Below are 230,580 nucleotides of genomic sequence, written 5' to 3'. Positions count from 1 at the left end.
GTTGTGGAGGCACCCAGGTTGTCCACACTTGGGATTCTGGGGGAGGGAGAGAAGGGCGGCTTACTCCCTCTTCTGGACCTGTCCTGGTCTGAACTCTGACCTCCATCAGGGCTAGGATCTGGAGCCAAGGACTGAGATGGCCCTTCCCCAAAGGGGCACTTCAGACTCTGTCCTGCTTGGGCGATTCTGCCTTTTGGTCCCTGTCCACTCTGGCTGCGCCAAATGGTTCCGCAGTTGGTTTTGGCACCTCCAGCGCCACCTTTCCCCCAGCCCGTCACCACAACTTGCAGCTCCTGCCTCCAGGGCTTGCTTGGGGACAGGAAGAAGGCTAAGGGAGACATTCTGGGCCTTCGTTTAAGCCGAATCCCACATGTGAGTTTGGGAAGAATTGGAGAGAAATGGACTCCAGAGTTTTAGGTCAAGGGAGAGGGTGGGATACCCTCAGCCCCTATCCAGTGAGGGGGTAGGCAGGCAAGTCAGAGGAAAGCCGATGGCCTCTGGTCGCCTTAAGTCCAAAGGGCAGTGGGAATGCCCCAGCCCTAACCAGAGGGTGGAGCGCCATCTTGGCTGAGGGAGGGGAGACTAAGTGGATGTGGCCCTGGGACAGGACTGATCCTAGTATGGACTGCTGTGTCCCCGGCATCTCTCCCCTTGCTGTCCTCTGTCTTAGTTCTTCAGTAATCCCAGCCCCATAAAAAGGGACCTAATGTGAAGGCTGAATATATATTGATCCTAAAGTCAGGTTTGGGAAGAAGGCAGTTTGAAGCTTCCTTCCTCTCACCTGCCAGGAAGAAAATAAAACTTTCCCTTTAGTGAATCATGTTCCAGATCCAGGAAATCTAATGGTGATAAAGGAAGTCACTTTTGTTTGTCCCAAATAATCTAGCCCTCCCCTGAGGTTCTTTTGGTGTGCAGGGACTGTCTCCTCCAGAAATTCCCAAGTCTCGCCAAGCTTCTGTTTTAATTTCTTACCCTAGCAGCATAGTAGGAATTGGGGCAGAGGGATAAGGTCCTGGTTTGGGAGGAATAGAATTTCCAAAAAATCCTTCTTCCTCACCCATTCCTTCTCCCTACCTAGGTGCCTGAACGTTTTTGGGACCTAAGCATGGGGAGGGTCAGTGGAACCTAAGGCTAACTGGGAGTGAGAGGAGAGGGAGCGCGCCCAGGGCCTGTGTGCTGGAAGGTGGCCAGTGTGGGGCCACCCCACAGGTGGCTGGCGCGGCTGGTTTGAAATCTGTTCCACCTGGGTTCTGAGTAGGGGTTAGGCTCGCAAGTAAGATAAGGGTCCAGAAGAACTGACCTTGTCCTGAAGAACTGAGGGAGCCTGAAGCCATGCAGGGTGTAGAGCCATATGCTGCTTCTCAGTAGAGGAGGGCTTGACTGCTAGTGTGGCTGGGTGGGCTGACCCTGGGCTGGGGCAGGCAGCCACTTGCCCTTGCTCTCCTGTCTTACCCTCCAAGGAGATGGAGGAGTTATTAAGCACCGAATAAATTGGGTGGAGAGAAAGAGCTCCCCTTCCTGGGTAATGGGTGCTGAAGTTCTGGAGAAGCCCCAGATTTCTAAGATCAGAGGAGCCGAGCAGTGGATGGCCATCTGACTCCTTCAGAGGACTCTCCAGGGCTAGCTGGATGGGAGAGTCAGCCCTAGCCAGGTCATCAGGCAGCAGTAGGGAGCGCCGGGTTGGGAAGTGTTGCAGGGAGGAGATGGAGAGGAGCTGTCCCTGCACACAGTGATGGAAGGCTGCTGTCTCGGTGTATCCCTTGCCTCATGGTCAATATATATATATTTTTTTCTTTGGAGAGTCACCAGTGACCCAAGCCACCCTCACCAGCCTCCTGTGTCTCACCAAGTCCCTTCTCAGTACTGTATTGACTCACTGTATCAGGAGTGGGTGTGTGGATGTGTGTGGGTGTGAGTGTGGGTGTGTACGTATCAATAAACAACCTGGTTTTAAGACAATGTACAAATGACCTCTGGTTTTTTTTTTTTTTTTTTTTAAACTTGGAGTACATTCAACGTGTCCAGCTCCCTCTGGGAAGGAGATCAGATTTTTGAAAACTTATAATCAATAACCTTCCACTTACTCCTACACCCACAGGATTGATGGGGAGGTTAATCTTGGGTTGCTTATGCCAGGAGAGTAGAGGACGAGATGAAGAGTGAGGAGCCTCATTGGTGGGCTTGATTATTTACTCTTTCATCTCCACGGACCTACCTGCTCAGACTTAACTCTGCTCATACCTTTTCACCCTGCTCCCCGAGTGGCTGCTGCTGCTGAACCTTCTCTGTACATCATTCCACCGTCCACTTTCAGCAGCTCTCCACCACCTGCAGACCAGGGGCCCAGCTCCTCCTCGTGACTTGGTTTCTTGCCCCTCTCCTCCTGCCAGTCTCAAGTCCAACTAACTTAGAAACGTTGTGTCTGGCTAGCTGCTTGCTAGAAGGCAGTCTGACTACATCTTTCCTTGCCTTTGCAGCTTCACCGCTCCAAGACCCATTTCAAGCTCCCCCCACAGGAAATGCCCACCCCTCCCCAGCACTCTGCGCATGCACGTGCATGTGTGTGGGGTCATCACCTCCTTGTCTGTCTCCTACACGGGACTGCAGGGATGCTCCCTTGAGCCTGTCTCCTTCGTCTCTCCATCCCTATTTAAGGTTTTTAATTGGTTAATATTAATAAAACCTGAAAGATACTGAATACTATTGTGTGCCAGACACTGTTCTAAGCATTCTGTCTTAGGCTGTTGCTGTAACAAAACATATTGGGATGCCTCAGAGTCCAAGATTAAGGCACCAGCAGAATTGCTGTTGGGTGAGACCTGGTCCTCAGAGGTGATGCTCTCTCTTGGAGTTTTTATATGGTAGAAGGGACAGAAGGGCAAAAAGGTATAAATTTTTCTTTATTTTTAATTTTAATATGCTTTTATTGGTGCATTATTGTTTGATATCATAATATCAATCATGTTGATCATGACATACATGATCACTTAATGGGCTGTCTGGGCCTATTTACTTATTTATTTATTTGCGGTACTGGAGATGGAACCCAGAAACATTCTACTTCCGGGCTGCATCCCCAGCCTAATTTTTTATTCTTTATTTTGAAACAGGGTCTCACAAATTGCAGAGGGCCCTACTAATTAGCTGAGGCCGGCTACGAAACTGCGAACTCTACTGTCTCAGCCTCATAAGTACAGGGATTACAAGCATGTGCCATCATGCCGAGCTTCTGGGCACTTTTATAAGGGCACTAATATCATTTATGAAGATAAAGCCCTCGTGACCTAATCACCTTCTAAAGACCCAGCTGCTAATACTCTTAAATTGAGGCTTTTCAACATGGATTTTGGAGAAGCATAAACTTGACTTAGAGCACAAACTAAATGGTTTAACTTATTTGAGCCTTGCAAGCTCATATCATCATCACCATTTTATAGGACAGAAATTATAAGGCCAAAATCACACATCTGGGAAGAGATGTAGGTCTCAAACTTGGGTCTTCCTGACCCAGGTAGTGAAGTGCCCTGTCCTTAACTACAGTCTATATATTAAAAGTTCTGACCATGTTATTTGTTTCTCTTTTGAGTGAACCCATACCTACCCCAGCTCTTTTTCTCCACCTCCTTTATCTGAACCACTCAGGTAGCCCGTGGCTCTGTGAACTGTCATGGCACCATGGTTGTTCTGTTCACCTAAGTGTCAAAACCCTCATTCATACAGCATAATGCACCATGCATCCTTGTATCTTCTCAATGGCCAGCGATGCCCCAAATACTGATGGACCAAGGATGGCAGAGTCCACAGGCAGAGTGACAGGAGGGGCAAGCTAGGCATAGCTCAGGAAGAGCCAACAGATGAAAGGGAAGGTACAGACCTAGTGCCACAAGCCTCTGGGGTCCCCTTCACCCTCCCTCCCAAGATCAAAATTGATGAACTCTAGTGACCAGTTGCCTAGAGGAATGAGATCTGAAGGGATCCAGAAAAACGGTGACTTCCCAAGATTGTCAGCCCCTGGAATGAGGATGTAGGAGGAACAACCTTATGGGGAAATGTGTTTGATTTTTTTTTTTTTTTTTTTTTTTTGGTGGTTCTGGGGGTGGAACCCAGAGGCTTTCTACCTCCGGTCTATACTCCCAGACCTATTTTCTATTTTATTTGGAAACAGGGTCTCACTAAGTTGCTGAGAGCCTCACTGAGTAGCTGAGGCTGGCTTGGAACTTGTGCGATCCTCCTGTCTCAGCCTCCCAAGCGTGGGGATTACAAGCATGCGCCACCACGCCCGGCTTGAAATGTGTTTGATTTTGAACGTGCTAAGCTTGAGTTAAGAGCCCCATGTCACATTTCTTTCAGCATTGGTAAAAATGAATAATCTAGGTTTCTTTCACAGAACCCCTTCCTTTGCCCCTTCTAGGAATGTTCCAAGTGAGAGTCAGGGAATGCAGGTTTGGTGGAGGACAGAGGTATCTGAGGTGCAGCCAGAGTCGCCTAGGGGTGGTGATGTGGGTTCCCATCCAAGCCTGGGCTGTCTTCTTTGGCCAAGACTCCCAGCATAGCCTGGAGTTTTTCATTCCCCATTCTGAGCTCTAGTTCACCTTCAGGCTTCTGTGCCCGAGCCTGGAACACAGAATCCAGAAATTTAAAGAAGTCCAAGGGCGCTGACATGTTGAGAATGGTATTTTATCCATGAAACATACCTGATTTAAGAGGGCTTCTCTCCTCTCATCCTCCATTGCCAACCCCCAACCAGTTGATGCAACTACGAATACACCTGCAGCCCTTAAAAAGGCTTTCCAGCCTGCCAAATTACCTGGAGCAGTTAGATACCTAAGAATGTTTATTGGAGTGCACAAGCAGTACTTAAAGCATCCTGCAATTCAAGCTAATTATCTAAACACTCTAAGAAGTTCCTATTTCCACACTAACAATTGGTATGCCAATTTCAAGTAATTCTTTCATCCTAGCAGATTCCCCAAAGTCCGTCATTAGGTAACATTTGATTAACCCAGTTCGATTTGTTGTAGGTGCTTTCACTGAAGATGGGGATTAAGCTAATTTCCCTAAGGAACTCCACCTCATTATTCATTCATTGGGGTCTTATCTGTAATTCTTCTGTGAAGGTTAAGGATTTGTTAAGAAAGTCCCTGTGCTTTGATGACGATTGTTTATTCTGTGAAAATAGTGAAACTGGGCTCCTGTGTGGCCAGGTTTGCCAGTCACACCCATGGTATTCCAGCAACTTATTTCTCTCTTATTTCTACTGCAACAAAGTAGGTAGGCGATGATGACACCAGGCAATGGCGGGATCTATTGACTCTGCCGGTGTGAATATGAATCTCAGCTTCTAACTGATGTGATAACTGATGAGGAATGGACTTTAAAAACACATCCCGCAAACCCAGAGCCCGGGTCCTTAGTGCTGCTGAGCACCCTTCTTGGCCCAGCTCTAGAGCCCAGTAAGGGGGAGGAGAAGGCACAGACAGGTCACGTTGTAGGCAGTGGGGGAGCTTGGGAAGGTGCCTGGGCAGGGGAAGGAAGCTGAGGGGAGAAGATCCCCTTTGAAGGCATGGTTCAGTGTTTGGGGTGCATGGTTAGGGAGTGAATGTAGATTATAAAGGCCAGGCATGGCAGCCAGCCCTGCTGCCCTCCTCCTCGGGGATAGTGAGTCAGGGCTAAGAGTCGTAGAAACAGCCTAGGTACTGCTCTCTGGCCTGTCCAAGAGGGGAAGACTGAACTCAGTAACAAAATCAAAAGGAAAAAAAAAAAAGTCCTGCAACCTGGGGCAGACTAGGCCAACGTGGGATTCCCAGTGGCCCAGGCCTGACTGATTACTTGGGACAAGCGGGCCATGGGGAGGCGCTGCCTTCTGCACCTGTATCTAAGCTCTCAGAGGCTCCCCTGAGGCTTCCTTGTTTTCTCTTTTTAGGCAGCTTATGGAAAGACTGGGGGCAAGGTGTTAACCCTCTTCCCCCAGAGGCAAGGTCAGGAGGGCAGGTGTGGGGAGATGGCCCCATGGAACCCAGAGCAAGGACAGAATGGTCTCCAGTGCCTGGCGGGTTGAACTGGGTTGAGTCAGTTGTCAGGGACTCCAAAGAATCGAATATACCACACTCTGAAGCCCTGCTATTCTCTAATAATTCTGAAACTTATAATTTGCAATAAATCAGACAAACTTAGCCCCAGGCAGTTGAAATTAATAAAGTTTTTAGTAGGTGTTCTCAGTCCATTCCAATTCTAGTTCCTGTTAACTCCCCAGTTAATCCTTATGTAATCCCCATCCAAAATCTTTGTTCTCAATTTCCCACCCACGTTCTCCCATTAGCAAGCCACTCTCTGAAAAATAGCATCCCAAATCAGGAGAACCCCACTTTCTCTTCCCTTGATGCTTCTTTGTGAACCCCCATCCCCCAGCAGAATCTCCTTCATCTCTGAGCTGTAGGCAGGGATAGGAATCTCCCTCTGCCTGAAAGGAAGGTTAGGAGATACGCTATTTGACCCGCAGGGAAGTGACTGTGTCCATGATCTAATCACCCTTCTTTTCTCTCTAGAGTTCCTCATAATAAGCACCAGGGGAGAGATAGACACCAGAGGAAGGTGCCTCAAGTTCCAGTTCTGTGCCCCTGGCTGTAGACTGAGCCCTGGGCATGGTGAGCGTGCTCAATTAACTGGAGGCCAATGAGCCTATAGGACCAGGAGTTGGAATGCAACAGACTGCAAGCTATGCCTATGAATGAAAAAGCAATGGGGAGCTCAGCTGGGTTTCCTCTGCCTTTCACAAACATTTCTGTGGAATCTGGTCTTCACTCTGGCTGTGGGTCACACCCACCCCGACTTCTGGCTCCCATTGCAATGGTAACAAGAGCAGGGCACCACAGAGCCTAGTGACCATCCTGAGAGAGCAGTCAATCCACGGAATCTTGGAAACTCTGCCCCAGAGTGTCTGGACAGCTGTGTAGGAGGGGGTAGGGCTGCCGGTTACTCCCCTCCCTCTACATCATCACAGACATTCTTTTAGCAACCAGTCTTTATTCGTTTTTTAAAAAAGAAAATCCAAATAAGTTAGCAAAAAAATATATAAAACAATGGCAAAACCACACACAATGCTTAGTTAACCAAAGAAATCACCTCAAGAGTCCCCACCCCCCTTTCCTGCCTGTCCCCCGCAACTTCAGCACAGGAGACCTTGGTCAGATGGCAGCTTTACAAACAACACACACAACAAAACAGAACATAAAACCACTGGAAGGTTCCCAGTATTCACTGCAAAAGCTTGGCCCCCCAGGGACTTGGGAACAGAGTACTGTTCCTCACTCTCTCTTCTCTCTCAACTCAGGGCAGGCCCAGCCCAGCCCCTGACATCTGGAAGAGACCAGAACAGATGTGCACCCTTGTCCAGGTCAGGACATGATCTCTCAAACCGTTTCACTTGGGGGGTGGAATTAGAGGATGTGTTATGATACAAAGGAAGCTCCTGAGTTTGCCCCCTGAGCTGGGGGCATCCACAAGGGGGCGCCCTGGTCCCCTGCTTTATCTCCTTGGAAAGGGGGTGCCCTCTGCTCTAAGGAGTCAGCTAAATGAGGGCATCCATTCCCTTGCTGGGCGGTGTATTAACCTTGCATGGCTAGGAGGGGGGTAGTCTGGCCAATGGCAGCCCAGGGCTGTCTTCCTGGCAGTGAGACAGCCTGGCTTAGGAGGCCCCTGCCGCAGAAGTGGTGACATCTGTGGCCAGCTGGGGGGCTCACATGGACACCCAGCCTGGCAGACAATCTCAGTTGGGCATGGTTTCGTCTGGAAAGGCCACAGACACATCGTCCACGGTGATGCTGTCCACGATGGAGGTGAGGGAGTGCAGGTTATGGGCATCTGTAGGGTCAGCCGCAAGCAGATGATCTGTAAGGAGAAGGCAGGGATAAGGGTTACCTGGGCAAGGAAGAGATGAGACCTTGGGTTGAAACAAGTTTTCTAGGACAGATGGGGAAGCACAACTCAGGAGTCCTACTCCCTACCCCCTGCCTTCCCGTCCTGTGTGTGCACACCTCATTTCTGGGTGGAACCAGGATAGTGTGTCCTCAGAGACTGAAGCTGCCCTTTTCTGGGCCCAGTTTTTCAGCACTGACTCAGCAGTTCCCAGGGACCCGTGGGGCAGGGACCATTTTCTCTCCCACTGAGGTCAGTCGCCAGACACCAGTGGGGAGCTGCTGGTAGGGACCACTCCTTAACTGGTCAATGCTGCTGGGAAGCACAGGGTGTTCCAGCCCACCTCCTGGCCCTGGGGTCAGGAGGTTCCTGGAGAAGCCACAGGAAGGTGACCGGAGCAAGGAATAAGGTACCCGAGGGCTAGGGACAGAGGGGCTTGAGCCAGTCAGGCTTCACTTACTGCCCGGGTTGGTGCTGAACTCCAATGCACTTCCCCACTCTGGACTGCAGGAGGCGCTGTGGGAGCTGCATTCACTGGGCACCTGCAAGTGAGGGCCAAGGCCCAAGGTCAGGACACAGCCATCCTGGGATTTCTCTTTCACTGGTCCCACTGGGCACAACCGCAGGGGAGCTGGAGGGTCCCAGCGGGCACCCTCATCCAGAATGCTGACACTAAGAGGCCTTGCTTCCAGGCCTTTTCTGGTTTCCGTCCTGGATGATAATTCTGCTTTCACAGGACACCAGCGTAAAGGGGTCTCTGGCTTCCCCATCCCTGGGGGTAAGAGTGACCAGGCAGAGTATTTTCCCAACTCGGTGACTTCTGAGGCTTGTCAGGGTCCCAGTGAGACTGGCTGGGTGGGAAGCACAGCAGATTGCTTTTGGCCTGTTTGGCTCTGATTCAGGGGTGGGAATTAGTTCTCACCCTCACCCAGGCTGATTATGGACTTGCTCTGGATACCTTCTGCAGTTGGGTCGGTCCCACCCCACCCCACCCCACCCCACCCCACCTGCATCTCCCGTCCACTCACTGCCTTTAGTCTGTCTAGAAAGAGTGCGGGGGCAGCAGAGGTCAGCTGAACAACCAAGCTCTGACAAAGGAAGGGGTCCCGCAGCCCCTCCGGGCCCTGCCTGGCACCTGTTGTAACCTGCTGACAGCCCCTCCACAGAGCCCAGGTGCCTCCCTCTGGGCCCGGCCCTGGGCCAGGCGGACAGGCCACTTACCGCTGGCTGGGGCCCGCCCCCGCCCCGGTAGCGGAGGTCGCGCTCCTCCTGGTTGAGGGAGCTGAGCAGGGCCTGCAGGCGCTCGATGTACTGGATGGCGCTGCGCAGGATCTCTACCTTGGGCAGTCGCTGGTTGGGGTTGAGCAGGGTGCTTCTCTTCAGGGCCTCGAAGGCCTCGTTCACCTTCTTGAGCCTGCGCTTTTCTCTCAGCGTGGCCGCCCGCCGCCGGTCCACCGACACCGACTTCCTCTTACATACCTTACAGGCCCATGGCAGGCACTGGCCTGGGCAGTGCTCGGGGGTCCCCAGCCCCTTGTCTTCCAGGGGCCCCCGGGCCTCAGGGCTCAGGCTGAGCTCAGTCCGCTCGTAGCCTGGTGGCTCGAAGCCCTGGAGGTGGACTGGCAGGTAGTTTTCCCCGTCATAGAAACGGGGCTCCTGGTAGAAGTAGGGGGATGTCTCATACAGCTCCATGGGGTCGGAAGAGACTTGTTCCTGCCACTGGTCCCCAAGCTCCTGCAGCCCCTCACGCCAACTGCTGGGTGCCATTTAAACCCTCCCCGCTGGCATGGAACCAGAGATAAATATAGCCAACGCCACAGAAACCTGAGCCCCCCTCTAAGCTGTTGCTGCACATCAAGACGTTTACAGTGGATTAGATGTGATTCCCCTTCCCTCTCCCCACGGCCCCCACCCCACCCAGGCAGCCTACCCCTGGCCAGGGCGGCTCCTGTGCACGGGTCGGGAGGCCGTCGGGTGTAATTTGATTAGTTTTCATTTCTCCGCAGCCCCAGTGGGGCTGGGGAGGTGGGAGGACACATTCCCCCGTCATCTGCTCCTTTCAATTACTCCTCGCCGGGCGGCTTGCCCGCTCTCTCCTTGCTTGCCCCAAAGCAGCCTTGTGGGTGGAGGTGGAGGAGAAAACAAGGGGCAGGTTGGTTTAGGCTGGAAGGGGCCGTGAGAGTCCGTTTCTCCATCTCTCTGCTTCCTGCTAACCATACTGTGTCAGTCAGAGGAGACCCTTAAAGACCTCCCTCCCCAAAGAATGGGGCTGTTCCAAATTTGAGGCATGTGTGATTCCCTAGTGTCCAGACATAAGAAAGACTGAAGCTCAGAGGGGCAGACGGATTCAACTTGTGGGTTTCCAGATCAGCGTTGACCCTGTGCTTTCTCTTTGGTGTCATGTGGCTGTGGGTAAACTGAGGCAAGAGGGTTTTTTTTTTTTGCTGATCTTCAGTAGAGGTCAGGGGAAGTTTTATTTTTATTATAGCTGGTCAGAGTAAGGAATTTATAGTCTACACAATGCCACCTCCCTCCAGTGGCAAGGTCACAGCCACTATCCCCATACATAGTACATCCCATTTCTCTGTCCTCCTGTGTCATCTCCTCAACTCTGTTTCCTACCCACTTTGAACACCAGACTCTTCCTAACTCCTTAAAGTGGGTGGGAGTGGAAAAGGAGAGGAAACAGCCCCTCTCTCTCAGTTTACATCTCCCCTCTCCTGGACCAACCAGCTGGCTTCTTCTGCCTCTTTCTATCTGAGACATCAGTTTTGCATACATCATTCAGGTCTTCCATGCCAGGCAGAGGAGGGACTATTTAACCGTCAGGCACCTTGGTCACCTCTTAGTAGAGGCCGTGGGGTCTGAGAGGATTCATTTCGCACAACACAGCAGGCAGGCCTCAGACAGCAGCCCTGAATGTGGCCCAGTCTTAGGTCTGACAGGGATGTTCGAGGCAAGGTACCCCTCCCTCCACCTTGCCACCCAGTGGGCCACATCAAGTCAGCTCAGCCTCTGGTACCCGAATACCTGTCTCCTGTTGCTGCTGCCTGCTTTCTGCCGTGTCGCTGATGTGCCCGCCCAGTCTACTGATGTGCAGCTGTGGGGATCCTTGGGCTTTGAGCTGCAATCTAGGCTCCCCTAGACTTAAATCTGATCTATCCTGCTCTCCCTATTCCCATGGTGAATGAGACTAATCAGTTAAAAAGCAGCAAGGAAGTAAGAGGGGAGGGAATCGTGCAGGGGACTCGGGGAGGCTCACTGGGGAGGGACACCTGCATGGAGTCTGAAGAACTGGCTTTGCCTTCTCCCGCAGCCACAGCGAGATGCTGGGAGAGTGCTGCTGTCCTTTGGGTAGGAAATGTGGGTGAAGAGAGGCAGAGCTGAATGGTGAGAGAGCCCCAGGGAAGTCGAGGGGGAACAGCAAGACCCTAATTCAGTTCTTGGCTTTACCAGTGTGATAGAAACTGTGTTGTGGCTTCTAAGCCTTGCTTTGACCCTGACCAGCTGGGCTGAAAAAGAATCACTATTTCCAACCTACCTCCACTGAGGGAAGGAAGGCAGGAAGGGAAGGAAGGGATGGAGGGAGACAGGGAGGGAGGGAAGAAGGGAGGGAGGGAGAGAAAATAACCTTGCCTCAGTTCACATCCCAATCCCACATAACCTGAGAAAAGGAGTGACGCCAAAGTTCCTGTGGAAACCCAGGCATGGGTGTCTTCTGCCCTTTTGGGATCAGATCTGACTTTGCCCTCAACAATGTGTCTTTTCCCTCTACACTGGAAGCAGAACAGGCTAGTTCTGTGTGGCTTCCAGAGCCTGGCAATCTGGTTGGCGAATATAGATGCTGGACAGTGAGCGCTCAATTACAAGACGAGAGGGAGCTTTGCTAAACGACCGTCAACAAGGTGGCCGTGAACACTTACAGGTGAGAGAATCATCAAAGGGTGTTTTAGGAGTTTATCAGAATAGCAAAACTACCAGCGGCCAGGGCCTCTGTGGAGGGCTTGGGAAGGAGGACCATGCTGGGCAGGGTCTCAGAGAACAGGTAGGAGAGAGGGGAGTGGAGGAGAAGGAGACATCAGGTAGGCTGGTTTGTACGGAGCTCAGGGTTCAGGTAAGGGGGTGATTGGGGGTAACACTGCTAAAAAATGGAAGGAAGCCCAGCTGGTCATGGAAGGAGCTGGAAGGCAGGCAAAAAGGCCATGTAACCACAATGACAGACAGTCCAGGGGGGAGAGGGTGACGATCAGGGGCAGGAGGGTGGACTCCACCTGGAAAGGAGGCATGCTGCAGGCTCGCAAAAGGTGTGTGTGTGTGTGTGTGTGTGTGTGTGTGTGTGTGTGTGTGTTAGATACAGATAAGGGAATGGTTGTATTACATGAAAGGGCACCTGGCACATGGAAATACCTATTTCTTGCTTCGTCCTCTCCTGAGCCCCATGGTCCTCTCCCAGACCGTTGTCACTGCCTCCTGGGACAAAACTACAGGAGCAGGACTGGAGGCGAGAAACCTTTCTCCACGTGTGCACATTCACTGGGCCGTTCTTTCTCTCAAGAAGCCTGAGTGGAGCACCACGTCCCAGGTTCTAGGGTCACTGCAAGGAGCAGGATACGATCTCTCTGCCGTCAGTGCTCTCAGTTGAGCAAGGGAGACAGGACACAAAGCCTAAGGTAGCAAGTGCTAGGTAATTAAAAAAAAAAAAAAAAAAAGGCCAGAGAAAGTGCCAATTCAACCCAGAGAAGGAGTTAACTCATTCACTCCTTCCTCTGTTCAGCCCGCTGAGGACCAGCCCTGGGGAGGGGGCAGTGAAGAGAGGAAGCCCTCCCGGTCTGCAGCAAGCCCTGCCTGTGGCCTCACGGCTGCGCCTCTGACCTAACATGAGGGCAGGCCTGGGAGGTCAGGGTGACCTCCTGTGTCTGGGTCTCTACAAATCCGTGTGTAGGTGTGCTTGTGCCTCTCTGAGCAAGGTGGCCTGGGGACTATGTCAGGGCTCACTGTGAGACACAAATCTCAGGACTGAGACAATTAGGGTGACCCAGGAGTCTCTGACCTCTCAGACCCCCAGCATGGAGGCTGGTCCTCTACCCACCTCATTTTTCTCTCAGAGTTGCACGGTGGAAAAGCTGTCTAGGGGCCTGGTCTTCCTCCCCTGCACCCCCCTCTGCCTGCCCCCGGCTGCCCTCTGATGGATGGGCGCACATTGGTGCCAAGCACAGAACAGCCTTTGTGTTGCCACCAGCGGGGATCCATCAGCGCTAACCTGACAGCAGGGCGTCCAGCCTAATCCCCACCCCTGCCGTGCAGGCACATGGACCCCCTGCCCTGGCAGCAGCCTCCTCCTCCAGCAGCCCAGCTCTCTCCAGAGGCAGCCCTTGTTCCTAGCCAGGGCTCCAGGGCCGGCTCTTGGCTCCCCTCCCCTATCTTAACTTGACTGTCCATTTGCATGCTGGGCTGATCTTATTTGAATGGGAGCATTGGGTTTCAGAAATCCCCTTCACCTGCTCCCTGCTCCTTTCTTCTCCTTCTGTTGCACACTCAGTCATGGCTGTCTGACTTCTAGCCTCTTCCAGTCCCTGCAGACCTTGCAGGTGGACTGACTTGGGCTTCCAGGTTGCTTGGTTAAAATCAAAGCAAATTTCCCATTCTGGAGCTTCTTGCTTTGGGGAACAGAGAAGCAAGAGGGTCTGCAGAGGTGGGAGTCTCTGGCTTCTCCAAACAGCCCCCACCCCTTGTTTTCCTAGGCCGAGTGTCTGAGTATTATTGATAAGGACTAGATGGGTGTTGGTAATGTGTGTGCATTCCCAAGGACATAGATGCATAAATATGACAGGAAGTCAGCATTGCCTATCTCTGAACCCAAAGCTCTGCAGCAGAGTGAGGACAGATCTTAGCATCATAGAATGTGGGAGCTGCAAGGCCATCCGGAATCAGCTAGTCCACTTTCCTTTGCACATGAAGAAGCAGATGCCCAGAGAAGGGCTGTGACTTGCTCAAGGGTGCAGAGGACCAGCCTCAGGAGTTGTGAAGGGTGTGTGCTCTTGGGCAGCCTGAGCTGAGGCCCTGGGGCTGAATCCAGGTGCCCTCTCCCTGAGGCTGGTGAGGAAGGGTGCTGCGGGAGTGGGGGGGCAGACCCCCACTGGCAGACAGTGAGCAGACTGAGAGTTCAAATGGTGAGTTCAGGGGGGCAGCCGGAGACGTTGTGATGGAGACGGGAAAAGAGGAGATGCCAGGGAGAGGCCTGAGGGATCAAGATGGAAGGGAAGGTGAGGTGGAGACAGAGTGAGTGGCCCAGGGCAGAGAGGTGGGGTGAGGGGAGGACCTAGTCCAGGGGCCACATTGTTTCCATTGAGAACTGAGCATCTAGTGACCACTGGAAAATCCTGTCCCTGTCTGGAATCTGGAGCTCAGAGCCAGGATCACCCTTTAAGAATCTCTGGCTTTGGGGTGGTGGAAGGTGCAGGGCCTGGAGGCAGAAGAGATTGGGTCTGAAGTGAGTGGGGGTCAAGGAGAGGTGATTGGTGGAGACTCAGCAGAGAGCTGGTTTTAAAATAACCAGAGTAGGGGTCAGCGGAGCATGCGCAGTGAGAGCCTGGAGGCCTGGCTCCGGCGGGGCCTGTGGAAATATGGGTGAGAATTTCTTATGAGAATTCCATGAGAACAGGGCCTTTAGCTTCTAGTTAGGACAGATACTGCCAGAAAACTATGGGGAAGTTGTAGAAGGAACCCTAGATAAAGAGGCAGGGCCTGTTGCTGTCATGTCTCCTCTCTGGTTCTCAATTTGCCCATCTGTAGACCAAGACATTGGACTGCAGGATCCAGATAGCCCCCTTTCCCTGACTTAGCATGCGGGATTGGAGGGAGTGCTGATCGGGTCAGAGGAGGAGGTTGTTTTGTTTGGTTGGTTGATTTTGCAGTGCTGGGGATGGAACCCAAGCCCTTGCACGTATGCCAGGCATGAGCTCTACCTTGGAGCTGTGCTCCCCTCATCCCCGAAGGACTGTTTTGAGGGCTCTTTGAGCCTGGCCTCATCCTGAAGAGTGGACCAATAGGATCAGAAGGGGCCGTTCTTCTTGGGATATTTGTCCCATCTTTACTTCTGCTCCCCTGAAAGGCAACCAGGTGGTTCTCTGGACTCATTGCAGCCTATCTAGATGTGCTGGTGTATATTCGGCACACTCACCTCTGAACGCAGTCCACTTGCGGGTCCCCTTTCCCTGCAAACCATCCCCGGCTCCATCCTCCCTGTGGCTTCAGAAGCTCAGCACGCCGCCCCGCCCCTTCCACTCCCTGGGCTGCTTCTATTTCTGCCTCTTTGACAAGTTGTGACATATTTGGGAGCAGCTGCTGCCTGGGTGGAGATGCCTTTGCCTTCCTCCTGGCTCTGTCCTCTCTCTTCCCCAACTCCTCTCCCAGCAGCCACCCTTTCCCAGAATGTGCCCTAAGACCCTCCCTGCATTCATTCCCCTCTCTGGAACTCAGACATCCAGCTTTTCCTAGGTTTCTGAAGGGGTGGCCAAGGTTGTAGAATGATACAAAAAGTGTCATTTGGGACAGAAAGTCAGGTGGCCTGGGGTGGAAGAAGTTCTCTTTTGCCAAGCCTCGAGCTGTGTGATCTGAGGCATTTCCCCTAGGCTTCATTTTCTTACCCTTAAAATGTGGTTGGTGCCAGGTTTGGTGGTATACACTTGCAATCCCAGTACTTGGAGGGTTGAGACAGGAGGATCGCAGGCTTGAGGTCAACCTCAACAAGCAGTGAGATTCTTAGCAACCTAGGGAGAACTTGTTTAAAAACCAACTAACTAACTAACTAACTAACTAAATAAATAAATAAATAAAAGGGGTTGGGGGTGTAGCTCAGAGATACAATGCCCCTGGGTTCAATTCCCAGTACTGAAAAAAAAAATCATGCCTTTGTTCTAAGTTCCTTTGGCACTTACTACTTACCTGTGCTACTGATCCCATGACTGTTGTCTCCTCTGAGGACTTTATTTAATTGTTCCTCTCTACTGGCCTTTCTGAGCCCATACACGTGTGAAGTGTCTCCCATTTAAAAAAAAAAAAAAAAAAAAAAAAGCCTCTGTGTTTTCCATGCTGCGCTCTTAGCCATGGCTCTGTCACCAACTTTCCCTTCCTCAGAGAGGTTCCAGAAAGAGGAGTTTCAGGTTACTCCTTCCGCTTTCTCACCTCTCCCTGATTCATCTGCTCCTTGGCTTCCATCCTCTCTGGGTCACTAACGCTGCTCTTCCCAGTGTCACCAGAGACCTTCAGCAGGTGCAAACTCCAGAAGGTATTTCCCAGTTTGGGTCTTACTTGATTGGCCTGTGTCATCTGGCTCTGTTGATCAGGCCCTCCTAGAAACTCTCTGCTCTCAGCTCCATAATCCCTCCATCTCCCGTTCTTCTCTGATTCCCCCCCCACTTCTTCTCCTCCTCTCTTCTTTCTTTTCCTCTTGTCTTCTTTCTCTCCATAAGCTCCACCTCTGCCCACCTCTTAAGAGGATTTTCCTGTGTGTGTGTGTGTGTGTGTGTGTGTGTGTGTGTGTGTGTGTGTTTGTGTGTGTGTGTTACTGGGGATGTAACCCAGGGGTATTCTACCTCCAATCTACACCCCCAGCCCTATTGTTTAATTCTTTATTTTGAAACAGGGTCTCACTGAGTTGCAAAGGGCCTCACTAAGTATTAGCTGAGGCTGTCCTCAAACCGCAGCCCTCCTGTCTCAGCCTCCCAAAGGATGTTTCTATTCTTAGTCATCTTTTCCACAATCTTCCTTGCCAATCTCATTTTCTCATAAGGATTTCAACTACTATGTATATGAGTGTGTGGTGAGTGTTGGGAGTATTAATTGGTTAGAAGTGGGAGTACTGATTGTTCATGGAACTCAGACACCATGAGTAGAATTGGGAGGAACCAACACTATACTTCCAATTCTACAGTCTGCTCTTGATCTCTTCCTTGAGTTGCAGACCTCATATCCAAGGTTTTGGTAGCTAGCTCCACTTACATGCCTTTCAGGCTCCTAAAATTAAATATATCTGGTATAGAATGTATTCACTGTCTCCTCCATTCATGTATTCCTCTTGTGGTTGATTGGTGCCACAATTCATTCAATACTTGCTTACCATCTTTTATCCATACACATCCAATCATTCACCAATTTCCACAATCCATCTTAAAAAATTCCTAGACTCTCAAAGGGCCAGGAGTCCCGGGCATGGTGGCGCAGGCTTGCAATCCCAGCACTTGGGAGGCTGAGACAGGAGGATCACACAGGTTTGAAGCCAGCCCCAGCTACTCAGTGAGGCTCTCAGCAACTTAGTGAGACCCTGTTTCCAAATAAAATATAAAATAGGTCTGGGAGTATAGCCCGGAGGTAGAAGAGCCTCTGGGTTCCACCCCCAGTACCACAAAAAAAGAAAGAAAAAAACCCAAAAACATAGGACCAGGAATTGTTCTAGTTCCCACCAACCAGAGTGAACAGCCTCATTTAAGACATGGGTCATTTAACAGAGATTACAAAAAAGAGATCATACCTTAGTAATAAAGGCTACTCCAGATCTGCTTTCACAAAGCTTAAGTTCAGGGGGTTGGGGGTATAGATCAGTGTTAGAGCATTTGTCAAGCATGTGCAAGGCCTGGGTTTGATCCTAGTATAACACACACACACACACACACACACACACACACACACACACACACACACACAGCTTAAAAGCAAATGTCAAAAGCATCAAATTGGGTACAGAAGCACACACCTGCAATCTCAGTACCTAGGAAACTGAGACAGGAGGATCACAGGTTAGAGGTCAGTGTGCAATAACTCAGGGACACCCTGTTTCAAAAACAAAAATAAAATAGGGTTGGGATGTAGCTCATGGTAGAATGTCCTTGGACTCGATCCCTAGTACCTTCACTCTTTAAAGGATTATAGTAAAAATCTCTCAGTTGTGTAAAATTTATAATGACAGTCATCCCATCAAATATTAGTAGACTTGGCCTAGAGTGGCAGTGCTCAGCTGTCATCCCAGTACTTGGGATGAGACAGGAGGATCACAGGTTCAGGGACAGCCTCAACAACTTAGTGAGACTCAGCAACTTAGTGAGACTTTCAGCAATCTAGTGAGATCCTGCTTCAAAACAAAAAAATAAAAAAGGCTAGGGAATAGCTTGGGTGTGAAATAAATGCCTCTGGGTTCAATCCCTAGTCAAAAAAAAAAAAAAAGAAAAAGAAAAAAGAAAAAGAAAGAAAAAAAGAAATAGTGAAGGAGGAAAATAATGTGACCCATAATCAGAAGAAAAACCAGTTAATTGAAATATATCTAGAAATGATAGGGATGATAGAATTAGCAGTCAGGACTATTAAAATAGTTATTATGAATATACTTAATGTGCTCAAACTTAAAAACATGAACATAATGAAGAAATAAGTGAAAGCTCTAAAACAAAAATAAAAATTTCACTGAAAAAAAAAGACTGCTGAGCTGCCATAACAAAATACCATGGACTGAGTGACTTAAACAACAGACATTTATTTTCTCAGTTCTGGAGGCTGGGAGTTTGAGCGTAGTGTACCAGCATGGTCAGACCCTGAGGAGGCCCTCTTCCTAGCTTCCTTCATGCTCAGATAGCCTCCCCTTGACATGTGTATGGAGAGAGAGAGAGAGAGAGAGAGAGAGAGAGAGAGAGAGAGAGAGAGAGAGAGAGAAGGAGATGTCAAGTCAAGGTCTCTGGTGTCTTTTCTTGTAGAGGTACTAGTCCCAGGAGTCCAGAGCTCCATCCTCATGACCTTATTACTTCTCACAATCCCCACTCTCAAATACCATCAGATTATGGGTAGGCACTCAATATATGAATTTTGAGGGGATGTAAACAGTCTATAACAGGTTAATAGAAGATTTCATACTGCATAAAAATTAAGTATGAATACAAAGTCATAGAGACAATGCAAAATGAAACACAGAGAAAAATATTAAAAACAAAACAAAAAGAGCTTCGATGCCCTGTGCGGCAATACCATGCCAACTGGAGCAACACACATGTAATTAAAGTGCCAGAAAGGATAAAAACTATTGAAAGAAATAATGGAGACACATTTTCCAAATTTTATAAAAAACTGTAAATTCAGAGAGTTTAATCATTCAATAAAACCCAAAAGCATAAACAGAAAAAAAAAATGCCACCGCACATCATAATCAAATTGCTGAGAACCAGTCATAAAGAGAAAAATGTAAAAGCAGCCAAAGAAAAAGAAGTACATTATATAGACAGGAAGAAAGATTTAAAAATTGCTGACATTTTACCAGCTACTATGAAGGCCAGAAAACAATAGAACAATATCTTTAAAGTGCGGACAGAGCCGGGCGTGGTGGCGCACGCTTGTAATCCTGCGCTTGGGAGGTGGAGACAGGAGGATCGCGCATGTTTGAAGCCAGCCACGCTGGCCTAAGAGACCCTGTTTCCAAATAAAAATATAAAAAAATAGGTCTGGGAGTGTAGCCCAGAAGTATAAGGGTTTTCAGGAACCCCAGTACCACCAAATAAAATAAAATAATTAATAAAGTGCGGGCAGGAAAGACAACCTGTTAGCCAAGAATCCTGTATCTAATGAAAATAGCCTTGAAGAATGAAGGTGAGCTGGGCATGGTGGCACACACTTGTAATCCCAGCACTTGGGAGGCTGTGACAGAAGGCTCACAGGTTCAAGGCCAGCCTCAGCAACTTAGGGAGACCTTGCTTCTAAATAAAAAATAAAACAGAGCTGAGGATGGAGCTTGGAGACAGACTCCCCCTGGGTTCACTTCCTAGCACTACCACACACACACACACACACACACACACACGCACACACACACACACACACACACAGTAAAATAAAGACTTCTTCAGAGAAAGAGACAGGATTTATCACAAGCAGATCTTTACTACAAGAAATGTTAAAAGGTTTTTTTAGAAAGAAAAAAATTATACCAGATGGAAGCCTAGATGTACCTAAAGGAATGAAAAATACCAGAAGTGGTAAACATATGGCTAAATATAAAAAGACTGTTTCCCTCACTTAAAAATTTCCTTAAAAGATAGTTGTCTATTTAAGCCAAAAATATCTGGATGTGGTGGTACATACATGTAATTCTAGCTACTCAGGAGGCTGAGATAGAAGAATGGTGAATTTAAGGCTAGCCTGGGCAACTTAGCAAGACCCATTCTTAAAATAAAAATAAAAAGAACTAGGTATATAGTTCAGTGATAGAGTACCCTTGGGTTCAATCCCCAGTACTCAAAATAATAACAATAATAATAATAATAATAAATAATAATAACAACAATGACCATGTGTTATTAGATTTATAAGGTAGATAGAAACCAAATATATGACAATAATAGGGCAAAGAGTGGGAGGTAGAAGTAGAAATAGAAGAATACCATTGTAAGTTTCTCACACATGTGAAGTGGTACAATATTTAAGGGTAGACTATGATAAATTAACAATGCATATTGTTGACACTAGAGCAACTACTAAAAATAAAATATACAAGTGTAACTAATCCCAGCATTTGAGAGGCTGAGACAGGAGGATGGCAGTTTGCGGACAGCCTTAGCTACTTAGTGAGGCTCTTTGGAACTCAGACCTTGTTTCAAAATAAAGAATAAAAAACAGGGCTGAGGGTGTAGCTTGGAGGTAGAAGGCTTCTGGGTTCCATCCCCAGTACTAAAAAAAAAGAAAAAGAAAAAGTTAATTTTCAAGAAGAAAAGGAGAGAGAGGGAACAATTAAAAAACAATTTATAATATAGTAGATTTAAACCTAAACATATATATAACTATATATATAACTATATATATATATATATATATATATATATATATATATATATCTGTATTAAATATAGACTGTATTTTAAAAAGCAACAGCCAACTATAGGCTGTTTATAAGAAACTAGACACAAATACACAGATAAATTGAGAGCAAAGGAATAAAAAATATATAAATCATAAGAAACCTGGAATGGCTATATTAATATCAGAAAAAGTGAATTTCAGCTGGGTGTGGTGGTGCATGCCTGTAATTCCAGTACTTGGGAGCTGAGCCAGGAGGATTGCAAGTTCAAAGACAGCCTCAGTGGCTGGGATCGGAGCCTGCCGGAGGGGTTGGGCTGGTGCCGGGGCCAGCGAGGCTGGGACTGGAGCCTGCTGTGAAGCAAGGCTGGTACTGGGGCCTCCGAGGCCGGGATCCGAGCCTGCTGTGAGGCAAGGCTGGTGCTGGGGCCTCTGAAGCCAAGATAGGAGCCTGCCGAGGGGTTAGGCCAGTGTGGGGGCCAGCGAGGCCAGGATCGGGGCCTCCCATGAGGCAAGGCCGGTGCTGGAGCCATTGAGGTCGGGATCAGAGTCTTCCGGGTGTTCAGGCCACTACTGGGGCCGTCAAAAGTGAGATTGGAACTTGCAATGCGGCATGCACAGAGAAATATCACAGAAAATAAAAACCAGATGTGTCCCCTAATTAGCAAAAACTAGGAGGAAAAGGGTAACAGGAGGAGGTTGAGTTGCAGAAAGGGCCCTATAGAGAAGCAATTAAGGTGACCAATCAGAGGGGATGGGATGGGGGAGGATGGAACCGCTTTAAAACTCAGGAGGTACGTAAACAAATGTATCAAAGATAATCACCAATCAAGCATGGGATCGAGGGAGGGGGAATGGGATGGGGATTGGATGAGGGCTAATTGGATGATGTGTGCTTGTATATCCTCTCAAGTCGTGTATTCCAATGTGATGTATGATTACAATGCACCAATAAAAATATAAAAAAATAAAGTAGGAAATGAGAAAAAATAAAATATCACTACAAATATTTTTCTAATAAAAAAAGACAGCCTCAGCAAGCTAGTGAGATCCTCAACAATAGTAATAAACTGAATCCTTTATCATTATGTAACATGCCTCTTTATCAATGGCAATATTCCTCATCCTGAAATTAATCTTTCTTTCTTTCTCTCTCTCTCTCTCTCTTTCTCTTTCTTTCTCTTTCTCTTTTTATATTGGAGGTTGCACTTAAAGGCCTTCTACTTCCAAGCTATTCCCCAGCACTATTTTATTTTTTAGTTTTAAACTAAAGGATTCAGTTTATTAAAAAGGCTTGTTAATGCTAAATCTAACGGACCTTCTAAATTCATGAAAACAAAACAAAACTGACAATGCTGAAAAGGGAAATAGAAAAATGCAAAACTTTAACTAGAGACTTCAGTGCTCCTCTCTCAGTAAATCATGGAGCATGTAAATGAAGTTAATATGAAGAAAAGATCTAAAATGTTCTATCAAAGCCAGGTGTGGTGGCGCACGCTTGTAATCCCAGCACTTGGGAGGCTGAGACAGGAGATTCGCGGTTCACAGAATCTCAGCTACTTACCGAGACCCTTTGCAACTCAGTGAGACCCTGTTTCAAAATAAAAGAATAAAATAGTGTAGTAGAATACTCCTGGGCTGCAAAAAAATAAAAAAGCTCAATTTTGCCTATGGAAATATGTGTAATATCCCACCCGACAATGAAAGAATACTCATTTTTTTCAAGCACACATAGAATACTCACCAAGATCATATTCTGGGCCATAAACAAGTCTCAATAAGTAAGTCTAAAACTTATTAAGAACAAAGAGCACATTGGAATAAAATTTGAAATCACTAATCACTACGTTTCTGGAAAATCACCAAATATTTGGAAATTGAACTTCTGTATAATGCAAGGGTCATTACTGAGCTAAGTAAACGTAAAACTCTGTGCTGGGTACTACAGAAGGTGAGTTTTATTTAAACCTCTCAATCACTCCTTGAGGCGATGGCCATTGCCACCGTTTTGTGGATGAGGACCCCGAGCGGGGAGATCTTGGGCAGCTGGGAAGTGGTAAAGGTAAGGGATAGAGACTCGGGTGTTTCCCATGCCGAAGCCCAGCTCGTGGCCAGTATGTCCTCTCACAGCCAATGAGTTAGGGCGTGGAGAGGCACCGTCCGAGGGAGGTTGGGGGGCGCTTGTGCCCCTGACATGCTGCTGGCCTCCCCCAGCCCCCCACCTGCAGTCTCACCCCAGCCGTGGTGCTCAGAGCCTCGAGTGGAAAGGCTCCCCCTGAATGGGCCCGAGGTCTTTCTGCCCGGTGCTCCTCGGGCTTGAGCCTCTGTCCCCAGGAGCTTTCTCCTTGGCAGCTCGCTGCATTTCTTAGGCGCTCAATCCAAACTCCTCCCAAATCCCCTCTTCTCCTTCCTCCTCTAGGGGTCCCATCTACCATCCTCACTCCAGACTCACCCATCCTGGTCTCAGCAGGCTAGCATTTGCTGCCTGTATCCCTGGTCCCTGAGCTCCAAGTGATACCCACCTGGAGTCCACCAGCAGTCACAGTGCCCTCAGACTGTCCAACACTGCCCAGTGGCTCCCTTTAGCTTTCTCTTTTACCTGAAAGATCCTTGAGCCAGACTTCTGGGTTTTAATCCTGGTACGATCACCTTATGTTTTATACTTTTATCGGTGCATTGTAACTACACATCACAGTGAGGTTCAAAGTGAGACAAACGTACAGGCACATCCAGCCTGCTCCCCTCTCCCTCCCATATGTGAGATTGGGAGTGATACCTTCATATGTGGATCTGTTCATTTAACTTAGATATTGGGGAAAGTGGTATCTGATCCAATATGCAATGCTTCATTAAAAATGCTTTTATTAAGCCGGGCGTGGTGGCGCACGCTTGTAATCCCCACGCTTGGGAGGCTGAGACAGGAGGATTGCACAGGTTCGAAGCCAGCCTCAGCTACTTAGTGAGGCTCTCAGCAACTTAGTGAGACCCTGTTTCCAAATAAAATATAAAAAAAAGTCTGGGAGTATAGCCCGGAGGTAGAAAGCCTCTGGATTCCACCCCCAGTACCACCAAAAAAAAAAAAAAATGCTTTTATTGGCTCATTGTGATTCTATATTATAGTGAGCTTCAGGGGATACTTTCATATACACACACATCACTGGTGTATCACCCTCCACATCCCACCCCGTTATTCCCCTTCCCTCCTTCCCCATTCATGTTAGATTGGTAGTGACACCGTCATCTATGGACACAGCATCATTTGAACACTTCCCTTCATCCACTCTCCTGCTGCTCCCCTCCCCACTTCCTTCCCGATCCCGCTAAAGTCCCTTTTGTCTCCTATTTTCTCTTTGGCTTCCACCTATGAGCGTAAACATGAGTCTCTTGGCTGAGCTCACTCAGCAGAATGTGCTCTCGCTCCATCCACTAGCATTATCCACTGTGATATTATGAAAGTAATTTTACTTCCTTGTGACTCCACTTCTTCATTGTTTTCTACAGATAAAAATAGGACCTGTCTCCAGGGCTATTGTATAGATTAGGTGGGATCATGTTTATAAGGTGCCTGGCACCCAGCTGGCATTAGCTCCGTTATTATTATCAAATCCACATTCTTCTGCCCGGGTCGGGTCTCCCCGTCTCCCTCCCCCAGACTGGGAGCTTCCTAAAAGCAAAAGCAGTATTTCTTCTATCACTCCGTCATTCTGGGGAGACTCTAGGGAGAGGGACTTTATCTCTTCTGAAGGATGAGAGCTCCTTAGCTATACCACACCCTGCCATTTATCCAAAAGAACTAAAGTCAACATGTCATAGAGAGACGAGCATGCCCACGTTTGTAGCAGCACAATTCACAATAGCCAAATGATGAAATCAGCCTAGGTCTCAGTCAATAGATGAATGGACACACACACACACACACACACACACACACACACACACACACACACACAGTTGGTTTTTTTTTTTTGTGGTACTGGGAATGGAACCCACAGGCATTCTACCTCCGAGCTACACCCTCAGCCCTATTTTTCATGTTTTTATTTGAAACAGGGTCTCACTGAATTGCAAAGGGCCTCACTAAGTAGACGAGGCTGTCCATGAACCGTGATCCTCCTGTCTCAGCTCCCCAAATGCTGGGATTACAAGCGTGCGCCACCACGCCCAGCTCACATTGGAGTTTATTCAGCCATAAATAAAGATGAAGCCGGGCACAACAGTATAGACCTATAATCCCAGTATTCGGGAGGCTGAGACAGGGGAATTGCTGGTTTGAGATCAACCTCAGCAACTTAGTGAAACTCTCAACAACTTAGCATGATTCTGTTTCAAAATAAAAATTTATCCAGATATGGTGGCTGATGCCTGTAATCTCAGTACTTGGGAGGCTGAGACAGAAGGATTGCAGATTCATGGCCAGCCTCTGCAACTTAGTGAGACCCTATTTCAAAGTAAAAAATAAAAAAATAGGGCTGAGGATGTAGCTCAGAGGTAAAATATTCCTGAGTTCAATCCCCAGTATCACAAAAAATTATTTATTTTTATACTGTGCTTTTATTGATGCATTATAGGCTCACATCACAATGCAAATCATGCTGACAGCTCCTGGGCTCAATCCCAGTACCAAGAAAAAAGCAAAGAAATTATGACCTTTGTAAAAAAATGAATGGAGTTTGCATAATATTAAGCAAAGTCAGCCAGTCTCAGAAAGTCAAGTGTCATATTTTTTTTCTTATATGTGGAAGCTAGAGAGGAAATAAAAAGGAAAAAAAGTGAGGGGAGAGTGGAGTCAGAGTTCATGAAAATAGAAGGGAGATCAGTAGGGTAGAGGAAGAGGTCCAGAGAGAGGGAGGGGACGGGGAGGTGTTGGGGACAAAACTGACCAAGTTATATTACATGCAGGCACAAATATGTTGCCATTATTATTATTTTTATTTTATTTATTTTTTTTGCAGTACTGAGGATTGAACCCAGGGACATTCTACCTCTGAGCTACACCCCCAGCCCTATTTTTTAATTCTTTATTTTTATTTATTTATTTATTTATTTATTTATTTATTTTGGTGGTACTGGGGGTGGAACCCAGGGGCTTTTCTACCTCTGGGCTATACTCCCAGACTTATTTTATATTTTATTTGGAAACAGGGTCTCACTAAGTTGCTGAGAGCCTCACTAAGTAGCTGAGGCTGGCTTGGAACCTGTGCTATCCTCCTGTCTCAGCCTCCCAAAGCGTGGGGATCACAAGTGTGCGACACTATGCCCGGACTTTTATTCTTTATTTTGGAACAGGGTCTCACGAAGTTGCAGAGGGCCTCACTAAGCAGCTGAAGTTGGCTGAGACTCGGATCCTCCTGCCTCAGCTTCCCAAATACTGGGATTGCAAGTGTGCTCCACTACGATCGGCTGTCACCATTATTTTTAACTATAATACACTAGTAAAATTTTTTAAAGCTTGGAGGCTCCTGACAAGACGGACTGCCCTCGGATGCTGGATCTCCTTGCCTACCTGCCTGTCTCTTGGTGCTCAGGGCAGGCTGAGAGTAGGGGAGCCAGTGTGAGTGGTGGGTGGTGAGGATGGTTGGGGGAGGCCCTGTGGAGAGGTCTGGCCTTGGTGAGAGATCCTGGGGATTCTTAACAGAGATTCCTACCCAGGACAGGTGACCTCGGAGAGAGCTGAGTCCTAAGATCCTCTGTCCACACATAGCACTATTCCACGGGATGCTGTCTCACTCTGTCTCCATCAGAAGACAGTACGGAGTGAGGCACAGAGCAAACCAAACCAGCACGGGATCCTGGCTCTGCCGCTCGCCAGCTACCCAGCTTCTCCTCATTTAACATCTCGGGACCTTCGTTTCCTCCTAGGAAAATGTTAACAAGAAGCCCTGTTTCTCTGGGCACATCATGTGCTCTGTGACTGTTGGTTGAATGAAGGAATGCCATATTCATTTCCTCTCTTTGGGGCAGTGGTATCACCAATTCTGCCCCTGGTAAATTGAATCCTAGCATCCGTGGGCAGAACAGGTCATCGAGATGACATTTCGTTCATCTCAGCCTTTAATCCACCTCAGGCACACACTTAAATAAGCTCCCAAAATGGAAGCCTCGGTAATGCATTCCTGAGCTTTGGTCATGAGAAAATCCCTTCTAGCGCCTTGCCCCCTCCCTTCCCGCCCCCAATGGCACATCCCAGGCGCCTTTTCTTTGACTCTTTTCGTAGCTTGGATGAGGAGTGTGGCATAACTCACTGGCTTGAGACATCTGGATTTCAGTTCTAGCTCTGCTGTTAACCCCTACGTGTCCTTGAGAACTGGAAGCTACTGTTTGTGGAGCCTCTGCATGGTGCTGGCTACCATGCTAATGGTTTTACATGCACTGCCTCAACTAACTCCCCACGACTGTCTGTTGAATCCAGGGCAGGCTCACTATTTTACAAAGGAGCAACCTGAGGCCCAGAGAGGGGAAGTACTCGCACCCATCGGACATGGTGGTGCCTATAATCCCAGTACTTGGGAAGCTGGGACAGGAGGATTACAGGTTCTAAGACAGCCTCAGCAACTTAGGGATATACTCAACAACCTAGTGAGACCCTGTTTCAAACACACACACACACACACACACACACACACACACACACACACACTCCAAAAAGGGCTAGAGTGTGGTTCGGAGGTGGAATGCCCCAAGTTCCATCCAGAGTTACTAACACACAACACATACACACCCACACACCCACACTTGTACCCAATCACACAGCTTCTTAGTACTGAGTGCTTGGCTTCAGAGCACAGTACTGACTTCTCTGGGAGTCACAGTTTCCAGTAAGATAGGAAAAGGGGTTCAGTGTTCTAGAAGAGCCCTTTTGGTGTTGAAATTGGGGAGCCCCTGCTCAAGGCCTCTGGAAGGATCTTGGGACATTTCTGCTCAGCTTCCTGGCTCAGCTCGCCTGCCCTCCCCTGACCTTCTCTTTTGTCTCCCCCAGGCCCTCCTCACCATCCTGTGAGAGACAAGGAACCAAATGTTTCCCTGGAGTCGGGCAGCCCCATCTGCCACGTTCCCTGCATAGCTGGCTGTGTGGACGCCGTGTTCCGCCCCCAGGACCCCGGCGCCTAGAGTGTTTTTCCCAAGCTTCATTGGTTGTTGGCAAACCCCTTCCTGTGAGGGCTCAGGCCAGCCCCAGGCTTTTGAAAGCAGGTGCCTCCTGGGCGTGGGGTGGGCTGGCCTGCAGTTGCTTCCCAGACACACCCAAGGGCTTTTTTCCCTTGTATCCTCAGACCCTGAAGGCGTTCTCACAGCCAGACAGTCATTGGTGACCATGATCTGCACCCTCACCCCATCTCAGCTCCCTGCAGTAGAGACAGAGCTGTGAATTCAGATTTCTAGCCAGGGCTTTCTCAGCCTGTGAATTGCTTTTCTGTGTTTATGGATGGGGTGTTATGGCCCACGGAGGAAACTCAGTGGACCAGCCTGGGACAGGAGCTCAGCAGCCTGCCCTTCCCCACTTTGTGCCTCCCCACCCACAGCATGGGTCTGGCTTCTGAGTCCAGTTACCCAGTCCTCAGCTTTCTTGGCTATAAGCAGGCTTTGAAAGCAGCTGCTCTTTGATGGATAATAAGTTGCTCACACTTCTTGATTCAAGGGCCAGGAGCACTGTTTTCTTGGATTCTTGAACTCAAAGCTAGTTATATTTTCTATCTAGTGTCACCTAATAGAAGCTGGATGGTCAGGAACGCACCCTGGGCCCAGTATACCAAGGCATGGTGGGGCAGTGTGACCAGTCTCACCTTCATCAACAGTTACGTCATCATTTAGGATCTTCCTGTTTACCGGCACTGGGATAAATGCTTTCGACACACAAACTGTTTAGTGCCCACAGTGATTCTATGAGATAGGTCTTATTACCATTTTCAGACTGGGACTCATGGCTAAGAAATTTGCTAATGGTGCTGATGGAAGGTGGAGATAGGATTACAACCCGGATTGGCTCCCTCCAAAATCCGCAGACAGACTTCTCCTCTAAGGCTGGCCTCACACTTACTCTGTGGACAACCTTGGTCACCAGTTCTTTTTCAGAGTGTGTATACAGTAAGCATTCTGCAAGGACACGTTGAGAATATTCACTGCATACTTACTGGTTAGCTAAAACTAAGTGGTGAAGCCCATGTCATCAAAGTAAATCCCTTCTATATCATAGAGTAAGACTTCAGGGCCATTCCTCCATCTCTGGGTAGACCTGAATGTCCTAACTTTATGCTCTGGGCCTGGGGTGAATTCTTGGCTCTTTGGATTTTGGTGGCATCCATTAGGAAAAAATGAGGTTGTCATTCAGAGTGGCACAGAACTGTGCACTAACAGAGTCAGGAGCCAGATGCTTTGACCTTCCAAAGGGTTGTTGTAGCCTAAAAAGTAGGTGAGCTGCTTCAAGTTGCCTGGGGCTTTGTTTGTTCCCAGGATTCCTGATCCTGGAGTCGTGAATTTCTGCACATTCCATCCACCATGGGAGTGGTGCCTGGCACCGGTGCCTGCAGCCCCGGGAGTGGGCGTTGGCACGATCTGCCGTGCTGGTGGAGCTGCACTTTCCACCACCTGCCGATCCTGCGCTGGCGAGCAGACGGCGCTCCCAACTTGCTTTCGCTTCTCTTTGCTCTCGCTGGCTGTCCCTGCCAGGGCTTGGCGCTGGGTCTTGGAGGTTGGTAGCCAACCTCTGGCCTTTGACACCTCCAGCCCCACCACCTCCCCTACGCTTGCTAACCGCAGTGAATTCATAGATGCATAAATTATCAGAGCTGAGAAACATCTTTAGACCAACTGTCTTGTTTTAACGAGGAGAAACTGAGAACCAGGGAGGAGGGAGGGAGAGACTTGCCTAAGGTGACAGATGGCAGAGTGGAGTGAGCCATATTGGACTTCAGCAGCCTGCCTTGTCCGCAGGAGCCAGGAAATAGTCACTGATACACATTTAGAGTTGTCTGCGTATAATCACACTGCTTTTACCTGGGTGAACACCTGAGTGTATGTATGCTCTGCACGCAAACGAACACACACACACACACACACACACACACACAGCCTCCCTTCTGCTCCTGTCTCTGTTAGGTGGCAAGGGTCTGATAGGACATGGTAAGAGATGCTTAGACCACCGGCCTCTCCTCCTTCCTACACACAGCAGTGAGAGCCTCACTGCTTAGAGCTACCAGACATTACATTGGTTATTTACCTCACCAAGCTTTAGTTTTCTCATTTTGGAAATAGAGATAATAATGCCCTTAGTTCAGTGCCTGGTACCAAGTTATCTAGGTACCAACCTTCGAGGAGAACACTGTCCACAGATTTTGGGAGGGAGCCAGTTTGGGTTGTAATTCTGTCTCTACCTTCCATCAGCGTCATTAGCAAATGTATTAACCATGAGTCCCAGTCTGAAAATAGTATTAAGACCTTATTCCATAGAATCATTGTGGGTACTAAACAACAGAATGTAAGCTGTTGTTGTTATTGTTGACATGACTATGACTCTTCCTGAAAGCAGAGGTGCTCTGGAGGACTTCCCATATGGCCTGGAGGATGGGGCTTGGGCTCCAAAACCATTCCATGATGGTACCCATTCTTCCCCATCCCTGTGACTCACAGGGAATAAAACCTTGCATTCTAGGAGTCTTTGTGGAGGTCCCAGGCCCTACCGTGGCCCAAACCATTGTCAGCCAAGCCTCTTACATTTCACGGATCTCAACTCTGCCTGTTGCAAGTTAAAAATAACCCCCAGCCATCTGTTCTATAAAACCCCAATAGTGAGAGCAAAAGCAGAAGCTTCCTAGATCCCTTTCTCTATCCTTCCCCACCTTCCTTTGTTTCTGGCAGAGTTTTTATTTTCTCTGCTTTAGAATTTAAAGTTCTCGCTTGTGCTGCCTCCCCCAACCTCCAGCCTGTGTGTGGACTCACCATCATTGCAAATGTCGAGGGAATCTCTGGGGAACAGTTCTCCTGGAAGGAAGTACCCATTTAAAGAAATTGCACAGAAGCTGCATGCTCCCTCCTTAGCCTGTGGCCGGGCAGGGCCAGCAGCTGCAACGCGGATGGAATGTGCCCAGGAAACGTCAAGGGACCGTGAGGCAGGTACCACGCACCACAAAATGGCTCAGAAATGGGCTTTCTCAGTCTCCAAAGCCGAGCTGATCCTCAGCCATGGTGCAGGGGTGGGGAGGGGGAGGGGGAGGGGGGTAAGAAACCCTGGCTCTTCACTCTCCTTCCCACCCCTTAAGAAAACATATTCTTCACAAGTCCTGTGTTGTTTTGGGTCTCTCAACCTGGCAAAATGATAATTAGCTAATCTGGAGGGCTATATGCTTCGGACTGAGTGTTACCCACCCACACACAGGCACACACACACACACACACACACACACACACACACACAATTTATATGTGGTAGCTCTAACCCCCAATGTGATGTTATTTTGAGATGTGGCCCTTAGGGTTAGGGTTACTCAAGGCATTGGGAGTGGGACCCTCATAATGGGATTAGTGTCCCTATAAGTAGAGATCATAGGGTTGGCTGTCTCTGTGCTCACATGGCAAGGAGAGGCCCTGGGAGCGAAGTCAGGAAGAGAGCCCTTACCTGACCCGCTGCATGGCGCACTGGTCTCAGATTCCAGCCTCCAAAACTATGAGAAAATAGGTTCCTGTCGTTTAATCGCCCAGTCTGTGGTGTTTTGTTACAGCAGCCTGAGCAGACGAATGCGTTCTATACGCAGAATGGCCAGGACAGTTCCTCCTCCCAAGAAGAGCCTTTCACCAGGAGCTTCTTGGAGACAGTGCTGGTGACTGGGTTGACTTTTTTTTTGTTTGTTTGTTTTTGTTTTTGTGGTACTGGGGGGTGGAACCCAGGGGCTAAAATCCCAGACCTATTTTTTTGTGTGTGTGTGGTACTGGGGGTGGAACACAGGCGCTTTCTACCTCTGGGCTATACTCCCAGACCTATTTTATATTTTATTTGGAAACAGGGTCTCACTAAGTTGCTGAGAGCCTCACTAAGTAGCGGAGGCTGGCTTGGAACCTGTGTGATCCTCCTGTCTCAGCCTCTGAAGCGCTGGGATTACAAGTGTGCGCCACCACGCCCGGCTCCAGACCTATTTTTTACTTTTTTTTGGAAACCGGGTCTCACTAAGTTGCTGAGAGCCTCACTAAGTAGCTGAGGCTGGCTTCAAACCTGTGTGATCCTCCTGTCTCAGCCTCCCAAGCGCGGGGATTAAAAGCCTGCGCCACCACGCCCAGCTTGACATTTTGAATAGATGTCTGTTGGTCGTTCAGGCTTTGCGTTTGCGTGTGTGTTGTGTGTGTTGCTGGGGATTGTACCTGGGATCTTGTGCACACTAGACCAGTGCTCTACCACTGAAATACAATTCAGACTTCTTTGTGGAATTCCTGTTCAGGCATATTCCTATTACATTGTACATTCTGTAGGTGCAACAAATAACTGAAATAATCAATTTAATATTTTGGCCCACGGTTTCAGAGGCTTCAATCCATGGATGGTTGGCACCTTTGTTTTTGGGCCTGTGGTGAGGCGGAACATCCTGGCAGAGAGCCCGTGGTGGAGCGGAGGCAAAGAGAAAGATAAGAAGGGGCCAAGGTTCCCAGTGTCCCCTTGGAGGCCACGCCCCCAGTGACCTCACATTCTTCCACTAGGCCCCACCTTTTAAAGGTTCCACCACGTCCCAGTAGTACCACAGGCTGGTGACCAAGGTTTTAGCACATGAACCTTTGGAAGACATTTAAGATCCAACCCATAGCATACTGTTTGTCATTTTCTTATTGGTTGTGGAAGTTCCCTGGATATTATCAAGAGTAGTACTTTGTCGTGTGTGTGTGTATGTGTGTGTGTGTGTGTGTGTGTGTGTGTGTGTGTGGTGTGCCTTCTTCATCTCAGTTTGCTTTTTTCCTCTCTGGAGAAGTCTTTTGGTTAGCAGAATTATTTATTATTTTAATAAAATCTAGTTTGTCAATATTTTGCTTTAAGGTTAATGCTTTTTGTTAGGGTTTAAAAAATCTTTGCTAATTTCAAGGTCATGAAGATAATTTTTTTGTTTTCTTTCAGAAGTTTTATTGTCTTACTTTTTACATATAGGGTTCTTTTTCTCTTTCCTTCTTTCTTTCTTTCCTTTCTTTCTTTCTTTCTTTCTTTCTTTTTTTTTTTTTGTGTGTGGTACTGTGGATCGAACCCAGGGGCATTCTACCACTGAGTTATATCCCCAGTCTCATTGTTTTATTCTTTATTTTAAAACAGGGTCTCACTAAGTTGAGGAGGGCCTCACTAAGTAGCTGAGGCCAGCTGCGAACCTGCCATCCTCCTATCTCAGCCTCCCAAGGACTGGGATTACAAGTGTGCGCCACCATGTCTGGCTACATACAGGGTCTGGCATTGAGTTTCATATGTGTGGTGTGAGGTTTGAAGTGATGGTTTACTTTTTCCTGTCGTATGGACACAATATAATTTATTAAAAGACTGTTTCCCTATTGCACTGGAGTGGTATTTTTGCTTTATGTTGGTGACTATATATGTATTTCTGGACTTTTTTGTTTATTTATTGATACTGGGAATTGAACTTGGGGGCATTCTACCTCTGAGCTACATCCCCAGACCTATTTTACTTTTTTTTTTTTTTTTGGTGGTACTGGGGTTCCTGGAAGCCCTTCTACCTCCGGGCTACACTCCCAGACCTATTTTATATTTTATTTGGAAACAGGGTCTCTTAAATTTGAACCTGCGCGATCCTCCTGTCTCCGCCTCCCAAGCACGGGGATTACAAGCATGCGCCACCACGCCCGGCCCTATTTTACTTCTTTATTTTGAAACAGTCTTACTAAATTGTGGAGGGTCTCACTAAGTTGCCGAGCCTGGCCTTGAACCTACAATCCTCCTATCTAGCCCCCAAGTATTGGAATTACAGGTATGCACCATCATGCCCAACTTCATTTTTAATTTTTATGTGTGTCTTGAAACAAGATCTTGCTAGGTTGCTGAGAGTCTCACTATATTGCTGAGGTTGTCCTTGAACTTGGGATCCTCATTTCTCAGTCTCCCAGGTTCTGGGATTACAAGCATGCAGCATCATGCCTGGCTGTATTCTTCAACCAAATTTTTGTTATTGTTGTTCTTCAAGATTTTTTCCTCCAAGCCGGGCGTGGTGGCGCACACTTGTAATCCCAGCATTTTGGAGGCTGATATAGGAGGATTGTGGTTCACAGACAGCCTCAGCTACTTACTGAAGCCCTCTGCAACTCAGTGAGACCCTGTTTCAAAATAAAGAATAAAAAATTGGGCAGGGGGTATAGCTCAGAGGTCAAATGCCTCTGGGTTCCATCCCTAGATCTGAAAAAAAAAAAAAAAAAGATTTTCTCCTTCATTTAGAACTAGCTTGGCAATTTTTACCAAAAAACAAACTCAAGAAAAAAAAAACTACTATATATTTTTATGAAGGACTAACACTTCACAATTTTCTGTCTTTTACTTCATGAATTTGTTATATCTTTTCATTTACTTATATTTTCTATAATATCTCTCGGTAATGTCTATTAATCAAATTAATAGAATTCTTTCCCAGTACTATTTCTCAAAGTGATTTTACTGTAAGTGAGTATTATGATTTGTGTATGGAATTTGCCCCAGAAAAGCACATATGTTGGCAACGCAGAAATGTTCAGAGGTAAATAATTGATTCAGGGCTCTAACCTCATCAGTGGAAAAATCCATTGATGGATTTTTGTTCATGGAAGTGAAATTGACTTAGTGAAATTGGCTTTTGTATATTGATTTTGTGTCTGGTAACTTTGCCAAGGGTTTCTATTTATTCTAATTATTTATCTGTGGATTATTAAGGATTTGCCACATAGATAATCTGATCACCCATGAAAAATAACAATTTTAATTTCTCTTTATCAATTCTTATGACTTGCCCCTCTTTCTTCTTTGCTTTTATTTTTTCTTTTCTTTCTTTTTATCTGTATTTTGTTTAGAACTTCCAGGCAAAGGGACTAGGAATATAGCTCAGTGGTACAGTGCTTGCCTACCATGAATGAGGCCTTGAGTTCCATAACCAGTGCTGCAAACCAAAACAAAAATTTCTAGGCAGATGTGATAACATACATTTTTGTCGTTGTTGCTCTTGATCTTATAGGGAGGATTTTTTTTTAAAGGATTCACTTTTAAATATAATGTTGTGAGTTACATTACTTTTAATTGCTTTAAAAAAGATAAAGGAACTTTTTTTTGCAGCTCTGGAAATGGAACCCAGAAGTATTTGACCTCCAAGCTACACCCCCTGCCCTATTTTTTATTCTTTATTTTGAAACCGGGTCTCACTGAGTTGCAGAGGGCCTCACTAAGTAGCTGAGGCTGTCTGTGAACCGTGATCCTCCGGTCTCAGCCTCCTGAATGCTGGGATTACAAGCGTGTGCCACCACGTCTGGCTATAAAGGAACTTTTATTCCCAGAATAAATCGATTTGGGTGAAGATGTACATTTGTTATAGTTGCTATATCTGGTTTGCTAATATTGTGTTTAGATTTTTTCATGCTTTTCTTGATCTGGTTTTGGTGTCAAGGTGTGTTAGATTTGTGAAATGAGAAATTATTTTTTATACACCTGGAAGAGTAGTTATAAGACTGGAATTAATTGTTTCTTGAACTCTTAGTAGAAATATTGACTTGATTTATCTTATTGGTTACAAGACTAGGTTTTTTCTTCTTGAGTTAGTTTTGATAACTTACATTTTTCTACTATTTTCTCATTGCATATAAATTTTTAGTATTTTGAAATAAAAGTTTTTCTCAATAGCATCTTATTATCTCTTAAGATTCTTGCAGATTACATAGTTTTGCCTCTTCTTTTATTCCCTATGCTTGAGGCTTGTCTTCTGTTTTCTACTTGGTCATTTTTTGCCAGTTTTATTGATTTTATTAGACTCTTCAAAAAATTATTTTTTAGAACTGTTGATTCTATTGTTTTCTATTTTATTATTTCTTTTTTATTGTTTTATTCTGTCTTTGAGTTTAATCTATTTTTTCTTTTCTGTTTTAGTTTTATTGTTTCTTAAATGTTTAGCACATTAATTTTCAGTCTGTTTTTTAATATAAGCACGATTTTACTTCTATTTAATTAATTAATTAATTAATTTATTTATTTATTTATTTTGCAGGTCTGGGGATGGAACCCAGGGACATTCAACCTCTGAGCTACACCCCCCACCCTATTTTTTGTTCTTTTATTTTGAAACAGGGTCTCACTAAATTGCAGAGGGCCTCACTAAGTACCTGAGGCTGTCTGCGAAACATGATCCTCTGGTCTCAGCCTCCTGAATGCTGGGATTACAAGCATGCCCCACCACGCCCGGCACTTTACTTCTATTTAATGAATTTGACATATAACTTTTTTTTTTTTTTTTGGTACTGAAGATTGAGTCCAGAGGTATTTTACCTCCAAGCTACACTCTCAGCTTGATTTTATTTCTTATTTGGAAACAGGGTCTCAGTAGGTTTCTGAGAACCCCACTAAGTTCCCTAGGCCAGCTTTGAGCCTGCAGTCCTCCTGTCTCAGCCTCTGAAGTACTGAGGTTACAAGAGTGCACCACTATGCCCGTGTTATAGCTTTTTAAAGCTCTTCTAAATATTTTATTATAATCTACTTTTAATTTATAAGCTATTTAGTATTTGCTATGTTTTTCATGAAAGATGTTTTCATCAGGTAATAGAAGTTTATAGAGCACTTGCCCAGAACACACAGGGCCTGGATCCAATCCCCAGCAACACACACATACACATACACACACACTCACACAGATCTAGGATTAAAGTAATTTTTAAAACCACATTAAAAGCTGGGCATGGTGGCAAATGTCTGTAATTCCAGTACTTGGGAGACTGAGACAGAAGGATCACAGGTCTGAGGCCAGTTTGCAGGAACTTAGGAAGACCTTGTTTAAAAAAAAGGCTGAGGGTGTAGCTCCAAGATAGAATACCCCTGAGCTCAATCCTTAGTCACACACACACACACACATACACACACACACACACACACACACACACACACACCATTAAAGATATTATTCCTGCCGGGTGGCGCACGTTTGTAATCCCAGCATTCGGGAGGCTGAGACCTGGAGGATCGCAGTTCGCGGACAGCCTCAGCTACTTAGTGAGGCCCTCTGCAACTCAGTGAGACCCGGTTTCAAAATAAAGAATAAAAAAAATAGGGCAGAGGGTGTAGCTCAGAGGTCAAATGCCCCTGGGTTCGATCCCCACACCCGCAAAAAAAAAAAAAAAAAAAAAAAAAGATATTATTTCATTGTCCCCTGGCTTGCACAATTGATGGAAAAACCCAATTGCCATTAATTCGAAGTTTGTACAGTCATGTACTGTGTGACAATGTTTTGGTTAACAGCCAACCACATGTGTGATGGTAATCTGAGAAGTTATAATGGAGGTAAGAAGTTCCTATCATCTGATGAAGTCATAGCTGTTCAAACACAAGAGCATAACCCCGTTACCTACATGCTTGTGGTGATACTTAACCTTGTAAACTTGTAAATCTGCAGGGCTGCTGGACTTTTAAAAGCATAACACATATAATCATTAAAGTACCATATCTCATACTTGATAATGATAGTCAACAACTGTTGCTTTAATTTAGATCTTGAGTGTCTCCCCAAGGTCCATGTGCTGAAGGATTAGTTTGGTCCTTAGCGCGACACAGCTGGGAGGTGGCAGAACCTTCAAGGGTGGGGCCTAGTGGGAGGTTTTTAAGTCGTGTAGGGCATGTCCTGAAGGGGACTGTGGGACTCTGGTCTTGTCTTTGTTTTCTTTTTGCATTCTGGATGAGGTGAGCCTTCTGGCTTTGCCATATGCTCTTGCCGTGATGTGCTGCCTTGCCATAGGCCTAAAAGCAATAAGACCAACTGATCATAGACTTAAACCTCCAAAATCTGAGCCAAAATAACCTTTCTCTCGTTATAAGTCAATTATCTCAGGTGTGTTGTTATAATGATGGAAAGATGACTAACACAAACATGTTACTGTTGTTACTATATTCTATTTTTATCAGTATTTACAGTTTACTTCTTCTACTTTATAAAAAAAAGGGTTGCTATACAACAGTCTAGCATGTTAATGCCAGAAACAGCCTCATGCACTTCCTGTTTATTACATTTCTTGATGCAGTCATGAGGCCACCTCAAGTGACTGACTTACCCTATCTAGTTTGTGTAAGGACATGCTATGATGTCCACACCATGGCGAAATTTAATGACACGTTTCTCAGGACAAAGACACGTCTAAGTATGCACAACGGCATACTGCATATTTTTTCTATTTTAATATGTTTTCTTTTTAATTTTTAAAAATCTTAGGCATTCTGAAAGTTTCACTGTGACATGTTCTAGGTGTGAATTACTTTTTGTTTAATCACTGCTTGTGATTAGACTGGCTTCCCAATTTAGTAGACTTGCTCTTGGCGATCTACTCTTCAGTTGTGAGAAAATTTTCAGCCATTTACCCTTCAAATATTGCCTCTAACTCTTTCTCTTTCCCCTGTCTTCTAGAATTCCAGTTTAATCTTTTATACTTGCCATCTCCTTGTCTCTCTGAACTGTGTTCTGGGTAATTTCTTCAAACCTGTCACCCAGTGTAATAATTCCCACTTCAGTTTTGTCCAATCTGTTATTAAACCTGTCTACTTCATTTTAAAAACATTTTTAAATTGTGAAAATGTAACATAATTCAGAAGAGTACAAAATATAAATGTACAGCTTGATAATTAATTGTAAAACAAGTACCCTAAAAATAGAACATTATCAACAGTCCTGAAGCCAATAATCCCTAATCCCTGCCCTCACCAGAGGAAACTACCTCTCTGACTGCTATATAATCATTTTTCTTATTTTAAAAAATAGTTTTATCAGCCGGGCGTGGTGGCGCATGCTTGTAATCCCCGCGCTTGGGAGGCTGAGACAGGAGGATCACGCAGGTTCAAAGCCAGCCTCAGCTACTTAGTGAGGCTCTCAGCAACTTAGTGAGACCCTGTTTCCAAATAAAATATAAAACAGGTCTGGGAGTGTAGCTCGGAGGTAAAGGGCCCCGGGTTTCATCCCCAGTACCACCAAAAAAAAAAAAAAAAAGTTTTATCAGCTGTGTCTAATTTTGTTTGCTTGTTTTTTTTTTTTTTGTTTGTTTGTTTGTGGAATTGGAGATTGAATCCAGGGGCATTCTACTTCTGAGTTACACCTCCAGCCCTATTTTGTATTCTTTATTTTGAAACAGGGTTTCACTAAGTTGCCAAGGGTCTCACTAGTTAACTGAGGCTGGCCTTGAACCTGTGATCCCTCTGTCTCATCCTCTCAAGTACTGGGACTACAAGCATCTGTCACCATGCCCAGCTTTTTTTTTTTTTTTAACTCAATACTGTATGCATATTTGGCTCTGCTTCTTTTATTCAGTATTAGGTGTAAAAGTTAATTTATAATTGTACCTTTGGTTCATCTTTTTTCCCTGCTATGAAGTACTCTACCATAAGAATGTTATAATTTTAATTCTGTTTTTGGTGAATATATTGGTTCTTATCCTGTCTTGAAGGGCAGTATGTTCAGCAATGCTGCTATGAGCATCATTGTATATTTGAATACATGTGCCTGAAACTCTCTAGGTTATGTATTTTAAATTGAATTATGAGACTATATATTATGTGTATTTTAAATTTTATTAATTTCAAGCTATTTTACACAGAAATTTTATTTGGTTCTTCTGCAAATATGTATAACGTATTACCCACTCTTTACTCATATTTTAAATTTATTTATTTATTTATTTAATTTATTTTTTTGCAGGTCTGGGGATGGACCCAAAGGCATTTGACCTCTGAGCTACAACCCCTGCCCTATTTTATATTCTTTTTATTCTGAAACAGGGTCTCACTAAGTTGCAGAGGGCCTCACTAAGTAGCTGAGGCTGTCCGCGAACCACGATCCTCCAGTCTCAGCCTCCCAAATACTGGGATTACAAGCGTGTGCCCCCATGCCCGGCAAATTTATTCTTTTATTTCTTGAAGTTTATACGTAATACACCTTCCCCCAATATTTCCAGTACAGAAGCTTTGCAGATAAATTTGTATCTCAGGGTTTCTCAACTTCAGCACTATCGATCCTGGGCCAGACACATCTTTGGTGCGAGGGGCTGTCCTGCACATTGTAGATGTTTCACAGCATCCCAGCCTCCATCCAGCAGCGCCCCTCCCTCTCACTCTCCTGGTGTGACAACCAAAAATGTCCCTTGGAGGGCAAATTGCCCTGGGTTGTGAACCACCATGTTCCCAGTTTTCCTCCATGGACTCTTACTAATGGTGTTTTCTTTCCTTGTGTTTTGTGATTTTTTTTTATATTTTTTTTAATTGGTGCACTGTATTCATACATCATAGTGGGATACATACTTTTGTAGACATACATGCACACATTGCCCAGTCAGCCCCCACCCGATCCCCACCCCGTTCTCTCCCTATCCCCCCCTCCTATGCTTGGCTTAGTAGTTGACATCTAGTATTATAGCAATTTATCCAAAATTAAAAATGATAATCTCACATAACAGTTTTATTTGTCTGATACCAAGCTTTTGATGACTTAAAGATAACATTTCAATATTTCTTTTTGCTTTCTTTCTTACCAGAGAATCTATTTTTTCTATTTTTTAGGTGAAACTATCATATATATATATTTATTTTTCAGAAAAAAAAATCTATCCTAATATGGAATATGGACTCTAGGTACCCACTACGATCTTGAAAAAGAACAAAGCTAGAAGATGTATATTTTCTGATTTCAAACCATATAAAGCTACAATAATTGAAACAGTGTAGTACTATTCTAAAGGCAGATATATAAACCATTGGAGTTAAAAGCCTAGACCTAAATTCTTCCCTATATTGTCAAGTTATTTTTGACAAGGTTTCCACGAACATTTGGTGGTAGAAATAATAATCTTTTAACTAAATATTGTTGAAACATAATAATTACATGGAAAAGAATAAAATTGGACCCTTACCTAATCCCATATACAAATATTAACTCAAAATAGATAAAAGACCTAAATATAAATCTTAAGACTATAAACTTTTAGGAGAAAATCTGGGTCATAAACCTCACAACATTGAAATTGGCAGTGATTTCTTGGTTATGATTTCAATGGCACAGGCAACAGAAGAGTATACAAACTCCCTAAAAAATAAAAAAAATATTGTATATCCAAAGACAATGTAAACAGAGTTAACAGTTATTAATAGAATGGGATAAAATATTTCCAAATGCTATATCTGAAGGTATATTATTATTCCAACTAGAAATCCTAAAAATTAACAACAATAAAGGCAAACAATACCCTTTAGAGATAGGTAACAGACTAACATAAATAATGAATCTCCACAGATAACCAATCTTAGTTGTCTGTTGGATGGAAAGTCTTGTTTCTCTAGTTCTGATGTGTGTTACCTATTTCTTCTTTGTAGTTAATCTCTTTGAGTATTTTCTCTAGCGCTGGTTTTGAAGACATAAATTCCTTCAGTTTCTGTTTGTCATGGAAGCTTCTTATTTCTCCATCTAATTTGATAGAAAGTTTTGCTGGATAGGAAATTTTTGGCTGGAAGTTGTTTTCTTTCAGAGTTTGGAATATGTTACTCCAAGCCCTTCTGGCTCTCATAACTTGGTTTGGGAAGTCTGGAGTGATTCTAATTGGTTTGCCTCTGAATGTCACTTGGCCCTTTGCTTTTCTTGCCTTTAAGATTCTCTGCTTGGCTTCCACATTGGTCATTTTGACAATTATGTGGCTTGGGGATCCTCTTCTCCGATCCTGTCTAAAGGGAGTTCTATAAGTTTCCTGGACCTGCGTATCGACCTCTTGCTCTATGTCTGGAAAATTTTCTGCTATTACTTCCTTGAAGAGATTGTTGATCCCTTTGGATTCACTTTCTTTTCCCTCCTCTATTCCAATTATTCTTAGGTTAGCTCTCTTAAAATGGGCCCATATTTCTTCAATATCAGATTCCTGCTGTCGGATATTTTTTCCTAGATTAGAAACTATGCATTCATTTTTGGAATGATCATCTTCTAAGAGCGAGATTCTGTTCTCCATGTGGTCTAATCGGTTGTTTGTGCTTTGAATTGAGGCCTTTACTTCATTTATTGCATCCTTTATCTCTTTTTGGCTCTCTCTGAGTTCTTTTCGAAGCACCTCTATTATTTCTACAGTTATTTTCCTGATTTGATCTTCTAGAAATCTCTGATTTTCTGTTTTATCGGGTTCTGATGTTGTGGGGTTGTGAGCATTCATTGCTCCAGTATTATTCCTCTTTCCCATGATTTCGGAAGTTTGTGCCTTCTCTGGGTTCTTCCCTTGGGTCACTATGACTTCACTTAAGGTGTTCTGGATCTCGAGTCAGTAGTATCTCAGACCCCACTACTCCTTTACTGGGTTGTATCACAGAGTCTCCGACCCAGAGAGTCGATAGAGGCTGCTTTAGACTGTGTGGGGTGCCAGGTTGCACGTTCTCCTATGCTGTGATATCACTGCCACCGCCCCTCTCCCACTGGGTCAAGTCCCAGTGAGTACAGTACTGGGATTTCTCCGCTGTGGCCCGCAATTTGACTCACTGTTCTTGAGTACGCAGATGTAGCTGTAGTGAATTCGGTGCTGCTGCCACCGGTGGCAATATGGCGCCGCTGCTACACCCTCGGGTGTTGGGCTGGCGTTTTTTTTTTCTTGGTTTTGATTTCCACTCTGAATCCCTGCAGCGTGTGCTGAGCTCAGACACTGGGAGCTTTAGATGTCCTCTGCGCCGAGAAATCCCGCCTGGCTGTTCCGCAGCGGCTCCCCTCGGCTTGCTGTGGCCGTCCCGTGAATTCGCCGTTGCCGCCGGCAGTATGGCGCTGTTGCCGCGTCTGCCGCGTCCTCGGGCGTGAGGATCTCCTCTGTGGCTCTGTTCTCAGTCCGCTTTCTCTCTGGAGCCTGGTGATTTTTTTGTTTCTCTGGTGATGTTGTTTTCTGGCTTTGAAAGGTGCTGATTTTGTGGTAATGGATATTTGTTGTTAGCGGGGCTCTTAAGCCCCGCTTTTCTCGGTCGCCATCTTCCCGGAAGAGGAGGAACTCTTGAAAAAGCGATTTTTTTTTCTTTTACTATAAGCTCACTATTATAGTTTGGATCTTAAATGTCCCCAAAGGCTCATGTGTGCTTGGTCTCTAGCTGATGGCCTAGTTGGGAGGTTGTGGAAGTTAGGCCATGGAGGACTTGTCCTTCAAGAGGACAATGGGATCCCAGCCCCATCTCACTCTTTGCTTCCTGGCCACTATGGGGTGAGCGTGTCGGCCCTACCAGGTGCTCTCCACCATGATGTTCTGCCTCGCATCAGGCCCAGACCAATGAGGCCAAGGGGTTATGAACTGCAACCTCTGAAACCATGATCCAAAAGTAATTTCTGCTCTTCTCTAGCTCTCTTTTTCTTTCTCTTTCTCTCTCCTTTTTCCTTTTGGTACTGAGGAGTTAACCCAGGGATATTCTACCTCTGAGCTATAACCTAGCCCTGTTTTTTTATTTTTCATTTTGAGACAGAATCTCATTAAGTTTCCGAGGCTGACCTTGAACATGTGATCCTCCTGTCTCAGCCTCCTAAGTACTGGATTACAGGCATGTGCCACCATGCCCAGCTTCTTTCCTTCTTTCAAGTTGATTTATGTCAGGTATTTTGTCACAGTGACAAAAATCTAAAGGGCTCATGCTTCTCAGAACTATACCTGTGGTCATTCTCTGATGTATGGGCTGAAGGTGTTTTTCTTTCCTTTGGGAGTATCTTTCACTTGCCATTGCCAGATACCTGAGAGTACCACTGGCTTAGGATCACAAGAAAGGAGATTCTTGGCTTTAGATTTATTTTTAAATCCCCAAGACCAAGCCGGGCGTGGTGGCGCATGCTTGTAATCCCTGTAGTTGGAAGGCTGAGACAGGAGGATCGTGCAGGTTCAAAGCCAGCCTCAGCTGGTTTAAGAGACCCTGTTTCCAAATAAAATATAAAATAGGACTGGGAGTGTATCCTGGAGGTAGAAGGCCCCTGGGTTCCATTCCCAGTACCACACAAAAAAACAAACAAACAAACAAAAAAAAAAAAACCCAACAAAATAAATCCCCATGTGAGTTGGGTTTGCAGACCTATACAAGTGTAGCTGGCAGTTAATAATTCTTAAGAGAGATGCTTTACTTCTTTCTACTCAGTTCCAGGTTCAAGGATGGCAGGTGGGGCACTGGGTTTTTATTCCTTTTTTCTTTTGCACAGGGGATTGAGCCCAGGGGCATTCTGCCTCTGAGCTATACCCCCAGCTCTATTTTATTTTTACTTTGAAACAGGGTCTCACTAGGTTGATGAGCATCTCATTATTTGCTGAGAATGTCCTTGAACCGGCAATTCTCCTGTCTCAGCCTCCCAAGTACTGGGATTACAAGCATGCACCACCATGCCTGGCTCCACCAATTTATTTTGAATTCACCCTTTAACTGAATTGTAGCCTCTGGGTCCCCTATGTATGGGTGTATGCTGGCGGCGTGGTCTCCTATCAGACCCCCACCACTGACCAGTTCTCAGTGCCTTGCAAGTCTGTGCAAACTGAAGCTCGATATCAATGACATCTGTGCGAGGCTTACCTGTCCTGGTGCCTGCTTTCATATGACTCTAGGCTTGTGAGTTTACCCTTCACTTTTCTAGTTCATTGGTGCGTTTAAAGAGATGATTAAACATTTGGTTCAGTATTTGTTGTTGTCTTTATTGAAAGGATTAATGAGCATGCCCTGCTGTGCCGCAGAACTGAAAGTCCACAACTTTTAAAAATTAATAACAATAGTGAAGCCGGGCGAACATATGTAAGGATTGTTAACAGCAGTACAAATGTAGGGCGTACGCGTTCGGATGACCGCGTGTAGAAGTGCGCTCTTCCAGATCTGCGCTTGATGTGGGTCAAAGTTGAGACCCTCTGTGAGGTCCACGAGGACGTAGCAAGCCGACCACGGACGTGCTGAGCCAGGGCCCACTGAGGTACATCACTGAGATGGTTCTCAGTGGGGGCTTCAGTCATTTCCTGATAGAGAAAAATGGGCCCAGATACTGCCCAGGGTTAGACCACCCAATAGGAAATGCTGGGTTCTGGGGCTTCTTCGGCACTTTCCAAATTTCTCAGGAAGCTGAATCTTCTTGGTGAGCACAGTTCACTTCCTTTTCAGTAAGTTCCTTAGGAATGAAACCTATCTGAGGGCTGGTGCTTGGACATCCAGATACATCCTCAAGTGTGCACACGAGGTGGTTGGGAGAACCAAAGGCAGACTTCTGGCTTTGGAGTCCAGGCCGTCCCAGTTTTATTAATTAACTCTTAATTAATTAATTATTTTTTTGTGGTACTGGGATCAAACTTAGAAGCATCCTACCTTGAAGTTACACCCCCAGCCCTTTTTACTTTGTGTGTGTGTGTGTGTGTGTGTGTGTGTGTGTGTGTGTGTATGTGTGGTACTGGGGTGGAACCCAGTGGCTTTTTTTTTTTTCAGTATTGGGGATGGAACCCAAGGGCATTCTACCTCTAAGCGACACCCCCAGCTCTTTTTTTTTATTCTTTATTTTGAAACAGGGTCTCAGTGAGTTGCAGAGGGCCTCACTAAGTAGCTGAGGCTATCCGCAAACCGCCATCCTCCTGTCTTAGCCTCCCAAATGCTGGGATTACAAGCATGTGCCACCACGCCAGGCTAACCCAGGGGCTTTTCTACCTCCAAGATATACTACCAGACATTTCTCATACTTTATTTGGAAACAGGGTCTCACTAAGTTGCTGAGAGCCTCACTAAGTAGCTGAGGCTAGGTTCGAAACTGTGCGATCCTCCTGTCTCAGCCTCCCAAGTGTGGGGATTACAAGCGTGCGCCACCACACCTGGCCTTACTTTGTTTTGAAGCAGGGTCTCACTAGATTGCTGTGAGCCTAAGTCCTAAGTTGTTGAGGTCCCTCAAAGCCTTTTAATTTCCCGAGGCCCTTCGTCCGAGGAAGCAGCTGAGTCAATCTTTCCAACAGGTTTCCATGACTTCACCACCTAACAGCATCAACATAAACAAGTCTCCATACTTTGATTCAGTTTCTCCCCAAATTCAGTTGACTCACAAGAGCTAAAGCACCAGTACAAAAATACTTAGTTTCAGTGACTCCTTCCATGGCACCATGAAATGGACATGACTTGAGGCCTGCAAAGTACATACTCTTCACACAAATAATGCAATGCAAACTCCTTTCCATGGGAAGAGACTGCAGAGACCGCTCTGCACCCAGCTCTCCCTTTCTCTAAAGAGCCCCACCCACCAGTGGGGAGCTCAGTTTTTGCATAACTAGGGCTTGAACCCAGGGGTATTCTGCCTCTGAGCTACACCCCCAGCCCAGTTTTTATTCTTTATTTTGAAATAGGGTCTCACTGAGTTGCAGAGGGTCTCATTGAGTTGCAGAGGGCCTCACTGAGTTGCAGAGGGCCTCACTGAGTTGCAGAGGGCCTCACTGAGTTGAAGAGGGTCTCACTGAGTTGCAGAGGGCCTCACTGAGTTGAAGAGGGCCTCACTGAGTTGCAGAGGGCCTCACTGAGTTGCAGAGGGCCTCACCAAGTAGCTGAGGCTGGCTTACTCGTCTAAGGGAACATTCACTGAGCACTGTGTGCTAGGCGCTGTTCTTGGTACTCTCCATGTAATTCTTTCACTGGGAAGACAACAGATTCCTTAAGATGCCTCTGGCTTTTTGGAATAGGTTTGGGGTAAAAGAAGAGTGAGAGGTCCAAGTGAGAATGATTCGTCCTCCCACGTGCTCTCAGCCAGTACTCCCTGCCCTAGCTGGCGGGCCCAGGCCAGCCCTCTCCTCCCGCCCTTCCCGCGGCCCATCAGCTTCTGGTCCCTGGTGGCCACACTGACTTATCTCTGATGTAGATAAGTTTCTTGGCTATGTTTCTCGGTTCATCTTCGCACCCAAGATGTCGATTGCTTTGGAACAGTCAGTGTCATAGAAGACCCTCTGAAGACGTTCGCCGAATGAATAGATAAGTTCCAGGGGCAGTCTACCTTTGAGATACATTCCCAGTTCCATTTTACTCTTTATTTCAAAATAGGGTCTAAGTTGCAGAGGGCCTCACTAAGTAGCTGAGGCTGTCCTCAGCCTGTGATCCTCCTGTGGCAGCCTCCTGAGTTTTGAGATTACAGGCATGTGCCACCATGCCTGGCAAGTTTCATCATTTTTACAGAAGGATTCTGTGAATGAATCCCTCCAGTCCTGCTCTGTTGACTAGCCTAGTTTCAGGTATTGCTTTTTTTTTTTTTTTTTTTTTTTTAACTAGAGCTCGCATAGATTCCCAATGGATGCCCTTTTCTCTGCTTTTCCCTGTTCCCACTCCCTTTCCTCATTGCGTTAAGGGGTCTGTCTCTCTCTAGAGGACAAAGAAGTATGTCCTTGCTTTGATTAAAGTATTTTGATGCCTCTTATTGCCCCATGGATCAATTCAAGGCCTTGTCTCTTGTGCCTGTCTCTTCTGAACCTTGTGTCTGGCCAGGTTCAACAGCAATGTATCTAGTTTTGGTGTATGTTCAGGCCCCAGTGCCTTTGCACGCGTGCCTTCTACCCAGTGTGCCTCTCCCTTCCTCTGCCTGACAATCTTCTACCATCTTTTGAGACCCAACTCAACATCCCAGCTCTGGGAAACCTTTTGGGTCTCTACAGCTTTCACTTCCGGAGGATTCGATCTTTATTTGAATGTTTGTTGACTGCTGTGATCATTTGCTGACATATCTACACCTCCACCTCTCCTCATCCCGCTAGACTCTGTACATCTTAAGAGCACGGTTCTGGGGAGGGTATGCCTGACTCCTTGTTGGGCTTCAAAACGTACTAAAGGGAAGAAAAGGGGGAGACGCAGAGCTAGAGGCCAGCGTCTGTGTGCACTGGAAACTGTTTTCCATCCAAATGGTCTGGAAGAAGAGCCTGAGTCGGCACCAGCTGGCTCGGCTGCTAGAGGTGGCCCAGCCCCCAGAATATGGGTTTTTGCTTTATCCTCCTTTTTCTCATTTCTCTCCTCAATTCCTTCTCCCTCTCCCTCTAAGCTCTTCTTCCCTTCCTCTCTTTATATTTTCTCTTTTATTCGCTTTGCTCTCCTTCTTTCTTCCCATTGCTCGTCCACATGAACTTTAATCACATATTACACAAGCAGCTATGGCAGTATTAATGGGAGTGGACGGTAATACGAGGGCACCCACAACTCTGCTACAACCACAAATCGGATTGGTTTCATTATCTCTGCTCCCTTCCCATCTTTGTCTGCCCGGATCATTTTGCATGGTTGTACTCATAATGTAGTTTAATTCTGCAGTCTACTTTTTAACGCAATATTAGAAGCATTTTCTATGCTCCTGCGTAGCCTTCCTAATTATCATTTTAATAGGCGCATAATACTCCATTGAATGGATACATCAGATTTTACTTAACTGTTTCCTTTCCATTGGACAGTTGCAGTCTTTCCCTGTGGCAGAGAGTGCTGAGATACATAAGCATGTTGTTTTACTTTTTTCTCTTTCTTGCTGTCTGTTCATTTTCTTTTACTTCTTCTACCCTCTCTTTTCTCCCCAAATCTCCTTCTACCTTTTTGGCTGCTGTTCCCCTTCCCCTCAAAGCAGTAATTTTCTCCTATGTGGATATAGAAATATTTAAGAAAAAAACAAAATTTTAAAACATATTAAAGCCGGGCCTGGTGGCACATGCTTGTAATCCCAGCATTCGGGAGGCTGAGACCGGAGGATTGCGGTTCGCGGACAGCCTCAGCTACTTAGTGAGGCCCTCTGCAACTCAATGAGACCCTGACTCAAATAAAGAATAAAAAATAGGGCAGGGGGTGTAGCTCAGAGGTCGAATGCCCCTGGGTTCCATCCCCAGACCCGCAAACAAACAAACAAACAAACACACACACATTAAAAAAACCCCAATCCTACATAATAATAACAGTACTATATGTGATACAGTACTCAGAGGTACTAGAGAGTACCTATCACTATAGGCTTAGAGGTAGAATGCCCCTGGGCGCAATCCCCAACAACACAAATAAATTAATGAAAAATAGGGTTCTGGGGTGCAGATTGGAGATAGAACACTGTTGGGTTCAATCCCCAGTACTGTAAAAAGGAATAAATAAAATGCTTGGAAATATATATACCAAACTAATCACAATGGTCACCTCTGTGTTTAAGAGAAAGAGTCTGCATTTGGGGGGTGGATCCAAGGGAATTTGAGCCCCAACTTATTTTTTATCAAGGAAAATGTATTTACATATTATTTATATAATAAAGAATAAATTTTCTGGGTGTGGTGGCGCACGCTTGTAATCCCCGCGCTTGGGAGGCTGAGACAGGAGGATCGCACAGGTTCGAAGCCAGCCTCAGCTACTTAGTGAGACCCTGTTTCCAAATAAAATAGAAAAATAGGTCTGGGAGTGTAGCCCAGAGGTAGAAGACCCTTGGATTCCATCCCCAGTAACACCCCCCCACCCCCCCACACACACACAGAATAAATTTAAAATTTCTGCTGGGTGTGGTGGCACATGTTTATAATCCCAGTACTTGGGAGGCCGAGACAAGAGGAGCACAGGTTCCCAGCCAGCTTAGGTCCTCCACAACTTAGTGAGACCCTGTTTCAAAATAAAGAATAAAACAAGGCTGGGAATATAGTTCAGAGGTAGATTCCTGGGGTCAGTCCTCACTACAACACACACACACACACACACACACACACACACACACACACAATTTAAGATTTCCCCCTGCTATATGTTTCTGTTTAGCCCTGTGTACTGATCAGCTCCTCATTTTGCCACTGGCCACGAATAAATAAAACACAGTAAGAGAACTCCGTTGAATAAGGTCCTTTCGGAGAGCGTGGGCTTTTTGCCTTTTCCACGCTGGAATGCAGGTTGTGGGACAGCGCTGGTGGCCTGGGGTGGGGAGAGAGGGGATGAAGGTCCCTCATCAGACCCTGCCTCCTGGCAGGTGGAAGTTGGGGGTTATGAAGTGGAGTCTCCTGCCTGAGCCCTGGATGGAGAACGACAGATGGGGCCACACAGCCCTGCTGCGCAGACCGAGGGGAACAGGTGAAGGCTCCGGGGTCAGAGTGTGAATGCTGGCGATTCATGAGTGCTGCGGGCGGGCGGGCGGAGTGCCCAGCTCAGGGCCGTGACAGCTGGGCGGCATGTGGGCGGGGGAGGGCAGGGGAGCCGTGGGGTTCTGGGTCCAGCCTGGGGGGCAGCGGCAGGCGCTCCAAAGGACACCGGAGAGGAAGAGTGGTCACTCCTCCCTCCCTACACTGTGAGCAGAGTAAGGTCAGGTCCTGGCTGCCCTGAAAGGCCCAGGGTCAGTGCACACAAACGGAGAGAAGGTGGCCCTTTTCTGCCCTCTCACCCTCCTCCCCCACCCCCAGCTGTCCTTCACCTAGCCCTAAACCCAAGGCATTTGGGCCACTTGGGCAGCTGTGCCAGGCCCTTGGCTGGGTCCGGACGTGGGCAGGGGAGGGAAGCAGCTGCCACCCCTCCCTTGCCGACAGCGGCTGGGCACGCAGGAGCTGGCCAGGTTGGGGAAATCCCAAGCACGTGGCGGGGAAGGCTGTTCTGCCCAGAGCTCCCACCTGCGGACACACAAGTCCCTCCTCTCATCCTCCTTAGGTAAGCATTAGGGTAGGAAAGATGAAAGAACAATAAAAATCACAATAATTATGGTCAACATCCATTATACACCCAGTGCTATTGATTTATAATGTGGCACTGAATCCCCCTCCCATAACCCATTAGGAAAATATTTGCATTCAACAGATGAGAAAACAGTGGTTTCTTGGATGAAAGAAGTCCCACGTTAAGAAGGGACAGGAAGCCAGGCTTGGTGACATACGCTAGTAATCTCAGCATTTGGGAGGCTGAGATAGGAGGATTGTGGTTCACGGACAGTCTCAGCTACTTAGTGAGGCCCTTTGCAACTCACTGAGAACCTGTTTCAAAAGTAAAAAGAAAGCTGGGCGTGGTGGTGCACACTTGTAATCCCAACATTTTGGAGGCTGAGACAGGAGGATCATGGTTCACGGCCAGCCTCAGCTTCTTAGTGAGGCCCTTTGCAACTCAGTGAGACCCTGTTTCAAAATAAAGAATAATAATTTAAAAAATAGGCTGGTGGTGTAGTTCAGAGGTAGAATGCTCCTGGGTTCTATCCATTTATTTTTACTGCAAAAATAAATAAATAAATAAATAAATAATAAGCTGGGTGTGGTGGCACATACTTGTAAGTCCAGCATTCGAGAGGCTGAGACAGGAGGATTGCAGCTTGTGGAGAACCTCACCTACTTAGGGAGGCCCTTTGCAACTCAGTGAGACCCTGTTCCAAACATAAAAAGACTAAAAATAGGGTTGGGGGATGTAGCTTGGAGGTAGAATGACTCTGGGTTCCATTCCCAGTACTGCAAAATAATAAATAAATAAATAATTATATATATATAATTAAAAATAGGGGTGGGGGTATAGCTTGGAGGTAGAATGTCCGTGGGTTCAATCTCTAGTACTGCATTTATTAAATTAAAATAAATAAATAAATAAATAAATAAAATAAAAGCCGGGCGTGGTGGCGCACGCTTGTAATCCCAGCATTCAGGAGGCTGAAACCAGAGGATCGCGGTCGCCGACAGCTTCAGCTACTTAGTGAGGCCCTCTGCAACTTAGTGAGATCCTGTTTCAAAATAAAGAATAAAAATAGGGCAGGAGGTGTGGTTCGGAGGTCAAAAGCCCCTGGGTTCCATCCCCAGACCCACAAAATAAATAAACAAACAACCAAGCGAGCAAGTAAATAAATAAAATAAAAGAAGGGACAGAAGAGAGACTTGGTGCCACATGTGTTTGACACTAGAGGCCAAGAACATAACTTTTGAGAAGAAATGAACCAAAAGTTCTTAGTCCAGCTGAGGGCCATTTCCAGAAGTAATGCAGATGGATGGGTCTAGACAGCCTGTCTCACTGTCAGGCCAGAGGTGCAGGGTAGAAAGCAGAGAAAGGTGGGGAATCCTTTCCTCTCTAGATGGGAGGGCGCCCATCCCTTTGGGCAGGGTTAGGAGATTTCACTTGGAAACCAGAGAAGTGGCTGTGCTGTGGGAACCAAAGACTGGGGACCTGTCCTTGGTGAGCACCTGGAGACCAGAGACATTATTCAGGCGGGCAAGTTTGCTGGGATTGTTCCCTAGACACAGGCCCCCTTGGCTTTCCAGCTGCCGAGTCCGGGGCAGTCTGGGAAGGACAGGCTCTGGCCGCCCGCTCTGCTCAGCGCCATCCCTCCAGGTGCAGGGTCACCTGAAGCCTCCTGCACATGGCTCTGCTCCCGCTGCCTCAGGAACCGCCTCAGAGCTGCGCCCAGCCCAGGCTGCTGGCTGGCCAGCAGGGGGACCCCGCGCCCCAGCCAGCCTGGCTGAGGGAGCAGCAGCTGCTTCTGGCTCCACAGATGCACGAGGTTCTCCCTCCCTCCCTCCCTCCCTCCCTCCCTCCCTCCCTCCCTCCCTCCCTCCCTCCCTCCCTCCCTGTGCCTCAATGTGCTTCTCTGCGAAATGGAAAAACAATTGCACGTCACAAGCGGGACCGGGACAGGTAAATGTGCGCTAAATAATAAAGTGTTGCTAGACTTTGGTCGTGTGCCCTTAGAGTCTGTATTCTAGATAGTCTAACTCCCAGTTTTCAGAGTTCATCTGTTCCAGGAGCTCCTTTAAGTCCTGGATGAAGTCGTCCAGCCTCTGGGCCAGGGATAGTGGTCCAAGTGGAAAAGCCCAGTCGTTAGCGGGCCCCTCTGTGCATCCCACTGAGGACCAGCCACATCTAGCGAGTGGCTTTTTGGCATCTGTTTCTCTTCCCCAGCAACTTAGGATGTTTGGGTGGGCCCGGAGATGGTGCAGAGAGCCGAGGCCACTGGCCACCTCCCCACCCTGATCTTGGGAAAACGCACTTGGTGCAGATTCCTTCCACAGTCCTAGGGCTCTTCTGGAGACAGGACCTGAGTTGGGGCAGAAAGGTCCAGGCAGATCTGAGGGATTATTTAGCATTTAGAGTTCTGCTTAAGATCAGAGAGTTAGGGCCAGAGAAGACCAGCTGAGGGAATGAACCAAGCCGGGCTCTGTGATGGAGCCTGTGTGGCGAGTTTGGATTCTTCCATGCGACAGTGAATGCCTAGCATTTCCATGCCTTGCTGGGAGGAAGCGCTGTGGCAATATGAAAATGTGTGGCAGGCTGGGGGGACCCCAGGGTCACCTGCTGAGGAGCAGCTGCCCCGCCCCAGTGGCTTTCTGTCCAGCAGTTGAAGACCCCATTCCTTCCAAGAAGCCTCTGGCTTCCGTCTTAGCCGTCACACCTGGACATGGTCCAGGAAGCATCTCTCTGGGGCTTCAGAAGAGCGAGCTGATGGTGCATTGATTATCTTCCCTCTGTCTCGTTCCCTTGGGTGGACTGCAAACTCTCAGAGAAGGGCTTTGGATGCAGGGGAAGAGCCCTGAATTGGGACTGAGAGAAGACCTGAGCTCACGTTACAGTTCTAGCACTCAGTGGTCTTAGGCCTCACGCTGAGCCTCTGTTTTAATTGGTTAAAGGAGATCACAGAGTTTCCAACCAGGCAGGGTGATAGTATAGGAGATAAGTGTGAAAGACCAGGCCTGTATTCTATCTTCCCTTCTATCTATCTAAATGAAAATATATGTTTACATAAAAAAAACTGTTTGAGCTGGGTATGGTGGCGCACGCTTGTAATCCCAGTATTCGGGAGGCTGAGACCAGAGGTGCGCGGTTCATGGACAGCCTCAGCTACTTAGTGAGGCCCTCTGCAACTGAGACCCTGTTTCAAAAGAAAGAATTAAAAAAAAAAAAAACTGTTCCAAACAGCATTATTCACAGTAGCCCCAAAGTGGGAACAACCCAAATGGCCATCAACTGAAAATAGATATAAACAAAATGTGGTATGTCCATGGGTGGAATATTATTCAGCCATAAAAAGGAATGAAGTACTGACACACGCTAACACTCAGATGAACCTTGAGAACGTTACGCTGAGTGGAAGAAGTCAGTTTATGACGCGTCCTGAACTGGAATATCCATGGAGACAGAAAGTAGATTTGTGGTTGCCAAGGACTGGGTGTGGGGATGGTTGGGAAGGGACTACTAATGGGTACAAGGGCTTTTGGGGGGGGCAGGGAGGGAGGTGACGAAAATGTTCTAAAGTGAAATTATGACGAGGGTTGCATAATTCTGTAACTATAGTACTCAAAACCATTGGACTCAAAACCTTTAAATGGGTGAACTTTATGATATGTAAATTATATCTCAATAAAGCTGTTAAAATTTTTTAACTGGGTGTCCTGAATTTAATCTGGCAACTGTAGTTGGTGAACATTCGGGTTGTTTCTACTTTTAGGCTATTATGAATAATTCTGCTCTGAACTTCTGTCCTGCCTCCCTGCCTTCCCCCCAGTCAGGAGGGCTCTCTCTCTCTCTCTCTCTCTCTCTCTCTCTCTCTCTCTCTCTCTCGGACCATGCAGAAGGGGGGGTGCATTTCTTTTTCTCCAGGGGCAAGGGCATGGCTGGATGGGTGGGAAGGAAGGAACGAGGGAGGCATGCCAGCCTGCCTAACTTCCAGCAGAAGTCATGATCTCTCCTGCCTCAATTTCCCCTTCCGCCCAGCGCGGGAAGGGAGGGGAGTAAAGGGACCCTTGCACTCTTCCCGGTGGTCCAGGAAGGCGGGGCTGTGCTGTGCAGAGCAGTGTGAGCCCTGGTGAGTCCGTCCCCTGTCGGGGCCGCTGTAGGTCTTTCAGGTGGTGGCAGGGTTGCAGGCAGATGGCTCAGAGGCGCCTCTTTGGCTACAGAGCCAGGAATGCCAAGAAATCCGTGGCTGGTGCCTCCTGGGCTGGGTTAGGGCAGTGGCCTGACCATGGCCTTCAGATGAGGGGGAGCAGGTGCAGGGGAAGGCTGAGTCTAATTGATGCACAGCCAGGCTGGCCAACTACTGGTTGGTTGTTGAGTAGAGGCAGGATTCTGCAGAGGGCCTGGGAGCCTCCTTGGGGACTCAGTGTGGGGGAGGTCTTGGGATGGGGGAGAGCCAGAGACTTCCAGGTCTGTGAGCATGCAGAGCTCCGTGTGCAGCCAGCTGTCAGCAGCTACTTCAGTCCTCGATGGAGAGGAGGATCTGTTTGCAGCCTCTTCCCTCTGATTCATCCCTTGCTAGCAGTGCTTCCCTCCCTCTGCTGCGAGCACGCGCAGATTCCCCCCTAAAACCAGCCTCTTTTTGACCCCCGTCAGCTAACCTACAGCTAACCATGCATCTTTTGTTCTCTTCCCTGCCAAATTCCTTCAAAGACTAGTCTGCGCCCACGACTTCCACCTTTACCCACCTGCTACATCGTTAACCCTTGCAAGGGCTCACAGGCGATCCTTCCTCTGAGGGTTCTTCGAGGTCTCCCTTCTGTCACCAAATGCAACCACTTCCCCCTCAGCCCACTGAGCGCTGCTTCTCCCCCAGACACCTGCTCCCCAACGCTGGCAGCATGCCCCTGGGCCTCATGGGCACTCCAGTTTCTTTGCATCTGCCCTGCTGCCTCCTCCCAAGTGAGCTTGTCTCTCTCTGGCCACCTGGATGGACATGATCCAGCCCCAGCTCCGATGGCCCCTTGGCCATTTCCAGAAGTTCTCTGAACCCCATTCCAGGGCATCTCCCACCTGACCTGTCCAGAAGTGCCCTGCAGAGCTACAGACCCCACCCTCTGCCCCTCCATCAGCTTCCCCTTCCTCACATTTCCCTCTGGGCACCAGCATTCCCCAAGACTACCTCTACCCGAGTTCTGCCCTGGCTGCCGCGTTCAGCCGCCCACTGAGCCCAGGAGCCCTCCCCCACAGCACCGCTTTTCCTGCTTCTTCCTCTGATAGCCAGCTCTCACCATCTTTGACCAAGACTGCTGTTGCAGCTCACAGGGCCCCCCTCTAGTCTACTCTGCAGTGTCCCAGGATGAGCTTGCTAAATGAGCCTCTTTCGGATCCTGAGGCCCCTGCTCAAAAGCCCACAGCCATCTGATACCAGTGGGGCAGACCAGGAGGTGTGTCTAGTGACTTACACCTAACGAGCTCTCTTCCATACGGCCGTGTCGTTATTCCCTCTTCATGGCTGAGAGAACCGAGGCTCAGGAGATGTGAGTTGTCCACTGCGAAAGGGTGGAGCCAGGACTGCGTCTGAGGCCTTCTGCCTTTCATTGGGTTCCAATTAAATTGCCTCCAGCAGTGCGGTTCCCTGGCTCTCTGACGCCAGACTCAGCACCAGCCCCACCCCTGGGCTTGTCCAAAATGTAACAGGCAGTTCCCCATGTCCCTTGTCCAGGCTGTTTGTTCTGTTTACCTACAAACTCCTGCCTCCCATGCCACCTGGGCTTCTCCATGACAACAGCATCCTGCCCTCCTCAAGGCCCAGGCTAAGTGTCGCTTCCTTCTAGCCTGGGCCGGCTCCAAGTGTGCTCTCCATTGCCTGTGGCACCTGGTGCACACACCTGCCCTTTCAGACCGATTGGCTCAGCAGTCCCGCTGGCCTGCCGAGCCCGACACCTTCAGGAGTATAACCTGTCACATGTGGGGCAGGCCTCTGGTGACCCAGGTTCCAGTCTCAGCCCTGCATACAGCTCCCCTCTCTCAGCCTCAGTCCTCATCTAGGATTGGGATTAATAACACCTGCATTGCTACCTCCCAGGTGTTGGGTGAGCATTCAACAGGATGCTGTCCAAGGGAATTTCTTCATAAACACCAAGCTGCCGTGTGCCAGAAGGGGCCTTTATTGTTATAGAAACACATGTCCACCCGGTGCTGATCCCTGCTGGCTGTGTTTGCAGCCTGCCTCTCTCCCCTGGGGGATGGAGAGGAGTGGAGCCCAGAATCCTTACTTGTCCAGTTCCGAGTTATAAGGGCTGGTGCTGGGGAAAGTCCTGGAGGCAGGACTAGGGCCCAGAGCTCAGGTCGCTTCACTTCCTGGCCCCTCCCAGGGCCCCAGCTCTGCCCCTGACTGAGTAGGTTTAGACAAGTTTATTCCCTGTCTGGGTCTCAGCTCTCTCAGTCATACATGGTGAGTTTGGTTGAAGCTCAGATTTCAAACAAAATCTTATGCCGGGAACTCATTTATAGAATAAAGCAGGGGCAGCTCCTGATCCCCCAAGACCTGTCCCTCCTTCCCAGCCTCGGGGGTCTGGCTCCTCGGCCGAGCTTTAGGGTGTCCTCAATATATCTGAACCCCCATGCTGGGGGGCTTTAACTATCCTGCCTGCGAAGGCATTAGCTCTGTTCCATCCCTGCTGAAGTTCAATTAGAGGAAGCACATCTCGCTGGAGGTGGGAGAAACTGAGGCCAGAAGCCAGTGGCATGCTGGGGTCACGTATGTCTGTGTCCCTACAGGACTGTGAACTCTTTCCAGAGGCTGTGGGAAAATAGCACACTCCACCTCACCACATAAACAAGGAAACAGTGTTGACCTTCTGCTTGTACCATAGGCTCAGTATGTCCCCTGAGGGAGCCTTGACCTGGGAGAAGGAGCAGGAAGGACAGAGGGAGGAGGACACACAGAGACCTAGGAGGGAATTTCAGGGAGGCCACCGTGGGGCACAGGTGACAGCCTCTTGGGGGAGGGCCTGGGCTTCCCTCTCTTTGTCCCAAGTGCCTGCTTTTTACAACAGTCTGTTCCTTACATACACACTGCCCAGAGCAAAGCTGAAGAAGAGCGAGCGAGGAGCCAAGATAGCCTCCTGTCTGATTCTGGAAAGAAATGAAAGAAAACATTTCTGTGTATGTATGGTGGTGCTAGGGACAGAACCCAGGGCTTTGTGGGCATGCCAGACAAGTGCTTTCCCACTGAGCTACACCTTTATGACCCAGAGGAAATTTGTGGGGTTTTTTGTTGTTGTTATTGTTTTTTGTTATTGGATATTGAACCCCTGGACATTCTACCTCTGAGCTCAGCCCTTTTTTTTTGTATGTGTGTGAGTTTGGGGATGGAACCCCAGAGGCATTTGACTTCCGAGCTATACCCCCTGCACAATTTTTTATTCTTTATTTTGAAACAGGGTCTCACTGAGTTGCGGAGGGTCTCACTAAGTAGCTGAGGCTGTCTGCGAACTGTGAGCCTCTGGTCTCAGCTTCCCAAATGCTGGGATTACAAGTGTGCGTACCACGCCTGGCTTCAGCCCTCTTTTATTTATTTATTTATTTATTTATTTATTTATTTATTATTTAATTATTTCTTTGGTGGTACTGGGGTTCCTGGAAGCCCTTCTACCTCCGGGCTACACTCCCAGACCTATTTTTTATATTTTATTTGGAAACAGGGTCTCTGAAGCCAGCGCGGCTGGCTTCGAACCTATGCGATCCTCCTGTCTCTGCCTCCCAAGCGTGGGGATTACAAGCGTGTGCCACCATGCCCAGCTTATTTTTTGTTTTGAAACAGGGTCTCGCCAGGTTACTGAGAGTCTCCCTATGTTGCTGAGGCTGGCCTCAAACCTGTGATCCTCCTGTCTCAGCTTGCTGAGTACTAGGATTATAAGTGTGCACCACCAGGCCTGACTCAGATGAAATTCTTAAAACTTTTTCCATTCCCGGGGCCTTTGTGGAGCTGAGCCGAACCTTGACACTGGCACCGTCCTAGCTGTATGAGGGATGCGCAGGGATGACTGACTTCAGCCTGGCCCAGGTAACCTCCTGCAAAGTAGAGAGCTCCAGGAAGTAGGGAGAGTGGGCTGCTCAGCAGGGCCTCCCCAGGGCTGCCTCCCCTCCAGCCCCCTCATCCCTACACTCTCCTGGCCTATAGTAGAGAGAGTGAGTTGAGCAGACAGCAGAGAGAGCAGAGATGGATTCCTAGGAGCTTTGGAAAAATGAAATAGGCAAGGAATAAAAGAGGAGGGGCATGAGCAACAGACCCAGGGGCTTTTATACTTACTGTGGCATTGTCTTGCTCCCAGAGCCACATGAAAAATAAAATATTTAATCGAGTACCTTTAAGGGCATCTAAACCTGGTACCTGTGAGATTTGGTCCCAACTTTAGAGCCACTGACTATGGAGATTTTATGATTCTGAGTTTTGCACCTGCCTTTCCTTTCCACCTGCCCCCACTCCATCCTGGCAAGGTCCACTTGCTGTGGTGTGTGCATGTGTGCGTGTGTGTGTGTGTGTGTGTGTGTGTGTGTGTGTGTGTTATTGTTTACCTAGGGGCAATCTACCTCTGAGCAATTTATATATACCTCTGAGCTATTTATACCCCAACCCTCTTTCATTTTTTAAATTTATTTTTTGCAGTACTGGGGATGAAACCCAAGGGTATTCTCCAAGCTATACCCCCAGCCCTATTTTTATTATTTATTTATTTATTTTTTTTTTTGTGGTACTGGGGGTGGAACCCAGAGGCTTTCTAACTCCGGGCTATACTCCCAGACCTATTTTTTATTTTATTTGGAAACAGGGTCTCACTAAGTTGCTGAAAGCCTCACTAAGTAGCTGAGGCTGGCTTCGAACCTGTACGATCCTCCTGTCTCAGCCTCCCAAGTGCAGGGATTACAAGTGTGCGCCACCACGCCCAGCTTATTATTTATTTTAAAACAGGGTCTCACTGAATTGCAAAGGGCTTCACTAAGTAGCTGAGGCTGTCCCCGAACTGTGATCCTCCTGTCTCAGCCTCTCAAATGGTGGGATTGCAAGCATATGCCACCATGCTCAGCCCTATTTCATTTCATTTTATTAATTTGGAAACAGGGTCTTGCTAAATTGAAGAGGTTCTCACTAAGTTGCAGAGGCTGGTCAGATCCTGTGATTTACTTTTGTCGGCCTCCAAAGTACTGGGATTACAGGTGTGAGCCACCCTGCCCAGACTCCACGTGCTTTTTTTTGATAAAATATCTGTGCTGGCCACTGTCCCTCAGCCCACTCAGTCGATTCTCATCACCGCCCTGTGCTGTGGAGGGTCACATGGCTGCAGGCACTAGTGGTCCCTGATGTGGGGAGGGCCTTTCAGTCAGGGCTGTGTTCTGGGCAGATTGCAAAAGCCAGAGGGTTCTTGGCTCCCTGGCAGTGCTGGCTACCTTATCTCTACCTGTCCAATCGCTGGGCTCTCCTCTCCCTCTGCCTCCCTCCCCAACAAACCTCCTCTGCAGCCTGGTGTCTGTTCCCTGAGGAATGGGGAGTTGGAAGGTTTCAGGGAGAGGGGAAGACCCAGCTTCTGGTCTCATCTTAGCCCGGCTCGCCCACTTTAGAATGGACTTACCCACAGCAGGGGCCGGGCGGAAAGGAAGATGTGCTTAGGTGATAGGTAAACTGAGGCCAGGAGAGGAAAAGTGACCCACCTGAGTCCCTGAGCTTGTGGCAGAGCGGGGCCTAGAAGGCAGCTCCCAGCTCTTCTGACTTGAGGCTTCAAGTGCTCTTTCCAGCATGACCCAGACAGGAGGCTGAAGAGATAGCTTCCCCAGATCTGCCCTCAGGGAGGGGCCCCATCAACTTCTCCAAGCTAGTCTAAACCCCTGGAGGCCTGGCCTGGGGACAGGCAGGCGAGAGGGCAGGGAGCCCAGAAGTGAAGAGGGTTCCAGAAGATTTTGCCCAGAGCTGAGGAACAAACAAATCACCTACAGGTATTATGCAAACACATCAACTCCATATCAAGGATAAGAATTGGGGGTGGGAGTGTAGGGGGAGGAGCTGAAGATACTGTAAGAATGGAGAGGCTGACCCCCCAGGACCCACCCTTGCCCCAAGCTAGGCCTGCCTGTTTTTTTGTTTTGTTTTGGTTTTTTTTTTTTTTTTTTTTTTTTGGAGAGGGGGATTTCTGAAAGCTGGACCATTAGGGTGATATATGAAAATAAAGGGAGAAAGACCTGAGCCAAGGAAAGGGCTGAGAGGCAGGGTGCATGCAGAGGCCCGTGTTTTGCCTGGTGTGGGCAGGACGGCACTATGCCCAACGGAGCCGAGGGGCTCCAGGGGAGGTACACCCAGCCTCCAGCGACCACTGCGGTCCTGTTGTCTGAGGCGCATATTCCTTGCTCCCCCTCAAGGCAGAAATGGAGGTTGTCTCTTCCCACGCTGGTCTTCCTCCTCCTCTTCCCAGGAAGATTGCATTGTCTGGACCCTTCCTCCAAGCTACTCAGGTTCCAGCCCATCCTGGTCACCTCTGTTACTCAGTGCAAACCCTCAGCAGAAGCAGCGAGCTCATCCTCCTCTTGCAGAACCCCCCGAGGCCTGACAAGGGGAGAGTGTGGCTCTGGGGTCCCCAGTCCCCTCTCACAACAAACAAGGACCTCTGGGGTTGGGGTCTCTGCAAGGCAGGTCTGAGTGAAGGCTTGCCCCGGGTAGGCATTAGTCAGCATCAACGGCTACCCAGATGGAGACTGGCAGGAGGTGGCTGATAGGTTGGGTCCCTCCCTTCCCCCATGGGACCTGCAGCGGGGATGGAGGCAGGCTGGTGTTTGCCCCCTTCTTGACCCCAACTCAATGTGTGTGGGGGGAGGTAGGGCTGGGCACTGTGCCAGGAGCAAGAGCCTGGCTTCCTAGGTTGGTCCCCGTAAGTTTTGTCTTGAGACCTTTTGGAAGTCCCTTCCTTTTCTGAGTCTGGTTCTTTAGCTGTAACAGAAGGGAATTGGACTAGATATTGTGTAGCTTAAGTGTTGTGCCATGAAGAGGGAGGGGGAGGAGGAAAGCAACAAACCCAGAGAAGGCGACCAATGGGGATGGTCTTGAGCCTCAGCATCCTCATCTGCAAAATGGAAATCGCTAATAGAACGAATGGAGAGAGGAGGTTCTGAAGGATGGATGGGAAAGGAATATAATGACTCCGGGTAGAGGCTGCCCAAGTAATGCGCGTTGGAAGGCTGAGTGCCTGAGAATAAGCAGGGGCTGGTTTCAGGGGGAGCACAGGCTTTAGGATTAGGGCGGGTGCGGGGCTGCCAACCGTGGCTGTGGGAGGTGGGGGCTCGGCACTCCGGAGCACGGCAGGTGACCTGCTGCGCCGCGGGTGGCCGAGGGCCCCTGGAGACCAGACCAGGGCTCCCGGCTGTGCCGCATCGGGAACATCGGGAAGGGAGAGTGGAGGCAGGGAGGTAGCTCCCGGGTCCAGTCCTGAGGCTGGATTCACACATCAGGTCCTTCGAAAAATTCACGTTTTCCCAGCTTTTCTCACATAGATTCACTTCCTTTGTTTAGAGGAGGGGGTGGGGGAAGAGTCGCAGGGCAAGGAGGGAGGGGCCCCCGGTGCCGCCGCCGCCCCCGCCCCCTCCCGGTGCGGAGCGGTTGTCACTCAGCTCCCGCGCCGGGGGCGACGGAGGCGCTGGCGCCCTAGTCGAGTCCCAGTCGGCTCTCTTCCCTGGACCTCGCGGGCGGCCCAGATTCCCCAGGCATCCCCGGATCGGCGGCTGCTGAAGGTGGCGAGGTGTGGGGGCACTTGGACAGACAACACAGGTGGCTAGGAGCTCTGCCAGCTTTGGTGTGACCTTGGGTAAGTCTGTGCCTGTCTTTGCCCCTGGGGCATCCTGGTGAAGACATCAGAGAGGGTTGAATGAAGCGACTGGAATGCCCCCCTTGGGGCAGGTAGGCAATGGTTCCCGGCACAGCTGGAGCGGGACCAGGAGACTACGCGCCTGGCAGCAGCAGAGTCTCAGCCGGGTGGGCGCAGGGCAGGTGTGCGCGCCTTGGGGAATGGTGAGTCCGCGCTCGGGCATGGTTCCAGCTTTAGTCCCTCAGATCCACGCCTGCCACCCGGCTCCCAGGTGTAAGAAGGGCGCTACCTCTTTAAAAGTGTCCGGGGCCGAGCCTCTGCCACACCATGTGATTGCTTGAAAGGCCGGGCTGGGAGCGCTGCGGCGGGAGCCCGAGGACGATGAGCTGCCGCGCGGTGCCCAGAGCCCAGCCCTGCCTGGCGCGGCCCCGGAACTCTGGGCGGCACCGTCTGCCGGGAACTTTGGGCACCGCCTCTGGGACCCCCTGCCGGCCCGCAGGCAGGGTGGTGAGCTCCCCGAATCCTGTTCTGTGGACCGGGGTGGGCGGAGCAGGCATGGGGGACCCCTGTGGAGTGTGTGTGCTGGGAGCAGCCTCACACCTGATACAAAAGCCAGTGGTGGAGTGAGCCGCTGCTATTTTAAGTTGCTGGATGGAACCTCTGAGGACGATAAGGGGAGGGGACAAAGGTTAGGCAGAAAAGGGGCCAGGGTACCCCAGCCAGCTTGGGCAGGCACTGGATTTCGTCTTCACAGGCTGCTGGGGGTCCTCCTCCCCCCGGCCGGCCTCCCCACCCCAGGCTTCCTGACCACAGGTGCCTGCCTCGAGCCCCACGGTGCCCATCTGCTGATGTGCCCAGCCCGTGCCCACCATGCCGCAGTCCATCTCGGCCTTCCAGGCTGCCTACATTGGCATCGAGGTGCTCATCGCGCTGATCTCAGTGCCCGGGAACGTGCTGGTGATCTGGGCGGTGAAGGTGAACCAGGCACTGCGGGATGCCACCTTCTGCTTCATTGTGTCGCTGGCGGTGGCTGACGTGGCAGTAGGCGCCTTGGTCATCCCGCTGGCCATCCTCATCAACATCGGGCCACAGACCTACTTCTACACCTGCCTCATGGTGGCCTGTCCAGTCCTCATCCTCACCCAGAGCTCCATCCTGGCCCTGCTGGCCATCGCCGTGGACCGCTACCTCCGCGTCAAGATCCCTCTCCGGTGAGTTCACAGCTGCCCCAGGTATTGGCTAGCAGCACCCCATGCTGGCCAACTTGGAGGTCATCTAGAGAAGGTAGAGGCAAAACCCCAAAGGAGCAGGTGTCCTCTGGGTCACCATGCCCCAGCCCTCACTGGGCCTCCCGTGCTCTGGGCAGGCATGCCAGGCTGAGCCACGGCTGGAGAAGCAAGAGGGGTTTGGGTGGCTGGAGGACTGTGACCTGGCAGTGGATCCAGTGCACGACCCCAGCACTGGAGCCAGGGAGCCAAGGCTGCTTGAACCTGGGCTGGAGATGGAGGATTTGGAGGGGCTATCAAGGCAGGGTGGGAACTTGTTTAGGGAAGAGGAGGAGAGCAGAGAGCTGGGGTGGGGAGGAGGGGACGTGCCGAGGGTGGCACGCACTAGGATCAGACCCAGGCTGGCTTCCTGAAGACACTGTAGCTCCCGTGTTCTCCAGGTGTCTCTGTGCCAGCAGGCTCCACCCTCCAGGGCTGTCCTGCTAAACCCAGCGGTCTGATTACCTCTGCCCAACTCCCACTAATGGGATCTCTGCTGCGGGCAGAAGGAGGGAAAAATGCCAGCGCCTGCTCCTAATGCTCCCGTTCTATTGCAAAACCCTGTCTCTCTGCTGGTCAGAGCAGAGGTGCTTGTGCTGCTTCTAGGCTGCAAAGGGGTGGGTGGCTTGACAGCGTGGGTGTCCAGTCTATCCTGAGGCTCCCTGCCCAGGCCTGCCAGGCCATAATCTCGTCACCAGGCAGTGCCTGGGCCACCAAGTGCCAGTGATTGCCTGGGCACACCGCCAGGTACCAGCCTTGCTAGGACGCTCTTGTGGGTGTGCTTCCCCCTCTGTAAATTCTTGTCGCAGTAGATTCCTTTTGCAATGGGGAGCTCTGGCTATCTTTGGTGTTGCCATCCCCAGCATAGCTTCCTAGCTCTGTATCTGGGATGTGGGGCCTCTGATGCCGCTTGGCAGCTTGCCTGGCCAGGCCCAGGCACTCACCGTTCTCCCTCTGGTCACATCGTGCACGTTTAACTTTCCAAGCCTCTCTTCATGCTGCATTTTCTCTGTTCACGATCCTGTAAGGGAGATGGAGCAGGGGCTGGTGAGGGGAACCAAGCTCTGGGCTCTTCTGCAGCTGGTCTAGGACAGAGCCTTGATTCAACCATCTGCCTTCCTTGACTGTCTTCCTCACAATCACCAGGCTTCCCAAGGAAAGTAGGGTAAACACTGCTGCTGCTCAGGGGAGAGGGGGACGTAGCCCAGAAGCCCTGTGAGCTCAGCCTCTGAGGGATCACCATGCTGCCAGGAGCCCCGGGTCAATTGGCTACATAGCTGAAACTGCTCTCCACCCATTACTTGGGCTGGGCCTAGGAACTTGAGTGCTGTAATGAAGTCTGGCCACATTAGGAACTGCACGCGGATGTATGCATGTAGGAAGGTTGATAGAGAGATCCTGTCTGCTGAGTGGGTACCAAGGTGAGATGAAGGCTCTGTTCTGCTGTGGCAGAGGTCTCAGACTGCAGAAAGTTCCCTGCTTGTCCTGTGGGTATGGGTATGGGGATGGGTATGGGGATGTGGATGGGGGTAGTTATGCTGGTAGGTACTGCAGGCTCCTTCTCCAGGAGGCAGCTGCTGTTGCTTCGAAGCTGGAGGTCTCGGGAGCTGTCATTGGAGGGCTGAGGCAGGTACAGACATAGAGTCTAATGCTGGCCTGGGCTTAAATCCTTGCTATGCATTTCTGGCTGTGTGATCTTGGGAAAGTCACTTATTTAACCTCTTTAAACTTTTATTTCCTTATCTATGAAAGATGACATTAATAATAGTACCTACTGCCTGGGGTTATTGGAAGAATAATGAACTCACCCACATAAAGCACTTAGCAGGGCTGGGGATATAGCTCAGTGGTATAGCACTTGCCTGGCATTCTCAAAGCCTGAGTTCCATCCCTAGTGCTGCAAAACAAAAACAAACAGTACTACACCTGACATTTTATATGCAAGCCACAAATGGTAGGTTTATATTAGTAGTTTATTATCATTATTAATAAATGGCGCAGAGTGGGGCTGAATAGGCAAGCCCTGCCTCTTCCCACAAATACTCACACTCTTAGATGACAGCACTCACATGCCCACGCTCACACACACACACACACACACACACACACACACAACACATTCCAAGAAGGTGTCAAAGGACTGTACTTGTGTCTTCTCCCCTGGTGAATTGTTGGTGGCTCAAGGGCAGTGACCGGGCAGTGTCTACACCTTGTCTGCTTCTATCAATCCTCCAGAATGCCCAGCTTAGCATGGTGCCCCTGGTAGACAATCAGTAACTGCTGATTGAATTGTCTTAGTTTCCAGAGCACACTCAGGTGAGCCTCAAGGCAGCCTCTTCAGTGTCTAGCCTGTCACCGGCTTGCTGTGAACTAGACCTGCCCCCCTATTCCACCTCAGGGCCCTGAGTACAGCTGCCCCCACCAGCTCCTTCTGAGCTGCTCACCAGCCGTGCCTGTGCCTGGGAGTGGCCTGCCCCTGCTGAGTTAGAGGGCTACCTTCTTAAGCAAGGACTCTGGCAGAGGTGTAAGCTGCGCTAGGTCCTTGTCTGTCACCATCCAGGGTCCTACAGGAAGGACCTGGTCCTCTCCCTCTGGGTAGCTGGAGTAGCTGGAGTCAGCAGGCTTCTGGGTTTGTGCGATTCTCTTACTCAGAGGTCCCAGGTGCCTGACTCCCTGCCCTGACACACAGGACATGGCCCTGGGCACCAGGGAGTGATCCCCCCAGCACAAGTGAGGCAGATCTGGGGTCTGGATACAGGAACTCACAGGCCCTCACCAAGTGAGGCACAGGTAGTCAGTCAGACATAAGTTTAATTTCCTTTCACTTGGCAGAAAGCCAAAAGAGAAATGAGGTTCATACCATGTAGTGTGATCAAGTTACAATAAGAAAAAAGTTCAAATAGATTCATCAATAACTTGTGGTCATTTGCATGTAGTTTGCATTCTATTTGCATAGCACCCCCACATGCTTGGTAATTGACACCCTTTGCGCCTTGCTACTACTTCTAGGGAATCTCCATCAATTCTTCCCCATCTCCTCACCCAGAGCTTTCTTGGTGGTGCTCTGTGGCAATTTGGTGCCTACTCCAGGAGCCTCTTGAACCCTAGGAAGACTGCCATGACCAAATGCTTGGAATGAAAGGAAGGGTGTGTGTGTGTGTGTGTGTGTGTGTGTGTGTGTGTGTGTGTATGTGTGTGTGTGCACGCGTGGACCTGCGTGTGTTTGGGATTCGGGCAGACCTGAGTTTGAACTTTGCAGTGTTACAAGTCAGCTCTGCAATGGTGGACAAGCACTGTGTTGTGTTTTTCATCTCTTAGTGATTACCTGCTGGGCACAATGCTATGGTTATATAGTTCATCTCATTTAGTTATATTATGGTTATATATAATCTTACTTAATGTTCACAACCTCTCAGTAGTAGAAGTGGTTGTTGTTCCTGTTCTGTAGATGATTTTTTAGATACACCAAGGTCAGAGGCTTGGGAGGCTCAGTAATTTGCCCAATCTGCGCGTCAGGAGCAAAGGCAGGTTTGAACCCGGGCCTGGGCACAGATGCCTTTAGCCTGTGTGTCCATGCATGTCTTGCTTCAGTCCAAGAAGCTGCAGATTTATGCAGGCGTTCTCACGAAGCTGGCAGTGGGGTGATTTTGCTCCTTTGACTTTTGCCAGTGCCCTCTGTGCTCTGCTCAGTCCATGCTCAGCACCTCCCTTTCTTCTTCACCTTTGCTCCAGTGGGCAGCGGAGACCCTGGCAACCCTGCCTCACTCCACAGCTAGAAGTCAGCCCGACTGGGCTGCGGACCCAGGGAAGCCCAGTACGGAGTGGGGAAGGCTGGGCATGCCTGCCAAGTCTTGGGCAGGGAGAGAAATCTGGTAGGTTAGAGTGTGTTTGCTTTTAGGTACCAATTTAGTCCTTCCCACCTGGCTGGCCTGGGTTTTCCTTGACAACTAAAGAACCTTGAGTCCAGCAGGTGTTTGTGGACTCTGGGTTCCAGAACATTTACTCTGGGGTCTCCATCTCTTTATGGAAAAGGTAGGCTGTCTCCAAATCTTCTAAGGATGTGTTAGTCATAAGCCTAGTGTGTTTGAAAGGCAAGAACAGCTGGAGGAAGTCCTAAAGGCCAATCCTTCATGCTTGTGGACTGATGGGAAATTGAGGCCCAAGGAGGGTGGGAGCTCTTTCTTCTTGCCAATTTAAACTCTTGCTCCCTGCCTCTGATGTGAATGAAAGGCTAGAGTAATCACCAGCTCCTCTAGGTGCAGAGAGAAACATGATGGAGAGATATCACTTTGTGATTTTTTTTTTTTTTTTTTGGTACTTGGAATGGAACCTAGAGGCATTCTACCGTGGAGCTACACCCCCAGCCCTACTTTTTATTCTTTGTTTTGAAACAGGGTTTCACTGAGTTGCAAAGGCCCTCACTAAGTAGCTGAGTCTGTCTATGAACCTCTATCCTCCTGTCTCAGCCTCCCGAATGCTGGGATTACAAGTGTGTGCCAACACGCCAGCTCCACTTTGTGATTTAAAGGCTGTTTCTTAGAATTGGGGAGTGAGCCAAGGGCACAGGGCTGCGGATGCGGCTGGATTCCTCGGGAGTGAAGCCCTCTCCCTCATTGGGATGGCTTCCAGGAAGTCTTTGAGTGACTGAGGGGCAACCTGCCCACGTGTCAGCTGCCTAGAAGCAGGGAAATGGCCAAGATGTCTATTTGGAAAACCCCCTTCTACCCAGGGGTCCTGGGGTGGAGCTGCAGGGGCCCTGGCATTTCTAGGTGTAAAAGCAGTTTGTGTTGATTGTGAGGAATGTAGGAAAGAATAAAGATGATAAAATCACCACCTACAGAGAACCACTATTAATATTGTGGTGTTCCAAAAATTTTACACACACACACACACACACACACACACACACACACACACACACACATTATTTTTACATATCAAGAGCATCTGTCTATGTATGCATGGTTTATATCTCATTTTATTCATTTAACATTAGATTGTAAACGTTTCCCCATGTCAGCTAAGGTTATTTCGCAAGGTCCTCCATGATGATGTAGTGTTGGATGATGTTATTACTCAGCCTTTGGGTCTCATCTGAAGCAGCCCCTCCTTGGGGAACCCCTCCTCCCCCAGGCCAGGCTCATTTTGTCTGTTAGGTACTCAGGTTGGATTTCCTCCTCCTCCCATGTTACTCATGGCCCAGGGGGTTTCCTGTTGAATGTCTCTTTCTGGGCTTGACAAGTCCAAAAAAGCCAGGACCTGTGCTTATACACCCCTCCTCCCCCAGGCCTGGAACAGAGTAGGTATGCTATAAATATTTTTTGAACAAATGACTATTTGGATATCATATTTATTCATTCTTAAATTGGTGGCTATTTCAATTGTTACTGATTTTTATTATTGCAAGAAAGCCGCATTGTGATTCACACTGTGTGCAGGGTCGGAGCCAAGGTCTGGCCCCTTGGGTTATGCCTCCTGGTAAATAGCATAGCCTCTCTCTGTACAGATTTTCTTATGAGGCTACATATTTCTCAACTCCTTTGCTCCATCGCCTCCTCCATTGACCATTTCACCTACTCTACAAATCCCTAAGGGGTGTTTCACATTCCTCAGCCCGTTTGCCCTTCTGGGCTAGGGAGGCCTGACTGCACAGGCCCTCAGTCTGGTTTTTATTGCCCGGTCTAGAATCCCTGAGGCCTGGGCATCCTACTTTGCCCTTTGTGGGGGGAGAGCAGTCTCCAGAGTGTGGGATTTCTCAGTTGGCTCCATTTGGCAAGTGGGCACAGATGCAGGGAGCAGAGAGGAAGGAGGCTGAGGCACACACCACTTGTTGGGCAGCAAGAATCATTCCTTTAACCTTGGCCTTCTTAATTCAAGCCCAGGAGAGGATACCACTTGCTATAGAACAAAGGAAAGGTTGGTGAGTGGCGATGGGGATGGGAGAGGATGGGAGGTCGATGGCCTTGGCATTTATGTCCCCTTGGAAATACTGGTTTGAAAATGGGCAAGGAAATGAGGGCAGCTGGCAGAAGCTTCCCTGACCCCAAAGGAGCAGAAATCTTTCTCTTATCTAGCTCCACGCCCTCCCCAGGCAGGATTAAACAAAGGCATGTAGCTGGAGGCTGGTGACATCTATTAATCATTTCATAAACCTACCTTGACCCATGCCGTGTGTCAGGCACTTGGCTGGGCCTGGAGGCCAGTCTAGTCTCTGCCTCTTTCTGCAGGTTCTTAGCCACTGCAGGAATTTTCAGATGTCTACAGACCCAGGTGGTCAAGGAGACATTCCCCACCTGTCTGCGGTTGGAGCAGGGGAGGCAGGGGACTCCTCTGGCAGGTAGCAGTGAAGGACCCCACTCTATACTCGCTCTCTGCTGCCCCAGTCACAGGGAGAGGCTCTTTGGGACTGGCTTTCTGCTATCTGTTTCCAGAACTTCTCTGCCCTTTGGGAAGGGAGAGCCACTGGTCATCCTAGTGTGTCCCAACACTAGACCCATTGTAGATGGAGCTCTTCATACATTCATTCAACAGGTATTTTTTGAGAGCCACCTACGTGCCAGGCACTGGTACGGATACTTGGGATACATTCATGAACAAAACAGCTCCTTGGGGAGCCTGCATTCTAATGGGCTGGAGGACAAGGATCCTCCAAGGATCAAATGATGCAGCGTGCTAGGGGGTAAAATGGGAATGCCAGGCCAGGGCTGGGCGAGAGGGTTGCAGCTTTAAATAGCGTGGTCAGGGAGGCTTTGTGGAGAAGGCACCGTTTGAGCAAAACTGTGGAGGTGAGGGGCTGGGCCACGCAGATTGCAAGGGAACACACTGTGCGGGGGAAGCGACTGGAACAAAGGCCCTAGGGTAGAAATGTACCTGAAGTGTGTGGGGCACTAGCAAGGAGGCTGCGTGGCTGGATGGCGTGGTCAAGGGGAGAGTGGCTGAAGATAACGAGCCATGGGCCCACTTGGGGCCTCTGGGAGGACAGGGGCTTTCATTCTCAAGGAAATGGGAGCCATTGCAGGACTCACAGCACAGCAGTGGCACGGTCCATTTTAAAGGATCCCTGTGCTCCTTTGCAGAGAACATGCCCTAGGGGCAAGGGTGCAGGCAGGCAGCCAGCAGACTGGTTAGGAGCTCTTCCTGCAATTCTGGAGAGGGAAGACAGAGGGGTGGCAGCGAGGGGTTAATCCTGGAGGTGCATTTTTAAATTTTACCTTTTGATTGAAGTAAATGCTTCATACAGCGAAGTGTATGTATCTTAAATATATAGCTCGATAAGTTGATGTTTTATGTATATACTTATGTAGCCACCGCCCAGATCAATATTTAGAACATTTTTGCATCCCAAAGGATCTCCTGTGCCCCTTCCAGTCAGTGCCGCCCAAAAGGTAACCGCTATTCTGACCTTTACTCTTATAGATTGACCTTCTCTGTTATAAAGTTGCATAAATGGAGTAAAAAAGTATGCACCCTTTTGTGTCTGACATCTCAGGTCCCAAGTTAAGGCTGAGATTCATCCCTGGTATGATTTGAAGCAAAATGTTCCCCTTTATTGTATTGTCAGGGTGACGGGTTGATTTCCTCCGTTGGAACTCAAGATCGGAGGGGTCCTTGGCTAATTCCCCAAGGAACTCAAGATCGGAGGGGTCCTTGGCTAATTCCCCAAGGAACTCAAGATCGGAGGGACCCTTGGCTAATGTGATGGTAAAGAATCTCAACATGCACCAGTCAGAGACATGGACAGAAGTTTGTTTAGGAAAAGTTGAAAATACACATTCAAGGGAGAATGTGGGCCATTGCAAAAGGGGGAAGACAGAGAGGGTGGGGGGGAGACCAACCTTTGGGAGTGCAGGACTCTTCCTTCATAGGAGAATTTTCTGAGGCGTGGGCAGGAGGCAAGTGAGTCCGTAATCACAAGGTGGTTTAGGGTGGTTCCCTGGTCCTCTAGCCTTGTCCTATCATCCCGCGACTGTCTTATCATCAGGTATCCTTCTAAGTTATTCAAGGACAGCCAGTGTTGTTGAGGAGATCTCTCTCTGGAGTAGTGATCAAGGAGGTTCCTTTTTTTTGAGATCTGTTTTCTGATAAACAGACACCACTCTAAGGATGGTCCACAGTGGTCTGGGTCGCTCGTAAATTCCTCAGGGACTTTGGATCTAACAGCTGTGGCCTTCCAGGTTAAAGTTACATTTTTCTTCTTCTCCCTTATGTCTCTTTCTTACCTATTTCTTCCTTTCACCCAGTATCAGTATGAATGTACTAGGCTTTGTTTAAATTCTGGGTATATTTTGAAAAAGAGCCAAAGAATTTGCTTATGGAGTAGATGTGGAAATTTATCTATACATTGATGTGAGAAAGAAGAATCAACATGACTACATTTTTTTTTTTTTTTCTTTTTGGTGGTGGTGGTCAGAAAAGCATGTATTTTTATTGGTGAATTATAAATAATAGTAGGCATCACTGTGATATAGTTGTACCTGCACATGGCATATTTTGGTCTATTTTATTTCCTGGTACCTCCTGTACCAGTATTGGGAATGGCCTAGGAAGACTTGAGACAGCTATGATTATTTTTTTTTAATTTTTTATTTTTTTGGTGGTATTGGGGGTGGCGTTCTACCTCCAGGCTATACTCCCAGACCTATTTTCTATTTTATTTGGAAACAGCATCTCACTAGGTTGCTGAGAGCCTCACTAAGTAGCTGAGGCTGGCTTCGAACCCGTGTGATCCTCCTGTCTCAGCCTCCCAAGCGCAGGGATTACAAACTGCGCCACCACGCCTGGCTGAAAGCTATGATTATTAATATATTTTAAAAATTAGGTGAGGGGCAAATCTGTGCAAGGACTTGGGTTCTGCCTAAAAGCAGGCAACTATTCCAATGTAAATTAACCTAGCTAAAAGTAATTAACAAGTCAATAGGAGAGGAGAACTAGGCCTTTCTCTATCTAAAGACAGATCTACATGATAAGCCAACTAAGATGGTAGGAGGGGTCGACCTTCACGGAAAGAGACGCTTTGCTGCACCTTGCTGGGGGAGGTACCTTACAGGATAAGGGGAGGTACCTTACAGGGACGTTCACTACGTCAGGATTACGTGAACAAGATGGAGGTCATGGGTATAAAAATTCCGGTCCACGTGCTGTATCTGGGAAGTGGTGAGTTGGCCCGAGCCACCCTTCCCCCTCTATTTTCTGTATTTCTATCTTTTTAATAAACTTCTTTAAATCTTCAGTAACTGTCCAAACTATACATATTTATTCTTAGCTTAGGACAAGAACCCGCAGTTTTTCTGTTTTTGGTCGTTTTGGGTTTTGTTATAGGTTGGGGGAAAGTGTGTCCGGGACCCTCGCAGAGGTTCCCGGGGAACAGTTTCCCCACAATCATATTCTCCCAAACCGTAACACCTCCCCTTTTTCTTCTCTTAACACGAGCGAGCACTTTTAATCCTCAACATCTAGAGGGGTGCAGTTGGCATCATCCAAGGTGAGAAAGGCTGCAGATGGGGCAGGTCTTGGAAGCGATAAAAGGAGTTCAGCCTTAGATATGTTGAGTTTGGAGTGTCTGATGGTCCCCTGGTGGGATGTTGAGCAGGAGGCTGGACATACAAGGATGGAGTTCAGGAGAGAGGTCTGGGAAGGGAATATAAATGTCAAAATCCATGAGGCTGGCTAAAATCTCCAAGAGAAAATATACAGAAGAGGCTCTCAAACCAAACATTGAGAAGTTGAGGAGAAGAGGAGGCTGAAGAAGAACCCCAGATGTAGGAAGAAAACCCAGAGCCCAGAGTGTGATATCCCAGAAGCCAGATATAGAAAGTACATCAGAATACCTGGGCGTGGTGGCGCACGCTTGTCATCCCAGCATTTGGGACATGAGGATCCGGGTTCATGACCAGCCTCAACTACTTAGTGAGGCCCTTGGCAAGTCAGTAAGACTTTGTTTCAAAATAAAGAATAACTGCCGGGCGTGGTGGCGCACGCTTGTAATCCCCGCGCTTGGGAGGCGGAGACAGGAGGATCGCGCAGGTTCGAAGCCAGCCGTGCTGGCGTAAGAGAGACCCTGTTTCAAAAATATAAAATAGGTCTGGGAGTGTAGCCCGGAGGTAGAAGGGCTTCCAGGAACTCCAGTACCACCAAAAAAAAAAAAAAAAAAAAAAAAAAACCCAAACAAACAAACAAACAAAAAAACTCACAAAAAACAAAATAAAGAATAAAAAAATTGGGCTAGGGGTGTAGCTCAGAGGTAGAATGCCACTGGGTTCCATCCCTAGTACCAAAAAAAAAAAAAAAAAAAAAAAAAAAAAGAAAAGGAAAGAAAGAAAAACAGTACATGCCTGTAATCCCAGAACTTGGGAGGCTGAGATAGGAGAATCACAGATTTGAGGTCAGCCTCAGTAACTTAATGAGATCATGTTTCAGAATAAAATTAGGGCTTGAGGTTCAATCCCCAGTACCCCCAAAAAAGTATATCAAAGGGGCGAGAGTGGGTCTGTTTCAAATGCTGGCAATGGGTGAGAGGAGACAAGGACAGAATTACCACTGCGTAAGGCGAGGCCATGCTGATCTCAGGGCAATGTCAGTGCAGTTGGGGGAGCAAAAAGCCCAAATGGAAGAGGCTAAGGAGAAAAGGATAGACTGGAAAGCAGCTGGTTTAGATTCCTCTTTTGAGAAATTATGTTGCAGAGAGCAAAGTAATTGGGCAGCGGGAGTCCTGGGAAGTGAGGAGAAGGCATATTGCTGTGTTGCTTTAGGATAAGCGGGAGGTTAATGGGTGTGTGTATTGACTGAAACACCCTGAAGAGAGTCAAACACTCCTGATGGAGTGAAAGAGAGACTTTCTGGAGCGGCGTCCTTGGTTAGGCAAGTCGCGCGTTGGGGCGAGGGCGTGAATGGAGAGGTTGCTTGGGCAGGATCCCGGGGGCTCTTTATGCACTGGCGCAGACGCTGGTAGGTGAAGTTCTCTTCTGATTGTTTCCGTGTTTTCAGTGCAGCGGGAAGCAAGGTCATCAGCTGAGAGCGAGGGTGCGGTGGGAGGTGTTGGAGAGCAGCGAGTGCGAAGTCATTCTCTAGGAAGTGGGAGAGTGACTGGACTTGGGAAGTCTCCTGTAATTGGGGGCAGGTGCAGAGCCCACCTAAAGCTCATGGTGATGAGTCTGAAGTGAGACTCAGACACGTGGTTGTGAGCGCGTCACCAGCCAGGCTCAGCAGTGCAGGCACAGGCTCGAGGAGGTAGCGAGCTCCTTCCTTCATTAATTCAGATTCATGATACAATTAGGCGTCTTATCATGGTTAAGGAGATGGCCCTGGTCCCTGCCTTCAAGGACCCTTGAGACTAGCTGGGGGAGAGCCAACAGAGCTGAAGCAAGCAGGGGTCTACATTACGATTTGAGAATGAGGAAGGAAGCCCTCCCAGTATTCTGTGGCAGGCCCTTGCTAGTGACTCCCAGACCCTAAGCTGATGTTCAGAGGGACCCACAGGGTCCGAGGATCTAGGCAGGTTGATGGTCAAGAGTTTGGGTTTATTCTAAGCGTACTATGGAGCTTCTGAATGGTTTAAGCGGGGAAGGCTATAATTCCAATTACACTTTTAAAAGGTCAAAGTCCTTAACAAAATATTAGCAAATCAAATCCAGTGATATAAAAAGGATAATATGCCACCACCAAAATGGTTTATTCCATGTATGCATGGGTGGTTTAACATTTGAAAAAATCAATCACTGTAATTCACTGCATTAACATAAGATGAGCACTGAATTGGGGGGGGGCAGGATTGGGGGGCAGGAGGGAGCCCAGGGGTGAGGCAAAGCCGTGGAGATGCTGAGAAGTGGGTAGGGTTAGAACAGCTGGGAATGCGCTGCATGTGCGGAGTTGGGGAGAGAATCAAATGTGGCCCCTGGTTTCTGGCAGTGCCGTGTCTGGAGATGGGGAGGGAAGAAGGCGCTGAGGGAGACATGGGTCCTAGGAGGCACTCAAGCGGGGCCACGGACGGCAGGGCCGCTGCTGTTCTTCCTAGAGCGGGATCCTTGTGTAGGCAAGTCGTGTAGGCAAGTCTCCACCCCCTCTGGCCCCTCAGAGCTCAAGGACTGAGTCCTTTAAACCTCCTTCAGGCTTCCAGACACCCGCAGGGTCCCACCTGCTCTTCCCACCTCGTGTCGTGTCTCCGGAGGCCATCGGCTTCCTCTGCCTGGTAGGCAGTAAAGACAGTTGGCTTTGGACTCCCTTAGAGCTTCCGGTAGACAAGAGAGCTGGGGGCCATGCCTTTTGCAGGCTACATTCAGCAGGGGACACGTGGCTCCGGGAAAGCTACCCCCACGTCTCAGCCATCCTCCTGACCCTTGGGGGGCCCTGTCCTGGACAGTGTGCCTCCAGAACCTCATTCCTCCCCCACCCAGCGGCCCGCACTGTGGGCTGTTAAACCTCTGAACCGTGGCTGTCCCCACAGCACCCAGGGCCTCTCACAGCTGCTGTAGGGCGCTGAGTGGCCCAGTTCTGGCGGATGTGGCACAGAGGGTGGCCAGCTGACAAGCAACAGCTCAAGTGCCAACTCCAGCCCAGGCCTGATGGTAGAGCCGACAGGACGGGCCTGAGGCCAGAGGGGCCCACACTACGCCCCCCTCACCCTGGTCCGCTTGTAGCATTCCTTCCACACAGAGACAGTCAGAAACAGTCTCCTTTGCTTTGTGGAGCAGAGAGCGCTTGGCAGTGCGCTTGGCAGCACTGGCGTGGGCGCTGCCTGCTCTCGGAGGCTGCTGGTTTCCAGTTCTCAGCTCCCCACCCCTGGGGAGTGGGGCAGGGGCCGTGGCATGACGAGAGCTGCCTCTGCTTCTCCGCTCTTCTCTATCCCCAGGGAACCCAGGACTCTGATGCTCCCACCTGGCAGGCAACAGGATAGCTCACTGGAGAATCCCGGGGACAGGAGAGGGGAAGGTCTGTTTAAGAAAACTCCTCTATCTAGATGCTTTTAACGATCTGCCTTTCTGAGAGGCTCCCCTCCCCCTGCCTTGCAGAGATGCATTAGTGACATGAAGGGAAGCAGTCTCCCCAGGCAGACAGACCTGTAGGAAAATCCCACTTCAGGCACTTAGAGCTGTGTTGTCTGGGATAAATTGCTTAGCCTTTCTGTGCTCCCGTGTCCTCTTCTGTAAAGCAGGCTTCTTATTACCTCCTTCCTGGGGAGCTGTGAAGCTTAGAGATAATGCATGTTAAGGGGCTAGCACGTACTAAGCACTCAGTAAATGGGGGCTGTCACTACTCTAAAATAATGGAAAAGCTTGTTTTTTCATTGCCCTCCTGATGTTCTGTGGCTGCTGTGATCTTGCTGGGCGCAGGTCAGTGTCGGAGTTTCATGTACTAGGGGGCGGGGTGGGGCTTCTCCCACTGTCCAGCTCAGCTGGTCACTGCTTCACACAAGCCTGGCTGGCACGTAGGAGGTGGCTTTATGAATGTCCGTAGAGTGCAGGAGGGAGAGAATGAAGATCTGGAGGAAGGAAACCTTGGTGGGGAAGGGCAAGCAGCCAGGTGAAGTCAACGGGATCCTTCCTGTTCGTCTACACAGGGCAAAGGCAGGAGATGGTGAGTGACGGGTTATTTAATGAATACTTCCCAGGGGCCCCGGTGGGGTGGGGGCACAGAGAGGCGAGGGGCTCACCCAGGCCTAGCCGGCGGGTCAGAGAGTGAGGATCCTGGTGTCTGGGCTCCCAGTTCACCTCCCCTGCCCCCTCCCCCGTCCCCATCCCTGGTCCTTGTCCCTGGTCCTGTGCTGCCTGTTGGTATAAGGTAAGGGATGTTGAAGAGTCTGTGCTTCTGGAGAATTGCCCTTCCTGTGCCCCAGACCTCCCCAGAGCTATGTGCTGAGCAGCTCCTGTGGGGAAGCGGCCTCTGAGGTCGCTGAAACATGGGCTCCCCTGGGTCCGATGGCTCTGTGAAGTGTCTCGTGCAGGAAGTCATTCAGTGTGCTCGGGGACTGTCTGTGCTCAGCAGACACACCTGCCGTGGGCTCTGTCCTCTGTAAACACCACCCCACCCCCATTATGGCTGTGATGCAGCCCCCAGGTGACAGCAGTGGACACAGGTGCTGAGCAGCTGTGCGGGCCACGGGCTGCTAGCAGCCTGGGAGCCAGGGGTGTGAAGCCAGGAGCCCCACCCTCGCCTTCATCGGTAATCCTCTAATCACTGCGTGCCTGTGTGTTGGGGGGCGGTTATAGCTGTTTATTTCTTTAAAGTCTAAGAAGAATGAAATTCTAGGCTTCCTGTCCTTTCATTCAGCTCTGTTCCTTCACTTCTTCACCTGCCTGCCCCTCCCTCTCCGGGGTCCAGACTCCCAGCCATGCGAATTCATTTGCAGTCGATCCCCACCCCCAACTTCCCCAGCCTTTGCACCCTCCCCCCCATCCAGGAACACAGCTTACGCTCCCTGTCATCATCAAGTGTTTTCTGATGAGCCCAGTCCTCTGTCCTCTCGGGCACTGAGGCAGTGCAGTGGGGGAACTGCCAGGGGCCCAGCTGCAGGAGGCAGGAGGCCGGCTCGGCCCACAGTGGGCGCACAGGCCCGGGTCACTCCGATGTCACTCCCAGCCTGGGTGCTCAGTCCTGCCCCTTCCCTTTACCTCAAGCTTACTTCCCTGTCTTCCAGCCAGGCACCTAGCCCAATCACCTTGAGGTGGAGGGGAGTGATAGAAAAGGGATTTGAGGCCAAGACCCCCTCCCATACAAGCTTCTGCCCTCTCCTGTCTAGTTCCTACTCATTGTTGAGCACTTCACTTAGCACCTCCTCCAGGAAGCCCTCCTTGTTTTGTCTTTATGATCCCACAGCTCCCTATGTCCCCTTTTTGTTTTTTTTCCTTTGGTGGTAGGTACTGGGGATTAAACCCAGGGACGTTCTACCTCTGAGCTATATCCCTAGCCCTATTTTATTTTTTAAGACAAGGTCTCACTAAGTTGTGGCAGGCCTTGCCCAGTTGCTAAGGCTGGTCTTGAACCTGTAATCCTCCTATCTCAGCCTCCCAAGTACTGGGAAAACAAGCATGTTGCCTCCAGGCCCAGCTCCTGTGCCCCCTTCTACCACAGCGCTCTTGCTGGGCACGGTGGTGCATGCCTGTAATCCCAGTGGCTTGGGAAGTTGAGGATCCCAAGTTCCGGGCCAGCCTGGCTAACTTAGCAAGACCTTGCCTCAAAATAAATAGGTGCCTGGGATGTAGCTTGGTGGTAGAGCACCCCTGGGTGCAAGTCCTAGTACTACAAACAGACAGCAGAGCCTCTCTCAAAATGAACTGGCCTGTGGTCACTTTGAGGGTGGGGCCAAGCCTGTCCGTTCCACATTCACAGTGCGTGGCTTAGCACCTGCCCATCTCTCTACATACTCAGTGAGGGTCGGGGTGTCTCCCGAGCACCGAGGCGTTGTGAGGCCCAGCACTTGAGCTCATCTATCACCTCGTTTAAATCCTTACATGGTTTTGTTAAGAGACACTAGTAGTGTTTGCGTGTGGAGGGCAAGGGGGTACTAGGGATCGAACCCAGGAACGTTCTACCTCCGAGCTACACCCCCAGTCCTTTTTCATTTTTCTTTTGAAACAGGGTCTCGCTAAGTTGTCAAAGCTGGCCTTGAGCCTGTGATGCTCCTGCCTCGGCCTCCCAAGTACCGAGATTATAGAAGTGTGCCACCATGCCCAGGTAGAAATATTTATATATATAATGTAATACATCCCCATTTCCACATGTGGACTATGAGACTCAGAGAGATAAAACAACTTGTTAAGAGTCACACAGTTGCTAAGTGTAACTGGAATTGTTGAATGAATAACCAGATGGATGAAGGAAAAGTCCTGTAGTTGAGCCTTGATTCTAATACTTACTGCTGGTCGATCTTGGGTAGTCACTTACCTTACTGAGTCTCAGTTGCTGTGTTTATATAATGGGCACAATTCTAATTCCTACTACCATGGATGTGCAGGCACAGGATGGGGAAATGGCCTCACTGTTCAGCAGTGAGTTGGTTCTGGCTCAGGCACTGCCCAAGGCTGGCTTGATGGCCTGGCACTGAGAGCTGCAGGCCTGGGGACATGTGCGTGCAACAGGAGCCCAAGAGACAGAGAAGCTGCTGAGGGAAAGTGAGGCACAGGAAGGGGTGGCGCGGCATGCCTGTCCGGGGAGCCCGTGTTTAAATCGAAAGCCGCTTCCCTCTTGGGTGCCCATTCTGTGCCATTCCATCCACCACCTGCTGCAGCTGAGGACAGCTCCCAGCTGCATGGAGAGGAGTCCGTGGCTCCTTCAGGACCAGTGAGCAAGCGGGGGGCTTCAGAAGGGACTGACTCTGACTGCAGGAGGCAGGAGACGGCCTGGCATTGGGGAAAAAGGTGTGACCCTGGTCAAAAGTGCAGGCTGGCGCCACACCACACCTCAACTTCTCAGGGATCCAGGTAGACCTCTGCACAGGGGCTGGGCAGGAGTAGCTGTCTCTCCCCTGGGAGGAAGCTCACGCTGGGAGGGAGGGGACTCACCCTAGGCCCCGCTCTTCCTATCAAATAAGGCTGGGGTCTAACCTCAGCCAATAGTCAAGAAGAAAAGACCTGCAAGGAGATCAAGACAGGGAACCTCCTTCCAAGGGGAGAGGTTGGGGAGATGCTATGCCTCCAATTTGCCCAGCCCAGCCCAGCAGCAGACTCAGGGCTGGGCATGAGGAGGCCTGACTTTGGTCATGGGCTGCCACTGTGCTTAACCTGGAGCTGTCCTCCTCAGTAAACAGGGCTCACTGTCTGCTTGACTTCTCAGGGCTGACTCCTGCAAGGATCCAGTGAATACCGGGTGCTTTGAGGCACAGGATCCATCTGGGGAGGGTGTGGGACACAGGGGCTCTGGAGTCAGGCTGGCTGAGCTGTCATGCATAAATATTCCCTCAGAGCCTCAGTTTCTCTTTCTGTCCAGTGGAAATTAACATCCATTTCATGGGACCGTAGAGAGACGTAAACATGAACACAAATGTACAACCCAACATTTCCCTCTGGCATCACAGGGCTCATTTTCCTTCCTGCTGTCTGGTGGGAGGGACAAGAGGGATGAATGGTAGTGTGCAAGTGTGTGTGTGTGTGTCTGTCTGTCTTGGTTGTGGCTGGGGTGGACAGTGTGACTTGAGTCCCTCTGTAAGTATGCCAAGGCCTGAAGCTGGTCGGCTGGCCTTAGGGAAGTGCCTGTGGAGGCGTCACAAGCCTTGCACACGGATAAAGGTGTGTTGTGCTGTTCTGGGTACGGTGCCTGGGGCACTTGCCTCTGAAATGTCAGATGAACACCTCCCTTCAAACAAGTGCTCCTTCAAGCAACTCTGGGTGTCCAGGTGGCTGCCTGGTACCAGAAGATCTCAAGGAAGGAAGCCTTGCAGTCTGGAGGGGACACCTGCGTGTCAAGTATCTCCTTCATGTCAGGTGCAGCATCGGGTGACTTCTTGAGTATCATATTTAATTTCATTTAGCCCTGCAAGACTGGTATCAACAGCCCTTTAAAAATAAAGCAGTAGAGCAGGGACATAAGGCAACTTGAAAATTGTCACTCAGACAGAAGTAGCAAAACTGGGGTTTGAATGTGTGCCTGCCTGATAATCAAGTGAATGAATTTGTGAATTTGTGATGGACACTGTCCTCCGGGATTTCAAGTCTGTGGAGCACCATGGACTCTATCCCTAGGGAGTTTCTAGGCTGGGAGGGAGACAGAATTCAAGATCTTGCAGATAACAGGAGAAATCAGTGCAGCTAAGTTAAGAAGGTGATATTTCTGAGATGGAGGCTGCTGGCCTAATGCCTGGTTTCTTTTTCGAACTGTCTGCTTTCTCTGTAGCCCCAGATCCTGCACGTGCTCATTTGCACGGCTACCTCAATCACAAGTGCAGGGAAGCTAAATCAGGAGGTGTTGCTAGCATCACTCAGCAGAGGAAAAAAAAAAAAAATCCCACGAGGTCCGTGGGAGTGAGCAGGGTGGAGATGGGCTGGTGGGGCAGCCCAGCAGGCTAGCGGTGGGGGCTGTGAGAGGTTCAGGGACACCCTGTCTCCACTGTCTCCACGGGAGATGACTTCCTGCAAGGAGAATGGGCCAAGTCAGGAGGCTGGGCTCGGTCTCAACTCAAACACTGAGGCCAGCCTCGGGTCCTCGCTGCGCCTTCCTGGGCCTCAGGCTTTAGTGGCAATGGTAGCAGCTGCTCTTTGGTGTCTGGGTTTGGCAGTGCTTTGCCGTGGCATTGTGATGTGCATGGAGTGTGCTGAGGGGGCGGCCTCTTGCCCCTCTCTCGGCAGTCCTGGCTCCCAGCCTTTCCTCTCCCCAGGTGGAAGGTGTTTAAGAGTAATAGGTCACACGGGTGGATTTGCGATGGACCGTGCAGGGTTTGCTGTGTTTCTGTTTCCTGCATAACCCAGGACAATGCCTTTCTTTTTCTGGGCTTCCTATGCCACCCTCCTCCCTACACCAGGGTTGGGAGAGCTACTTCTGTGCCAGATATTGGGCTGGGTGCCACCAGGCCTTGCTGCTCTGTGAGTGTGTTCAGAGACCAGCAGCCTTGGCGTTTCCTGGGAGCTTGTTGGAAAAGCATAACCCAGCCCCACCTAGACTTGCTGACTCACCATCTGCATTTTTAAAGGACCCTAGGTGATTCATATACACAGTCCGGAAGCTCAGAGCGGAGGAATACTGGGGAATGTAAGACCACAGTCCTGCCCTTGGCTTCATCCAGCCCCTTCGAATGTCAGTGCAAGAGACACCAAACACCTGCTTTAAAATCTATCAATTTTGAAAGCTAGGATTTATTCATTGCAAAATGTATAGATATTTTGAAAATCACTGTGTATCCCATAATCAAATACAATTATTATTTGCCAGTAGGAATAAAATAAATGAAAAAAATTAAAAGCACCATGAAACAAACGCACTAAAAAACAATGCGGGCTCTGGGGGAGGCTGACCCCGGGTGAAGTTTCAATTCCAGCCACTAGGGGCAGACCTTGGGCAAATCACCCAGGCTCATCTCTGAAGATGGAGATGGAGACCTTTCAGGATGGCTGGGAGAAGAGTGGAGGGGAGACTGTGTGTAAAGCTCAGGGCCGATAGAAAACCATGGACTCACTGAGAGGTGGGCAGGGAAGATAGCAGCTCCACTTTACAGTTGAGGAAACTGATATTCTGGAGGTGATGTGGTTTGCTAAGGCAGCAGGTGTGATTCACGTCCAGGTCATGTATGCCTGTCATGCCTGTCAAGAGCCTGTGGCAGTGTTTTGTTGGTCTGAATATTGCTTCCCTGGCCAATGAGGGTGCTCTGTTGAAGACAGTGGGTACCCGCTACAAAGGCTAGGGAGGCGTGGGAGAGGCATGGGACTTGAAACCTTAAGGACCTTCCAAATAGCCCAGATTGCTGTGTTTGTACCAGCTGTGGAGGGAAGCCACTGCCCCTGCCTCCTGCTCCATAGCTCCTGTGTCTGTAGTGCGTGTCCTGCCTGACTCTTGGCTCCTTGAGTTCCCCACGGCCCATTATTGCCTGCTCTCCACATTTTCTTTTTCCAGCTCTGAGCACAGCCCTTTGAAGTTTTCGTGAATGGTGGATGGAAAAAAAGAGGCTTTGATTTAATAAGCTTTCTCCTCCCCCCCACACACCATAGCGTGAGAGTCCCCATCCAGGGTCGTGGCAAATGTGTGTGATTTATAGGGCTTTGCAGAAGTGGAAGAAGCGCCTGAAAATGAATTTATTGATCGAGCCTCGGAGAAGCTGCCTTGCCAGGTCCCTGCTCTGGGACGCTGCCAGCAGCTACGTGCTGATCCTGTTGCAAATGACGGGGCACCCCAAGCAGGGGAGGGGAGCAGGCTGCTCCCCACCTCCACCGGCCCAGCCATGAGGAGAGGATCTGGCCCTCAGTAGGAGGAAGTGTGGTTAGACCCTTGCAGGATCCACCTGATCAAATGGCTTGAGATACTGGGGCTGGGCTATAGAGGCAGGACCTTTGAATGGAAATCTCTAGAATTCTATAGCAGGCCCCTTCCCTGTGAGGGCTGGGCCCAGGCTCCTCTGCCTGCCAGGAGGGATGCTGAGATAGCAAGAAGCCTCAGGGTGGCTTCATCTTACCTTCCCTCCTACTTTATCCACATTTAAGGTGATTATTGATATAGTTGGCTTAATATGATGCATCTTTGTGTCTGTTCTTTATTCATTCTGTTTGTTCTTTGTGTCTTCTTTCTTCCTCTTCTTCTGCCTCTTTGGCTTTAAATGAGCATTTTAGATGGCTCCATCTCCTTCCCCAAATATTACTGGGGGACCGCTGTGCTCCAGGAACTGAGGCAGGACTAGGAAGATGAGCCGTACTTTGTCCCTGCCCATAGATACTTTTTCTGATTGTCCCATGTGGGAGGAGGCTGGAGGCAGCCTCCACCATGATCCAGGGGTCTCCTGCAGCAGGCTGCTCTGAGAAGGGGGAATCTACATCTTACCTGCACCACCTGGGTGGGGCTGCATCAGCATATGTCGGTTTGTCTTTCATCCAGCCTGTCCCTGCGGCTGAGGCAGAAGGGGTCCTGGAGCAAATGTAACGAGGCTGGCAGGGCTCAGGGCTGCAGCCATAGCTGTGCTTGGCAGGGAGCTCCTGTCGCCTCGGCCTGGGTGGCTGCTGACTGGGAAGGGGTGGCTCCTGATTTGGATCTGGCCTGGGACTTCATGTAAACGTTTCTGTCTGCTGTGGGGCTGGGTGAATATTCATTGGGTGGGACATGTGTCAGAGAATACATCAGGAGGATTCTACGGAGAGACAATAGGCAACTGGAGGTTGCTGGACACTGGGGTTTCTAGCGCTGTTTATGTGTTCTGCTAGGTGCTAGGGATGGAGCCCAGGGCCTCCAGCATGCTAGGCAAGTGTCGTACGACTGAGCTGTGTCTCTGGCCCTCTACCGCGTTCATCTGAGCTCCACATCCCACTGACCTGGATCAAGGAGAGAAGGGCCAGAACCTGGGAGAATATGACATGTCCCAAGAGCAGTGTCTCCGTGGGTTCTGATGCCACAGGAGGGACTGAATGTAGACTCTGGGAAGGACCTCCCAGTGTGGAAGTATAAGCTATGGAGTGGCGATCTGAGGATGGGTGTGGATCCTTTCTTTGGCATGGATTTAAAGGTGGAGAGAGAGAGCCCTTCCTGTCTTCTCTCTCCTCCCACCTCCTGCCATCTGTCAGCTCTTTTCCAGAACAGAGGGCTAGATGCTGTGAGCTTTAGGGAGCCCTGACAGCCCAGGGCAGTGAGAACAGAGAAGGACTCAAATCCTGTGAGAGCAGCCGCGTGTCCCAGGCCAGGGAAGATGTGGGAGGCCCCTCCTGGGTGACTCTGAGATCATGAGCCCTGCTACCTGGGCCTTGATCCTGGCTGCCTTTGGGTTGATCTGGAGTCTGCACAGGCTCTCCTCGGTGGGACATGGGATGGGAAGGTTATGGTAGAAACAAGCCTTTCTTTAAGCAGGTCCCCAGTAGCCTGCAGTTCTAGATCAGCCATGAGATGCTCAGATGCAAATTGGAAGAAAGCATGGCTCCTCCTGCGTCTGCCTTCGGGCTCCAGAGCCTCCACATTGGCCATCCCTCGGGTTCTCCTGGTTTACCCAGAGGACATGGCTCCTGCAGGACCGTGTGTGTGTGTGTGTGTGTGTGTGTGTGTGTGTGTGTGTGTGTGTTCTAATGCTGGGGTGAGGGAGCTCTCAAGCCCCACACGCTAGCACCCCAGGCTCAGACTCTTTGATGACAGACCAGGGAACAGGAGATGACTCTCAAGCCAGGCAGAGTTGGCTGAGAGGGCTAACTGCAGAACAGAAACTGTGGCCCTGGGACCGCCACCCAAAGTGCAACAGAAGTAACTTTTGTTTATCTATGTCCCTGCAATCTGTCTCCTATCTTTTCTAGAGCCCACCATGTTTCCAGGAGAATCAGGGTTGCCTGGTGCTGCTACTGGCTGAGCACGTAGATAAGCTAGCTATGCCCCCACCTCCTTTCCTTCTGGTTGTGTCCAGGACAAAACAGACTGGGAGAACTGTTCTTTCCTCAAGGCCATGGCTGTCAATGCAGGGAGCCAAGGTTTTGGCTTGGATCTTACTCCACAACTCCATCCATCCATCCATCCATCCATCCATCCATCCATCCATCCATCCATCCTTTCGCTGACTCAACAGATGTCTATTTATTTCCTTCTCACCTCCCTCTCTGTGGGGCACCTGTGTAGAGTCCCTGGAGGAAGGAAGGACTGTCTTCTGAGGGGCAGCTAGAAACTGCAAACTGGTGAGGGGGGTTCCTGTCCATTCCTCACTCCCTTCTGCCAGTGCTGAGCTCAGCCCCCGACGGAGCTGGATCCAACATATTCCAGAAGGAAACCTTGACCTGTCCGATTGGGAAAAGAGCCCATCCAATCCCTCATCCTCCAGAGAAGCACACGGATGTCATAAAATGGGGAAAATGCCTCTTCACAGGCAGCCCACTCCCGGCAGAAACCGGACTGAAAATGGGGACTCCTGACCCCTGCTCAGTGAGGGATTCCAAGGGAGCCCTCCTTCCGCTCTCCCAGCCTGGGGATTCTGCATCTTTGGGAGATGCTGCGTCTTTCCAGCTCTCTCCTACCCTGGCCTTCCCCGTGTGCCAGATGGGCTGCAGAATCTTCTGCTACCTCTCATGAGAAACCATACATAGCAGGGGCTGGAGAGGCTTATGGGAAGCAGGACGAACTGATCAGCTCCCTTCTCCCTTTCCCACTGTGCTGGAAAGTTTTTTTTGCTCATCTCTGCAGCCCGACCATCCCAGCCAGGGCTCACGGCGCTAGCTGCTCACAGGCTACTAGGTCTGCATGAAGAAGGGATGGGTTCTTCCACTCTGCAGAGTGAGTCAGAACAGTCACCCACAGTGCGCCAGAGTCCTGTAGCCATGCTGACCTCACACTGGCAGCTGGAGGGAACCAAATCTCAGGGCAGAACCTTGCAGCCAGTGCTGAGGCCTGGCACCGGTTCTTTGAATTTCCTGACCAGGTTAGACACCCCTCTCCTGCTTGAGGAGCACCCTCACTGGAATGTGGTGCCCGTACCTGGCCTGGGATGGGAAGGAGGTGGCTGCATCCCAACATCACGTGGGCTTTGTTTCTCAGAGCAGTACCTGGGCTTCTCAGCTGTGCAGCATGAGAACATTCTTCTATGCCCTGGAGCATGGGAAAGGAAAGGGTTACTGGCAACTGTACTTAGAAAATGTGCTCCCCGAAATCTGAGTCCCCTCCCTTCACCCTCCTCTGGACCCCAGTCCTGCCTCTGTCGGGGCGACAGACAGGACACACCCAGGGAAGGGAGGAGGGATGCTTCACCCCAAGGCACACAGGTCCATGGCGGAGCTCCGGACACCAGTTATCTGTGTGATTCCCGAGTCTGGGGTTTACGTGGCCGCTGGGGACTTTGGTCTTTCCAGCTGCAGCGTGGGTTCCTTGCTCATCAGACTGGGGGCTCCCATGGCTTGGGGGTGGGCATCCCTCATCAGACCTAGAGTTCCTTTTGGGCAGGGGCTATGCTTCGTATTACCCTCAGTGCCCAGAGAAGAACTCTGAACCTGAGGGAGAGAGGGTGGGGGAGGTCATTTAGATAGAGGCCATTTTGGAATCTCATACTCAAACTTCATTGTCTTTCCCACCCAGCTGTGGAGTTATTTGCTCACAGCAAGTGACCAGGAGCTCTTTCCAAGGCCCATTACACTAATGACTTAATCAGTTTATCCATCTCTTTTCTTTCAAGGGGATCAGGGTCGTCCCTCCTCTCTGTGACCCTGCAGGCTGGTCCAGCCTGACCCCTCTTTGGAGATCAGTGGGCGCTGATGTTTGAGATGGCAGGTGACGTCACGGGGCCCAGAGAGAGCAGGATTCTTAGGTCCCAGACATCCTGCCCCCTCCCCAGGGCCCCTGGACCAGACTCCCCTGGGCAATGTTACTTTTAAACATTTGGCCCCTGAAGTGTGCAAGCGCCTGTGATTGTATCTGGTTTCCTGTTCTCCTTTGGGAGGCAGAATTTCTCTGCAGGAAGTAGTTTAATAGCCTGAAAGCCTCACTTCCCCAGTCTTGAGATCCAGGTTTCCAGTTTCAAGTGGCTGAGATCCTTGATAAGAAGGGAGGCAGGAAGGGAGGGGCAGCGCTGTGACACCCGCTCTCTCCCGCTAGGGCGAGGGAGGGAAGATGGAGGATCCAGCCTCTGGCTATGCGGACAGGAGGGCTGCAGCAAAGACCATGACCCTCGGCCCCCAGCCTTGAACTTCCATCTTCCTGTGCCCAGGGCCTGGGTGAGAAGCAGGTAATGGGAAATAGTGAGGGTCCTGCCTGAAATGGTGTATTTCATCACCTCATTTTAAACAGAACGCACAAACCACTTCTCCCCACAGCACAATCTCTCTTCTCTGAGCCCATGCTTAGCTGCTGGGCTGGCCAGCTCCCTCGCATCCTGGCAGCCAGTTCTATTCTTACCGCAGCTTCACTCCTGAAGTTGAACCAGGAACACAGAAATCATTGTAGGTGTCCACAGCTGGGGCCCTAATGCCAGGGGTTGGTTATACGGGTACAGAATAGTCAAGACAACAAAGGGGCAGTGAGGTAACCCAGACGTTAGCAATGGCAGCCAGCGCCTCCTGGGCTGAGGGATGGAGGGATGAGTGGTGCTCCTGGGGCCTGGGGCTGCAGTCAGCTAGTGGAAGCTGGCTCTGAGTGATGGGAGATGACGCCACTGCTGAAGATGTGGCTGAGACACAGAGGAGGGTCCCTCCCCTCTCTCCCTGTTCCTCCAGTGCTTCAATATTTCCCACTGACTTGGTTGGCCCAGGGGCTTGAGAAACACAGCCTCCGGGCTCCAGCCTCCTGATGACACAGAGCAGAACAGAACTAAAAGGGAAAGCTGAGGTCAGACAGCTTCAGGACCAGACCAGGCTCCTTCATATAGGGGCAGAGTGGCTCCTCTGCTTTCCTCTGACTGGCTGTTCTCAGTCTATCAGTGAGAATTCTTTAGGGCCCCCATGCCCAAGCCTCCCCCTGGCATCCTTCTCTCTCTCTCTCTCTCTCTTTTCTGTCAAATGAATCTTTGCCTGCCTAGGCCCCATGGTGATGGCATTGGGAGCTCTTCCTGTTCTATGGAAGCTCATTGTTCATGTTCTCAGAGTCTGCTTAAAAATCAGTCCCCAGCGGTGTCCAGGAAGAGAGCCCTTCTCTGAGGCAGGGAGAGGCCAGCCCTTTGTGCACAGTTGGGCTCCAACTGCAAGTGATCTCATCCATGAAATGGGGCTATTCAGGAGGCGCAGAACAATGAGGAGCTGGGGGACTCTCTGACTCCGGCTGGGGCTAGCCGGGCACGGGGATGCTGCTGCTCTGGGCTGCAGGCTGGAAGACTGGCAGGCTCATTCCATCAGGGGAGACTCTGCTGGTCTCACAGTATTCAGGGCCTGTGCTGGGGCTCGGAGCTGCTGTGGATCGATGTGTTGGTGGCTGGCTGGTGGCCTGGGGGCACTTGCTTAACCTCTCATCAGAGGCCCTCATCACTGCAGCCTTGGGTTACAGGACATGAAGAGGGGACTCACAGGTCAGATGAACAGGGGACCAGCAGGTCAGAAGCAGGTCCTAGTACCCAGAGGAGTGGGAAGGAGGAGGGCATGGACATCTCCATCTAGGGCACTGGAATTGCCTCTGGGGCTGGTGCCATTCCTCCTCCTCCTCCTCCTCCTCCTCCTCCTCCTCTTCCTCCTCCTCCTCCTCTTCCTCCTCCTCCTCCTTCTCCTCCTTCTTTTTTGGTATTGGAAATTGAAGCCAGGGGCATTCTATCTCTGAACTACACTCTTTTACTTTTATTTTGAAACAAGGTCTCACTAAATGTTGAGGGCCTAAGTCGTTGAGGCTGGCCTCAAACCTATAATGCTCCTTCCTCAGCCTTTCAAGTACCGGGATTCCAGGTGTGTGCCAACACACCCAGATCAGGGCCTGTCTTTCTAAATGACCAACTGTAATTGAGCACCTACAGTTAGTCCTTATCTCTGGCTCACTGAGATGGAGAACATGGTAGTTCCTTGGTCAGTCATTGCTGAGTAAATGGTAGTAGGATTTTTTAATCCATTTCTACAGTATATTCATTCACAAAACAAAAACCTTTTGAGTCCTCTTCTAGGTACTGGGAATACAGCTGTGAACATGCAAAATAAAGGCTCTAACAGAGCTTTTGCATTCTACTGAAGAGAAATAGATACAAATGTATCAGCAATCATATACAGAGCCAGAAAGTGAGATCATCTCCATCAGAAAAATTAAACATGGCAAGAAGCTGCAGGGAGACAGGGTTATTTTAAAAAAATACATTTCTAGCCGGTCGTGGTGGCTCACGCTTGTAATCCCTGCGCTTGGGAGGCAGAGACAGGAGGATCGCGCAGGTTCGAAGCCAGCCATGCGCGCTGGCTTAGGAGACCCTGTTTCCAAATAAAAATGTAAAAATAGATCTTCCAGGAACCCCAGTACCACACACAAAAAAATTTCTTGTACAATGTAATTATACATCAGAATGAGATTCAAGATGATATAAATATACATGCACACATCACTTGGTATATTTTCATCCATATACCACCTCTTACCCCTTCCTCCCTTCACATACAAGTTAGTGATATTGTTAGTGAAACCTTGAATGGATGTCACCTGATTTCAACTGTTTCCTTCCTCAGTAGATGGGACCATTTTTGCAGGGTGGTCTGGAATCTCTCTGAGGAAAGACATCTGAGCTGAGACCTGAAGGAGGGAGAATGAGCCTCTCAGAGAGAGGGGGGGGAGGGGGAGGGGGAGGGGAGGGGAGGAAGAGAAAGAGAGAAATGGGAAGAGCAAAGGTCCTGCAGTGGGAGGGCCCCACATATGTGCACAAAGGATGGGTGATGTGGCTTTCCCAGGAAAGGGAGTGTGTGTCAGGGAGACTAGCTGTGTGGTCACCATCAAAACCTGAGATGACTTAAGTCTTTCCCTCGCTCAGGCATCTACACTCAGCAGCAGCCTCCTTGGCCCTGCTCCCAACACATCCCGAAGCTACAGCCTCCTCCCCAATCCCACTGCTGCCAAGGGTGACTTGCCGGATGGCTCAAGTAGCCCCGTGCTGGTTCCCTTACTTTCCCTGTTCCCGGCTACCACACAGTCTCCACATGGCACCTTTTAAAGCTATCCTTACAAAGCGGAAATTAGATTGCATTACTCCTTGGCTGAAAATAGCTCCCCTTGCACTTAGTATAAACCCTTCCGGGACCTTTACGAGGGCCCTCACCGCCCTGGGTGGCCGTCCTGCCCAGGTCTCTGCCAGCAGCAGCCCCTCTCTGGCCCTCACTCCTGCGGCTTGTCCACACAGGCCCTCTCAGTTCCTCTGAACTCCAGCCTCAGCGCCTTTCCTTGGCAGTGCCCCCTGCCCCGATGCCTGCGCCCCACATCTTTGCCTGGCTGGCTTGTTGGTGCTCATTTAGCTTCTGCTCCGGTCTCTCACCCGGCCAGGTCAGCAGCACGCCCTGCCCATCGCTGGCCCTCACGGCACCCTGCGCATCACCCACGGGTCTTGTCCCTCTGCAACGTTCCGCTTAGTTTGTCTGCATGGCTCCTTGCCACCAGAACAGTACTTCCGTGTGAGCCTGTTCTCTTCCATATTCCCCAGCCCCCGTACCTAGTCCCTGGGCCCCAAAGGCACTCAATGAATATCAGTTTAATGAATGAAAGGGAGAGAGCCCAGTCTGCCTGGTTGCCCCCATGGGAACGAGATAGTTAACTAGACACCTGGGCACAGAACGTTCTGGTGGCTTTGAGAGAGGAGGGAGACTCCTGGGCAGGGTGCAGTGGTGTCCTGGGAACTTTCCTGCAGGAGGCCAGGTTGGCTTCTGCAGCCCACTGTGACTCCCTTCCTGTGCTCTGGGCCTCCACGCTGCAAGCCCCCCTTGGCCTCCAGCTCCCAGAGTGGCAGGGCTGGGCGTAGTGTGGGCTTTGGATGTGGACACACCTCAGCTTTAGAAATGCCATCCCTGCTTCTTCCTGGCCCAGGGGCCTGGAGCATGTTTCCTACTCTCTCCGAGTGTTGGTTGCTGCAATTAGGAAATAGCACCTCGCTCACAGGGCTGGGCTGAAGTGGTGGTGAAATCACGTCTGCAGAGCCCGTGCCCAGCACACAAAGCAGCAATAAATGTTAGCTCCGACCAGCATCCTGATTGCCGTTATCTGCCTTTGGTTAACTTTTATTTTTGAACTCCCTTCTTGTGTAGCCTCTGACTTTCCCGTTTCCCATGCAGCAGCCTTGTCAGGGCGATGAGGGAAGAAACCCTGTTTCCAAACCTTTCTGATATGTAGACCTCATCACCGAGAGGCTCAGCAGCAAGCCTCCTCCGCCTCTTCCCTCAGCGATTCCTCTCCTTCTCGGGGTCTCTGCCTCCCCACTGTTCCAGCACCCAGTCTTTTCATGTTATCGTCATCAATGGAAAGCTACCCACTCATTCACACTGTACTGTGCTGATTGTTAATAAGAGCTGTATTAATTGCTAATAAGAACGAGCTTTCATACTTAGGCAAAACAATAAAATCTTTTTCTCTGCCTCTAAGCTGTCAGCCAAGAGCTGCAGCCAATACTGACCTTGGTCAGCTAAAAGTTAGCCCAGCTAAATATGGAATGTTAAAACAAACTCTAAATTCTCACAGTAGTTTAGATTAAAGTTAAGAGAACCCTATATTAATTACCAAATACACAAAAGATAGCCCAAACCATACTTTTTTTTTTTTTTTTTTTGCGGGTCTGGGGATGGAACTGAGGGCCATTTGACCTCTGAGCTACACCCTCTGCCCTATTTTTTATTCTTTATTATGAAACCAGGTCTCACTGAGTTGCAGAGGGCCTCACTAAGTAGCTGAGGCTGTCCGTGAACCACAATCCTCCGGTCTCAGCCTCCCAAATGCTGGGATTACAAGCATGCGCCACCACGCCCGGCTCCAAACCATACTTTAAAGACAAGTTTTCAACATAATAAATAACTTCTAGCAGATAGAGATAGAAAAAGGCTAAAAACTCCCCAAGGACATGGGTGGATGGTACAGGCCTTCTCCAAGGCGAACACATACCATGTAACCCCTGACCTTGTTAACCAAGTAAAACTTGGTCATAAATCTAACAAAAAAGGCTTGCATCACGGAGATAATTGGTGAGCCTGTACCTGTATTGGATTGGGGGAGGTAAAAAGACTATTGGCTAAGCAGGATGAGAGGAAGGAGATAATGAATCCTTATAAAAATTGCTTTGTAGCCAGGCATGGTGGCTCACGCTTGTAATCCCAGCATTCGGGGGTTGAGACAGGAGGATCCAGGTTCATGGACAGCCTCAGCTACTTGGTGAGTCCCTTTGCAACTCAGTGAGACTCTGTTTCAAAAAGAATAATAATATAAAACAGGGCTGGAGGTGTAACTCAGAGGTAGAATGCCCCTGGGTTCCATCCCCAGTACTGCCAAACAAAACAAAACAAAACAAAACAAACAAAAACAAAAACAAAAAAAACAACAACAAAATAAAACCCACCAAAAACCTGTTTTGTGTTTAAAAAAAAACTTAAGTGTCTTACTTTCAAGGCCCTCCACTGTGTCTTCTCTAACACAGTGCTTTGTTCTGCCCCTTCTTTTACCTTTGTAATAATAAAATTTGCTTAAGCTCACAGCAGTGTAGTTCTGGCTATTTTTTTCTAAACTAACAAAGAACAAGAACCCACATTGACATCTCAAACCGTTACATGGAGTTAGTGAAATTTGCTTAAGCTCACAGCAGTGTAGTTCTGGCTATTTTTTTCTAAACTAACAAAGAACAAGAACCCACATTGACATCTCAAACCGTTACATGGAGTTAGTGTTATCTCTGCTGTTAAAGATACTGCATAGAGCCGGGTGTGGTGGCGCACGCTTGTAATCCCCACGCTTGGGAGGCGGAGACAGGATTGCGCAGGTTCGAAGCCAGCCGCGCTGGCGTAAGAGACCCTATTTCAAAAATATAAAATAGGTCTGGGAGTGTAGCCTAGAGGTAGAAGGGCTTCCAGGAACCCCAGTACCACCCAAAAAAAAAAAAAAAAAAAAAAGATACTGCATAGAGAGGGTGATTCTGAGTCCAAAAGGGTATCTTGGTAACAGTGGGGTTCTCTGCACCTTGAGGGAAACACTGGAGGTGGTGGGCACACCCCAGTTCTTTCAGTCACAGCTTTAAGGAGTTGTCTGTCCTGCTTGCCTGCAGATGGGCCCCGCTAGGTGTGTTTGTGGCTCTGTTGTCTGAGACTATACCCCCCTCCCCACCACCAGACAGCCATCTCTTTGGCTAGTTCCCAGCATAGCACCTGGGGAGGGGGGAGGGCTTGGCCTAACTTAGGAGGGACTTATCCAGGCATTGGAGGCATTTTCCACACACCCCCACCTCATGGGTGGCTCCACTTCCCTTTCCCATGTTTAAGGAGAAAGTGGGTGTCTCTCTGGGCCCTGTGAGGTGGCCTCCCTGTGAGAGCCTGCCCCAGGACAGCCAAGGTCCCGGGCTCAGCTTTTCCCACCAGGAGAAAATAGCAAGAAAAACAGATGAGGACTGATAGCCTATGCTGTAGGGTCGGCTGGGACCCAGTCCTGGAGGAGCCCCAGGAAAGCTTTAACCCCAGGGCTCTGGGCAGTTGAGAAGGGTGAGAGGTGGTGGGGGCGGGAGGCATGTCTCCAGCTAGACGTGGCCGCCTCCCTGTCTCCCATCTCGGGCAGTGTCAATAGGCATCTCTTTCAATAGGCCATCCTTCAGTAGCCCAGACATAGGTTGTGGGCTAGACTCCCAATTCTCAGGCCTGGCCTCAGCACCAGAGATCATCTGGTCCACCCCTCTGTGTCTGGGTGGTACCCACCTGAGCAGGGTCCAGTGGTTGCCATTTTAAAGCTCTTAGGCAAGGGATATTCTGAGTCTGCCCATCATCTGCATGAAAATGACCCACAGACATTCTGGGCCCTGAAGAAGAGCTGGGCTTGGAGGCAGGAGGCCTGCCTGGGCAAGTGGAATTCCTAATCTCTTCCACGGGCTTTCTATTTTCTGCTGTGTGCTGCTGCAGGTGGTCACAGGGCTTACCTGAGATGTGACTGTGAAAGGTGTCTGTAAATGACATGCAATATAAACGATTGATGGGATGTGGTGGTAGGGACAGGATCTTTGGCCCCACCCCTCCTGCCACACCTGCTGCCCGCTTGGGTCCTGTGGAGGGTCAGCCTATGGACTCCACCTCACTTTCCACTGACAAACCAGATGATGTCCTGCAGAACGATCCACCTTCCTTTGGTCTTTCCTCCAGAGACTTGAGCCCAGAACGTCCCTCAGTGTATCTGGGAGGACAGGTGGGGAGCACTGTGGGATCAGCAGGAGCCCGGCCTGAGCACGATGTTTGAATAGCGCTTAGGCTGTGTTTGCTGAGCATCTGGAGACACTGGAGGGTTTCTAGGTGTGCGCTTGTCAAGGAGCTTGGAGGGGTAAGAGCTCAGGCTGAGGAATATTGGCAGGGTGTTTACAGAGCACTTGCATGCATATTATCTAATCATTCTCTCCTTGCCCTCTGAGGTAGGTCTCATTTCACAGAGGAGGGATTTGAGGGAGCATGCTAGTAGACCTGGGGTTTACAGTCAGGCCTTCTGTTCCAATGTATAGCACAGACCTGATCATTCTCCCGAGGACGAGGAGAGGACATGGGCTTCAACTGCGGCAAGAGAATGAGGCATAAGTGGACTGGTCAGCTCTCAGGACCCTTAGTGGTTTAGGGACAAGGTACCCAGGGTCGCAGAGTAGGGGAGGGGGCAGTGGCCCAGAGCTCTTGGAGTCATCCAGGCTCCTCAGCTTCTCCATGGGAATGATCCAGAGATTGAAGATGAGGTCCCGAAGGTCCCTTCTAGTGTTTGTCTTCTCGGCAGCACAGGGACGGGGAATCTGGCTTCTCCTTTTTCCACAGCGTCCCCCTTCCCATCCCCACAGTGTGCACGGCACAGGTGGGCTTTGGTGGAGGTGAGGGGCCAGAGAATCCTTACCCAGGGCAAGTATGTCACCGAGAAGGTAGCTGCAGATTCACAGGCGCAGAACAGAAGGAAACAGTCGGAGGTCCCCCTTCCCGGTCTTAGGAGCTGTGCGCATGCCCAGGGGGGCACTCCATCCCTCTCAGGCTGCACTGGAAAATAACAACTGGGCAAGCTACCGCCGCTCAGCTGGCTCCTCAGCTCTGAGCCGGGCAGGCCCCAGCCCTTGGCACTGGCTCCGAAGCCAGGGTGTGGGCAGAGATGCTATGGCTGGCTGTTGGATGGGATGGTTTAAGGGGAAACGGGAAGCCCTGGAGGTATTGAAATCCTCCACCCTCAGGGAGGGGCGGCCTTGCCTTCCCTGTGCCATCCAGATGTCCTCATCTTCTGTGTGTGTCATGACATGAAAAAGATGGAAAGCTCTGTCCCTTGATATCATCTCATTTGTTTCCTTTAAGGGACACATCATAATCTGTAGTTGTCTTGTTTATTTCCTTACTTTGCACCAATGGTCTCTTCACTGGATCTTTATTTATTTATTTATTTTTTTGGTGGTACTGGGGTTCCTGGAAGCCCTTCTACCTCCGGGCTACACTCCCAGACCTATTTTTACTTTTTTTTTTTTTTTTAAATTTGGAAACAGGGTCTCCTAAGCCAATGCGCGCACGGCTGGCTTCGAACCTGCGCGATCCTCCTGTCTCTGCCTCCCAAGTGCGGGGATTACAAGCGTGTGCCACCACGCCCGGCTTCACTGGATCTTTTATCTTATTCCTAGCCCAGAGAGCAATGTCTAGTACAGAAAGCCCTTGATGTGCTGGCTGATAGGCTTGCTGAATAAATGCACCACGTAGGTATGCGTGAATGAATGGAGGAGTGGACGTACAGCATGCAGTCGATGCTCAGGGAACGCCAGTTCTATTTCCTGAGAATCGTTCCTGGTTACCTTAGGGTTTCTCCGCTGGCTCTTGGGGTCAGACCCTCAGCAGATAAGTACTGTGCATATGTGATTGGAAGGAGGAGTAAAGGTAAAGCTGGAGGTAGGAGATGGAGTTCTGGCAGGTGAATACGGGATGCAACCAGAAGACAGGGTGTGTGTGGGGAGGTTATTTATGACAGTGTGGTTGGCGGGCCCAAGCAGAGGGGCGGCTTGTTGGTCACCTGGCCATTTTGTAGACAGGTGTTAGAAAGCGAGGCACGGTGCTCCCACCTTCTGTGGCCTTGGCTGATCTCCTGTCTCCTCACCTGTGAGATGGGCAGTTTTTTTTCTGCCCTCCCACCCCACGGGGGCTGGCGCGAAGCAAGGATGAGGGAAGCAGTGGACGTGTGCCAAGCACAGGAGAGCGATGTGTACTTTGGACATTCCCTTAGAACTCTTAAAAAAGGCCTTTTGTTGTTTTCTGTTATTATTTTTTATCATTAACCAGGATTCCCTCCTACCGCGGGGGAAATGAGCCAGCGCATTGCAAGCTTTACCCTAAATCTTAGCTACTGAAGATTTGGCTTGTGAACAAAACTCCCCATCCTGTTGGCTCTGGATGGGGAAGGGGCCTCTGCTAGGGCCCCCCAGGGGCCATACGAGCCTCAGAGGGGCCTTCACAGCAGCTAGCACGCAGCTCCTCACACCCTTCTCTTCTCCCACAGGTACAAGACGGTGGTGACGCCGAGGAGGGCAGCGGTGGCCATCGCTGGCTGCTGGATTCTCTCCCTGGTGGTGGGCCTGACACCCATGTTCGGCTGGAACAATCTGAGCAAGGTGGAGAGGGCGTGGGCGGCCAACGGCAGTGTGGGGGAGCCCGTGATCAAGTGCGAGTTCGAGAAGGTCATTAGCATGGAGTACATGGTCTACTTCAACTTCTTCGTCTGGGTGCTGCCCCCGCTGCTGCTCATGGTCCTCATCTACCTGGAGGTCTTCTACCTGATCCGCAAGCAGCTCAGCAAGAAGGTGTCGGCCTCCTCCAGTGACCCCCAGAAGTACTATGGGAAGGAGCTGAAGATTGCCAAGTCGCTGGCCCTCATCCTCTTCCTCTTCGCCCTCAGCTGGCTGCCCCTGCACATCCTGAACTGCATCACCCTCTTCTGCCCTGCCTGCAAAAAGCCCAGCATCCTCACCTACATCGCCATCTTCCTCACGCACGGCAACTCGGCCATGAACCCCATTGTCTATGCCTTCCGCATCCAGAAGTTCCGGGTCACCTTCCTGAAGATTTGGAATGACCATTTCCGCTGCCGGCCCGAACCTCCCATTGATGACGACCTCCCTGAAGAGAAGGCTGATGACTAGACCTGCCTTCTGCTCCCATCAGCCCGCATCCAGCTGGGTCTCAGCCCAGCCCTCGCCTCACCACTGTCCCACGGGTCTTCCTGAGCCTTTCTCCAGCTGGGCTGTGGGCAGCGGGCACCAGGGAGGCTCTGGGGAGATGCCCATGGAGCAGGGCCCCTCCACAAGGAGTTAGTGGGCCGACCTCAGTGTCCTGGAGGAGGTTTGGAAGGACAGTCCATCGGAAGGAATCAGGTGCCTGAGGCACGAGGAAGTGTCTTGAGCGCCCCCTGCCGGATCCTCCTGCAAGCCACCCTGAGCAGGTCCTGGGGGACTGACCACCGAGGAGCCCTGGGGCTGGGAGAGGATGCTTAGGCTCCTACAATGAGGCAGAAGAGTCGACTGGTCTTGGGTCCTGGTGGTGTATCCCTGGAATGAATCTTGAGATGGGAGCTAGAGGGAAGGAGAGAAATGGGGGCCTTTTTTTCTCCTGTTCTGTGGGAGGTGGCTGCAGGCAGCTAAGGAGCAGAAATCAAGAAGCCTCAGTTCCACATTCAAGAATTCTGTGGTCCCAGCCATGCTGGGCATCAGGGTGCCTGGCCTCTGTGCTATGGAATCACAGGGTTATACTTGGAAGGGGCAAAAAGAATGGATCCAGAAATCGTTTCTCATATTTGCTTTATTCTCCATCCGCCCTTGGGCTCCCTCTGGGGCTTCAGAGCCCTGTGAATAAATGCGGTGTGGTAGGTGCTGGCCACAGGCAGCCAGCAGGGGGCAGCACCAAGCCCCCCTTTCCAGCACTTCCAAGGAAACTGGAGTGCAGTGTCTTGTCCTCTGGGCCACGGGCGCTACCAGCCCTTGATTACAGACCTGGATTCCCCTAAGTGACACCATCTCTGCTGCTTCTGGGCCCAATGGAGAGGAGAGCCCCAGACATGCCGACTATTGGGAGAGTCGGCCTTCCTGGGGAGGGGGGTGAGGAAAATCTCCAGGAGGACCGAGGGCTGACTGTGGGCACTCTTGGGGTGGGGTGTCCCAGGCTGGAACAAGCCAGAGGAGACCACCTTCCTGAGAGTGCGTGGTGGTCTTACTGGCATTTAAGTACCTTAAATATCCCCGGTGTTTAGCTCAGTTTTCAGTGGCTTTGAAAGCAGGGCTGTAGCCAGAGTCTAGGCCTTTAGGGATTCGGGAAGGACTAACTCACCCCATGCCGAGCCTGCAGCCCCTGTGTGGGGCGGGGCGGGGCAGGGAGGGGAGGTGGACGTCAAATCAAGAGGTTCCAAGTGTGAATATTGACTCCAGGCCTTTTTCTCTGTCAGGGGTGGGGTGTCCCTAGCTCCCAAGGGAGGCTCATGTGACTAATAAAAGATTGTGAACCCTCATGGAGAATATGCCTCTGGCATCCACCCCCACCACTGTCAGGGGGCAACAAGACAGTCTCAGCAGAAAAGACACATCAGTGGGGGACGGGGACTGAAGAGAAGTTGGGAGAGGGGATACGGAGGCGGTGGGGGAGCAGGCTGGGTACCAGAGAAGTTGTGTCTGTTGCTATAGTTACACACTTGGGGTAGCAAACCCAGAATCAGGAGGCAAGATCCAGACCTTTCACATGTTTGGAAAATGTCCCATGACATCTTGACACCCTTCCCCCTGGCACCTGCCTCACAGTGGTAGATCCCAACACCCCCTCACGGTGACACAGCGTCTCCCCCTTCACGGTGACGCTCGCTGCACAGAGTCCCCACGCCCAGACACCACACGCCTTTATTTGAATGTTCCTCACCCCGGGTACAACTCTATGGGGCGCTCCTGTCTCTGTGCCTTCTCGGCCTCCTTGTGCCCAGACCTGGGGCCTGCCAGGCCCACTCCAGAGTTCTGGACCCCCTGCCTCAGGGGCAGGCGGCCAGCAGGTAGGTGTGGTTCCATTAGCCGACAATGAACATGCAGGTCTCAGGCATCTGTGAAGTAGATTTGAGGCCTGGGGGACTGAACCCATGGGCCTGCAGGACCTGGCAGAGAACATGTTCATGAGCCCGGCGTGCGGCAGAGCTTGGCTGCACGCCAGAAGAGGACCAGAGGGTTGGGAAAGCTCCTGTTCCCTTCCTAGGCCCCATCCCCAGGGCTGAGTTCTGCCCACCACAGTTCTAGATAGTTCCTTACTTATCCAGATCCTTAGAACCACCAGGGGAGAGAAGGAAGGGGCTGGTTTCCCCACTTATATGACGAGGAAAGAGGCCCAATGAGAACAACCGTGCCTGAGGTCACTTGGAGCAGGACCAGACCCCTGTACTGTGACCAGCAACTGGACCACTCCTTCCAGGCCTTGGCAGCGTGTCTCTGTTGCACAGCTCTGGGCATGCATACTAGTTGCCTATGACTACAGATTTGTACCCAGCACTGACATCTGCCCCCACCCTCCACGCTTCCTGCTTCCTTGCTGCACCCAAAGGTGGCAGAGGGAATTGTCTAGCCACTTACCTGTCTCCTCATCGCAGCCTCCTCCCATGGGTCTTTAGTGTGTGGCTGAGGCTGGAAGAGGTGTTGCAGGTTAGAACTTAGGGGAGGCAGAGGGAACAGAGAGGCCCACAGCCACGTGCCCCACGGGCCACCCTCCCACTCGGAGAGCCATCCAGATGACCTGAATCTGCACCTCGCTATCCCTTCTTTAATATTCAGCTCTCAGTTGCATCTAGTCCAAGCTCCAAGAGGGGGCATCTCCTGTTCTGCCCACCACAGGGTCCCTAGAGAGTGACCCTCCTCAAACCTCACCTTTGACCTCCAGCCGGCAATCCACAGATGCCTCCCCCAGCACATTGATGGCCTTGCAGGTGTAGACCCCAGAATCAAAGGGGCTGGGTTTCCGGATCTCCAGGGTGCAGATCCCTTGATCAGAGAGGGCTCGGTATCTGGGATCGTCCTGGATGGCCATCTTGTTTTTCATCCAGATGATCTTGGGCTAGGAGACAGGATCAGAGGAGGTCTGGGACGGTGCTTTAGAGGGGCTCAGACCCAGGTGAAGGGGCCTGGAGGACTCCCCAATCCGGTGCTTCCACACTTCCACCAGCCCAGGCCTCCTCACCTTGGGCGATGCTCGGACACTGCAGAACAGCTGAGTGCTGTAGCCAGGGGTGGAGGTGTGGTCAGCCAGGGGCTGGGTGAACGAGGGGGCTTCTGAGAAGTCTCGCTCAATAAACCCTTTCAGTTTGGCTGAAATATCTGGGTTTGGGAGAGGATTTGAGGGTACAGGAGTGAAGGTTGGCCTTGCCCAGGATATTTGGGGAGCAAGGCATGGCTAATTTTCAAGAACTTAGGGGCTATCACAGAGGATGACAAAAGTCAAGGAGAGCCCAGGCAGGTCAAGGTGGTGAGCAGCAGAGAGAGAAGTGGGCAGAGGGGGAGGTAACTCAGAGATACCACGTTTCACTTCTCGTCTTTGGAGAATTGACTGGCTTTGATTTTAAAAATTAAAAAAAAATTTTTTTTGGGTTCTGAGGATTGAGCCCAGTGGCATTCTGTCTCCAAACCACAGCCCCCAGGCCCCCTCTCCCCTTTTTAAAAAACAGAGTCTCGTTAAATTGCCAGGGCTGGCCTGGAACCTGCAATCCTGTCTCAGCCTCTCAAGTACTGGGCTTAGAGGTGTGTGCCACCATGCCCAGTTTGGTTGTCCTTTTTTTCTTCTTAACTCTTTGCTGCTCAGGCTGATGTTAACAGGAGTGAGTTTTCCAGCGCCCACAAAGACCTTGGCTGGGTGGGGGAGGGCCTCTGATGTAGGGTGACAGGGAGAAGGGCCTGGAATTTAGCATTAGGTGCAAGAGAGCCAGGTGCCTGTTGGAGACGGTAAATACGGTATCTCTCTTGTCCATCTATGGGTTGCTCTGGGCAGGGAACTTTGGGCTCCTATAAGGTCGCCAGAGTCGGTCTACCTGTCACGTCGCACACATTGCCCTTCAGGGGAGGCCCCTTGGGACGCTGCTTATGAGACCCAGTGACTGCTGTGATCTTGGCAGCCGCACTCATCTTTGGAATAAGCACAGAATCTCCCAAGGGGCACCGCCCATTTGCAGGGGTTTACTCTGATGTGTTTGTTAAAATCAATCAGCCACATTTGTTACTTTGCAGTCACTGTGTGTGTGTGTGTGGGGGGGGTAGCAGGTGTTTCAGGGAGCAGGCACCCAGGAGCAGCTAAGAGTGAGATCCTGGGAACTGAGGTAGAGGAGAGACAGGGCAAGGCTCATTCTGCCGGCCCTGGCTTGGCCCAAACCCACCTGCCTTCTGGATGTGGGCGAGCTCCTTGGTAGTGGCAGCAGAGTCACTGAGGCCACACAGGTTTTCCGAGAAGACCCGGAAGGAGTAGGAGTTGCCGATGATGAGGTCAGAGATGGTGCAGGTGGTCGGATGGTAGCGTTCCAGCACTGTGAACCATTGCTGCAGGAACCCAGGCCTGTCATCCTCGCTCAGCACCCCTGCCCTTGCCCTTCTGCTGACTCTGTAGCCCAGCACCCCTGCCCTTGCCCCCCTGCTGACTCTGTAGCCCAGCACCCCTGCCCTTGCCCCCCTACTGACCCTGTAGCCCGGTCCTCAGCAGGGCTCATACTATGTCCCCAACCCTAGGAGGATGAGCCATCCAGCTCTGGGCCTGAGGGGCTTGGAAATGGGAAAGGGGCTCCAGGGCCACTCAGGGGAGCTCTCTTGGGCCTATAGTGTATTCTAAAGCCTCACTACTCAAAGTATGGCCAGCAGATGTGCAAACTCAGTATCACCTGGGGACTTCTTAGAGATGTAAGATTCAGTCCCCAGCCTGGACCTGCTGAACCAGGACCTGCATCTTAGCAAGATCCCCAGGCAAGATCCCCGTACACATGTTAAGATTCCAAGAACACAGCTCCAGAGAGTCTGCCAGGCCTCAGAGAACCCAGCCCAGCCCAGCCCTCCTTGCAGTCTTCAGGAGGAAACAGGTTCCCAGAGGGAAGAGTCTTGCCAAAGGCCACACAGAGAGCCAGTTAGTAGTAGTTGCCCTGGGACAGGCTCCTGAGACTTGGTAGAATAGGCCCTGAGCCTGCTCTGCCCCAGCCAGCCTCACCCCTGTCTTTTTGTCCGCCTTCTGCACAGTGTAGCCCAGGAGCTCTGTATTTCCCGTGTCCTGGGGTGGTGTCCACTCAAGGGCAGCATTGCAACCCCAGACGTCCAGCAGTCTGATGCTGCTGGGGGGCCCAGGTTTCTCTGTAGGACCAGCGTGGGAAGGGAAATGGGCGTGAGGTCGAGCCCACCACAAGGCCCCCACACCCAAGATTTGGCTCCTGCCATACTCCTTAGCCTGCCCCTTCCGACCGTCAACCCTGGGTGGGTGTAGGGTGCTCTGGGTCCCTGGGGAGGCAGTCCTTTCTCCTGGGCCCCATACCAATCACCAGGATGTCGATGGCTGCCTTGGCCTCCAGGCCTTCTAGCCGCACGGTGAGCTCATAGCAGCCTGAGTCTGAGCGGTGGACTGAGCGGATGAAGAGGATGGAGTCCTGCTCCCCGCTGCGCACATTCACCCGCTGGCTGTCCAGGGCGTGGCCATTGTGGGTCCATGAGGCCTGAGGCTTGGGCTTCCCCTGACAGGAAAGCACCCTGGGAGTGAGTGCAGGTGGGAACCAGCACCCCCATGCCCACCCAACTCCAAGGGTGTCAACTGGTGCCCGGGGAAGCCTGCCCCATCGGCCTTCTCAGGAGGGGCCGCGGGTGCTGCCTCCAGGTGTCCAGCCCACCCTGGGGGCCCACCTGCCTATCCACAGGCTGGAGGAACATAGCTGAGTCACATGCATGATTGAGGGAGGATGAGGCTGTCCTAGTGGGTCCAAGGCAGACCCCTGTGGGGGTCTTGACATTCCCTGGGTAGGCAGTCACACGTAGTAGAGGCATACCCACCTGGAAGGGGATTTGCAGGTTGACCGACTCTCCCACCTGGCGGATGTAAGTCTGACGAAGATGGCGGGGGACACGGATCTTGGGGGCCTCTATTTGAAAACAAGGGTCTAGCCTTAGCACAGTGATGGGAGAGCTGAATGAAGGGTGTGTGTGTGTGTGTGTGTGTGTGTGTGTGTGGTATTGAGAATTGAATTCAGGGGCATTCTACCTCTGAGCTATGCTCCTAGGCCCTTATTTTTTAATTTTTATCTTGAAACAGGGACTTGTTGGGTTGCTGAGATACTTGCTGTTGCTGAGGCTGTCCTTGAACCTGTCATCCTCCTGTCTCAGCCTCCCAAGTACTGCGATTACAGATGTGTACCACCACGCCCGGCTTGGACAGGGGCTTCTGGGGGAGGGGTAGGGGACTGCTGGCCAGGGCTGCTGCCCAGGCAGGAGGGCTCTGGGTGTGTTTAGGCTGCCTTGGGCTGCTTCCTTGAGGAAAGGGCAAAGCTTTGGCAACTGAAATCTAGGGACCTGGATTCCTTAAGGGCCATAGGGAACAGCGAGCCCAGAGGTTCCAAGGAGGTCAGAGCCTCCCTGGTGTGAACCGGTAAACATCCCAGGCACTCCCTTGCCAGCTTGACCCTGCCAGGCGGGGATTTGCCCGTAGGTGCAGGCATTCTCAAGCTCCAGATGGGTCCGGCCAGCTCTCTGTCTCCCCCTGGAGGAAAGCGTGTGCTGCACCTGTCAGACTGTCCCCTAGTATTCCCACTGGCCCAGGGCTTTCAGAGAAGCTTTTTTGACACTCGGCATGCTCAGTCTTCTCCCTTCAGGTCCTGTTGGGAAAATTAGGATTGTCCCCTGCCTAACTGAGTCCAGAGCAGGTATACCCCTTTCTTCCTCTGTCACCCCTCCTGGTCTTTTAATTTCACAGTTGGGAAATTCTTCCTGTGGTCCACAACCACCTTCCTGACATTCACCTTCTCAGGTGCAACCACTGAAGCCATTGGGCATTCCAAGGGAAGCTGCAGCAGCCACTGACCCTGTCCCTGGGGGAGGGTGACAGGCTCCTCAGCAGCAAACAGGTGGTGACAGTTGGTCGGTGGCATGAAGGGTGGAGGGGGAGGAGACAGTGCGAAGGAACACCGTGTCTCCCAGGATTAGCTGAGCAGGCACTTGGCTGGGGAGCATCAGGCGTGGAATGCTCCAGGGGCAGCTGCAGCGTCAGGAATGCCTGGCAGCTCCAGGTGGCCAAGGAGGGACAGCTGAGCAGCCAAGGATCCTGGGCAGGGCCCCTACCCTGCCTGGCCCATTGGAAGTTGTTCCCCACCCATCTGTGGCCTCCTCCTTTTCGCTCCAGGAAATCCCCTTCTCTCCTGCCAGAGGAATTTTAATGGAGAAGTGGGTGCTGAGCCTGGCTGGCTCCTTCAATGCTAGGCCCAGAGGCCTCTCAGAATCTGAGCTCCCTGGAGCCCTGGGGAAGCTCTGGGACTCTCCCAACCAGGATTTCCTGATACTTCCTGGCCAGAGTCAACACGATCATGTTGTAGCAGCCTCTGGGGGTCATGTCTCACCCAGATGCAAAGGCTGGGAATGTCTCCGAGTTTTGAAAACCACTAGAGAAGATGGCCTGTAGCCTGGTGGAGCATTATGGTTGCAGACTCTGAGACTCCCACTGACAGGCTGGCAGCCGTCAAGGGAGTCCCTGGGCCCTTTGGGGTCTGCTTGGCTTGGATGCACTAATCATTACAGTCTGTGGCTCTAAGTTCCCATGTCTCTCAGATCCCTGGACTGAGTATTTTCTTGACTCCAAACTTAACCCCACCTATGGCCATGGTACCTGGGGTTCATCTCCCAGCCTCCTCCAGGAACCATTGATCCTCCTGGTGGAGGGACAAGAAAGAAGATGGAGAAGACCTCAATCCACCTGTTTGCCTGTGTCTCTCTTCACCCTGGGGGCCTGCACTGTCCCCAGAGACCTGAGATCAGACCAAATGACTCATTGCCATTAACAGACTGAAACCTGATCAGCTCTGGGAGGGGAGCAAGGATAGGATTGAGGCTAATGCACCCTGCAAATAGAAATACTAGCAATGGGGACAACAGCTAGCAGCCAGTCTCCAGGGCCCCAGTGAGACACTGTCCTTTGGGGATGGAGATTCCTTCATGGATCTTTCTCAGACTCTCTTCCTCTCCCCACTAGGGCCCTCATAGAACTAGGACAAGCAGGCTTCTCTCTGATCCAGAACTTTTGGGAGAAGCTGGAACCCAGGCGTTAGGAAATGGGCAGAAAATGAGCTTCCATGGAGGGGCCATGGAAGATTAGCTAGAAGAAAGAACAGATGATCTCTTAGTATTGGGACCCTGAGACAGGTGACCAGAGAGCCTGAGCTCTCCTTTCTGGGCATCAGGAAGCCCCTCCCCAATGCTTGGGTGCTGGACCACTTAGGGGAACAACTTCTTTAACACCCAGAGGCCCTTGCAGCTGAGGAACCTGAAGCTTTCTCAAGGCAAGAAGTCGATAGCATGCTGCCTGAGCACGTGAGTGTGGGTGGGGCAAATGAAACGGTGGACCCACTGCCCACGGCCTCAGCTGCCCCATTAGATAAGGGCCGGGGACCAAGAGCTGAGCATGGGCTTTACCGATGAGCTCTTGGATGTGGATAGGCTGGTCCAGCACAGCCGGAGGGCCGGCGCCCGCAGAGCTCACGGCAGCCACTCGCAGGAGGAACTTGTCTCCCAGAGCCAGATTCCGCACGGTCTGCTGGGTCACCATCATGGGCCGGGCATTCACAGGCTCCCACTCTGAGGCTGAGAGGGAGGGACAGCACTTGAGGTCTTGGTCTGCCTCCCTCTCTGGACCTTGCTTCCACCTTGCTCCCCTTTCCTGGTTTCTTAGTGTCATGTCCCAACAGAGACACCCGATGCTAAAACCCGAGTGGTGGCCAGGGATGGGATTGCTGAGGACTAGACACATTTACAAAGTCACACAGCAAGGTAGGGGCAGAGAGAGGGCCAGGCCAAACTCGACTCATGAGGGGGACAGTGGCAGCAGGAATTGGGCCAGACTCCTCATTCTCTATTTCTTTTCACTGTCTCTTGTTCTATCACCCCCTCTGCTCCCTGCCTCCTGCAATGCCTTTCCTGAGCAGGGTCCCCTAGACCTAGCACCTCATTAGCACAGTGCTCAGTGTCCCCCCCCCCTTCTGCTGTCCAGAGGCCCCCGAGAGCTGGAGGATGTGGGGACTCCTGAGGTCACTGGTGGAACAAGAAGTGAGTAGGGGTTCACGACTGCTAGCACTCTCCCTCACCTCGCACGTTCCCCAGACTGACCCGGCTGTGGGTCTGGACTTGCCCTGCGGCCCTCCTAGCCCGCCTCCTATCTGTGTATGTAAGGCTGGGCCTGGTGCTCACCTCCCTCTCGGCAGAGCTCCAGCATGTAGCCCTGGATCCCCAGCCTCCCCAGACTCTCGGGGGGCTCCCAGCTCACGGTCACAGAGCTGCAGCTCATGTCCTCCACGGTCAGCAGCAGCGGCGCGCTGGGGACATCTGGGGAGATGCAGGGGTCAGATGTCGAAGCTCATGGCCAAGAGCCCCCTGGCGTGCCTGCCTCCCCTTCCACCTGCCCTGCCTCTAGTCACCTTCACTTGGGGGGACAGGCTTCGTGGCAGTGGGGGCTGTGGGGACGGGGGCCTGAGGGGCAGGCTCCTGTGGCTCCTGAGCCTGCTCTCCCTCTGTGGGCTCCGACGCTGCCACTTCCCTGGAAGGCTCTGTGGCGGGCACCTGTGCAGTCTCAGACGCTGTCTCCTCTGGGCTGGAGTCCTGGGCCTCGGAGTTGGCCTTTTCCGTCATTGTTGGGCTGGCTGGGGGGTCAGGCTGGAGTGTGCAGGGGTGAGCAGGAGGACTGGGCCTCCAGGGTGCCTGGGACACCCAGGTCCAGGCTTATATAGTCAGGGGCTGCCCCACCCCCAGCAAGTGAGTCCCAGCTGTGGGGTCAGGTCAGGCAGGGGGACAAGGGGTGGGGAGGCGCCCAGGCCAGGAATAGCTCTGGGGGAGGAACCACAAGGGCCCCTTGAGGAGCACGCTACCTTGCCATCACCCTGAATGGGCCTCGCAGCCAGGGCTCTGGAGCTGGGTAGGGGAGGTCATGGATGAATAAGCTGGGGTGTCCCTGGGGCCTGTGCTTGGGGCCAGGCAGCTGGGACAGAGCTGGTCTTTGGAGAAGGACCAGGTCAGCTCTGTAACTATGGACTCCCTGGGATCTCTTGGACCGGGGTCTCCTCAGGCTGGGGGCTGAGACCTAGACAAGTTGCACCTGCCTTTCCCAGGAGCACTCCAGGCTTTGTCCCTGTGAGTACTATATACCACCGTTGTCCCCACAGGCCCTATAGACTCTCACTTGTGTTGTCTGAGGTTGAGGGCCCTAGAGAGGAAGGGAACTGAGATGCCCGGCATGGGGCTGGCTGGAGGAAGGCCCTCCAGCAATGGGACCCCAGGAAGAGGGACTGTCCTAGACCATTTTCTGCTGCTGTGACAAAAATATCACAGGCTGGGAAAATTATAAACAATAGATGTTTATTTGCTCACAATTCTAAAGTCTGAGATGATATCTGATGAGGGGCTTTGTGCTGTGTCATACGTGGTGGAAGGAAGGGCAAGCGAGATGGAGACAGGAAACTGGGCCACACTCATCTTTTTTATCAGGGACCCACTCCCAAGAGAATGGCCCCAATCCATTGGTTTAATCACCTCTTTCAAGGCCCCGCCCCTTAGCCTTGTTAAGATGGCAGTTCAACTGCAACCTGAGTTTTGGAGGAGACATTTAGACCATAGCAGGGACTCAGCCCCTTGGTTCCTCTCTCTGTTGAGGAGGCTGATACGGTTCCAGCCTCCCTTAATCTGGGCCTCAGTTTCTGATCTATTATCGAGAACTCTGAGCCCTTGGGGGAGGGCTAAAGTTATAGGCAGACTTGAAGAGACCCTGCTGGAGGGCAGCCCTCTGAAACTTCCAGCCTCTTTGAAGCCAAATGTAGGCATGGACATTCTCAGACCTGAGAATTGAGGCAGGGATAGTCAAATTCCTAGTCACTGATTCATTCCGTCAATAAAATGTTAAAATTGGTAATAATTTAAAATCTAGGAAATACCATGTGTCATGGAGGAGGGGAGGCAATAAAAACTTTCATTGCTGGTGGGAGTGTGGTTTGGAGCAGCAACTTTGGAAAAAGTGATATTAATAAGTGACCCATGACACTGATAAGAGGAACCGCGACCCTACAGTTCCAGTCCTGGAAATATGGATAAGAGAGTTCACAATAGTATTACCTGTCATGGTCAATAGCAAGGGCAAGAGCTATCTCTCAACAACAGGAGGGATAGATAACTATAAATAACTTTATAGTTATTCCTGTAACTATAAAGCAAAAGATAGAATAAAATAAACTTCAGCGATAGAATAAAACAAACTTCAGCTGCGAATGATAATACTGGTGACCTCTCAGGCCTAATGATGAGCTAAAGGAGCAGAAATGGCGTCATTTCACATGCCGCAAATTCAATCACAGGCCACATCAAGCCCCTATGTGGAGGCCCATCTGTAGGTGGTAAGCCGAGGAGAGGAGTGGGACAGGGTTAACACGAAAGTCCCTGTGGTGCTGGCCTCTGGGTGGAGGGGCAGGGTTCTGTGTGATTGTGGGGGCTTTTGGGGGCTTTGAGATACCATCAAAAGTTAATTTCCTGCCCTTGGTGGTGGTCACACAGGTTTTCAGCACACAGCAACTCCTTAAATTAAACAAATATATTCCATGCACTCTTTAGCATGTACAGTGTATCCCACAATTTAAAAATAAACAAACATAATTTACTTAAGGCCTTCCACAGCAAGCAGGCTGTACCCCTTCCTGAGGACAGCGGCGTAGGAGTGGGCAGGCTCTTGACCCAGGCTGTCCTTTTGGGGAGTGGCTGTGGAGGGCCTGGGGGGCGTCTGAGTCCAGCCCTGGGTGCCCATGTCCTCTGCCAGGTGACTCAGTGTCCTTCTGGGCAGGGAGCAGGCTCTGGAGACCTGATCTCCATCTTTGGCCTCTGACTGTGCAGCTATAAGCAAATGTGACTAACCCCGCGGGACCCTGAGTCAGCCCTGGAGAACCTACCCCAAGCTGGGGGAGGGTGGCCCTCAGGGATGAGGGTCAGCTGCCCAGAAGGCCCACAGCCCTGGGGTTTCAAAGACCCTCGTGTGGTGGAGCAGGCAGTGGGCAGGATTCAGGAATGCTTGGCTCGTGGCTGGCTGTGAAATGCCAGGTACCCCCGAGGCTCTGGCCAAGTTTTTGCCTTTAGCAGAGCTATGACCTTGGAATAGGCTGCATCTGCCCAGCTCTGGCTGGTTCAGATTTCAGGGCAGCAGATAGGTGTTTCCTTCCCTACACCTCAAACCAGAGTCACAAGCTATTGCGCTAATTCACGGTTATCCCAAGTCACAGATAATCCAAACATCAGGGAATCCACAAATAACTTCTCTTCAGTTTTGGAGTGTGTATCTGGACTCTCTTTGGATGAAGTCATGTCCGGGGACCTGGAAATTCACTGAAGCCTCATAAGAGCATCTCTACCTCATAAAGGATGGAAAACTGGCCGGTCTTCTGAGAAGATCCTGTTCTGCGCCCGCCCCTATCACCCCCCACATGCACTCCTGCCTCAGGCCAGGGTGAGCAGGGTGCTTTGATCTCTGCCTGGATTGAGGGATGAGTGTGTGTGGGGGAGCAAACACAAGAACAGAGGGCAGGCTGGGGACAAGGTCAGCATCAGGACACCTGGCAATGGAATGGGCTGCCTCTAAGCTCACTGGGAGTATCCATCAAGCTCCTTATCAAGGCTCCAGATTCAGGAGACAGGGAGGGAGTATGAGAAGAGATCTTCATTCCTCTCTGGCCCTGAAGGTCTATGGTTCAGAGCTCTCTAACTAGGTCCTGTGATCATCTACTACCTTCCCACAAGCCAAAAGAGATGAAATGATGGGGTCCCTCAGGCTTCCTTCCCAGTGACTGTTAGGCAGCCAGAAATAGAAATGGCCTCTTTTGACAAGGAACCTAAATTGGAAGTCTAAGTGGTGATGGCATCTGGAAGGCGAGCAGCCATGCTTGGGTGAAGTCCAAGACAGGTGAACCTGAAGATGCTGCCTCCCCTCAGGGTTCCCTGGGTCCTGGCGGAGGACATGCTAGCCTCACCTCTGCAAGCTCAGGGCTCCCAAGCCCCAGGGAGAGACGAATCCAGAAAAGACGGGGGAGGTGACCGGGATGGTCCAGCTGCCCACGGAGATAGACGGAAGCAAGTGCAACACCGTTAAGCTCTGGTGCTTTATTGAGCAGCTGTGGAATTAGGAAAGGGAAGCGGCAGAGGAGATACGATTATGTTCCTCAAAGAAGGGTTCAAGTCGGGCTTTGCGGAGGGTATAATTAGTATGGCTGCTGTATCTTGTGGGACATTTGGCCATTTGGCAGTAAAGCTTGCCAAAATGGTGTCCTTTGACATGGAGGGCTGTAGGTAAAGGAGTTGAAGAAATTCTCTTGGGCTTAGCTTGGGTCTGTGAGCATTTCCATTAATCAACAGGTATATACTGATCCTGTGCCTTATACTGTGCTGGTCTCCTGGCCCTCGCTGACCCCACAGCCCACCCTCCCTTCCTGTCTACTAGGACAGAGGACTGATCTCTGTGTGGTGGCCCTCTGCACAGGTCCCAAAGGAGGAAAAATGGCGCAGCTGGGGGACGCAGCAGCGCAGGTGATCCGGCTCCTGGCCAGCTGGAGCCAGAGGGTGCTGTGCGTGGTCCATGGCTCCCACTCTGTGCAGAAGGACAGGGCTAAGCCGCAGCGAGTGCATTCTTGATGGCATTGGTGAGGGGGAAGCGCAGGCTCTGCCCACAGAAGGAGCCCCGGAAGTCATCCAAATCCAGGGCCCACACCATGGCACCTGCCAGCTTCCTGTTTTTCAGGTACTGCACCTGGGGAATGAGGACCAGAGGGAGTAGGGCCAGGATATGTAGGGGGGGAAAGCGCTCTGTGGCCCTTACCCAGGGGCAAGCCCAAACCACCTCAGGACAGGGACTGGAGGTGCCTGCTTGGAGCAGGGCTTCCGGCCCCTCTTCGCCCTGGTGTGTGGCCTTGGTGAAGCCTACCTTGTTTTTGACGCTCTCCAGGTCATCATATCCCACCCACTGGTTGCCCTTGGTGGCATAGGGAACCTGCTGGCCGAGGAGTCTATGGACTGTGGCTCCGCGGAGGAATTCACAGATCTGAGCAGAGAACAGGACAGGGAGAGTGTGGGGAGGCTTTGCAGGTCACCAGGAGAAGCCGCTCCCCAGATGGCTTTCAGCCCCTTGCTTCATCTGGCAGCCCCACTTTCATGGGTCCAGGCAGTAGGCTTTATGCAAATTTATGAAAAATAGATGCAAATGTCCCAGAGTTCAGCTGGGCTTTAAGGGGTTTTGCGCGCGCGCGCATGTGTGCGCGTGTGTGTGTGTGTGCGTGTGTGTGTGTGTGTGTGTGTGTGTGTATTCTTGATGACTGAACCCAGGGATACCCTACCACTGAGATACCCCAGACCTTTTTATTTTATTTTGAGATAAAGTCATACTAAATTGCCCAGGCTGGCTTCAAACTTGCACTCTTCCTGTTCCAGCCTTCCAAGTAGCTAGTATTACAGGTGTGTGCCATTGTGCCAGGCTTGCCGCCTCCATCTTAAACAGGGAGAAGTGGTAGGTTGACACTAACAACTAGCTCCAGGGTCCCTGGACGGCAGGGGCTAGACTGAAGCAAGGACACTATCTTTTGCTGTGCTGGAAGGAAGACCCCAAGCTCTGTGGCCAAAAGAATAATTTGGAAGCCAAGTGGTGCAGACCTGTGTACCTTTGCCTGGCAGAGACTTTTAGCAGCAAAAATCCTGACCTCCCCTTCCTCTTCCTCAGAGTCAACTAGACATGATTTTATGCCCAAAGGAGAAAAAGTGGGGATGTGGTGGATAAAATCCCTTCCCCAGGGCTGTCAGTGGTGATGAGAGACTCTTAGCTTCTTCTCCAACTCTGTTACCTCATAGTAGGCGAGGGTCCCTTCCTCCTGGGTGAACCGGCCTGCTATTCCTGGCCCCGAGACTGGGGCTCCAACACCAGTCTCAGAAGAGGCCAGAGTGAAGCTCTTCCCGAAGGCAGGGATGCCCATCAGCAGCTTGTTGGCCGGGGCCCCCAGCCTCAACATGTACCCCACAGCATAGTCCTGGTGGGGCAGAGCAGGGACAGTAAGAGGAGTTAGCTGGGATGGCGGTGTGGGGTGGGAAAGATTTATAATTAACGCCGCTGCCTTGGCAGGTGAGGTTACAGTTATACACAGTGCATCTGGGATTTCTCTGTCCCTCTGGGAACCAATCATGTCAGTTTAAAATGAATCTTAAAGTTTCATTATTGAAAAAATTCCTGAAGACACAGGAAGAGAGTCTTACAGTTTGGCAGATGCAGACATCAGGCTGCTGGCTGAGGTCACTCTGCTGACAAATGGCACTCCCACCCCTAGCCTCTCCCTCTCCTGCCCCCCACCTTCACTCGGTCTCCCTGCAGGCCTCATGCCCAGAGCCATGGAGAATGTAGGCCAGGCGCTCAGTTTCATCATCTGCAAAATGGGTCTCATAACCCCTGTCTTGCAGGATTGTACTGAAGAATCAGAGGTTTTGATGTGTGGGCACTGGCAGGTACAGGAGTTTGGGGTCTCTCTCCACCCTCCTTCCTTCTGGGTACCCACAGTGTTGCTGAATCTGTCGAAACTGGCATCCTGCTGGCCTCGGAACAGGGGGCTGTGATGTCCTGTGGTGCCGCGCCAGGCTCCGTGGAAATCGTAGGTCATGGTGCTGATGAAATCCAGGTGTCTGGGAGGGAGGGATGAAGGGCCAGGCAGGAAACTCGACAAGCTCTTGGCCTCACATTCAAGGCCCCAGAAGGATGTGCACAGGTGGGCCATTAACCCAAAGCTCAGTAGTTCCCAGGGACCACTGTCCTGGAGTCCGTGTGCCATGCCTGGGTGTGGGCAGGGGATCCCACGAGTGCACGCCAGGCCAAAACAGGCTGCTCTGTTGTACCCCCGGCCCTGCACTCCTGCCAGGCTCATCAGGTTAAAGGTAGCAGGGACAGACAGCCCAGCAGGGAGAAAGCAGAGAATGGCCTGACCTAAGAACATCAGAGGGGAGAGAGGGTTTCCACACATGTGCTGGCGAGGACACATAAATGTGAGTTCAGAAATTGGAGCCAAATGGTCGAGAGCCACCTCTTTCTTGCCCTCTAGGTGATCAATTTTAGCACTGAGCCTACACTCGCAAGGTTCTAAAGGAGTTTCTAAAGCCACTTAGAACGGCGAAATGCTTTGGCCATCCCTGCTCCTTACTGCGCCGTTTCCCACAATGCTGCCTGGATCTGGGGAGAGACCCTGCACGGCTGTTGGCTGCTCCAACTTAGGTATGCAAGGGGGCAGGGTAAGGCAGAGGGGCTGCACAACAGGAACGGGGCACTCTGTATGCACCTTGAGAACCCCCCGGGATCCTAAAAATAAAAGATTATTGCTGTGTGGCCTCTCATGGCCTAGCACTCGGCTCCCACCTGGCGTAGAGAAAACTCCCTGTAAGAGTTGGTGAGTTTGTTTTGCTTTTTCTTCTCCCTTTCCCCAAATACGTTCACGGCAACTTTCTCAACTGATCACAACACCCCAAGGTAAAAAAGAAGGACAGGGCTTATGATGTATGCCTTTTGGAGATGGGTAAACTGAGGCATGGGTAGGGAAGTGATTTGCTCAAGTTCACATGTCCAGGTTTGGGAAGAACTAGGTCTAGAAGCCCAGATTCCTGGGACTTTATTGCATGCTAAGCAAGGTAGAGGAAGGAGGGTGTGTGCAGAGGCCTTGGGGGGGGGGCTCTGGCAGGAGACTCACTGGGCGATCTGGGCGATGTCGTAGCCGCTATCGATGGCGATCTTCCCTGCGGACACCGCTGCGCTGAGCAGGAGCTGCTCTGTCCCCGGCTGGGCTTCCTTTACAAATTCAGCCTTCATTTCCTGGATGGGAGACCAGCAGGTGAGTGAAAGGGACCAAGGTGGTGGGAGAGGAAGACTTGACCAGGGAGGCCCAGGTGTCCAAGCACCGTGCTGACCTGCCCATCTGCTGTGGTCCCCAGCCAGTCTGGCGCTCAGTGGGAAAGATAAAGTGGCCCATCAGGGTCCCATCCTAAGGGCCACCCATCCTCTTACTAAAAAATTGTTGGGACCAATCTCATCTACACCAAACCTACATATACCCATCACCACTCAGTTATTCCCTGTTTGGAGGGACCATCAGAAGGGTGGGTGATAGGGCTGGAAGACATTTGTCTTTCCGTCTGTGCTTTGTTCTAGCTAATATATACGAATCCCAGGACCAAAGCGATTAATACTGATAGTGTGGACAATTTGCTTAGACTATCACTCTGCCCCTAGGAACTGGAGATGGTTGGCTGCCCCCATACGCAGCTGAGTTTCTCTAGACACAGTGTATGCTGCAACAGTTTGGAACTGAACAGAGGGCAATGGATGCTCCAGTAATTGGGCAGTGAGAGGTGAGTGCCTGCTCAGTCTCTTAGGATCCCATCCCATCTCCTACCATGGTTGCAACATGTCTTCCTTGTGCATCAGATCTCTAGGGCCCTGGGGACCCAGGTCCCTGCAGCGAGGGAGCTGAAGTTTCTCTTTGCTTGTCCTCAGATGCACCTCAGCTGCACAGGCTTCTAACCCACCCACTCCCTGCTGCCTGCTGCCTGCTGCCCACCCCCCAGCCTCTGCCAGACCTGACCAGTACCTTGATCAAGGTGGTGAAATGCTGCTTGTCTCTTGGTCCAGGGTAGAGCCATGCTAGGTCCAGTCCATCAAAGCCGTGGGCCCGCAGAAACGGCGGCACCGACTGGATGAAAGTACTGCGCCTCTGTTTGTTGGAGGCTATTTTGGAAAACCTAGAACCCAGATCACCTTCATAATGTGTTCAGCATAGAGATGCTAGGAGCCCTGGCCTTCTGGCAGGATTTCTGGGGCCTGGAGAGCAGAGGGCCAGAGTCTATGCAGCTCTAGGAGGGCCTGCTTGGGACGGCGTGTGCCTCTAGCGTTAGAAAGACCACGCGCCTTGGAGCTGGGCATTCCTGGTGTCCAAGCCTGAGCCATCTCTTACTAGTCAGCTGCTTTGAGCAGGCTATAGCCTGAGTCTGTTTCCTTGTCTATAAAATGGGATAATTATAATATCTCATAGTGTTGCTTTGAGGATGATGTGTGGTAATGGTGCAAAGCACGAAGTGGAAGCTGTTACGGCGGCCCACCCCCTAATCAAGCCCTGCTCAAAGGATTCCTCTCAGGGTCTCCAAACCCCCACTTTCCCATTGGCCTCCATCCCACTCCTTCTACCCTGGCAGTGGTAGCCCCAGAAGCTCCTTGTTTTCAGGTCAGGGAGGTAGTAGGGAACCAGGAGGCCCACCGGCAACCTCCTGTGTGACTGCCAAGTCCCTTTCCCTCTCTGGGCTTGGGTTTCGGAGCTCCACACAAGGCAGGGCCACTGACAATCATCTAGTCCTCTGTGCCTGACCAGGCAGAGCCACTGGAGCCCCCATGGTGGGGAGAGATAAGCCACTCCTCCTCTCCCTCCTGCCCAGGAGTGGGTCCTACCTTTGAGATCCAAAGTTCCACCCTCCGACAGACAGAAGGGTCTTCAGGTTGGGGTTCCTGCAGTGGGAGAGAAGGGAACCGGATGGAATCAAGTGACAGTGGGCCCCGCATCAGGGCACGTCAGGGCAGCCATGGCGAGCTCCAGCTTTGGGTGAGAGGCTGGTTAGTCCTCCTGTCCTCCCATCCTGAGTCTCAGTGCCCTGAGAGGTCATAGACCGTAGGACCATGCTGGCCCCGTGTGTTTACCCTGGGGGGAGCCAGAGAGTGGCAAAGTGGGGTCACAGGCATTTCCGTGTTAGCTGGAGAGGGATCCTGGGGGAAAGAGAGGGCCCGTTCCCAGGGGAGCTCAGTGGGAGTTGGCCTATCAGCACCCCAAATACTGCAAGCCAAGGGCCGGCAGTTCTCTGCTCCAAGGTGGGCACTGTGGGTCCTACTCCATTGTCCTGAGCAGAGTTGCCCAGCCCGGGCCCAGTCCATCTACCCTCCGCCCTCTCCCCTGCCCCACCATGCCCTCCTGCCTATGGCCCAACCTGTTTTTGAGTGTGTTCAGTGTGCCGTAGAGCGTCGCGTCGTTCCACTCCCAGATGTCGATCTCATCGTTACTTATATTGGCGAAGCTGTAGATGATGTGGGTGCAGAGGGAGTAGTCGATGGCGTCCGGGAAGCAGCTCCCATCTCCTTGCCGATACTGGGCCCAGTTGGTATAGTAGCAGACCAGTTTGTATGCAGTGCCTGAGGAGGACTCTAGAGTGGGCTCTGGGCCAAGACTCAGCCAGAGACCCCGTGGCTGAGCCCAAAGCGGAGACCAGAGGGATGTGGGATGTGGGAGGGTCAGGGATGGGAATGGGGTGCGAGTTGTGAGCAAAATGAAAATTCTTAAACAAAATCAGCTGGCTCAGACCCCCCCCCCACACACACACACACACACTCTGGGGAGTTCCCTCTCCGATGCAAATAAGGCCTCTTTTGAAAGTGTTTAGCATAGATCAAAGGCAGTGGGGGTGTACTGCAGGCTGGAGCGGGTGGTACCCTGAGGGGCAGCTGATGCACAGAGGTGACACAGGACTAAGGCTCAGTGTAAATACAGGCAGCGGCTTCAAGGGAGGCAGGGACATGGCCTGAGACCGCCAGTGCCAACAGATGCCCTGGTCTTCAGGCTTGGCACCTGCCCCAGGTTGTTGACCTAAAAAGGGCCCTGTCTGTCTTCTCTGTCTCTTGGTGGGAGTGCCCTGGGCTGGTAAGCCACCCAGATGGTAGTCCCTGTGATACTGGTTGGGTCACAGTGTCACCACAGACCAGGAAGTTCTTCCTGTCCTCTCATCCTAATTCCTCCTGCTGCAAACGAAGTCCTTCCTGGACACTTGGTTATGGAGGGCAGTGGGCATCAGTGACCCACAGGCCTCCTGGGCTCCTGACAGTGTTCCCTCGGGCTCTTAGTTGAAGACTTCACTGAACCTGAGCCTTTTAAAGTTTGTTATCTTGAAAAAAAATTCAAATATGTAGAAGAGAGGAGAGTAGCAAGATAATATCCATATTCGCAATGCCTTGGTTTAGCGGGTGCAAATATTTCCAAGTCAATGAAGTCATAGAAGATATTAGAAGAGTGTTCTCCTGTGCCAAGGCCTGCTCCTCACTGGTGCTACAGCCTCACCAGGCTCCAGGACACAAGGTAGGGAGGGCGGGGCAGGATACTCACAGCACTGGAGCAGCACCAGGACCGCAAAGCCTGCAGGGAAATCCAGGGTCAGGTGGGCTGCAGGTGTGCTGCCCTCTGCTGCCCCTCCCCAGACAGTCAGCCTGCCCCTCGCTCCCTGGCTCTGCTGCTTCCCTTCCCTCTGCTCTTCTCCCCAGTCTGGCTGGCAGGAGGCAGGCCCATTTCAGTGGCTCTGTGGATGCTCTGGGTCCTTCAGCCTGCAAACCCCCAATCCCCATCCCTCCAACCCGCCTTGGCGGGCCCAGAGACCTGTCTGAGCCACTCCCAGGCCCATCCTGGCTGCAGCAGAACGGGGCATGGTGGCTTCTTCCTGGTACCCACAGCTGCCTAGACAGAGCTTCCTCCGGGGCCCCACTCTTCCTTTTTATACCCACCCCACTCCACTCCCCACACCCCAAACCACCCCCCCTTTCCAGGATTGAGAAATCCTGGACTTTTGAAAACTTGGGGCAGCTCTTCACAAGCCACTTGCCAGCAAGAGGTGGTGACCGGGGGCTCCGGGGTATGACAGCCTATTTCCAGAACCTTCTCCTGCTCCCCCTGACACCATTTACTTCTCCCCAGCAGTTTCCCCGCCTTTCTGGCAGCTTCTACCTGTGGATTTCCAGTCCTCAGCCCAGGCCCTGGGCCAGGTTGAAACTGGGCACAATTGAGTTATGCAAGCCACAGCAACCAAACAAGGCTGTTATTATACCGCCGGCCTCCCTCCTTCCCTCCAACTTTCTCTCTCTGTCCTGGCTGTTTCCACAGCTGGCGGAGTCTAGCTCCAGGCCAGAAAGCCTGGGGGGTGTTAGAGCTGGAGGGGTGTGTTTGTCCCACATCCCTTCTTTTGGGCAATTTATGTGTTGATTATTGAATGAGAAACTGGGAGAAGAGAGGGAAATTCCTGAGAATATTCTGTACCCTGATGCTGGGTCTTTGTTTTTGTTTTTTCCTTCTTGCGAGGCCAGCAAAGATGAGTGAGAAGGGATCTGTTGTAAGCCCGGGGCTGTGGTGGAGCTCTGCGGAGTAAATATGGCTGCTGGTGCTCTCCCCCAGGAGCCCTGGCAGAGGATCGCAGGGAATCGATAATCTCATCTCCCCTCTCTCTGATGCTTTTGAAGCCCTGGATCAATGAGGCGGCCCCTTTTAAAGCCTTTCAGCGACTTCTTGTGCTCTTAGCCTACGAACAAGTATAGCTCAATGGTAAATGTACCGGTAGCATGTCTGAGGCACCGATTTCCATTCCCTGCAACACACAAAACAAAACGCCAGGGTGAGTTTATAATCCCAGTACTTGGGAGGCTAAGACAGGAGGATCACAGATTCAAGCACAACCTCAGCAATTTAGCAAGGCCTTGTTTCAAAATAAAAAATAAAAAAGGGCTGGGGGTATAGTTTGAAGATAGAATGCACACGCCTAGTGTGTGTGTATGTGTGTGTTTGTGTTACTGGGGATGGAACCCAGGGGCATTCTACCTCTGAGCTACACCCCCAGCCCTGTTTTATTTCTTATATGTTAACAGGGTCTCACTAAGTTGCAGTGGGCCTCACTAAGTTGCTGAGGCTGGCCTGGAACCTTCAGTCTTCCTGTCTCAGCCTTTTTGAAGTACTGGGATCACAAGCGGGCACACCACGCCTGCTAAAAACACACTTCTCAAGGAGGTTCTGAGCAGTTTGGCCTTCGTTTATTCATAGATACTTTATTTTTGCCAAAGAGTCAGGACAATTCCATTCTTTGCAGGATGTACATTAATTACTAGGCAGCGAGTGAACGCTCAGCACTCCAAGAGCCAGATGGGTCTGAGCTGAGGGCTTCCCAACCATATCCCTTCCCTTTTTCACCTCTAGGTAACATGCAGGTGGTAGACATGTGGGCTTCACAGCACTCCCTTGGCGAGGTCTCTGCCCTGTCCCCCTCTGTCCTTCTTGCCCTTTCTTTTCCTCGGAAACTCCAACAGCCCCTCTCCTTCACGGTAAGAAGAGCCTAGAAGAAGTGGCTTGTCCTGCATCCTTCTCCCTGGGGAGGACTGAAGGATCGCCGCCTCTTCCTTTAAGGTGACTGGCTTCTTGGTACCCAAGAGGATCCATAGCAAGGGCAGTCTAGAGAACTCTCCGTTCATCTGGGGCACTGAGAGGAGGACCACTTTGCATCTCTCACAGAGAGATTACAAAGTCGCATAAACAGGCAAACATTTTTACAACAGGGCAGGAGATGAGAAGAAAACACCTACTGTCACTTTGCCTCTGATAAGAGTTGTGTCTCAGCTGTGTGGCCATGCATGCCTGGGATCCCGGTATTTAGGAGGTTAAGGCAGAGAGATGGCAGGGTCGAGGACATCTCTGCAACTTAGTAAGACTCTATTTCCAAATAAGAAATAAAAAGGGCTGGAGGTGTAGCTGAGAGGTAGAATGCCCCTGAATTCAATCCCCAGTACCAAAAAGAAAAAATCGATAAAAACAAGAGAACTGTATCTCATGTCTGATTGGCTTATCTTTTGACCTCCTAAGTTCCATTTATTAATTCTACATATTCTATGTGCAAATGGCACTGTCACAACAAATAGCCAAGAGTCCCCAAGGCCTGTCTCAGCAGGACCAGCCAAGGGCCCCATATACCCACGTGGCAGCACTCCATGCCCCTCACCTCATGCAGTGCGACTCACTCCCTACAGTTCTCCAGGCTTGGATTATTTTTAAATTTTTTAAATTTTTTATTTTTTTGCGGGTCTGGGGATGGAACCCAGGGGCATTCGACCTCCGAGCTACATGCCCTGCCCTATTTTTTATTCTTTATTTTGAAACAGGGTCTCACTGAGTTGCAGAGGGCCTCACTAAATAGCTGAGGCTGTCCGCGGACCACAATCCTCTGGTGTCAGTCTCCTGAATGCTGGGATTACAAGCGTGCGCCATCACGCCTGGCTTTTTTCAGATTCTTAAACTTGTTCTGCTCTCTCCTACCACAAGGCCTTTGTATATGCCGTCTACTTACCCATCAATAACTATGAAGGGTCTGAGATTTTACACTTTTTCATGAGAATGAGATGGGAAGCCACAGTATCATGGGTACTGACGATTCTATGTCAGACACAAAAACAGTTTTTGTTTCTAATCATCCACAGCATAGCAGGCAGCTGGAACTTCATGTCTGAGTCAGTCTCCCTGCCCCCAGGTCTCATGGGGGGATGTTGGATCAGCGTGGGTAGGTGCTGTGCATGGGTTGCATCACAGCACAGGAACCCCAAGTTTAGGGAACTCAGATTTTTTTCTTTTTTTGTGGTGCTGGGATTGAACCCAGAGACATTCTACCTCTGAGCTACACCCCCAGCCCTATTTTTAATTTTATTTTGAAACAGGATCTTGCTAGGTTTCTGAGGGCCTCACTTAGTTGCTGAGGCTGTCCTTGAACCTGTGGCTCTCCGGGCTCAGCCTCCCAAGTCCTGGGATTACAGAACTGTGCCACCTGCCTGGCTGAAACTCAGATCTTTTACAGTGAGCAGTGAGCCAGCTTCATCTTGACCTCATGTGTATCATACGGGATAGTAAACAAACCTGCTGTTTGTTCCAGAGGAGAGAAAACATCTCCATCTCTGAGGCTGTTTGCTGTACAAACACCACTGAAAAAAGAGCCTGGAACAGCCAGCCCGTGTCCCTGCCTGGACACGCGTACAGCTACATGTGGCCCCTGTTTGTGTCTTCCAACAGCCAACAGTCCCTGGCCAGTTTATCCCCTTCATCCTTCGGGATCCTGCAGGATCCTCATCTCCAGGAAAGACAGACTCACTGGGGAGGGTGGACCCCCGGCTCTCAGAGTACTTTTTACCTAACGTCTGACTCAGCTATAATTATACTTTTATTATCTTTTTTCATTTTCACAGTATTGGGTATTAAACCCAGGGCCTCATGCATGCTAGGCAAGTGCTCTACCACTGAGCTAAATCCCTAGGTGTGTGTAGGTGTGAGCGTGTATGTGATGTACTAGGGCTTGAACCCAGGGTTGCTCTGTAACTGAGCTTTACTGCCAGTCCTTTGTATTTTTTATTTTGAGAAAGTGTCTTACTAAGTTGCTGAGGCTGGCTTTCAATTCATTATCCTTCTGCCTCAGCCTCCCAAGTCTCTGGGATTACAGGCCTGTGCCCCTGCACCCAGCTCAGCGTTGCACGTTCTATGTGTGGGCCTCTGTGTTTTCTTAGTGTTTGCCTCCAGGCCATTTTATACGCTTTCATGTCCACCTTCGGTACCTGGCATGTAGTAGATGCTTAGTAAAATACTCATTGAATGGCTAGGTGCACAGGTGATTGATCCCTAAATGGTATACCACTCCAAACTCTTATAATTTTGATATTGGAACCTGATGTCAAAATTTTATGCCATTCAACAGGTTTTGTCACTCTGCTAATAACTGGCTCAGGGGAACCAAAAAACCGCAGAGCAAAGCCAGGCACGGTAGTGAACTGTAATCCCAGTATTTGGGAGACTGAGACAGGAGGATCGCAGACTCCAGGACAGCTTCAGCAGTGCAGTGAGACTCCCTTCAACCTAGCAAGATCCTGCTTCAAAATTAAAAAATAAAATAAAAGAGGGCTGAGGATGTAGTTCAGAGGTAGAATTCCCCTGGGTTCAGTCCCCAGTACAAAAAAGAAAGAGAGAGAGAAAGAAAAAGGAAAGAAGGAAGGAAGGAAGGAAGGAAGGAAGGAAAGAAAGAAAGAAGGAAAGAAAGAAAGAAAGGAAGGAAGGAAGGAAGGAAGGAAGGAAGGAAGAAAAGAACAACAAAATCACAGAACAAGTGTCCTGACTTAATTCCCGATTAAATCTTCCTGGACCCTGTGCACCCTGGTCACTCACACGCTCACCTGGCCTAGCTGCCGGGCACTGCAGGTGGCAGAGCCAGGGAGGTGAGCGGAAGCAGTCAGTCCGGCCTTGAGAAGCACGGAAGCACAGAGTCTGGCAAAGATGGGTGCGGAACAAAGAGTAACAAGGTCTGTTAACCGTCCGGGGAAGCTTGAGGAGGTGACTGAGGGGACTTTCATAGGGTGCTGTTCCGGGAAGGCTCCCTTAGTATGTGTGGAGGAGGGAAGGAAGAGGGTATTAGCGGTATTAGCTTCCCCCCCCCAAAAAAAAAAAAAAAAACCCAACAAACAACTAATGTATATAGCAGGAGTAATGGCCAGGTCTTGTGCAGGAAGAGGTTAGCATGGAAAAATTCAAATGGTTGAGGCTAAAAGAGGCTGGCTGGGAAGCCCGGGGTGACCCCTGGGGTGCCTTATTAAGCACACTGTTTTGAGGATCTCTTGCCTGGGAGGCCATTGCAAACAGATGCAGGAGCGTTAATGCCCCACCAAATACCCGAGGACAAAGTTCTGTTTTCTTGCAGCCAGGTGTCTCCCTCCAGGTGGGAAGCTTCGGCCAGGCAGGTATTGAAATCCATTTCCAGATGCTCAGCTTCATGTTGGTGGCTGCACATAGTAGATGCTATCAAAGACTCAGAGGCGGAAACATTTGGACAAGAAAACAATCACTTGTTATTAATGAAGGCGAAGTCGAGTGTGGTGGCACACGCCCATAAAACAATACTTGGGAGAGAGACAGGAGGATCACAGGTTTGAGGCCAGCCTCAGTAACTTAGCAAAACTCTATTTCAAAATAAAAAGATAAAATAGGACTAGGAGTGTGTAGCTCAGAATAGAATAGCCCTGATTTTAATCCCCAGTGCCTCCCCCCAAAACACACACATTCAGAAAGAAAGCAAAAAATAAAAGAAAGAAGGAAGGAAGGAAGGAATGAAGGAAGGAAGGAAAGGGAAGGAAGGGAAGGAAAGGAGGGAGGGAGGGGAAGGAGAGTCAGACTTCTGAAAAACCAGCTTGTCAGCTACAAAGCAGCAAAACTGGCATGGCAGCACATTCCTGTAATCCCAGTACTTTGTAGGATGAGAAAAGAGAATCACAGGTTCAAGGTTAGCCTTAGCAACTTAGAGAGATCCTGTTTAAAAATATAAATAGATACATACATACATAAACAAATGGTCTGGGTGTGTAGCTAGGAGGTAGATTGCCCTTGAGTTTAACTCCCAATACCAAAGGAAAAAAAATAAGTTAAAAAGATGAGCAAGGTTATCCCATTCATGATGGAAAACCACAGAGTTCTCATGGTCACCACACATCTTCAGCCACACCACAGCAAAAATCAGAGATAAAATGGTTTTCACCATGGACTCCATATTTATGAGAAATAGTCATGGCTTACGATTTTGGACTGTAGAACCCATTAGCCTAACTTGCTATTTTGGGGTTTTTTTGAGATGTGGGCTGTCCCCCACCCCACTGCCCCCTTCACGAGAGGTGTTTGGTCATTAGTGAAGCAGATGAGAACGTCAGACTTTGTTTCTAGTTTTCCTTCCTGATGGGCAAGTTCCTGCCTTTGAGTCATGGATAGGTTGTGTAATAATTTTTTGATTGAGCACCATTAAATGGATGTTTTGGTTTATCTAACCAAAATCTATTTTCATTGGCATCAGTGTTGTTTATTAAGAAGTAAGTTTTTTGGTGTGTTTTGCAAAAGTAGAACCATATGCTATTAAAGCTTTACCAAAAATTTCTGCTTTCAGGCTTATAAAGTAAAAAAAAAAATTTTTTTTTTAAATTTTTTTTAACCCTGGTGCTGGGGACTGAACTCAGAACATTCTGCCACTGAAGTCTAGCCTCAGTCTCTATCTAATTATTATTATTATTTTTTTTTTAAATTTTGAGATAGGGTCTCACTAAGTTGTCCATACTGGTTTGAACTTTCAATCCTCCTGCCTCAACCTCCTGAGTACCTGGATCACTGCAACTGGTTGGCAATTACTTTTATGTATAAAGTAACCACAGGAAATCATAATCAGCACACACTATTATCTTTAAGATCTCAATGTTTGCTAATATTCCTGGGCTGCCAAGAAGCGAAATGATTTGCAATTCTAAGGCTGGAATTTCCTAAGTTGTAAAGCTATACAAGTGTTTTCTCAAAACCTCATCGGTGTCATTTCTACATGTCTTCCTTTATTGTATGACAAAGACTCTGTGTAAATAAACCTTAGGTTTCTGAACTTTCTCCTCAGCCCACCTGTGTCCTTCCTTATAAAACACATTTTTAACAAGGATCCTACTAAGTCAGTTAGCAAGAGCCCTGCCCTCAATATCCAGCCAGGGTCCTCATCTGCTACCATCTTCCACGTTGTAGCTGATCACCCTGGCCATCTTTAACAAGAATCCTGCTACATCAGTTTGAACCAGAATCTTCCTTACCCCTGGTGTTTCCTCTTAGTAACATCTGCCCACTGACCCTCATGCCGCTCTATGGCTACAAATCCCCATTTGTTCATGCTGTCTTCAGAGTTGAGCCCAGTCTCTCTCCCACCACAAGACCCTTTTGCTGTGGTCCCAACGATGGTTATGATGGTCCCGAATGAAGTCAGCCTTGCCATGCTTTAACAACGATCATTGGATGATTTTTTTCTTTAACACACATTTAATTAAATAGAATGTTTTTTCATAGACAATATCCAACCATATTCTGGTAATAAAATGATAGATTTTATATAAATAACTGACCTAAATTATTATGACATAATCATAACCATTTTGTCTAGTGGTGGATAAGCTATATCAGTTTGTTTATATTTTCCCTCCTTAAATCTATGAAATAGTGTATTTAGTCATAAGAAGTAAAGAAACTTATTAAGGCATTTTCTTTTGACATTTGTTATCACTGTTTAGTGACAAAGCCATGTGATATCATTGTTATAATCTGCACAATTGTTCTCAAATTGTTCTGATGATATGTTAACTTGTAATCCAGCCAGGTGTGGTGGCGCACGCTTGTAATCCCCACGCTTGAGAGGCTGAGACAGGAGGATCGCACACTAAGTTGCTGAGACCCTGTTTTCAAATGAAGTATAAAAAAGGTCTGGGAGTATAGCCTGGAGGTAGAAAAGCCCCTGGGTTCCACCCCTAGTACCACAAACAACAACAACAACAACAAAACCCCAAAACTTGTAATTCATGTTAAGATCTCTTATGAATTTTTTTTTCCTTTTAAAATTTGAAGAGCCAGGTGTGGTGGTGTATGCTTATAATCCCAGCATTTGGGAGGCTGAGACTAGAGAACTATAGCTTGTGGACAGCCTCAGCTACTTAGTGAGGCTCTTTGTAACTCAAGCTCAAAATAAAGACTACACAGTATGTCTGGAGGTGTAGCTTGAAGGTAGAATGCCCCTGGGCTCCATCCCCAGTACTGAAAAAAAAAAAAGTTCCATTAGGACAAAATGACATTTAAAGGGTACTTCAACATGCTGTAAGCATAAAATAAACACTGGATTTGGAGACATAAAATGAAAAAAGATAAATTATCTCATTAATATTTTAAATTGAAATATTAATCTTTTAGATGTATTGGATTAAATAAACCATATTATTAAAACTTTAAAGGAGTGCTTCATTCCAGTGTGGGTACATACAATCTGTTAAATTGAAGATGAGGGAATTGACAGGAAGGCTTTTAATGTTAAGTACAATAAAACAGAAATCACAATGAAGTAAATTCATTTTCTACATTTAGTTCTTAGTAATTAATTTCTGTTCTGTTGATCTTGGGTTAGGTATTCTACTTCTACAAAGCTGAATGCTTTTTGGTCAGTTTCCTGCTTAACACTCTCCTTGTAGCAGGAAACCAGTCATAGATAATAGTTATGCAACAAACGTGTCCAATAAAACTTTATTATAAAAACCCCAACAGCTAGTGGGATTTGCCCAGAGGGCCACAGTGTGCTGACTTTTGTTCTAGGATCTAGACTCAAAGTACTCTAGAGATTCTGACTTAGTCACTTGGTTCATCTAAGGTCAATGTCAGCTCCTCCTGGAAAGCCTGTATTTATTTGTGTATATCCTGCAATATCAATAGTCAAAACACCAAGTTTATTTCCTAATTGAGGTTCTTTTGTTATTTCTTCCAAAGGACTGAATTCCTGACCTTCATCTTATAGTGGAGATCATTAGCAGATGCAAGAAAAAGGAAATATTATCTTTGTATAGTAAGATCAAATGATTCTTCTGGTTAATCTAGAAGAGTGGAAGAGAGTAGTCTTTTACTAAGCTGCAATATACAGTCAATATGTGTGAGAGTGAGGACATTAACAAATCTCCAGAGCCTTTATTGTATCCCATAAATAATGCAACCAATTGACAATGTTAGTTAATCCTAGAGACAAAATTTAACCTCCTAGCTCAGCCTCTCAAGCACTGGGATCACAAGCAGGCATTATTACATCCAGCTGAGGTGGCACTTTTGATGTGTCAATTCTCACTATTGAGGATGGAATCTCTGAGATCAAATCTACAGCTGGAGACACCCACTTAGGTGGAGAAGACTTTGACAGCAGAACATTGCCGAGTTCAAGAGCAAGCCTAAGAAGGACTTCAGTGAGAACAAGGGCGTGGTCCACATCTCCACACTGCTTGCAAACGAGCTTAGCATACCCTCTATTCCAGCACTCAGGCCAGAATTGAGATCAATTCCCCCTGAAGGAATCAACTTCTACACTTCTGTCATCTCTGCTCGATTTGAAGAGTTGAATGCTCACCTGTTCCATGGCACCCTGGATCCTGTAGAAAAAACCCTTTGAGATGCCAAGTAAGTCAGGTCATAGATCCATATTGTCCGGGTGGGAAGTTCTACCCATGCTCTCAAGATTCAGAAACTTCTGCAAGATCTCTTCAATGGAAAAGAACTAAATAAGAGCATCAAATCTGATGAGGCTGTTGCTTATGGTGTGAGCTGTCCAGGTAGCCATTCTATCTGGAGGTAAGTTTGAAAATGTTCAGGATCTGCTGTTCTTGGATGCCACTCCTCTTTCCCTTGGTGTTGACACTGCTGGTGGAGTCATGACTGTCTTCATCAAGCTCAGTACTACCATTCCTGCACAGCAGACACAGATGTTCACTACCTACTCAGCAACCAGCCTGGTGTGCTCATTCAGGTATACAAAGGTGAGGGCACCGTGACTAAGGCAAACAACCTGCTTGGCAAGTTTGAACTCACAGGCATTCCTTCTTCACCCCATGGTGCTCCTCAGGTTGATGTCATTTTTAAATATGCCAATGGTATGCTGAACGTATCTGCTGTAGATAAGAGTACAGGAAAGCCGGGCATGGTGGCGCACGCTTGTAATCCCAGCATTTGAGAGGCAGACAGGAGGATCTGGGTTTGCAGCTAGCATCAGCTACTTAGTGAAGCCCTTTGCGACTCAGTGAGATCTTGTTTCTAGATAAAGAATAAAAAGTAGGGCTGCAGGTGTTGCTCGGAGGTAGAATGCCCCAGGTTCCAGCCCCAGTACAGAAAAAAAAAAAAAAAAAAGTACAGGAAAAGAGAACAAGATTACCATCATAATGACAAGGCCATATGAGCAAGGACATTGAACACAAGGTCCAGGAAGCTGAGAAGTATAAGGCTGACACTGAGAAACAGAAGGACAAGACGTCATCCCAGAACTCGCTGGAGTCCTGTGTACTCAACACCAAAGCAATTGTTAAAGATGAGAAACTTCAAGGCAAGATGAACGATGAAGACAAACAGAAGATTACATGACAAGTGTAATAAAATCATCAACTGGCTGGAGAAGAACCAGACTGCAGAGAAGGAAGAATTTGAACACCAGCAGAAAGAGCTGGAGAAAGTCTGCAGCTCAGTCAACACAAGGCTGTACCTGAGAGCAGGAGGCATGCCCGGAGGAATACCTGAAGGCTTCCTGGTGGGGGCGCTCCTCCTCCTCCTGGTCCACCATTGAAGAGGTTCATTAATCCAGCCCAAGGATAGATAAAGCATTGTTCCACACAGTAACACCCTGAAGGATGTACATGAGCAGCAAATTCTGTGGCAGTTGGAATTGAGCTGCTATGATAAATTACTGGCTGTTCTCAATACTTGAATACCAAACATGTACACAGGGAAATGAAATAACATTGCACTTTTTAAGCATTGTATTGTAAAGGGAAATTAAAGTCTTCATAAAACTATTTAAAATTAGAACCATAAAAACATACAGCAATAAGCAGCAATCATAACCCAAAACATTTTTTTAAAAAAAAGAAATTAAAACATGCCAAAAGCTTGAAGAATTATCAGAGTTCAGTAAGAAATCAGATTGTAAGATATTTTAAAATCCAATAAAATAAGCTCCTGTTCTAAATGGCTTTTTCCTCTAAAAGTAATATTATATAAGAACTTATACAAATGTAAAGAATTAAAAAAATCTTAAATATTTTTCTATTTTTATGCTTTAAATTTGTTGACTCATTTTTTCCCCTCATCTTAGTATTGTAATTCGGAGTGGGGGGAGGCTTTAGAATGAATGTTTAATTAATGACCCTGGCTACTAGGTTGAATAATAAGAGAAAAACACAACTGTTAAACAACTTAAGTTTTTTTCTTTTTTTGTGGTGCTGGAGAATAAACCCAGGGACATTCTATCACTGAGTTACACCTCCAGCAGCTAATTTTATTTTTCTTTGGAAACAAGATCTTGCTAAGTTGCTGAGAGCCTCCCCTAAATTGTCAAGGTTATCCTCCAATCTGTGATCTTCTTGTCTCAGCCACCCAAGTACTGAAATTACACACATGCACCACCATACCTGGCTACACAACTTAAGTTTTAATATCTAATCTACAGTTGTATAAGAAGAAAAATTATGTCATATGTCTAACCAAGATGACTATTTGGAAAAATTAGACTTATATAATAATTTTTATTTAAACACAGAACTATGCCTTCTTCTTGATTTTCAGTTTAAAAACATGAGGACTATATTCTTGTTCATAGAATTCTTAGGTTCATTTTTTCCTTATGAAAGTACGATTATTTCAACATGCCTAAATTTTGTCTACTCTTTTTGCCAATCAGATAAACTAACGTTAATTTACCTGAGATTAAAACATTGCAAAATATTCAGCTAAATTAATAACCATCACCAATACGCTTATAAAAATGCATTACTTTTTATTGGTACACTATAATTATACACAAAACATGAGGTTCATTGTGATATGGTCATACATGCATATAACATAATTTTGTCGATTTTATTCCCCAGCACTTCTCTTTTCTCACCCTTCCTGCCTTCACCCCTAGATTACTTATAATAATTATTATAATGCTAAACATCACAGAGACAATATGTCAACTAAAATTGTGATTTTCAAGTGGGGCATGGTAGCACACACTTGTAATCCTAGTACTTGAGAGGCTGAGACAGGAGGATCATAGTCTCGAGAACAGCCTCAGCAAGTAGTGAGACTAGCATCAACTTAGCAAGACCCTGTTTTCAAATAGAAACTTAAAAATTGGTCTGGGGGTATAGCTCAGAGGTAGAATGCCTCTGGGTTCAATTCTAAGTACCACAAAAAAAAAAAATACTGTGATTTTCAGATCTCTTGTTAACTTTAAGACCTAAACTAATATTTATTTGTAAAAATAATAACATTTGGATACTTCAGCAACATATTTTAACAATATCTGTTATTTAATACAATACTGCTGTTATTTGATATAATATAGCATAGTCACCAGTAACCGGCTAAAAACTTGTGCAAATGCCTTTGGGATATGTTAGTGTACATACTGAATTTTTTAAAAGAAGGACAGGGGGATGCAAGATAATCGTAACAGTTTGGGATGTTGCCGTGGGTTCTTATTCTTAGTTTAGAAAAATTAGCCAGAAATATACTCCTGCAAGCTTAAGCAAAGTTTTATTATTACAAAGGTAGAAAGAAGGAACAGAACAATGAAAGCACAGCGCCAGAGAGATGCAGTGGAGTGACGTGAAAGTAAGATACTGAAGTCTCTGAATATATACATTTTAAAAATAAGAATTCATTATCTCCCTCTCCATTCTGCTTAGCCAATAGTCTTCTTTTCCTCCAAAATGCAGGCGCAGGCTCACCAGCTATCTCTGCTGTGTAAGCCTTTTCTGTTAGATCACTGATCAAAATGTGTTACTTGGTTAGCAAGGGCAGGGGCTAAATGGTAGGTGCCTGCTTTCAAGTTTAAAGCATCTATTGCCCACCTGTGTCCTTGGTGGGTTTTCGCCTTTTTCCATCTCTATCTGCTAGAAGTTATTTATTATCTTGAAAACTTGTTTTACAATGAAGAAAAAAAAAAGATACAGGAATATAGTAATTTATTTATTTATTTATTTATTTATTTATTTATTTATTTATTTGCAGTACTGGTGATGGAACCTAGGGGCAGTCTACCTCCAAGCTACACCCCCACCCCCAGCCCTGTTTTTTATTCTTTATTTTGAAACAGGGTCTCACTGAGTTGCAAAGGGCCTCTCTAAGTAGCTGAGGCTGTTCTCGAACTGCGATCCTCCTGTCTCAGCCTCCCAAATGCTGGGATTACAACAAGCATGCGGCACCACGCCCAGCAATTTAGTACTTTAAAGTATAGAGGATTTGGGCTATAACTCTTTTGTGTAATTAGTAATTAATATTGGATTTTAAAATATTTATTTATTTATTTGTTTATTGCGGGTCTGGGGATGGAACCTAGAGGCATTTGACCTCCAAGCTAAACCCCCTGCCCCCTTTTTTTTATTCTTTATTTTGAAATGGGGACTCACTGAGTTGTGGAGGGCCTCACCAAGTAGCTGAGGCTGTCCGTGAACCGTGATCCTCTGGTCTCAGCCTCCTGAATGCTGGGATTACAAGTGTGTGCCACCACGCCCGGGTTAAATGATTTTTAAAATTTTAGCCTAAATTATTGTGTGAATCTAGCCGGGCGTGGTGATGCATGCTTGTAATCTCTGCACTTGGGAGGCTGAGACAGGAGGATCGCACAGATTTTTTTTTTTGCGGGTCTGGAGATGGAACCCAGAGGCATTTGACCTCTGAGCTACACCCCCCTATTTTTATTCTTTATTTTGAAACTGGGTCTCACTGAGTTGCAGAGGGCCTCACTAAGTAGCTGAGGCTGTCCGTGAACTGCGAGGATCGCACAGGTTTGAAGCCAGCCTCAGCTACTTAGTGAGGCTCTCAGCAATTTAGTGAGACCCTGTTTCCAAATAAAGTATAAAATAGGTCTGGCAGTATAGCCCGGACGTAGAAAAGCCCTTGGGTTCCACCCCCAGTACCACCACCACCTAACAAATTTATTGTGTGACTCTATATAGTTCTTTTTCTAAGTATGGGTGTTATGTTTTAACATTCCATGTTCAGCTGGGCTAATAGCCAACTTTTAGCTGACCAAGGTCAATCCTGGCTTCAAATCTTGGCTGACAGCTTAGAGGCAGAGAAAAAGATTTTATTGTTCTGCCTAAGTATGAAAGTTTGTTCTTATTAGCAATCAATAAGCTCTTACTAACAATCGATACAGGCTCAATCCCCATCAATAATTGATATTTTGTTTATCAAGGGGAATAATATAATAATTTTATCTTAAGCTAAAAATGTTCTTGGTGAGCCAAAAATAAAATAAAATAATGAAAAGTAGATTTGAAGTTGTGCCAATAATTATGTTTAGATGACTTGAAGTAAATTTTATTTTCTTCAGCTTAAAATAGCTGCAAATAATGAATTTGAAAGGAGCAATGACATGTGTCAAATTATTTTGATAAAGTTGTCTTCACATTCATGAATGGATTCATTAGTATTTTATTCTTTACTGCAATCATTAGTATCATATCCTTTACTGATATACAGCAAGAGTCAAATTAGAGTTCTGCCCGCTAGTTTATAGAACCAGTTTAACGTCTTTTCGATCAACTGAAGACTCTTTTTTTTATCATCAACATACATGAGTCTCTCTAGAAGTCAATAAATTATATTATTGTTAGCTCAAAATTCGACTATGTTTACAGAGGAGGTAATATTATCACCTTTTGTACAAGTTGAAGGGGCTCAATGTGCTGGAGCAACAAACTCTAAGGTAAAAATGGGCATCACCAGTAGCTTTTGAGAAAGTTAATCGGGGCTGGCCGTGCTGGTGCACGCTTAATCCCAATCCTAGGGAAGCTGAGGCAAGAGGATCACGGGTTCGAGGCCAGCCTCGGCAATTTAGTAAGACTCTCAGCAACTTAGTGAGACCCCAGTTCAAAGTAAAAAAGGACTGGGGGTGTAGCTCAGAGGTAGAACATCCCTGGGTTCAATACCCAGTACCATAAAATGAAATAAAGTAAAATAAAATAAAATAATCCGGGCGTGGAGGCGCTTGCTTGTAATCCCCGCGCTTGGGAGGCAGAGACAGGAGGATCGTGCAGGTTCGAAGCCAGCCGCGCTGGCATAAGAGACCCTGTTTCCAAATAAAAATATAAAAGTAGGTCTGGGAGTGTAACCCGGAGGTAGAAGGGCTTCCAGGAACCCCAGTACCACAATACATACATACATACATACATACATACATACATACATAAAATAAATTTATAAAAATAAAATAAAGGAACCTAATTACAGCTGTGGTTCATCTTAGTGATATAATACTGCCGAGCATTAGTGAAGTCCTGGGTTTGATCCCCAGCACTGCTGTCCCACCTCTTCCCCGCCCCTCCCCAAATCATAACTTGGCCACCTAAGACATTTAATTAAGCACCATTAGGTCTTTTGGGGGAAGCATGATTTTTGAAAATCTGAATAATTGACAGATTTTCTTTAGAATCTACCAGGACAATCTCTATCTCTTAATGTCACTGTCCCTTATACTCTCCTTTTTAATGTTATATAAAAAAATTCTGAAGAGACATTACCAGTCAAATCATTTGATTAAAGAATTTTTTTAAAAAGCTGATTTGTAGCCGGGCGTGGTGGCACACACTTGTAATCCTCTCGCTTAGGAGGCTGAGACAGGAGGATCGCACAGGTTCGAAGCCAGCCTCAGCTACTTAGTGAGGCTCTCAGCAACCTAGTGAGACCCTGTTTCCATATAAAATATAAAAACGGTCTGGGAGAATAGCCCGGAGGTAGAAAGCCTCTGGGTTCCACCCCCAGTACCACAAAAAAATAAAAATAAAAATAAATAAATAAAAAGCTGATTTGCTTCCTTTTGTCTTTGGTATAGGAATTTCGTCTTTGTAGCTATCAATAACTCTTGGGACCGTAAAGACTGTCTCAGGCAAGATTTTCACTTCTGTAATTTAAAAAACCCCGACCATTCATCTTGGAGGAAGGACGATTTATTTGCTCACAGTTTGGGGGGATTCAGGGTTCAGTCCATGTGAGGCTGGGTCTGCAGAGCTCAGAGCATGGATACATTAAGGGGGCGAGTGCGAGGCTCTGCTCTCACTCCCATGGTGGAGGCTGGCGGAAAGCAGAGAGCAGGGGGAGGAGGAAATGGTATTCCCAAGGCCACATCCCCAGAGACCCCTCCTTAGCAACCAAGCCCCCTTTCCAACATTGCTACTTTGTTTCCGTGAGGGCTAAGGGGACATTCCAAATCCAAACCCTTAAAGGACTTTATAACATGAGAACTTGAGCTTGAGGAGCTGAGAATGGAAAGAATTCCTATCCACACCAGCATGAAACATGAAACACACAATGGATTCTATCAATAGCTATAAAGACACCAAAAAAACTTTCAACCCTCTATTCTCAGATGCCAGGAAACATCAGAATCCTCAGACAAGCACATTTACCCAAAAAAGACTACCCAGGGGAATAAGATTCCAGAAACTTGGTCTGCTGCCCTCTGACAGAAATCACTTAATGGTCAGGCCGTTGCATCAAACCAGATTCCACTCTTACTGCTACCGGTGCGGGCTCACTTGGCCATGGGCCATCAGAGCCAGAATCAGAAATAGTCTTGGCAAGCCTCAGCTTGAGCTCTGCCATTGGGCATCAGGCTCCTCAGAGGATCAGGGTGAGCGGGAATTCAAGGGCCCAGGCATGAATGAGGTGCACGGTAAGTTCCAGGTGTCTGTTGGCTCCATCAGTAGAAGCCAGGTGGCCAATAGATAGGTGGAACCTCCAGGGATGAGCTGTCAAAGGAGGACCAGAGACCCATGTGTCTAGAAAAGGAAAGAAAACAATCGCAAACAGTGAAGGGAGTGATCCAGGGAAAGGAACTGACTCTAGCAGGGTGTGGTGGTGCAGGCCTGTCATCCCAGTACTTGGGAGGCTGAGACAGGAGGGCTGCAAGTTGGAAGACAGCCCTGGCAATGTAGTGAGACTTTTTCAAACCAAAAAACTAAAAGAGAGCTGGGGCTGTAACTCAGAGGTAGAATGCCCCTTGTTTGAATTCCCAGTATCTCACATAAACAAAAAGGAACTGGCTCCAAGTAAAAAGCATAAGTATTTAAATTTTAAAAAACCTCAAAGGGCCAAGAATGCACCATATTCACATTTATACTGTTTTTTTCGTGGTGGAAAGTAGCGACTTGCTTGTCATATTCATAGCATATCCTCAGGTTATGAGTATCAACACAGCCGAATTCAGGAATCAAATTGCGTGTTAGGGAGTCCAGATTTCTGGGAACTCTTTAAAGCTGTGTCTACGGTGCTGTGTTTAGTGCCTGTGTATTCTCTCTCCTCTCACATGGAGCTCCCCAACGCAGGGCTGACTCTCTTCCATCAGCCACACCTGGATCTCCCTGAATGCAGGGGGCTCCTTTCCTTTTCAGAGGCGGTGCCTCCTGGAGGCAGGAGTTCTCTTTCTTTCTACTGGGATTCTCCATCGTCATAATTGTGTTAGAGCCTGGCTCTCTCAGTAGATCTCTCCAACCCAAGGACAAGCCCTGTGAAAAGTCCTTTTAGATGTTGATTGTAATTTCAAACCATTGTTTTGAAGGATGTCTTGCACTCATCCACAGTGAATGCAGAAGCTGTTTTAGTGACCCTCTTTTGGGTCTCCCTTCCTGTCCAGGTGACAGTGTTAAACGCCAATCTACTGGACATTATTCCTCTCTCGCTCTCTCTCTCTCTCTCTCTCTCTCTCTCTCTCTCTCTCTCTCTCTTTGGAGATCCAGAGATAAATAAGAATTATGAAACACACACATACTCACCTTTTCTATATCCTCCAAGTCTTATCTGCAAATGTGTAGCTATATCTTGTCTAAACAGCCCTGTTCACCACACACAATGACCTCATTGGAATTGCTTTTAATGCCAGGATAAAAGAAACGCTGGCAATGCTATACAGATCCAAGGCCTTTGTCACCCCAACCTCTCATTGAGCTTTGGTAAAATGAAAAAAAGGTTCTCCACCTGCATTCAGCTCTGCCACTTGCCGACTTTGGGAACATCACTCAGCCTCTTTGAGCTTTAGTTCCTCATAGGATTGTTGTAAGAATTAAGTGTGGTACTGTTAATAAGCATCCTTCCTTCTCCAACCTTCATGTTAATTGCTTGCTCTTCTAAGGGGTTTTCCAAGTCAGAGTCTATCTTTTGAAGTTGAGATAATTCTGTGGCTTCCCCACTGAGTGCTGAGTTTGGGAAGTACATAAAACAGAGCTACAAGTCGGGCCCGGTGGCGCACACTTATAATCCCAGCACTTGGGAGGCTGAGACAGGAGGATCGTATGTTCTCGGTCAGCCTCAGCTACTTAGTGAGACCCTGTTTCAAAATAAAGAATAAAAAATAGGGCTGGGGTGTAACTTGGAGGTTAGAATGCCCCTGGGCATTTTTGTTGTCACAAACAAACAAACAAAAACAAACAAAACAAACAAACCAAAGCTACATAGAACTGTTTTGCCATAAGCCATGATGACCAGGTCATAGTAAGAACTTCCTTTGGCCAGGCGTGATGGTGAATGCTTGTAATCCCCACGCTTGGGAGGCTGAGACAGGAGGATCACACAAGTTCGAAGCCAGCCTCAGCTACTTAGTGAGGCTCTCAGAAACTTAGTGAGACCCTGTTTCCAAATAAAATATAAAATAGATCTGGGAGTATAGCCTAGAGGTAGAAAGCCTCTGGATTTCACCCCTAGTACCACCTAAAAATAAAAAAAGAACTCCCTTTGAAGGCCTTCCACGTGAAAAGAGGCATAAAGGCATCTACAGACCCTCCATCCTGAGGAAACCATCGCACCAGGCCCTTCGGCTTGAGATGAGATGAGAAGAACCTTTCTGGAGCCTGGGAAATGGATGGGGTTTGAGAAGAAACTGTTCATATAGTGAGACTGTGGCAGAGAGATAATGGATCCTTAAGGATAGTCCCTAAGACCTATGACTTATGTTAGGTTACCTGGCAAGAGAGACTAGGAAGATGTGTCTAAGTTGAGGATGCTAGATGAGAGGTTATTTTGAATTGTTCAGGTGGGCTGAGTGTGATCACAAAGGTCCTTGGGAGGGATGATGGAGGATCAGACACGGCAAAGGGGACAAGGACAGTGGAAACAGAGGTGGGAGTGTTGAGCTTTGAAGATGAAGGAAGGGAACAGCTCAAATAAGGCTGCATCCATACAAGAAGATATCACCAGAAATCTCACTAACACATAGTGGGAGGGAGGGGTGATATGGAGGGAAATGCACCAGTGATGTGTGCCTGTGTGTTTTATACTTTGAATCTCCCCATGATATAAAATTACATTATATCCATGAAGGATATAAAAAATAAAAATAAAAAAGCAAATGAACCAACAAGAATAACAACAAAGATGGGAGAGAGAGCCAGAAGCAGGGAAATTAATTCTGCTCTGGAGTCCCCAGAAGAAATATAGCTCTGCTGACACCTTGATGCTAGCTTCATAAAACTTTGGACTTCTGATCGCCAGGACTATAAGATGCTAAAGTTGGGTTGTTTTAAGTCTTCAGAGTTTGTGGTCGTCTGTTAACAGCAGCCATGGGAGATGAATACAGAGATTGTTTCCCCACTGACAAGGAAGAGGAGATCCGGTGCCCTTTCCACATTCCTGGGCTGCTGATGGCAGAACCCACGGCCATCTGCCCTTGAGCTTAGTCCCCAGGCTTCACTCGACCAGGGCAGCCCAAGGAAGACCTGAGTGCAGGGCAGGTGAGGATGTGCTGGATTATGGCCTTTCTCCTGCTAAGTGGGGACCTTGAGCAAGTGAAACCTGTGTGGCGTGGAAGACCTGTTCGACGTGAAGAAAGAAAGGACTAGCTCCTGTAATAAAAACCAACTCAAGACAGGACCGCACAGGTTGGCACTGGACTTAGAATTCCCATGTAGACAGGTCAGGTGGAATGCATGACCCCTACATAATCTCCTTGAAAAATGGTCACCTTGAGAGCACCAGAGGTCCCTTGGCCCTCTGGCTCTGGAGGTGGCACAGCCTGTTTTCTGCAAAGGTGAGCCTGGGCCAGGGCGTTCCAATAAGACTTGAGGGCAGGCTCAGGGGCGCTGGAGGGGAAGCATACTCAGGGAGGTGGCACCATACCTGTTCCACATGGGAGGAGTCCTCTGTTCCTAGACCCTTGTTCAGGGATGCATCCCTGTTCCCAGGTTGGAGCCCAAGAGATGAGGGCTCTTTCCCATCTGCATAAGGGCAGTCTTCTGAGGTCAGGTTTATGAAAAGGATTTGGCCTTTGCCCAGTGAATGGACCTGGGCACCTCATCATTGTAGAGATAGAGCTCCCCATGTGCAGACATGATATGGCTTGCCACGCAGGATTCAGCAGAACCCAGAGAACAGAACACTGTCCAAGATTCATATCAATTGTGTGCTTACATTGTTTGGTTAAGCATTACACCACCTCTGCAGCCCTGAAGTCTTTTGGTTAAAGAATGATTTCATATCATTTTTCCACCCTAAGGGGAAGAGTGGCTTTTTATGGGTGCCAAGTGCTTGATACGAATTATACCAACACTCCTGCCAAATCCTGGAATAAAGGTAGTTGTTGTTGTGGTGGTGTTGGTGGGTTTTGTGGTGTGTGTGTGTGTGTGTGTGTGTGTGTGTTTGGTACTGGGAATGGAACCCAGAGGCATTCTACCACCAAGTTACACCTTCAGCCCAATTTTTTATTCTTTATTTGGAAGCAGGGTCTCACTAAGTTGCTGAGAGCCTCCCTAACTTGTTATCCTCCTGTCTAAGCCTCCCAAGTACTGGGGTTATAAGAGTACACCACCACGCCCGGCTCTGGACTGGAGGTATTTATTGGCCTTTTCTCATTCTTGCAAATAAGCAATCTGAACTTGGAGAGGACAAGTAATTTGCCTGGGATCATGTGAAATTTATGTGGTAGAGCCAGACTTGAGCTAGACTCAGATTTTTCCACACTGAGCAAGGGGTTGCCTAAGAAGTCTGCCCTCCTGGGGAAGACAGAGAGGAGGAGGAAGAGAACAGAGAGCTCCTACTGCAGGGAGATGCATGAGACACTGTGAGACAATAGAACCGGGGAGCTGAAATGGAGACTGTCCTAGATAACCGCTATAGGTCTTGCCAAGAAAAAAAGTCAGGAGCTAACTATAGTCCTAGGACCACGGCCATCCAAACGCCGTCAGTCTCTGGACTCTCCACTTCTCCATGTTGGTTATTTTCCATTCTCCCCACCATTCCCCTGCATTTAAACCTGAAAACTGAAAGGAGACAGCTAGAAAGTGGGTAGCCAGCCTTTTTCCAGTTCTTCAAATAGTTTTGGAGCAGAAAGAAATGCCACAATATGGTGTGGGGGGGCAGTTTTGAGAAAATTTAAAAATTAGGAAGGAGATGGGAAAATCTCCTTTCTTAGACTGAAGGAAAAAGGAGCTCCCGGGAGTCACCTGGGAGTAGGGCTGTAACCACATCTTCTTTTAGGAGCATTATTGAGCCCCCATTTGGTGTCAGGTTTGGGGCTGAGCTGGGTCTGGCGAGGAGTAGGCTGTCACCAAGGTGGCCTTGAGGCTCAGATGGTTCCTTAGTCCTCTGGCCCAGGAGGTGGCATGGCCCTCTCTCTGCAAAGGTGAGCCTGGGCCAGGGCGCCCCAATGAGACCTGCTTTAGTTAGGCTGGCCAGGGAGGCCTCTCTGGAATCTGAGGGATGGGAGGCGCAGGCATGCCAAGAAGCAGGAGGATGATCTAGGCAGAGAATGCCTTGTACAAGGTCCCAGAGAAAAATAGGAAAGCAAGCCAGCAGGCCAGTGTGGCCAGAGTAGACGGAGCCCGGCAGAGGCCAGAGGAGGCTGGAGGGAAGGGATTTTTCCACACCTAGCAAGGGGTTGGCCTAAGAAGTCTGGGTCGTGGGACCCTTGCAAAACATGGAAGGGTCTTGTTCTACTTGCAGTTGGGTACTCCTGAATGCCTAGGTAGGAGTATGGGATAGGATTTATGTTTTGGAGAACCACTTTTGATGCTCCATGTAGAACAGACATAGAGAGACTTCAGTGGAAGAGTCCAGAGTGTGGATAGCTCTTGTTTACTTTTATTATTTGCAACGGGGTCTTGCTATGTTGTCCAGGCTGGCCTCAAATTTGTGGGCTCAAAGGATTGTTCTGAGCTGAGCCTGGTAGCACCTGTAATCCTAGTACTTGGGAGGCTAAGATGGGAGGATCTCGGGTCTGGTTTGAGGCCAGCATCAGGAAGTTTGCAAGGCCCTCAGCAAATCAGAGTGAGACTCTGTTTCAAAATAAAAAGAAAACAGGTCAGTCTCCCAAGTATCTGGAACTATGGGCCTGCACCACTGTGCCTGGCTATGAATAGCTACTAATGAGGTCTAGGCAGGAGATGTGGTAGCCTGCACTGGGCTGATGGGATGGAGATGGACAGAAGGGGGCCGATTCTAGACATTTTACTGGAGGGAAAATCAACAAGCTTCTTCATGAGTTGGCTGTAAAGGGCTGAGGGAAGAGAAGGAGCCAGGAACAACTGTGGGGTCCCACCCTTAGCAATGGGCACAGATTGTGGTAATTCTCTAGAGTGAGAACACTCGTGGTGGGGGCAGGCCTGTGCAAGGTCTGTTTCAGGGGTATTAAACATAAGCTGCTGAGGTTCGTCTGAGTAGATGTAGCAAGTAGGCCAGTGCGTCTACACATCTGGGGCTCAAAGGGAAGCTCTGGGCAGGAGGTAGGCAAATGCAGAGTCATTAGCATTAAGATACTATTTAAAGCTGTGGAAGATGAGCTCATTTAGGAAGGAAGGGATGGAGGCCAGTCCCAAGCTGGAGGCATCCTGCTGCTGTTAGAGACGGGGGAGGTGGAGACGCAGGAGGTGTGACCGCAGTGGTTTCATTCATCCCACACTTACAGAGCCCTTGGTGGAGCAGCTCTGCTCCACCAAGGCAGGAGCCGGGGACCCCTGGGGTCAAGGCCCTTCTCTGCGAGGCTCACCATCCACGCTGGGAGGCTGGGGTATGTCCCACAATCACAACAGGAAACGGTGAAGTGCTAGAGATGAGCCCAGGAGAAGGGTGTAGAAATGTCTGTGGTCCCTGGTCCCGGAGGCGGGGGTATGGCTCAGCCTGTGGGAGGGTCCGTGGGCCTCAGAAAGATGGAAAGCAAGGGTGCAGGGGCTGGGGGCAATTCCAGGCCTGGCATTTTTCCTCGAAACCCCCCAAGTCCCCTGGAGCCCACTCCCATGCAGGCAGTTTTCTCTATAGAAAAAGACTCTATAGTCTTTGTTTTTTTATAGATCCTGTTCTTCTTCCACCAGAGCCCACACCCTGGCTACCTGCAAACCCTCATTCCCATCCCCATCCCTAAGCATCCAGGTCCCCACCCCTTCCCAAACAGGCTAGCCTCCTTAGGAGAACTGTTTTCTAGAACCAGGATTAACATGACAGAAATGACCACAGCCTGGGGTTTTGCCCTCCCTCCATTAGGTGGGATGTTTTCTCAAAAACAGTTGCTTCATTTCCTGCTGTTGGGAAATCAGGCATGTTGACCTGCTTCTATTTCACACCACTTAAAAAAAAAAGAGAGAGAGAAGTCTGTCCCCATGGAGCTTCTCAGAGAGAAACCAGGTTAACCCTCTCCTGCCTGCAGAGGAGCGCTGCCTGCACCAGGTGCACCGGGCGCAGGCTGGGCTGCGCTTGTTCGCTGCGGCCTGGGTCAGGTGAGCTGCTTTGAGGCCACGTTAAAGTTCAGTCCATGCAACTGTCCCAAGCTCTCTCTCCATCCTGGTCGTGTGCTGCTTTACTCCTCTGCTGCCCCCACCCCAGTGTGGACATGCCTGGGGGGCCTGGCTCTCAGCCTGGAGTCCCTGCTCAGAGTCTCCTGACTGACTGCTGGAGATTATAGGGAGACTTGAACCTCAGTCACGACTCAGGCTCGGTGCTGACATCCTAATGCTAAGGCCCCTACTGCCAGGTGTGGTGGCACAGCCCATGATCCCAGTACCTGGGAGGCTGAGACAGGAAGATTGCAGGTTTGAGGCCAGCCTCAGGAACTGAAGGTCCTTACTGATTGCCCAACCAAATAGCCTTTCTCTTTCCTTCAAATATGTTTACTTTATTCCTTTTCTATGGCTCATGCCTCACTTCATGTAGAATTATAATTCCCTGTGGGCCTTTTTAGATGCTATGAACTCCTAAAGATCAAGCCTTGAGTCTGGGGTAAGATCTCACCTATCTCTGTCCACAGCCTTATCCTAGAAGTTCGACATGCTTGTGGAAGGGAAGAATTCTTATTAGAGCTGATCAGAAGTGCCACTTGTGACAGGGTCTATTGGCTGTCTATGAAAATGCCCCTTTGACAGCAAAGAGCAGACTGTAAAGGGATAGAGAGCCATGCATTTACTCATTCACTCAATAAACACCTCCTATGACATCTACTACATGCTAGAAATAGTGGCAGAAGTCGGAGATAGAGTAAACAACAAGGCCGACCAAGTTCTGCTTACATTGAGATTCTCTTCTAGCTCAGGGCAAGATAACTGAGCGCAAGGAAAACACTGAGCAGCAGTCCGTGCCATGACAAAAATGTCCCGGTGATGTGAGAGTCCTGGGAGGCGGTTGAAAGGCTCTCCCCGGAAGTGACCAGAAGGGGAGGGTGGGGCAGAGGACGGAAGGAAGAATCAGATCCCACAGAGCCTTGAGATCCAGGAGATGAGATGGGGCAGGTGTAAGGGATGCAAGAACCAGAAGGGAGGGAAGAGGGGCTGCGTCGTGGAGGACCGCGGGGCCATGAGCAGGGCTGGTGGCGATTCAAGAGGAAACTCATGGCGAGGTAGCCAGCAAGAGGGAGTGCAGTGTAGACAGCAGAAGCTCTGATGTAAGCATGGATTCGAGTCCTGACTCTCATTATTAGTGGTGTGTGAACCTGAGCAACTTTTCTAGGTCTTACTCTCCTCACCTGGAAAATACCTAATCTTGAGCATTCTTATGAAGACTAAGTGATATCATAAAAATAAGCACCCACCCATACTTAATCTATAGTTGGTATCCTGTAATAATCTGAAAACTCGTCAATTGTGGTGGTGCAGGCCTATAATCCCAGTAGGGGAAGTTGAAACAGGAGGGCCACAGGTTTGCAGCCAGCGTCAGCAATTTAGCAAGGCCCCAGGAACTTAGCAAGACTGGTTTGTTTGTTTGTTTGTTTGTTTGTTTGTTTGTTTGTTTGTGCAGGTCTGGGGATGGAACCCAGGGGCATTCGACCTCCAAGCTACACCCCCTGCCCTATTTTTTATTCTTTATTTTGAGACAGGGTCTCATTGAGTTGCAAAGGGCCTCAGCAAGTAGCTGAGGCTGTCTGTGAACTGCGATCCTCCAGTCTCAGCTTCCCGAATGCCAGGATTAAAAGTGTGCACCACCACGCCTGGCTCAAGACTTCGTTTTAAAATAAACATAGCCGGGCATGGTGGTGCATGCTTGTAATCCCCGCGCTTAGGAGGCAGAGACAGGAGGATCGCGCAGGTTTGAAGCCAGCCGCACGCGCTGGCTTAGGAGACCCTGTTTCCAAATAAAAATGTAAAAATAGATCTGGGAGTGTAGCCTGGAGGTAGAAGGGCTTCCAGGAACCCCAGTACCACCAAAACAAACAAACAAACAAACAAAGAAAGAAACAAACAAACACAATAGGGAGGTAGAACATGCCTGGGTTCAATCCCCAATATGAAAAAAAAAAAAAAAAAAAGATCTGAAAACCAGCATGGCGCGGCCAGGGCTGCCCTGGAGTGTGGGCTGAGTTAGCAGGGGCCTAGAGGACTTTCCAGTTTCTTCTGCCCTCATCTCCCTTTGCTCCTTCCTCTCCGCTCCACCACTGAGCACTTTCCAGACCTTCACGCTCTTCTTGTCTTTTGCCTTTCTCCCCTCACCCACATTTTGTTCTCTTTCTTTCATATTCTTTCAAGTCATGTCGTCTCACCTGCCCCAAATTTGGAAACTATATTTTAAAGTATAGCAATATTGACGTTTATCTCATACAGTTTGTGTCTTTAAAAATCAGTGGTTTAGGAGCCGGGTGTGATGGCACACACTTGTAATCCCAGTCCTTGGGAGGCTGAGACAGAGGATCAACAGGTTCTTGGCCAGCCTCAACTACTTAGTGAGGTCCTCTGCAACTTAGTGAGACACTGTTTCAAAATAAAGAATAAAAAATCGGGCTGGGGGTATAGTTCAGAGGTAGAATGCCCCTGGGTTCAATCCTCAACACCACACACACACACACACACACACACACACACACAAAATCGGTGGTTTATCCACTTGCAGTAGAGCAGGCCTGTAATCTAAGTATTTGAGAGGCTGAGATGGGAGGATCCTAGGTTTAAGGACAGCTTCAGCAACTTCAGGAGACTCTGTTAGAAAACAAACAATAAAAATGGACAGGAGTATAGCTTACAGGCAGAATGTCCCTGGGTCCAGTTGCTAGTACCAAAAATAAATAAACAAATTCCGGTATTTTTCATGTTTAGGCACTTTTTTTTTTTTTTTTTTTGGTGGTAATGGGTATGAAACCCTTCTACCTCCGGGGTACATTCTCAGACCTATTTTATATTTTATTTGGAAACGGTCTCTTAAGCCAGCAAGGCTGGCTTTGAATCCTTCTGTCTCCACCTCCCAAGTGCGAGGATTACAAATGTGCACCACCATGCCCGGCTTAGGCACCTTTCTTAATTAAAAAACAAAAACAAAAACAAAACAGTAGCAACTGCCCTGAAATTGAGTGATTTTATACAATGATGTGGTCCTCGGATGACTGTGTTCTTCCACTGGAGTCACTGTCCCTTAATAGAAAATGGCTCCCATGACTGGATTAAGGGCTTAGGAAGAGATTGCCTCAAGGCATTTGGGACCTGCTGAGGAGAGGTCTGGGTGCTCTCCAAAGGCCGATAACCTGTGAGTCACTCCAGAGATGTTCTGGACACAGCCTGGGCAGCACGCTCTGCCGCTCGCTGGCTTCGGCTCTGTGGCTGCCGCTGCAGAAGCGGCACAAGGTGGGCAGGAGAGCGAGGAGGGCCCGCTGGGGCCAGCAGGTGGAGACTGAGGCCCTGCAGAGAGTGTTAGGCATAATATTAGACATCTTTCCCTCTCTGCTGCCTGCCCAAGAAAGGACAAGGTTCCTCTGTGTGTGCACGTCGGCAGGGAATCAGGAGGAGGAGGGATCTGTAGTGAAACCTCCACCCCCAGCTCAAGATTCATATTGAAAGGGGTTGTCTGGCTGAAGAGCAGGGTGATGGCAATATTTGGCATCAAATGGAGGCTCAGGTGTTCCTTGCTTTCTTTATTTCTTGAGCAGGTGCACCCAGTGGCTGCTGTGCCTCATCCAAACCGCCCAGTGTAGAGTGGGATTCTGAGGACTCCAGAGCAGAAGCGGCTTGTCCCTGGCCACACAGGGAGGCCGGGTAAAGGCTGGGTGAGCTTGCCCCACACAGAGTCTGGGTGGTGCAGTAGGACCATGGTCGGGTGACATTCTTTCTGTACTTTAACTTTAGAGGCCCCAGATGTGAAGCCTAAAGCCTATCCCTGGGTCATGTCTCGGAGCCAAATCCCATCCTGCTCAAAGTCTGCCTGTCAGCAATCCCGGTGGAGTGAAGGAGGCTGGGACCTCCAGAAGGTAGCACAGGACTCAACCACGGACGCAGATAAGCCACGAGTGACGCCCTGAGAGCCAACTTTACATTTAGAGTTAATGCCCAAATAAAGTTAGATGAACTATTGCTACAGAGGGAGAATCTCAGATTAGAGGCCAGGCAGGGCCTTAGGGAAAAAAAGATCACTGGCTGGCGGGTCCGGGCTTGTTAGGGTAGGCTGGCTCCTGGTCCCAGCTGCTCTGCTCCGGAGGAAGGTCAAGGCCAAGCAGTGGTCAGGGCAGGGGTGGACGTTGGGCCCTCAGGCCTTTTCCTCCATATGCCTTCTATTATCAGGTGGCTCCTTTTGTGTCCCTCCATGGAGTATGGTGTCCAACAGATGGAGGGACCAGCAGGGAGGGGGTTGGAAGACCAGAGCAGGAGGTATCTTTCAGCTAAGCTTGGCCTCTGGCTGCCTGGCCTCGTCAGTTTATTATTGGCCTGGGTGACAGCTGGGAATGGCAAGGACACCCTGGAGAAGGGAATAAATGGGGAGCGGCCGGGGGCCATCCTAATCTCCCAAGATTTTCCATGCCATCTGGTAGGGGCCAAGGAGGGCAGGGGAATGACTGGAATGTCTGTGGTACACCCTGCCCAATCCTACCCTGAGCCAGTAAGGGAAGCTGCAGAGAGCGTGCCAGCGGGCCTCTGAAGGACCTTTCTTCCTTTAGATGTGTGCGGACATTTGTTTCGCGAATGCCTGGGCACTTACAGCAGAGAAAGCTGAACAAAGAGCACACAAAGAGTGTTTGTTAGTGGCAAATCCCCCCTGGACCAGGTGCGGCTTCTGGAGAAGATGCTCAGAAAAACCAGGACACGGAAAAGCTGGGGACCCGTTAGCCACATTCCACTCCTGATAAGTTGGCTCTGTCTGACCTTTAATTGGGAAGGAACAGAGTTTTAGCTACCAACTTGCTCTGGTAGCCTCCTTCACTCCCCCGGGATCGCTGACAGGCAGACTTTGAGCAGGATGGGATTTGGCTCCGAGACATGACTCAGGGATAGGCTTTAGGCTTCACATCTGGGGCCTCTAAAGTTAAAGTACAGAAAGAATGTCACCCGACCATGGTCCACCTTTTGTGTCTCTGATGGCGCTGCTCCTTCAGCCAGGGTTCCTTCTGGCTCCCCAGCCTCAGTGACAGCAGCCCCTATGCCCAGGGACATGCATGTCTCTCCTGCCTGAGAGCCTTACAGTGCAGCAAAAGTGGGCATCTGAGGCTGTCCCCTCGTGCAATGAGGGAGGGGTCAGGGGAGAGGGCAGAGGAGGGGCGTGCAGCTGGTTTACTGAGCCTGGATGAGGGGGCTGCAGGTCCCTCCAGTGGGCGGAGGTGAGGACAACACTTCCAGGTTCTCACTGCCCCCAGGAGGCTCTTAGCTGGCCGCAGAACCTCCAGCAACCTCAGGTCCACACCACCCACCTCTGGGGAAACGGACGGCTTGTGGCCTCTGATTCTACCTTCTTCAGGGCCATTTGTGGGGGACAGAGGAGCAGTAGAGATGACCAGCAATCTCCCCAACTTTATCTCTCATAGAAGCGCGGAGTCAGGGAACGCAGAGGTGCTGAGTTCAGAGTGGAACAGCAACGAGCTTTAACACCTCCTGTCGCCCTCAGACCCACTGGGCAGGAACAAGAGGACCTTTGACTGGGAAGGGACAGAGTTTCAGCTACCAACTTGCTCTGGGAAAAATATAAAATGCAATGTTCCCATAGCTGCCGAAGATACTGAATCAGTGACAATCATCTTAAAAACAAAACAAAACAAAAAATCTTGGGCAAAGATGGCTTTATTTGCGAGAGCTACCAAATGTTCAAGGAACGGATAAGCCATTTTGATATAGCTCTCAGAAAATGGAAGGAAAGGACCTCCCCAGCTCATTTTATGAGGCTAGCAGAACCTTGATAGCCCAGATCAGTTTATTATCAGCCTGGGTAGAATCTGGGGGAGGGAAAAGAAAGAAATTACATAGCTCCAACTACTTACTCATTAAGAAATAAATGCAAAACTGTGAAAGAAAATATTAACCTAGTCTGACAATGTACAAAAAAGGTAATATATCATGACCATGTTGGTCTAATCCAAGGCATGTGAGATGAAATAATAAATATAATTTATTTGTTTATCTATTTCTTTGTTTGTGTGGCATTGGGAATTGAATGCAGAGGCATTCTACCTCCAAGTCAGATCCCCAGCCAGATTTTATTTTTTATTTAATTAAAAATTTTTGTGTGTGTGGTACTGGGGATGGAACCCAGGGGCATTTGACCTCTGAGCTACACCCCCAGCCCTATCCCTATTTTTTATTCTTTATTTTGAAACAGGGACTCAATGAGTTGCAAAGGATCTCATTCAGTAGCTGAGGCTGTCCTCAAACTGCGCTCCTCCTGTCTCAGCCTCCCATATGCTGGGATTCAAAGCGTGTGCCACCACGTCCGGCAAGAAAGCCCAGATTTTATTTCTTATTTGTAAATAGAGTCTCGCTAAGTTTCTGAGGGCTTTGCTAAGTCATAGAGGCTGGTTTTGAACCTGCGATCCTCCTGTTTCGGCTTCCTAAGTACTGGGCTTTCAAACATGCGCCACCATGCCCATGCTTATAATTTACTTTACTAATAGAATGATGCAAACGTGTACAAATGCAAAATTTTTAACAAAATTTGCATTCATTCTTACAAAAACTCTTAACAAACTAGAAGAGAAGGAAACTTCTTTAGTCTTATGAAAGGCACAATAAATAGCACATGGAATGCTCAGCACAGTGGTGTTTGCCTATCCCAGAGCTTGGGAAGATCACAGGTTTGAAGCCAGCTTCAATAATGTATGGAAGACCTTCGGCAACTTAGTGAACCCTTGTTTCAAAATAAAAGGACTGGGAGTGTAGCTTGGAGGTAGAATGCCCTGAGTTCAATCCTCTCTCTCTCTCTCTCTCTCTCTCTCTCTCTCTCTCTCTCTCTCTCTCTCTCACACACACACACACACACACACACACACACACACACACACACTCACAAGTGTATTTAATGCTGACATATTGAAAGCCTTATCCTTCAGGCCAAGAACAAGATAAAGATGCCCACGTCGCTGTCACTGCTTATATTTGCCACGGGGGTAGAGGCCTTAGTGTAGTTGCCGAGGAAAGTCAAGAAAAGGTTAGGGAATACAAGAAATAAAGCTTATTTATGCAGGTGATATGAATGTCTGCATAGAATACTTGGCAGAATTTGCAGAATAATTATCAGATTTAATAAGAGAATTGAGCTGGGTATGGTGGTACTCACCTGTAATCCCAGTACTTGGGAGGCTGAGACAGAAGGATCACAGGTTAGAGGCCAACTTGGCAATTGAGGAAGATCTTCAGAAAGTTAGCAAGACCCTGTTTCAAAATAAAATAATAAAAAGGGCCAGGAGTGCAGCTCAGAGGTAAAATGCTTCTGGGTTCAAACCCTAGTACCAAATCAACAACAATAGAAAAAAAAATAATAAGACAACCCACCACCACCACACCAGCAAAAATTTAGAAACCAATATAGATAAGGGTCTTTAAACCTTACAGTAGAGAAAGATTTTTAAGATACAGAAAACACAAACCATAAGGGATGAGACTGGTAAATTTGACTGCATTAAAAGATACCTAAAGAGAATAGAGTCAAGTTCAAATTGGAAGGTATCACCAAACTTGCAACCATCAAAGGATTTGTGTTCAAAATATGTAAAGAACTCCTACGTGTCAACAAGACCACACAATAGAAAAATGGCAAGTGATACCATGGACTCACGAAGAGACACACACAGAGCTTCTAGGAAAAAGTGCAGAGGCTGATGAGAAATCAGGGAATGCACGCTTAAACCATAATGAGGACTGGGTGTGTTGCGGGGCGTGGTGGCGCATGCTTGTAATCCCAGCATTCGGGAGGCTGAGACCAGAGGATCACGGTTCACGGACAGCCTCAGCTACTTAGTGAGGCCCTCGGCAACTCAGTGAGACCCGGTTTCAAAATAAAGAATAAAAAAATTAGGGCAGGGGGTGTACCTCAGAGATCAAATGCCCTTGACTTCCATCCCCAGACCCATTAAAAAAAAAAAGAACTGGGTGTGGTGGCACATGCGTGTAATCCCCAGTACTTGGGAGACTGAGACTAGAAGATTGCGGGTTTAAGGACTGTGTCAGCAAGTAGTAAGACTATCATAAATAGCAAGACCCTGTTTCAAAATAAAAATAAAATAGGGCTGGGGGTGTAGCTTGGAGGTAGAATGCCCCTGTGTTCCATCCCCAGTACCAAAAAAAAAAAAATCATAATGGGATGCCATATTACCCTTAGTTTGGCTAAGTTGTGGTATAGTGAGGGTAAGGATGGATGTAATGTGAATTCTATAGATGGGAGGGAAAACTTAAGTGCCTAGAAAACACCCTGTGTGCACTTGGTGCAATTGAACTTGTCCACACCCTACATCCCATTAATTGCACTCTGCACATATGCACTGGGAGACTTGCTCGGGAGTGTTCAGAGCAATATTATCTACCTTAGCACCAAACTGGAAACAAAGCAGATGCCTACGGATGATGGAACTCGTGAGCTGTGGGCCTCCTGTGTGATATAGTGTTCTTCCTCAGTGAGAATGAGTCACGGCTCTTGAAGCATAAAGAGCAGGCCACAGAGGTTACTGTGCATTGATTTCATTTACATAACTTTCAGAACAGGTGAAACTAAACAATAAATAGCATGTTGAGAAATGCACGTGATTGGAAAACCTACAAAGAGAACAAGGGAATGAAAACCCAAATCTAGCTCGAGGGTGTGGGCTCAGGGAGGGGCATATCAGTGGTGTTCTAGGTACTGGTCACATCCTGTCCTTCCCTGGGAGGGAGTTCTGGGAGTCCCTGCACATGCATATTTTGAACACACTTTTGTATATGCAATATATTTATAATTGAAACAAAAGGAAAACAATATGGAGTTTTAGCTCTAGATAGAGTGTGATCCATTTGAAGTGGGAGAGGGACAGCCTGGCAGCCTGTGGGCGGGCTTGGAGAGCAGGGTCCTTCCTCTGATTGGTGCGTGGGGGTGAGGCCGAGCTTCCTGGGGTTCCAGCAGGTGAATCAGATGCGGTGCTAAGTGCTAGCAGGGAGAAGGCTGCAGGGACCTTCTCTTTACAGGGATGAGAGTGGTCATCACTGTTAGGGAGGGCAGCTAGACATTCATGGGCTAAGCCGCCAAAGTGTAAATGACCCCACATGCCTTTTGAACTAGCGTGCTCAAAGCTGACCGCTTCTAATGATTCAAGCAGCATCCGTGTCCATCTTCAGAGGTCATACGGGGTTATATCGCTTGTGCCTTCAAGTGTTGTGGGCGATGGGGCACTTTGACAGATAAACAGAAAAGGGAAAGTGGTATTTGTTCTGTATTTTCAGGAGCTCAAACTTCGTAAGGGGGATTGTCTTGGGCAAAGAGAGTGAGAGGCCTGTGCCAGATAGAGGCAACAGGGTGTCTCAATAAAGAGAATTTAAAAACAAAATGAATGGTAAACCAGACTTGGCCTGCCTTGAGCCTGAGCTTCCCGCTGAGAGAGGGAGGAAGCCCTGCTTCCCCTGGGCCCCCTCCTACCTGCACCAACTGTTCACGTGGTGAGGCCGGATTCGGGTCTGCTTCCCCCTGGGCCCCAGTCTCTCACTTGGCAGATAATAAAGCCTTAGGAATTGCTTACTCTTTTAAGCATTATTAAATTTCATGCCCAAATTATAAAATCAGATGTTATAGAGTACGAGACCCGTGGCATAAAGAAGGAGATGCACTCTGGGGAGAGTGATGGAGCTCAGGGGCGGGGCCTGCGGCCTGACTCCACCCCTGCCTTGTTTCTGCATGTGTAACTCTCTAGGATGACATAAAGTGCACATCATTGCATGGCTGGGTACCGCATAAGTAGCCAACATGTCAGGTCTACACACCATCACAAGGCAGAGGAGATAAACAAAATTATATTACTTTGACTCAGGGAGGAGCCTGCAGTGTTTGGGAGTGCAAACTTGGGCTCTGGATCTCATCTAGACCAGCATCTAAATCTCCGCTTTGCCACAGACAACCCATGTAACTGGAGGGAACTGAAATAATGATACTTACTTGGAGGGACACGGAGAGGACTAAATGAGACAGGTTCCTTCACTATTCACTCCCTAAAGATTTATTGCATCCCTAGTACATACCTAGTGTGGTCCCTGGTCATGCAAGAAATGTTAATGTCCTAGTGGCTGGGCAGTAACACTAAAAGGGCAAATTAGTGCGCCTGTAATCCCAGTTCTTGGGAGGCTGAGATAGGAGGACCGCAAGTTCAAGACCAGCATCAGCGACTTAGTGAGACCCTATTTCAAAAATAAAAAGCAAAAAGGTCTGGGCATGTAGCTCAGAGTTAGAGTTCCCCTGGGTTCAATTCCTGGGTTTTAGGGAGGGGGAGGAAATAATATATATTCAATAGAAAGACTTGGCAGAGTTTTACTCTTGTTACAAAATGGTACTTGAGTCTGTTAATCTTCTAACCTGGGTATAGAATTAATTTGGGCACCTGAGGATAAAGGAATTAAAAAAAAAGTCAGAAAGCATATGGTTCAATATATTGAACCTTGAATATTAGTTCTGTCATAGAAAGACAGGGGCAATTAACACATTGTCCCTGGCCGGGCATGGTGGCACACGCTTGTAATCCCTGCGCTTGGGAGGCAGAGACAGGATGATCGCGCAGGTTCGAAGCTAGCTGCGCTGGTGTAAGAGACCCTGTTTCAAAAATATAAAATAGGTCTGGGAGTGTAGCCCGGAGGTAGAAGGGCTTCCAGGAACCCCAGTACCACCCCCCCCCAAAAAAAAAAGAAAAAAGAAAAAAAAAAAAACATTGTCCTTGCCCTTAGGAGTGGAAACCTGGACAAGAGTCAGTTATGCACATGATAACTCAGTAGCACATGTGAGTGAGGGGGCCCAGTGCTGTGGGTGGCTGGGAAGCTGCTACTGATGTCCTGGAAACAGGGGGCTGTTTCCTATAAAAGGAACCCATGAGCTGACTCTTTGAGGGCGGCTAGAAGTCGTGTGTGTGTGTGTGTGTGTGTGTGTGTGTGTGTGTGTGTGTGAGAGAGAGAGAGAGAGAGAGACAGACAGACAGACAGACAGACAGACAAGGGGAAAAGAAAGGGCAGAGGCTAAAGCACAGGATGAAGGAGTGCTCAAGCAAGGCAGGGACCCACTGGGACCTGCCACCGCACAGGATATGGGGACCACACAGGGTGGCCTGCAGAGAGTGGCCTGGAGCAGACGAGGAGTGTGTTGGACTGGAGCACGCAGAGCCCTGGGCACAGAGCACAGCGGAGGCTGGCTGATCACCCGAGGCTCACTCTGAGGGAGAGGTCACACCGGCCAGGGGCAGTGGTCCTTCCTGGATCTCAGTTGTTATTGTCTAAAGGTCATCAACCAGGTGGGAAATGAGGCATTAGTTGACGTAAGGGACAGGAGTGAGCACTCTGGGAGATCTGTGCAGAGGCTATGGACACAGCCACTGGCCTGGAGCCAGCCCAGGGTAACGGGGCATTGAGAAGAGAGGAGGAGCTGGGCATGGTGGTGCACACCTGTAATTCCAGTACTTGAGAGGCGGAGACAGGAGGATTGTAAGTTTGCAGCCAGCCCCAGCTACTTAGTGAGGTCCTCTGCAACTTAGTGAGACCCTGGTTCAAAATAAAAAGAATAAAATAGGGCTGAGGGTGTAGCTCAGAGGTAGAATGCCCCTGGGTTCAAGAAACACACACACACAACACACACACACACACAACACACACACACTAAAGGGAAGAGAGAGAGAGAGAGAGAGAGAGAGAGAGAGAGAGAGAGAGAGAGAGAGAGAAAGAAAGAAAGAAAGAAGAGGAGAGGAGATAAGGCAGGAGCCCTGTCCTATAAACTGGATCAACAAAGACAGCCAGGGAAGAACTGCTCCTGAGCTCTCCTCCAAGAACCCAAGATCTTAGACCTTAGAATGGTGTATGCAAATCTGCTTAGATTTTAGATGCTAACTTTGATGAGGGCACTTTCTGAGCACACTGTGATGGTAACTCCTACCTCTTTCCTTTCACTCTAGACATTCAATTTTCTTACTTCCTTTCTTTCCATCTTCTTTCTTTCCTCCCTTCCTTTTTTCTTTATTTTCAGTCTCTTTTTCTTTCTTTAAATTGAACCCAAGGGGCATTTTACCTCAGAGCTATACCCCCAGCCCTATTTAAAAATAATTTTTTTGAAACAGGGTCTTGCTAAGTTGCTGAGGGTCTCATTAAGTTTCTGAGGCTGGCCTTGACCTTGTGATCCTCCTCTCTTGGTCTCTGAAATACTGGGAATACAGGCACCCTGCCTAGTTCATCTACCATTTTCCTTAGAGTACTCATTGTTAAGTGAAATGGTCCTCCACAGTCATCTGGTCTTTGTTTCCCTCAGTAGAAGATCCAGGAAAACAGGCTTTAAGCATCACTGGGCATCAGGCTAGCACACTGTAGACATATGGTCTGTGCTGAGGGTCCCAGCCACAACAGGAAGACCCAGGGACCGCATGGGGCCAAGGCCGTGGTGGAGGCAGAAGGGTCTGAGCACAGATGTCTAGGGTGTGCTCATTTCTGTCTCAGAGGGATTTGTTCAGAGATTGGGGTGGGCCTACGCTAGCAGGTGGCGGCAGCACCTGAGTGTCTGGTGTTAGGATCTGGCTGGGCTGGGCTGGGCTTCCTGCCAACAGCTGGGGTGCCAAATTGGGACTGAATTGGGGTGGGAATGACAGGAGATGTGGAGACTTTATTCTTTATTCTTTGGGGCCAGAGGAAAGCTGTTGGTATTTTTTAAGCAAGGAAGTGACAAGGTTGGATTCCTAATTTGGAAAGAGTCAGCTGATTGTAGTGCAAAAGCTGCACTGGAGGAGGGAGAAATGGGGCAGGGAGACAGGGGCAGGCGTGGGTCTAGCCAGGTCCAGGTGAGGGAGGACCATTCGGGGCTGAGCCAGGGACTGTGCGTTTGAGAGGAGCAGGGGCGTGAAGACCAGAGAGACAGGCTGCGGACAATATTCTCCTGAGGATAAAGCTAGCACAGACACAAGGGTTAGCACTCACGAGGTACATAGCTGCTCGGACAATCACACAAGATCTCGTTCTGCTAAAAGGAGACTGTTTTAAATTCTTGAACTTATCCAGCCCACAGAAGGCAAATAAAGGGCAGAGAAGAGAAGAGGGGTGCAAAAACTGAGTGCTGACCATGCCCCAAGCCACCCTGGGAGGGGGAGCGCCCCCATGTGACTGAGGGGAAAACCAAGCTCCACATCTGTGTCTAAACTCACAAGGCTGGTAGGGGTTCCAGAACCCCATAAGGAGCCGCTTCCTGGTCTCCAGTTGGAACAGCTAGAGAGCCCTGGTGGGGATGTGGATGTGGGCTGTCTCCTCAGGCTGAGAACGCAGAGGACTGGAGCAAGCGCCGAGCAGGCGGCTCTGGGCCACAGGAGAGCAGTGTACAGAGGGCCCCGGGCGGGCAGGGTGGAGCAGTGGTGAAGGCCTTGTTAGGGCCATCTCGTGCTGGTTGCACTCAAGAGAGAGGCTGGTCACCCCCTTTCTCTGTTCCAGACCCCAATTCCCCAGCTGCCTGCACCAGACCCTCCCCAAAACCCAACTCTGGGCGAGAGTCTGGCAGCTGGACCATTAGGTTATGTGCACATTTTCTTCAAAAAGAATGACCGAGGCGCACCCAAAGCTGCAAGGGACATTTAGACTACTGTTTAGCCGGCGGTACTGTGCACACACGTTCTCAACCGTGCCGGCTCGCTTTAGGCCTTTCTTCTGGACTCAGAGCTGGTTAGAATGAGTCTTCAGAGCCAGGCTTGGTGGCATGTGCTCGAAATCCCAGGACTTGGGAGGCTGAGATGGGAGGATCGCAGGTTTGTGGCTAGCCTCAGCTGCTTGTGAGCCCTCTGCAACTTAGTGAAATCGTGTTTCAAAATAAAAATAAAATAGGGCTGGGGATGTAGCTTAGAGGTAGAATGCCCCTGGGTTCAATTCCCAGTAAAACACACACATACACACACACACACACACACACACACACACACACACGCACACACACACACACACGAGTCTTCAGCTTAAATAACTGCAAAATGAGAATAATAATTGTTCCTGTTTCAGATAAATAATAGGAGCAGTAGGTGAGATGAGACATGTGAGTGGTCCCCAAAGGCTTTATTCCAAACTGAGGACTTAAAGTCCCAGGAGTCTGAATTTCTATTGTATTTTTCGGCTACCAGCGGAGCACCTAAGCAGGGAAAAGCTCTTCGCTGCTGCCACCTAGTGCCCATCTTGGGAATGGCGCTCAAGTGGAGGTCTGAAGGAACCTTGCCTCTCTCCAAAGGCCAACAGCCAATGCCCGTGTGAGACCCTGGCCATTTTCTGGATAATGCTACCTGTATACTGGAAGATGCCACTGCACGCAGAATGGCCTTTTAAGTTAGAAGCCCCCAAGTCATTTATTTCTCCATTTCCCGCTAACTGCTTTGTTAGTCTGTTTTTTCCTTCCTCTCTTCCCACAGGCGATCTCATGCTGAGAGTGGGAGCTGAAACTGCCTTCTAAAGACCTGGCCCTCCCTGAGGCCAACAAAAATCAGACAACAGGAGAATTACAACTTATCTCTGGCTAGCACAGCCTGGCTGAATCTACACAATTTATTTCCTGGATTTTTTGATTCTATAAATTGGATCCTACAGCACCTCTGTAGGATGGGCCAAGGCAGATTAGCTGTCTTCCAGGTCTGGGCAAAACTGTGATTAAATTCATTTTTTCCTTTTTATAATGTTTTTCTCTTATTTATGATGTACATGGGTGACTGAATCCAGTTGGTCGGGACCCCAGCAGCCTCTGGCTTAGCCCAAGTAATGGAAGGTGTGTTCATTGAGGCAAAGACCAAGGGGGCCACCTCCCCGCCTGGTTCTGGCCTGTGCCTCCCTGTGTCACCGTCCCCTCTTGGTTCTCCAGGGCAGGTTTTTGAGTCAACACAGTGCTTCGAGAGCCGCTTTAAGTCACCACATTTGGAGAGAGAGGAGTGCAAATTAAACATTTATTTTGCAAGTTAAAGAGGCAGTCCAGAAGTTGTGGAAGAAGGAAGCCAAGCCTGAGAGCCGAAAGTGTGGTTATAGAAAGACAATAGAGAGGTCCCCGTGAAGGACCAGAGGCAGGCCGTGGGGTGATCCCAGGCCCTGGCCTTGGGCTGGCGCCGGAGGGGCCCTGGGGACTCATTTCCAGTTGCAGCACTTGCAAAGCTCACTGAACACCAGGCCTGAGGGGCAGCTTTGCTGGAACAGCCGTGTCCCTGCACAGATGTAGAAGCTGGACTCATCCTGAGGGTTGGGGTAGAGCCCATCAGATTTGCCCTGACAGAAGGTGTCTTGCCCAGGGCTGGGGTCCTGCTCAGGCTCAGAGGGCTGATCTGGTATAGGGACCTCAGGTTCTGGGGGGCCTGGAGGCGTGTATGGAAGACCTGGAAAGACAATGAAGATTCAACCGAGGTTCAGCCAGCAGATCCCAAACCCATAGGCAGAACATACAGGCAGAAGCTGTAGGAGGCAGCACCCCACACCTCACAGCCACACCTACAGCTGGACACAGCTCAACAGACGGCACCTGGCCACGTGTACATCAGTGGATCAAGGGCCATATACCACCCACGGAGGGGTCCCGGGGGTCCCACACAGCAGCTGAGTGCAGGCGCTCTCTCTGCAGTCCCAGGCTCAGGGCCTTTGGAGTGAAGCCCCAGTTTCAACACCCTGGCAGGCATTGCCACAGCAGGAGAGAGGAAGGAGAATGTGAAAAGAAAATGGTTTCAACAGTGTCCTCAGCACTGGGGGTTGCATGAACTTTGGGAAATCACAATGTTGGGGCCCAGGCATTTCCTCAGAAGGGACTGCACCTGTGGTTTGAGGTGGGAGAGTTTATATCCCACCTGGAGTCCCCGGCCCCTTACTCACTCAGCTCCCGCCGTAGTGCCTGGATGAGCGGGTATCGGCCCTGGTTGCAGAAGGAGCCAGGGAAGTCATCTAAGTCCAGGGTCCAGACCATGGCCCCGCCCAGGCCCTTCTGCTTCAGATAGCTGACCTGTGCAGGGAGGCTGCAGATGTAGGAGGCTGCAGAAGCCCAGATCACCCAGCCCGAGCCCAGCCTCCTCAACTGATGGGGCCCTCTGTGCTCAGCACCCTCGGGCCTATGGGTCTGGAAATGGTCCTGGGTAAAGACTCTAGTCCTAAGCCTGCTGGCTGTAAGCATGGCCTGGGTAGGAGGGGGCAGAGGGGTGAAGAGTAGTGACTGTGGGTGGTCCTGCCTTAGTATCTTGGTCATTTTGGGGCTGAGCTACTGCTCTTTATTGTTTTTGCTGGGAATTGAACCCAGGGGCATTCGACATGTGAGCTACATCCCTAGCCCTTTTTAATTTTGAAACAGGCTCTCACTAAGTTACCGAGACTCTTGCTAAGTGGCTGACATTGGCCTCAAAACTGCCATCTTCCTGGCTCTGCCTCTCAAGAACAGGGATTATAGGTATGTGCCACCGTGCCTGGTTGAGCTATTGCACTAGATTGCCAACTGCTGGTTTGATAAGTTCAGTTCCCATAGAAAATGACCAAGGTTCCAGGAAATCTGCATCCAGCCACACTTCACCATCTTCACGCCCTTGCTCCCCAGGCCTTCTCTCCATCAGGCTCCCCAGGGAACACAGGGTGGCCGTGTGTGCCCTCTCAGGGCTTCCCTGTCCCTCCACCCTTCCACGGGTCCCTCCATCCTGCTTGCCCAGCATGGGCTGGAGGGTCAGGGTGGTCTGGACCCCCTGCTGGCCCTGGACTCACTCTCCAGCCGCCCCCCTTCTGCACCAGCCCTGATCAGGAGCCACGCCTGCTTCCCAGAGTTCACGCTCTGGTTCCTGCTTGGCTGCATCTTTGCTCATGCAGTTTCCTCCAGAAATGCCCACCGTCTATGCTTCAGGACTTATCTCAAGCACCTTCTGCCACATCCCCAAGCACCTTCTCTCACCGCCCCCCCCACCCCGCCACATCACGCTGCTCCTGGATTCTCCCACTTTTAACAGAACCTGCCAGTGTCGACCCCATATGATACAGATGTGGGATATGCAGATATACACAGTGTCCTTTTTCAGGAGCTAATGATCTGGCGGGGAAGAGAGGCTGGAAACAGATCAACCAATTTTGGGAAGGAGGAGAGGATCCTATAAGGAGATCAAAGGTCCATGATGGTAACATGCTCCAAATATTGCCAACAGATTGAATAAAATCCTGTGCCTTTCTCCTCCTCATGTGTCCCTAGAACTTGTATTTAATAAAATGCAAAGCCTTTCAAGTGTGTTATTCCATTCTCATTGTGCCTTTTCTTAATCAGTCAGTGGGAAAGGTGCAAAATACTATAACATGGAGATCTCTGAAGTGTTGGGACATTTACAAGGAGAACCTTGAAGAGGTTCTGAATTTGTTACTGACTGGCCTTGGGCCTGCCCAGGGCCGCCTGCTCCCGGCAGGGCCAGGACTTACCTTGGCTTTGAGGCTCTCCACATCATCAAAACCCACCCACTGGTCACCCCGGAAGACGTAGGGCACTTTCTGCTCCTTGATTCTGTGCTCCCCCCTCCAGGAGCAGACCTGCAGGAACAGAGGGTAGAGCTGGGAAGAAGGAAGACTCTGGCGGGCACCTGCCTGTCCCTGCCAGAAGGATCAGAGATTGAAAACTTCCTGTCTGGGGAGCCTGGAGAACATAGGAGATTCTAGATTGAGTGACCTAGATCCATAGATTCAGGTACCTGGGCTTACGGGTAAATCCAAGATGGTAGGGATGGGATGGGAGTCACATGACCAGAATTCTCTGCCTGCCATCCTCACTCAGGTAGCTACACGTGTAGCCCAGAAGGAGCCCTCTCACCTCCCAGGCATCTCCTGCCCCCCGTGGTATTCATAGTGGCTGAGTTTTCCTACCTCGTAGTAAGCCAGAAAACCTTGTTCTTTAGTAAAGGGCCCAGGGGAGCCAGGCCCCGTGGCTGGGGCCCCCACTCTGGTGTCTGATGAGGAAGCCAGGGTGAAGGATCGTCCATACATGGGCATGCCCAAGACCAGCTTGCTGGCAGGGGTCCCCTTCTGTAGCCACAGTTGCACAGCAGAGTCCTGGTGGTGGGGAAGGAGGAGCTGTTAATCCTCTCTGCCTTCAGCCTGGTTCTGGTTGTTCAAGAAAAGGGACTTCAGAGAGGCCAGGAGGGCAGGGACTCCTGGGCTGGAGACTCCGGGGCCTCCATTAGTGCTCTAACTCGCTCACCTTCTTTATTTTTTTTTTTTTTTATTTTTTTTTTTTGGTGGTACTGGGGTTCCTGGAAGCCCTTCTATCTCCGGGCTACACTCCCAGACCTATTTTTACATTTTTATTTGGAAACAGGGTCTCCTAAGCCAGCGCGCGTGGCTAGCTTCGAACCTGCGCGATCCTCCTGTCTCTGCCTCCCAAGCGCGGGGATTACAAGCGTGCGCCACCACGCCCGGCGCTCACCTTCTTTAGAACCTGCCTTAGACCTCTGGCCCCAGTGGGAAGCTATGTGGCACTCTAGCAAAGGACAGGGGCTTGGGAGTCGGACAGTCACTCACGGGACATGTATTTGCTGTTAGCCCGCTGTGTGTCAGGTTCTGCCCTAGATGTTTGGGATCTAGGACAGATCAGACAAAGCAGATCTAGAACTAAGTAACAGGGACCCCCACCTTACTGGGCAACTTATTCAAAATGGAAATGATAAACTGGGTGTGGGGGTGCACACCTGTAATCCCAGTATTTGAGAGGCGGAGACGGGAGGATCCCAGGTGCCAGGTCAGCCTCAGCAACTTAGCGAGACCTTCAGGAACTGAGCATGACCCTGTTTCAAAGTAAAACATAAGCCGGGCGTGGTGGCGCACGCTTGTAATCCTAGCATGTGGGAGGCTGAGACCGGAGGATCGTGATTTGCAGACAGCCTCAGCTACTTAGTGAGGCCTTTTGCAACTCAGTGAGACCCTGTTTCAAGATAAAGAATAAAAAATAGGGCTGAGGGTGTAGCTTGGAGGTAGAATGCCCTTGGGTTCCATCCCCAGTACCGCAAAATAAAATAAAATAAAATAAAATAAAATAAAATAAAATAAATAAAAAGGGGACAGGGTGATGCTCGGAGGTAGAATGGATCTGGGTTAAAGCCTCAATATATCTCTATATCTATCTATCTATCTATCTATCTATCTATCTATCTATCTCTCATCTATCTATGTCTCTCTCTCTATATATATATATATATGAATTAATTAAAAGGAAATATTAAAGACAGTCACCCGTAGAGGCACTGCATGAACTAAAGGCCATGATGCCTATGACAGATCTAGCACAATGCAATACAGGGGGCTGTGGTCATCGTCCTTATCGTTATTGTCACTGTACATTTCGCCTGAGCATAAGAGCAGGGAATTGAGCGTGCTTTGCTAATTTCTGCATCTCCAGGGCCTGGGAAAGTGCCTGGCGCTTAAGTGCTCTAGTAGAAAGCTCAGGGGTGTGCACAGCATCTTCACCTTCACCGCCTCTGGACGAGGCCGTCCCTCAATCACATGTTACTTAAGACAGAATGCTACCAGGCCTGGGATGGGAGCAGATACCCAGTGGAAGAGTGTGTGTGTGTGTGTGTGTGTGTGTGTGTGTGTGTGTGTGTGCGCGTGTGGTACTGGGGCTTGGACCCAGTGGCATTATGTCTCTGAGTAACACCCCCAGCCAGTTTTAATTTTTTGTTTTGAAACAGGGTCTTGCTAGGCTGCTGAGGGTCTCACTACATTACCAAGGCTGTCCTCAAACCTGCAATCCTCTTGTCTTATCCCCCCGCCCCAAAGTACTGGAATTACAGGCATGCACCACTGCACTCAGCTCTGGCTGACAATTTTTGACATTTAAGATATAGAGAGGGCTGCTGAGTGGAGTAGTGGGCAGCGCACTCCTGTAATCCTACCGTAATCCTAGAGTTTGAGAGGCTGAGACAAGAAGATAACAGATTCAAGCCAAGTCTCAGCAACCTAATAGATGCCCTCAACAATTTAGCAAGAGCCTGTTTCAAAACAAAACCAAAAAAAGAAAAAAAATGAAAAGGGCTGGGGGTGTAGCTTGGAGGTAGAAGACCCCTGGGTTCAACCCCAGCAGCAACAACACACAATATAGAGTAGGCTTATAAAAAGTTTTTGTTTTTTTTTTTTAAAGGATGCTGAATGAGCAAGAGTTGCTCAGGCAAGCCAACCCACCTTGGGCTAAAGCCAAGCCTGCCCTTTTCAGGAGCTGGGGATAGATCCTCCCTGAGTGACATTCCTGGAGATGATGTCAACTCAGGAAAGATCTCACCCCGAAATCACCTTCTGGAAGGCTGACCAATGGCCAGGGAGCAAAAGTCTACCCATTATCTTGAAGGAAGTGGGGCGAGGGTGTGAGGTCAGCAGGAGCCATACTGGTGAGGACCTCAGCTCCAAGCCACCCACCATCACTTGGTTATTTTATGTCATTAAACTGGTTTGTTCTGTTTACTGTCGGCTAAGGTGCTGCACAGAAGGCAGGTTCTCCCCTCAGCAGTAGAAAGGAACAGGAAAATAAGACAAGCAACACACAATCCTGGTTTCTCAGAGCCCTGCTTGGTTTCCTGACTCCTTCCCCTCAGTTAGGAACTTTCGGCTCAAAGGAGGTCACAGACATGGCCTGCTGGACAGGGGCCCTCTCGCTGCTTACCACATTGAATTCGGCCGCTGCACCACTGTCTCCTGTCCCCTTGTAGAGGGGACTGTTGTGTCCTGTGACCTTCTCCCAAGAGCCATGGAAGTCATAGGCCAGAAGGTTGAAGAAATCCACGTGCCTGCAGGCGGCGTAAGAAAAGGGGGTGAGGGCGAGTGATCTGGGGGCCCTCTTTCCTACCCACACCGTAGGCCTGGGGAGGGACCGCATGGCCGGGGGTGGGTGGGTGGCAGGCTGGCCCTGGCTCAGTGGCTCACACTCTTCAGCCACCCTCCATCCTGGCCGCATTCACCTGGCCTCACAGTCAGCAGCAACATCTGACACCTTCTCCGCACCCCCCTGCCCCCCACCCCCACGCCCTCGGCCCTCATTACTCCAGCAGGAAACCTGCTACTATTTTGTGATTCTGGAATTCTAGTTCAGTATTTCATAAACTTTGTGCATATGAGTCCCTGTAAAATGCAAATGCTTGCTCAGCAGGCCTGGGGTGGGCATGAGAGCCCAATTTCTTTTTTTTTGGTGGTACTGGGGGTGGAACCCAGAGGCTTTCTACCTCTGGGCTATACTCCCAGACCTTTTTAAAAAATATTTTATTTGGAAACAGGGTCTCACTTAGTTGCTGAGAGCCTCACTAAGTAGCTGAGGCTGGCTTCGAACCCGTGCGATCCTCCTGTCTCAGCCTCCCAAGTGCGGGGATTACAAGCATGCGCCACCACGCCCGGCCCAATTTCTTTCTTTTTATTTTATTTTCTTTTATTTATAGTGGAGGTTGAACCCAAAAGCATTCTACCTCTCAGTTTATTTTATTTTTTATTTTGAAACAGAGTCTTGCTAAGTTGCTCAGGGTCTCAATTTTGGGTTGCTGAGGCTGGCCTCAAAATTGCAATCCAGCCTAAATACTGGGATGACAAGCATGCACCACCATGCCCGGTTGAGCACCCACATTTCTAACAGGCTCCCAGGTGTTGTAGGGGCTGTGGGTCTGCACACTGCATGAAGGCTCCAGGAGCCAGACCACCCATTCACTTGGAGACGCTCAGGGGCTCCGTTCTCCACGTCCCCTCCCCCAGGAGTGTCTTCACTTTAAGAGTGAGCTGCCAACCAGACACGGTGGTGGATAATGCCTGTAACTCTAGTACTTGAGAGGCTGAGATGGGAGGATCTCAGGTTCAAGGACAGCCTCAACATTTTTTTTTTTTTTTGGTGGTACTTGGGTTCCTGATAGCCCTTCTACCTCTGGGCTACACTCCCAGACCTAATATATATATATATATATATATATATATATATATATATATATATATATAATGTTTTTTTTATTTGGAAACAGGGTCTCTTAAGCCAGTGAGGCTGGCTCCGAACCAGCGCGATCCTCCTGTCTCTGCCTCCCAAGCGCAGGGATTACAAGCGTGCGCCACCACGCCCGGCCAGCCTCAACATTTTAGCAAGGCCCTCAGCAACTTAGTGAAACTGTTTCAAAATAAAAAATAAAATAAAAGGCTGGGGGTGAAGCTCAGAGGTAGACTAGCCCCGGGTTCAATGTGTGTGTGTGTGTGTGTGTGTGTGTGTGTGTGTGTGTGTGTGTGCGCGTTCCCAAAGTAGAGAGCAAAGACCTGAAAAAGAAAGATCTGGAATGGTGGGGTGCATAGCAGACACAAGGAGGAAGGCCTTCCTGGATACGCTGTGGTGTCCCAAAGCCATATCTGCGGCTGAAGACCTGCTCTGCTCCAAGGAAGCTCAGTGTGCCTGGGTCACTCCTCCCTCAAAGGACACATGGTCCAAGTCACCTGCCCGAGACTCACTGAGAGATTTTGTCCACCTCGTAGCCAGCCTCCACATGGCCTCTCCCAGCCGGGACGGCAGCACTCAGGAGGAGTCGCTCTGTCCTTGAGGTCTGGGATTCCTGCAGGAAGGCCTTCGCTAAGTCCTGCGGGGATAGCGGAGAGTAAGCACGGAGCCAGGCCCTTGCAGGCCCCATGAGTCCTGTAGGGCTTCACTCGCAGGAGTTTGAAAGCCGACCACAGCGCTGGTCTGAACTCTGCAAATATGTGAAGCCTCCGACCTTGGGGCCAGCACAGCATGGGGCTCTGGGGCCCTTGGCAGGCCGGTGAGCCTTTTCCCACCCTGCTGTACCTGCACCAGGGCCGTGAAGCGCTCCTTATCCACAGCAGGGCTCCCCCGGCTTCCTGGGTACTCCCAGTCCAGGTCGAGGCCATCAAAGCCATGTGTGCGCAGAAACTTGATGGCCGAGCGAACAAAGATCTGTCGGTTGCTGGCCGTGGCCACCATGTCTGTGAACCTGTGGGTAAGGACGGGGGTGTGAGCCTGCCTTGGGGCCAGACAGATCACACAGGATACTGATAGATATTCTTGTGTCTCAGCCCCGGAGGGCAGCTTCAGGGGCGGCTGGGATATGGGCCTGCTTAAGAAATAGGGACAACAGAAGCATTTCCTATTCTCAGATGTTGATATTACTAGTGAGCATTGACTCATTAGGAGCCCCGCTGCCCAAAATTCCTTGTGAAACCTTACCAGCCTATGCCCAAACAGTCCCATCTTCTTCCACTCTGCAGGGAGGTTTATTTTTTTATTTTTATTTTATTTATTTATTTATTTATTTATTTATTTATTTATTTATTGTGGTACTGGGGTTCCTGGAAGCCCTTCTACGTCCAGGCTACACTCCCAGACCTATTTTTATAATTTTATTTGGAAACAGGGTCTCTTAAGCCAGCGAGGCTGGCTCCAAACCAGCGCGATCCTTCTGTCTCCACCTCCCAAGCGCGGGGATTACAAGCGTGAGCCACCACGCCCGGCAGCAGGGAGGTTTAAACAAGAAGAAAAATAGCTGGGCATAGTGGTATGCCTGTAATCTCAGTACTTAGAAGGCTAACACAGAACGAATTGCAGGTTTGAAGCCAGTCTCAGCAATTTAGTGGGACTCTGTTTAAAAATAAAAATGAAAAGAGCTTGGAGTATAGCTTGGAGGTAGAACACCCCTGAGTTAAATTCCAGTGCAGAGAGAGAGAGAGAGAGAGAGAGAGAGAGAGAGAGAGAGAGAGAAGAGAGAAGAGAGAAGAGAGAAGAGAGAAGAGAGAAGAGAGAAGAGAGAAGAGAGAAGAGAGAAGAGAGAAGGAAGAAGAGAGAAGGAAGAAGAGGAGGAGGAGGAGAAAGGAGAGGAGAGGAGAGGAGATGAGAGGGGAGGGGAGGAGAGGGGAGGGGAGGGGAGGGGAGGGGAGAGAGAAGTTTCTAAGATATAGAGAGTATAGCCAGGTTAGCAAAGACTCGGGTAACCTGTGGAGAGCTGTTTCGTTTCCCTGGAAGGTTAACCTGTCATCTTCCTTCTCACTTGCATCTGCAGAGTGCTTTGTGCTATGGTTGTTCCTGGTGCAGAGCTCTTCAAAATCCCTGCTCCAGGACCCACCTCTCATATCTTCCTTTTTCAACAGCCCCGCAAGAAGTCCATGGACTTCTTTGGGGTCTCGAGTTCCTTAATAGACTGATCTTATTTTAATTTACTTTGTGTTTGCTTGTGTGTAAGTGTGTGTTCTGGGAATTGAACCCAGGAGAATTCTACTTCCAAGCTACACCCCCAGCCCTATTTTATTTTTTATTTTGAAATAAGGTCTTGCTAAGTTGCTGACACCCTCACTTAGTTGCTGAGGTTGGCTTTGAACCTTTGAATTTCTCCCATCTCAGCCGCCCAAGTACTGGAATTATAAGCATGAGCCACCACACCAGGCTTTTAATTTACATTTATTAATTTCTAATTTAATTAGTAGCAGTTCTTAAGTGGGGCCCGTGTGCCTGGGGACACTGGGCTAAAAACCTCCTCTGCATAGCTGAGCATGATGGCGAGTACCTGCAATCCCAGTACTTGGGAGACTGAGACAGGAGGATTGCAGGTTCAAGGACAGCCTCAGGAATGTAGCAAGATTCTCAGTTAAGTAACCTATTAAGACTTTGTTTCAAAACAAAAAATAAAAAGGGCTGGGGGTATAACTCAGATGTAGAATGCCCCTGGGCCCAATCCCTAGCATCACAAAACAAACACGCCTCCTGCATGTCAACAAAACTCTGAGTATTTGGGGAAGATGAGTCATAATATTCTCAAAAGGGTTCATGATTCAAGAGTTTTAGAATGATCGTTTAGAGTTTTGGGAACCACACACTCTAGATTTTCTAGGAAAAGTCTAGTTTCCAAATATTCTCTTCCATTATATCCATAAACCTTCAAGAAAGTCCCAGAAATGTCAATAATTTGACGTCCAAGTTCCATCTTATAGACTGCCTTTGCCATCTAGAAGTGGAAGAAAAATTCTTCCTTGAACAACCTCAGAAAACAGACACGCTATCCGGCGCCTGAGGCCATGAAGGAGGGAGAGACTGAGGTCTGGAGAGATCAGAAATGTCTGCACTATTTTAGGTCTTATGCATCTGACAAGACTGAAACGGTTACAACCAGGAGCCAGGATCTCTCCACCGCTAGGGCACAAGGACTCAGAACAAGAGTCTGTCCCCATAACCATCTCCCCTCATCCTGGCCACCTGGCCGGGGTCCCTGACCAGGCTGTCTCTGACAATTCTCCAGGACCCCACCCAGGGGCCCTGCCATACAGGTGCCCACGGCCCACTCACTTCCGGGTGCCAAATTTCCAGCCTCCAATGGATAGCAGAGTCTTGAGCTTAGGGTTCCTGAAAAGACAAGAAGTGTGTGAGCATTTACCCCCACCCCAGCTCCCAGGGATCCCTGATGGGATGGAGGGGTGTGGGGGGTGCAGGAGGGGATGGGGACATAGGTTCCTACGACCGTGGCTATACTGAAGGCACTGGGGAAAGCTGTGTGTGTCTGTGATGGAGGACCTCCTGTCTAACCGGGGAGACACTGTTCACGTGCACGCACAGGAGGAAATCAGGAAGCAGGCGACAAGCGGCCCTTGGAGAGGCTTTGTAAAGTGGCCTCAACACTTGAGCCGAAGGAGAAAGATTTAAGATTTCCTCCCCAGAGGAAGGAAATTCATGGGCAAGGGAAACAGTTTCACATTCCTGATCCTACTTGGACCTAAACTCTAAGGGCTGTTGAAAGTTGATTCCTTATTCTATGATCACCTCTTCCACATAAGTGCAAAGAGGCCCAGAGAGGTGATGTGGCTTGGACAAAGCCACACAGCAGATCCATGGCAGGACGGCAGCGAGGAGAGGTTCCTGGCCCAGAGGCGGTCCCTGTCCTCCCCACCACCCGTCGCGCCTCTTCCCTGTGGCTCACGTATTCTTCAGCCTGTTGAACTGCTGGTAGAGACTCTGGTCACTGGACTCCAGGAAGGTGAGCTGGTGGTCGTTCATGCCGGCAAAGGCGTAGATGAGATGTGTGCACAGGTTGGGGTCTATGTCCCTGGGCAAGAAGCGAGCCGCGCCCTCTCGGTACTGGGCCCAGTTGGTGAAGTAGCATGCCAGTTTTGTAGCAGAGCCTGCCGGGTTGGAGTGAAGGGAAGAAATGGCTGTCAGAAGGGCCTTCTGGAGGGTCTTATGCGGAAGCTAGGGAGTGATCCAGATATAAGAGGGATTTCGGATAATGGAGGAGAAACTCCAGTGGAGTGAGGGAGGGGGTCTAGGAGAGGGTGGTGGTGCAGGGAGGGAGAATTAATGAAGGAAACACTTCCATTGACGTTATGTATGTACGTGAATTGACCAGCGCCAATCTCAGCATCACGTATGGGGAAAGGGAGGGGCTGGGGATCTGGGGGAGCTCACCCAGTGCTGTATGCTTGTATGTCATTCTGAACTACATTATGATGCAAAACTACAATGCACCAATAAAAATATATATATAAAGAGGAGGAGGAGGAGGAGGGGAGGAGGAGCCTTGTGGGAGTGGGCGCCTTGGGACCTGGGGCAGGCAAGGCCTTGGCTAGCTGTCCAATAGGCAGAGTAAGTGTGGGCTCTGCCTGTCAGAGGTGATATTTGCTTCTGTTCGGGCAGCACCTCAGAGTTAGGAGAATGTTTTCAGAGACCAGTGTGAGCGGCCAGCTCGGGACACCTGTGAGTGGACAGGACCATGTCACCATTTCCATCTCACCCCGTAGAAGCAGAGGCTCATGAGCTTGGGACCCATCCCAGTTGGTATGCTGCCAAGAGGACGGGGCAAGGGGCTGGGAGCCCAGTCCTCTGACCCCCGAAGTCCCTGAAAGTCTCTAGGTTCAGAGCCCAGGTCCCCGGGGACTACCACCAGTTAGACTCTTCCCTCCAGGGGTTGAGCTGTCACAGAAGTTAGCCCCAGGCAGCCCGAGGTGAGGCCCAGGGGGAATTAAACACGGCATATGGAGCTGCCAAAAGGAGGGAGGCAGAATTTAAAAAACACTTCAGAATGTTCGTTAAAATGTAAATACATAGAGTGGCAGAGAGAAGGCCCCAGTTACAGGCCCAGGTTCATGTTTGTTTAATCTTGCATTAAAATAGTTATCCCTTAGAGAATCTGTGTTTACCATGATCACCGTGGAGGCTCTGATGAGCAAAGGCAGCTTGTCTCTGGCGTCCCCTATAAAGACGTGAGAAGACTGAGGAAGGAGGCTGTTCCAGGTGACTCTAGCTGGGTGCCCCCGTGGATCAGCCCTGGACTGGGTGGACCGGGACGTCAGAAAGCAGGAAAGCTAGTCTCTATTCCTGTGTCCGCCCAGATGAACTTCAGGTCCATCTCCTCTAGGTCTCGACCCCTCTAAAATGTCTTGCAGTGTCAAGGTCCTTCCTGTCCCGAGCCCTCTCGGGCGTGTGTTTGTATGGCCCAACGTTCTAAGTCAGGAGCTTGGTGGAATGGTGAGTTCAGACTCGAGCACACCTGGGGCAGGAGTCTAGACCTGGGGACTTTCCTTTGCCCCAACAGGGTCTCTTTATGCCCCTCTGACACCCATGGAACTGATGGGAGGGTGGAGGGAGATGGGGGGGGGGCAAAGAGGCTGTAAGATAAGGCACAGGTCTCAGCTGAAGCCGGGAGAACGAAGGGCCGACCCTGGGCAACGCCTGGCTTTGACAGAGGCACTAACACTCGGGAGTGGAGTTCGCAGCGACTCAGGAGGATCAGTGAATTCACTCGAGCAAAGGGAGGAAGGAGAGAACCGACCCAGAGAACACTCCTGGAGGAAGCATCAGGGAAGGAGCCAGGAGCCAGCCAGCCTCTTCCCTCCCTCCCTTCCTCCCTCCCTCCCTCCCTTCTTCCTTCCCTCGCTTCTCTCTCTCCCTCTCTCTTTCTTTTCTCTCTTTCTTCTCACTCTTTTTTTTTGGCACTGAGGATTAAGCCCAGGGGCATTCTACTTCTGAGCTACACTCCAGCCCTTTTTATTTTGAAACAGGGTCTCCCTAAGTTGCTGAGGCTGATCTTCAACCTGCAATCCTCCCGCTGAAGGTTGGATTCTTCAGCTTCCCAGTACTGGGATGACAGGCACGTGCCACTGCACCCAGCTAGGAGATTTTCTCTCTCTTTCTCTCTCTCTCTCTCTCTCTCTCTCTCTCTCTCTCTCTCTCTCATTGTGCGATAGTGTATTAAATGGCATCTGTGGATTTTTGTACCATGGAGGCATAAAAGTGCTGTGAGTAAGAGCGGAGACTCTGAAATGTCATCGCTGGACTGAAATCCCAACTCTGCAATTTGCTAGCCGTGTCCCTTGGCTTTCTCCTGTAAAGCAGGGCATCCACTGTGCCTCATACAATGTGCCTCGGAGGAAATTGTGGTTGAGAGTTAGTAAAACCTTCTGACCAGCAGGGCCACGGGGTGAGCTCTGTTCAGGAGGCTTTGTGTTTATTAAGCCTTGGTCCACATAAAGTCCTTTATCGTTGCTACATTGCAGTGAAGCCCAGAAGCACATTTGACTCCAGCTTTTGAGAAATCTCCAACCTCTCCCTCCCATACTTGTTTTTTTGGTGGCCCCCTCCTGTGAGACCAAGAGAGGGAATATGCTGCCACTGCCTCAGCCAGCATGAAAGGGGCAGTTGCAGGACGAGGACCCGCAGGACCAGCATTTCCAGGCCACTGATGCTCAGGGAGCAGGTGGGATGGAAAATGGACCTGGGAGTATGAGTTGCTGAATAACCCCAGATATTTGTTTTTCTGTTCCAGCAGAGAAGTTCCCTCAGCAGACACAGGGGCAATCGCGTTGCCCTTGCCAAATTATGGGGCTGGGGGCGCCGAGCTGGGTGAGGTGGAGGGCTTCCTTACCTCCTGGGGCTCAGAGCCAATAGCTGCAGACAAAGGAAGTCGTGTTGGGTGCTGTGAGTGCACAGAGGTGGGAGCAAGGACCTCAGAAAGACCTGAGAGAAGTGGACATGTAAGCGGATCCCATGGATGGTGGAGAAAGAGGCAAGAACCCTCCTGGGAGAAGGGGTGGCAGGGCTGTTCTGGGATGAGGACATTTGCAGGGGGAGAGCCTCCTTGAAACTTGGCAAGAGCCCTTGGTGTGTGCGAGAGAGAGAGAGAGAGAGAGAGAGAGAGAGAGAGAGAGAGAGAGAGATGAAGAAGAAGAAGAAGAAGGAGGAGGAGGAGGAGGAGGAGGAGGAGGAGGAAGAAGAAGAAGAAGAAGAAGAAGAAGAAGAAGAAGAAGAAGAAGAAGAAGAAGGGAGGAGGAGGAGGAGCAGAAGGAGGAGGAGGAGGAAAGGAAGGAAGGAAGGAAGAAAGAAAGAAGGAAGAGGAGGAGGAGGGCTGGAGGCTGGAGCAGAGCCCAGGGAAGGGCTGTGGGGACTGAGGGCTGGCCTCAGAGACCATGCCACTTACCCCATTGGATCATCAGCAGAGCCATCACACCTAAGCCACAGGAGAGAGAAGAAGGTGGTCACATCCTCCTTCTCACCGCCCCAGGTGCTGACAAGCAGGGTGGTGGAGGTGGTCAGGGAGGGCTGCTTTTACACCAGTCAAGCTTTATCCTTCCAGGGGGAGCCCTCTAGGGCACTGTGTCCATCCTTTCACCCAGACTAGATGGCAGAACCCCTTTTCTGGCAGGCTGGTCCTAGAAGCGGGTGCAGGATCCTCCTCCAGAGCCCCAGTGGAAGGCCACATGGACTAGGAAGACCGTGGGGAAACTGCTGACCCGTGAGGTATTCAGAGAGAAAGCTTCTCCAAAGCACAAGAAGATCCCATCCTCGGGCTAAAAAGAGCCTGTCAGAAGTACTGGGTAGGGAGATCCTGTCTCCGGCAGGCTACGGTGCCTCTGCCCCCCAATTTTTGACTTCCTGCTGCCTCCCCACTGCCGGCCACAAGAGGCTGACAGAATCATCCTTGGAGACCTAGGGCCAGGCACATCTTCAGAGATGTTTCTACCACCTTTCTCGTAATTGTGGATTTTCCACTTAACCCAATAAAACCTGCATGAAAAATTTCAAGGACACCCAGGGTCACAGCCCCCAATTTGTCCTCTTGCAGGACACCTGGCTGGGAAAGAATACCTCAGGTGTTCTTAGGTAAGGCCAAAAATAGATGCCTAAGAGCACAGGAGAGACAGAAACACCCAGTGTGGGGGCCACTGCCTGGATTTCCAGCACAGAAGGAGAAAAGTCATTTCTGGCCTGTTGGGGAAAGTCTTCCCTTGCAGCCCAGAGGCTCTTGGGATGAAAGAGAGGAACCCACAGGAAAGTAATCAAGGGACTGCCAGCCAGAGGCAGGAGGGAATGGAATGACCTTCTAAAGTTCTTCTCAAGTTCCTGCTTCCTTGCAGACTATATCAAGGGGCCACAAGCATCCTCATCTCCCACTACTCCTGAGGCCCAGCCCGCTCTCTGTCCATGACCACACACCTGCCCAGGCTGGGGACCACACCATGATGCTGGCTCCGCGGCAGACCTCGGCCGGTGCAAAGCAGTATCCAGGTCCTGTTCCGCTATTATCTGCTCACCCTGTCCCACGCCAGCTGGGAGTGTTGAAATCGAAGGGCAGAGTGTGGAGAGAGAAGAGGCCGGGGGTGGCACATGGAGAGACAGGGTGTCTAGCAGCATAGATTGAGCAAACTTGACACAATGGCCTTTAGCAATTCTTGCTTTTTCTGGATCAGTCATGGGGTATAAACTGAGTTCTTGGTGTTGCCAAACCGGGAGGCAAAGAGAGGAAAGTGGAAAGTGTTGGTTCACTTCTTGCAAGCTGAGCATGACTCTGTTCTTCTCTGTGTGGGTTGGTGAGGACCATGGGCAGCCCCAAACCTGATGGGCTTTGGAGACGAGAAATGGCTCACGGGGCAGGGCCGAGAGCTTCCAGACCCATCATCCTGCTTTTCAGAGGCCCTTTCTTTCTAACTTTTTAATTGGTGCATTGGGCGTAATAGTGAGATTTATATTGATACATTCATATATGCCCATATATTCTTTTGTCTGTTTCTTTACTGGTACCTTCCTTCCCTCCTCTCTCCCCTCCCCCAGTCCCCTTCTACTACTCTGCTGGGCTCTCTCTTTACTTTCAAGAAATCTCTTTTTCTCTCTAGCTTCCACATATGAGAGAAAACATAAGACCATTGATTTTCTGAGTCTGGCTGACCTACTTAATATGCAGTTCTCCTCTTCCACTCATTTTCCTGCAGCTGACATAATTGCATCCATCTTTGTGGCAGAATAAAATTTCATTGCCTGCCTGCCTGCCTTCTTTCCTTCCTTCCTTCCTTCCTTCCTTCCTTCCTTCCTTCCTTCCTTTCTTCCTTCCAATATCTTTCTTTCTACTGGGGATTGGACCCAGGTCTATTCTACCTCTAAGCTATACTCCCAGCCTTTTTAATGTTTTATTTTGAAACATAAAATTGCTGGCTAAATTGCTGAGGCTGGCCATGAATCTGTGATCTTCCTGTCTCAGCCTCCCAAGTACTGGGATTATAGGCATGAGCCATTACATCTAGCTATATATTGTGTTCCCTTATCCACCGAGGCTGTTTCCATAACTTGGCTATTGTGAATTGTGCTGCTAAAAACATGAGTATGCGTGGATCACTATAAATTAAATGTATAGTGATATAGTGACTTAAATTCTTTCAGAAAAATACCGAGGAGTGGTATAGCTAAGTCACATGGTGGTTCTATTTCTAGTTTGTTTGTTTGTTTGTTTGTTTGTTTGCAGTACTGAAGATTGAACCTAGGGGTGTTCTATCTCCAAGTTATACCCTCACTCCTGTTTTTTTTATTCTTTATTTTGAAACAGTTGCAGAGAGCCTCACCAAGTAGCTGAGGTTGGCTATCAGCCTGCAATCCTCATACCTTGGCCTCCCAATTACTGGGATTACAAGTGTGCACCACCATGCCCAGTTTATTTCTAGTCATTTGAGGAACCTCTGTACTGATCCCCACAGTATTTGTACTAATTTACAATCCCACCAACAGTGTACAAGGGTTCCTTTTCCCTCTACATCCTCAACAGCATTTATTATTATTGTATTCTTGATGACTGTGGTACTAACTGGAGTGAGATAAAATCTCCATATAGTTTTGAGTTATATTTCCCTGATTTGCTAACAGTGTTGGATATTTTTTCACATATTTGTTGTCCATTTGTATTTCTTCTTTTGAAAATTTTATTTAGTTCAATTGCCCATTGATTTATTTATCGGGTTATTTGTGAAGGGGTATGAGGGGGTTTGCTTTTTGAGTTTTTTAAATACATTTTGGATATTAATCCTCCGCTAGAGAAGTAGCTGGCAGATTTTTTCCTGTGCTTTAGGCTATCTTTTTTTTTTTCTTCTCGGTACTGGGGATGGAACCCAGGGGCATTCTACCTCTGAGCTACACCTATTTTTATTCTTTATTTTGAAACAGGGTCCCACTGAGTTGCAGAGGGCCTAAGTAGTGGCTGGGGCTGTCTGTGAACCATGATCCTCCTGTCTCAGCCTCCCAAATGCTGGGATTACAAGCGTACGCCACCACACCCAGCGACAGACTATCTTTTTAAATGTGTGCAGAAACTTTTTGATTTGATGTCATCTGATTGATTACTTTTTGGTTTTATTTCTTGAGCTTTAGGGATCAGTACTGGGGATGGAACCCAAGAGCATTCTACCTCTGAGCTACACCCAACCCTATTTTATTCTTTATTTTGAAACAGTATCTCACTGAGTTGCAAAGGGCCTCACTAAGTAGCTGAGGCTATCTGCGCAAGGAGATCCTCCTGTCTCAGCCTCCCAAGTACTAAAATGACAAGTGTGCCCCACCACACTTGGATTTTAGGGATCTTACTGAGGAAGTCGATGCTTGTGTCTATATGACAGAAAGTTGACTCTATTTCCTGAGGAGTTCTAAGAGTTCAAAGTTTCTAATCTAATTCCTAGCTCTCTGATCTACTTTGAGTTGACTTTGACTTTTGTACAGGATAAGAGATATGGGTCTAGTTTTCTTCCTTCTCCTCCTCCCTCCTCCTCCTCCTCCTTCTTCTTCCTCTTCCTCTTCCTCTCCTCCTCCTCCTCCTCCTCCTCCTCCTCCTCCTCCTCCTCCTCCTCCTCCTCCTCTTTATTTGGCACTGGGAATGGAACCCAGGGGCATTCTACCTGTGAGCTACATTCCCAGCCCTACTTTTTAAAAATTCCTTATTTTGAAACAGGATCTCACTGCCATCCTCCTGTCTCAGCCTCCCAAGTACTGAGATTACAAGTGTATGCCACCGGGCCCCGCTTTAATCTTATTTTCTACATGTGGACATCCAATTTACCCATGATTGTTTTAAAATTGGGCGTGGTGGCATGTGCTTGTAATCCCAGTACTTAGGAAGCTAAGACAGGAGGACCATAGGTTCAAGGATAGCCTCAGCCACTTAGTGAGGCTGGAGTGTAGCTTAAAGGTAGAATGACCTAGGTTTAATTCCCAGTGCCATAAAAATAAAAAAGATTCATCTCTGAAATTTGTTTTTTATTTCTCCTGTGTGCGGCATTTCTTTGAGTAATTTTTTGTAGTGCTGACTTAGTAGTCATATATTCTTTTGGCTTATTTTTATCTTGAAAGATTTTTATGTTTCCTTTGATTCTGAAGCATAATGTTGCTGGATAGAGCAATCTTGGGTGATAGTTATTTTCTTTTAGAGCTTGGGAGATATTTCAAATCCTCCTGGCTTTCAGAGTCTGGGCTGAGAAAGCAGCAGTTACTCTTTTTCTCTTGAGGCTTTTAAAGTTTTATGCTTATTCTCTGTATTAGGTGTTTTAATTATAATGTTCCATAGAGAGGCTCTCTATGGGCTTGTCTGTTTGAAGATCTGAATGCCTCCTGTATCTTGATGTCCATCTCCTTCCAAGGTTTGAAGTTTTTTCTCATCCAATCCTCATCCAATCCAACGATTCCTAGATTTGGTCCTAGGCTTCTTCAATATGCTAAACATGTTCTCTTATTTTCTTCCCTTTATTTCTGAGTGTTCACGATTATATAGCTTGTCTTGGCGGCCTGAAAATCTGTCTTCTAAGCAGTCTGATCTATTGCTGATGTTTCAACCACATTTTTCTTTTAAATTTGAGTTTATGGAGTCATTCATTTCCAGTTCTGCTTGGTTCTTTCTCAGATCTCTATCTTATTATTGAAATGCTCTTCACTTGGTGTATTTTCTCTCTTGTGTAATTCCTTCCCTCTTCTGTAAGAGCATCGAATATTGTAACATTGGCATTCGAATCCTTGTCGGTGGGACATCCTCCCAGCCGATGTTGAGTTCAGTTATGGGGGTGTTGATTTGGGAGGCCTCCTGTTGGCCTGTTCCCTCTTGTTTTCTCAGGTCTTGTTTTTGCCCATCCATTGAGACGGTTTCCTCTTCTTCTTTCAGGTGGGGGCCTCTAGTGAGTGGTTATCTCCTTTTTTAGCGTAATTCCCAGGCTGGGAGTATAGCTCACCATCACCAGGTCGTCAGCGTTCTCGAGGTACGAAGTTTAGCCTCCAGAGCCACTTTGAGAGACAAGGGCATCCGCCAGTAACAGTGGTCATTTAAAAGCAAAACATAAGTCAACATATACTTTAAAATGTGTCGCCAGTGTTCTCTGCAAGTTTACTAATGAGAAAATCATGTGAGAAATAATATGGAATAGGATTAAAAGCTAAGCATTAATGGTAGTATACTTAATACTAAATTATATTGGAAGAAGGGGGAAAATAAAGGGAGACCATTAATGGGGCAAGTTGCACTGCCTCCTAGCTGAGCTTTGCGGGAGCAGGGCACACAGCATCTACACCCCGTGAACCTGTAGTGTCACACTTGACTTTCTCACAGAAAAGGCAGAAATAACAGCAACAGTAGCAGCAGCAAATAACATGCAGCATTAAAATAAAACCCAGGTGCCTGCTACGACATCGACAACACAAATAACTCCCAAAGAGGAACGATCGGGTCAGTCATTCGCATCAAGACCATCACTCACCAACTGGACACAGCGCTCAGGTAAACACCTGGCGTCAACATCCACAGTCCTGATAACTGCAGCACCATGAACGTGGGGGCAGAAATGAAAGAAGCAAAATTATTCTAAACGATGCCAAAATATAAGTTCATTAAGAAAAAAGACAATGGGGTATATAATATTCAAAAGGCAAAAAGATGCCGGGAAAGGTGGTACCTGCCTGTAATCCTCGTACTTGGGAGGCTGAGACAAGAGGATCATGGGTTCGAGGCCAACCCCAGCAACTTAGCAAGACCCTATTTCAAAATAAAAATAATAAAAAGGGTTGAGGTGCAGCTCAGAGGTAGAGCACTCCTGGGTTCAGTCCTTCATATCAAAAATAAGAGGAACAAAGGTGAAGAGAGAGTTCTTTCTTCTGCTTAGAAGTAGCAGGTGGGAAGGAAAAGATTGTTAAAAATGGAAAGAGAGCTAGAGAAACTGACGATTGGAGGGAGAAGAAAAGAAATAGTAATGAGAGAAACAAAACCAAAACACAAACCAAAAATCACTGACCCCCTCAAAAAACAAGACAAAAAAAAAAAACAGCAAAAGGATAATAAAAGGAAAGATTATGAAAAAGTAAAAAATATGTATGTGTGTGCACGCGTGTATGTCGCTACACAAACCAGTCAGCAAATAGAAGAACAACAAAAATTAATAAAAAATGAAAGACTTGTCTCTGCTGAGGAGTGGACACTGTGGTCAAGGACGAACATTCGCTGGCCTGCCTACTGCCCTTCTTTCTTTCTTCGTGGTCCAGGCCCCCGTGGGGCGAGCAAGGGCGGGAGTCATCAACCCTCCCCCCTTTTGCGTTGCTTCTCAGGCTGCTGGCTGGAGGGGCCTGGGGCAGAAGCTGCTGGCAATGGCTCTCTGCCTCTCTGCTCAGCAGTACAAGGCTGGATGGGACGGGAAGCTCCGTCTGTCTACTGGAGTTTTGCCCAGACAGACTAGAGCCCTGCGCTCCTGCCACAGGCCGAGGTGGGGTTATAAGCGGGAGGGTCCAGCCGCTGGGGTCCAGCTCTGATTGGAACTTTGTAGGGTGGCATCTACTCTAGAGAGATTAGCTCATCACATTCCTAGGGCTGGGCAGATGCCGATCTCTGCTGGGCGGCTGGATCTCAGGCCCCCCCCCCCAGGAGTCCACTCACAGGGTGGGACAACCATCTGTCCCGGGTGCAGAGGGCACAGCAGGTCCCACACACTCCACTGCCCATGACTATGGGCTTCCAAGACTCAGCTCCCAAATGGAATCATGCCTGTCCATTCTATTTCTGATCCTCTTCAGCTGGTCTTGCAAGCCGTCAGACTCGGGGAAAGTGGGTTGCACTCCGCTCCATATTCCTGGTCTGAATCTCTCTGGGTGCAATCTTCTCTGAGCCTGTTTCAATCACTGTTCTGTAGATAAACTCTAGGTCACTTGGTCAGTGCTGGCCTGGATGGTGGGTGGCGATATTTGCTACAATTTCCAAGGTTTCTGCAGCAGCAAGGTCCAACATGACCTGGTCAAGATGGCTCCGGCCTCAGCTTTCTGCTCCTAAGTTGAGAACCACAAAGTGCGTTTCAAACACCAGTTCGCGGTGCAGCCTCTGAGTCAGCTAAGCTCAGACCTCCTTTCTACTCTCCAGATGTTCTGATGCCAAGTGTGCATTAAATTTCAGCGAATTCCCTCGGTCACACACCTCGCTTTGACACAGTATTCCTGCTGCTCGGGTTCTGAGCCTCAGAGCAACTGGGAAGTGTTACCTTCTGCGCTGACTGGATCAACTGGCAGGAAGACAGCCAGGGTTTCCAGGCATCCTCAGGTCAGAACCCAGGTCTGCAGCCAGAAGGCAGCCATGACATCCTTGGAGAGGCTCCCTGGAGGCAGGCCTGGGGTCACCCTCAGAGTTAAGGGTGTATGTGTGGTGGGGGAGCCAGCCTGCATGCAGAGGGGCCCCCATGACTCCCAGAGCAGCCTGGATCCCAAAACCAAACACTGCCATTAGAATAGCAAATTGCCCAAGGGGCAACGAAGGTTCATTGTTGAGGAGGATTCTGATTCTGGGAGGGCAGAAGGAGAAGCTGGTTTTAGTGCAGAGGGGGAAATTTCCTGTCTGGACATCTCAATGGCTTCCCACTGAAGTTAGAATAAAATGCCAACTCCTCGGCTTTGTCTCTTGAAAATTCCAAGTCTGTTCCTTCATTAAGGCATTTGCCCCTGCCATTGCCTCTGCCTGGTATGCTCGTCTCTGAGAGCTTCACGCAGCTGGCGCCTTCTCCCCGGCCAGGTTTTCTTGACAGCCCATATAAAATAACCTGAGGCTTTGGGCCAAGGGCATGCTGGGACCCTGAGATGGCTTCTGTCCAGCCTCTGGGGAGCAAGGCAGGAAGGGCTGCTTTAAGAAAGGCTCCTTGGCCAGGCATCTCAATACTACAGGAGGATTGCAAGTTCAAGATCAGCCTCAGCAACTTAGAAAGACTCTCAGCCACCTAGCAAGACCTTGTTTAAAAAAATAGTTTAAAAAAGAACCTGGGGTTTAGCTTGGTGGTAGAATGCCTCTGGGTTCAATCCCTACTAACACACACACACACACACACACACACACACACACACACGCACGCACGCCCATGGAGGGGAACATCTTGGCCCCATGCTTTCTCAGCTCCCACTCCGGTCTGTGCACAGGCTTCTGGTCCCAGGACTTCCTCCCACCCTCTGCCTGCCGACCGAGTGACTCTGAGTGCTGTGTGGGCACGTCCTCTCCTGTGGGCTCCCCAAGCTCACTGTGGGGCCTGTGGCCTGGGGTCTGACCCCGGCTTCGTTGAACCTGGCAAGACCCAGCGTACATTGAGCCCTCTGTAGATTTTAGAGTTCTCACTTTTTTTTTTTTTTTGGTGGTACTGGGGGTGGAACCCAGAGACTTTCTACCTCCGGGCTATACTCCCAGATCCATTTTATATTTTATTTGGAAACAGGGTCTCACTAAGTAGCTGAGAGCCTCACTAAGTAGCGGAGGCTGGCTTTGAACCTGTGTGATCCTCCTGTCTCAGCCTCCCAAGCGCGGGGATTACAAGCATGTGCCACCACGCCCGGCTAGAGTTCTCACTTCTAATGCTGAGTATTTGAGTTCTCTCTCTCTCTCTCTCTCTCTCTCTCTCTCTCTCTCTCTCTCTCTCTCTCTCTCTCCATCTCTCTCTCTCTCTCTCTCTCTCTCCCTCCCTCCCTCCCTCCCTCCCTCCCCTCCCTCCCTCCCGTCTCCCCCTCCCCCTCCCTTCTCTCCTCTCCCCCTCCCCCCTCTCCTCTCCTCTTCTCTCTCTCTTCTCTTCTCTCCTCTCCTCTCCTCTCCTCTCCTCTCCTCTCCCCTCCCCTCCCCTCCCCTCCTCTTCTTCTTCTCTCTCTCTCTCTCTCTCTCTCTCTCTCTCTCTCTCTCTTTGTGGGTCTGGGGATTGAACCCAGGGGCATTCTACCTCCGAGCTACACTCCCTGCCCTATTTTTTATTCTTTATTTTGAAACAGGGTCTCACTAAGTAGCTGAGGCTGTCTGCGAACTGTGATCCTCCGGTCTCAGCCTCCCTAATGCTGGGATTACAAGCGTGCACCACCACGCCCAGCAGTTTTCTCTTTTTAAAAATTACCATGGCCAAAGGTTTGTCTATTTATCTTTCAAGGGTAATAAGCTTGCTCTTATAATTGAGCCTACAGTTTTTAATAAGCTGATAGGAGTATTTAAATGGTGACAGTGTTAGATTGCTGGAGGCTGAATATGGACTTGCTTGACAGCTGAAAACTTCTGGGTTCTAGCTGGGCACGGTAGTGCACCCCTGTAATCTAGTACTTGAGAGGTTAAAATAGGCGATTGCGGGTTCCAGGTCTGCCGCAGCAACTTAGCATTCACCGCCACGGCTGGCTGAAAAGTGGTTATTTTGAAATATATCAGATGGGCACTGTGGCAAACGTGCCAGTAATCCCAGGACAGGGGAGGCTGAGACGGGGGAGCACAGGTTTGAGGCCAACCTCAGCAACTTAGCGAGACTCAGCAGCCTAGCACGACCTGGTTCAAAACAAAAAAATGAAAAGGGCTGGGGGTGCAGCCCAGAGATAGAATGTCCCTGACTTCCATCCCCAGTACCAAATAAACAAACGTTTCAAAATAAAAAATAAAAAGAAAGATGAACGAGTGAACTTCTAGAGCATCCTTCAAAACAAGACTTGCTCTCCAGGGGAAATTACTTTACAAGAGACTTAGTGTATGTAGAAAAGGGTAACCCAAACCCCTCTAGCTGTCTTGTTTCATGTAAGGAGAAAAAACACAAAATTCTTTGGAAGGTCACATGCCAGGGACGCAGATCTACTAAAGACATTGTCACAGGCCAGCTAGTCCAATGGGGCGCGAGTTTGCTCGCGGTCGATGGTCTCAGTAAAGGTGGGGAAGGATAGAGTGATTCTACCACAGATTCTTATCTTTGGCGGTTCTTTCCTAGGAAAATAATCCTGTGATCAGCGCTTTAAAAAGAATCTGACATGGATCCATGCTTCTTGTGCAATGGAACACTTTATTTTGGACACAAGATTTTTTATATATTCCCCTCTCCCAGTGAATTTCTAGTAAAAAGAAGTGCAAAACACCCAAGGTACAAAAGAGAAATACACATGCAGATTACCAACCCTGAACAAGACAAAAGTAAGGCATGGGATATCCCAGGTCTTTGTGTTTAAAATCAGTCCCATTATCTCAGGTGGGTCTTGTGCTCCGGAGCCCAGCCCCCTTTGGCCTTGCAGCTGCTGAGGCTTCTATTTGGCTAAAAGTCACACCCAAAATCACTTGAAGAGTCCAGTTTGTTTTTTAAGAGTTTTCTTTAACCCTTTCGGAGCTCATTCCTAGGGCTTAGTCCAATGTCCTCCTTTATAATGGGGGACGAAGTCTGAGATTCCAGTTTTCATATAGTTATCGTAAGGAAAATCCGTGTTCCTCTATGATGATTTAAGGAACTTCGATGAATGTCTGCTGGATTTTGTCTGCAATACTATCCGCTGTCTGAAAACTTAAACAAACTCATGACACAGTTTAGCAGGTAAACACCAAGAAATAACATGAGGTCTTTAGATTTAGTTGTCAGATATATTTCTCTAGCAGCTGAGCATTTTTCCTCTTTTAATAATCCATATTCCTATCACTAACCCTCTGCAACTTTCATTTCTTTTCTGATTACCCGAATTCTCTCTTTCCCATTCAGGCCAATCTCAGGATAAGCTCTTCTTCATACAAAATACTTTCTTATTCTCACCATATTTTCTTTCTTTCTTTCATCTTTACACATCTATTTTTATCTGTCCTTTGTTTTGACATAGCTATTTTCTAACCAGGTGGTGTCGCTGTAACTCCAGGCATCACTATTACTACGTGTAAAAGCCAAGGTCAAAGGTGGACTGGAATGTTGCTACTGCCTCTAATTACCATTTGAACAAGGCTCATCTAATTACCATTTGAGCAAGGCTGAAAGTTTGCTGGAAAGATTATTTTACATGAATTTAATTTCTTTCGCAGTCCTAATCTTTTTCCCACCGGAGCAATTTCATATGGAAAGTTAAAAGAATCATTACCAAAAGGATAGTAGTTATGAAAGAATATCTAAGAGTGGAGAATACTTTTTGCCAGCGACCACACCTTCTCTCGGGGCTTATTTCTCACCTTGAGAATCGCCTATGACTACATGGATTCTCACACATGTAGATGCCGAGATGGGGTGGGCAGCAAAGTCTTGGCAAGACCTGAGACTTAATCATGAGATTATACAACACTTTCCCTCTGCAACAAATTACCCCAGCATCAACAGCGAGTGAGGGGAAATCTCATCACTCCACAAGGTTTTCTTTTTTTTTTTTTCTTGGTCAGAATTCAGGTCTTTTTATTTATTTTTTTCTTTTTTTTTCTTTTTTTTTAATTGAAAGTAAATGTTATACATTTAATCTGTATTTGGTGCCCTCTCCCCCCTTGTTTCCCTCCCCCCCCCCATACTTAATACCCAGGCTAACTAAAGTTTTCTTATACATTTTGTTTTAGTTGTTTTACACCACTCCCACACCAAAATCATTGATTTTTTTTTTTTTTTTTTTTTTTGGTGGTACTGGGGTTCCTGGAAGCCCTTCTACCTTCAGGCTACACTCCCAGACCTATCTTTACATTTTTATTTGGAAACAGGGTCTCCTAAGCCAGTGCGCGGCTGGCTTCGAACCTGCGCGGTCCTCCTGTCTCTGCCTCCCAAGCGCGGGGATTACAAGCGTGCGCCACCACGCCTGGCCAAAATCATTGATTTTATTCTATCACCACAGATTAATTGTATCTGTTTTAGCAAAGGATGTAAATAGAATTATAAAGCATATGTCCTTTTATATCTGGCTTATTGCAGTCAACATAATGCAATATGGGGGGGGGGCTACTGAGGATGGAACCTAGGGAAATTCTACCTCTGAACTACACCCCCAGCCCTATTTTATTTTTTATTTTGAAACAGGAATTCACTAAGTTGCAGAGGGCTTTGCTAAATTGCTTAGTCTGGCCACAAACCCGCGATCCTCCTCTCTCAGCCTCCCAAGTACCGGGATTTTTAGGCGTGGGCCACCATGCTTGGCTTACATAATGTTTCTGAGACCCATTCAGTTTGTTGAGTTGAACGCTCCAGTAAGCTGCTCCTCCTCATTGCAAGCGGTGTCCCAGTTCACAAATATACCAGAGTTTCTCCATTCTCCTATTTATGGACTTGAGTTGTTCCCAGTTTTTTTGCGGTCATGACTGTAAAGCTTCTATGAATATTCATGGGTAAGTCTCCTTGTGGACTTATGTTCTTTTTCTTTGAATAAATATATGTGTGTAAAATTATCCAGTCATTGGTTAGCTACATGTTCAATTTTATAAGAAACTGCCAAGCTTTACAAAATAGTTGTTGATACCATTTCACACACTGAAGAGCAATGTATGAGGTCTAAGCATGTCAAGTACTTGCCAACGTCTGGTGTCGCCGGTCTAATTTTAGGCTGTCTAGTGGGCACGTAGTGACTTGGGAACGTGGTTTTAATTCTTTCCTGGCTGACTAATAACGGCGAGCACTCTTCCATGTGTTTATTGCCTACTCCTACGTCTTCATTTGTACGGTGACTCTTCAAGTCTGCCATCCACATCTTTTTATTGAGTTATGAAAGTTTTTATATAATCTGGGTAAAAAGCCACTTTTAGATTTATGTACTGTGAATGTGGTCTGCTAGTCTATGACTTTTCTTCTTTGCTTTATTAGCCAAGTTGTGCGTGTGTGGGGGGGTACTGGGGATTGAACCTAGGGGTTCTACCTCTAAGCTACACCCCCAGCCCTATTTTATTGTTTTGTTTGGGAACAAGGTCTTGCTAAATTGCAGAGGGCCTCACTAAATTGCTGAGGCTGACTGCAAACTTGTGATCCTCCTGTCTTAGCCTTTCAAGTACTGGGATTGCAGGCATGGGCCAAAACACCTGGTTATGTTACATCTTTTTTTTTTGTGTGTGTGGTACTGGGGGTGGAGCCCAGAGGCTTTCTACCTCCAGGCTATACTCCTAGACTTATTTTATATTTTATTTGGAAATAGGGTCTCACTAAGTTGCTGAGAGCCTCACTAAGTAGCTGAGGCTGGCTTCGAACCTGTGCGATCCTCCTGTCTCAGCCTCCCGAGCGCGGACATTACAAGTGTGCGCCACCACGCCCGGCTACATCTTTTTTTATAATAGTCATGCTCATTACAGTAAGGTGACATGCATTGTGTTCCTGATTTGAATTTACTTAAATATCCAGCAGTTTCTGGTATACTAGCTGGCTATTTGTATGTTTTCTTTTGATAAATAGCTATTTCAGTCAATTACCTTTTTATTTTCTTTCTTCTTGATACTGGAGGTCAAACACTGAGGCATTCTACCTCTGAACTATACCCCCAGCCCTATTTTATTTTGTATTTTGAAAACAAAATCTCACTAAGTTGCTGAGAGACCTTGCTAAGTTGCTGAGGCTGGCCTCAAGCCTGCAATCCTCCTCTCTCAGCCTCCTAAATACTGGGATTACAAGTATGTGTACCATCATATCTGGCTACTGCCCATTTCTAAATCAGGTTATTTTTAGTTCTGATTTTTATTTTTCTATTAAATATTTAGAGTTGCTTACACATTCTGCATATTAAACTTTTGTTAGATTTATAGCTTATAAAATATTTTATCCCATTTTGTACGTTGTCTCTTTACTCAGTTGATTGTTTTCTTTGCTGTGCAGCTTTGTAGTTTGATGTTAAGTCCATTTGTATATTTTTTACTTTTGTTTCTTATATCTTTTTCTTATATCTTAGTTGCAGGAATGCAACTAAGTTGTAGGGGAGGCTGACCAGGAACCCATATTCCCCTGTCTCAGCCTCCTAGATACTAGAATTACAAGCATGCACCACCATGCCTGACTATTTAATTTATTTTAATTTATTTTTGTTAACTGGCGAATAATAGGGGTCCAGTTCAATTCTTCCAATTTTCCCCAAGACTGTTATTGAATCAAATTACCTTTTTTATGCTGTGTAACCATTAACAAAGATTTCTAATTACTTTTTGTGCTTTTCTTTTAAAATTATATGCCAGATTTAAAAGTGACCTATGTGCCTACTTTGCAATATGACAGAATTCTGTACTTCTGTATAAGTTTACTTCTACCAGCAATCTTTCCGTTGCACATGGTTTTTGTATTGCATTTACTATCCCTTCGTTCCCTAACCTAAAAGCCACACTTCGGCACTTCTTGTAGAGTGCAACTAATGGTGATGAACTCCTTCAATTTTTATCAGGGAAAGTCTTAATTTTACTTTTATTTTTGAAGAAAGATTTTTGTCAGATATAGTATTCTTGGCTAGGTAGATTTTTCTTTCAGTATTTTAAGATTACCATCGCCGTCTCTTCTAGTCTCTGAGGCTAAATAAATCTGCTGATGATCTCATAAAAATTCTCTTGTACAGGACAAACTAGTTTTATTGCTTTTGTCTGTGACGTTGGATAATTTGATTATGACGTGTCTTGGTGTAAGTCTCTTTATATTTATCCTAGTTGGAGTCCTTGAACTTCTTGAATTTGTATATCTATTTCTCTCCTTAAATTTGGAAAATTTTCAGCCATTACTTATTCAGATATTTTCTCGGTCCCTTTCTGTATTTCTTCTTCTGAGACTTTCATATGCATATGTTGTTACATTTTATTTATTTATTTATTGGTACTGGAGATGGAACCCAGAGACATTCTACCTCTGAGCTATACCCCCAGCCCTATTTTTTATTCTTTATTTTGAAACAGGGTCTCACTGAGTTACAGAGGGCCTCACTAAGTAGCCAAGGCTGGCCGCGAACCATGATCCTCCTACCTCAGCCTCCCGAGTACTGGTATTACAGCATGTGTCGCCACACTCAGCTACGTTTCCCTGACTTTTGTTTGTTTGTATATCATCGTTTTCTGTTGGGAATGTCAGCATTTGAAAACCCAACCACTTCCCCCAGACTTTTCAGCCTAGTTTTGCCCAAGGGCTTTCTCCACTTAGTCTAGTTAAAAATTCTTAATACCGCTCGAGCTTTTCCTGAGAACCTTTTTCTGTGACCTCTTTGTGTATGGACATATAATCTCCTAATTGAAGAGGTTTGCTGATTTCTTTTTCTTTTATAATTCTTGGTACATTGTAATTATACATCACAGCGAGATTAAAAGTGACACAAACACACATACACGCATCACTTGTGCGTCTCCCTCCATATCCCACCCCGGACCCCTAGGTGTCCATCAACAGAGGACTGGGTATAGATTTATTATATATACACGATGGAGTTTTACTCAGCCATAAAGAAGAACAAAATTACGTCATTCTCGGGAGACCGAATGGTGCTAGTTGATATGTTCAGTGAGATCAGCCAGTCTCAGAAAGTCAAGGATCATATATCTTCTTTCATATGTGGAAGTCAAAATTAGGAAACAAAAGAGACTTTCAATAAACGAGAGACCAGTCGAATAATGGAAGGGAGTGAGGGAGGGGAAACGGAGGGTTGAGGAAGGAAACAGTTAAAATAATGGAATGTCTTTCTTTATAGAAAGGCCTGCTCATCTCCTCAGGAGTTCCCATAGGTCTGCTCTTTTGTGGTGTCTCTGCCGCTGTGGTGAGCTATGGAACTGGAACGCCACCTAGTGTCTACCTCTGGTATCCACACTGGGTTTTGTTTGTATTGGGTGCTCTACCTCTGAGATATACTCCCAGCCCTTTACATTTCTGCTTCGAAATATGTTCTTGCTAAGTTGCGGAGGGTCTTACTATGTTGCTGAGGCACTTCTCAAACCTACTACCCTTCTATCTCAGCCTCTGGAGTACTGTGATTACAGGTGTGATCCACGATGCCCAGCCTGATGCATATTAAATGTCTGTTTTTAGATACCCCCAACCTGGTACATGTCAGTGCTTGGACTTAGATGAGACAGAAGCTAGTTCCTTGGGCATCTTCCTAGGAGTCGGAATATTGAATGTAAGTTCTACTCCTTTTCCCTCTGTAGGGAAAAGGTGCAAGTCTAAGATTTCCTTCCAACCACTCTGCGCATCATAGAAGTTCAGAGCTCAGTTATGGTGAGAGAGAGGGGGGAGGGGGAGGGGAGGGGAGGGGGAGGGGAGAGGGAGGGAGGGAGAGAGAGAGAGAGAGAGAGAGAGAGAGAGAGGGAGAGAGCGTGCCACGTTTCACGTTTTTCTACAGGGTTTCAATCTGGCTGGCTTCACGCTGGCTCTGGGTGCAGGAGCCTGTCAGCTGTTTCTGGGTTTCTCTAAGGGCACTGAGTCTGCGTACGGTTGTGCTCAGGGCCCCATGAGGGAAGGAGGAGCTAACGCTAGCTATTGTGCCTTACTGTTGACATCTCTTCCTTCTGCTGGCTCTTTTGATGAGCAGCAGTATTTTAATGAGTTACATTTAATTTTGAGGAATACCTAATAAAAGAATGTCTTTATAGTCTTATTAGTTAAAATAAGTAACAATAGGAAGAACTTCTTATATAGTTAGTGGGTGTTTGTGCATAATTTAGCCATATGAATATGGATCTATTTCTATAATACTCTTATGTTCCAAATTTGTCTATTTTTTTCAATATCAATGACACTGTCTTGAATAATGTGAATTTACAGTAAATTTTGGAATCAGGTATGTACGTGTGTGTATAATATCAGGGGAATTCTATATCTGGGTTTTACTCCCAGCTTTATTTATTTATTTATTTATTTATTTATTTATTGCGGTACTGGGGATGAAACCCAGAGGCATTCTATCTCCGAGTAATACTCCCAGCCCTATTTTTTTTATTCTTTTATTGTGAAACAGGGTCTCACTGAGTTGCAAAGGGCCTCACTAAGTAGCTGAGGCTGTCCACAAACTGCGATCTTCCTGTCTCAGCCTCCCAAGTCCTGGGATTACAAGCGTGCGCCACCATGCCCAGCTCTTTTTATTTCAAAACAGAGTTTTACTTTGAAACTTCTTGCTGAGTTGCCGAGGGTCCCCCTAAGTTGCTGAGGCTAACCTCAAATCTTCCTGTCTCAGCCTCCCGAGTTCTGGGATTAAAAGTGCGTGTCCATGCCCCAACTGGCCTCATGAAATAAGATGAGAAATGTTTCCTAAATAGTTTTTAATAAGGTTGACATTATTTCTTCTTCAATTGTTTTATACAATTCACTGCTGAAGCCATCTGTGCCAGGAGTTTCTCTGTAGGAAGGTTTTTAATTAGGCACTCAATTTCCTTAAAAAATATTAAGCTGTTCATATTTTAATGTTTTTGTTTTGGTAAGTAGTACTTTTTAAGAAAATTTTTAAATTTATCTAAACTGTCTTATTTATTGGCAGCAAGTTGTTTATAATATCTGCTATCGTCCTTTTAGTGTCTGTAGGATCTGTTGTGATGTCTATTTTTACCTCCGGGCTACACTCCCAGACCTATTTTATATTAAATTTTGATTTTTTTTTTTTTTGGTACTGGGGTTCCTAGAAACCCTTCTCCGGGCTACACTCCCAGACCTATTTTATATTTTTATTTGGAAACAGGGTCTCTTAAGCCAGCGCGGCTGGCTTCAAACCTGCGCAATCCTCCTGTCTCCGCCTCCCAAGCGCGGGGATTACAAACCTGCACCACCACGCCCGGCAGTGATGTCTATTTTTATTCCTGTGTGTTTATTTTTCCCTAATAGTCTTATAAGGAGTAAAATAATTTTAGTAGTCACAAGAGAAAAAAAAAGTTTTGATTTTGTTGATATTTTTCTTTCATTTGTTTATTTTCTATTTAAGTGATTTAAGCTCTTATAATGATGATGATGGTGATACTGATGATTTCTTTTTCTCTGCTCTCTTTGAATTTACTGTGTTCTTCTATTTTTTTGTCTCCTTAGAATGAAAATATTATTTGATATCATATGGGTTTTTTTTAGAACATAGGGATTTAAAAACTATAATTTTTCCTTTAAGGATTGCTTTAATTATATCTGTATTTTATTTTGTTTTTTATTATTCACTTTGAATTATTTTAATTTTTTCATTTACTTTTTAGCATATGTATTATTTAGTAGCATGTTGTTCAATCTTCAAATACTTTAAAATTTTTTAGTTATCATGCTGTTGACTTCTAATTATATGTTGTTTTCTATAGAGCCAGATCTTGTCACTAAAGAGAACCTATTCTGCTTGGCCTGGTGGCAAATGCCTGTAATCCCAGTACTTGGGAGGCTGAGACGGGACGATTACAGGTTTGATGCCAACTTCAGCAATTTAGCCATACCCTCATCAACTTAGCAAGACCCTATTCCCAATCGAAAAAATAAAAAGGCTGGAGATGGAACTTGGAGGTAGAATGCCCCTGGGTTCAATCCCCAATACCACACACACAAAAGAAGTAAATAAAAACTAAAACAAAGTACCTGAGATAATTAAGTTATACAGAGAAGAGTTTTGCCTTGGCTTATAGTTTTGGTTGGAGGTTCCCGCCCATGACCAGGTGGATGGACCCACTGTTTGGGGGCTCTGAGGATGCTGGGTGGTAGGTGGGGAGTGAATTGATTACCTCATGGCCAGGAAACAGAAATGAAAGGAACCACCATTTCCTTTGGGAACACATCTCCAACAATTTAAGGCTCCACAGGCCCTACCTCTCGAAGTTTCTACTCCTCCCAATAGTGCCTTCCCCACATGGCCTTCAGGGGGCATTCAATGTCTAAGCCATAGCAGTGTGTGAAAGAATAGTAGACATTTTTTTCTGGTATTGAGGATTGAACCTAGGGGTATTCTGCCTCCAAAGGATACCTCTAGCCCTTAAAAAAATTTTTTTTAATTTTTGAAACAGAGTCTCAGTAAGTTGCTGAGGGCTGTGCGATGTTGCTGAGGCTATCCTCGAACCAGTGACCCTCCTGTTTCAAACTTCCAAGTACTGGGATTAAAGGTGTGTGCCTGGCAAGGATGGTAGAGACTTAAGTCAATGAAATGCATAGCTTGGAAAGAGCACATTTTTTCTGTCAGGGTGTTAAAGTGATTTACTGAATCGTTTTATGGTGAGATTGAGACTCGGTTTCCTGAAGCTTTAGTTTGATTCAGCTCACCACTAGTTTCAAATAATTTGAGGGCAGAGCTGGATATAATGACTCAAACCCAAAGTCCCACCTATGTAGGAGCCTGAGACAGGAGGATCACAGATTTGAGGCCAGCCTCAGCAATTTAATGAGATCATTTCCAAATAAAATATAAAATAGGGCTAGGGGTATAGCTCAGAGGTAGATTGCCCCTGGTTTCAAAATGCAATACAAAAAAAAAAAAGATTTTTAAAAAATATTTTGAGGGCAGAATGAGAACCTTCCCTTGTGCTTGACAGCTGCTTGCTTTTAATTAATTAATTAATTAATTAGTTAATTTTAGTACTGGAGATTGAACCCAAGGACATTTTACTTCCAAGCCACATCCCCAGCACTATTTTATTTTTTATTTTTAAATAGAGTCTTCCTAAGTTGCTAGGACCATTGTTGAAACTGTGATCCTCCTGCCTCTGCCTCCCAAGAACTGGGAAGCTGCCATCTTTTTTGGACTGTGGGACTGACTATATCATTTGGATTTAAAGACCAACTCTGAGCCTTTAGATCTTTGGAGAGGCTTCTTTGTTCTGCAACCCAAACCCCTGGGTTTAAGGTTTCTCTCCACCCAGACTCCCTGTCCTTAGCTGTGGAGGGGGAGGGCAGAGGCAGAGTACTGAGTGGCTGACCCCAGTGTCTGTGAGCCGGACTCGGTTCTCCCTCCTGTTCTGGCTGTAGCTGATTCTGTTCCTTGGCGAGGTTTCTCTCAGCTTTCTGCTCTGACCCACCTCGGGCAGCCTCTGCCTTCTACTCCAGAGCCAGTCAGCCTTCCTGCCTGCCTTGCTTTTTGGTGTGTGTGTGTGTGTGTGTTTGTGTATTGTACTGTGGATGAAACCCAGGGGCGTTCTACCTCTGAGCTATACTCCCAACCCTATTTTTTTTAAAATACATTTATTAACCAATGTTAACACATTAAATGAATCTATATATTGCTAGTCAGAGCAGCTTACAAAATGCCAGATTGCATCATAGAACTGGACAGCCACGATGGGTAATTACAATGTGCATAGTGGCTAAGCTCAACACCTTGATATAGCTTTATGATTTGCAGAAAATTTTAATAATGGTTCCTAAAACAATCAATTGTAATTTTACCTAAAACTTGTACAAAACCAGGCCACGATCTTTTTTTTTTTAATTTTGTTTTTTGTTTTTTTTTTAAACACACAGTTTTCACACTGTAGTAACTTGGAAATGTGCAACCGTGTCAACAGAGACAAAAAAGCCAAAGTAACACGAATCTCACTTTCATGCAGCTATCAGTTAAATATTACACACTCTGGAATGAGTTTACACCAAAAACATCCCCACAATGACTTGCTCTCAGAGGGGTGGATCGAAGTCTTAAAACTCGGAAACCAAACCAAGGAAGGGCGAGTGTTCCTGGCTGTGACATCCCTATCGGCTGCACCGTGGCGACGCACACCAATCGCTCAGCAACCAAGAGGGGACGCCGAGTAGCTCGTACGAGATGGTGGGCGCCATCGAACAGCCGATGGCCAGCGGCCGTGCACCACTGCTGCCTGCATCAGCATCGCAGGTGGGTGGATGGTATTTCACAGAAGGCTTACTGATACTTTCATCTTTAGAGTGACCCTGACACACCTGGAGAAAACTTTTTAAAAGGCTCTCCTCCGGATTCTTCCACTTCCGTTGTGAGTACTTTAATAAATATCAAAGGTCTAAATAAATATTTACAAATTATTTCTCTAACTTCCAAAAAAATAACTAAATGATAAATGGGAATTTGACTTGGTCTAAGATCAGTCTTTGAAGAAAAAAAAATTGAGATTTTTAAAGAAAAGTAAATTTTTCTGGCTGTATTTCATATATCTATAAAAAAATCGTCGAACTATCGATCCATTCCTATTGGTAACGCTTCTTAATCCAGACACTCCGCAAAATACAGACTTTTTACAAATCACGGCATCTTTAATACAAGAAAATTAACATGCATTATTCTTCATTCTGTATACAGTGATGGAGTTCATCAGGCGATGGCCCATTACCGCCAACATATCGGCGTCTGTGAAAGGTAAGTGCTCTCTGCTTGTGTGGGCTTGCACACACGAGCGACGCCAGGTACCGGGCAGCTGGGACAGGACTCGGGGAGGAGGAGAAGCGGTACAGAAATCGGTATGCCTCATCTGTCGTTTCACGTATGGGTAAAGGTAGTTTTTGGCTTTTATTTTTGTTGATTTTATTACAAGCACTCAGGACAAGGATGAAATGTGCAAACTTTAAAATTTAAATAGTCATTTTCTCTAAGATCCAGCGCAGTAAAAGATTACCCCAGTTCCCTGCAATTTTAAACTACAAGATCAAAGCTAATAATTTGTTATAAAAGTTATATATTGAAAAGAAATAATGAAAAACACAATAGGGAAATATTTAAGAAAAAATACGCAGGACTATTCCTGCTGTGTCAACCCTGTTCCCTAAATCCAACCACATACCCACCGGCATCAGCCGCGGGCGATGCCTTTGCCAGTAAATCAAGCTGAACAGAACCAGCCCAACAAGGTTAAGAAGTAAATGTCACGTCAAGGTAGTATGTTTTATTTCTGAAACAGTCCTGTAGTTCTTACATTCAGATCTATCCTAAATGTTTGTTATACCCACTTGTATTCACCTGCTGTTTTTTTTTTTAAAGATCTGTTGTTTAAAGGTTAAAATCTCTGTAAAACCTAAAAATGTTTTAAAATTTGCTGAAAATGCAACAAATTCTCAATTAAAATTCATTTAAAATAATACCCTCCACTGATGTTACTGTAACCCCCTGAAAAACTCGGGAGGAGCGTTAACAAAAGGTTCAAACTACTGTGCAAAATTTCTTCACGAAAAGTGTTTAAAGGCTGGTGCAAAATGGGAAGCAAACTCGAAACAATTTTGGCTTCTTGGAAACAAAGACCGCCGTGGGGCGCGGCTTCATCTCTTCCGGCGGCAGGTGCGCTTGTGCTCGGCGTGCCAGTGCTCCTGCTGGCACTTGATGGAGCAGTAGGACGTGTTCCAGCAGCAGTGGTACATGGCCTCCTCCTCGCAGTTGTAGCACCACTGCTTCTTCTTGGTCTGCGAGATCAGCTGTTTGTGCTGCGTGGCCAGCTTCTTGATTTCCTCTACGAACTCTTCTTTGCACTTCTCCTTGACCTGCTTACACTTCCTGTCCATCTCGCCCTGCATGTTGGCTACGGCTTTATTTACAGCTTGGCGTTTCTCTTCTTCCATTTCAGAACGCAGCTTCTCCAGCGCCTCGCGGACCACCCGCTCCGTCTCGCGCTTGTGGTCCGACTTCATGCGGTCCTTGAAGTCGTTGAAGATTTTGGTGTACTTGTCGTGGCACATGCTCTGGCAGACGCCGTCGCTGGCGGTCTGGGTGCTCCGATGCAGCATCCTGGGGGAAGAGGCACTTAACTTCTTGGTCTGCGTCGACACCGACACCTTCTCCACGGGCTGCGGCGTCGTGGGGATCTCCTGGCTGGAGCTCACTGCTTCTGTCTCGGGCTCCGGTTCCTCCTTCTTGGGCTCCACGCTTTGATTACGCCGGCCTTTCTTGGCTCTGGGCTCTTGAGTGACCTTCAGCTGCTCGTTGCTGGTAGAGGAGATACTGGACTCTGCCTCCTCCTCACCTCGGTCCTCGTTCTTAGACTTCCAGAATCTTCCTTCACGCAGGAAACGCTGGTGCAGCTCCAGCTCGTCGCAGGCCTTCTTCCACCCCATGCTGCGCTTCACGTGCAGCCGGTGAACGTTGACCGTGATGTCCTGAATGTTCTCCGAGGGGATCCACGCCCTCTGATGGTGGTGGCCAAAGAAGCGAACGTCAACTTGATTGTCCTCTTTCTGCATGACTTTGGCTGGCCAGAACCCGAAACCTTTCATTTTAGCCCAAACCAGCTCATGGTTAGGTATACAGGGGTAGCAGAACCAGTTGTCAGGACGAGCATTTGACAGGTAGAAGCAATTCTTGCAAAGCTGCAGTTCATCCAGCTCGTGACACGTGTCCTTATACAGCATCCTCGCGATGTCGGCTTGCTCACTGTCTGCTCCGTAGAAAATCACTGTGTTGTGGAGAAGCAGCTGCGCATCGGCCTTGAACTCTTCATAGCTGCGGTATTTCCCCTCGTTCACTTTCTCCTGGATGGTGGGGACGTCCACCGCGGAGTGCACCAGCCGTCTGTACATAGGGTGCTTGCTGTCTTTCCCCTTTTTGTTAAGGTCTATGGCCCTCTCCTTCATGCGGGACACGATGAACCTCAGGTAGGTGCCCATCTCCTGCTTGTTTGTACTCTTCTTCTTAATGCTCCTGCAAACTGGGCACTGCCAGTGACTACTGCTGTCTCTAAGCCTGAACTCATCAGACAAACACTTGGAATGATACACACGAAAACACAGGTCACATATCAACACCTCTCCAGGCAAATGGCATTCAAAACAATACCAGTCATGATTCTCTGTTTCCCAGTCAATCTCATCTCCTGGCAACCAGTATCCTTCTTGCTCAATACCAGCTTTTGAGCCTTTGCAGCCCACTGTTAGGGTCTCCACAATGAGACCGTCCTTCACGGCCAGGCTCAGCTGCCGGGTGGTCTCTTTTGGATGCATACCGTGGACCCGAGACATATACTTTGTAATACGGTCAATATTGGCAATTTGCTTCTGGTTCCTTATAATCTCAATGGCTGCCCACAGATGCTGGATAGCTTTTGTATCCGCCTGCCGTCTTTTTGTTAAACGTGCCATGACCTGTTTACTTCTTTAGCATTATGCTCCGGCTCCGCGCCGCGCCCGGCCCGCCTCGGCGCCGCCTCCTTCCCGCCGCCCGGCGCCTCTCGGGCCTCCTATTTTTTTTTTTTTAATTTTGAAACAGGATCTCATTAAATAGCTAAGGCTGACCATGAACTTTTGATCCTCCTACAGCCTCCCAAGTACAACCTCCAGGGATGCTCACAGGTAATGTCTTGCCCTCCACCAGGAGGTGTGCGCGCCCACCTGGGCAAAGGGGCTCTCAGTGCTCCCGCAGCCTTCAGATGCAGCCTCTCCTTGCGGCTGGGCCCCTCAGACTTTCCCCTCTCTGGAGCCCACGCTGGTTTCCTCCCCCCCATCCACGGTGGCTTCCTCTCCCTCTCTGGTAAGCAGCCATGGGACCCATTTCTTAGGAGAGAGGCTTATCAATTTCCAGAATTTTAATTTATTTTTTGTTCTTTTGTTTTGTTTTGTGCTGCTTATAGCCTTGCGTCTGCTCTCTGCTGGGCTTTTAAACACTATGATGTTTCTAGGTTCCGGCGCGCAGGGTGTTATGACGGGAGCAGTGGTCTCTCAGGATTTGCTGCCTCCTGTGTGGGAGCAGAACGCCCCCGGTTGTTTTTTAATCATGTTCAGGATATTGTACTTGCAAAACTGTTTGTAGGAATAATTGAGGCCTGGGATGATGTCATTTTCTTCCAGAGAAATTGTCCTCTGCTTCTTCCAAGCCCAGAAAGCCTAGCAGTGCTGGTGGTCTGAAATAACTCTAATCCAGTTTCAAAAAGTGGGGTTTTTCTGGGTCACACAGGTGACCCAAAGTGGGGCCATCGTGGACAAGGACTAGAGGATTAGCTCCTTGAATGCAGCCATTTTAAGGGATGTTACTAGCCCCTCCATGTAGGAAGTTCCAGATTTCACCTTTTGTCCACTGAGCCCAGGGTACGGTCAAAAGTAATGCTCAAGCCAGGCATGGTGGCGCACACCTGTAATCCCAGCACTTGGGAGGCTGAGACTGGAGGATCTGAGGTTGGCAGCCAACCTCAGCAACTAATGAGGCTCTCAGCAACTGGAAAGACAAGAAATCAAAAGTGCTGGGGGTGTAGCTCAGAGGTAGAATGCCCCAGGGTTCAGTCTGCGGTACCCTCCTCCCCGCCTTTTCTGGATTGTGGATGCAGCCAGGGCAGAGGTGGCCCGAGTGGCAGCCCGCCAGTCCTCCTGTCTGTCTTCTTCTAGGTCCTGCTCCCAGCTCTACACTCTGTGTGTCCTGTGCTTCTGGGCCCGCGTCCATATTTTGCCACTGCCTCGTCTTCCTCAGTGTCTGCGCGCGTGACCCTGCGCGCATGACGTGGCAATGCTTAATGAAAGCAGCCCCGAGGGGGTGTTGTCTCTTGCCAGAGTCCTTGCTCTTAGATATTCTTTTATAAGCTATTATTCTTTTGGTAGTGATTCTATACTAATGGCTCCTGTGATGTAAAACGGGGTCCCCAAAAATTAGGACTGTGAGAGAAATTGAGTCCATGGAAGCTAGTAATATGTCTGGGCCTTTAAACGCCCTCTGCCTTGCTCCAAGCTGTAATAAAATCTAGTTAGAGTTTAGGTGCTATGGAAACATTCAAGCTGCAGCAATTACAAATGCAGAGTTCCTCCCTATCTTTGACCTTCATTCTAATCATTAACCTATAGTAAAAGCCTTAAGAGTCAACTGAAGCCATTAGCCCTAAAAACTGCAAGGGAGGCAACTGGTGCCTCTGTTTACCTCCTCTCCTCTGGAATCCGGCTTGGGCATAAGAAAGGTAAACTTTGTGTGTGCTTTAAAGCACCCTAGTTGATGAGCAACTAATACTGCCCAATACAATAGAGCCGAAAGGCTAGGAAGATTCTTGATCTTTGCACCTAGTACATGCACTGCCCAGAGACAGGGAGGCACCACCTGGTTAAGAAATAGCTATGACAGAACAAAAGACAGATATAATAAATGTGCAGGTATGGAATTTTGATGGAGATAAAGAAAGGAAATCTTGTGAGAATAAGAAAGCATTTTGTATGCAGAAAAGTTTATCCTAAGATTGTCCCAAATGGGGAAGAAAGAATCAGGATAAATATCAGAAAGATTAAAAGCAAGTTGCAGAAGGATTGTGGTATGAAGATGGATTATTAAAAGAGGAATAGGTTTCTAATAAGCCTACTGCTTGAGGAAAAGTGCTCGGCAGCTAGAGGAGTACATCTGACAAATCTAAAAACTTCACATTATTTTTTGGTGTTTATCTGCTAAACTGTGTTGTGAGCGTTGTTTAAGCTTTCAGACTTCAGATGGTGTTGCAGACAGAACCTGAAAGACACCTACTGCTGCCCTTTGGACAGCCATAGAGACATACTTGCTCATCTGACTCCCTCACCATCCACCTGTATGCCTGTACCCTAAAGCCGGGGTCCCTGATTTTGTCCTCGGCCAGCTTACCAGATAGAGGACATTGGACTAAAGCCCTAGGAACGGAAGGTTCCAAAAGGGTTAAAGGGGACTCTAAGAGCTGAATTCCTCACAAGATTCTGTGTGTGGAATTTGTCCTCTGAAGCACCCATCTGCAAAGCCAGGGGGCTGGACTTGATCACAGGATCCAGGGCTAATCCTGAATGCCAGACCAGTGTCCTTTTACCTTGTTTGCATGTCCTTCACTATTGTCCTCTGGTGTTTACACTCTTCTACTATTAACTTCACTGGGGAAAAAATATAAATAATCTTGGTTTTGGAAATTAAATTGTCAATTGCACAAGAGGCAGTTGTCCGTGTCAGTCATTTTCAGATTTCTCTCTCCCAAGCCCCCGGGGACGAATCCCCACGTTTAGCATTGTGAACAGGGACTTGAAGAAGTTTTATTTGATAAGGGAGAAGAATTGCTGCAGAAAATAGCCTCTGCAGAACACAGCCGAATCTCTTTGCCCACCTTCTGAGAACTTAATCCCAGCTGTTTTGGCGCCTGACTGAGCCGGTCCATTGCAATCTTTTCTGCTCATCTTCTTGTCCTTGGTGAGAGGCTGCTCCAGACTACTGAATTTTTTTTCAGTACTGGAGATGGAACCCAGGGGGATTCTACCTCTGAGTTATACCCCCACCCCTATTTTATTCTTTATTTTGAAATAGGGTCTCACTGAGTTGCAAAGAGGCTCACTAAGTAGCTGAGGCTGTCTGTAAACTGTGATCCTCCAGTCTCAGCCTCCCAAATGCTGGGATTACAAGTGTGGGCCACCATGCCCGGCTGCCATCTTTTCTAAAATGAGAAGAGTACTACTTTACAGTTTCTCTTCTCTCACACCATTTGTGGTTTTGGGAAGCACAAATTCTAAATTCTTAATATATTTTTACATCATACTTTTTTATGTGTGTGTGGTACTGGGGTTTCTGGAAACCCTTCTACCTCCAGGCTACACTCCCAGACCTATTTTTTATATTTTTATTTGGAAACAGGGTCTCTTAAGCCAGCACGGCTGGCTTCAAACCTGCGCAATCCTCCTGTCTCCGCCTCCCAAGCGCGGGGATTACAAGCGTGCACCACCATGCCCAGTGAACCCAGAGACATTCTACCTCTGAGCTACAACCCCAACCCCATTTTTATTTTGATTAGAGGGTCTCGCTAAGTTGTGAGGGCTGGCCTCAAACCTATGATCCTTCTGTCTCAGCCTTCCAAGTACTAGAATTACATATGTGCAACACTGTGCCCAGCTAAAAATAAAACCACAGGGGCTAGGGGTATGATGGAGCACTTGCCTAGCTTGTGCAAAGCCCTAGGTTCAATCCCCAGTACTGCAAAAACAAAACAAAACAAAACAAACCATATTCGTTGCTATCTAAGACAGATGAAAAAACTTGGTGCATTCTCTCTTGTTACTTCCATTTTTGTCAAAGTGGAATTTTTTTTTTACAAAAACTTCAGTTTACAATCATGGAACATTTATTATGTATCTTTTTAAGAATAATTTTATCATTGTGTTGAGTTGAACGCCACATTAATCACAATGATTAAGTTTACATAGTTTTGTTAATATAATCGTTCTTTGATTTTTCTTTGACTTTTTTTCTCTTGAGCTATTTATTTTAATTAATTTATCAGATGGCAGAAATATTCTCTCAAGTAAAAGTTCTCAAGAAGGTCTTACGAACTGGATGCAGTGGTTCATGCCTGTAATCTCAGCTTCTTGGGAGGCAGAGGCAGGAGAATCACAAGTTTGAAAGTAGCCTGCTAGCCTAAGCCCCTGTCTCCAAAAAAATAATTAAAAAAGGGATGGGAATGTAGTTTAGCAATGCAGCGCTTTACTTGGCATGCATGAGGCCCTAGGTTCACTTTACACACACACACACACACACCCCTTAGGAAAGAGTTCTCCTCTCTCAGTGGAGTCCATGGCAATCCTGTACCTGTTATTAACCTGTTGTCTTTCAGTTCCAAATCCACCCTTTAGAGATGGTGTTCCTTGCCGGCTGGCACGATGTTAAGCTTTGGCAGTGGAGGGCACTGGAGGGACGGGGAAGAAGAGACTTCGTTTCCAGCTCCACTGTGCTCTCCTTCCTACTTGCTCCTGGGACTCTGAAGCTCAGCAGAGCTCTTCAGCAAGCGCTAGGGACACGCCCACGGGAGTCCTCACAGCTACCGCTGTGGATTCCTGCTGAAGGGTGGGGTGACCCGGCTGGTTTGCAGGACAACTCAGCATGCAGCGCCCCCACCCAGCTTAGCTCGAGCCCTAGGTGGCATTACCATGGGTTCAGCAACATCCTTCCAAAGTTACTTCTGGAGAACGGTATAGGGGCAGCACAGGCTTGCAGCTCACCAGCCCCAGCCTGTGGGTCTCTGTGGACTAGCTTTATCTAGGGACAAACAGAGACCTCCTTTGCCATCAGTGGGCTGCAACCACAGCTTCTCCAAAAAGGACTGAACCCCAGGTTTGGAGACCCCACACCTTCAGCTTATTTTTTTCTCTTTTGAGTCCCCTCACCCATCTAAGCTATATACCCAGTTCTGTTTTATTTTTTATTTTGAAATGGGGTCTCACTAAATTGCGGAGGGCCTTGCTAAGTTGCTAAGGCTGGCTGCGAACCTGCAATCCTCCTGACACTGCCTCCCAAGTACTAGGATTAGAGGTATGCGCCCCTGCACCCAGCTCAGGCAGTTCTTTAATGTTCCCATCTATTCCTACCCAGAGTTAATTCCAGCCCCAACAGATGCACAGCCCCTCATTCAAAGGCAAGTGTCTACTGAGGAGACTTGGCCTCTCTGCTCCAAAAGGGAAGAGCCAATGCGATCGTTAGGACCTTGCGCTCTGAGTATTGCATGGGTGTCTGGAACCCACACAGAGCAGGAATCTTGCAGAATCGCAGCTTGCTGGAAAGGTGCAGTGTAAGGTAAGATTGCTATAGACTGGGTCATAACAGAAACTGCCCTCAGCATTCCCCCCAAACAGTCTCACTTCCAACTTCTACTCCATGTCTGTGTTCTTCTCGACTGCTTGGCTAGAGCCACAGTCCAGTTGTCATTATCGCCCTCCCCCTCCCCTCTCCCTCCCCTCCCTCCTCTCCCCTCCTCCTCCTCCTCCTCCTCCTCCTCCTCCTCCTCCTCCTCCTCCTCCTCCTCCTCCTCCTCCTCCTCCTCCTCCTCCTCCTCCTCTTCTTCTTCTTCTTCTTCTTCTTCTTCTTCTTCTTCTTCTTCTTCTTCTTCTTCTTCTGCAGTACTGGGGATGGAACCCAGGGGTATTCTACCTGAGAGACACCCCCAGCCCTACTTTTTATTCTTTATTTTGAAACAGGGTCTTACTGAGTTGCAAAGGGCCTCACTAAGTAGCTGAAGCTGACTGCGAACCCGGGTCCTCCTGTCTGTCTCCCAAATACTGGGATTACAAGGGTGTGCCACCACACTGGGCTGTGTCTTCCTCCTTTGTATACTCCATCCCCTCTCTTGGTCACCTTGCTGCCCCTGCCCTGCCCAGGCCGGCCCTGCCCATCCAGCCTCCAGGGTTGGCTTCCCTGGGAAAGTTAGCTAACTTTTTGTTGCCCCGGTGCCTGGACTGAAGCCTCACCCTGCCCCCTTCCTGAGAAGCTTCTCTGGCCAGCTTAGCCCAGTGTCCCTCCCTGCTCCGCGCACTCCTGTTATCTCTGCACTTCCCTACCTCTGCCCTGCCATTACCTGATACTCCCTGCCAACCCAAGATGCCTTGAGAGACCTGGTTCATCAGAAGAAAAACACTTATTTGCATGTCCATGGTGCCCTCTGCTGGTAAATGAAGGGTATGTAACTACTGAACCGTTTCATCAACTGTATAGGGACCAAGACAGAGCCAGAAATATGTAAGAAAATCAGCCTCCCTTCCCTGCTCATCCCATTCTCTTTTTTTCTTTTCTTTTTTTTTTTTTTTTGTGGTACTGATGACAGAACCCAGGAGCATTCTACCTCTGAGATATAACCCCATCTCTATTTTATTTTTTTTTATTTTGAAATAGTTTTGCTAAGGTGCAAAAGGTCTTGAAAAGTTGCTGAGGCTGGCAGTGAACCTGTGATCCTCCTGTCTTAGCCTCATAAGTACTGGGATTACAAGTGTGCATCACCACCCCTGGCCCCATTTTCTTAGTATATAAAAAAATCAAGCCATTGCAGGGCATGCTGGCGCACACCTGTAATCCCAGTACTTGGGAGGTTGAGACAAGAGGATAGCAGGTTTGAGGCCAGCTTCAACAATTTAGTGAGACTAGCAACCTACTGGGACCCTGTTTCAAAATGAAAACTAAAAATGGCTGGAGGTGTAGTTCAGAGCTAGAATTCCCCTGGATTCAATCCCCAGTACCCCACCCTCAAAAAAAAAAAAATCAATGCATCGACCAACCCAGATCTCCACTTTGTACTCACCTGTTGTGTTGTTGTGGTGGTGGTGCTGGGGACGGTCCCCGTGGTCCCGGACTTATCCATACTCTATAGGCACTCTACCACTGAGCTATGTCCCCAGCCCCACGTGTGTGTGTGTGTGTGTGTGTGTGTGTGTGTGTGTGTGTATTTCTGTGTGGTACTGGTGATTGAATCTAGGAACATTCTACCTCCTAGCTATACCCCCAGCCCTTTTTATTTTATTTAGTTTTTGAAACAGGGTTTAACTAAGTTATTGAGAGTTTCCTTGCTAAATTGCTATAGCTAATTTCAAATTTGTGATCTTCCTGTTTTAGCCTCCAAAGTACTGGGATCATAGCTGTGCACCACCATGCCTGGCTCCCAGTTCCGCCTCTCTTGTGTTAAAGATTTCCTGAGGCTCCAGTTGTCATATAATCATAATCACTAACCTTATAATCACTACATGCCGTACACTAGACTAATCTCCTTATCTTTACTATATCATTTGGTCTGGGGGTGTGGCTTAATGATAGAGCTTGTACTTAGCATGTGCCAGAGCCTGAAGTCCAGCCCCAGAGTTTATAGATACATAAAATTATTTAATCCTCACAGCAATTTGTAAGACAGATACTTGGGTCTAGTTTCCTAAAAGACAGATTTGAGCAGATATACTCTATTAAAGAAGAACTCCCAGAAGAAAGACGAAGAAGCAGGGCCAGACAGTGTCAGAGAAGGAACCAGCAAGGCTCAAGCCTCAGCCAATGGTGCCAGCAGCTCTGAGCATGCGGAGTAGTAATGGCCTCAAGTAATGTCGCTCGAGGTCAAGGGAAGCATTTTGTATCCACATTGGGCGGTCATCAGGTGATGACTCTGAGCATGCGCAGTAGTAATGGCCTCAAGTAATGTCGCTCGAGGTCAAGGGAAGCATTCTGTATCCACATTGGGCAGTCATCAGGTGATAACCTCCCCCAAGGAGGGGAGATGCCAGGAGAAGAGTAACTGAACTCTTGGCAGCAGGGGGAGTGCGCATCCTCACAGAGGAGCTCTGGCTGGACCCTACAGTATCAGCTACAGTACTGCAATTCCTACTGCAGTAATGCAGACTCCTCATTGTAGAAACCGTATAGATTTTGAGTGTTTTCTAGTCTTTATCTCATTCAATGTATCAGTAACCTTGAGAGGTCAAGACCATGACCCCCATGTCATTGAGAACAGGAGGATGGGAGGGTAGGAGACTTCTCAGGATCACCCAGCCTGGTGGAACTTCTGCTGTGTTCTTAGTGATGTTTTGCTGTTGTTGTTGTTTTGGTTTCTTTGGCGGTGCTGGGTCCAGCTAGGCAAAGCACTCTACCATTTGTGGATTTTTGTGCATACTAGGCAAGTGCTCTACCATTGAGCTATATTGTGTGTGTAAATGGCATCTTCTTGTGCATGCAGCCAGCTGACCAGGCCTGCTGCGGCCTCTTCTCAGACCTCACGCCCTTTTAACTCACTGAGTTCTGCTCAACTCTGAAACTGAAGCTGAGGTTGGGTAGGAGGAATTATACCTCCTGGCAGAGGGCCCAGCCTGGCCTGCCGGACACTTTGCTGGGCTCATAACGCACCCCAGAATGGCCCCTGGGAAAGGGGCTCACCTGCCCAGCAGCAGTTCCTTGGTAAGCTTTCCTCTCAGCACCAGATTCTATCAGCGGACACCAGGGGTCGCAGGCCAGAGACGTTCAGGTGGAGCTCGGCTGCCCAAGTGTGGCCTTCGCCCGCTGCAAGGGACAGCTGTGCGGGAAGTCTGGTGGCAGAGGCTGAAGGTTCCTGGGTCTTAGGAGAGGAGTCAACACCACCACCCTCTCAGGGGCCTGGGCTTTTGTTCCTTTGCTGCCTCTGGACCTATCAAAGGCCTCAAGCCACCCTTGGGATGGGTGAGTTTAAGAAGCTGCGTTAGATGTGCTGTCCATCCTCCAACACCAGCTTATCAGAGTTCCCAGCATAATCACCCACGGCACACCGTACATCCATGTTCCATTCAACTGCATACACAGCAGTGCCCCCAAAGATTATTATTTGTGTGTGTGTTTGTGTGCGCACACGTGCATGCACTACTGGGCATTAAACCCAGGGGCATTCTACCTCTGAGCTATACCACCAGCACTTTTTTTTTTTTTTTTTTTGAAACAGGGTCTTGCTAGGTTGCTGAGAATCTCACTATGTTGCTGAGGTTGGTCTTGAACTTTTGATCCTTCTGTCTCCGTTTCCCAAGTTCTGGGGTTACAGGCATGAGCCACCACACCTGGCTGTCCCCTAAGAGTGTAATGGAACTGAAAAATTCCTACTGCCCAGCGACAGTATAGCCATCATGATGTCACGCAGCACAGCACAGCACTAACCTGTTTGTGGTCATCTGATGTAAACAAACGCACTGGTCTGTCTGTCATAATAGAGGGCATCACATACAATTGTGTTTAGTGCATATTTGATGATGATCATAAACAACGATGCTACTGGTTTATATATTTACTAGACTGTATTTTGTAGTTTGTAGGCGGGGGCTACTGAAGATTTAACCCAGGAGGATTTTACCTCCAAACTACATCCACAGCTCTTTTTATTTTGAAACAGGGTCCCACTAAGTTGTTGAGGGTGTTGCTAAGTTGTCAAGGCTAGCCTCAAACCTGAAATCCTCCTGTCTCAGCCTCAAGAACTGGGCTCACAAGGCATGTGCCATCATGGCTGGGTGACTTTACCTTTTAGCTACAAAATTTTTATTGGCTACAAAATTTAGTAGTAAGGATCAAGCAAGTTGGGTGCAGTGGCATACACCTATAATCCCAGTACTTGGGAGGCTGAGATAGGAGGATTGAATGTTCAAGGCCAACCTGGGCAACTTAATGAGACCTTCAATAACTTAGTGAGACTTAGTTTCAAAATAAAAGATAAAAAGTGTTAGGGTATAGCTCATAGGTAGAATACCCCTGGTTCAATCCCCAGTACCAAAAGAGAAAAAAAAGACCAACCAGTGGCTATTGGTCAAACCAATCCATTTTAATATCTTTGAAGTTTGTAGATGCTAGTTTTTCTTTCTTTTTTTATTTTTTTTGCAGTCCCAGGAATTAAACCCAGGAGCACTCTACCAGTGAACTATATCCCCAGCCCTTTTTGTTTTTTATTTTGAAACAGGGTCTCAGTAAGTTGCCAAGTCTAGCCTTGAATCAAAACAAACAGAAAAAAAAAATTTAAAGCAGGAGGCGGTTACTGCTCTGGCCCTTCTTCCACATCATCTCCTCCTTAGAAGAGGGTGGGACCAAAACTAAACTCGGCCAAGGTAGTGACTTTGGAGAAGATGGTGGAGGAGTGTCGTGGCAGCTTTAGTTGGTGTTGGCGGTGCCGATTTCCTCTCAGCTGGGGTCAGTCTTTTCCATGATCAGGTTGATGTTGACTTGAGTTTCCCTGCTCATGTCCAAGTCCATGTTCTTTGGATTCCCCAGGATACTGCCCACCAGAGTCAGGGGTCCTTCCATTTCACTGTCTCGGTCCCGTAGCACAGAGATACAGTTATCTCACTCTAACCATGAGTTACAGCTGTAATGTCTCCTCCTGTGGCAGCCTGTGAGGTTCACCCCCTTGGTCCCCAGCTGGCTGCTAATGTTATGCTGCTGGGTGTGTGGTTTCCACCATCACCCGTATGCCTTGCCAGGCTCACCGAACTCAGAGTTCTTCATCTCATGATGTGGCAGTCGTCAGCATCTGTTGGGTTCTGTCAAAGTCTTCTCAGAAGCAGAGCATGGCGGTGCACACCTGCGATCCCAGTACCTGGGAGGCTGAGACAGGAGGATCACAGGTTGTTGGCCAGCCTCAGCAACTTTAGTGAGGCTCTCCATAACTTAGTGAGATCCTGTTTCCAAATAAAAAATAAAATAGGGCTGGGGTGTAGTTCGGAGGTAGGATGTACTTGGAGGTACGTTCTTGGTACGAGAGGTAGTGCTTGGATTCAATCCCCAGTATCAAAGAAAGAGAAAGAAAGTCTTCTCAGCCTCTCTTTTGCCTTTATTTTTCGGTCCATCTATGCCTTCCTCTCTGTGGCTCTGTGGCTCTATGGCATGGTTCTTCTTGTTCATCCAGCATCGTGACCATCTTATTTATTTATTTATTTATTTATTCATTCATTCTACTGGATATTGAACCCAGGGACATTCTACCTCTGAGCTACACCCTCAGCCCTTTTTATTTTTTATTTGGAAACCAGGTCTCACTCAGTTGCTGAAGGACTTGCTATGTTGCTGGGGCTGGTTTCAAATCTGCAGCCCTCTTACCTCAACCTCCCGAGCACTGGGACTACAGGTGTGCCTTACCACGCCTGGCTCGACAGTCTTGATTGCTGCATCCTGAGACTCAGTGGTGAAACCTAGGGTTCTCCTGGTACTTTCCAGAGACTCATCAGTAACCTGGTGAGCCCTGGGCTGAAATCATCTGACGACAGATTGACAATCATGAGTCAAAATTCTGTCAGGCACAGAAATAGAAACAAGGACACCTAAATGGTTCTCTCCAGGGTAGCCTGGATACCTGTGTGTGCGTGCGTGTATGTGTGTATTACTAGGGATTTAATCTAGGGGGGGTTCTATCTCTGAGCTACACCCCAAGCCTACTTATTTATTTATTTATTTATTTATTTATTTATTTATTGTGGTACTGGGGGTTGAACCCAGGGGCATTCTACCTGCAAGCTACACACCCCCAGCCCTTTTTCTTTTTTCTTTTTTTTCTTTTTTTAAATTTTATTTATTTATTTATTTATTTATTTATTTATTTATTTATTTATTTTTGGTGGTACTGGGGTTCCTGGAAGCCCTTCTACCTCCTGGCTACACTCCCAGACCTATTTTATTTTTGGAAACAGGGTCCCTTACACCAGCGTGGCTGACTTCGAACCTGCGCGATCTTTCTGTCTCCACCTCCCAAGCACGGGGATTACAAGCGTGTGCCACCACGCCCGGCGCTTTATTTTTTGTTTTGAAACAGGGTCTCGCTAGGTTGATGAGGCTGGTCTTGAACCTGTGGTCCTCCTGTATTGGCCTCCCATGCACTGGGATTACAGGTGAATGCCACCATACCCAGCTTCCTTTTTATTCTGAAACAAGGTCTCACTAAGCTACCACACTCTAGCCAGGACCCTGTGATCTCCCCGTCTCAGTCTCCCAAGTATACTTTTTATCCTGATTTTAGCATGTACCCCTACTACTGATGTGGAGACGGGTTGACAGGTTTACTATAACGCAGCGCACTGCATCTTGCCGACAGTGAGCTCATCCATTTCATGTGTATTGCATCTCTCAGTTGCAACAGGAGGCCCGGCAGAGCGGCTGACTGCACCATGCAGGTTTGTGTAAGCACATTCCATTATGTCCACACAAGGATGGCATTGCCTAACGACACAGTCATCACCATCCCCAAGTGGCCGTGGCTGTGTTTCATGGACCAATGGAGATCCAGCAGGGGCGTCGCCTGGAATCTAAGGATCGGCTGCTTTTTGCTCCTCTAAAGCTTGGGAGAAGGAGGATGGTGAAGGAAAGCAGGTTTATTCAAAGGCAGCCCTGAAAAACATAGAGATCTTTTCTGTCTCACATCTCCATCTTCTGGGGACTCAGAGGTACAAACAACTTTTATAAGAGGAGGCGGGTAGAGAGGGACAAAAGGCAAGACGTTCACAGATGTCGATTTAGCCAGGCTGGGCTAGTCGGGAATGTGTCGTGGCCTCAGTTTGCCGGCGCTCACCTGGGCCAGGGGGCAGCTTCTCAGTTTCCACTCTCAGTATACAGAAAAGCAGTTACCATAAAGCTGGGAGGCAAAGTCATTTCACGACTTTTAGTTTCAGAGGGGCTCTGACATTGAAGCACATAGGAAGGCTAGCCTTAGCAACTTAGATTCTGTTTCAAAATTAAAACAATAAAATAGGGCTTGAGGTATAGCTAGGAGGTAGAATGTCTCTGGGTCAAATCCCCAGTTTAAAAAAAAAAAAAAAAAAGCAAGCTGTGACCTAAGCAATGTTCCCAGAAAAGGCCACAGGACTTATCCTTTTATGGTTCTTGGCTGAACTTAGTTACAGGACCACAGCTGGTCGCACTGGAGCTGGGAAATGTAGTCTTCGGTCTGGGCAGCCTTGTTTCCAGCTAAAACGTTTCTTCTTCTGATAATGTAGAAGAAAGCTATCAGAGAAGCACTAGCAATTTCTATCACCATCACACTGGGTGTGTGACCTTACTCAAGTCTCATGACTTCGCCAGGCTTGGAGAGAATGCTGTCTTGCCATAAACAAGTCGTATGAACAGAAGCCTCCTAGGCACAGCATGTAGCCTGGAGCCTGGAACAAACAAACACAACTTCTGCTTTAGCCCTCCCCATCTCTGGATTTTCTGGAATGTGCAGTGATAGTTCTCGTGCTCTCAGATATGGCCACAGCTCCCGCAGCCAAGGTCTGAGTGCCGAGCCCTCCCCAACTCCCAGAGTCCGCTGGAAACTTCTTGCTACAGCTTCTGAGCGAAACCTCAGAAACAAGCCCCATGCCACTAATCTCTGGGAACCTGTGAAAATAGGCTCCATGGCCAGGGGCCAAGGCTAGTGAGTGTGCCTGAGGGAAGCCCTGCCCAGTTCCGCTGCAGCCCCAGGCCTGAGTCTTGTCCTGATACTGGTGGACAAGGAGGGAAATGTGGGGCCTTATTCAGGGAAAAGCCTCCAACACTCAACATTCTTGAGCCTGTAAAAAGTTCAGGGCAGTGAGACCCTGTTTCAAAATAAAGAATAAAAAATTGGGCAGGGGCCGGGCGTGGTGGCGTATGCTTATAATCCCCGTGCCTGGGAGGTGGAGTGGAGACAGGAGGATTGCACAGATTTGAAGCCTGCCTCGGTGGCTTAAGAGACCCTGTTTCCAAATAAAATATAAAATAGGTCTGGGAGTGTAGCCCGGAGGTAGAAGGGTTCCATCCCCACATCCCCAGTACCACCAAAAAAGGTTCCATCCCCAGTACCACCAAAGGGGGGTGGGGGCAGGGGGTGTGGCTTGGAAGTCAAATGCCTCTGGTTCCATCCCCATACCCGCAAAAAAAAAAAGTTCAGGGCAGCAGGATGGAAGAGGGCCTGCTGTGCTCCAGCAGGAGCTGGCTATATCAGAGTTTCATATTCTTCTATCTATGGCCTCCCACAGGCAAAGAACGTGACCCTTAGCTGGATGAGCCCCAGCAAGTGATCATAAGTCAAAACATTTAAGTTATACTTTTCTTAAAAATGATCTCAAAGCCAGGTGTGGTAGTGCACACCTGTAATCCCAGGACTTGGGAGGTTGCAACAGGAGGATCACAGGTTCCAGACCAGCCTCAGCAACTTAGTGAGACTCTGTTTCCAATTAAAATAGGGCTAAGAGGTAGAATATCCCTGAGTTCAGCCCCAGTAACACAAAATAATAATAGTAATAATTAATTCAAGCTTCGCATTTTGCCAGTTTGTCTCCAAAGACATGTCCCCATTTTTTTTCTAATGAAATTAAAACTCCAGCAAAATACACTGCATTTATTCTTTGGTTTCACTTGTCTTTGGCACAGTGTTCATACCCCTTAGAATCATTGTATTATTTCATTTCATTCCTGCACAAACCCACACCATGGGAACTCCTGTCCTGATGGACTGGTTTGGAAACTGAGGTTCTGAGAGGTTAAGAAGGTTGCCCAAGGAAACACAGGTAGAAACTTGTTGAACTGGGATTCAGATCCTGACCTGCCTGGCTCCAAACCCTTGTCCTGTAATCATGGTGTTGCAGTAAGCAGGCCTTTTCCTATTTGAGGGAGCCAGCGTCCCTGAAGGAAGGTGGCTAAGGGACCTGGGCTACAAGAGAGAACCGGGAGGATGGGCACCTCAAAGGGAGCCCTCTCCAGGCGAGTCTGAGGGCCGTTGTCTCCAGCAGCTACCAGGCGGCCAAACTCGGAAGTACCTAGAGTCTGCAGAGCTGATTGTACTTTAGAACTTGGAACCTGCCTGCATACTCTTCATGCTGCAGAAAGGCAGGAAAGACCAGCTAGGAGCTGGGAGAGTCCCAGCCACTGGCCACCAACTCAGGAGAGCCTCTTTTGTAACCTGCAGGACGTCCTTGTCATCCAGCGTTTCATTTCAAAGACCTCACCACCAAGGGGCATTCAGAGGAACACAGACTGAGATGGTCAGACGTGGATACTCTCTCAGCCTGCATGTTCTGTAGAAGAGAGAAAGAGGCCCCTGCTAGACAAGGAAAGCAAGGGGCTCTTAGAACCCTGGAGGTGCAGAGGAGGCTGACTGGGAGACCTCAACGCCCTCTGCTTGAAGGCAGGATGTGACTTCTCTGTATTCTCATCTGGTGCATTTCTGCAGGAGGGGGAGCTGCTGCTGGCCCCTTGTCCCAGATCTGAGTTCTGCAAGAGGACCCCTGGCCCACCAGGCACCTATTCCACAGGGGCACTGCCTGGCTTGACCCCAGCCCCGTCTGTGCCGCTGACTATCTGCTGAATATGGGCGATTCCTTTAGCCCAGAGCCCTAGGTGGACTCAAAATATGGAAATTCTCCGGTGTTAGCCACTGTGGAGGTGTTGGCTAATGGAGATGGAAGACCCTCAGGTCTCCCCCTGCAGTCCAGGCAGGTGCAGTGATGTTGTGGGCACTTCTGCCTCCTCTCGGGTTCAAAAGTGAAGGAGATCAAGTCCAATGCTGCCCTCAACATGCTGTGTTTGCCTGGGAAATTCTCTTGTACTCTCTGAACCTCATCTTTCCGTCTACACAACAGGTAGATGATGTCTACTTTTTGGAAAATTTACTGAGATAAATTACTGTGGTTCCCTGAAGTAAAAGGAAAGCGAGGGAGAATACACCGTCCACGCTGCACCCCTACTCTGAGCCCCCACAGGATCCAGTAGGGAGGAGAGACTGGCCCGTTGTTTTTGCTGACACTGAACTTGGCGTGTCCCCAAGATCACCAGCAGGGGGAGCCAGGCCCATTTTGGTGCCTGAGCTGCCCTTGTGGAGAGCTGGGAGCTCTGCTGCAACAGATATTGCTCCAGGCAAGGTGTGTCTCAGTGTCTCAGGCCAGAAAAGGTGGCTCTCAGAGTCAAAATAGCTGATATGTTTATTTAAAGCCAGTCACCATTTCTCACCATCTGACTTCCTCTGGGTGTGTGTGTGAGCGGCTGTGCGTGTATGCTGAGACTGTGTGATTGTGTTGGTGTGCAGAGAAGGCCTATGTGTGCCCCTGGGCCTGTGGCCCAGATGTGGGCGTCTGCCAGCCCAGGTCCTGGGTTCCGGGCAGTGGCCAGGCAGGATGGAGCCCATCCTTGGAGCAGCGCTGCTGGTGCTGTGGGAGGGCCAGGTCTATTCACTCGGGGCTCAGCCTCCCCAGGAGTTGCTCTGTGTGCCCTGCACTGGGGGACCACGTGGTGGACTTCAGAGACAGCCCCGCAGGCAGCTGCAGTGCTGGGTCGCCGCAGCACAGCCCACCAGTGTAAGGCCCAGGATGGGAGAAGCCCCACTTGTTTCTCTGGCCAAGGGGTTGCAAAACAACCCTTAGGTTCTTAGGACAAAAGATGGTGAAACAAATAAATAAACAAAACCACTGTCTCACCTGGGGACAAGTGGGTGCTCAGGTAGTCACCCAGCCTAGGCTGCCACCTGCTGAGCCGGCTAAGGCCAGTGTGCTGTTGGTAAACATTTATTGCAAGGACAGAGTGCGTTTACTGCAGGGCCCCGGGATGAGCTTCCTTACCAAGTTAGGGACACAGTCAAGAATCTTACAGAGCAGGAGGATCCCCATGGTAACCACAGAGTGACAGCCCAGGAAGGATCCTGACGGGGAACCAGCTCCTGGGAGCCTGAGACAGGCCCTGCTCCCCCCACCCAACCCCAGGCTGCAGGAGCCAGAGTGGTAGTGCGGTGTGGTGTGATGATAGGAGAGCCACTCCTGCCCTGGGGAGGTCGGGGCCAGGCAAGTTCAGAGGTGGCCTTGATGACTCAGGGCCACGGCAGAGTTGTTGAACAATCCCTTATTCTGCTAAGCAGATCAGAAAAGGAAACTCAGAGAAGTTAAGTAATTTATCCCAGGACACAGAGCCAGGACTCACGACTCTACTTTCCCAGTTCTAGCCTCAACTGGCTCTGTCCCTCCTTCTCCCCAACACCCTGGGGCAGACTTGCTGAAAACCACTGGCCTGTCTTAGGTCTAGAACTTGAACTTACTTATTTTTTTATTGTCGTTTTAGCTCAGGTCACCCAGGTTGGTTAGCATCTGGAGGCCTGGCTCACACCAAGCAAACACAGGAAGTGGGTGGCCAAACAGGATGCCACTGTAAATTTTTATGAGACCAGTGCAAGTTTATCCAGAGGGCTGGCTTTAGGCTTCTCCTCCTCCTTCTCCTTCTCCTCCTTCTCCTCCTCTTCCTTCTCCATCTTCCCCTTCTCTTCCTCTTTCTCCAGACAGGAGCTGTACACGGAGCTACACCCCCAGCCCACGGTGTCGGGAATTGTTGTTCAGCCATCCATTCCTTCTCGGTGAGGCCTGGCAATGCAGAGCCAGGGAAGGGAGCCAGGCTGCTGGAAGGATTTCTCAACCTGTCAGACCAGGTACGGAGGCACGTGATGTGCGGGAAAACACCAGGGGAAGAATGGCTCAGGAGTGACCCAGCTTGGAATCGTATCTCTGCTAGCTCCTACGGATGAGTCCTGGCAGCTACTCAAACTCAGCGTCTTCTGATAGGCAGAAACAACATAGTAGGACCCAGCAAGCTGCAGGGAAGAACAGAAGAGAGGGTGCAGTGCCTGCATAGACAGGTGCCCGGAAAACTCACTGGGCAGCAACTTTAGCAGCTCTTATCTTACGCAGCCTGGTGCACCGTGGAGCCAGCCTCTGAGTAGCCGGGAAACGCCATACTCAATCACAGGCCTATCCTCATAGGGCTGTTATCCAAGAGGAAGGACCTGGGATGGCACAGCCTCCATGGCGCTATGTGCTTCTCACCCTTATGAAACTCCAGTTTCCTCACCTGCCAGCGAGGGCACAGCACCCATAGGATTGTAGAGAGAACCACAGTTGAATCAAGTTTGTCTATTAGCTAGTTTGTTTTTTGAGACAGAGTCTGGCTATGTTGCCCAGGCTGGTCTTGAACTGCTGGGTACAAGCAACGTTTCTGTCTCAGCCTCCGGAATAGTGGAAACTACAGACCTGCAGCTATACACTCAGCAAGGGAGGGTCACAGGTGAAACATGCAAAATGTCTAATACCTTGCCCAATGTGCAGAGGGCCTCTGTGAATGAGAGCTGTCTTGTAATTCTGATAGTGATGCTGGGTTTCATAGCTTCCAATTCAGAAATCTTAGCTGGGCTGGTGGCACACACCTGTAATCCCAGTACTTGGGTGGCTGAGACAGGAAGATCTTAGGTTTGAGGCTAGCCTCAGCAACTTAGTGAGACCTTTAGCGGCTTAGCAAGACCTTGTTTCAAAATTAAAAACAAAACAGGACTGCAGGTGTGGCTTTGAGGTAGAACACCCCTGGGTTAAATCCCCAGTACCATAAATTAACAAATAAATAAATAAATAGGGCTGAGGGGATAGCTTGGAGGTAGAATGTCCCTGAGTTCAATCCCCAAAAAAGAGAGAGGGAGAGAGGGAGGGAGGGAGGGAAGAAAGAAAGGAAGGAAGGAAGGAAGGAAAGAAGGAAAGAAAGAAAGAAAACCCCAGAGATCTTGTCTATGGGACTAAGATGTGTTGATGACAATTGCAAATCAGTTGCTGTAAGAATCTGTGGAGAAAGATCAGCGTCACAAGCAGGACCACGAGTGAGGGGCCTGTGCATGTTTGAACCAGGTATGTTATGAACCTTGAGATCAGTGTTGTGACACATGAAAATGATCTGAGAAGATGCTTACATGTACCTATGCATATACAGGTGTATGTGTATGTTTGGTACTGGGGATTAAATCCAGGGCATTCTACCTCTGAGCTATATCGCCAGCTCTTTTTATTTTTTATTTATTTATTATTTTTAATATTTTTTATTGGTGCATTATATTCATACATCATATTGGGGTAAAGAACTTGTGTGTGTGTATATATATATATATATATATATATATATATATATATATATATATACACACATCACTGATTTAACTCCGACCCGATTCCCACCCCATTCCCTCCCTGTCCCTCCTCCTTCCCTTGCTTGGCTTAGTGGTTGACTTCGATATGTTTAAGTACATTGTGTGTTTTAGAGATTTTCCTCTTCCCCCCTCCTTTCTCCTCCTTTAGGTTGTCTTGTTTACTCCTCTATAGGATTTCCTTTTTCATCTAGAGTTCCTCCTATGACCCATTTCTCCCTAGCTCTCACATATGAGGGAAAGCATCTGATTTCTTATTTTTTGTGACTGACTAATCTCACTTAGCATAATGTCCTCCAGTTCCATCCATTTCCCTGAAATTACTTTTTACTTTGAAATAGGGCTTTGCTAGGTTCCTGAAGGTCTTGTTTAGTCACTGTGGCTCAAACCTGTGATTCTCCTGTCTTATCTATAATCCCAAGTGCTGGGATTAGAGGCATGTGCTCTTAGACTTACATACATATCACACACACACATAATTTAATTTTATTATTATTTTATGTTTGTCTCTGTCTCTCCCCTTTCACTAATCTGAGCTGAAGGATCATGGAGTTGGAAAGGACATGAATTATCATCTCATCTGTTTTTTGTCTCTGACCAGGATGCTCCCTGAACCATTAAATATGGTCGGGCTTTCAGACATACTCCCCTCCCCACCCCCAGCGAGTGTCCAGGGCACACACAGCTTGGAGCAGTGCGGAGCTGTCTTCCCGTCGGAAGGGGCATCGCCCTGAGACAGCGCAGACAGTCCTGGCCCTCACCTGGCCCTGGGGCTGGGTGATGAATGGGCTTGCAGGCCAAGCCTGGCCAGGAGGGTCAGAGGCCAGCCGGGAGTGTGCACATGGTGCCCTCAGGGCCCTGGGGGAGACGCCAGCCAAATCCAGTGTCTGTGTCTATTTATAGCTGGACCAGAGAGAAAGGCACACATAAGCGAGTACTGTTTGTTTCCTGGAAGCGATTACCAGTTCCCTCGGTCTCACCAGGTTTCCTAGGCAGCGTCATCCTGAAACACTGTGGAGTCCTGGGCCTGCCACCCACCCTCTGTAGAAAAAGAGAACTTTGTAAAACCCAGATCTGATTGCTGCGCTGGCCCCTGGGCACCTGCAGCAGTGGCCCTGGCCGCAGGACGCTCCTCCCAGGCATCCCAGGCCACCCTGCTCATTTCTCCACCTCAGGGCTCACCTCCGGGCCTCCCACACTTCTCCCAAACCAAATGTCAACTTGCCCTCCACGCGGTGGTGACTACACCGGGCCTGCGCACACGGCTCTGCCAGGACCTTCTGGAGAATGCACTCATCTCTAAGCTGCGGCCCACAGGCCCTCACCTTGGCCCTTGACCCAATTCCTCTGAGCACTGAGGACTTCGCCCAGTTGCCTCACTGTCTTCCTCCCTTCCTCTTTTCCTTCCTCTCTTCCTCCATCCCTCTCTCCCTTCCATCTTCCTTTCTGTTTTGGTAGTGGGGATATTGAACCTAGGGGCATTCTACTTTCAAGCTACACCCCAACCTTTGTTTTTGAATTTTGAAGTAGGGTCTCCTTAAGTTGCAAGGGCCTTGCTAAGTTGTCAAGGCTGTGCTCAAACCTGTGATCCTCCTGTCTCGGACTCCCAAGTACTGGGATAGCGGGGCTGTGTCACCACACTCAGGTCACATCAGCTTCTGCCTCCGAACTGTTAATTCTTTAAAATCAAGTGTGCCTCACTCGTCTTGCCTCCCCAACATGCAGTTCAGCGCCCAAAACGCTTCCGTACAGTGGGAAGTGCCTTGGGGAGCACTAAGCCTGGCGCCCACTCTGCTCCCCTTTTGATGGCCATGTGGTCCTTCAAGATTCTTAGCCTCTTCAAGCATCCGTTTCCTGTAAAGTGGAAAATAAGGATACACACGTGACTACTGAGAAATCCTCGTGATTCGGCCTATAAAGGTTGCATGGAGGGCCTTGCCTATATGCATGTGATGTTTCCCCTCCCAACACACAGTATGTCTATCAGCCAATCCCGTAGGCGCCTCCTTTAAAATATCCAATCACTTCTCCTTTCCAGCTGCTAGCAGCCCAATCCGTACCCCTCCATGTCTCACCCACACATCTCCATGGTCTCCTGCCTGCTCAGCTGCTTTGTAATCATCCCAGTTTATCTATTCTCAATGGACATTGCATCATGCGACTCCTCTGCCAGAATCCTCATTCAGAGTAAAAGCCCAAGTCATAGCCAGGTGCAGCAGTGCACCCCTGTAATCCCAAGACCTGGGAGGCTGAGACAGGAAGATCACAGGTTTGCAGCCAGCCTCAGCAACTTAGCAAGGCCCTCAACAACTTGTTGAGACCTCGTCTCAAAATAAAAAATAAAAAAGGACTGGGGAGATGAGGCTCAGAGGTAGAATGCTCCTGGCTTCAATTCCCTCAGTACTACAAAACAAAACAAAACACCCAAGTTGTTCCATGGCTCTTTGTGACCCATCAGGCCGCCACTTTCTCTGGTTCCCCTTCTTCCCTGCTCCATTTGGTCCCTAGCCCACGCTGCCCCAGGGCCCTGGCACTTGCTGTGTCTTCAGCCCAGAATCCTATCCCTTCCGAACTCTCATGCCAGCCACCTCAAGTCCCCAGTGAGCGGCCCTGGGCAGCCAGCGCTGACTCAGGAGGCTGAAACAAACCCGCTCTGCCTCAGCTGGCTTTCCCTCCTCCAGCCCCACCTGCTGTCTACAGTAGAGGGTTTGGCTGAGAGCCCTGGACAGGATGGGCGCTGGACCTATACCCCGGGCGAGGGAGCAGTTGCAGGTGAGGATCCTGGGGCTAGAAGGCCAACAATACTGCCAGTTTCCTTGAGGTTTCCACAGAGCCTTCCTAGGGGGAAACCAGCGCCATCTCCTGGGGCTTAGTTTCCAAAAAGCAGCACCTCAGAGTGGGTCCATGGCCCCACACTTCCGGGCATGACCCCAGGCCTGTTACAGCTGACTCTCAGAGGTGGCCTGGGCATCTGCAGCCTATGGTCCATCAGGAGGTTCTTAGATACACTATAATGGGAGCTGCCCACCAGAGGGTGACCCACTCAGGACAAGGGCTGTGGCCTTCTCACATCTCAGCCAGCCCGGCTAAAGTCTCACCCTCTTCCCTGCTTGGGGGGTCTTAGCACTAGATTGCTTTTTTTTTTTTTTTTTTTGGTGGTACTGGGGTTCCTGGAAGCCCTTCTACCTCTGGGGTACACTCCCAGACCTACTTATTTTTATATTTTTACTTGGAAACAGGGTCTCTTAAGCCAGCTGAGGCTGGCTTCGAACCTGCGCGATCCTCTTGCCTCAGCCTCCCAAGTGCGGGGATTGCAAGCGTGCGCCACCACGCCCAGCTTTAGATTGCTTATTATCAGACTTGCCCTGGACACATGGGAAGATAAACTCCCTGAGAACGGACTTTTGTTCTTTCGTTCCTTGCAGTTTCTCCCATGCTTATAACGATGCCTGGCACATAGTAGGTGCTTCATAAATAGTCTTTCAGGAGTGCGTCCTTATTCTACCTCCTTCCTGGATAATCCCTGTTAGCAAGAGAAAGCATTTAGGTAGGGAGGTAGTGATCCTGCCCCGGGAGGCCCCAAATAGGTAGACCCAAGAATTCCACCTGAATGGCGATGGGCCATCTAGTACCTTCCATTTAAGACGCTGCTGTCTTCCCACCTCCCAGATCCTTCCACCACTTGCCTGACTGTTGACCACTCTGCACCTATGGTGGGGCCGAAGACAAGCTGCGCAGCATCCCCCCCTCCCTTTTGCCTTTAAAACTGCCACCCGTCCTGCAGGCCCCTTCCATGCAGGAGGCCTCCCTGAGCTGCCTTCCTGGCGTCCTCCTCCTCTGGGCTCTGGGGCACTGTGGGCAGCGCCATCTGAGCACCTGGTGGTCAGTTGGTGGTGGCGAGGTCTTCACAGCGTCCCTTTTTTTGCCTCCCCAGATAAGCTATGTGTTTGCTGAGGATATAGACCCTGTCTTAGTCACTTTCCTTTGCCAGTACCCAAGCATGAAAGCTGCCTGAGGAGTCTTTAGGGCCTTAAGGAAAAGCATGTGAACACAGTTGTTTCCAGGTCTTGGGGTACTCTAGGGCCTGGAGGAGCTTCTGGGGGTCAACGTGAAGCTTGTTCATCACACAGGAATGGAGGATGAGGAACTCCAGAGCAAGAGGCCTGCTCACTCCTGCTGCCAGCTCTGGCCATGAGAGCTAGCGTTTATTAGTGCTTACTGTGTGCCGAGTGCTGCTCTAAGCATTCTTCATGGTTTGCCTCACCAAATTCTCATAACTCTGGTTTTCTTGTATGTGTACTAGGAATTGAACCCAGGGACATTCTACCTCTGAGCTATACTCCCAGGCCTATTTTATTTTTTGAAAGTCTCACAGAGCTGCTAAGGCTGTCCTAGAACCTGCAATCCTTCTGTCTCAGCCTCTCAAGTGCTGGGATTGCAGACATGTGTCACCATGCCTGGCTTCCTAGCCTTTTTTGTTCTTTTATTTTGAAACAGGATCTCACTAAGTTTCTGAGGGTCTTGCTTAGTTGCTGAGACTGGCCTGGAATCTGTGATCCTCTTGTCTCCACCCCTTAAGTACTAGAATTACAGGTGTGTGCCACTATGACTGGCTTCTCATGATACTTCGAGGTTATTCTACACATGCAAATCAGGGCCTGTACTATTGGGAGGAGGGGTAAAGGGTTATGGTGTCATTGGTAGGAAAGCACAAGCATGTGCTTTGAGCCTGGGAAGAGATCAAGAAGAGGAACTTTGCCAGCATGGAAATCCAGTGATATGCCTTTTCAGAGCAGAGACACCCAGCTCCTTCACCGTGTCTGCAAGGAATCCCAACACCTCTGGTATCAGGCCCCACAGGGTCTCAGGAATATCTTTTTTTTTTTTTTTTTTTTGTAGTGGTGAATGCTGAGGATTGAAGCCAGGGACATTCTACCTCTGAACTATAGCCCTGGTCCTATTTTATTTTTTATTTGAAAATAGGATCTTGCTACGTTTCTGAGAACCTTGCTACGTTGTTGAAGCTGGCTTTGAAACTGCCATCCTCCTGTCTCCCTCTCCCACGTACTGGGATTATAGGCATGGGCCGCCACACTCAGTCCACAGGAATATCTTTTAGGACTTCTCAGTCTCTAGAAGTTTAACCTTCAGAACTCCAATCCAGGAGTGGAGAGCCCTGGCTTTGTGAACATGTGTCTGATGTGCTGGCCATTTTGGTCCATTTAGCCAGAGTTCTTCCCATGTGAATTAGGAATGGAATGAAGATTAAATCACCCTGACCTGAGCCTCTCCCTCCCCCTGCCACCATCTTCCTGGGAAAGGCTCTGGCTGCCTCTTCACTGACACCCCCATTAGACAGCAGACCCATGGGGCTGGGTGATGTTCATCAACCCCAAGGGGCCTCCCTCACCACCCTGCCCCTTTGCCATTCCCACTCGCAAAACCCCATGGCTGGGGACCTCTCTGGGTCCTCTGACACTGGTGCTGGGCCCTCTGTCCTGCTTCCAAGTCCCTCTGTCTTAAGAACACTCCAGGCTCCTAGCCGTGAATGATGAATCAGATGCTGGGGCACAGTGCTCTTGGACAGAAAGAAGGTAGGAGGGTGGATAAATGTGATAGGCCATGAGAAAGCCTGAGAGCAGAAGAAATAGGAGAAGGCAGTGAGCCTGTTGCCCTCGTCACCGCTTGGAGGCTGGGTCATTGCATAAGGTCTGTAAATAACATCCAGGGGGCCTCTGCTGCTGTGTTGAGCCTGTGACGTTCTCCTCCCCAAACAGAACCTGACTCTCCCTTTCAGGCATTCCCTGGGCCCAGGGGGAGCAGCAGGAAGCTGCTCATCACTCTCCGGATTCTCTAGAGCCAGGACCCAGAGTGTGGGCCTCTCCAGCTCACAGATCATGCCGGGCATGTGCTATAGATAAGGCAGATTAACTTTCATAACATCCCTGTGTCCCTGAAAAACTCAAGGTTTTAAACAGTTTGTCAGAGGGACCAAAGTGCTGTGATTACTCCTGAAAACAAGCAGAGATTCAGACACTAGGTGGACACCAGGGTGGGCTCAACGCACATCTATGTCCAAGCCCGTAGACATGCATCCTGCCACAAGGGGCTGGGCATCCCAGAGTGCCCAGTGCTGGAGGTGCTAGAGGCACAGTGGAGAAGGGCATGGCCAGAGCCACGCAGATTGGTAGCCGACTTCCTGCCCAAGTGTCTCTCCTGCCGCCCTCACATCCTTTCCGCTCCAAGTATTCCTCCTCCCGCTGCACAGCAGAGGAGTGACTCTGATGGGTCTGCCATCTGCCGCTGCCCCCCCCCAACATGCCAGGTCCCTGCACAGGGGTAATCTAAACGACTTGGGTAACTGAGATAAGATCCTGCCTGCCATTAAACATTGACAACCCTGAGCATGGTACTCTGTTGCAGAGAAGCTCCTGGGCTGGCCCACAGGGAGGCCGGGAGACCATGGCAGCTGGGCCATTAAAAATGAATGGAAACCAACTCCTATGAGGGGATCCCTCTCTTAAAGCGGCAGTTCTCCTGTTGGCCAGGGGGTGGGGCCAGGAGAATTCAGAACCCAGACCCCCAGCAATGTGAAAGTTTCAGCTAGTTGTGCCCTTCACACTCTTGTTAAAGTGGAAAATAACGTGAGCCCTGGGTCAGGCCGATGTGGAGTCGTGGAGTCGCAGCTTGAGCCTATTGTAAGGTTCAGTACCCTGAACCTCAGCTTGTTCCTCTGTCAAATGGGCTTAATGCTTACTCAAGAAGTTGTTAATAAGAACGGAGTGAGCCCTGTGTAGTATCACACACCTGTAATTGCAGCTACTCAGAAGGATGAGGCAGGAGTTTAGGGCCAGCCTTAGCAACTTCAAAAGAGCTTGTCTCAAAATAAAATAAAAAGAGCTGGGAATGTAGCTTGGTAGTAGAGCATTCGCCCAACATGCACATGGTCCTGCATTTAACCCCCAGTATCTTAAAACAAACACCAAGAGCAAAAAAATGAGCTCCTATATATAAGCTGCCTAGCACAGTGATTTGCCTATTAGAAATGGTTTCTTTCTTTCTTTCTTTCTTTCTTTCTTTCTTTCTTTCTTTCTTTCTGGGTTTGGGGATGGAACCCAGGGGCATTTGACCTCCGAGATACACCCCCTGCCCTATTTTTTATTCTTTATTTTGAAACCAGGTCTCACTGAGTTGCAGAGGGCCTCACTAAGTAGCTGAGGCTATCCGTGAACCGCGATCCTCTGGTCTCAGCCTCCCGAGTGCTGGGAAGAAATGGTTTCTTAAAGGTTATTGTCCAGAAGATCCAGGTTCACAGCCAGCCTCAGCAACTTAGTGAGACCCCCTTTTCAAAATTAAGAATAAAAAAAGGGCTGGGGTGTAGCTCAGAAGTAGACTGTCCCTGGGTTCATTCCCCAGCACCACACAAAAAAGTTATTATGCCCCCCACCCGTCCCCCAGTTCTCAGGGAAGTTCTTCCCAGGCTCAGGCCTCCTCAGGAAGATCCCCTCTGGCCTGGTGAGATTTTTTTCATGCCCTCCAAGACTTCAGAGACTGGCCTCTTTACCTGATCACTTGCCTACCAGACTCCCCTCACCTTGTACACAGGTATCTTGGGCACCATCAATTTTCTGGGACCAGCCCAATGTCAATGTGTACTAGTTGCTTGAAAAATATTGAACTAAATTAGAAACTCACCAACTGTGATATATGTCTATAGTCCTGGCACTTGAGAGGCTGATAGAGTTGATTCAAGGTCACCCTGAGCAACGTCATGAGATCCTTGGCAACTGAGTGAGACCCTGTCTCAAAATTAACCATTTAAAAAAGGGCTGGAGGCAAACTCAGAGGTAGAATGCTCCTGGGCTCAATCTCCAGTACCAAATATAAATAAATAAATAAGCTGGGGGGAAAAGCCTTTGAGAGGGTGTGTATGAACCAGGTATTGTGGTGCACACCTGTAATTCCAATACTTGGGCGGCTGAGACAGGAGGATCACAGGCTTGAAGCCAGCCCTGTTTAAAAATTAAAAATAAAGAAAGGGCTGATGGTGTAGCTCTGAGGCATAATACACCTGGGTTCTATCCCCAGTCTCAGAAAGAAAAAGAGGATATATAGGAGACCAACAAATTAAAGGCAAGTAACAAAAGATGAGAGAAATTAGGGTCACTTGGCACAGATCATCAGAGGGTTCCAGATCCACAGCAGCCTCGGGTATGGTTAGTCCAATACCCTCATTTTATAGTAAAGGGAACCAAGGCCCAGCAAGCTGGTGGCAAGAGTCAGAGAGTTCCCAGGGCTCCTGACTCCTGGCACCGTGCTGGAGAGCTGGGGTTGGGACTGGCAGGCTCTGCCCCCCTTCCCTGTAAGCAGGGCAGGATGCCCTGGCAGGTGCCTCGAGGGGTTTTGTGACTTACCCCCAGTCCCACAGGGACAGCACAGAGTGCACCTGGACCCAGGAAACTCTCATGATTTTTAGGCCAGAAACCCCACTCTTGCGGGGCCTGGAATTTCTTGTTTGCAGGCTGGACGTGCACTTCACTGCAAGTTTTGGCTCTAGCAATAGCATCAGGCACTTCCTGAACTCTGGGAGGTCACCAATTAAGTGGGAGTGTTCAAAGAGGGAAGAGGATGAGCCACATGTGACATGGCCGGCCCTTTCCCTGCACGGTACCTGCCCCAAATAACCCACTGACTCAACCACTGTTATCATGTTACTAAGTCACCCTGTTATTATGGAGCTGAGCTAAGCTCTTCCCCTGGGAACTACCTTGAAGATTCCAGGGTAAAGATGGACAGGAGCCTCTTCCCCCATGGATGGCCTGCTGGAGCAGGGAGTCAGGAGGTGGGGGACCCGGATTATAGATAGCTTTCGCAGTGTCTCATCAGCCTAATCTATGGGATCATTGTAAAGACTGAATAGCACAATAAATGTGAAAGTTCTGGGAGATCATTGATGCCTTTAATAAGGGAGGAGCTGAACTGAGGAGTTAGGGATACCTTGGCCAACCAGATTTCTTACACTGAAAAGGCTCTCAGACCTTTTGCCTGCCTCCTAGTCTCCCACAATAGCTCTGGTCACCCCATTGCTGTCAGTGACATGCTCGTTTGATGCTCTTCATAGGAAGAAACTGAGCATTCTCCTCTTGCTGAACTGGAGTCAAGGGGCCAGAAGAATTGTACATCCCTATTATATTACATATATTCTATATTTTGTGTATATACATGTACACACACACACACACACACACACACACACACACACGTACATACCTGCTTCAAAGATGTCAGAATCTAAGAATCTGGGGCTGGGATGTAGTTCAGTGGCAAAGCATTTGCTTTGCCAGTGTGATGCTCTGGGTTCAATCCCCAGTTTCAAAAAGACAAAAACAAACAAGAACAAAAACAATTAAGCTAAGAACAATAATAATGAAAACAACAAAAAAGACATCAAAATCCAACTGGGTCCAGTGGTGCACACCTGTAATCTCAGGACATAAGGTGCTGAGACAGAAGGATCACAGGTTCAGGGTCAGCCTCAGCAACTTAGCGAGCCCCTCAGCAACTTAGTGTGACCCCTTGTTTCAAAATAAAAAAATAAAAAAGGTTGGGGGTATAAGCTCAGAGGTAGAATGCCCCTGGGTTCAATCTGCAGTACCACAAAGGGTATCAGTCAGAACCAGGGAGAAAACTTCATTTCACAAGGATAGAGAAATAGGCTACAGGCCTCATAAGTGAGGTCCTTTCTTAAAATAACAGCACTAACAAGCCCTCAGTGTTTTATCGGTGTTACCTCATTATTCAAAAGCAACCCTGTGTGATGGATACCTCTATAATTTCCACTTTATGGATGAGGAAAGAGGCACATCGAACGAGAGGTAACTTGTCCACACTAGGGTTTGAGCCAAAGCCGCGTGGCACAGCGGTCCGCTGCACAGAGCCCTCACTGCAGACTCCTCCATTAGAAGGCAGCCTGTGAAGCCTTCTCGGTAAGCACAGTGATCAAGCCCAGGGCAATGTCTCTGGATCTTCAGAGGGAGATCCACAACCCCTTCTGCATCCCGATTCCAGGACTTCTTGATGTCTTCCAGAACTTTCTACATCCTGGGCATCAAAATACCTCTTGGGCCAGGGCTTCCCACCTCAGGGGCTCACTGGCCCCAGCAACACAGGCAGCCTGCTGATGGCTGGCTGTGCCGTGGCTTTCAGACCGGAAGCTGCCAGGCAGCTTGCCCTCTGCCACGCCTCTGAGAGGACAGACTGGGCTGGGGCCATCGGCCCGGTGAGAACTGAGGCTTGGGACCTTTGTGACTGCCCCTGCAGACCCCTGTCACTCTCTAAACAGCCCCACAGGATTTGGCGCTGCCCAGCTCTTTGCAACCCTCCTGCTGGCTGCTGCCTTCCAGAGGTCATTATCAAATCCCAGTGAGTCCAAAACCAGCTTGATCTACAAAAGGAAAACACACGCATACGCAACCCCTCTTTAGCCAGAGGGCACTTTGTCTCCGTGGTCCTCTGGGATAGAAAGGAGGTTTTGCCTTCCAAGAAGCCATCTGGCTGTGCCCTCTGCCGAGCACAGGCTTCCCTACAGGGCGCTGTGCAGCAGCGGTGCTGGCCCGGGAATGAGCTTATATACTCCCCTGTGCGGGCGAGGAGGAGGAGCAGAGAGGAGAAGGGCGCAGCTCACTCGAGTGGAAAACGCTTGAGAACATTTCCCACACGCCCCCTCCCAGCAACAGGTGCAAGCTGAACACGCTGGGGTGGGGCGCTCAGCTGCTCCAGGAGGGGCATCTTTTTTGAGTTTTCAGGCAGGCAGGGCCACTTGCAGAGATGGCAGCTGGTGGGGCTCTAGGGTCTGGGGGAGGGGATGACAGGCAGAAATAATGTACATTCATGGTGGCAGCACTTACAATGCGCCTCATTTCATACGATCCTGGCAGCCTCTCTGTAAGCAGAGTTTTCCACCGGCATTTTTCAGATGAAAAATAAAACAAACAAAACAAAACCAAAAACAAAACACTGAGGCTCCCTCCGAGGGTTCTCTGAATGGTCAGGAACCCAGGGCTTCTGGCAACTGGTCCTTCCCTTTGGCTGTTCCTTGCCTGGGAAAGTCATGAGAGATTACTCCTCCGTAGCCAGGTGTGGTGATGCATACCTGTAATCCCAGTACTTGGGAGGCTGAGACAGAAGGTAGGCTTCAGGTTAGCCTCAGTAATTTAGTGAGGACCCTCAGCAACTTAGTTTTGCAACCCTGTTTCCAAATAAAAATAAAATAAAATAGCCGGGCGTGGTGGCTCACACTTGTAATCCCTGCATTCAGAAGGCTGAGACCGGAGGATCTCAGTTCACGGACAGCTTCAGCTACTTAGTGAGGCCCTCCGCAACTTAGTGTGACCCTGTTTCAAAATAAAGAATAAAAAATAGGGCAGGAGGTGTAGCTCGGAGGTCAAATGCCCCTGGGTTTCATCACCAGATTGGCAAAAATAAAATAAAATAAAACAGGGATTAGCTCAGAGGTAGAACACCCCTGAGTTCAATCCCCAGTACAGAGAGAAGAGAGAATGAGAAGGAAAGAAGAAAAGAAAGAACAAAGAAAGAAAGAAAGAAAGAAAGAAAGAAAGAAAGAAAGAAAGAAATCTCTTCTCTGAGGGCCAGCTCTCAAGGTAGTGGTAAAAAGTATGTGTGTCAGGGGCCGCAACAGTAACAGCTGGTGGCTGGGAAGTAGAGGGCAACCCAGGACTGAGTTGGGGGCAGGTCACCCCATCAAGGATGGGTGTGGCTCGGGGCAGGCAGAGTTCACTCCACAGGCTACAATGGCACTGCCCCTCCATGCCAGGGAAGCAGGGCTTAGGCCTGAGGGCCACCCGATTGCCAAGGTCTTCAGTCACCAGAGTAGGGATGAGGTAAGGCAAGAATTTTCTTTTTAAAGCAATCAAGCAGAGGCCAGCTGTTGTGGATTGCCTGCGCACAGGCAGCCGAGGGGGAAATGGTGGCGTGGGGTGGAGAGGGAAGGCGGCGGTTTGGGTTATGCTCTAGCTGGAAGGAAGTGGAACTTGTTACCCAATGACTTCCCTTCTAAGCAGAATGTTTGCTTCCCTCCCAGAAAGAGTGGTGGGGCTCCCTGCAGAGGCTCGGTTTCTCCCAGTCCTGGGAACCCAGAGTAAAACCAGCCACTGTGGCTCACGGACACTCCTCAGTGCGTGGAAGCAGCAGAAATCCTGAAGTCTGCGCAGCCAGGGAAGCCCCCAGCCTTTCCTCCTCTCCTCTCTCCCCGCCCTTTCACCCCTTCACAGGACAGAGGCCAGCTTCCCAGTGCTCTACCGGGGCTCTGCTGCACCTCCATCACGGGGTGTGTCGGCAGACAAAAGGAGCGGGCACTGACTGAACTCTCCTACTGTGCGCCCTGCCCTGGGCTCGGGCCGGGGTCAGAGGAGGAGTAAAACTTCCTGCCTGAGCAGTCGTCTGCAGGCGAAGTCAGAAAGAGCCTCCAGAACAGAGGATGTTATGCCGAGATCAGCCAGTCTTACAAAGCCAAGGGTCGTACATTTTCTCTCACGATGTGGAAAGCAGAATAAAAATAGAAAGTGAAGGGATGTCAGCCAATGAGGAGAGAGGCCGGTAGAACAGTGGAGGGGACAGGAAAGGGAGGCTGGGAGGGGAAACACAAGGACTGAGGAAGGGAGCCTCAGGTAAATTTACGTCCAATCTCACTCCATACGAGATGGTTTCAGCTAGCAATCTCACCCACATGTATGAGGAAAGAGGAAGGGGGAGCCGGCAGGTCTGCACAGAGAATACACGTGTGTTTGTGGGCCTGTATGTTTGCATCACTTTGAATCTCAATAACACATATAGTATTGAACTCCAGGAGGCTGAAGTAGAGGTGTCAATAGCTGTGAAGATGCCCAAAGCTGTGGCAGTCCAAACAGCCAGAGGAGGGGGGGGGGACTGGTATCAAAACCAACTTTTATTCTCTTGATTCTCATAAGAGACCCCAGCCAGGAAGTATGGCCCCCCTTTCAGTGAGAAGACCAAGGCTCGGGGCACAGGAAGGGCAGAGCTGGGTGTGGACACCTATCTTGCGTTTCTATGGCTGCCCCTCTTCCTTCCAAGTTGGGCTGGAATCAGCCTGGAGGAGGAGGTGGTGGAGGTGAGGAAGATCCAGAGGGACCCCGAAGACAGCTGAGAGGGGGACTGGCACACCCCGTGATTCCGGCTGACCCCCCATGCGGTGACCCGAGGAGGACTTCCACGATGACTGCTATTGCTGCTAAGAGTGATGACGGTTGCTATTCAACAAGTGTTTGCTCTGTGCTAGACACCAAAGATCATGGAAGGACCCAGTGTACGTGCAACGTGCTTAATAAACACCCTCTCTCCTAATTCTCAAGAGAACCAATATGACTAACATTTTATTTCTATTTTTTAAACATGGAAACAAAGGTTAGAGAGATAGAAAGCTTGCCCAAGGCCTCACAGTGAGCGGCAGGGCTGAATGAAGTCTCCGTGACCCCAAAGCCCACAGGCACGGCCAGTGTGCCCGGACACTCATCCTCTCCCAGGGTTGTCCTTCTTTGATACCTCAGACATCATCCAGTCCCAGGGCACTGGCTCCTGAGGAAAGAGCCCCTCTCCATTAAGGGAGGAGCCCCCACTCCCTAGCCTTTTACATTCCCAGGCCTAATACTATTTTGACCAGCCACTTGACACTAAGCCTCAGGGTCTGTGTCCACAACGGAAGCAAACCTGCCGTGTCCTCTACGATCCCTTGCCATGGGGGGCCACTGTCTCTTCTCACGACCCCCGCTGTCCCTCTATCTCTGTGCCCAGGGCTTGGAGACGGTGAGGTTTCCACCCGGCCAGAGGAGACAGAGAGGAAGTGGGTCTTAGATGGGGGGGCGTGGGCGGTAAGCTCCGTGGGTGTGCAGGGGCGGTGTGGGCTGCCCGGACTTTCCCCACAGCCTGAACCCCTCCCCAGACAGAGGCGGCCAAGTTTCCCAACCCGTCACGGGCAAGAACCCCGGGGCGGATGTCTGAATGTCTGACTCTTCCCGTCCCCAGGCCTCCCGCATCTCACGCCCTCGACAATCCACTGGTCCCGCCTTCCTCTTGGATTCCTTTCCCTACTCGCAGACAGCCCCATGGCTCCTCCAGCCACCGCGAGCACTCTAGTGCCCATGCGCACGCTGTGGGGAAGCCGGACAGACTCCTCCAGCAGTGCTCAGCGCTCAGATCAGGCTGCCCCTCCCACCCCGCGGACAAGGCGGAAACCCAGCCCGGAGCGGCTCGCTGGAGTTTCTCTTCCTTTTCTGCTTCCTGACCTCTGCCTAGCAGGACGCTTCCCCCCCCCGCCCCCCGCCCCGTACCTATTTTTTAGGATTCTTCTCCATCAACCTCCAGGCTGGACCTTTCCGTTTGACTTGGCTGGGCACTGGGTGAGGTGGAGCTTGGTTCCTGGGAAGCCCCTTCCTTTATTTACAGCAGCCCCTGGAAGCACCATGTCAGCTGGTCATTTTGTTTGTTTCCAGAAGGAAAAGATTGACTTTCAGTAGGAGATTTGATTGTCTTTAAATACCCCAGGCAAATCCCTGGGTTCTACAGTAAAACACACTAAGGCAGTGTTAAGAAATACGCAGGGCACGACAGAGTAGGCCAGTAATCCCCGTACTTGGGAGACTGAGACTGAAGGGTCGAACGTTGGAGGCCGGCCTCTGCAATTCAGTGACCTTCAGCAACTTAGAGAAATCCCGTTTCAAAATAAAAATAAAACGAAAAGGGCTGGGGGTATAACTCGGAGGTAGAACGTTCCTGGGTTTCTGGGTTCAACCCCCAATACTAAAAAAATAAATAAACACACATCCACGCCACTTAGAGACAAAACCCCCAAACTGTGAACACACTCAGACGCCCGGCGAGATCCCCCAAGAACCCACACCCCTGTGCCCGTCAGGTTGGGGTGATCAGGCGCCCCTGGCTCTGCACCGCGGCCAGGCAGCAGCGCCTAGTCTCGGCCCCGCAGGAGTTAACTCTCAGTTGGCCTGGCCTCCGCCTCCCCCGGCTCCCCGTGTTTGCAGCCGCCGCTGACGTGGACGCGGCGTCACCCCGGCCTCGGGGAAGCGCTGCCCTTATATGGGCGCAGACTCCGGAGGCCGGGCGGGGAGACGTCGGCCCTCCTCTACCACACAGTGCCCGGTGGGGCAAAGGCCACCTGCGGAGAAGGCGCTGCTTTCTCTCCCAGAAAGGCCGGGTGGAGTCGCTTCCTGAAATGCAGGCGTCAGTCCTAAATGTCCTGTGTCCCTAAAACTATGGCGCAGGGGGTAGTGTGGGATAGTGGGAAGAGCCGCCGGGCCTCTGCTGTGTGGCTTTACACCAGTCTCGGAATCCCTTCCAGCCTCAGTTTCCTTCTTTATAAAATATAGTAGATAAAGTGGTGATGCACTTAGGTAATCCCGGTACGTGGGAGGCTGGGACGGGGGATCGCAGGTTTGAGGCTAGCCTCCACAATGTAGTGAGACTCAGCAACCTAGGGAGACCCAGATTCCAAACAAAAAGGGGTGGGGGTGTAACTTGGAGGTCGAATGCCCCTGGGTTCAAGGTTCAGTCCCCAGTGACACACACACACACACACACACACACACACTGTTCCGGCTTACAAAGGCCACTTTGTGTCGGGCAGGAACCTGTTCAGAAGGAAAGGTCTAGATGCTGGCAGCCTTCACCTCCCTCCACCAGGCTCAGCACGGCCACACCCAGCTGCTGCTCTGGGAATGCCCTTTGACCTAGTTGACAAGTCGAGGTTTTGTAAACACTCACCTGGTGCTCTTTGGCTCCCAGGGCTTCGGTTTGGGGCCTGTGCTGGAGAGCCAGCAGCGGGCATGCTGGAGCTTGATTACCTGCCAGTTAAGCCAGGGAGAGGCCTAGAATTGCCAACAGCTGCTTCCT

General features: G+C 48.9%; 6 protein-coding genes and 1 pseudogene across 9 annotated transcripts; 2 read left to right on the top strand and 5 right to left on the bottom strand.

The window, feature by feature from the left end:
* Positions 1-7,765: 7,765 nt before the first annotated feature.
* MYOG (myogenin) lies at positions 7,766-9,681 on the bottom strand (the record flags this gene model as incomplete). Its single annotated transcript, XM_080698515.1, has 3 exons — positions 7,766-7,887; positions 8,375-8,456; positions 9,136-9,681. The coding sequence occupies 3 exons, from the start codon at positions 9,679-9,681 to the stop codon at positions 7,766-7,768; spliced, it is 750 nt and encodes a 249-aa protein (XP_080554641.1).
* A 53,538-nt stretch (positions 9,682-63,219) lies between these two features.
* ADORA1 (adenosine A1 receptor) lies at positions 63,220-97,938 on the top strand (the record flags this gene model as incomplete). The annotated part of the gene is made up of 2 exons (XM_080698514.1): positions 63,220-63,560; positions 97,299-97,938. 2 exons carry the CDS (start codon positions 63,220-63,222, stop codon positions 97,936-97,938), a joined length of 981 nt encoding a protein of 326 aa, XP_080554640.1.
* Positions 97,939-97,995: 57 nt separating this feature from the next.
* MYBPH (myosin binding protein H) lies at positions 97,996-107,655 on the bottom strand (the record flags this gene model as incomplete). The annotated part of the gene is made up of 10 exons (XM_080698730.1): positions 97,996-98,066; positions 100,684-100,870; positions 100,994-101,130; positions 102,180-102,339; positions 102,995-103,134; positions 103,313-103,508; positions 103,822-103,910; positions 106,447-106,614; positions 107,218-107,352; positions 107,445-107,655. 10 exons carry the CDS (start codon positions 107,653-107,655, stop codon positions 97,996-97,998), a joined length of 1,494 nt encoding a protein of 497 aa, XP_080554856.1.
* A 4,000-nt stretch (positions 107,656-111,655) lies between these two features.
* On the bottom strand, positions 111,656-118,518 carry CHI3L1 (chitinase 3 like 1; the record flags this gene model as incomplete). 2 transcript variants are annotated; one of them, XM_080698338.1, is made up of 10 exons in its annotated part: positions 111,656-111,796; positions 111,971-112,087; positions 112,881-113,063; positions 113,583-113,706; positions 114,759-114,880; positions 115,656-115,806; positions 116,507-116,563; positions 117,037-117,238; positions 118,203-118,232; positions 118,470-118,518. In XM_080698338.1, the coding sequence occupies 10 exons, from the start codon at positions 118,516-118,518 to the stop codon at positions 111,656-111,658; spliced, it is 1,176 nt and encodes a 391-aa protein (XP_080554464.1). The 2 variants fall into 2 exon arrangements, with proteins under 2 accessions (XP_080554464.1, XP_080554465.1); XM_080698339.1 differs by having other exon boundaries at positions 118,452-118,494.
* Positions 118,519-127,346: 8,828 nt separating this feature from the next.
* On the top strand, positions 127,347-147,100 carry LOC308265135 (heat shock cognate 71 kDa protein-like; annotated as a pseudogene). The gene is made up of 7 exons: positions 127,347-127,356; positions 127,512-128,365; positions 128,571-129,006; positions 135,061-135,120; positions 142,072-142,141; positions 145,396-145,462; positions 147,050-147,100. The product of its transcript is annotated as a heat shock cognate 71 kDa protein-like (transcript).
* Positions 147,101-157,369: 10,269 nt separating this feature from the next.
* CHIT1 (chitinase 1) lies at positions 157,370-177,294 on the bottom strand (the record flags this gene model as incomplete). Its single annotated transcript, XM_080698729.1, has 12 exons — positions 157,370-157,614; positions 158,102-158,228; positions 159,668-159,775; positions 160,106-160,291; positions 162,891-163,014; positions 164,696-164,820; positions 165,027-165,192; positions 167,532-167,588; positions 168,160-168,361; positions 171,652-171,681; positions 172,998-173,074; positions 177,227-177,294. 12 exons carry the CDS (start codon positions 177,292-177,294, stop codon positions 157,370-157,372), a joined length of 1,515 nt encoding a protein of 504 aa, XP_080554855.1.
* Positions 177,295-193,816: 16,522 nt separating this feature from the next.
* LOC308264970 (zinc finger MYND domain-containing protein 11-like) lies at positions 193,817-195,625 on the bottom strand (the record flags this gene model as incomplete). 2 transcript variants are annotated; one of them, XM_080698591.1, is made up of 3 exons in its annotated part: positions 193,817-194,872; positions 195,017-195,188; positions 195,324-195,625. In XM_080698591.1, 3 exons carry the CDS (start codon positions 195,623-195,625, stop codon positions 193,817-193,819), a joined length of 1,530 nt encoding a protein of 509 aa, XP_080554717.1. The 2 variants fall into 2 exon arrangements, with proteins under 2 accessions (XP_080554717.1, XP_080554716.1); XM_080698590.1 differs by having other exon boundaries at positions 193,817-195,188.
* Positions 195,626-230,580: the final 34,955 nt, after the last annotated feature.

The sequence above is a fragment of the Muscardinus avellanarius genome (assembly GCF_963383645.1).
Source record: "Muscardinus avellanarius genome assembly, chromosome: 7".
Taxonomy (NCBI): Eukaryota; Metazoa; Chordata; class Mammalia; order Rodentia; family Gliridae; genus Muscardinus; species Muscardinus avellanarius.
This window is presented reverse-complemented; position numbering and strand designations above follow the sequence as displayed.